Raw genomic sequence first — 288,358 nt, 5'->3', positions numbered from 1 at the left:
AGTACTGTAATCGCTCTTATTATGAATCTGCCCAATCCCACTAATTGCCTCCAGTTTGTAACTCACTGTAATCAATTTGTAACCCATTTCTCCTTGGTTTAGGAGTTGCTTGTAGCGCATTCAGATCCTTTGTTAATAAAAGCAAATGCCCACAAGGAAGCCTGCACCTAAAACTTAAACTTCAATAACCAGGAAAGGACAGACTATAAAAACAATCATTTAAAGTTCCAGTTCCTGAACCTTAGCACTCCCAGGTCATGTTCAGAGATCATAAACTCCCCTGGTTGTTGCATGTACAATTCCAGTCTCAGGGAAAGAATTAGCTCTTAATTCCCTGAAACCAAATCAGGACACAATATTACCCATATTGTTCCAATTTACACCTCCTTAAGAGTTTCCCAGTTCCCTTTATAGTCTCAGTCTGCCTGTGTCCTGAATCATCCAAATTTCCAGTTGCTAGTTCTTGAACCTTGCAATCCTAGAGTCCCCCAGTTGCTGAGTCTTGCAACTTTTTTTTGGACACAACCTCTGGATACTCTATATGCAAATAAAGAAATTCTGATTGGTTGTTGTGAGCAGCTCTTTTTCACATCCTCTTCTCAATCCATGCTCAAATTGCACAGAAAGCTTTCTCTGCTTCCCTTGTGCTATAGTTACCCAATCATTTTAAGAAGCAAAGATGTAAAATCCACAACACTATAGGCCAACTTACCTTCGGAAAAGGGTTATGTCACAAAGACAATAACCATAAACCCAGGGGTCAAATTGGGGGAAAAAAGAGTGCTATTGCTCCAGGCTCCACCCATGCGAGCTGCCAAAACGACATTGGTCACAGTAAATTGTACAGATCTGTGATCCTCTCTTTCCTTTCTTACATGGGGAATGAAAGAGTTAATGATCCTGACATTTAAATCATCATTCTGGGTCATCTCAGTTCATTCTTCGCAGAGATGAATGGGGCAGTTACACCTGTCAGAGATGTTGTTCCGGGCTCTTTGCAGACTCATATAGACATCTCGGCATTGGTTACACTTGGTTCACACTTTGAGATTTTCTTCCCAGCCATACCAACTACAGGCTTGCTTTTTAAAACAATGAAAGCTTAGATTTGGCAGAACACAGCCGTGGTTTCACAAAGCTGCTAGTATAGAATGTGGATGCATTTTGGCTGTTTCTGATATGTATCAACCCACCCCAAGAGTTCCCTGTTCCTTAACCCAAAGCACAAGTGCTCTGCAGCACCATCTAGGGTTGTGGAAATGTACAGATTAGAACCAAATTACTAGAGCCCTGACAGTGGCCCTACAACAATAGCAGCAAGAAAAGGGCTGGCTGCCTGGCCCCGACACAGTTAAATACACAAGATGGATCAGTCCCATGCTGGCAGGGTAATGGACTGAATAACCTTTTCGGCCTTTCCCAACTCTAATGTCTATGACTCCCTGACTCTCTCTAAGGGTCGGAGGTTTCTGCCCCATTGCACCCAGAAGATAGAGACCGCTCTACTACTCTCTGAAGAAAGAGACAGAAACCCAAGGGAGTAGAGGTGAGGATGGTTTTTAAATTTGCACTTCCCCAAAGCCTCCCCTTTAGTTCTGCACCTGCTTCCTCTCACCCATTGGCTGGCTCCTCTTCACTGCCATGCCCTGGCTTGTGGAGCTGTTGTCGGTTTGCATTTGGCACTCCTGTCTTGCTGAGGGGAGAGTTAATTGGAAATATGCTAATCGGGCCAGGTGCAGACAGCCTACCCAGCTGTTCATTTGGAAGGGGAGATCTGAGCGACATTTGGGTTGGAGCTGCACCATAAACCAGTCACCTTTCCAGATGCCAAAGATCTCATTGCCACCACAGACAAGGCAGAAGAGGTCAGATAACTTTGTATTCAGAGGGAGAGCACTTGGCTGGATTTTATCATCTATCAGTCCCCATCCCCCACATACCACATGCTCACATGACTGCTTAAAGGGAGCCCTTCCCCTTCAGTGATTCAGCTCCTTTATTAGATGAATTGGGGTGATTTGATGGGGGGAACCATCAAATCAGCAAAAAGGGAGGCCATGTACGTGTTCCAGGAAAATCTCCTTGGATGCAATTCATTTTCAGATTCAATCGGCTACATTAAGGGATCTGAGCTGGTGTTTTCTGCTATCGGGCTACCCTCCTGCAATGCAAAGATTCAGAAAAATGGTTCAGTGTCCTACATGAAGCCATCAACTTAGTGTGTCGATGGGAGAAAAGAGGTGCTGGGCCATGTTCGTAGAAAGAGCACAGAACATACAGGATGCTTAGCAGACTCCATTTGGGATGCTGGCCAGCAATGGTCACCATCTCACAGGGGAAGGGAACATTGTTGCATCAGTACCACAGCTATACACACCTGACCCAAGTGGTCCACCCAGCATTGACCCTTTGATACAGCTGCCGGACCTTGCTCCCCACTAGGCTATTTCCTGTGTCCCTTACTCTTCATGTCGAGGTTACACTCAGCTCTGGGCCTTGACAGTGAGGCTAGAAAGATGATATACAAATATCCATCTAATCTCCTGCAGAGAAGAAAGAGGCCTTGATACCCAAACTGAAATATCTCACATTTCCTAGCTACTGTTATCTTCAGGCACTTGGGCAGAAGGAAAGGGGGGAAGTTTGGGAAACCAGTGACCCTGCCAGAGCCTGTGGTATCCCATGAAAGTCCATTTAAACTTCTCAAGGAACCATCTGTGAAATCAACACCGTATAGCGGCTCTGCCTTTTAACAATGCTCCACTATGTAGCCTTGTGATAACCTGCCCCATTCCAGAGACACATGGCCCTGGGAGCATAGCCCAGCCCCATGGCATTCATCTCTAAGACATTGCTCACTCACACCTTACCTAGAGTGCCATCAGCAGCTGGAGCAATTGCAAACAGCTAGATAAAATCCCAGATGCCTTCCATGCACTAATGACCAGGGAAACATCACACCCCACACCTCTCTCTTGTTTTCTTATAGCAGGGACACTAGCCTCATCCTTTTATCAATTGGTGTCACATGGGCACCATGAAACATTCTTTCTATAGAGTTCCGAAAAGCCAGTCTGACCAAACACAACCATCTTGCGATGGCTCTCAGTAAGGGACACTGACCTCTCATTCTGGCCGCTGTTGGGACTCCTTCCTCCTGGCAGCACAGGTAACAAAAGAGGGGGTAACTTGATGAAACATCCTGCATTGTTCTCAGAGGCGCTCCCAGCGAATTGGACCAAATGCTGTGAAGGTGACACTTTAACTCCCTTTCTCCCTGCCCTGAATTAATCACCAGTGAGCAGCCATCACAAGTGGGGAGGGAAGCCATGTAAACAAACCCTTGGGGGAGGGGGGAGGGATTAAATCATTCTTCCAAGGGGACTAGAGAGCTGATTGCAGAGGCAGCCAAGAGTAGCCCATGGACTTCTACAGTATGTTCTGCAGTTGGTCTCCTCTTGAACACCAGAATGTGGCCTGTGGAGATGACATCTCCGATTATACAGTGCTCCATCTTAGAGCTCTGCATGCTGGATCCTGTAGTCTTTGTGGGCCACACTGCTGTGTTAGAGATGATGGTGGTTGTGCTCAGGTTGATATGATGCTTCTGACAAGTTGCCAACACAACCCACAACTAACCACTGCTTATGGCCCCCCGTCTGGGTGAACAGGAATATGACATAGCCATTCAGTAACCTGTGGGGCTCACTAGCCATCAAGAGCTGCCCACTTTTCCTCAGTCAGGAAGGAGGACTTGGCTGGGAGAAATAATAGTGAGGTAGATTAGATTATCTTCCTAAGCAGAGGAAAGGGTTTGGGGAAAAGGTCATTGTCCAAAGGAACATTTCCAGAGAGGGTTGCTGGCAACCAGCATGTTGGAAAGCTCCTGTCCAAGGATTCATCTGCCCAAGTCATGCTCCTGCCCAGAGTATCCTGAGAGTCAAACGGAGACAGTTTATTTTTTGCAGAGCTAACAGAAACCTACCAGGCTAATTGGGGTGAGTAGGAGAATGACGTCACTCTCTCCTGGAGAAAGGAGACCTACTAATGGAAACCAGGTGGCAACGCCCCCTCCAGGCCTGACCCCAGCTCTCTCTGGAGTATGACCTTGTCTGTGGGATGAAAGGAGCTATCCACCCCCTCTGCGTCACCCCAAACAGCTCTGTCTAATGCAAACAGGTGTGGGTTAGGTCCATCCAACATTAGTGCAACACCCCTACAGGCCAGGCCCTGGCGTAACAAGCATCTGTGTCCTGAGGCCAGGACACACTTCCCTAATGGATTCCAGGACAAGCAAAATTGCCAAAGGGTCATGGCCGGAGACAGGCTGAATGGTTGTGCTGGAATTTCAAGGACAGGGTGGACAGATGGTCTGTGTCAGTCAAAGAACAACCCTGGACCTTGGCCCTCTCCCCACAACACTGGGTACAGGGATTTTCTTTCCACCCAGACAGCTGCTGTATGAACTGCAAGCAGCTTCAGAGCTGAGAAATAGCTACTCACCACAGCATGGATGGGCTCACCCCTGCTCCTAATGGACAGGTGGTCAAATCTCAAATCCCACAATGATCATTAGATCCCTCTTTGTCAGTCTCAGCAGAAAAATCAAGGACTGAATAGATCATACAATACAGACAGAATTCCTCTCCCGCCCTGAGGGGGTGTCAGGGGACACCTTCCAGGGCAAACGTAACAAAACACTTCTCCCAAAGCAAGCCCTTCAAAACATCCTGCCTTACTGACAGATTCTATCCCTCTATCTGTCTGAAAAACTCAGGTGGAAGCTTCAGGCAGGACAGACTTGAATGAGGTTTGCCAGATTTCTTGTGCCAAGTCAGGCCAGGCTGGAAACACAGATGCTTTTCAACCAGTAGAGGCTTTAAGATAAGGTGGCAGGGATCCCAGTGTGTCAGTGACTAGAGGGGCAGGCATTTCCACTGAGCCCAGTGCTCCTCTTCCCACAGTCCTGAGGCCTGATGTTACTGAGAAGGAGAAAGTCACCATTCTTCTGGTTTTATTCCAGTCCTTTCCCTTTGGTACATGTTATTCAGTAGGGAAGAAAGGTTACTATTTCCCCATGCCCTGATGATAGGCACCAGTGTACTGTTTCTGCACTTGTCCAGAGTATTCTGGCATTCAGTGCAATATAGGCCCAATCTGAAGTCCATTGAAGTCAATGAGAATCTTTCCATTGACTGCAAGGCTATGGATGTAGCTTTTGTATCTTCCTGTGTCTGGAGACCTGAGGTCCATGCACCCTACCAAAGGGATTTATTTCTCTTTATTTCTGGAGACTCACGGTTTGGTTTAGAGCTCTTACCCTCACTCTCCCTCTTCCTCTAGAACGACTGCTCTGGCTGCTGAGCGAAGGGAACTCCCTCCAGGTGTCAGAGACTGTGAGATGGCACTGAACCAGACTCCATTCCACTCCTGGTCCCTGAAGCTGTGAGTAACTGAAAAGTGCTTTTCTTACCACTATTCCTGCAGGTATAATGCTCCAAGAATAGCATTTATGCATAAAATTGAAATCCTTAATATGGGCTATATAATACCAGACCAGCAACTAGCACCATAAATCAGGCCTCGTAAATCTCTGATAATGCATGACCTGCACTCCGGCTGCAGAGCAGCTACAGGTAACTCCGCTCTGAGAGGAACCAAACTTGGTGACAGCAGAGAAATTAGCGATGGAAAAAACCTCATCGGGCCAGCCCCAGGAGCCAATGTAGGCTTGTTCCCGCCCATTACTCCCAGCCAGGGCTTTGTACAGACTAGTCTTTTACCTCCTCATGAGCAATGGGTCTTCCACCCCTTCCATGGGGAGACTGCTCCACAGTCTAACAGTTCTCACTCAGGAAATATTTCCTACCATGCAGCCTAAATTTTCCTTGGCTCAATGCCACCCCATTTCTCATAATCCACCCTAACTAACTCCCCTCCCTCCTTGGTGTGAATCCTAGGGAAGAACTCTGTATCTGTTGTGTGTCTATTTCCCTTGCTCACACAACAGTCACATCTTTCACATATCTGCAGATGGTTAACACATCCCTCTTAGTCATTTTTCAGCTGGGTGGGCATAGGTAGCTCGTTCACTCTTTATTACTCCTAAATCCAATCTCTTGGCCCCTTAACCATATTTGTTGCTCTTCTCTAAATTATTCTAAATCTGTTGGTCTCTTTCTGGTGCAGAGGTGCACAGAAGTGAGCTCTGTATTCTGGGTAGCCTCACCAGAGCTCTACCAAGATTCACTAACCTTGATGCATCTGCAGCCCCAAATTCTCTCTCACTGCGCTCAGATCTAATTTCATATTGTACCAAACTTCCAGTTTTGTACTGTCTAAAAGACTAATAAAACAAAATAAAAAGACGCTAACAAGATGCAGCTATAACAACAGCTTAGCTCACGATCTTTCACCAGAGGATCATTCACCCATATCTCTCCCCATCCCCTTTGTTCAGTGTCATCCCTTCCTCAGTTATTGCTCAGGCACAAGCTCCATAAAGCAGGGGCCTCTCATTTGGGGGGCTGTAAAGTACCATGCACATGTAAGGCACAATATAGTTCGCTGTTAAGTAGCAGATTAGGTCAGAGAATAGCTGCAGATGGAACCTCTGAATTTTCTCTGAGTTTTAGTTTTGATACTGGTGTCCTGGCCCACTCCAGGTTGGAATTCTACCTCCCTAGATTGCCCCTGCAGTCTCAGCTGGAGATGAGTCTTCTTCACTCCTCTCCCTAAACTGCTGCGTACTGATGTGGAGCACTGTTAAACAGCCATTGTTCTGCTCCCTAGAGGCACAGTGAAATCAGGAGTAGGGAGGAAGACTGTATACAGCCCTATTCCCTGGCTCTGCTCTCTCCGGGCTTGAAGAAGAGATTGTAATGGTTCTGTTGAGCTTTTGTTTTTTTGGATTATCAGTGCACCCCTGTGTAGTTCCTCTTTACTTGCTTGGCAACTATAGTCCCCATCCTTCAGTAGTAAGGAACATTTAACCTCACTATTATTATGGCTCTGATTTTATTTCTGGAAATCCCTCCTGCCGCTCTTGACAGGCCCTGCAGCATCCTGGCTCTGGAACTTGGCTCCCCGTATTTCCACAGGGGGCTCGCAGGGCTGCTGTCGCTTGCCCTCTTCACACGTGTTTGCCTGTTACTTTAATGAAGGCTGGAGGGACATTGGAGGGGAGGGCTGGTTTCATTGGTGCCGTTGGAGTCTGGAATCAAGAGGCTGCTGTTGCTATTGGGCTGGCCAGATGTGCTACTGCTATTCCTGTGAGGTAGGGTGACCATATTTTCCCAAAGGGAAAACGGGACACCCCACGGGCCAGCCTGAAGCCCCCCTGCCCTCTCTCCCACATGCGGGCCTGGCCCCAGGCCTCCCTGCCTCCCACCCACATGGGGTTGGCCTTAGCCCTCCCCCGCAGCTACCCTCCCCGCCATGTGCAAGGCTGGTCCAAGCCTCTGAGGTTCCCCTCCTTCTCTCAGTGTGCGGGGCCACCCAAGCTGCCCCGCCACCTGCCCATGCATGGGGCCAGCCCAAGCCCCCCTGCTGCCTGCCCGCAAGTGGGGTCAGCCTGCCTGATCTGCTCTCCCTAACCCTCCCTCCAGCACGGGGCTGGCGTTGCCATTTGCCCCTCCCTCCACATTCCTCCATGCCCCACTGGGGTCACACCCCACTTTTTTGGCTAAACTGAGCATTTGCCCAGTTTGCTCTTGCCCAATTGATGGTCAGCTGGCAAGAGCAAACTGGCCAAATGCCCAGTTTTCCCAAAAATGTCGGGACGGCCGGGACAGGGCCTAAAAAAGAGAATGTCCTGGCCAAAATGGGGCATATGGTTACCCTACCATGAGGCAACCAGTCATGAGCAGGCTGCAGAAACAAACAGTGATGAGAAGGGAGGAGGGACAGATACGAGAGAGGAGGGGTGAGATATGGAGGGAGAACAAAAGATGATATTGAAAAGAATAGCTGTTGCAGTGGCTCCATGGGATGCTAGAACTGTTAGGCTCCAAGGGGAAGGAGGGTGCTGCCCTCAGCATGACTCTGTGCAAACCACTGCCAGCTGAGCAATGGGTCTAATTCTTGGCCCTTCGCCTCTTCCCCAGCTGGATAGGGTCTAGGGTTTCTCTGTGGTTCTACCAATCAGGGTGTTTCTCATAAAAGAGAATTGGGAGCCCTTGGAATGGGGCCTTGGCAGGGACGAGAGAGAGGACTCATTTTTATTTCCATTCACTTTTGATTCCTGCTCCTGCCCCGGCACCATATATGTCTCTGGCTATGAGCAGGATGCTGCAGACCTTCATTTCATTTGCCTGCATAGTGGTCTTGCCCTTTGTTAATAAAATGCCATGGGAACAAGGACATGCTGGTGAGTGCCAAGAGCAGGAGGTCTGGGTGAAGATGCTAAGCTTACAGGCCCTGAATCAATGAGAGGTTCACCATTCCTGCTTGTAAAGTAATTCCAGAGCACTGGCACTTCCACATGGCTGTCTCAGAGGAAAAGATGAGGGGAGCTTTCAAAGATTCAGTACAGAGAAGCACCCAAAATCTCAGGGGCCCATTCAGAGCTGCCTCTGAACTGATTGTGTTTGGAACCCTGTGATACTTCCAGCCACATCAGAAATACCATGAGCAAAGCCTCCCCCAGGATATTTCAGCTTCTAATCAGAGCCAGGAAACATAGGAGGGGGATAAACAAAATGCTCTTCTCCAGACCTCAGGGAAAGGCTCAGGTTGAGTTCTGAGCAAGTTCTGAATGGTTTTAATCTTCCCTGGCCTCATCATAGCATGCAAATGACTCCTCCTTGTTCACTGTCCCTGTTTTACTCTCCTTATGGACCCTGCTCCTGCAGCTCTTCTTGAGAAAACTCACTCACTGATGGCTGGGGAGTTTGGCTTGGGTAAGGACTACAAGGCCAAAATGAAGATGAATCACACATTATTCCCTCCTGGTTTCTCTTCTCCTGTCTGGCTATCACAGATTATTTTCTCCCGTGTTGTCCTTACAGGTACAAAATGGCCATGGACAGATTCTCTTCCTTTTGTTATATCTTTGTTGGTGCCCCAGCAAAGTCAGTGATCAGTTTTTCCAGTAGCACATGTTGCAGAACTGCTCCTACAGGCCAGCAGGAAATCAGAGCACAATGATTTGCTTTTGTCTAGGTCCTACATATAAACACTGGGTATTATTTTTATTAGTTTCTCAATACAGTAGAATCTCAGAGTTATGAACAGCAGAGTTACAAACTGACCAGTCAACCACACACCTCATTTGGAACTGGAAGTATGCAATCAGGCAGCAGCAGAAACAAAAAAACAAAAGGAAACAGAAAAAGCAAACACAATACAGTACTGTATTAAACATAAGCTACGAAAAAATAAAGGAAAAGCAGCATTTTTCTTCTGCATAGTAAAGTTTCAAAGCTATAGTAAGTCACTGTTCAGTTGTAAACTTTTGAAAGAACAACCATAATGTTCAGAGTTACGAACATTTCAGAGTTACAAACACCTAGAGAATAGACGTTCTGCTCTGAGGTTCTACTGTAACTCAATGGTGGGATTTTGTATTAGCCATGATGATTCCAGAGGCCATTCCCTAGCACAGGGGTTCTCAACCTTCTTCTTTCCCGAGCCCCAACATGCTAAAAAAAATCACAGTCTACCTGTGCCACAACAACTGGTTTTCTGTATATAAAAGTCAGGGCCAGTGTTAGGGTGTTGCAAGCAGGGCAGTTGCCTGGGGCCCCATGCCATAGGGCCCCCCGTGAAGCTAAGTTGCTCAGGCTTCGGCTTATGCCCTGGGACCCAGTAAATCTAATGCTGACCCTGCTTGGCAGACCCCCTGAAACCTGCTCACAGCCTCCCATGGGGCTCTTGATTCCTGGTTGAGAACCACAGTCATAGCAGACCAGAATAATTTGAAGGTAGGTCAATTTTTCGATCTTACCTTCCTAACAATACACTCTTTCAAGAAGAAAAATGTATCTCCCAGTGATGTATGTAATCACATTAACAATTCATTTTGATTACACATTTTGGCCCCGAAATCTGCCTCACATCTCTCATACAGAATAACGAAGAAGAGGGCTTTGCAAGCAATCCCTGAGGTTGGCCAATGTCCCCTTCCCTCACCAGCCACATTCAGACAAGAGCAAGCCACAGGCATTTAGTATGGTAATGTGGTAATAAGACTAATCAATAAACAGCCATGTAATACAAAGCGACAGTTGCAACTGGACCAAGTGTCTCTGGTGACATCATAAAGCAGGAGAGCGGAGCTCAAGGCACCAAAAGCCCTGGCTGGAATTTCCTTGCATTGCACTGTTGCACATATTTGTTATTTTTTATAATATGAGGTTAGAATGTTTCCATTCTGGCTTCCAAAAAAATCACATTAGCATCGGCAGAATGTCGCGGTGGGGCTAAGGGGGCCACTCAAGCCACTCATTGGGAACTTCCCGAAACTGGAGAGCCTGTAAATATATTCTGTACAAACGCGTATAATCGAGTTGCACTCACAATGCTCCAGGTAAAGTCCTGTCAGCACTCCAAGAATAAAGACCCAGTGGCAGCATGCTTCCTCTCAGACTGGAGGTTGGGATAAGGGTTATTGGGAGCTCAGGCTTTGGATTCTGCGGATACAGTCTCCCCTCAACAACATCCTCCCTGTGCTCCATCCGGTACCTTCCTACTGGGGAGCAGGTGTTACAGCTTTCCCCCGTGCCCCCCCCACCCCATAATGAATTTCACTGTGTTTGCTTCACAAGTGTATTTTGATTAGCTGGATGGAATACAAGCACTCAGGGTATGACAGCTGTTTGGTGACCAGTATGAACCAAAATGGAGTTTTTTCAGTCCACTGTCCCATGCACGTAAGTGTCAGCCAAAAACCAGTATCCAAATGGCCCTCTTTGTTGGCAGCCTCCTCAGCGAGACCAAAGGCTGATGGGGCTGCTGCCCTCTCCCTCCTTTTGAGAAGCCCTCCTGGTCAGAGAGACATCCTCAGGTGTTAGGGTGGGGGTAGGCGTGAGCTGTCACTGCCCATGCTGTAGCTGGTAGCTAGCCTCTGGATAACAAGAGGATCCAGTCTCCAGCACAGTTAATTTGGTGCCTTCCATCAACACCAAATACATTTTCCTGCACAGCTGAGCTCTCTAGATTCAGGACATTCTGCTCTCTCTAATGTGTACATAAAGCTCAGAGATGGAACGGCACAGTAACCCCCTTAAGACAGACCTGCAAGCTCCCTAAGAGAGGAAGCACGCAACTGTGGGGTGTTTGGGGAGTCTGGGATGGGGGGGTACGTTTATTATTCTTCCTCCAGGCAAATAAATGGACACTCAGCGTGGAAAATTCTTGGCGTCTTTGCCAGATGTGCCCCATTCCTGTTATCATGTAATATTAATCAGCAAGGCCTGTGTGTAATTTTGGAGTTTTGATTAGAGAAATCTCCCTTACAATAATAATCACTCTGGGGCCTGTATAAATACCAACGGCTCCAGGTTTGTTGGCTGGATAAAGTGGCATGTTGATTGCTGCACTCGCCTGTTCATCAATCATTCAACGTTGCCCCTATGGTAGTCATCCTCCCGGAAAACTCCCTTCTTCCACACTCCCTCAGTGCTTGTCCTTTCATTAATAGCCTTCTTCCTCCTTCCCCTCCACCTCCATCCCTGCCTTCCTTTCCCTGCACTTTCTTCCCCGTTCCCCCCGCCTCCCCCGATCCCTGCATTCATCTCGGATTATATAGTTTGGCTGCCTGGAGTAAAATAAATTGCAGGTTTTTGAAGGGCTGGGGCCATGTATATTTTTATGGTTAATGAATCTTCCTGTTTGAGTTGGGAAGATGGGAACATTTCTTTCTAGCTGCTATGTTCAGCTCAGGCCAATTAAATCCATGGGGGCTGAAACATACCCCCCTCCCAGCTCAGAAAAGCATTGGCTGACTACAGCCACCCTGTATCTACCAGGGGCCATTAGCAACATACTTGTTACATAAACTGCCCAGCCACAGAAGAACAGGTCTGATACTCCACAGCAAACCCTCCATTGCAATAAAATGAGATCAATGAATAAACAGATTTCTTCTACTGCAACTTATTTTCCCTATCCTGCCACATAGGACATGGATCAAAAAAGTGCTTGCAGATATTCAGCCAATTGCTTTCAGAATATACATCATTCACCTGTATATCAGATGTATCCAATGGGTGGCCGTTGGGGATCTAAGTTACCGTTACTGAGTCAGCCCGTTCGCATCACAAACATGATGGTGTCTGTGCACACACACACACACCCCAGTATATGGAATCACATCTGCTCTAGCATTTGTAATAATGTCACCCACTAACGGGTAGAATTTCACTGAGGGTAAAAGTCCAGTATGGACAAATAATTCACAGTGACTCATTTATTTGATGAATTTTACCTCTTTTTCCATTTTTGACTGGTCTGTGGGCAGATTGCAATTTTCTCTAATTTATTTAACATTCAAATTGATTCACCACCTACTTTTTATGACTGATTTCTTGGCCTATAGATTGTTCGCCTGCAGTTTATTGAGTATATTTGACATTTAAAAGTCAAGCTATGCTGGTTAGTTTTGATTGAACACATGCCATAAGTCACATGGTATTGTTTCTGTTCCCTGACAGGCTGAGTGTAATTCAAGTTTCTGGTGTGAATGCTCACACTTCAGAATTCAAAATTCACTGTCTGGAAATATTTCCCACTGTTCTCTTAGAATTCACTCTGTTTCTATGAGCATTCTGAGAGTAATCTGCTCACTGCAATATTCATGGAGAGTGACACAGTCAAAGTGAATTTATTTAAAAATGCTAATAACTAACCATATAAAACTAGGCCAGGGGGTTGGGAACGAAGATGGGAAGAACTTTCCAGTCCTGCAGAATGGAACTGCTTCCTTCCCCCAAATGTCTGAACTGTAGTGAACAGCGGGGAGTCTCCTAATGCAAACTTCACCGTTACTGCATATACAGTCTCTGTCCTATTGCTGGGCTCCCAGAGACGGACTCCAAGAAGACCCTTGGAGTATACTGACCTGGCAGTGAATCCATAGCCAGACCAGTAGCTACTTGGACTCAATGCAAACTGGCCTCTGCCATGTGACATATTGGGTTGTGTAACCCTGATGCAGACCAGGGAACAGAATTCATTCCCCTATCAGCACTTCAGTGTCTTACACCCTTGTTACATTAACCCCATTAACACATACCAGGGACAGACAAACACAAACACAGAAAAAGAGCGAGAGGGTGATAGGTTCAGAAAATATGTATTTGTTTTTCAGATTCTAAACCAGAATTGCATCCGGATGGGATTGGGGTCAAACACCCTGTGACATTGGCTTCCCATTACACTGGTATTCAATGCAGATAGTATTGCAAATTATCTGTATAAAATATAACACATAGTTGTTTGGGTTTTTTTTTAAATCCATTTCCCTAATCGCTCTCCATTGTGATGTACTTCCTATGTCTCAGGTTCCCTGCTCCTTTTCTCCCTCTTATTCTGTTGTTCACGCATCTGGCTCCCTGCATTTTCCCCAGATGGACAGTTTAATTTGAGAATGATTTCCTTCCCCACAAATGCCTGGTCGGGTTATTAGATGCTGCTGACTCTTCTAATTGCTGTGTCAGTGACAGTATGTTTTGCAGCCTTGTTGTGTTGTTTTCGGACATCGGAAATGTTCATAATGATAATTATCAGGGAAAGAACGTTATTTAAAAAGCAAACCAGATTTCTTAGCCTCCGGCATTATTTGCCAGTCTTGAGGGATAAACAACAAAACAAGAATAATTTAATAATATGGCCAGATTTGTAGGGTTTAAGTACGAAATGAAAGTGTGGCAATAAAAATGTACAGCTATTAATGGTGTCATTCCTCCTCCATTACCCTCTGATCCCACTGAGAGTTACCAAAAGAAACTACAACATTTGCTCAAGAAACTCCCTGAAAAAGCACAAGAACAAATCCGCACAGACACACCCCTGGAGCCCCGACCTGGGGTATTCTATCTGCTACCCAAGATCCATAAACCTGGAAATCCTGGACGCCCCATCATCTCAGGCATTGGCACCCTGACAGCAGGATTCTCTGGCTATGTAGACTCCCTCCTCAGGCCCTTCGTTACCAGCTATCTTCGAGACACCACTGACTTCCTGAGGAAACTACAGTCCATTGGTGATCTTCCTAAAAACACCATCCTAGCCACTATGGATGTAGAAGCCCTCTACACCAACATTCCACACAAAGATGGACTACAAGCCGTCAGGAACAGTATCCCCGATACTGTCACGGCTAACCTGGTGGCTGAACTTTGTGACTTTGTCCTGACCCATAACTATTTCACATTTGGTGACAATGTATACCTTCAAATCAGCGGCACTGCGATGGGTACCCGCATGGCCCCACAGTATGCCAACATTTTTATGGCTGACTTAGAACAACGCTTCCTCAGCTCTCGTCCCCTAATGCCCCTACTCTACTTGCGCTACATTGATGACATCTTCATCATCTGGACCCATGGAAAAGAAGCTCTTGAGGAATTCCACCATGATTTCAACAATTTCCATCCCACCATCAACCTCAGCCTGGACCAGTCCACACAAGAGATCCACTTCCTGGACACTACGGTGCTAATAAGCGATGGTCACATAACCACCACCCTATATCGGAAACCTACTGACCGCTATTCCTACCTACATGCCTCTAGCTTTCATCCAGATCATACCACTCGATCCATTGTCTACAGCCAAGCGCTACGATATAACCGCATTTGCTCCAACCCCTCAGACAGAGACAAACACCTACAAGATCTCTATCATGCATTCCTACAACTACAATACCCACCTGATGAAGTGAAGAAACAGATTGACAGAGCCAGAAGAGTACCCAGAAGTCACCTACTACAGGACAGGCCCAACAAAGAAAACAACAGAACGCCACTAGCCATCACCTTCAGCCCCCAACTAAAACCTCTCCAACGCATCATCAAGGATCTACAACCTATCCTGAAGGACGACCCATCACTCTCACAGATCTTGGGAGACAGACCAGTCCTTGCTTACAGACAGCCCCCCAATCTGAAGCAAATACTCACCAGCCACCACACACCATACAACAGAACCACTAACCCAGGAACCTATCCTTGCAACAAAGCCCGTTGCCAACTCTGTCCACATATCTATTCAGGGGATACCATCATAGGGCCTAATCACATCAGCCACACAATCAGAGGCTCGTTCACCTGCGCATCTACCAATGTGATATATGCCATCATGTGCCAGCAATGCCCCTCTGCCATGTACATTGGCCAAACTGGACAGTCTCTACGCAAAAGAATGAATGGACACAAATCAGACGTCAAGAATTATAACATTCAAAAACCAGTTGGAGAACACTTCAATCTCTCTGGTCACTCGATCACAGCCCTAAGAGTGGCTATACTTCAACAAAAAAGCTTCAAAAACAGACTCCAACGAGAGACTGCTGAATTGGAATTAATTTGCAAACTGGATACAATTAACTTAGGCTTGAATAGAGACTGGGAATGGATGAGTCATTACACAAAGTAAAACTATTTCCCCATGGTATTTCTCCCTCCCACCCCACCCCCCACTGTTCCTCTGATATTCTTGTTAACTGCTGTTATTAGCCTACCTTGCTTGTCACCATGAAAGGTTTTCCTCCTTCCCCCCCCCCCCCCCCCGCTGCTGGTGATGGCTTATCTTAAGTGATCACTCTCCTTACAGTGTGTATGATAAACCCATTGTTTCATGTTCTCTGTGTGTGTGTGTATATAAATCTCTCCTCTGTTTTTTCCACCAAATGCATCCGATGAAGTGAGCTGTAGCTCACGAAAGCTTATGCTCTAATAAATTTGTTAGTCTCTAAGGTGCCACAAGTACTCCTTTTCTTATTCCTCCTCCTGGGGCTTCTGGTGAGTCAAACCTTGCTCTTGTGTTTTATGGCTTCACCACGACACCTCAATGGAATTACTAGCACATTATAATAAAAATAATAATAATAATTAATTTTATTTCTATCGTATTTCTTCTGACAGTCCCAGAGTTCCTTACAATTAGATACATGAAAAAGCAACGTGAAACAAATGGGTCTGCAGTTTGATATACTCTTGAAAAGATGAGCCATCCATTAGGTACTGCACCGGGAAAGGAGTCATCATCCCTATCTTATGTAGTTCCCTGACATCTCTTTCTTGTGACTGGGTGCAATGTGATAAGGCTATAAATCCCCTTTTGCATAAACTGTTTACAGTCAGCTGTGGATTATAGAATGTGCTCCCCAGTGCACCTCCATATAGGGCACCAGCACGTTTCTTTATCATCCCATAATTCTGGGCACAGGAATTCTATGTAGTAAACATTGTTATTTTAGCGTTTGGAAACAGACCAATGCTATGGACAGGACATCTGGATGATCCGAGTTCATCTCCCCGGCCTGTCTACAGAACACCTGTCAAAGTTTCTTAGAGAAGGGGGTCTCAGACTGTAACCCATGGATCACTAATGTCTTGCAGAACCTTTCCTGGTGCCCTAGAGAATGAAGCGCCAAGAAACCAGGAGCATTGGGAAGCTGGAAGAGGATGCGGGTATGTGGATGAATCTCTTTGCTTGAAGAAAGAAAACAGTGACAATCATTGCTTGCTGTTGGACTTCTGGAAATGCCTGAAAATGTCACACCTTAATGATTTTAAAGTGGAAGCAATGCTGAAACTATATCCTACCTTGCTGCTTTCTATCTCATCCTAATCCAGCTGCTTCAGGATTTGTGGAGCTCCCAGCCTCTCTTAATTGAAAGTGTCTTTCAATGGTCTCATGCTTCAAACCAGCATTTCCCCAAACCACCATGTCATAGGAAACCAGCTGCAGAAGGAATCAACTGCCTGCCCCATCACTGCAAGACACCAAATTCCGGGGAGAAGGGAAGAGCTCTGCTTTCTAAATTTACTGATGTGTTTTCAAGTTCAGATACAACGGAGATGAGCACAGCTAAGCAAGTTACTTGTAGCACATAACTTATTCCACTGAATTTGCCTCCTTTTCTGTTTGTGAATTGGCTGTGACCAGAACAGTGTTCTCAAATGTATTCATTATCCAAAATGATTGGGGGGCCTAATGCAGAGTTACCTTTCTATTGACTTAAATGGACCCTTAATAATTTCTGCAAATAATTCTTGGCCTGTGTCTTATCCACGAGCAGATCACTGCAAGTATTCAAAATTCAAGCTGTTTTACTAGCTATATAGGTCACAGGATGTTGCTTCTGATACCTGGCTGATGAGCCTCTCTCTTAGCATTGGGTTTCTGATGCAAACACTTCTGACTATAAATTCAAAATTTGCTTTCCATTAACATTCTGTGAGATTTACTTAAAATTCACTGTTTCCTCAACCCTTCCTGCCAGTAGCTCATTGCACTTGTTAGAACAGTAGTCAAAGGCAAACACGAAAGGGGCACAAGCACAATCCAAGTGAGTTTGTTTAAAAATCGGAATGATATGTGTGGGAAAGGTTTTGCAGCAATTGCCCAGCTCCATTGATCAGTGCTTTAGAAATGTTTTGGAAAATGCTCCCCCTTTCTACCCCATTTCCCTACCCCAACTACAAACCATCTGTCAACATTTTATTCCAGGAAAAAGAAACAGTAAATTATTTTCAACTGTTAACATGCTCCATCCTTCTTAACCAGAACAGACAAAGTTGTGGTTTACAATACTAGCAAACTATGTAAATCTGAGTCACTAGGGAGTTGTGGTCCTCTTGTTTACCTTGCAAATAATCTGCTATTAACACTATACCCATTGAACATACTAATATGCACTACCTACACTCATATTACACATGCATTGCAGAGTATGGATGTACATGTATTGTCAATGATCTTCCATGTGTCATTGTACAATGCAAGACAGTTATTTCCTTATGTATGCACCCCTCATCTCCATCCCTCTGACTTTTCCACTGATGGATTCATGAAGAATAGAGAGCTAACAGTGGGCTCTTGTCTATTGGACTCACCTCTGTTGAGAAGGTCTGTAGTTGAATTCAAAGCCATCTAAAGCCACCCCAGATTTCTACCACTTTCCATATTCTAGAAAGGACACTGATTGAAGGGAATGGGACCGGAGGGGCAGGGACACTATCCCAATCCCAACACCAAGTGTAGGAGATAGAGTCCTTAGGAATGTTACCCCATAGCCACCTATGGCTTTGTCTTGATGATCTTAGCATGGACCTTATTGGCTTTTGATCTGGAAGAGCTGCCCCAGAGCAATATTCCCAAGGATTCTGTCCCTTATGCGGGGAGTTTAGATTGGGAGTGCAGTGGGAGGGGAATCTAGTGGAACAAATGTCAGAGTTGCTCCTAGATCCTGGGACTGGAATAAAAGTCCTCTAGGCCTTCCCCACCATGCCCATGTTTGTAATCTTACCTCGGGGAATAGGAATTGAACTGAAAAGAGACTTTTGACTGAATTCCCCTCCTGATCAAGGGGAAGGCTAATTGGCAGGGGCAGCATCGTGTACAGGTAGGAAGCTTGTATTGTTGCTTCCTGTCCGGTAATTGTTCTGGGGTTCCGCTCTTAGTTATAGCAGTGCAAATCCAGAATAACCCCATTAATGTCAGTGGATTTACTCCAGATTTACACCAGTACATGAGAGGTGTAACTGCTGCTGAGCCTCCAGGGCTGTCAAATATATCACTTTCCCAAGAACTACAATTCACTTTATAAAGCAAACAAAACAAGAAAACACATGTTTCTTCTATGTCATTTAGTAAGGAGCTGAGAAACGGCGCAGCTCTCTGATTGATGAAATGTGTACTATATTTGAACTAAAGATTCTAATAGATTCTGATGTGATTCTTTGATTCATACCAGGCCATCTGGATTTATTTCTATGAAATGCTGTTTTAATACACTTAAAATTTCCCGTTGCGTCTCATGCACCAAAAAGAGAAGGAAGCAAAAAAGCAAATTTAATATCGGAAAGACCTGAAATCTATTAAATATACATTAAAATACATTTGGCTTTCCAATGGGTGCAAAATGCCATAACGTTTTCCTGGGTTTATGATACTGGCAGAAGCTCTGAATGAAAATGGAGCAGAAAGCCCAGATCCCTGCTCAGTAGTTCATGGTAGGGAGAGAGAGTCATCTCCAGTTTGCTAACGCAGCAAAAATGGGAAAGGATTCTCAGATAGGGCCACAGAGGACACATTTCACATGTGTTTCTCTTAAAGATGTGCACAAGACCTGAACAGCAAGAGACATCCAGGTTCTCAAATTATTCAGGTTTCTCTCACCTACACTCCCTCTCTACAACCTCAACCTAGGCCTCCAACCTTGTCTCTAGGGGTATGTCTACACTGCAATTAAAAACCCATAGCTGGCCCATGGCAGCAGATGGGCTCGCGAGGTTCGGGCTAACAGGCCATTTAATTGCGATGTAGATATTCAGGCTCAGGTTGGATCCTGAAAAGTGGGAAGGTCCCAGCGCTTGTGCTGCAGCCCAAGCTGGAATGTCTGCATGACAGTTAAACAATCCCTTAGCCCAAACCTTGCGAGGCCGAGTCAGCTGGCACGGGCCAGCCATGGGATTTCTCCATCATACCCCTCTTTCATGCGCCTCTCTCTTTAAGAAGGCTGTATTGCAGCACCATTTCCTTAACCAGGCCGTGTAATCTACTGGTTAGAGCAAGGGGACTGGAGGGAAGGACTCCTGGGTTCTGGTCTCAGCTCCAGGAATGAATGGGTTTGTGGTAGAGAAAGGGACTAGAAATCAGCACTACTAGATTTTATCCCTGACTCTGCCACTGACTTGTGGTATCATCTTGGGCAAGTCAGTTACTTTCTCCAGGCCTCAATTTCCCCATCTGTAAAACAGATCCTGAACATTCAGAGAACTGCTGCAGTTATCATTGGACTGACTCTGTTATGTGCTGATTGGCTGTTTGCTTCCTTAGTCTCTTCACCTCAGCTTCATTCCACACTTGTGCCTCGAACCGTCTTCTCTCCTGTCCCGTCCCCCTCACCCCACTTCCCTTCCCATTTCTTTCCATGTTGGTGGTCCCCTCTAAAGTAAACCCACCAAAACAAGAATATGGAACTAGCATGATATTTGCTGCAATCACATTGTTCATTCTGCTTGTGTCTTAATCCCTCCGCCATCCTGTGTCTGTCCAGTCTGTTTAGACTGTACGCTCTTTGGAGCAGGGATCATCTACTCTTCTGTGTTTGTACAGTGCCCAGCAAAACGGGGCCCCACTCTCGGCTGGCCCTGAGACACTACCATAATAAACATCTTTACTAATAGTATTATTAAGCAATTATATATTTCCTGCTTTAATAATAAGACAATCTAAGATCTTTGTATGACAAAGCATTCTCAGTGCTAGGTTTGGTTACTAGTCATTTGTTTCAGAGTAGCAGCCATGTTAGTCTGTATCTGCAAAAAGAACAGGAGTACTTGTGGCACCTTCGAGACTAACAAATTTATTTGAGCATAAGCTTTCGTGGCCTACAGCCCACTTCGTCAGATACATAGAATGGAATATATAGTAAGAAGATATATATGCATACAGAGAACATGAAAAGGTGGAAGTTGCATACCAACTCTACGAGGCTAATTAATTAAGATGAGCTATTATCAACAGGAGAAAAAAAACTTTTGCAGTGATAATCAAGATGGCCCATTTCACACAGTTGACCAGAAGGTGTGAAGATACTTAACATAGGGAAATAGATTCAATTCGTGGAATGACCCAGTCACTCCCAGTCTTTATTCAAGCCCAGGTTAATGGTATCTAATTTGCAAATTAATTCCAGTTCAGCAGTTTCTCGTTGGAGTCTGTTTTTGAAGCTTTTCTGTTGCAAAATGGCCACCTTTAAGTCTGTTACTGAGTGACCAGGGAGGTTGAAGTGTTCTCCTACTGCTTTTTGAATGTTATGATTCCTAATGTCAGATTTGTGTCCATTTATTCTTTTGTGTAGAGACTGTCCGATTTGGCCAATGTACATGGCAGAGGGGTATTGCTGGCACATGATGGCATATATCACATTGGTAGATGTGCAGGTGAATGAGCCTCTTATGGTGTGGCTGATGTGGTTAGGTCCTATGATGGTATCACTTGAATAGACATGTGGACAGAGTTGGCATCGGGCTTTGTGCACGGATAGGTTCCTGGCTTAGTGTTTTTGTTGTGAGTATTTGCTTCAGGTTGGGGGGATGTCTGTAAGTGAGGACTGGTCTGTCTCCCAAGATCTGTGAGAGTGAGGGATTGTCTTTCAGGATAGGTTGTAGATCTTTAATGATGCGCTGGAGAGGTTTAGTTGGGGACTGAAGGTGACAGCTAGTGACATTGTTATTTTCTTTGTTGGGCCTGTCCTGTAGTAGGTGACTTCTGGGTACTCTTCTGGCTCTGTCAATCTGTTTTTTCATTTCAGCATTTGTGATTCACACTGCATTGCACATCTGTCATGACAAGGAAGGAGACAAGGTGGCCACCCAGCTGTGCCAATGCCCTTCTGTCCTCCCTGCAGCCATTCCCCCGGCCCTCCCCACATTACTCCAGCCTTGGGCTCCCTCTGCCAATGTGTCTCAGTCCTGAACTGCAGCCTCCAAAGCTGCAACTCTTCACAATTTGGACAGGTCTACACTACAGGGTTAAGTTGACCTAAGTTATGCAACTCCACCTATGTGAATAACGTAGCTGGAGTCGACGTAGCTTAGGCCTACTTATTGCGGTGTCTACACTGTGCTGGGTCAACAGGAGAAACGCTCCTGTCAACTTACCTTACAGAGTACCGGAGTCGATGGAAGAGCGACCTGAGATCAATTTAGTAGATCTTCACTAGACCCGCTAAACTGAACCCTGGTGGATCAATCACTGCAGCATTGATCCATGGAAAGTGTAGCCATCTGATTATCTGAAACCATTGGTCTAATGCTCTGTTCCCAATCTTGCACCCTAACACACCAGGCAGGTATACAGCAGGGTGGAAAGATGTCAGGCAAGACATCAAACTTCATCACTGCACAATAGCTGCTCCAATAGCTGCCTTTGGCCCAAGACTTACCTTGGTACATTGCCAATGTTTGTGTTTAATTTATATTTGCACATCAGATGCCAGTGATCCCTCACCTCCTCTCCATGTAGGGATTTAATTTCTGAAGTGGTTGTCAAAGGTTAACAAGTGCAGCAGCTTCATTTTTCCTGCACACTTTGCTATTAATCTGTGAGCTCCTTGTGGGCAGGGACAAATTCTTACTCCATGTCTGTGCAGTGCCATGCATACTGTTGGTGATTATTAAACAGCAAATACTTATAATAATAATCAGCTCACTGAGCCCAATTCAGACTTGGTGAAAGTCCATTAACTTCAGTGGTGTGCCAAAGATTAGTATGGCCCGTTGATTTTGGCCTTGGAGCTTGGATTCTCAGTGTGCCAGGAGCGAACAATTGCTTGCTCTAGAACAATTCTTAGAATCACTGGAAATTTTAGAGAGTGGATCTTGTGTCCCATATTTGCATCGAGGCCGGGGCAAGGTACTGGCAGTAGGGATGGTGAACCGCAGCATGGAGTTGCCACGTGCATAAGCTACTCCCAATATTGAATTTTAATTGAACTATCCTGAGCTTTGTAAGCACCAACACTGGGTTGGGATGTCAAAAGAGCAGACGTATGGTATTTCAGCCCTTTTGCTTCTTGTCCAAGTCACAACTGTAACATGCAAATGTGCACAGTGAAAATTAAAGTAGTGAGAGAAAAATTTTGCCTAAGCTATTTAGGACCTCAAAAAAAAAAAAAGATTGGTTTGGGTTAATTTCAAGCTTGAGTCACTAGTTATTTTATGACAGGTTTCAGAGTAGCAACCATGTTAGTCTGTATCTGCAAAAAGAAAAGGAGTACTTGTGGCACCTTAGAGACTAACAAATGCTCAAATAAATTTGCTAGTCTGTAAGGTGCTACAAGTATTCCTTTTCTTTCAGTTATTTTATCTGAACCATACCAGTTCATCCATCCAGAAGCTAAAGGAGACCAGCTCCACATTGTGCTCCAGAAAAACAGTACATGTGTGTGTGTTCACCTGCAAGTCTGTGTGTGACTCAGTTAATGTGCATGCTCATATATTTGTGAGTTTTAGTTCAGTGAGTGTATGTGGATTTTTGAGCGTGCTAACTGTGTGTGTTCTCCTTTTTGAACATCTCCAAATGTCATAGCTGGTATGCAGCCCAGTTTACACTCCCACTGAACGGCAGATGTTCAGGGTAGACTGAGCCAGCATCAGGCCAGCTTTCCATGCTGTCAGAGTCTCTTCATCCGCTACAGTTAGGGGAAAGTTTTCCCAAAGATAGAGTCAGCCAGCAGGCTGGAGATAATGGGAAGATGTTAAGGCAACACAGCCGGTAGCCATCAGTGCACTGCTAATAGCTGCTGAAGTCCATCGCGTCATTGTTCGAAGAGGAAGAGAAATGTCGACCTCTGGCCACCTTTGGATCCAACTTTCACTCAATGGGTAAAGAGTCAGGAAGCCAGCACTGCACAGGAACAGGATGGGCTTCAGAAACAATGCAGCCCTGATTGGTCACAGATGGCCAAGCACATTGGGAGCAGTTCTCCCACTTTCAACACCTACAAGAATCCCAATACTAATGCCCTGGTGGGTGAATCCCATCACATTTGAACCCTAGTGAAGGTCTGGATAAGAACCAGACAAATGTTTTGAGTTTCCAGAGCCACATTCTTTATAAACACCACCTAATTTCACCACTGTCTTATGGATATTTTTTTGCAAGATCACAACTTTCTGGGGCATTGTGGGGAGGGGGTGGAAATGAATTTCCAGGATTCACCTTCTTTATCGTCCTTCTTGCACAAGTCTTAATTCAAGCTGACCCACAGCTCTAACAAGGTACCTCACCTCACCTGCAACACTCCATTTTTCCAGTGCTCTACGAGTGAACCCAGACCTAAACAGAAACTTACAGTCATGCTAAAGTTTTACCCATGATCTGAAGAAAATATAAAATCATTGCTAGTAAAAATTGAAGATGATATAAAAATTGGTGGAGTGGTAAATAATGAGGGAGGAAAATTAGCTACAGAGGCCGATCTGGATCATTGGGTAAGATGGGCTCATTTGAATAACATGCATTTTAAAACAGCCAAATGCAAGGCCATACATGTAGGAACAAAGAATGTAGGTCATATTTACAATATCCAGTATCCTGGAATACAATGACTTTGAAAAGGACTTAGGGGTCATAGTTGACAACCAATTGAACATGAGCCCCCAAAATGATGCTGTAGCTAATAGGGCAAACATGAGCATTGCATGCATAAGCAGGGAAATAGCAAGTAGGAGTCGGGAAGTGGTATTACCCCTGCATATGGCATTATTGAGATAAAACTGGAATAAGTATGTCTAGTTCTGGTTCCCACACTTCAAGAAGGATTTTGAAAAGTTACAAAGGATTCAGAGAAAAGCAAGAAGAATCGTTCAAGTAATGGAAATATGCATTGGAGTGACAGATTAAAGAAGCTCAATCTATTCTGTTTATCAAGAAGTTTAAGAGATGTCTTGATCAGAGCCGACAAGTACCTACATGGGGAAGAGATTTCTGATAGTAGGTGGTTCTTTAATCTAGCAGAAAAAGGGATAATGAACTCCAGTAGGTTGAAGCTGAAAGTAGACAAATTCAGATAAGAAACAACAGACCTATTTCTAACAGTGAGGGTAATTAACCACTGGAACATCATCTCTAGGGATGTGGTGATTCTCCATCACTATAAGCCTTTAAATTGAGACTGGACATTTTTCTAAATGAGATGCTCTAGCTCAAACAGAAGTTATGGGCTGATGTTGAATTTACTGGGTGAGAGTATAGGGCCTGTATAATTCAGGAGGTCAGACCACATGGTCAAAATTTTCCCTCCTGGCTTTAAAATCTATTAATTGTGCCATGATTTTATGATGTGGACAAAAATTAACTAAGGACTAGGCTGAGACACACTTAATCCATTTGCATTTGTCACATTCAGCAACAAGATTAGCATTCAGGTTTCCAGAAGGCCAAGATTACTTCTGGAGCCTACTGCACTGCTGAGCCCCGGCCAGACTGCACTGACCTGTGTCCCATGGAAAACTAGGACAGTTAACTAACAAGGCAGGTTAGAGGTCCAACAGGACCAGGAACCAGTTGGATGTTCCATGGACACCACAGAAGACTCGAAGGGCTCCATTGTGGCCTCACAGTTGCCTGCCAAGAGAAAGAGACCCAGGTGTTTAAGCCCGTCATGGGCTGGGGAAAGCAGCCACTATCTCAGTCAGGCTTTTTATACAAGCTGGACTACCTGAGGAGGAGGAAGAGGGAGTCTGAAGGAGGCCGGTAGTCCAGGCCTGAGAGAAAGGACCTTGTGATACAGTCGCCTGCCCAAAGAGAAGTAAACCCAGATGGAAAACCTGCCAGGGCTGGAAAAAAACAACTTTGAATGGCTCCCTTTTAAATTAATTTAATTCCATTTTTAATAGTAGTTTAAAGGCAGTCTTTAGCCCGTAACAAAAGGAGCTTTAAAGCGTCTAGGAACACTGAATGTTATGAAAGAGGCTGGGGAGCCCAAGGAACTTCATTAGGAACACCAAAGACAGTCATAAACCAGCTGCCAAACACAGCTTGCTGGTCTGTAGGGAACAGAGCTTTACAATGAATGTTGACCCACCAGAATCCCTCCTTATTCCTGTACCTGCCTCCATCACACCAGAGTAATAGACACGGGTGTGAGAATCCACAACATGAGAACGGATAGTCCTCAGTGAAGGCTTCACTGTGTTTTGCTTCTACTGTTAAAACTGAATCCAGCGTTTGTGACAGTGAGACCATTGTTGTTTGGAGCAGAGGTTCCACAGACTGTATCTAAGATTTCCAAAGGGGTCTTCACCTCCATTTGAAATTTTGTAGGGGTCTGCAAATGAAAAAAAAAGGTTGAAAACCACTGGTCTAGAGCCAGGCACAGCACAGGACGATGCTAATGCTGCCCTTCTCCCCACACACCTCACTCCAGAGCTCCAGCTAATTAATATCCCAAACCCACCTCCACTAGTCCAGTCCTGGTTGCCTACAGAACTCTGCCAAGCCCCTCACTCTTTCCCTGCAGCGCCCCTTCCTTCTGCTCCAGCCCTGAGCTCCCCACTCAGCTCTTCCAATACACCTCATTCCTGCCCTGCAGCACTTCACCTGCTGCTCAAGTTTCTCCCAAGCTGCCTATAGATCAAGGCAGTTGGTGAAGCAGTTTTGTGCCCAGACCAGAGATAATGTATAACTGAACTGCTCTGCCATTGAGAAGCTTGTCTTCAGACAAATCTCTCTAAATACATTCCAGTGCCCTGGGGTCACATGTCTGACAGGTTTGCATTGTACGATGAGATCACATGACCATTTCTACAGCATTAAGTTCCAGACACATCAGCAAAATATGAAAACAGCTGAATCTAATAAACAATCTCAAGGCTGGGGATAACGTGCAGCTACAGATAAGGAGACTCTCAGATAAACACACAGCATATGTATACATAATGCTGCTGCACAGAAAAAGAGCATTCCTGCTCTTGGCAGCTCCCCCAGACTCAGTAATATCCAAAGAGCTCTGAGCATTAGCTGCCAAGCCCACAGCCATCTTGATAAGAACAAGTCATTTACATACAAGAGCCCACTAGAGCTCCAACCAGCCCCTGGTGGGGTAGGCTCTTAGAACCCTACTCGGAGATGCCTGGCCACTGATGTCACTAGGCCTGATGGATGGATGACTCCGCTGGAGCTCAATGAAGGTTGAGTTATTAAAACACCAGCCAGAGTACTAGTGAAAACCACCCTACAGGAGGGCACTATCTATGGCTTGTTCCTAGAAGCCGTGCTATGGGCTGTTGCTGGATAGCTACTAGGATCACTGCAATTGGCTTATCCTAGATAGAAAGTATGATCTAAAGGGCAGACTCTTAATATTCTTCCTCTCTAGGTTGGAAGTTTGAGTGGATTTCTCTGTGTAAAGTGTCTACATCTGGGCTTAGATACATGCTGCAATTTCTACGGTATTATCCAATGACAGTTTTTGAAAAGGAAAGGGATCAATGTAAGAATCACCAAGTCCACACTACCATGCCTAATTAGACAGAAAGATACATTTGCAACCATAATATATGGAGCCAAATTCAGACCTGTTTTATGGAAAGACAAGAGATGGATCTGGTCCCATCAGCTAAGGGTCTCTAGACATTGGATACATTATTACATTTTTTGGCTGATCTCCATAGTCTTTAACTGCATTCATTATAATTAAAATGTCTACAAAGGAATCTGGCTGTAGACCAGGTTCACTAGTAATATCCATGACTTTCCAATACATTTGATAGCTTTAGCCAACACCAGCTCTAAGGTCTCCCCAGGTCTGTTTTCAGAGGGCAGAACTGAACAGCAGTGAGGTCAGAGACAAAAAATAAGATATTGTCAAAGTGGACAGGACCAGGAGAAATAAAATAATTTTAACAATTCTTTAACCAATAGGCTGGTAGCGTGCAAATTACTGAATGCAAACTGTGTGCCAATTGGCTGATGCACCTCGATGTCATAAGTCCAACTATAATGTGGATGGCAATACCCAGCGCTTATCTAGCCACTTTTTCCTTCAAAGCATTTTATAAATATTAATTAAGCATCACAATCCCACTGGGAGATAGTTTCACCATCTGTAAAATGGGAATAATACCTAAGTGACAAAGAGGGAAAGGCATTTGCTTAAAATCACAATCAGTGTCAGAGCTTGGAAGAGAACTGGGGAGTAAAGCTACATAACATTTTTTGGACAAAAAACATTTTTTCAGTGAAAAATTCAGATTTGCATTGAATGAAACATGTCACAAATTAATATTGAATTTATCAAATTGTTTCAGCGGAAAACACACAAAGTCCAAAAAAGACTAAATGACTTATTTTGAATTTTACTTCCATTTTATTTTGGTAAAAGGTAAAAACACTGAAAACTGAACAAACTGTTTTGTCTTATGTTGAAATGAATTTTTTTCTGATTTTTTTTTCATTTGGCCACTGAACCAAAGAAATTGGTTATTGGCATACCTCTGCTCAGGAGTCCTTAAAACCACTTTCCCTTTCAAGGCCGAAACAATGGCTGCTCCAAAATCTTAGGTCAGAAAACAAATCTTAAAATGGTTTTCTTCTGTAGCAGGAAATTTCTGGTGAGTAGAAGCCAAGAAAACATGCCTAATGATGAGGTGAAGTATATGATGAGGCCCCAGGACTGTGGGAAGAAGTGGGCCCAGGCAGGGGTGAAAGTAAATCCAGTGACTTACCGGTACTCTGGGGCCAGCTCTGGCCCCTGAAAGGGGTGGGGTTGAGGGGGTCAGAGCCAGCCCCAGCCCACCCTGTAAGGAAGTGCCCCCCCACCGGGGTAGCAGCAGCAGCCCGGGGCTCCGGGGGCTATTTAAAGGGCCCGGGGCTCCCCTCTTCCACCACCCTGGCCCTTTAAATAGCTGCCAGAGCCCTGGGAAAGCAGCAGGGCTCCGGCAGCTATTTAAAGGACGGGGGCGGCAGAGGCAGCTGGAGCCCCACCCTCTAAATAGCCCCTGGAGCCCCGCTGCTACCCCAGGGCTCCGGGGGCTATTTAAAGGGCCCACAGCTCCCCTACTTCTACCGTCCTGGTCCTTTAAATAGTCGCCGGAGCCCTGGGGTAGCAGTGGCTGGGCTCTAGCGGCTATTTAAAGGGCCCGGGTGGTAGAAGAAGGGGAGCCCCAGGCCCTTTAAATAGCTGCCGGAACCCTGCAGCCACTACCCCAGGGCTCCAGTAGCGGGGCTCTGGAGGCAATTTAAAGGGCCTGGGGCTCCAGCCACTGCTGGGAGCCCCAGGCCTTTTAAATTGCCCCCTGGGGAAGCCAGGTTCCCCCAGTACGATGCACCGGCTCTTACCGGTACACCGTACTGGGGCGTACCAGCTTACTTTCACCTCTGGGCCCAGGGCATTTTGTGTCCAACATTTGTTCATTCACATAATAACAAGGACATTATAACAACATATATCTGCAGCACTTCTCACCATCTCACAAACTGCGATGGTGCTGCCCCCTCTGGAAGAAGGCAGTCAGATAACCAGTCTTTAATGGGTCTTAAATGTTTCAGCAGAGCTAACAATGTTATGGTCTCTACTTGCATAGCACTCAGTTAATCTAAATCAGAAGGACAAAAAGCTGAGCTGCCAGTCCTTGTCAATGAGCCAACAAATTCATAAAATTTAGGGAAACTGACTAGGGCTCTGAGCATATCAGAGAGTTCTAGGCTTGCAGTTTTACTGATCACTATATTGTTCAGAGGTGTGAATACCTGAATGCAGGTGGTGTGTGTGTGTGTGTGTGTGTATAATCCAAAACAACTAATACTTAGAACTTCTTTGGCACTTTTCATCCACAGATCTCAAAGCAGTTTACAATGGACTGTTACTAGCAGTGTCCCCATTTTACAGATTGGATGCACCTGTGCATGGGGATGTCTATATGCATGCATGTCATTTTCTTTTGTGCACCCAAATACATGCTAGGTACCTTCACAAGATAAGTGAGAAAGCAATCCCAGTCCCACAGAGCTTACAAAATAAATGCCCCCTGACACACAAGCAAAGATCACAAGGAGACAAAAAAGAAAGGAAAGGAAGGTAAGTAAACAGGAATAATTAATATCAGATGGTTAATCAGAGAGGCATGGATACATCTGGAAGTTTCCATTAATTAACTTTTAAGTGTATGTGTGTAGTTATTATCTGTATCTGACCCTAAAGTGTTCCAGGTGCCTCCACATAAAAAAAATGTGGTTCCCCCACCCCCTACAAAATTTAAGTGGGAGGGGGGAGGAATAAGTGATGTCAACAAACAATGGAGCGGCAAAAGGGAGAACAAGGATAAAGAAGATAATAATGTTACTCAGTCTGTTACAAGCACATGCCACAGATTCACCTCTCTCCCCCCCAACCCTAGCCACTGTATTCTCTTTAACTCATTGCATCAGTTCTGAGTCCCCATTCTCCTTTTTTGCCCCCCAAGTTGCACCGAGGTTTGATACTTGTATCATTTGCTAAAGAGCAGTAGAAAGACACAGCAAAAGCAGATCTGCAAACACTGGCGTCTGCTTAGAAACCCATGGTACCTCTGGGCACTGTGCAAGACTGGTCATTGCAGTGATGAACAGCTAGGGATGCAACTTGTGGATTTATAATGACAAAATACAAAGTGATTTAGGATGTTTGGGAAGGTTAATGCAAACCAGTCATAATTCCCATCCCTGGGAGGGCATCGATCAGCTCCACCTGAAACTGAAAATGAACGCAGAGGCTCTTTTGTTACACTGAGGCACCAGTTCTCAAAGGATATGAAATGAACAACCAACTAGCCAGTGTGTGAGTCATTGCAGCCTGGTTGGTTATGGATGTGGAAAGTTCCTATGCCTCATTTGGGAAAGTCTGTGGAGGCCTTTGACACTCAAGGGTTCCTCAGTAAGGATGTCAGCACTGTGATCAGTCTCCCCTTCCCTTCAGACAATTCTTTTATTTCCTTCATATTATTACTCGGTAGTTAATTTCACTCTGCCCTTCAACGACAAAGAGGTTTCACATCACAAGTATACAAGCCCCGGCCCAGTGTGGTACTGTTAACCTGAAAGCAGGAGGCATAAAACTACTTTCAGCTCCAAATACAGAAGCAAAACCAGACAAATTTACATGAGAACATTTTTGTAGTCTCCGGAGAGGCAGAAAATGTCTCTCAATTGAGCTTTGTGGTTTCATTTGGGCTTTGTGATTAAATGTGTGGCATGGTGGGTTTTCTCTAACAAAACCCAAGGAAGTCACAGGACCTCTGGTACACCTTCTCCATGCAGAGAGCTTCACAAAACTCACTGCTTTCACTTCAGTTTCACCTTGACCATGGTGGTTTCAAACGAACCTTATATTTAAAGTGAAACATCTGGACTGAACCTGATGCAATGTTTGCAGAAATGCAGATGAACTGAAAGCAGAAATTTTCCCATGGCCTTAAACACTGTATTTGAGGGGTAGTATGCCCAGAGGGAATATCTGACCCATAATGAAGTATCTGCATTTCAGGGAGGGTTTGGGGAAAGACATATTTAAAGTTCCCATTGCTTGTCCCCAAAAGGAGGCACTGCTAACCCCAATTTCTTAGTGAGATTCCAGCTCACTGTCCCCTTCTTTACTGCCACACTTTCCTTTTCAGTTTCCTTTCAGTAAAATCTCTTTTAGCCAGGCATTTCTCTGCAGTATTGCTGGTGACTGCCTGGTGTTTCAGGGTGAGGGAGGCATTTCACTGCAGGCGGTGAAGTGATCCCTTCATGAGGCATATTCTGCAATCATTTTACAAATCAGACTCCCACTGAACTAGGGGTAGGATGTGGGCATGACCCCATAATTCAGAGCCTTCTCCAGTTTATTAAATAGCCCTAGATTATGGTGTTTGTCTCCACTGGGTCTTCAAATCCCTTTATTCCTGTTTCTAAATGAAGGTCTTTCTGGTTTCTGCACTGGTGCTATTTTTCTAGTCAAATCCCCTCCAGAGAGCTCTGTTCGGGGAAGTCAGAGTCTCTCTCATCCTGGCTAACCTTTCCAGTCCTCGTGTGTGCTCAGCCATGCCTTTTATTACTCATGTGTGTGGAAACAACACAGCCCACAACAGAGCAAAGGCAAGTCTCCTGTGAGAGTGCTCACAGGGGAATAGGAGGAGATGGGGCTTCTTACCCCACCCACAGAAAGGAGAATGGAGACTTGTCACATGCTTCATCCCATTTATTGCACACAAATGGGACAGAGATCTGGCCATGTTGAAATGATCTTATTTAAAATACACAGCAGGGCACTAGAGGAAATAGCATCTCTGTTCCAAGCTACAGCTGCATTTCATCCAAAGGGGATTGAGTTGATGTTTCTGAGCCATCAACCCAGAAGCACTGGATAGAAAAGCAATAATATTAGGGTTTGGGGGAAGCAGTTGTTGTTGGGCGTTTATCATAGTTTTGCCAAATGAGCCTCAAACATTGTGGGTTTTAATTCAGCTGACTCAGCTGCACAGCATCATCACATCACCTTGAGACCCAGGGCGATAGCATTTGGAGCATGGTGTCATCACACTGTGATGCTACCCTGCAGGTGTCATTCACTCCCTCCCGCTCTCTCCCAGAGTCTACCGTGAGTGTGGGTGACAGCTGAGGATTATCCACAGCTTCCATGTGGATAGCAAGCCGAGCAAGAAGTGCCTTGTGGTGCTGACTCCTACACTGCCTTGTGCATCTTTTTTACCTGTTCAAAGTAAGTGCAAAGCAGCTGTAAAATGCTACCAAAAGACAAGGTGCAAGGCAGTGGAGAATGAGACTCAGAGTCTATTCCAGCAGCATGGGGAGGAGAGGTCCAGGCACTTCTTCATGGGCACAGCCCCACCAGCACTTCATTCCTGGTATTGTCCTCACCCCTTCCTTACAGACCCCCAGTACCCAGTATATTGTTGGGACTGGGGATACAGACAAGTCCATTACTTCAGGGGAAGGAAGAGGAGATGAAAGGCTAAGGATCAGCTGCTCCAGATCTAAATGAAGAAGCAAACTTTTCAATAATTCAGACCTCCTTGCATCTAGGAAAAACCTAATGTAGCACTCACCTGCTGTGCCCTTTGCAGCGTGGCACAACGGAGCAGGAAGAGCAGCACAAAAATTAGTGGAGCAGGAAATTCCAAATGATGTGGAAATGATTGTGGGGAGGGAGAAATCCTGGACTTCAGTGACACAAGGTCTCTTTGCTTCTGATATCAACTTAATTAGGCCAAGAAGAAATAGAACACCTTAGAAATCCCCATGCAAAATGGGCGAGTGGCCATTAAGAGGCAGAGAGAGTGAATGCAGGATGAAACTCAAGGTTCGGAGGTGCAATCTTAAACTGTTCAAGCAGATGCTGTGCAAGTTTCCATCACGCAGCTCTGTCAATGCACCTGGCTCTGGCCCAAAGCACCCTCTGCTTTTTCAGTCCACACAACTCGGTGAATACACCTCCATCCTGCTTTCCAGCGGGGATCCCTGCACACCTCTGCGTCCTGCTTTTCCCAGTGTGGGCCTCTTCTGTGCAGAGACTGTTACCCATGCTCACTTGTGCTATAGGTTGGTTTGTTTGCCATCCAGGGACCGTGAGTGTCCTTTTAACATGAGTGCTATTCAGCCATCTGACAAATGCCCATTTTTATCTTCTGCCCACTAGTCTGCACTCCCCACTGGCTCCAGCTGCAAACAGAAGGCTGGGTGCTGCCCCAGCACTAACTATGTTTATTTAATAAGGCTTAAAAACCTAATTCAGCTCAACCGAAACCTAACAGCCCACAGCTGGGGTGATAGCAGCTGGTGGGGCTCACCCAGCGCCCCCTCTTATCTCACTTCTCCCCAACCCCACACTAGTCATCAGGGGAGGAGGAAAGTTAACAGCCTGCCCAACTTGGAGAATCGTATTGGCCTGTGTTAACCCTGCTGGTGAGGCTGGTCTGCCTGTCTGCTTCTATAGCACCCAGGCAGCCTGCCCCACTCGTGCTGGGGTGTTCCCTGGCAAGCAGAGGAAGGGAGGCAATGAGTGGATTGCTATGGTTAATGTATGGCCCATAGCCAGGAAAATGAGGTAGGTACACCCCAGGCTCTGCCTGCTGCTGGGGCAGCACTTTTAGCTGGGAGCTCCTGGCTGGAGAGAATGGAATGGAAAAGAAGGAGGAGAGAAAAGGGACTCTGTAAAGAGGGAAAATGAAGAATGGCTGGAGCAGAGGGGAAAGGAGAGAAGAAACAAATGAAAGGGAGTGACAAGGAGTGTGGGGAAGGAGAAGTCAGGTGGATACACAGCTGGAGAGATGAGTGACAGATTGCAAAGAAGAGACGGAAGGAGAGAAAGCCACGACAACAGGAGAACAGAAAATAGTAGCCCAGAGAAAGTCAGGAAATGGGTGAAGAAGCCTGGGGTGGCCTACAGCTCCTACAGCATGGCCAGAGGCTCTGCTCTCGCTGTTTTCTGGGCAATACTCTGGTCCCTGCTTGCTCTGGGTATGTCTACACAGCAAGCCATGATGTGACTGCTGCCAGGCTAGGTAGCACTTTGTGCCCTTGACATGTCTGAGAGAGATGCTGCTCCCCCAGAGCAAGGCAGCTAGAGAGAGCAGCTGATTATTTCCCAGCATGAGCAAGTGAAGGCAGGATTGGATAGGCCAGCCTGTTACTGGAGATGCCAGCCTGTGTCACTTGTGCGTGCTCTTCCATGAGCACAGCTGCTAGAAAGTGACTAGCTAGTGGGAGTGATAGGAGAAAGAGAGAGAGAGAGCAGCTTCCCATTATGGAGCTGCTGTACTGGTGAGGTGACAATGGAGATGGGAAAGGGAACCTGTAAAACAATTAGAGTCATCAGATTCATTTATAAGAGCAAAGCTCCTCTGGGCACTTACCTGCTAATTTTATTTGCCTATAAAATGCCCTGAGCATTTATGGTGTAGTATGAATAATAAATCCAGACATCTAGTCTTTAATAGCTACTCATATGTCCGGTCTCCCCTGAGGAATATCTGAGTGCATCGTGCCTTTCTTTGAATCCCTCCACTGACTTTCCCTTCTTCACCACATCAAGTTCAAGCAGAACTCCATAATTAGGTGTCCTTGCCTCTTTTAACATTGATCCTCATCCCCTCCATTCTGCCAGGCATACCAGACCTGTTGCCCTATTTGTTCAATTCTTCCATGCCAATTCCCGGGCATGGAATGCTGTTCCCAAGCTGCTACTCCAGGTCACCATGCTCTCACCCTTCAAAACTCTCCTCTAGACATTAATCTCCCTAGAAACCTTCAAGAAGCAGCCAGCTAATAGAAGAGGCTGCAGCTGAGAACAGGTCATGCAAATAAACAATCACTCTTACTCCCACGCCAGCATCTCCCTGACCACTCTGTACAATGCAGCCTCTTCCTCTGTCACTCCATTTTGTCTTTAAGATGCTTGTGACAGGGACTGTCTTCATGTATGTCTGTACAGTGCCCAGCATAACAGGGCCTCAGTGCTGGGTATTCTTGCAAAAGAAATAACGCTCAAAGTAAAGATAAAGAATTGCATGGATCTGGTTAGTGAAAACTCCCTGTCGTGTGTTTCAGGGCTGGGGGGCATGCCCAGTGCTGCAGAGCTCCAGGCCACTAATGAAATACCTGATGGTCATTGGAAGCAGACAACTAGTAGACTGGGATACTGGGGTAAGAAAGGGGGACCCTGCTTCTGAATGGCATGGTATTTACCCAGTCCTGGACACAGACCTTCAGCTAAGACTGAATAACAGAGAAAGTGTGAGATATATGGATACCTTATACCACACACTATAACAGATATACAGCCAGTCAGGTTAGGGAGTCCCCCAGAGGAGGTCCACTATTCCACGGTGGGGCCAGCCCAGAAAAGCATATGCTTCCTCCTAGAGAGATCACAGCCCCATACCCAGATTGATCCTTCAGTACATCCTACGTCAGACAAGGAAAGGAGAGGGTAGGGACATCACCTGGAAATTGCTACCTTAGGTTTAAGTTCCTTCCAAAGCCCTGCATTTGGCTGGGGATTGCGTGCAATACAAGGTAAGAGGGAATCTTTGGGGAAAAAAAAATCTTTTAACTGATTTATTCCTGTTTCAGGTATTTCAATGCATTGGCTGCAATTAAAGTTAAACATCTGGGGGGAAATAGGAGGAAAATCTTCCAACCACTTTAAAGAGAGGCTTTCAGTGAGGAAAAGCAATAAAGCTTGCCATGTTTAAACAAATCCTTTTTACCTTTCATCATTTCCCTCCACAGCCCTGGCTAATTATCAAAGCTATCCGTGTTCCTGGGATGGGCTGACGTCCCTCCTGGGCCCCTTCTCCCATCCTTCTGTGGGACTGTAATCCTGAATCTATGGTATCCCAATCAGTTACAAGGAAATAGAAATCATGTCAAGCAGGGTTTATCTGATGGCTATTTGGCGGCCTGTGCAAAAGGAGTTTGCAGTGTCTCAGGCCAGTTCCTTGTGGACGTATGTTCACATCACAAAAACTACCAGCCCGCTTGGCACCAGCTGGCCTTTTTGTGGGCGTGTTTGACAGCCTGAACAACAACTAAATGGGTTCTGGAGAAGCAACTCCCCGCTCAGTTGCTGGAGAGGTCCCTCTTGGGAGGAGGTTTGTCATTTTGGAGAGGCAGTGTGTATGGGAAACTTGCACTGCCGTTCTTTGTCATCTCTCTCCTGTGGGTGACAGAGGCCTTTAGTCTCTGGCATTGTCAAACTGGCACTTTCCAGCAGCACAGAATTCACCCTAAAAAATGTTTTTCAAAGAAAATAAAAATGAACAAAGAAAGGAATCTGACCTAGCTGCAGGGCATAGCAGAAAGGGAAACTAGATGGAAAGGCTGAACAGCGCCTATTCATATTCCAGTCTCTGGGACAATTCTGTGTTGAGGAAACTTCAGTTAAATTAAGCTGCCCTTTTGTTGGTGTGATCTTTTTCATGTTTATCCCATGTTGTAATGGGCTTGCTCACACACTCTTGAGTGGCTGGAGGGCTGAATGAAACTATGGCCCTGTCTATATTCGATTTACTTTCCTAACATTTCCCACTGGTGCAGTTTTACCCACGGTAACAACAATGGGTGCCCAACTGTAGATGGCTACCTGTATTTTAACCACAGGTTTAGAAATCACCATACTTGAAAGACTGATAGCCACCAGCACCTTGTCAACACTAACTCTTTCAGCATTGCTATCAATTGCAGGAAATATATCTAGTGCAGACAAGACTCACTACTGGCCAAAGGAGATTCCCATTCCCACAACTGCTAGAGCAGATGCTCCTGGATTCAGTGGTTCCCGCTTAATGGCATGAAAAAGTTTATCTTCACCACCTGTTCTGATCACAAACTCTACCTGCTTATATGTTTCACGTAAAACATGGCTGGAAAACAGAGGAGGGAAAAATTAGTAGCATTACTAAAATAGTGATAGAGTTAATGCAGTAGCAGGCAAAATGATTTTCAAATAGTAAAAAGTGATCAAGTAAACGAGTTTAAAGGTCTTGTTGGGAGCCTAGGTTTTCCCTTGGAGATCCCAGATGACACACGCACTGTACGGGCACCTCCTAGAGGCATACAAGAGCTGGAAACAGTGCTGTTTTTTAAAAAAAGAATAGTAATTTAGCAAAAAGGAGATGATGATGGATTGAAGCTAAGGCAGGGAATAGGTTGGACTATGGAATGAAGCAGCGAAGGAAGGCAGTGGTGTACTGTAAATCAATGTAAGGGGGAGCTGGAGACATTATTGGAGAGGAGGAATCTGAGGGTATGTCCATAAATGAGATTTGAGGGGGGCGAAAATGACAGTATCTAGGCAGATTTGTATTTCCTGGGCCCCATGTTGAGCCAGAGGATCTTTCCAAGCCTTAACTATGTTGCTGTGTTCTCATGTAATCAGCACTTTGTTCCTAATCTCCAGGGAAAGACAAAAAGTGGTGGGGAGAGGGAAATGTTCTATGAAATTTCCCTTTGTTCTTAAAAACAGAAACAGCTGCTGTGATTTATGGGAGGCTGATTGGCCAAGGCAGTAGCTAGGGCGGAGACTCCACCCTCAGGAGGAGGAGTTACTGCAGCCAATGGGAATAACTGTTGAGAGTTTGGCAAGAGAGAGACACATAACTCAAGTTGTCAAAATAAAGAGTTGAAAGGGACAGGGAAGTGGAGAGAGAATGGAATTGCTATTGTAAGTGAAGGAAAATAGCTTTACCCTTTGTGCAAAACAATTCTTGAATCCATCTCTGGCTTTTGGAGCAAGAAGAGCTACCCGCAGGATGAAGACAAAATATGAAATTTTTTAAAAATAAAAATTGTAAAAATCCAAGTGTAACATTTTCAGAATCCAGCAGCAGCAGCCACCTGCCAGGACTCTAGGGATTTCCAGAGTCAAATGCAGGAATTACTGATCCCAGATGAAGCTTCTGTTCCCTAGGGAAAACTGGTTATTTTCCACTTGGGTATGTGTTGGCCACAATGACCCACAGAATGGCACTGGTAGCACATGTGAAGAAGTGAGAGAATACATGACTTTAGCTATTGAGACCAGAGTTAATATTAGGGATGGGAACATCCTTATCTCACTGTGCATGGGAGCCAGGATTGGCGTATCAGTGGGTGCTGAGACTCAGAAGTGAAGTCATTGTCAGAACTGCAGCTAAGGAAGCTTGCACACTATCTGCCTTCCCCTGTGCATCTTGTAGCTATCAGTGCTCTCAGCCCCATTCATTTGCCATAGTACCAAATTCACCTTACCATACTAATCAAACGTGCCAGGATCAAAGAGACTAAAACCCTTTGGAAAATCAGAGAGGGCTGACAAATGCTCCTTGATGGAAGAAACAAAGGAGCAAGGGAAGTATGGCTGTAGTTGGGAGGGAAGCCCATATTCAGGGACCAAGTCCCGCTCCTAAAGACATTTACAAATGAAATAAAGCAAATGTAACTTGAAAGAAGCTCCTGCTCACTTCCATGGGGTTAGAGCACAAAGTAAACTAGCCCTCCTCATGATGCTAACTGGAGGCCTGAATTGAGACTGAGGAAAGGGAGTGCCCCTCCCTGCATGTGACTCCATTAGGGCTGATGGGAGAGGAGGACAATGTGCTGCTGCAGGCAGCCTGGACACTAATCCTGCTTGCAGTCGGATGCCTTTACCCATGCCTGGAATTGTGTCTCAGCAGCAAGTGCCCACTTTCAGATGGCACCCATCTCTGCTCATTACCACAGACCTGAACTGCCAGAGGGGAGAGGTTGAACATGACTTGTCTTCTCCAGTCCCACTGTCAGGAGGAAGCTGAAACAGGTCCTTCTATCAGAGGGCAAAATGGGGCTCCCCATGAGCTGAAGAGCTACTATTGGGTAATTAAGCACCCTGTGCTACCCACTTCTGCAGCTTTGCCTGCCCAGCACTCATCTCCTGATCCCAGTGCTGGTCATGTCCCTCCAGCTCATCTGCCCTGACCTTGCCTATTCATCCATACGTGTCATTGCTGACACACTCTGCTGCTGTATTCCCACCGCTGTGCCATTCACCTCCCACACCCAAACCATGCCTTGCCACACACCTTTAGCTGTTCAGCCCTAAGCTAAAATTGCTCTTTCCAATGAAGCAGATCAGGGCTCCCAGGCCTGCAGCCCAAATATGCAGAGCAGAAACGAAGGAGAAACGCTGCTCTCCAAGTCAGCACGTGTGGGTGGTTTCTTGTTTGCAGCACTAAGAGACTTTTGGCAGGTCAGCTCTGAGGACATGCCAGCACGACAAGCGGCTTGCCAGCTGTGCACTTGCCACTGGCTGTCTCCTGTGCATTCTGGTTTTAGTTACCCATGCTGGTCACATTCCAGTGTAAAGTGCATTTTTCATCCCTGCCACTCCCTTGGATTTAGTGCTTTTGAACAGTTGCAGGACGCAACCTCAGAGCCTGGGGGCTGTGGCTCAGATACAGAGCCACTAAGTGGGGAGCACAGCTCATGCTGGGCTACCCTCTCCCTGGTGACATACCTTCAGCATGGCCAGGAAGCAAAGAGCTGTTTTAGGAGCAACATGAAACAGATCATTTTCCACATACACTGACACCCTCAGCTTGTTTGCAGCGAGCCAACTGCATCTCCTCACACTGATGCAGGTGTGCAAAGCCATGCAAAACTGCAGTGCATCTGCTTCATTTGACACACTTGTCCTGTTTGTGCCCAGATGGCACAATTTGGGTGGCCCAGCGTGCTTTGTAAAGCAACAAATCACACTGTGCAATGCAGTGACTCTGGGGGTGAACCCAGCCACTGTTCTGGGCCCAGCAGCAGCAGCAGCATGCAGCGGCCTCAGGTGTTGGGTACCATTTTATTGAGAGAGGGGGTATTAGGCAAGAAGTAGAATTATTTCCTCTAAACTGTCCAGGAAATGGCCTGGCATATTTAACCACCACTGGAGTAAAGATGGTGCAAGCCAGCAATGAACTAAATTGATGGAGACAAGCCCATGTTCTGGTCCAGGGCTTGAATTCTCAGGCTTCAGACCATACCGCGAGAGGAATCATTAATGACATTGTTTTGGGGGAGATCAAGCCTTGTGACAACAGCTTCAATGGGAGAGGACATTGTGGGCTTCCAAAAATTCTGCAGTACCTGAAAATGTCTTTTCTGGTAGAGCCCCACCAAGGGGTTGTGGCATTTTCTTCTTCATTCCAGGAGAAAAGGCCATATGAGAGCCTGGCTGGGACAGCCAGTGAAGATGGGATGAGAAAACAAGGATGGGATGGGATGAGGAAACTAATAAAATAAACTGACTCAACTCAAACCAAAGCCATTCTCTAGAACCTGGGTCATTTGAGACTATGGACAATTATTCATGACATTTTCTGCCATTTAATTTCTCCTCTTCTTGTCTGTCCAACATTTTGTGATTTTTGCAAAATCCCACCAAAACTATGAGCACTTATCTGTGGAAATGTAGGAAATCAATAAAAATTACCTGTGCCTGCAGTGAAAAAAACTGAACCATGACCTAACTATAAAATGAAGTTTGCAAAAATGGGACCAGTTTTGAATCGCCTCAATTTTGAATTTGCAACAAAATACATAAAAGCTTACATTTGGAACGTTGCAGCAAATATTTCACCTCCTCTGTCAGCAGTCCTTTGTGTGCTTCCAAAAATGCCATCCTCCTCCACCAGGTCACTCTAGTTTCAGGGCCACAAACAGCTGGACAGAGAAGACTCTCTTTGGGCCTGGATGGAAGCAGAAAGTTCTGGCATTTTTGCTTTTCTCCCAAGTGGGCCCATTCTCATGAGATTTCCAGCTCAACTTTAAAGCCACAAGAGGTTGGCAAATTCCAGAGAAACAAACGTACGTTGGGGTGTTGCTTCGTGCTGTTTGAAATTCAATCGCCCCTAAGGAAAATATGGGGAAACTGAAAAAGAAGGGCTAATGCGAAAATAATAAATTGCAAACATTCCTGTGGTGGAAGCGGATTCCCTGCCTCCTTTTATCCCTGTGTATTGTCTTCTCAGCAGTCATCTGTGAAATTATGCTGTTATTGAAGTAATTCTGGGTGTAATTAGAGTTAATAATTTGGTATTTTATTTCTGTCCTCCAATTACTGCAGGCGGGGGGGAGGGGGGGAATCAAAATCCAGGCAGCAAAAGCATTTTTCTCCTTTTCCTGGTAAGAAAACTCCCTGTCTGTGTCAGATCCCTCGGTATGCCTAGCACTGCATCTCCCCTGCCTCCCTCTGATCCTTTGCTGCGCCCATCCCTGTGCTCACCACTGCGTGTCCCCCCCCAGGATCCCTCACTGTGCTGACTCCTGTGCCCCCAGGATCCATGTCTGTGCTCACTGCTGCAACTTTGCTGCATCCAGGCTTGGGCCCATTCCAATCCCTCGCTGTGCCGGCCCTTAACATGCCTGGAACTCTTTCAGTGCCCAGCCCTGTGCCTGCCCAGACCCCTCGCTGTGCTCACCACTTACCCCGCTGGTTCAAGTTGGAAGTGACGGAAAGTCACTCTCATCTGACAGCTGGCCTGAAAGAGCTGGTGGGTTTCGATCCAATTCTTAGTAGACAAGTGTCCCCATCTCCTAAGGAGCGTTATGTGGCACACTAGTGTGCCAATGTTGGCAGTCTCAGCAGAGATGCCAGGCACCGACTGGGCCTGGAGCCTGACAGATGTCTTCTCTATGCTGGCAGGATGGCATGTAGGGACCTTGCCCTGCTGCTGCTTGTGCAGTCTCTCTTCTGGTGATACACAGAGGAGGTCAATCTCCAAGGCTTTGCAAAGGCCAGAGGTGGGCGGAAGGTTTCAGTGATACCAGTGGGTGAGGAGCAAGGTGTGATTCTTTCTAAATTCCCCTGTCATTTGCCTGGCAAAAGCACATCCACCATTAGTATAATCTACCAGAGTTAACCCTTTAGCAGGGTTAGCTGCTGGTGGTCTCCATTTAGCGAGTACGTGTGCGGCATGCATATTGCTGAGTTCAGCCTCCATTCTTCAGTGGCATTTCTAAAGTGCCCTTGGCTATTCTTGATTTTATTGCATTTACCTGTTTGAAACATTAAAGAAATTTTCTGTTAAATTATTTTGAATTAAATTTGGCAGCTGAGACCCTTAGGAAATCAGTCCAATCCCTCCTGTGTGAAATGAGTTTGTAGGAGACTCTGTCTGGTTCCACAACTAATTATCCTGCACAATAATTAAGAAGTCATCAGCTTGGGGGATGAAGACGGGAGGAAGAAGGCAGGTGAGCCCATGTTGGGGGGGATCTACTCAGCCCTAAAGCTGGGCTTGGCCTTTCAAAACACGGTTAGGGCAAGAGACACACATACAGCACAGGAATTATTAGAGCAGGAAATTTCAAATGATATGGAAATAATCTTCTGAGTGTGAGTTTATTTTGGAACTTTAGACTTAACAATTCAGCACTTCTGGGATTTGGAAAGTGAAGTGACAAAGATTAAAGGCATATTGTGAAGTTCACAATCCTATGTTTTCAAACACCACGTTTCCTTACCTGGCTTGCATACATAGTGGGGTCTCATTCATACTTCACTAATTCCCACACTCCAAGATTCGCATGGACAAAACCTCCCTCTCTCTCTGCTGTGCAGCAAAGATGGAATAGCTGGGACAGTGTTGCAGTGAGATCTCATATTACTAAAACTAAAATATCCTTCAGAACATGTGCTAGCACATTATGAAGTATAATCATAAATAATTAAAACTTAGCCACACTTGTCAAATAAATGAACAAAGTAAATCTTGTGATGCATTATCCTTGTTTTCTCTTGACTGTGTTTGTTGCTTGTTATTAGAACTGGGCAAACTATTTTTACCAAACAATTTATTCAAGGCATTTTGCCCTTCCCCCTCCCCCCCCGTTTGTGAATTGTTCACAAACACACTTTGATTCCTCACTAATTTATTCACTCTTCATAATTGCTCAAAAACTGTTTCAAGCTGAAATTCACATGCATGTGGGTAGCTCACAAACTGTGTCCACCACATCTATTCACTCTTGTTATTCCTGCTCTGTGATTGGGCACTCTAGTCACACGGGGTCTGGTTCTTTGTCACACTGTGGCCTCTTGAGCAACGCCTGTTGCACAAAAGGGCCATAAATCCAACTTAACTTGCTACCTGGGATTTCCCTTAACAGGGGGGCTTCTCAAGGGGCATGGTGCCAGAGTCGATCTGTGGGAGAAAGGGCCTCCAGCAGAAGTTGAGACCCATTCCTCTAAAAGCTGTATGGACAAGGAACTGACCTCTGAGGCAGCCTCCCTCAGCAGATGGGACTTGGGCTTCAATCTCACCATGACATGAATCTGTCCAACCCCCCCATTCCATTAGGCTCCATTCTAGAGAGGAGTACCCATCTGTTTATCTTCAATTTGAAAGGGAAGTCACCAAATCCCTGCCCATTCCCTGTTATTGGGGTCTGGCTCAATTCACCATCTCTCCATGCCCACCCAGCACAGGCTAGAGAGACAAAATCTCTGAATTCTGCCAAAACTAAAGAGGCGCGTCCAGCCTGGAACATACCCAAGAAGAAAAAGCTTCCCCAGGAAGTCAAGACGTCCGGGGCAAGGCTGCTCAGGGGCAGCTCTGACTTGGACTTTGGCCATCGTTGGTGCAGGATTTTACATGACCAAACAGTTGTTCTTTGTGATTGGTTTTATGAGGAAATAAGTGGAACAAGCTACACAAAAGGGGATTTCAGAGCAAGCATTTAATATTCACGTTGTTACTGTTTCAGTGCGTGGTTTCTTTGTTCATACACAATGTATTGCTTTTTTTTGGAAGATTCACTTTAACAGCAGCATTTCTGTTAGCCCACTGCCTGCCAGTGTCCTGCATGTTGTAAGCCCGCTTTGCAACAGGGCAGGAGGGAGCCCTGGCTCCTAGCAGATAAAGGTGAGGAAAAAAGACACCCACAAGTCTGTTGGCCTCACTGCACCATTCCCCAAAACACCCACTCTGCCAGAAACATGACAGCACCAGAAAACTAGAGGTTTTCTGGCACTGGCACTGAACCCCATACCATAGCTGGCAAAGCACAGATTGCTGGGTTGGGATTAGCCTCCCAGAAGCCAAGATGCCCATCTGAAATATATGGGAAGCATGTTAGCCTGGACACCTCATGAGAACTGGCTTCTACTTCCACCAGTTTTCTGTATTTCTTCAAGGGCCGAAGCACTACAAGAAGAGCCTTTCTATATGGTAGCACCTAGGTGCAAGGGTGATGAGCATGGTTGAAACACTAGATGGGCCTGCAGACAAGAACAGACTGCAGCTGGGCTTTATTTTTAGTTTTAAACTTAGTAGGTTAAAAAAAAACAACCCAGAATGAATGTTTGAACTGTAATAATTTCCAGCCAGGGATCAAAGCCCAGAAGAGAAATACTAGAGATTGGTGGTTAGGACAAATTGCAGCAATGTTCCCATGTGCACTAAGTGCATGACAGCAACTCCAGTTCCCATCTGTCTGAGGTGTGCCCAGGTAGAACTTGCCATTACTCTGTGCACCCATCACGCCAGCAAAACTCCCTCCAATTCACTGAGAGTGTGCCAGCTTCCACATGGGGGATAAATAACCATATTTGTTCTGCTAGCAGAATGCTTTCCATATATTGCCCAAGAATAGGCACAAGGGAAAGAAGGTGATACGTGATTCTAGTGTGGAACAAGTAGAGGTTTTGCTTAGACTATTCAGACACTTGGAAAAAGACACAGAAGAGCCTAAAATGGGTTTCTGTGTCCCTTGGACTCTGGGTGAAGGTCCTAGGAGAACAGAGAAATCTGAACCTGGCATGAATACCAAATGGCCTCTGGGAACTTGACAAATGACTAACCAGCTTTTGGTTCAAACCCACCATTTGGAAGGAGAGTATTTGGGGAATGACTACTCCCCAAAATATGATTACAAAAGTTGGCATCACTTACAGCAACAGCCAATCAAAACCCTGACATCACTTCCTGAAAATACCCCTTTCAGGTATGGAACTTCCTGGTGTGACCCCATTCAACATCGTCATGGGCCAGTCTAGAGATAGGCGAGACAATCAGAAACCAACACTGCCCACCATGATCTTTTTCTCCAAAATCAAGTGGGCCTCTCTCCAGTCTTGATGACTGAGTAGGTCAGAAGCAGCTCACATCCAAAGATGGAAGGTGACTTGGTAAGTACTAAGGTGTTCTTGCCTCACCTTGCACCTTGGGGTGCAATGACTGGAATCTTTCCGTCTTGGAGGCTGTGATGCAGGGGTTATCCCATGCAGATAATCCATGAGATAACGCACTCACCAACCTCAATTCATGAGAATGTAGCTGGAGGCAGGAGGTGACTAGACAGTAGCAGTCTGACTGAATCGACCCCAGACATCTTGTTGCTGACAAAACCAGACCTTGGTTTCCAGCCAACGCCATGCCCAAACAAAGACAAAGAGCTGGGGAAGGAATTTGGCTGGAGGCCGGTGTCTCATCATGGCCTAAGCAGTCTGGTCCAGTCTGGTGCCGGCAAGAGAAGCACCCAACTGTCAGGAGAAATTTCCAAACAGAATAGCAGCCAGATTACCAGAGGGCATCCAGTTCCTGGTTAGTGCTGCCTCTCACACAAGTACAGGACAGGAAGCTTTAGCTTGGGTAAGCAAGGAAACAGTCTGAGTTGCTCTACCAGCACCTCCAAATTCTTGTCCCAGGAGCATTCCATACTAAGATCCTGTATTCTTCTGCATCCCTCCTTATAACTCTGATAGCACTCTTCCCGTCTCCTGCTCCCACCCCTGTATGCAGTTTCAGGATTACAGCTGTAATGCTATTGGTATCTGATTGTTTTTTGCCCTGAAGGTTCTGGGGACCTCCCAGTTCTGTTCCAGGTGTGGTTAGTCAAGGAATTCAGTCCAGTCATCTCAGCCAGTTAATACATATACTAACTACACTTTAGCTGGGAATTTCCTGCTCTGGGGATGGGAGGGGGCTAGAGACATGTGGGGATGCCAGGAAGGAGGGCTAGAAGTTCCTTTCAATCCAAAACTGATGGCAGAAAAGGAGAAATTTTTCACTATCTGGCTGAGGTTTGATTGTTTTAGCCTTGCCTGACACAAAGAGCAAGTGAAAACTAAATAAAAAGCTACTGTTAAAACATTTCAGCATTGCCAGCTCCAAGTACTCAAAAATTATTAGTCAGACCTCCCCCTCTGCCCCCCCCATTACAAGATTGGCTTAAAAATCACCAGATTTTTAAAAATGAATTAAAGTACAATGTAGGTCTTCTTTATTGACGAGTTTGAGACTTTAGGGTGTCTCACTTCACATTTTCAAGTTTGTCTCTGCACCACAAAGGTGGCGAAGGCTGAGATTCCCATGCAATCCTTTGGCTCCAGAAGCTGAGGCTTTAAGAGAAACATCAAATATCTCTAGTGTTGCAAGATTTGGCAACACTGCAGTTATAGAAAGATGCTAAAACACCACAAATGGCAGGCAGAGCAGACACAAGTAGGCTTCACTGGATAGCATCTGTTTGAGAACACGAGTGACTCCATCATGCTTACAATGAGCTATTGCCTGAGCAGCCATCCCTTTGCATCCCCGCAGACTGAGGACTGAGATACAGCCTGGACAGCAATAGTCCAAGCTGTCCCCACGACGTTCTCAGCCAGTGTCCCTCCATCCTATCCAGAACAATCCCCCTTGGCTCCATGGCCGGTTCAGTCATTGGCTTCTCTCCCAGATGATCCAATAAGAGCCAATATGGTAGTAAGTTTTATGATGTGGACCAATAAGAGTCAACAGGGTAGTAAGTTTTGTGATGTGGACACTGCTTTCTAGGAGATGGGCTGAGACCAACCTAATTTCACTTCCTTTCAGGCAACAGCCTCAATTTTAACTACTAGCCTAGAGATGAAACGCTCCATCTTTCATTCTCCATCTCTCTGAGCCATCCTTCCCTCCATCCCCCAGTGACCTCTGATTCCTCTGAGTGAGCATCAGATGGCTCTGAACCCCCTCAATAATACACCTCACACAGCCTTTCTCTGGCAGTTATCCTGCACTGGAATTTTAGAGGCATTTTTCAACATCTCTGGTCTAACTGAGAATTACTGAGGGACTGTCACAGACAATGCCTTGCCCTGCTAGAAATTGGGATTCAAACTAGAGAGAGAGACTCAAGCCACAAAGGAACCATCCAGATCTCAGATTCCCCAAGGTTCAGACCTGGGGAATTGCATTAGCCTATTATAAAGATATGGGGCTAGTTGCAAAATTAGGCTCCAGGTTTGGGTTTGGATTCCAAACACCCCTTATGCTCAGCGATATTTGAGCCAGAGTGCTGGCTGAGGCCCATCTCCAGCTAAAAACCTGGATATGAGGTGGGAGGTTCCTGGCATCCTAGTCCACAGGGGCTGTTTATCCACAGTACAAAACCACCACAGGCTGTAGAACACTTAGCCCATCTCTGCTCAGAGCTGGAATAATACTGAGGGCTTTTGAAGGATTTTAGACCTTTCTATGTCTTTTCCAAATGTGGAAAATGAAGAGGTACTTAAGAGTCTGCTGTTTATATTGAAAGCTAAAATCCCTTTAGAATTTAATCTCCCTGTGATGGATTTAAAACTGTTACAGACAGTCGAGTTCTTATTTCATGACTGGAGTTGTGGTAACGCTATGAAGCAGGATTTTATTGAAAGCAGCATTTTAGTTTCCAAGCCCTTGTCAGTGCGATGTCCATGCTTGCATCTGTCTGATAGATATTAACTGGTAACTTCAGTGAGGGAAATCCTGTTCTAGAGAATTCATGTTCAGTGACACCATAATGAGGCTGAGGTCCATAATGATCCTACTTTAGGGTAAATTCTAGCCTAGGATCCTACCAGTAATAAGATTGCTATAGATAGGTGGCCTGTTTCATTGCAGCTCACTTTATACAATATACCTACCCAGGAATCAATTCACCCAGCTCTGTGGCCCATTCCAGTCTAACAGCACATAGGAAACAGCGTAGAGCAGAAAGTAAAGAAAGGGAGACTGAAGGAGAGAGAAAGGCGTTTCCCAAACTGGAACTTGACCTGCTCTGGGGTAAAGTTGCATGGGTTCTTTAAATGGCCACAACTAGGCAAAACCCTAGTTTTCCACTATATCCAAAAGCCAGCACTTCCAGCAGCATAACACACCTGGCACTGCACTGGGGCATTCGTTTAATTTGGACTTAGAGAAGAAAGCACCACCTATTGAATCACCAGCACCAGTGCCCTCAGCTCCCTGGATGCTGCTTGCTGGCCTTCCATCTGGATGCTGGGCTGACCCAACTCCTGCTTAGCTTGTTAGATCTGGCAAGATCACAACCCATCATCCTCTTGTTGCAGCCATAAAACAAGCCCGTGAGGAGGGAAATTCCAGGATCAAATTGCTCCAAGACAAAATAAGGGGAAGGAAGTGGTGAAAACTTGAAATGTTGGCTTATATTATCTTCAGGACAGCATTTACTTGGCTTTCCCCTGTGGCTGAAGTCTTTCTTAGGGCTATCTCACCTAGAACGCCCTGTGGTGGAAATGTCCAAGCAACATGCTTTTTCACCCAACATTGCTCTGTCGTTTGCTCCAGCAGCTTTTGCAACTGAAGAAAGAGATGAGCTCTCCCAAAAACATCCTTAGTGACAGCTAACAGGCAATTTGTCCCAGAGAAGTACCAGTGCCTCCAGCATCCCTTTGTTAAGCGAGCTACCCACCTGGAGAGATCAAACCCCACAATCTCTCAGTTCCCCATGATCCTACAAGGCAGCACACAGACTACTTCACAAATGCACACGTCTTCCCTAGTGTCTGTGCAGCAAAAGCAATGCAGTGCTGACAAATGCAGATGGCAACTAGGTGCCACTGGGAGTGTTGGGCTGCTAGGGCTCACACCCACAAGTTGCTGGTACGCCAGGAACTAGATGATGTGGGTGGCAGGCCAGTGCCAATAATCTTTCCTGAAGAGAAGCCGGAAGAGTGAGTATGGAACACTTATGTGGGAGGATCCATTCTGGAAAGGGACTCCTGGCCTCTACTTCCATCTCTGCCATTGACATGCTCCAAACCCCTGGACAAGTCATGTAATCAAGCTTGAGTCCTTGATCCCTTCCCTGGCTAGGCCATGGATTCTGGCTTCCTACCAAGTGGAAGGGTGGGAGAGGCCAGCTATAAAGTTCCCTAGATCCCCACGTGAGGACTGGGGACAACCCATAAGAAAATAGTGGTTGTGTGAGGTGGATTATTAGTAATATTTGCCCAAGCTGATTTAAAAGAGGAAACCAGATGCCATTTCCCCTTATCACTCACCTTCAATCTACAATGTAAAGTACCTGCAGAATGTAGCAACCTAAGGGAGAAGAGCCAGCTGGTGTTACTGACCACTGTACATAGATCATGCTGGGGTGACATGGGTTAGGTCAGAGGCAGGCAGCAGCATCCAGTTTCCACCTGCTGTCCTGGCCAGTCAGAGGGGTTGGAGGGAGCAAGGCTGAATCACAGAATCATAGGATTGGAAGGGACCTTGAGAGGTCATCTAGTCCAGTCCCCTGCCTCAAGGCAGCACTAAATGTTATCTAGACCATTCCTGACAGGTATTTGTCTAACCTGCTCTTAAAAATCTCCAATGATGAAGATTCCACAACCTCCCTAGGAAATTTATTCCAGTGCTTAACCACCCTGACAGTTAGGAATTTTTTCCTAATTTTTTTAAAAATTTCCTAATTTTTTCCTTAAACCTCCCTTGCTGCAATTTAAGTCCATTGCTTCTTGTCCTATCCTCAGAGGTTCAGAAAAACAATTTTTCTCCCTCCTCCTTGTAACAACCTTTCACATACTTGAAAACTGTTGTCATGTCCCCCCTCAGTCTTCTCTTTTCCAGACTAAACAAACCCAATTTTTTCTATCTTCCCTCACAGGTGCTGTTTTCTAGACCTTTAATCATTTTTGTTGCTCTTCTCTGGACTCTCTCCAATTTGTCCACATCCTTCCTGAAATGTGGTGCCCAGAACTGGACACAATACTCCAGTTGAGGCCTAATCAGTGCAGAGTATAGCAAAAGAATTATTTCTCGTGTCTTGCTTACAACACTCCTGCTAATATATCCCAGAATGATGTTCGCTTTTTTTGCAACAGCATTACACTGTTGACTCATATTTAGCTTGTGGTCCACTATGACCCCCAGATCCCTTTCCGCAGTCCTCCTTCCTAGGCAGTCATTTCCCATTTTCTATGTATGCAACTGATTGTTCCTTCCTAAGTGGAGTACTTTGCATTTGTCCTTATTGAATTTCATCCTGTTTACTTCAGACCATTTCTCCAGTTTGTCCAGATCATTTTGAATTTTAATCTTATCCTCCAAAGCACTTGCATCCCCTCCTAGCTTGGTATCGTCTGCAAACTTTATAAGTGTACTCTCTATGCCATTACCTAAATCATCGATGAAGATATTGAACAGAACCGGACCGAGAACTGATACCTGTGGGACCCCACTTGTCACATCCTTCCAGCATGACTGTGAACCACTGATAACTACTCTCTAGGAAAGGATTTCCAAACAGTTTTGCACTCACCTTATAGTAGCTCCATCTAGGTTGGATTTCCCTAGTTTGTTTATGAGAAGGTCATGTGAGACAGTATCAAAAGCTTTACTAAAGTCAAGATTTACCATGTCTACTGCTTCCCCCCATCCACAAGGCTAGTTACCCTGTCAAAAAAGCTATCAGATTGGTCTGACATGATTTGTTCTTGACATATCCATGCTGACTGTTACTTATCACCTTATCGTCTTCTAGATGTTTGCAAATTGATTGCTTAATTATTTGCTCCATTATCTTTCCAGGTACAGAAGTTAAGCTCACTGGTCTGTAATTCCCCGGGTTGTCCTTATTTCTGTTTTGATAGATTGGCACTATATTTGCCCTTTTCCAGTCCTCTGGAATCTCTCCCACCTTCCATGACTTTTCAAAGATAGGTTTCAGAGTAGCAGCCGTGTTAATCTGTATCCATAAAAAGAAAAGGAGTACTTGTGGCACCTTAGAGACTAACAAATTTATTACAGCATAAGCTCACTTCATCGGATGCATCTTTTTCAAAGATAATCACTAATGGCTCAGATATCTCCTCAATCCACTCCTTGAGTATTCTAGATGCATTTCATCAGACCCTGGTGACTTGAAGATATCTAACTTGTCTAATTAAACACCTATCTTCCCAGCTTTGGAGGGAGACATGAGGGATAATGGGCAGGAAGGAGCGAGGTATTCAGAGAGCATGAGGAACAATGGGCAGTGGAGCAGGATGAGATATAGTCAGAGCCATGGAAGGGAGGAAGGTTCAATGGAGGTGAGACTGCGTGTTGGAATCTAAGGGTAGGTCTACACTGCAGGGTTAAGTCCACCTAAGTTATGCAACTCCAGTTACGTGAATAACGTGGCTGGAGTCAACATACCTTAGGTCAACTAACTGCGGGGTCTACACCACTCTGGGTCACCGGGAGAAACTCTCCCATCAACTTACCTTACGCTTCTCGTTCCAGTGGAATACCAGAGTCGACAGGAAAGTGATCTGCAGTCGATTTAGCGGATCTTCACTAGACCCTCTAGTCGACTCCCGGTGGATTCATTGCTGCAGCGTTGATGCACCAGTACATGGAGACAAGCCCTAAAAGGGGCAAGGAGCTGGGTGCTGCAGACAGGAGTGGGGACTACGAGTGACATAATGATTACTAAAACTAGAAGAAGGGAGACTGGCAGTGTGACTCTAAGGCCAGAAGGGATCGTCATGATCAGGTGAGGGGACTTAACCTCAGATAAGCCTGTCAAGCACAGTGGAAATAGGGGGTGACGGATTTTTACAGCCCTTACCTCTGCATCCTTTATTCATCAAAGAGGAGCCCGCCCCAGAGCTTGGCCTCTGAACATTCAGATCCAGATGCTAATTCTCTAGCTGGCCCCACTTTCTAGCCCCAGCCCCCTAGAACCTGGGGACATTTTGGATCCCGAGTGGAACTTTGCAGCTGAGGTGCATCTCTAACTCTCAGCATGGTCAGTTAGTTTGCACTTTCTCTGCGTTCCTTCCTCAGCCAGGTAGAGGCTTAGGGAACATCCTGCACTACTGCTGAAATGTAAACCTGGAGACTAGCCCTTGCTCCTCCCCGTCGATAAAGCTGCCGGCAGGAGTCACTGACCTTGTCCCCATCTTTCAACTGCAGTTTCAGGAGACTCAAAGGGGAGACACAAGGTCACTGTCTTTTGCCTGAAGCTGGCTGAGTAGCTGTTTCATCACCATGGAATAGCCTGGTGCTGAAGAATGTCTTGGCACTGGGAGAGGAGCTGAAAGATTGGTGGTATGCAACATGCATGCAGCGTGCTGGGCAGGGACGCAAGCAGGGGGCTGGGAAAGGATAGAGGGCAAGTCAGCTTCAGAGAGAAGGATGAAAACTGAGACCCTTCTTCTTTATCAATAGGCCCCTTTACTTCCTGCCCTGTTGTTGCCCCTTTAATAACTTGGAGGGACCACCCTGTCCTAGGGTGCAAGGGGCTTCAATCTTCACAGCAGCTCAGTCCCAGCCAGGCCTCCCATGAGCACAGCCAATGCCTATTCTACCAAGTCATCCTGTGTACTGAGTTTATATGTGAAAGACTGAGATGAGGCCATCAAACTCATTCACTTCAGCTTTTCCAACACAGCTCATAGGACGAGAATTTGCAGAGAAGTTTTAATAGCCCACTGCTTGCTGCAATACTTTCCTGATAGTTTTATCACTTTTAATGTTCATTACTATCCAATGATTTAAACCTTACTCTGTCCCAGCACCTTTTACATCATGCTGAGAAGTCACTGAGTCATAGGGCACAGCACTTTCTGCTTGGAGATAGTTGCTGTTGGTACCCTGGAAAGATTTCTTCCTGAGTGACATTTGCTGGAGTCACTAAAGAAAGCATATACACCCTTAGGAAGGAGCCCTGAGCTGGAACTCTTTACTACTCTGACATCACAGATAGTCATGATGAGTTTTGGCCAGTGAGGTTTTCCTTGTATGCAGGGAGCCGATTTTTGAGGTCAGACAATATTGTGTGTATTGTTGGGTTTTGACTCTCGTGCTCCTGCAAGTGAATAGAGAACACCACCTTTGTCTTCCCCTCACACTGCTCTGCCAGGGCACTTCCATCCTGAGCTGGTGCACCCCCGGCTATTTCAGTGCTGGCTTCTTCCACGCATTGTTGTTGCTATGTTAGGGAACATGGGCAAACAGCCACTACTGACTGAAATAATACAATCAACCCCCCTCTTCCCCGTCTCGCTGGGACCCAGTTAGGATTTGAACACTGACCTTTTGCAATGAGAAGCTAATGTGCTGCTCCATGACAACACCAATGCCCTAGGGCAGCATGGCTACAAAGGGGACCTGTCTGAGAAAAGCATCAAAAAGGGGCACAATTTACCAGAGATTGTGAGTTCCTTGGGGCAGGGACCATGTCTTCACATACATTAGCGCAGCACCATGGTGCCCCATTTCTTATGGGAGGCCCTGGGAGCTACTGCAAAACCAATAATTTGCAATTAAAAATAATAATTGTAAATCTCAGTTTAGGAAAAACCCAGGACTGGAATAGCAGGAGGAGGGAGCTGTGAGCCAGGCTGGGGGTGCCCGGCAGAGCTGGTTCCCTGCACAAAGCCTGCTGCTCCGTGACCTACGCTATGATCCCCCTCCATTTCAGGAGCATCAAGTTCATCCCTTACTAATTTAAAAATCATAAACGCAGCCACCATTCCCATGGAAGAAGGTCCTGAAACATTTACTAAAAGAGCAGGAGCCAGAAGAGCGCATGGCACCACCTGAGCTTAGAAGTCTTTTAGCAGCTGTCATCAAGGACAGAAAGAAATGCTCAGCATAAAAGCCTGTTATTTGATAACAACCACATTAGAAGTTAACCTTCTCCCCTTCCCCCATTCATGGCAGCAGGATTTGTGGAATGCTAAAAGCCTACGACCATGCAAAGGGGAGAAGCCTCCGCTTCCTATTGTCTGGGAGCTGCACAGCGAGGCCTCAGTGTTTCTGCCCTGCCAGCATTCTTTGTGCTTATGTTCTCGCCCGCGCTCTCTTTCCTACCCCTGACTTTCGTTCTGCTCCGGTGGTGCTGCTGACAGAGTGGAGCTGTGTTACAGCGGCGCCTCCGAGGCTGGGAGCATCAGATAATGCTGGCTGCACGCTGGCTGCTGAATGTGTGGGGTGCACCCTCCCTTGGAGGATTGAACCTGCCAATGCTCTGCCTCTTTAGGCATGGGTTCACAGGGCACAGGACACCTAACAGGCATCTAGACACACAGGATGCGATACAAAGGGTTTGCCTTCACGGCAGATGGGGTATAACGGGCATAATCACAGAACTTGGAAATCTAGGGAAATCTTGCAAGTGAATTAGTTAAACTGAGCCTGATGTGCAAGAACTGCTATGACCGCTGGGCCCTTTAAAACTAGGCTGGTGCTTAGGTTAAGTGCTGGAAGACAGTCTGTCAGAGCCAAACCTGCACTAGACCCTAGGGTGGGGAATGGGCCCTAATTTTTACAATCTGGTATTTTGCAGATGTGTCCCCAGGGTCCTACTTAAATTAAAGATTCAGGCAGAATGTGACTTATCGGGAGTCTGTGTCTTGGCCTTTCTGAACAAGGAATGTGGGTGTAACTTGCATTTTACAATGCACCCAAAAGGCACAGGAAGCAGAGCTGGGGAGTAGCAGGCATGGATTAAGGCAGTCTGGGGCCCTAGACACACTATAAAATGGAGTTCCCTGAGACTTAGCCCTGCAGATCCACCCCCACCCCATAACACAAGCACACCCCAGAGGCATGGGTGGCACTAGAGGTCTCCCTTCTAACTCCTGGAACTTCCAGCTCCTGACTCCCCTCAGGAGCAGATAGAGTCCCCTCTCTCCCCACAGAGAGGTAGGGGTCACAGCAGTGGGGCCCAGTGGGGATTTGAAGCATCCAGATTTCTGAAAGGTGAGCCAAATACAGCTAAAGAGGTCAAAGATGTACCTATGTCACATTCAGGCTAATTTCATTACAATTAATACTACTAATACATCCTTACAATGTTCTAGCACCTCTCATGTATAAAACACAACACAAGCCCTGCCCCAATGGGCTTACAATCTAAAAGGCAATAAAATAGACAGCAGGCGTGAGGCAGGCCACAACGTAGAGGTAAAGAGGCCAAGGTGAAGACTGGCCACTTTGGTGACTCAGTGAACTGATAAGACAGATCCAGAATGCACGGAAATCACGTCGGCTTCACTATATGTAACAACAAGAAGGGACTATTTGAAGTCCTGAGACTAAGAAAGACTCCCAGGGCACAGTAATGCAGGGGTGCCAGACTTCAAGAAAGCCAGTTTAGGGGACATAGGGAACCTACTGAACATGCAGCAATTGGAGGAAATATTAAAATCTATGAGTGTGGAAACAGTCTGGAGGATCCTAAAAGACACCCCAATAAAGGGATATGAAGTCCCTTTGCAAAAGAAGCAGAAATGGTCAATATGTCTTCAAAAGGAGCTGCTCCAAGGTCAGCGGGGAAGAAGATTTTGTGCACAATGGGAAAAGGGTGAAGAGGAACAAAGAGCTTTGACAAGTATCTTAGAGGGAAAGGACACAGAGAGAAAGCAGACCACAAGAACTGAGGAGAGAGAATCATTTACTAATCATTCTAATATAACTGAGTTATTAAAACAGCAGAGGCACGAACAATGACTGTAGCTATTTAAGAAGTAGGTGTCAGCTTGCATGCCTCCTGTTGTGTGAACACATTCCATGTGCAGGCGCAGTTAGGGATCTGTGCATCCACATGGCCAGAGAAGTGTCTGCCTAGTTGTATGCAAACACCAAAAAGTCTAATTGCACAAGCACAGGCAGTACACTGCACACTCAGAAGTAGGGGCAGTCCTCAGGCCTGGGTTTATGAAAGTCAGGAGCAGGAAGTAATGAAGACCTGGTTGTCAGCACAGCTGTAGGTTGCACGGGATGGCTCGTAGGCTTATTAATGGAATTTGGAGCCTTTCATCTCAAACTCATCAATTCAAATCTAGTCCAGATCAGTAGTGAGTAGAAGTTGCTACCATCTGGCAATGCTTTGTAGAGAAATGAACTGGAATTTTACCCCAGTGGCTGGAGCAAAGGAGAGTTGTTTGTCATACAAACAACTATCAGCATGAGCACTCACTCACCATCCTTCTTGACAGTCTCTGAGAGGTGAGTAAACGTCACTCTCACTCCTACAGCTGGTCCTTCCAAGAAAGCGTTGGGGCACATTGGCAAGGGGTGATTTGTAGTATTCCTGCTGTTTGTGCTGCCACCATACTATGGTCAGAGAACTTCAGTCGCCAAGGAGAGTCATTCTGGCATCTCTCACTTGCAGTGAAAAATCACTTAAAATATGCCGATAAACTGCATCCTAGGATGGGATATCTGAAAAAACTTCCAGGGGAGAGGGTAGCCTTGCAAGCACTGAGCTATGGAACATGCAGCCTAGAAAGAAACATGCACCATGTGAACTTTCACAGGAGCACAGCTCGCCATCTGCCTCCCTTCTTTAGCAGAGAGTTGAGTACAGAGATGAGAAGCCATCAGTGACTCCACAGCAACCTCACAGAAGCGAGAAGGGGTAATAGCAAAAGGCATGGAAGGAGCGCTCCAGCAAGGGACCTTTGCTGGGCATGCAGTTCAGCTTCTTTGTTAGCAGCACTCTGCAGAAGGTCTCCCTGTCACTACCCTGGCCCTGTTTCAACAGAAACAGTCACAGCTTTTTGATCTCAGCGACAGCTAGGATAGCGACAGCTACGAGCCTCTTATCTGGTTCCTGAAAGTGATTTTGAGCCAAAAGGTCAGCCAGGTACTTTTAGCCCTGTCTTCATAGCAAAGGAATGACAGGGCCTGTTAAGTCTCTGCCTGCTCACCTGGGCACTTGCTCATTGGAGGTCTCTGCATCAGGGCAGCCACACTTCTCTGAGGTGAGGTTGTCAGTCATTTGCAGGAAGGGAGATGGACTAACATCTCCCACTACTGCAGTAGCATTTTCCAGGGATACCTTCCCCTGCCTCCCCCTTGATCAAGGCAAGTGAAAAACTATGCCAGCCCCGGAAAGGATATAGAGGTGTGGGTGGGTGTTAATCCATGTTAAGCGGTCATCTGAGATGCAGCTAGTTCTAATGCCACCATGCATCCTGCCACCAGGAGAGGAAGTCAGGAATCACATAGGGTATCAGGTTTCAGAGTGGTAGCCGTGTTAGTCTGTATCAGCAAAAAAACGAGGAGTACTTGTGGCACCTTAGAGACTAACATATTTATTTGGGGATAAGCTTTCGTGGGCTAAAACCCACTTCATCGGATGCATGCAGTGGAAAATACAGTAGGAAGATATATATACACAGAGAACATGAAAAAATGGATGTTGCCATACCAACTGTAACGATTAATTAAGGTGGGCTATTATCAGCAGGAGAAAAAAAGCCTTTTGTAGTGATAATCAGAATGGCCCATTTCAAACAGTTGACAAGAAGGTGTGAGTAACAGTGAGGGGGGAATTAGCATGGGGAAATAGTTTTTACTTTGTGTAATGACCCATCCACTTCCCATCTTTATTCAAACCTAATTTAATGGTGTCCAGTTTGCAAATTAATTCCAGTTCTGCAGTTTCGCATTGGAGTCTGTTTTTGAAGTTTTTTTGTTTGAGAATTGCGACTTTTAGCTCTGAAACTGAGTGACCAGGGAGGTTGAAGTGTTCTCCGGCTGGTTTTTGAATGTTATAATTCTTGATGTCTGATTGTGTCCATTTATTCTTTTGCATAGAGATTGACCAGTTTGGCCAATGTACATGGGGCATTGTTGGCACATGATGGCATATATCATATTGGTAGATGTGCAGGTGAATGAGCCTCTTATGGTGTGGCTGATGTGGTTAGGTCCTATGATGGTGTCCCTTGAATAGATATGTGGACAGAGTTGGCAATGGGCTTTGTTGCAAGGATAGGTTCCTGGGTTAGTGTTTTTGTTGTGTGGTTGCTGGTGAGTATTTGCTATAGGTTGTGGGGTTGTCTATAAGTGAGGACTGGCCTGTCTCCCAAGATCTGTGAGAGTGAGGGATCGTCCTTCAGGATAGGTTGTAGATCCTTGATAATGTGCGGGAGAGGTTTAAGTTGGGGGCTGAAGGTGATGGCTAGTGGCGTTCTGTTACTTTCTTTGTTGGGTCTGTCCTGGAGTAGGTGACTTCTTGGTATTCTTCTGGCTCTGTTAATCTAGTTCTTCACTTCAGCAGGTGTGTATTGTAGTTTTAAGAATGCTTGATAGAGATCTTGTAGGTGTTTGTCTCTGTCTAAGGGATTGGAGCAAACGTGGTGGTATCTTAGAGCTTGGCTGTAGACAATGGATCGTGTGGTGTGATCTGGATGAAAGGTGGAGGCATGTAGGTAAGTATAGCGGTCAGTAGGTTTCCGGTATAGGGTGGCGTTTATGTGGCCATCGCTTATTAGCACTGTAGTGTCCAGGAAGTGGATCTCTTGTGTGGACTGGTCCAGGCTGAGGTTGATGGTGGGATGGAAATTGTAGAAATTATGGTGAAATTCCTCAAGGGCTTCTTTTCCATGGGTCCAGATGATGAAGATGTCATCAATGTAGCATAAGTAGAGTAGGGGCATTAGGGGACGAGAGCTAAGGAAGTGTCATTCTAAGTCAGCCATAAAAATGTTGGCATACTGTGGGGCCATGCGGGTACCCATAGGGTATTGTTATTTCAGGCACATACAAACTGACCAAGCATCACTTCAGAGATCAATGGGACCTGACCACTAAATGACCTGATCTCTTCAAGGTGCAAGATGCGATCACTTCAGGGTCATAGTGTTATAGGATCCAATGCAGCCATGGGGCTAATGACAGAGCCGTTTGACTCCTCAGGAGCCAGGGCCCTGGCAATATAAAACAAATGCCGGAAGCTCTTAGGGTACTGTCACTCAGACTGCTTTTCCATGGTGGCTTTTCCCAACCTGAATGTACTGAAAGGCTAGGCAAGATGAATCTCGCTCCAGAGAGGAGCCGGTGGAGCCAGACTGAATGAGGGGACCTTTGGCATGCACTTCAGCAGAGGAGGAGGGGGAACTGTTCCCCATTTGCTTCATGGAATAGGGGCTAGTCTTGAGTTGTCCCCGCCCCCAGAGCAATGTACATGCATTGACCATCCCCACGGCCCAATGGATGAATACATCCAGCCTGAGGTCTGGTGACACTGCCTTGTCCTGTACAGATCACAGCCATTTCTCAGAGAAGTCTTTTTGCATAGAATTTACTGAACTAGATCATCTCCCCCTTCCCCCAGGCTCTCTGCCCTCAAGTGAGGGAAATGACTGGCTCAACGCTGCACAGCGAGTCAGTAGCAGAGCTGGGAACAGAACTCCCAACCCCCTGCTCTAAACACTAGACAGTGTTGGTGATACCAGGGTAAGGGTCAGATTTGCACTGGGCTTTTGATGTGTGGGAGGGACGATCCCCAGAAGCCGAATTTATGACCTATTCACACTTCCTTTTAGGTAGTTCCTTTATGCTTATGACTCAAGCATCAGAGTTGCCCCATTCCCCGATGCATTTGTGGATGGCGAGAGGCAACATACACACATTCCAGTTTCTAGAAATATATCAAAGAAAGATCCCTGACACTCACTTGGAAACATAGACACCGCAGCTAAGAAGAGACCTCAGCTAAGTCCACAGTGCTCTCTGCTCCAGCATAGAATCATAGAATCATAGAATATCAGGGTTGGAAGGGACCTCAGGAGATCATCTAGTCCAACCCCCTGCTCAAAGCAGGACCAATCCCCAATTTTTGCCCCAAATGGCCCCCTCAGGGATTGAACTCACAACCCTGGGTTTAGCAAGCTAATGCTCAAACCACTGAGCTATCCCTCCCCCCATAGAGATGTCAGCGTGGGATCTGAATCTCCCCCAGCCCCCATTGACTTCAAGGGTAGTTATAGGTTCTCTGCAGGGGTTGACTTAGGCCTGTGTTGTTTACATCAAGCTGACAAAGCTGTGAATAAAGAAAATTGAATCCCATGACCCCAGCTGACTGTGCCTGCTGCTTTCAGCTAGGGTCAGAGTTTAAATCACATGCAACAGGGCAGTCTCCCAGCTGTGTGAGACAGCAACATATTCTTGCTCCATTAGGTCTGATCTGTGTAGCAGAGATGAAGATTATTCATCGCCACCTCAGCAAAGATGGACACAGTTGTTACCAGATAGTTACTGTCATTGCCAAAGGAAACCAACAATAGTGCCCAAGTATTATGTGATGGTGGCTGGCGACTCAAGAACTAACCTGCCTCCCCATTTATCACCCCTACTGCACCAGGACTACCCTGCTTACACAGAACTTGGAGGGTGAGGGGACAGCTGTCCTGCCAGCTCATATCTCTGAGCAACTCCCAGAGAGCTCCCATGTGATCCAAACCACAGTGAACATATGGCTGGATCAAGGCATCACGTGGTCTGTACTGCATGAAGAAGACATTGGTTTCAAGTGCAATTGCTCTAAATTTTTTCAGTGCTGGTTATAAGGTTTCTGCAAGTTGGGATACAGTCTGGGTTTCTTGTAGCTCCCCTAATCCAGTTTTTTACAAGCCAGAGCAGTTGGGATTAAATTGCACAATGCTTTCGGTTATGTTTACAGACTGTGATTAAAAAGCCTGCCCAATAACTGCATGGCTCCGCACAATGGTGTCTTTGTCTCATCCAATCTGTAGATCACAGAATGAGGACTCGGAAGAGGCTGGCCATTGTACCACCCATACACTGAGTGAGAAGTAGCTCTCCCAGCTCCATGACAGGAGAGGAGCAAGGAATCTTGACTAATGCTGCCTGTGCAACCCACTCACCATGCCAAAGGTTTCCCTTTGGCCCAAACACAAGTGATCCACTGGGGCCTTGCGTACTTTGCTTCCTGATGGATATTTTTATGAACCGTCATGTCTTTCTGCTTCTTCTGTAAGTTACCTTAGCACACCACTGGGAGTGGTAACAATAATGAATAATCAATATGGCCCAATACTTTGTGTTGATATATTTCAGCCTATGGATTCCTCACAAATTATTCCCTTTCAAACATATCTTCGACTATTCGTTATTCAGGATGTGATGAGTAACTTAGTGCAAGTCACATGAGACTGTTTCTGTTCCCTGATTGGATGATCTAAACTTGTACAACTAGGGGAAGGGAAATCAATGAGACTTCAAGGTGGCTGTGCAAACCCTTCACCTTGCAACCATTGTGCAAATCTATGTTCACACAAGACTTCCACTCATGAATAATCCTTCCAAAACGTAAGAGATCCTTGTCAAGAATGCTCATAGAACATGAATAAAATGGGACAGAGCTGGCATGAATTCATGTTCTGTATTCAACTGAATCCTCACTAGTGCTTTTTGTACTATTCATCCTGCTTTAGCTGGAAGGATGGGATCAGCCTATGAGATGGGTCAGGATTTCAGATTTCCCCCCACAAAAAAAGAAATGCAGCACATTGTGCATTTGCTCCTGTGATTTGTTTCTTTGCCAGTCCCTCATGGTTTTATTGTGTACTTGCCTGTCAATAAGACGACATCCATCCTTTGTTAGCCCTGCTCATGGTGACCCCAAGAGGACATGGCATGCTTCAGGTGCACACTTAATTCTGACTGGCTCTTACAATCACACAAGCCCAAAGTCGCTGGTGTCACTTTCCTTCTTCTGTCAGGTCCTATGCCCAGTTCCTTTGCAAGCTGATAATTACATTGTACTAGACGTGATAGTCGTAATGAGACCAGGTGCTGGTTTCCCATCTAAGCAATTTACACTGTGGATCCTCTAGCAATAGATGAATCCCACTGAAGGATCTGGGGTAACGGCTGTGTGTGAGATAAATGCAGAGGGTCAGAGCAAGGATAACCCCTCAAACAAGGAAGAGACAAGAGAGAGGGAAGGAAAGTGGGAAAGAGGACTGCAAAGAAGAAGGAAAGGGAGAGAAAGAAAGAGACAAAGGGTGGGATGAAAAGGTAAGAGAGGCAGAGGAGAGAAGGTAATAGAGGCCTATGAGCAAGCTAGAGAAAGAGAGACATTGATAGATGTTATTTTGTGGGCTCCTCATGCCTAAAGCCCTCTGGCGCCTTAGCAAAAGGAGCTGAAAATAGAATTCTAATAAACAGAGGCCATATGCCTATAAAAATACCAAAGCCAGAGAGTTACAATAAACATAAAAGCCCAAAACAAAGGAACTCAAAAGAAAACAAAAGCATCTCAAGCTGCACCCAAAAGATACCTCAGAGATGCCCTGATAGATGTGGAGGGGGAAACATTCTGTAGGGAGAAGGGGAGGAGAGAGAGGCTATTGAGAAAAGGCACGGAGAGAGACAAAAAGAAAAGGCAGCAGATAGGAAGGGCACAAGACTTTGTGACCTAAAACAACTTTCAAAGTTCTGTTATTAGGGGAGGAAACGGATGAAAATAGTTTCTTTAAAAAAATCAGAATTTATACCAATGCTGGAAGCCACCACCATCCCTGTCAGTTCACATACTGACTGGCTGGGGCTCTCTCCAGTCCCATCTTTCCCCCATGCCCTCAGGCCAACCAGTTCAACTCAGCACTCAAGGGCCTGATCCTCCTGCACCACTGAAGACAATGGGAGTTTTGCCATCAGCATGAATGGGTGCTGAGTTGAACTGCTTGTTTCTCAAGCTGTCATCAGACTGGACTTTCTGCTGGGAAAAATTAGTAAAATGGCAGCTCCCACTGTGAGAGATGTGCACCAGACACAGTTACAAAATGCATGAAACTGCAATGGATAGTCCTAAAAACTGCTTGGGGGAAAACATGCTGCCCAATACCTTGCCTGACTCTGGTGCCCACCATCTGAGGAGGTCAAAACACTTTACACACACAAGCTAATCAAATCTCCCCTCGTTACCCCATACTACACTGAGCAGAGAAGGAGGAAATTACTTGTCCAAGCTTACGTAGTGAGTCTGTTGCAGAGGTAAGACTAAGTCTCGGAAGTCCAAAATCCCAGGTCTGTTCTTTAGTTGCAGTTAATATTGATCTAGCTCTCCAAGGGGCCGGGGCGGCGGGGGGCTGGCTTCTGGCTGAGGTTTCTTACAAAGGCCGCTTTCTTAGGAGCTGGGTTTCAAGATCATGCCTTTATCTCCAGGAGAGTGAGAGTTTACTCAAGTTGAGTCTCACTCAAGAGGTTTCACTTCCTGAACCGTCCTCTTTGAACATCACTCCTTTTATGCATCAGCTATAGTTATAACCGAGTCAGGAGACCTGTTTACAGTACGGTGGTCCTGGGTTTTAACCTAGTTACAGAGCCATTGTAAGTTCTCATCTCCACTGCACCTTTGAACCCTGTCTTACCTTGTCCCCTGGCTCGGTTATAGCTGTAATGGCAACAGTGTCATGGAGGGAGCTGGCTGGGCCCCTCTCCAATCCCATCTAGGTATCCATGACACCTACAGGCTTGCAGCTGCTGTAAATTACTAGGGAAGGATGCTAGTGGGAGAGGAAAGGAAAATAGCCCTCCCCAGCAGCGAGGGAGAGGCGGGAGGGAGGCTGATGGTGGTTACTTTGCCCCACTTGGCTTGCAAAGCAATGGAGAGACCTGAGGCCACTTGCAGGCGAAGGCCTGCCTCCCTTGCTATCACCATGGCAACCATTCACACCTGCACTCAGCTCTAGCTCTGCCAGTGGAAGTGGCAGCTCCCATGGTGGAGACCGTGGGGCAGGACAGAAAGCAGCAAGCAACAACCTGCTCACTCCAGAGAGACTCCAATTTGGGTTCACTGATTATGTAGCACTAACCCCTGAACACACAGCCACGGCCCTTTATAAATGCAGTCCTTGTCACCAAAGGATGACGGGAAGCACATCTAACTGCAGCCTGCTGTGAATGTGCAGTGACTGGTGCTGTCTGTGATCAGTGGCAATACTCCCCTTGTGTGGGTCTCTGGGATTTAGCCACCTGCCTCATTACGTTCCTGATCTTTATCAGGTGCCAGATAAGCTGAGTGCTTGGTGGCTGCCCCCTTTCCCAGCCTTTCTCCTCGTGCTCAGTGAGTTGTGTTGGGTGTGGGAGAGAGAGGTTCTTACATCAGAGTTTCACAAAATCATGGCCATACAGTGAGGCACAACTGCAGTTTTCTGCTCCAGAGAAGCCCAGGACTGGAAGAGCAGGAGGACTGCAGGGCAAGACTGGGGCCCTGGGCAGAACTCAGGGGGCTGGGGCGGATGGGATTCACAACGAGTGCTTCAGATCGATATTGAGGTGCAAGGCAGAGTTGTGTGAGGAACTCTGGACAGGTGAGGGGCTGCAGGTCAGGGATGAAGGGCATCAGCAGAGTTATGTCATGTGTGCACACACACATGGGTATGGATGGGTGGATCTAGGACCATTTGCTGCTTGTTAAGTTCATGCAGCAACAAGTGACAAACAAGGTTAGCATTTGTAACAGAAAATGCAGTGTGGGGTGGTGAATGTGCCCTGAGCAGAATGGGGCTTGGGCAGCTCTGAGCATCATTCTGCTCAGATTCTTCTCTTGCAAGTTACCTGATTCCAGCTCTTGATTAGTGACCTGGCATTTTACACAAAAGCTACCGTAAGCCAAATGTTCTGTTCAGCTCCCACCCTCCCAGTAGCTACTATGCTTGTAGTTCTCAGAATGGGATTGCGATCTGTATGAAGTCAGGGAGACCCAGACAGAAATAAAATACTCAAGTGATCTAAATGTTAGTGGGGAGGGGGAACATAATAAATATGAATCTATTTTTGTTACATCTGCTGAAAAGGAGCTTTAGGACAGATGCTTTCTGTATCCTATTTAATCTTGATGTTAGTATAATGAGCTACGGTCTGGGGTCTGAGCTGATTGTCTCCAGAGGCAAATTCTTAAATAATAGTGAAAATTCTGCTTCCAGCCAGACAGGCAGCTATTCCTGGTTCTCTTTCTCCCATCTTCTGGAGAGTACGGGACTTCAGCGGGCTTCAAAGAGCACCCCCTGCTGCAGCAAGTAGGACAGAGATGGAGGAAATTCATCTGTTCCTTGCACGCTGGCAAATCCAGGAGTGTGAACGGTGCCCCTGCAGGTGGACTTTTCAAAATTTGGTTGGGTATTTAATTGCTCAGAAAACACCTCAGACAATGATACAGAAGGGAAAAGACAGTGGCTGGGGTGAAGTTCAAGGGAGAGTTCAACGCTAAGCTCTAGGGCAGGTAAATAAACCACCCTGACTCCAATGTCATTGCCACACTGATGAGCCTCCTAGGCTTGTTATGAAAGTGTAGAGACCAATTGAACTCCTGCAGCTTGGTGCAATGGTGTCAGTCTAAGAACAAGGCCCAATCATATAGCTCATTATTCCAGAGGCCCTACTACACAAGAGACACCAGCATCAGCCAGTTAGGAAGACTAGCATAAAGGTCCCACACCTGGCTTCTTTCCCAGCGTTGTGCTGATACATGCATGCATGGGCCTCACTGTGGAAGCCAGCAAATGGTAAAGAGAAGAGAGAGGCCCAAATCATAACCCCAATCAAGCCAAACTGCTCCATCCCCTCTTCGAACCGAACTTTCTCTCTCCCATCTGATTCTCTACCCCAGTTGCCAGTCTTCCTCTCCCCTTTATGTCTCTACTGTTTATTGGGCATAGTTATTACTCTGACCTTAGAGGCTTTGTTTTTAATTTTGTAAATTACAGCATAATTTAGACTAATTATTGCTTTGTCCCTCTGATCTTATTAAACCTTTAATCCCCCAGAGATTCCCCACCCAGAGCTCAGTCTGGTTTTTTCACATTCATTCCTGAGCTGGAGCTCGTTTTCTCATGAAGGGTGCCTCCTCCATAAGGCAGCCTGACCTTACACACATTGCAGCCCCCCAGGATGGGCACACTCCAGCTGCTCTGCACTGGAGTACAGCTGGGTGGGAAGGATGAGGGTAATATGTCCAGAAGTCTCTTCCTTTTGGCCCATATCAGGGTGAAGTCTCCAGAGGTAGAAATGACCTCTGCTGCCATTAGAGACCCTGCTCACTGTCCTTGAAAGCCCAGGGATGTAGGACACAGACAACAGAATAAATGACTCCTGAGAGACATTAAAGACAAAGGCTTGATTCCCATTCCCAGACACAGAACCCCCCCCCCCCCCATCAACCCGATCCCCTGCATGTTCTGCTGACTCACCACCCTGCTGGCTTGATTACCAAATATTTCCTGCCATTGCAACTCCACCGGGGGGAAGGCTCATTTAGGTACCAGTGGTTGCAGGCATTTCTATGTAGCTGAAGTATCTAGCCCAGCCATACAGTGGCTCTGACTATTCCTCTCCAACAGGACCTGGAGAGTGATGAGCAACTGCTGCTGTTCTCCAAAAGCCTGCACCTGCAGAGTGGCACAGGGACACACCCCGTTGCCTTACCTTGTCGACCCTCTCCTGTTCTTTTACCAGGCCGTCTCTGTTATTGATCTCCAGTGATGGTCTAACTCAATGAATAAAAAGTGTCACCCCTTCTGGAGTGACACAGCATCCGGGACAAGAACCAGCCTTGGCAAGCAAAGTCCCCAAGCAGCTTTGGGAATCCCTGCCTCTCCCCATCAAACATCAGTTCCTGTTTCCCTGCCTGCTGATGCCCCTGGTATCCTCCCTGTGTGAATCAAGTCAAATCAAACCCAGACTCTAATTCACATTTACCCTGTCCCAAAGGCCTATGTGTGTGGAAACCCCCCGCAGTGTTGCTCTGCTGGCAAGGGAAATGAATGCACTTTCCCTGCGCTCCTCAGGTTCCTGCAAAGTCCCAAGTGACCACGTTATCCAGCTACAGCAAAACCACTTTGCATAATAAACTGTACCCCATGGCATGTTATTAGAGCCCAAGTATTCATTAAACAGCAGAAATGAGCAGGAAGCAAATCACTGGGGAATTCAGGGATCATTAGCCCTCCCCAGATGGGGTGAGCAAGCAAGAAATAAGGTTCAAAGATATTGGATCAATACTGGCACGTATCCTAAAGCTATCCCAGTCCTCGGCCCCACACAGCTCTGCCTGTGCCCCTCAATCCCGCCCTACAGTCCCCTCCACTATTCCATTCAAAAGCCACCACCCAGCTCCACTGAAGCACTTTGGTCCTGACCTGCAGACCCCCTGTAATTCCAGTCTTGAGCCTTCCATCTGACAGCTCTCCGTCCGGATCACAGTACCTCCTATTGGTTCCATGCTAGGCACCCTCCTGAGCCGAGGCTGGTGATGACCTAGCCAGGCTGAAAAGTGGGTTTTCTGATGCAGACAAATGCCTGAGAATAGAGCTGGATAAACCCATTTTCATTGTGAGATGTGAAGCTGGGGTCCTGCAGGGTGGGAGGAAAGTGCATTATCCAGCCCAGCTGTATCCTGTAAGAGAGAGACCCCCTTACTCAGGTGCTCACTTTAGTGCATTTCAGTAGATCCAAAAATCAATACAGCTCAGAATCCAACTGTGAAACTCTCATGTTAATTTGCTTGGGCAAAACAGATTATAGAAATGTACTTTTTATAGCTACCAAGTTTCTGACCATCGGCTGCAAAAATCCCCTTAATGAAGCCCTGCAGCTCTCAGAGGCTTTGGGAAGAGCTCTGGCCCAGGCCCTCCCACCCCCCACATTTGAAGTATTGTTTCTGTTGTCCATCTCCTGCCAAGAATCTCTTCAGCTCTTCAGCTGGATTTGATACCACGGGGAGGGGAACTCAATCACAACAATAAAGAGAACGGGAGAGGAGCTGTTTGGGAGAGTCTTTCAAGGAGGCGGATTTAAGAGTCCCCAAGTGCGAAGGGGGATCCCAGATGTGCTACTCAAAGCCACAAAAACAGAGAGGCTGAACAAAACCTCTCCGAGCCCTTTTCTGTCTCTAATTTATCCCAGCCCCAGGATTCAAAGTAGGTCACTAAAGCTGCTGCAGGGAAAGGGTCCGGGGGGGGGGGGAACGCCAGTAGCAGTGTTAGTGTCTATTAACCAATGGGAAATCAATGCCCACAGTCTATATGGAAGCTCACATGTTCTGGAATTGAGCCTAAATTTACAGTGGAGTGTGAGATGCGCCACAGCAGGATGGAATCCCAGAGCAGCAAGGGGCGAGCTAGGAGAGAGATGGGAAGAACAAGAGCAATACAGGAGCTAGGGAGGAGGGGTGGCTATTACCTCCCTCCCTGAATCAACGGGCTCCTGCTGAAATGGAACACGAAGGGCGGAATGAGCTAGAGAAAGTAGGAGACCTGAGACCAGGCTGCTTTAGGAGAGAGGGAGCAGAAGGAGACCCCAGGAGTCATTTTTCTTAGTGGAATTTATAACAGGATCCTGCTCCTGCCCGGGCAGGTGCCTCTGAGCAAACAGCTTGTGCCCCACCATTGACTGTGTCTCTTCCAGCCATGGAGTGCAGCATCTGCTATGGCCTGCATACAGCTCTGACCTCCGGGCATCACAAAAAACAACATTTCATGGGCATCTGATTCCAGAGAGACTGTGGCTCTGGAGCAGGACTTCCTTCATCTGCTGCAAGGTGTCAAGACGCAGAGGCAATGAAGTACAAATGAGACCAAACTGTTTGTATAAAATAAGAGCCAACCCAAACCTCCAGTCCCGAACCATATTCATTATGATTAATGGTCACAATTAGTATTTGGATGTCGGTAGCACTGAGCAGAATCAGGTCTCTATTGTGCTGAGCTTTGTAGAAACTTTGGGAAGTTCTTTGGGATTCCAAATACTCAGAATGTCATTATTGTTAATTTTTGTGCTGCTTCTGCATTTTCTGATCCCACAACAGGCCAAGAAAAGCTGCTTTCCTGGTATCTCCCGACCAGCTGAGATAGGAAGTTGTGGAGACCTTATAAGAAAGCCCATTCTCCTGAGATTCCCAACCTAGCTCTTCAGCTGTAACTCTCCAGACCTTCTCAGAATCTCCCAGAACAGCTTTTGAGCTATCTAAGGAGGCGTGACTAAGAGCACTGCACATACCCAGTTCCCTCCTCACATTAGATGATAGGCCTCCAATAAAATGATTATAGATGAAACATAGCAGAACACCTGGATCCAAACGTTCTCCAAATGTAAAGGCGCTGGGATATGGAAATATCTCCTGACCAGAGATGTCCTTCATGTTGTGGTTTAATAAGATGTCCTCTAGAGACTTATGAATTGAGGTCTCTGAACATTTTTCACTTTTGAGCCAAGGCAAGATATTAACTCGTCTGCTGAAGGGAAAGATTAGGCTGTGAACCCACCTCTCCACGAAGCCTCCAGCTTTCTATCCAGGTATACAGTATACAGCATAAGTACACAGATTAGCAGTGCATGCAGGTCATGGACTGGTGGTGCAAAGGGACTGACTGGTCCCCATTAGCACAAGCACTAACTGGTCTGGGGGCTTTGCTTGCCAAGGAAGATGCTTGTCCCATGTACTGAGCGATGAACCTCAAGGCAGCTTCCTGGGCCCTGCAAGCAAATAACCCAGTCAGAATGGTAAGGGAGGTAAGTAACAGGTGACGGCCCTGCAGGTTCGTCTCACAGTACAGAGAAAGCTTGAGTCATCATGTAAAATTTTGCCCTGCAAAACCCATAAAGGTCCATGGAAAAACCATACCTGGAGAATGGTAAGGAGTCAAAGAACTTCATTCATATTGGAAGTCGCATTGTTTGAGGCATTTAAGTCTGAAGGAGAGAATGCTCCGTATGAACCAATCTTGCACTGGCCCTTGGGTGACAGGAAAGGTTGGATGCAGAGAGGACTATGTGGACATTCATGCTGGAGGACTCTCCCAACTCTAATTTACAGGATTCTAAACGTTCCTAAAAACTCATTGTTACACTTTAATTAACAGAACCGCTTCCCAAACCAGCCCAGACATCCTTTCTCCCACACACGTACCCCTTTCCCCTTCATGACAGGCTGAACCTGTAGCCCTCAGCACATTGGGTCTAAAAACAAAATATTGGCAGGAGGCTGAGCTGGGCTGTTGCCTGTCCCATTTCAGCTTTGGTGCCACAGAAAGCACTACAGTCCAAACCACTGACAAACAGGCAAAAGCAAGACAGCAGCTTGCTGGGATACCCTAATAGGGGCAGGACAGCACTAAAACACACTTCTGAACATATTGCCTTCATCTTTCCCACCCAGCTGTACCCCAATGCTCTCTGCCTCTGCTGGCCTCCCTTCAGACTGCAGGGCTAAGCCAACCTAAACCATCTCATGGTGCAAGGATCCTCCCACACAACGAGATTTCTCCCACCCACAAAAATCTGGTTTTCATTTGTGCAAAAAGGATCGAGTTGGTCATGAAATACCCTTCCCCTAGGCCCACATGCAAATAAGCACAAGGAATCATGTGTGCATGCAAGAAGCCTACAAGAGACTCCCCTGCTTCCTGCATAGTGTGAATCAAAGCGTTCACAGCAGCAAATGAAGTGAATGTTGGGACATTGCAAACGATCCCATGCTCCTGAAGATCAGAGCAGCACAGCTTCCCCCCACCCCACCCTCCTGCAGCCACGCTGTATATGGAAGGAATCCTTGCAAGTGTTTCCAATTACCATCTCTGGAGAGTCAGAAAGCAAGATACACCTGCAATTACCAGGCAAAGCGCCTCCGAGCACTGAGGACAGCAGAGCTCACATTGCTCCCGACTCAGCACAAAGAAGCCCTTACATCAACTCTGCAGCAGACATGCTTTGGAGAGGGGAACAATTATATTTTTATTCTCTCATTTCGGCTTATTAACATTCCATAACACAGCAGCGGAGGCTGAGCTGGAGCAGATGGGCGTTGTTGAAAAGATAGATAGGTAGAAAGGCAGACAGCAAAAAGCCAAGCTTCTTTGACAGTCTTCCAGAAGGGTTATGATCTTCACCTACTAATCCTCTGCAAAATCACAGGTTCCAGTCAGGGGAAGCCCATGCACCGGCCCTTCCTTCCCCAGCTCCCTGAGTGCAAGCTCTCCTCCATCACTTGCTATCCAGCCAAGAGAATGCCTCCATCTGCCTTCCCAGGTGCAGAGACTCATTGGCGGTGTGGGGTCACATTCACCCAAGATGTCACGGGTTTTATGTATTGTCCTCACATTCTGTCACCTTCCCACAATCTCCGGTGAGAGCCTTTTCCTCTGCATCTCCTGCCTTAAGGAACAGGACAACCTTATCCCCATCTCTCTCTCTGACTTATCCACTCCATCTATGTAAAGTCTCATCAGATCTTTCCACTCTCACACATCCTGCCTGCCTTCATCTCATTCCCTCTGATTGGCCTTAGGTCAGGATGCTGTAATTTGTTCACCGCACATACACTCTCCTAGTTTGCACTGCAGCCTGCTGTGTCTCACACTATAAAGTGTCTTCCCTGAATTGTCAGACTCGAAGTTTGGATGAAAACTTCTGTTCAGAATGAAGCTCTATTGGATTGGGTAATTCAGCGTCCACTCGGGTTTAAGCATCTCCCAGCCCCAGCTGTACAATACACTGTGATAAACATGCAGCTCTCCTCTGGAAGGTGACTAGAAAAACCCCTTAAAGATTTCCAGGTCAAATTTGTTTCATTTACAAGACGCTCATATTGTGAGCCCTCAGCCCTGCAGTTCACCCTCGTATGTAATGCCTCAGGATGGGGCACAGAGATTAAATTTCTAGACACGTTAATGACCACTTCTTGGAGCAGCTAGTCCTGGAACCAGCAGGGGAGAGGCAATTCTTGATTTAGTCCTAAATGGAGCACAGGATCTGGTCCAAGAGGTGCATACAGCTGAACAACTTGGTAATAGCGAACATAATGTAAGTTATTCCACTTTAAATACATAATTGAATAATTTAGTGTGAATTGGGTCAAAGATAGCTACAATAACTCTACACCCTAGTGGTTAGGGCACTGTCGTGAGAAGTGGTGGCCAATCCCTTAGCACCATCAGGCAGCGGGGAAGGGGGACTTGAACTAGGGTCTCTCACCCTGGCCGAGTGTACTAACCACTAGGTTAGAAGTTATAAGGGAGCTCCTTCTCCTGCCAACCCAGCTGTTTTGTGGAGTTAGGCAGCCTCTGAGCACATCTACCAAACCAGGCCCTGTCCAGGACAGGCATCTGGCTCCTTATCTTCCCCGGTTTGTGAATCACACACAGAGCTAGGAAACCCAGACTTATGGGCCTATCTCTGGGGGAGGTGCAGGGCTTAGCACACACCTCTGATATCAGCATCTCCTATTGGCTAGCTTCGACTTGCGTGCTGGGCTTCATGGGCAGCAGTAAAAGGTGCATCAGCGCTCAGGAAATCTAAACTGTCCTAACGTCAATCCATGTTGTAAACAAGCAACTCGCCGCAGATCCCTGAATCAGCCGTTCCTGAGCCCGGGGTCTGTGTGCTGTCTCCAAAACCCAACTGTGTAGGAGCGGCTGTGTCCAGCCCATTGGGTTAGTCCACAATCACAAGCATTTGGGCTGGTGGCCAGCAGGCTGAACTGCTTTCCTCAAGAAAAGAGGCCAGCAGGCTCTGCAGGCAGCCACACGTGGCACTGGGTACAGAGTTGGTTCCACTGAATTCTGCAAAATGGACTAAAAACAAACAAACAAACAGAGCACAACAGTCCCCTAAGGGCCTCTTCCCAACTGCCTCCCAGAGCATGCCGAGCTCCAGGGATCACCAAGTGCCTCCATCTGCTCAGGGGCTCCTCTGGCAAGGGAGACTTGGCAGTACAATACTGTAGAAGAGACCAAGGATGGGACACTAAGCAGAGCAGCTGCACAGGGCCCTTGAGCCTGCATAGTACCAAGCTGTACATTAAGGAATGAAGCAGGCTGCAGAGGCTGTCAGAACAGGCAGCTCAGAGAAATGAACAATGAGAGGGGCAAAATGAAAAGCAGAGGTTTTGGATGGGAAAGGGCAGGTGTATGACCCACACGGTCACTGTGGGCAGCACACTAGCAAGGACACAGATATGCCTGGTCACATACACATGCCTAAACTCATAATTATGGCATTGACATACAAAGCATAGCCTCATTTAGAGAGAGAGAGACTCATGCACGCACACCCAGACACTCTGACAGACATATACAGCTATACACAGATACCATTTGTTTATGCACACATGCTCACACACATCCCTGGACATGCTACATTATGGAGTCTCTCTGTTTGTGTCTCACTTGGGGCTCTTGTGCAAGGTGACTGCACACTGTGGCCTTCAGCCTTAACCCAAGATGGAACATCATCTACCTTGTTTGAAGGCCCAGCAAGAGCCAACTAGGAGTGTGAGCACGGCCCCACCCCTAGGGAAATAGAGGCATGCTCTTGCCTGGGGTCTCCCTGGAGCTCCTTATTGTCCAGCACATGAGAGCTAACTATAGTCGTGAGTCAGAACCCTGGATCTGAATCTCCGTCCTCCCATAACTCCTGGGGAGTTCATAGCCTGCCTCCGAACAAGGTGACCTGGGCCCACTTCTGCTCAGTACTAGAACCCTCATGGGCTCTTTCCTACAGACTGGCAACAGAGCAGATCACAGGTGAGTCTCATTCCAGACATTGCCAACAGAGCTTTTGTTTTATGGGAGCAGTTTGAAATAGTGACATTTTTCAGCTTGAAATACAGAAAACAGGGTACTTGCCTTTGACCAATGATGGAAAATGGCTTGTTCTCTCCATGTGCACGTGGAGGACCTCAGGGCCCGTAGAAGATCAACGTTTATCAAAAGCAAGCCTTGTGGAGACACAACACTGAGCAGTGGGCACAGGGTGTGTTGGATGCACATGGATTGCACTGTGTGTTATCTCTGTGCTCCTAAAGACTAAAGGGTGCCACACAAAACCCTGAAAGGAGGAAAAAGAAGTGGGGGTTATAATGCTAGTCTCCTGCCTATAAATCATTGTAAAAGGTGGTCTTTTGCATCAGCTTTAAAAGCAAGCACAGGTTGGAAACCTTCTTCTGCACACCATGTACAGCACTGCATGGGGCTTGAGAGCTACCCTGACCTTCTACAGGTTCTTCCCTTCCCTCCAGTCCTCTCAGCCTTTTTATCACCTTCTGTGGCTCATGGATGATTTCTCATCTACAGCTCTCTTTGTGCTTGGAGATTTATGCTGAAGACACGTGGCTGTAACTCTCATAGTCTTACCTGTGGCATTGGCAAGGGCCTGTACAGGAACCAGTCACTGAGCTGCAATATGGTGCCATCTGGTAGTTCCCATGATTTCCCTTAGGCCATCTTGCTGAAAGGTGAGGTCACATCTGACCCCAGCAGTGGAGGGACAGAGAGCAGGCATGGCAGGGCTTGGGAGCCAGTCACTAGGTCAGCGCAGGAGCATCTTTCCTGTCATCTCACACAAGAGATTTCCACACTCAGGGGGATTTTATGCATCTACACACTCCTGTTCAATGACATGGGAGGTTGCTTTGTGACACACACACTAACATGGGGCAGAATTCACATAACTACATTTTTCATACATGCTCACAGACACATCCATCATCTTGATGATCACTCATGTGCGTAAAGCTGTGACTTGTACATGATTCCCATTGCATATCACTTCTCCCGGCCACGCTGCAGTGGTGGGACTGATTTAAGAAGAAAGTCTCCCATGAAAACAAAAGGTTTCATTTGTAAATGCTAAGTGTTAAATAACATCATCTGACTCTTAACCCAGAATTAAAGGCAGAGTGGGGAAAAGGCTTCCAGTCTCTGACCCTGAGGGAGCCCCCCCGAAACACTGTTGAGGTCACCACTCAGGAAGGCGGAAGCCTCCAGCAGGGGACTGTGAAAAAAGACCCTTTTCCCCCAGCCCCTCTCACAGTTTACTCCTGGTAGGAAGCGCTGTCCCCTTCCCCTCCTGCCACTTTCAAGCTGCTGTGCTAAGCAGAAGGGGTGGGTTCCCTCTCAAGTGCAACTCTCAGACTTGAGCAAACTTGGAGGGACGGGGCCAGGGTTACACAAAGAGCCATTTACTGGGCTGCGTAGTCCCTCCTGACTCTATTTACTGTTATTTCTAATCTTCATATTGAGTCACTGCTGGCCTCCTTCCCTGCTTGGCTTCTCTGGGCATGGAACAGCACGGACATGGACAGAATCAGAGAGGCATAAGACAGTATGGACAATGCTATCAGCACAAGAGCAACATGGACCTGGAGATAGACACACCTTAGCACAGAACAAGCAAGAGTCCTGGAGCAGAGGCTGTTGGTGTTCTGGAGGTTGCCTGCCTCTTTCAGGCTTGGGGCCTGGACCCTACATAGGGCTATGTTCCCTATCCAGCACCCACCCCTGCAGTCTCTTAGTTCCTAGGCCATGGTCTGCACCTAGAGCCAATCCTCCCTGATGAACCATCTCAATGCTGCCCAAGATCTCACTGGGCTGGCAAGGAGAATCCAGTGACTCCTCCCCAGGGGCTTCTTCAGGGGTGTTACTGAATGTGAGAGGCTGCAAGAGTATTTACATTTCACCCCTAGCTAGGGCCATCTTCGAGAGTCACAAGGGAAAATAAGTGAGGGCTCTGAATGGGAGAGGTGCCAAGCTGGGTGACTCACTGCATGTGCCAGGATCCCCAAACTTAGGGACATTCAGCTGCCTGACAGGAGGCTGGGTGGGTAGGGTGCAGTGTGACTTCCTGTTCTGGGTATGACTCATAATAGTTTCCATGACCACCAGTTGTGATGTCACAAGCAGGCAATGGGCCACAGGAAGAGATGACTTGGAGACAGGCCTGACTTAACAGCATCCAGGGTCCTGCTTTGGGGTTCACTTCAGAGATAGTGTGGATCAAGTGCACAGATACAATGACAAGCAATGAGGCAGCTATAAAGACTCCCCCATGTCCAGGAGTGTTTGCAGCTGGGGTTCACTTTAGGTCCATGTCTCCTGTCTATGGTGCGATGGAGGGAGAAAGGCAGAAACAGTGGGAAACAGAAGCCTAATTGTTCCAAAACAGGCCAGTTTCCCTAGTTTTCCAGGTGGTGCCTGCTGCTTTTTCCAACAACCCCATTTCATTTGCCAGCCAAGCGAGAGAGGCACTCCTGCTGGCCTGACATGTCTCTATCACAGAGCCCCTTCCCTTCCTCTTTTCTCCCCCTGCCAGGGAAGCTCAGCACTTGTAACATTTCTTAGGCAAGACTCCTGCTCAGACTCAATATCCCTTCCATTAAGGGGGTGAGGAAAGGAGGCAGGTCATGGGGAGGGGAAAGAGACGGAGAGATGCTCTTCCACACCTGGAATCAGCCTGCAAAACTGGTGCTCATTTGTCGTCTTGGTGGCAAGGAGCCCTGGTCCTCTTCCCCTCATCTGGCCCCAATGCTCTGAGACGGATGCTGGGTTTGGCCTGTTGGTGGAAGGACCTGAACTGTTCTAGGCTTGTAGACTGTGATCTTTTAGGGCAAGGGCTGTCTCCTTGTTAAGGTTCTAGCACCTTATCAGTATTAAACAATAGAGACAAATCGCTGGCTTTTTGTGCCCTCGGCAGTGGTGTGCGGAGTCCCAGCCAGCGGGGCTCCCCATGCATGGCACAAGAGCAATTAAAAGTTGTACACGCACTCACACACACACACAAATGCTACGAAAACTCAGTTTGTAGCCATGCCATTGCTGCAATAGTCATGCCTGCCTTGTGAAAGGAGCAACCCTGAGGGAGGGCGACTTACTAGAGAGATGCTGAGGCAACACATCCAGTGCCCCAGTAAGAAGTGTGCACAGAAGGCCCAAGTACTGAGCCCAGGAGGAACTGAGGGGCTACATTCAAGGCTCCTTGGGAAGGGGGATTCTTTAGCAGGGGTTGCACACCAGCATGGAGGAGCTGAGAGCAGACAAGTGGTAGAAGGAGCCGTCGGATTGGGTGGGTGACAGTTCTTTGTAAAGAAGCCATTACTGCATCGCACTTGTTAGACATGCACAGAGAGTAAATATGCCTGTTCTTTGTGTCACCTCAGGGCCTGGCTTGTCCCATGCTGGCTCCATTTCACTGCACAGGCTTTTGGCTGGGAGAGCCAGCCGTGACAGCGGGAGCCATGTGCCCAACCGCAGGTCCATTCCAGAAGCAAGCCAGAGCCCTCTCAGTCCACAGCGGGGCTCACATTCCAGGCACCGGGTGCTAAACTCCAGCCACAAGATGCCATGAGGTTGCTTCATGGGAGTTTTGGGGTGGGATAAGAAAAAACTTCAGAATAAAGAGAGAGGAGACAAAGGGAGACCCTGCCCCCTTCCCCCCAGTTGTCCCACAGATTCCCCCTCCACTCTCAGAATCACAGCAGATAAAGATAGTCACTATTGGTGGAGCAGGAAGAAGCGTTTCCTAGCCCCTGCCCTATCGCTCTGCCCACAATCACCATCTCCCTTAATCTGACCTGACAGAGTCATCTCCACCCAGTGGCAACCCAGCCACCATGATGACCAGGTGCTGTCACACATCATCCTACCGAAAGATAACTCAGGGCTCCCTGAACAGCCTGCAGGCCTGATGGGATGGAGAGAAAGCAAAGGAGCCAGCTGGGAGGATTGGTACCATTCTGCAAATGCCAGGTCAGGTGAGAATCAGCAGCAGGTGAATTTCACAAGACTGGGTTCAGATAACCCCACCCGCCCCACCCCGGGGGGCCATGCGGGCTGGGGACCCAGCTGCCCCGCTCTGGGGGGAGGCCTGCAGGCCACAGGGCCAGCTGCTCATATCCGTTAGCCAGGACCCATTGAACAAGCTCCTCCCATTCACAGTGCCAGGTCATGCAGCATAAGGACCTCCCCTTCCCCACAAGGGATGAGCACCGGCCCACCCATCCCTGACCCTTTTCATTATTTAGAGCCATCAGCAGATGAATCTTTCCTGCAGCTAGCACAGAAGAGTGAGGGGAGTGGGGATGGGGATCTCCGGCCCCCTGCACTTACCCTAAGCAACCCCATTATATAACATGGCTGGGATGTCAGGCTGAATCACATCAGCGAGCACCACGGCTTCCCTCCAGGGAGGAGGCATCAGCAGCTGCCAAGGCACATTAGGCAGCACTGCATGCACTTGGGGAAGCTTCAGAAGATGAAGGCAGAGAGCAGGGGGTGGGGACTTAAGGAAAGGGGGACCCATGCCCAGGGCAGGGGAGGGCTGCTCCATCTCGGTCTGAATCCTTCTCCTTTGGGGTCTTACAGCCAAGCATGGTGCCACTGACATTTCCACTCCCTCGTTTCCAGCCAGCGAGTCGCCCCACCCGCCACTCTTCTCCCTATTCCTGGAGGGAGCAGTACCCCTGCTCAGCCCCCCCGCACACCACTGCATTGCTGCTCAAAAGCTGCATGGGTTTTTCTTGGCCAGGAGATGGTGCACCACTCCCAAAGCTCCTCCCTGCAGAGCCCAAGGACAAAGGTTTCCAGATCAGATGCGCTGCAGGTACAGGTTAGAATCAGGGGGAAAGAAGGCAACACTCTCTCTGCAGTCGCATCAAGCCTTTCCCTGCTGTCTGATGCCATGCCCATGGGGAATGATGTGTCTTCATGTGACAGCCCCACAGTAATGCTGATTGGCTACATCCAGAAGTCCTGCCTTTTGGGGGCAGAGCATTGGGAAATGGTATCACTCTACCTGTCTCTAGTGCCTTCCATTGGAGGATCACAAAGTGCTTTACAACATTAATGAACAAAACTCACAGCCCTCTTGCAGGCTCTGTCAGTACCATTATCCCCATATTATAGATGTGGAAACTGAGGATCAGAGAGATTAAGTGAAGTGCCCAAGGCTTCCTAACAAGTCTGTGGAGGAGTCAGGCATGGAACCAGGAGGCCTGACTCCAAGTCCTTTGCTTCAATCACTGCATTGTTAAACTTGGATACAAAAACATTTTCAAAGTTTATAAAAATGTTTTGCACCAGAGCAGACAAAATCCCCTCTCCTGCCATAACCCTAATGCCAATCCAGGGTAAAAACAAACTCCATCCTGACTCACAACAAGACTAGTGCCCAGCACAGGAGATCCAATAAGGTCAAATCTGTGCAAACTAAGTAAGAACAAAACTAACTATCGCTAACAAATGTATGTCCAGCCTTTTTCTTAAAAAACCACAACCTCCAGTGGAAACAACAGTTTGAACAAATAACCTTCCCGTTGCAGTGGTTGCAACCCTATTCCTGGAGGGAGCAGTACCCCTGCTCAGCCCCCCCGCACACCACTGCATTGCTGCTCAAAAGCTGCAATAAGGTAGCACTGGGTTAGTGCAAGAGAACCTGGAAGGAAAACTGACTAGAAACTTTCATTATCCCACCTGAGAGAAATGAAAAAAGTATGTAGACAGCATCAAGACTGGGAAGTAAATCAGCTCTTTATGCTTTACTGAGGTGGCTAGTGACACAGAGAAAGGAAACTGGTTGGATTTTTTAATATATAGGATTTATAACGTGACAGTGTCTCTTTAAAAAGCCCATAGCAATTGAAAAGGGGGTCAAACAGGATAAATTCTCAGCTGTCTGCTTTCCTGTTTTTGAGAAACAGACTACACAGGACTCCTTTGGGTCCTCTCCACAGCTCACATACACCCCAGCTAGACTCCTGCTCTGTAGTTCCCTCTCAACACCTGACTTTTTCCTTGAGAGGGGCACAGGAGCAATTCCATTTCTTGGAAGACATGACTGCCCAGGAGCAGAGGGTTTGTGGGTGTCAGTGTGTGACAACTGTGTGCATGGGAAAGGTGCATCTGCTAGGGGTGTGAGCAAGCTGTTTATGTGAGAGAGAGTGAACAGTTTGATTGTGTATACACGTGCTATGGTGTTTGTGTGGGGCTGGGACATCATGCTGTCTAGTCCAACTCTCCCAGGCCCATCAGAGTAGTCTGTGCTGTGTACCTCAAAGCTAGTACCCCAGGGGAATACTGTGGCAGGGAGGTAAAGCTGGCAGGATTCGCCCTGCAGCATTTTGAAACTTACTTTACAAATTAAAAGTGATTCAGAATTCACTTGGTTCAGAGCTCTGACGAGACAGTGCAAACAACAATGAAACAACCTGCTGTCTGGCCAGCGTCTTCAGTGTGTGAGACAGGCTGCGGGGAGAGGGGGGAGTCAAGGTCTTGGAGAGCCTGTGAGAACCTGCCAAAACTCCATGCCTGAGTAGCCTTTACAATGGAAACCGACGCTGAGCGTTGGCAGTTCACACTGGAGCCCTCTCTCTCATTTGTTCGGTTTCCAGGACCGCCCCAGAAGCTGGAGGGGAGGAGAGTCACTCAACACCCAAGCTCTGGCTTTGCAGATTCAAAGAATGACGATAAGCAGAGCAGAGATGGGCCCGATCCAGAGTGCTGGAACTTTGGGAGAATACAGGTCTGGATCTGGATCCAAACTTTGTGCCTCAGGCCCATCTCTGCTAGGTGAATCTGAACCACAACAGCAGATCCACATTCCTCAGCCTCTAGGGCTGGGCCTGTCTCCCTTTCTGCCCAAACCTCTGGTGAGGTCCCCTGGCATTTGGGGAACTTCATTTTGCCCTGGTATGTTTTTATTGTTGCGGCAGCCTGTGTGTCTGAGTCACAGACTGGCATGGAAGGCGAAGAGCTGAAATACATGGAAATTCCTAGAGAAGCTGCTCCCTCCAGCCCCAGTGCCAGACCCTTGAAGACACTTCAGATCGTCCTCCAAATTGCAAAGCCTCAAAGAACAAGGAGAGAATATCCCAGAGAAATAATCCTAGACACAGAGCAGGCTCTTCCTGGAGTGGGGAAGGGAAAAAAGTTTGTCTCACAGTGAGCTACAAATGGTCAGGGCATATGAGTTTGAGTGCTTGTGTGCTATCTGGGGGCGGGGTAGGGGGGATCCTTAAGTGAGAACTTCATGGCTCTCAGAGGAACAGGGGAGCTGCCTGATGCCCTTAAAGAGACAGGCTCAGAGAAGAACAGACCCTACATTGCCCAGGTTTCTTTGGGGCACAGGTTCCCCCCTGGATTCGGAGATGGGATAGTAGATGATAGGGTATGAAATTCCTACAGTGAGAGGAACACAGCCCACACTGCATAGTAACAAAAAAGCCACCAGTTACAATCAACTCAAATTAATTAGCTTTGATCTTACCTTATTCTGGAATTTTTATTCACTTTGGAGCGAAAAAGGTTGTTTCTCTCTCTCTGCCCAGATATGATACTGCAAGGGGGAAGGATTAAAAATAAAAGACATGGGGATAGCTGCACAGCCCAAAGGATGGTTTGTGTTCATCATGACAGCCTCAAACTCTATTTTAGGCCCCCAGGCGGCTTGGGTGTTAGAGAATCTCCTTACACCAGGCCCCCTGAGGTGGGGGAACATGCAAGTCTCCATGATGCTAAAGGGCTCTTCTTTCCAGCTCAGGATTGCCACACCAGGGCTCATGTTGTTGCTCTACCCAACACAGGTACCAGCCTCCATTCCCCAAAATCAGCCCAGCAGGCCTCTTCCAAAAAACAGTGAGAAAACCAAATTTGTGCACTGTCTATCTGGGCCTGAAGTAACAGGAGTAATGGAGATGTCAGGCCACATCAGACACTTGGGGCATCTCTCTGCATTTTCCCCAAGCTTTAAATGGGGATAATACCACCTACCTCACAGGAAAGGCATGTGAGCATTAGTTCAAATGCCTCAGTGTCTGTAAAGCACTTTGAGATCCCTAGATTAGATGGCAGGTATTAGAGAAGAGCAATGTGTCATTAATCCAGTCTCAGCTTCGGGCCACGTTGGATGGACATTGGCCCAGTGCTTCTGAAATCTGTCTCCAGCAGAGGCCAATAGCTGATGCTGCCAAGGAAGGTGAAAAATCCCCATTAATACTTGGACACTGCAGTACATGAGGCAAAAATTCCATCCTGACCCCACAGACAATCAGCCCTGAAGCATGATATTTCATTGCCCTTATCATCTTAGTTTGCACTGTGGGCATGAAATAAATCATCCAGCAACCTTATCACCCAGCCTTGAAGAAGAACTAACCTTTCTATCCCACCAAGTCTGCAATACGTTATAGGCTTGGACAGGGCCGGCTCTACAGTTTTTGTGGCCCCAAGCAGTGAAAAAAAACTGCCGCTGCAGAAAGCAAAAGGGACAAGCCGCCACCGATTTGCCACTGCTGCCAGCGGGACAGAGGGGCTGTCGCCGATTTGCTGCTGCCGCGGACACACTGCCACCCCAAGCACCTGCTTGGAACGCTGGTGCCTGGAGCTGGCCCTGGGCCTGGAGCTTGACACAGGCAGCTCAGGGGGTTGGTTTGAGGCCCCGCAGAACTTTAGGAAAGCCATCTCTTTGCTCCACTCAGCAACTCTGCCAAAGACTAGAGGATTCATTTTCCCTTTTTATTAAGGGCTAATTATCCCTCTATTAGTTTGGGGAAGGATACTGCCAATGTTTGTAAAATCAGCATTCATTAACCCTTTCACCCCAGCCTGGGATTAATTTCCCCTTGACCCCATGCTAGGCGATGCACTTCCAATGGGAGAGCCGGCCATTGATGGAGACAGTGCAGGCTTTGTTCAGCTGCACAGGCTGGGTTTGTTGACAGAGTATTGCCTTACTTGTCAAAAGTTCCAGCTCCACTCCTGGCTTCCAAGAGCAGCAAAGCCCAGCAGGCAGGAGGATTATTATTGAAAGCAATGGAGGAGAGGGCAGAGGCGTCAGGCTTTCGCAGGGTCGCTCTGATGGGTCTTCTCTAGGGGGAATGTGGGGTGGGGGCTTGAGTAGGTGTGAGGTGGAGAGAAGAGAGAAGCAAGGAGAGAGAGAGGAGTAGTGAGAGGATGAGGAAAAGACAGAGACCATGAGAGGGATGAGAATGTGTGAAAGAGAGAGCAAAAGGGAGAAGGGAGAAGAGACAGATGGGCTCAGAGAGCGGTGACTTGAGGAGGGAGAGAATAGGGGCTGGGGGGGATAGAGATAGAGAGGAAAAGAATAGCGTGAGGGGAGACAGAGAGCTCAACAGCCAACCCACCGGACCTGTATTTTGTTGCCAGCAGGCTGTCCTGAGCCTGGTGAGGGGACTTTCTCTCTCACACCCAGCCAGGATCATGTTTCTCATTTCCATTTCACCCAATGGCCGGCACAGAGCATTTGTTGCACAGGCCCACATTCATGTGCTGGAAATGCAGCCCATGGCCCTAGATAGAACACACTACATGAGCCTGACTCCAGTCTCCTTTCAATATACTGCAATTTCGCTCTAGGCACAAATTCAAAGTGGAGCTGGGCTCATTGCAATGAAAGGCCTAGGCCCATTCCGTACTCTCTGGCTCCTTTCTTCTGGGAGGGGCAGAGCTCAGAACCGTTCCCTTGTGAAGGCTTCTCACCACCCTGCACAGTTTCCTCAGCTTGCTGTTCACACGTCTCCATTCTCCTCCCGCTGGGGAGCAGGGGAAGCCCATCCTTGCTTAGCCAGCAGGTGCCTCGTACTGGAGCAAAAGACCTGGCGGGGTAGGTATTTGTATTCTCTCTTTTTTTCTCTGGGGTATCCTGCCCTCGTTCAGCAGTTGCTCTGTTACTTGGCACCACTCATGATGCATTCATTCATTACTCAAGGTCCCTTAGCAAGTTTGCCTTTTAAGTAAATAATTACTGGAGTCTAAATTCTTTATTGAATTAAGCAGCTCTTTGCTAGGCTGATCAGAGGCTCCAAGTCATGTCTTTTTTAGACTCCTACAACATAATATGATAACGTAATTGTGGAATTAATTCTGTAAGTCAGTATTTTATTTAGAACAAGTCCAAAGGTACGGAAGGGAGTGGTGCTGACGATTCAGCAGGCGTCCCTGTTCCCTGTGGGTTACTGCTGACCCCAGTGCCCCAGCCCTGTGCTGTGGAATTTGGGGAGAAGGGGAGGTGACACTTGGCTAGTGGAGATGCTGTCTTAGATATAAAACTCTGATTCTGACCGGTCGTCATGGGAGTTGGCACTTTTCGGAAGACATTAGTGTCTTGGGTAGATCTCATTCATTCTGCTTCCTTAAGTGCCCTCTGCAGCTTCACTTCCCACCCTAAACTCTTAATCAGTGTTACTTTGGGTCTGTTCAGAAAGACTAAGATGCTGATGTGCATGTTTTGGTGTGTGCCCCAATTGTGCTCACTGTCCATTTTGTTGCCATGGGACTTTGCTGAGGGCAATGGGATTGTCCCCAGAACAATAGGATGTTGCACCCAGGGACCCAAGAACACAGTACACATTCCGTATGTCCCTATATTTCAGAACTACCAGCAATGCTGATGGACCAGTGGTAATGTTTGCCCTCCACATGTATGGAGCCAGCCCTGGGTGTGAATGATTAGTAAGTTCATGAACAAGGAATGTGGCATCACCACTGAGTAGTTGGCTGGATTCTGTGGAGGCAGGATGCATTTCACTTGACACCTTTGCCCTCAGATCCTTGGACACTGAAGTAATACATTTGTTGGCTGAGCCCTAGGAACAGGGCCGCTTCCTGACTGTTATTGCCAGGTCCAGGTCCCAGGTCAGTTCCCAGAGTCTCCATTCACTTGCATGCTAAGGGAAGGCCAAGCAGATTGACAGGTGACTAGACACATTTTCTACATACACACAGACTCACCTTTATCCCAGATGGGGACTTCATCATTGCCCAGATATTACGGTGATGGGCATAGAAATAGTAGGTAGAAAATCCTGCCACAAACTCACCTGTCTTGCAGAAGAGACACTTGAGCAAAGACCATCCAAAAGGAGATGGAGTTCCTGTGGCTTTGTCTGATTTCGGAGGACTCTGAGCCTTTGGAATTAAGCGCGCACACACACGCACACATGCACAAAATGCAGATTGTTGTTTCATGCAGGGCACTAAAAGCCACTTCCCTAGAGTGATGGGTAGCAGGGCACTGGCATCCACACAGTGACCAGGAACTGCAGGAAGGCTTCCAGGCCCTTTCCTCTCATTACTGCAAAATGAAATAAACCGCACAGCCGGCCGCCATCGTGTTTCTGGCTATCGCTGAGCTCTCCCATCTTATCCACCACTATCTCCCCCCGATTTCTTCCCCTCTCTCTATTCTGTCCCCTTTTTTCTCCCTCCCCCTCACACCCTCTTTACCTCCCATACACACACTCATTTATTTGGAGTTTTTTTCCTCTATTTCACTGCCATTTCTACTTTCATCTCTTCAGGCTGGATTCAATTTCTGATTTTTCCTCATCATCTATTTTCTCGTCTCCTTAACCACCCCCAAACACACACACACACACACACACACACACACACACACACACACAGAGCTCTCCTTTACTTCTTGATTTCCCCCCCGCCCCCCGCTCTCTGCTCTGAATTTCCCTTTGTCTGTCCCCTCTTTCCTTGTACAGTGGATGGGGGATTGGTTTTTGTTTTGCAAAATATCGTCTCAATAGAATTTTGCTTTTTCTGGTCCAGGGATGGTTCTGATCCAGATTCCATTTCATCTGAACCACGACAGGGCGCCTGGGTGAGGGGAGAATAAGATCAAAGGTTCCAGCCCATTGCTTTATTCCAGGGACGTGCACAGACCAAGTTTCCGAGGCGAGAAACATCTCCTTTCCCCTTAGCACTGTTCTGGCAGCTTCTGAGGAGTGGCAGCTGTCCCCTGCAGCAGTTCTTTCCCTGACACACGTTCTTGGGATGGGTTAGCTTACTGTCAGGATTCGGGGCTATTTGCACCCGCATTAGATGCTGTCTGGACTGTTTTAGAGCCCAGGGGGCTAACCCACCTACCTCCCCCCAACCCTGATGAAAGAGACTGGAGCCTCCCCAATGCCATTTCCTTTTGAATAGCCGTCTCTCTTTTCTTTCTGGCTCAGCAATGTTGCAAAGACCCCAGAGCCGCAACAAGAGCCAATTTCCAGCAAGAACCTGGCGCTCGGCTCACTCAGGAGGATTACACCAGCCTGCAAGAATTAGAAATGAAAAAAACCCAGCTGAAATCTAAGACTCCTTCAGTGCTTCCCACCAGGACTGGGGAGGGTCTGAGTCCAAAGAAAGGCAGGGTAATTACAGCTATTTGACCCCAGTACCCGTCTCCACTCTGCACATCAACAAAGGAGACCAGCCCCAGATGGATTTGTTTCCCCCCAGGGAGTGGACTCTGGGTGCCACCCCTGGGAGCAAAAAACCTGAGCTGGAATCTGGGTGCTGCCCAGGTAAATAAGTGCCCTTCACAACTGTGCCCCAACTTCTGGGCATCAGAGTGGCTGTGCCCTGGGCCAGAGGATGTGGAGAAGGCCATCAGAGAAGCAGCTCAGGAGAGGCTTTGCATGATGACCACCCATAGGCAAGCACATCTGGTATCCTGGCTGGAAACTGCTGTGTGCTGGGACAACAGGCCACCCTAGCCTGTTCAGGAGAGTAGCCCCTTATCTCTCAGGGCAAAGCATGGCCACAAAGCCAAGCAGGAGATTGGCACCAGAGGGACATTCTAGCTGCAGCCCAGAATGAGTGACATCTATTTATGGAACTTATCTGGCCCCCATTGCTGTCATAACTGAGCACCCCACAGTCTCTACTGTATTTATCCTCATGACACACCTGTGAAGTCGAGCAGTGCCATTAGTCCCAAGTTACAGATGCAGGACTGATTTTCAGAGTCCCTGAAGGCATGTCTTCAGTACAGACTTAAGTTGACAGGACTTACCAGGAACACTTCCACCCACTGAAAAGGGGCAGTGTGTGGGGCTGACGGCCAGGACTCTCAGCTCCACGCAGCTCCCCACCGGGAGCCCAGCTCACCCCCAAACTTTTGGGAGCAGGAGCGGGGGGTGAGCAGCAGCCCGGGCTTCTCGCCTCCCGGAGTGGAGAGCTGAGAGGGCGCAGCCCGGCTGGGAGCAGGGATCTAGCTGCCCAGCTTTCTCGATGAGACAGTCAGCAGCCAATGTAAGTAATGCAGTGTCTGTGTAGACACAGTCTGTGTCGATACTGTGTCACCCTAATTACAATGACATAAACCCTACACCTCTCAGGGAGATGGAGTTATGATGTCAGTGTAGTATGGCACTTACATCAGCAGGACAAGGCTGTAGCATGTATACTGACATAATTAGGTCGATGTAAGCTGCCTTACATCAACCTAACTGTTTAGGGTAGACCAGGCCTAAGTGACTTGCCCAAGATCACACATGAAGTCTCTGGCACAGCAAGGAATTGAATCAGGGTCTCCTAAGCCCTAGGTGTGACGTTCTGTACCTTGGGAGAACATCCAGCACCCCCATGTTCATCCTTCTAATATGATTGTGTGGTATTTAATGCAAAGTTTATCATGACGGGTGTCTTCGGAAGGCTCATGATGTACTGAGCATTGTTGTTATGGTAATGTTATAGTAATCATTGTTACAGTAATGTTATAGGTTGTAATTTCATTTATATAGTTATGAAGCTGAAAATGTGTCCTCCTGGCTTAAAGATAGCCCAGACAAAAACTCTCCAGAAGCAAAGGGGAAGTTCACACCTCATCAGGGCATGTATGGGACAAACCCAGCTGAGCCTCACAGGAACAAAGGACACTAGCATAGGCAACAACAAAGGATCAGCTGGACTCTTGAGTGAGTGTCCCACCCTCCCCTCTTCCTTTGGTCAGTTTGGGACTGCAATGAGGTAATGCTCATCTGACTTTGAAGGCGGGGGGGGGGGAGAGGGGGCAAAGCCAAGAGGGAAGAAAGAACATGATAAAAGCAAGAAACGTTTGCCATGCTCTTCCTCTCTCTTCCACCTATATCTACAGACAACACACCAAGCAACTAAAGCGCTGATCAAAGGGGAGAGCCTCGCTGAAGGGCAACCAGCCAGCCTGTGGTGAGAAACATCTAAGTTTGTAAGGGCAATGAAAGTGTTAAAATCAGCTTAGAATGCATTTTGCTTTTATTTCATTTGACCAAATCCAACTTCTTGTGCTTTGATTTATAATCACTTAAAAATCTATCTTTGTAGTGAATAAATCTGTTTGTTTATTCTACCTGAAGCAGTGTGTTTGGTTTGAAGTGTGGCAGAGACTCCCCTTGGGATAACAAGCTTGGTACATATCAATTTCTTTGTTAAATTGACAAACTCATATAAGCTTGCAGCGTTCAGCGGCCATAATTGGACACTGCAAGATGGAGGTTCCTAGGGTTGTGTCTGGGACCGGAGATATTGGCTTGTGTCATTCAGTTGCACAATCCAAGGAGCAGCTGACATGCCAGAGGCTGTGTGTGAACAGCCCAGGAGTGGGGGTTCTCACAGCAGAGCAGGGTAAGGCTGGCTCCCAGAGTCAAGGATTGGAGTGACCTAGCAGATCACCGGTCCAGATAACAACAGAGGGGAATGTCACACTAGGTTAGTGTCCAACTACTGGATCATCCTTCCTCTCTAGGAAATGAGACTCATATACACCATGGCTCCCTCCACACACATACACCCCATGCCAACCTCCTAGGCCTCCTCCCAATCTTGGCCCCAGCCCTTTTGCTTCTAGTGACACACATCTAGCATTCATCTGAAAGCATGAACTGCAGAGGGGATCAAACTGGATGCGAGGAGAGCTGGTAGGGAAGTGGAATGTCCATCCTGCAGGGAATTCTAACATCTCAACATTTCCTTCTATCCTGAATCAGGATGAAAAAAAAAAATCAAATTTAAAAATTTACCATGGAATGTAAATCTGAAATATTTCATTTCAGAAACATTGAAACAACTATCAAAATATTTCATTTCAATAAGAAGATTGAAATATTTAGATGTAAATAGGAATTGTGTGTATCTAGCGATAAATTAAAAGTTTAAAAAATTAAGATAAAGCAAAATGAGAAGTCAGATACTAAATACTCCATTTCAGTCCTGAACATTTTGAAGTTTTTTCCATTGAAATCAATACATTCCTGCAAAACATTGCAGATCAGCATTTTCTGCTAGAAAACTGTTCTGTTGAAAAACTTTTGACCAGCTCTAGGCAATAACAAAGACAGAACACGGCAGCCTGCTGGCACCACTGACATCAGCCATCCCTTCCCTCCGTGCTCATTGCAGGTATAGGGGCTGCTGGGAGGGGGGCCCCAGTCAGTCCATTGTCTCACGGGCTGGCTGCACACACCATTTCCTGACCTCTCCACAGATTCCTTGCCCAGCCCATATCCAAGTAGAGGTGGGGGGATTCTCACTCCAAGGAGCTGCCTCCACAACAAACTGATTGTTTTTTTTGTATTAAAAGGAGTGCCATGTTGGGGAAAGATGCCAGATTGACAGCCCTGCAGACTGGATAGACCCACAGAGCAGGTGCAGCACAGACAGTGGCATGGTCAGCCTCCCACAAACATCATTCCTCTGCAACGTACCTCACCGCTGAGCTGGGTCAGTGTTGATGTCAGTATTGCATGTCAATTTTGCATGTCAGTATTGATTCTGAGGGTGGTCTCTTGCCTCCTGCCAGCCATGCTTATCGGCCCTTGGTTACCATGGTCATGAAGATACCAACGTCCACAGACCGCGTTCAACATTGCATCATGACACCACCATATAACATCTCAATAGACCATTGCATGATGACACAGCTTGGTGCACGAGATGGCCCCAGAGTGCAAGCTGTTAAGGTGGCTTCCTGTCCCCTGTGGACTAGGATAGGGGAGCTCCATTCCCACAGCCCCATCAGTCCTTGGCCTGTTTGCTCAGACTGGCAGGGAGGAGGCAAGGACTATGGCTGAAGAGGTAATACTAATGTCACAGTGGATCATTACAGCACACTACATGGACACGTCTGATCTGCTAGTCTGTGTACCCAGGAACGCAGGGTACAATCACATCATCACATCCCACGGGGCTCCATGGTACTCTGTGCCATACAGCGCAGGATAAAGCACTACATTTTCCTGTAGACTGGAGATAAAGAAGGGCTTTCTTCTATGTGCTGTATGTTTCACTGGGACCAGCACACCTGCTGAAGGACGCTTCATAGGGAAACTGAGCTCAGTAACCCAGCCCCAGGCCAGCAGAGACTGCAAGAGGCATGGAGTGATATGCTCATCCCCAAGGAAAGGGAAGCACCCCATGTTGCTCAAGTGACCTTCTCTGTTCCCAATCCAAGTTGCTCTAAGCCACATCCAGCCCTTTTTGATTAGATGGATAGGTTTATCTGATGCAAGACCACGGAGGAGAGGGGGACTAAAGGGATGATATTGTGGGGAATAAGGATATTCTCTGGGATCCCGTAAGGAGCCTGATTGAGGATCCCAGAATCTGTGAGGTGCACTCACCCCCTGAGGTCCCATCCGTATGTTCACCACTCCTGCATACTGCCTACACACAAAGACCTGACTGGAAAGGCCCCAGGCTCTCCATCCCCAGCACTGCAGAAGCTGGAGTATCCATTCATTTTCCCCTCAGCTGGGGCTCAGCTGTTTCCTGACTACTTCACACCCTTCTGGACATAAAGCCCATCAGAAAGAGAACCTCCACCCCAGCCTTCTCCTTACCTCAGCTAAGGCAGGCCAAAGACACACAGTGGCCTAACCACCATAGGATGCCTGATTCTGTCAGTCTCCAGCCTCACACAATGGCTGTTCCCAGACAGCTCTCCACAGAGCAAGGAGATTCCACAAGTAGCTGCCATCCAGCAGAAGCAGCATCGGGGTTGGCTCTGGGGTTGGGTTACCCGGCCTTCCCCTCACAGCTGAAAGGTTAGGCGGACTTGGCTTCTTATCAAGTGAACAAGGAATATAGGAAGGGAAACAAGAGACCATCACCTGATGGTGACTCAGGAGAACCCCTGGGGCTGACGTCCCCCACTGCCTGAGGTGAATCAAAGACAGTTCTGAAATAGTGGCAGCAATATTTCTTGGTCTCCACTCATTCCGTAAGCCATTGGTTTTCACTCATCCTGAGGTGTAGGTGGATGGGCCTCAGTCCTGGTTGTTTCCTTCACCTCCTGAGATTAGTCTTCAGCTTCCTGAGGGCATTTTGGCTGTAAAACTCAATCTAGAGGGAGAGAAAGCTGAGCAGAATCATTATTACAGAGGCTGGAAGAGATTTGGTTAAGCTGGGCCATGCTTTAAGATGTCTGTGCCTGCCTCACAGCCTTCACCAGCACTGGAGAGCTCCATCCAGCCTGCATTTTATGGGATGGGCCCCTTTGCCATGGCATTGTCTGTCCTGTTGGCAGGGTGCTGAAATCACCAATCACAGGGGAATGCCTCTTGGGGGCATCACGACTTTGCACAGGAGGTCAGGTTTTGTCCTCTGACAGAAATCTCTGGAAATGGCAGCTCTTCTGGGGCTTATAAATATGTGTGGAATTTATCAGTGCTGAGTCCCAAGAGAAACAAGGACTAGGAAAGGCTGAAAGGTTAAATCAAGGGTGGCTAAATACAGCTCAGGCGAGGGGTACCTGGCAAATTTTCCAAGTGGCCAAGGACCACGTCTAATTGTACTAAATGGAGCACATTGCAGCCGGGATGCCAGTAGCCTTCACTCAACACATGATGGTGCATTTCATGCTGGAACTTATGGTGCATGGGTCACACAAGTAAGTCATTGGGCCACATTGTAGAACACTGCTGATTTTAGCATATCCTGATCTCCTCTCCTTCTCTTCCCTACTTTCAAATGCTGTTCTGTGAATTTGGGTAGAGACCACCAACAAATCCAGTTACCAGCAGCAAGGGTCTGAAAGAGCCTGCAGGACAGCAAGGGAATCAGGCATGTAAAAGACATAGTGCCCTGCAGCTTTCCTGACAGCAAAGCCTGAGACATCTCATCCCATTTGAATTCAAAGGGGAAGGTTCTGTCCCTTCTCTAGACCTAGATTAACCTGGCCGTTCCTCCATCATGAATAGAGGTAGGGGAAGATGGGTGGTGCCCAGTCCAAATTTGAGTGAAGGTGGAGGGGCCCCCAATTTCCACAGTGTAGGGGCCCAAAATTCTTTAATGTGGTGGCCTTTTCTGTCCTGCCCTTTCCTTCTTCCCCTTTCTTTACTGCCTTGCCTCCATCCTCTCCTGGCCATGTCCTTCTCCCACCATGCATTAGTGGAGAGGTATCCCTGATGGCACTGTCGGTGTTGTTGGGGATGGCAGGAGGCATCACAGACAGTAGCATTCATGCTGATGGATTGTTGCCTGGTGGGGATGTTGGTAGACGAAGTGCTGGTACCAGCTGACTGTGGAGGGTGGTGTTATGGGCTGAAACGTGGATGTCTTTGCCGATAGTAGTGGAGATAGTTGGCCAACGTGATGTTAGAGAAAGTGTTATCCTTAGCAGTGTTCACTGTGGCTCCAGAATTATGGGCTGCTGGGATGTGGAGGGTTTCAAAGGCAGAGTGGGTGGAAATTGAGTTAGTGCTGGCTTTGGTGAGGGCCTTATTGGCGGAGAAGGTCTTCTTATTGCCAAGTAGGTCCCAGAATATGAAAGAGACAAGGAGGGTAAGGTAATATCTTTTATTGGACCAACTTCTGTTGGTGAGAGAGATAAGCTTTTGAGCTCCATAAGCTCTTCTTCAGGTCTTGTCTCTTTCATTAACTGAAGCTGGTTCAATAAAAGTATTCTGAGTAATTTCCCAGGAGCTTCTTCAGCATAGATTCCTTACCACATTCCCCATCTATGTGAGGCTCCTTTCTAATACTCTCTCCCCTGTCAGACTGTTGCTATCATAGTGCTCTTACTCTAGGTTAGAGAACAGGGAGACAGCCTCTGTGTAGTCCAATGCCAGCAGCACTCTGGGAATTGCCACCTGTTTGACAGCCATTTGCACATGGTATTCAATTGGCACCTTCCCTCCAGAACCCTTCAGAAATCCAGCAGCAGGAAGGAGGCAGCTCCTGAGCTTTGGGTCTCCTGCAGCCACCACTGCCTAAACAAATGAATATTCAGATGGGCCTATGAAAAATAGCCCACCAGTGCATTGCAGTTATTACTCTAATTACTTGGCCTTTGGGACTAGTTGCATACCACGGCAGATCTAATGGATCTTCCAGGTTCTTCCTTGTGCGAGCTTGGAAACCAGGTGCAGCTTGGCTGGTGCAGGTTATAAGAGGCTTTGCATGTGGGAAAGGCACATGGCCTCAACCAGTGGAACCTGTTATTTATTCTGGAGATACCTCAGGGAAAACAAGGATAAACTTCTTAATCCTCACTGCAGCAGCTGGCCCAGGCAAGATTTATTAGATGGCATTTTTATTATATAATCTAATGCAGTTTGGGTTTTTCTAATGTTCCTTTTTGAGCTAAAGTGGAAACATTCAAAGAGGTGGCTGGACAGGTTACGAAAGGCAGCCGCCTTCATGGAAAAGCAGACAGTGTGTGTTTGGGGGGGGTGGAAATGGGTGGAGACAGGAGGGGTAGGCTAGCTATGATGTGACTGAGGGGAGGGAAACCCTCAATACCCCAGAGGCTGGAATGAAGCAGACAGGGGAAGAGAGAAAAGAGAGACAGGGAACATTGAACCTCCCTGTTAACTAAAGATTAGAAAAGCATTTTAGGTCAGGTTTCAGAGTAGCAGCCGTGTTAGTCTGTATTCGCAAAAAGAAAAGGAGTACTTGTGGCACCTTAGAGACTAACAAATTTATTTGAGCATAAGCTTTCGAAGTGAGCTGTAGCTCACGAAAGCTTATGCTCAAATAAATTTGTTAGTCTCTAAGGTGCCACAAGTACTCCTTTTCATTTTAGGTCAGTGGCTGCACACAGGTTGCTATGGTGACCCACTCAACCTTTATATATCCAACGCAACACAGGCTGTCCCAGTGAACCGAGAGACCTTCCCCCCGGCTCCCCAGCACCCAGAGGGAGGTGATTGTGGGACAAGGGCTGGGGGCAGTAAGGGCCTCAACCTGCTGCAGCAGAAGCCAGCTTCAGTGGGGCCCACAGCCAGAATTCTGTGGCACTCCAGCCACTGGTTTGTGTTATTCAACAAAGAATCTTCACCTGCCTTTGGGGCCCTTGGCAAAGCCCAAGAAGCTGAAGAATAAAACAAAGAAAGGAGAAGCCCTCAGGAGGGCTTTGTCCCTGGGACACAGCTGTCAGGAGTCATTGCTCAGAGCAGCCTCACATACCAAACACTTTCACTAAATAACCTCAGGAGATTTGCCTTTCTTCTGCCCTCTTGCTGCTGCTTCTTGAGGGTCTGGTTTATCCTTGCTGACATAGACCAGCCTCCACTGCTCACTCTGTCAGGGGAGCCAATGATCTGAGGTGTGTGAGAATTTAGATACCCTGTGTACCCAATGCCTGGCCATCGTGTAGCGACAGCACGCTGGGGAAGATCAAGGTGCAGGGCAGTGGAAGAACGTGCCAATATTTCCAACTCTTGGAGGCATAAGTTCAGAGTCAAGTCAGGTGCCTGATAGATATTGGTCAGTTGAGCTTTTCAGAATGATCAGCATCTGTGCATGACAGGGCCTGTTACAGGTCTGGATTGAGGGGCACTGGCAGAGCTGGTCAGGAACTTAGAGCACCTGCCCACACTATGCCTGGTTCCAAGCAGCACTGTGAGTCCTGGGCTAAAGCATTATGGAAACTGACAAGCTAATGGGATCTCCAAGGGAGACCGCGTTGTTACTCAAAGCATATAGGGAAAATAGACCCTGGATGAAGCCACACTAGAGGCTAGTGAAAAAACTCCTGGTTTCATGATGCAGGGGACTGGACCAGGTGAGCCTGTCAGTTCCACTCTCATTGCATCACACCACGTGTGAGGAGTCTGTTTCATCTACAACACGTAGAGCTTATCCCTGCAAGTTATGGAAGGAGCAGGGCTGTGAGCCCTGACTGAAATGGGTGCATATATACATTTGCCAGGACATCCCTGCACCCACAAAATCAACAGTGGTGGTGACGCCCAGCTACATCCCTGACTACTTGAAGCCACCCTCTCTGAGTGTAGCTTCCCTGTCTAGGACCGGTAAATTACACACACCTCTCTGAGTAAACTGAGTATTCCTCAGGAGGCACTTACATAAACAGAGAGATCAAAATACACCAATAACATCTGAAAAACATCAAGTCTCTCCTTGCGGTCTGCTTTCGATTCGGGGAGGTTACGGCTGGGTTACATGGATCTGCTGGTATGTGAGTGTATGGAGGCAGGGCCAAAGGTGGCCTGAGAAAGCTTTTGCTTGGATCTATCGTATTCATAATAACCTGACCCTTATGGAAGTGCAGGTATGCACCCCATGTGCAACAAGAGCGAGGGCATGCATGCTACAGCAATGAAATAAATGAGCCATGCATGCAACATGACTAGGTAGGCAGTGGAAAGAGTGCACTCTGCATTGTCACTCAGCTTCCTCTGTGTACTCTGCATGCAGCAGATATGGCCTGTATGCTCAGCTTTCAAGATACTGCACATATCCCTGCTGCTTGACACATGTATTAATACATTATTTGTTATTCACACACCATAGGTGAGCAGGGTTCAGTCAGTACATTTGCTAGTACTTCCTGAGGGAGTGAAAGGTGATTTCTAATGAGTCTGAGTCAGCATGATCTCTGCTGTGACAAGGAGGAGTCTCAAGGAACACTTTAGGCATAATCCGGGTGTGGCCTCAAGCCACTAGAAATCTTAGCCCAGTGTCTTCTCAAATGGAAACTAGAAATGCAGATCTCCAATTCTCCCTTAACTCTTCTGATAGTCTGTGGGCCATTAGGGACTGGTTTGATGCTTGGTTGGTTGTGCGCTCATGCAGTCTGCCCGCTCTTATTCTCTCCCACCCCAAGTTCAACCATGAGTTAGTCTGGTTACTTAGTACCGTCTAATTAACCTATACAATTATTTCTCATTCTGGGCCATACCATTAACTCTGCACTGAACACTAAGTAAACCACTAAGCCCCACACTGGGACAACACATTTCAATTTAGGGGCTGCAAATGCAGAGGCATGATATCACCTCAGCTAGACAGTGGGTTCAGTTCTGGACACTTCATTACCAGAAACCTAAAGATAGAAAGATGTTGACAAATTAGAGTGTGTTCAGAGAAGAGCCACAAAAATTATCCAGGGGCTAGAGGAATTGATTTATGGAGAAAGGATTGAAAGAGCTGTAACTGTCCATCTTGGGTGTTATGTTTATAGCTTACACAGAAAAGTTAGATAAAAACATAAAATACCCTTGCTGGAAAGTTGCAATGTAACACTGCATAGTATCTGAGAATTCAGAATACCACCACACAAAAACCCTAAAACACAGAGAGACAAAGCAGACTGCTCCCAAAAGCAGAGATGCACAACTCATCATGCTCTAGGATGGCTCTGCAGATGGGAAGCTCAAGGCCCAGATGGCACACAGCCTCCAGGCCTGCAAGCAAGACCGGGAAACCCCTTGCAAACTTAAAGTGATAGTTTGTGATTTTAACACACTTTTCAATACACCAAAAACAAATAGTCTGCAACTATCTGATGGGTGCAAACACAAAGGAGGGAGATGAGTCATTTGTTGTGGTACAAGTGGTTGTAGCACAAGTGGTTGTAGCTGGAAGTAAAGGAATGGAATTTAGAACAGGAAAATTTAGGCTGAATATCAGGAATAACTCCTTGCGAGTGAGTTGTTTCAGGCTGAGGATAAAGTTGTCTCCTAAGAAAAAGGATGGAAAGCCACATTACCTGGGATGTTGAAAACTAGTGTAGAAATCATTATTAACTATACAACCAGTAACAATGCTGCACAGGCCAGGAGATGGTTTAGATGGAGCCATGTAGGACGTTTCTATCCCTGACATCTATGATCAATAATTTGTGTGTTGGCTTCGGGGGTTTGGCCTGCTGTGAAGTTTTGTGGTCAAGAACAGCACTTTGGCTGCCATTGCAATACCAAAACACACACAGTGGCATGGGAGAACAGGAAAATGAGTTAATTCTGCCAAGCTACATGTGAAGGAATTGGGGATGAGGGAGAGGGGGCAGTGCAGGGTGACTCCTCCAGTAGATCCCAGGTTTAGTCATGCTGGGCATGAAAAGCAACTCTCATCTCAAACTCAGAGGTAAAAATGTATCTGAGAGTCCAGTGATTTTCAAATGACATGAACAGCCTGTGGGAGCCCCAGTCCCTTCTGACTCCCCAGTTTGAGGGAGGCCTTTTGACAACAGTTGTATAGCTTGTCATGCCAATAGCATAAAGGAGACAGATTGCTCAAGTGTTGGCTAGAGATAGGTACAATTTACCCCAGTCAGGGCTATCACGGGGCCCTTTGTGGTCTCCCTGAGTGCACCTCCGCATGTGTCAGGCCTTGTGCCATTACTTACCAGGGGTAGAATTCTGTCTCTCTCTCAGACCAAGCCCTGGGCATACAGTACTCTGGACCCTATATATTACCATGCATACCCAACAGGTCCAACTGGATTCAGCATCTGCAGTTCTTCCCTTCAGGAGCCTGCAACCAGCAGCAAACAGAATGACCAGACAGCCTTCTTAAAACTAACAGTACTTTGGTTTTAACAGCTGGAGCAAAGAATTTGGAAAGAGAATTTTAAACAGTCTACACACATCTATCTTACCTAACAGTGTATCATTCCCAGATGGTAACCTAGGCAGGCCTAACTTCTTCAGATATCCAAGCAGGGTCCTGTGTCTGTCTGGTTCCCCATCCTCTTCCCCCTCTTGAAAGTGTCCCTGTAAAAATCTGCCACAGTCCCCTTGATCTTCAGGTATTTACCTGGTATTGTCTCTTAACAACTCTCAAGTGTTTGCTGAGAAGTGGCTTATCTTGACCGACTGTTTCTCCTTCCTGTTTGTTTTTTCTTATAGCCTCCTATTAAACACATATGCGTATAGTAAAACACACCAACAACAAGACCAACATACAGTATTAATAAATTATTACAGAGCTGCTTGGTTAGAAGTTGATACAACTTACCCTATACCCTCTGTGGTTGGGGACTTGACTCCTGTGTCCATTTATCAGCAGCATCCATCCCTGATCCGGGTGCAGATTGCTAGCATTACACAGAACAAAACTTTTGTTTTCTTGCTCCTTTTTCCCTGGGATCAGACAGTTTTCCCCCATTGTTTTTTTGCTGAAAATCCATTTATAATTCCTAATAATTTGGGAATGTCTCTCTCTTGCACTCCTTGTATTTTGAACATTGAGACACAAACACTTTGCACTTCAGTCTCTCCATTGTCAGAGTGATCGCACAGTCTCCAGTAGGGAATGCTGCTCATGCAGGACAGTCCAGGGAAATCTCAGCCCAAGAAACATCCCCTAAATCTAACCCCAATATAGATCCAACTAGCACTCACTGCTCCTAAGGGATGCTTCCAAAGGAATCTCTGCCTGGGGTCACCCCTTCCTGGACTCCCACACAGAATAAGTAAGCTCTGTTCTTAGCCCACATCCTATGACCTTAAGCCCCTGCGGGCTGCTTGGCTTGTCCTGTTGCTTCACAACCATGCACAGTGAATGCACAGCAGGTTCCTCTTTTGGCTAACATCCAGCCACCATGAACCCCAAGCTGCTCCCACTCCCAAGCTCTTGTCGCAGCTCACACCAAGTGCTTTGCATTCCCAGCACATACCCTGACCCTGACTCTCACTCTTCCTGCTTCTCCACATTCCTCTTTGACACTCCACAGAGCCATGCTCCTTTCAGTCAGACCCATGTTTACCCTGGACATAGTGGGAGGCGGTTAAATTAGCAAACGAACTGGGAAATGGCTGTTTCTTTACGGGATACAATCTCCCCCCTCGCCACACTGCCTGCCATCCCACCCTCTGCAGTTAGCTCTCCAATACATTCTGAGGCTACATTCCACAAACATTCTATGAGTGGAGGAATCCCTCCCCAAGAGAGAACTATCCCAGGAAAAAAGAAAAGGAGGACTTGTAGCACCTTAGAGACTATCAAATTTATTAGAGCCTAAGCTTTTCTGGGCTACAGCCCACTTCATCGGATGCATAGAATGAAACATATAGTAAGAAGGTGCCACAAGTACTCCTATTCTTTTTGCTGATACAGACTAATACGGCTGCTACTCTGAAACCCATTCCAGGAAAATACAGCTCAGATTCTAAAAGGGACCCAGAGCAGACAGTGACTGCAGGCACAGCAATTCCAAGGCCAGGCCTCCCACAGGCTCCATTAGGGAAGACATCATGAGGTTTCACTCTCATTTCTTTCTATAAGAGAACTCTCTGTCGGTTAATTAATCCAGTCATGAATGTGTTCACGAGGACACTTTTCTGCTGAGTCAGACCTGGCCAGAGCAGAACCACAGTGGAGTTCCTGGCCCACAGGAAAACATGTGGTCACGATAAATGGAGAATAGTGCTGATCTACTGGACAGAGTTAGCTGCCTTATTGGAATTCCGATGCTTTGTAGCAACAGCTGGTCAGAGATGGACTTCAGGAGGTCCCCCTAAGCTCTGTTTCTGTGCTGAAAGAACCTTCTGAGGTCAGTCCAACTCCTTGGCAGGGGTTCAAAGACAATTTTAGGAAATGAATCATGGCCCTCAGTGATCCAGCTGCTCAAGGAGTTTTCTTGACATACATGGATCTACAGGATGAGAGGTATAGATGACAAGCACGACTGGAATATATGGTTAATAACTTAATTCCTCCTGACCCTCAAAAATCAGAAAAACTATCCCCCTCTGTTGAAACCCAAAATAGGCTCCATCTAGTTCTGAACTCCACCTAGAAGCTAAAGAAAATAAGAAAACGATTCATTTTGCATTAGATACTTTGTCTAAGGAAACACAGATAAGATCAAGAGAAAGTTTCCATCCCTAGAACAGAAATTGTTCACGCTTATAAGGGGGCAACTGAACAAACTTTAAACCAATATATATTGATTACCTTCTCACCACCTACCCTAGAGGTGATCACAGCAGGGAGAAGTCAAGCACATCGGTGGAGTTGGATGTAAAGCAGTGATTCCCAAACTTTAACAACCTTTGAACCCCCTTCACTAAAATGTCAAGTCTCACAAACCCCCTCCTAAAAATGAATATTTCCAGGGATTTTCTCCTTTACCCAAGAATAAATTATAAAAGCAGTGATCTTGGAAATATAAAATTTGTTTTTATGACATGCTTATTATTAATTATTAATCATTACAGTATTTTTATTACATTATGAAAACAGCAACACTCTTCCAAGATCTCATTTTTGTAGCTTGTATCACTTTGAATAAGCCTGTTATATGCAAGGCTCCTATTTCATCAAGGAGCATCAGATGTGAAACAGCATGAAGGTTTTTAAAAAGCCAACTCAAAGAGTTCCTCCTACACAAGTATTCAGGTCTTGAGCAGTCCAGGCAAACAACGCACATTACAACAAAGCTTAAACTTGTTCTTTATAATAATTTTTAAAACAATACTAGCTGCCTATTTCATTTTAAAAACAGCAAAAAAATATCCACCTCCTTTTCCATTTCTTATAAGAAGTCTTGAAGTTTAAATCTCCTCAGTGTGATAGATATGCTTGCTTTGATCTGCTTAGCTCTTGGAAGTCCAGGGGCTCCGGGCTGCTGGCCCCATGCTGCCCAGGGTCCCTGGGGACAGCTCTGTCCACCATTAGGGAATTTTTTCCCCGAGAACTCCCTGTAACGTTTCATGAACCCCAGTTTAGGAACCACTGATGTAAGGGATGCTTGCACTCCACAGTCCATCTTGTACTTACGCAGCGTAAAGGGGACTTGGCAGTTCACAGTGGCATCTTTCTACAGCATGAAATTCACTTCAATCTTGTTTTAGTGAACTTTGATTGTCCTCCCCCAGACCCTCTTTCCCATTCATTGCTAATTAGCAAGGTCAATGTATAAAGAGCAGCCCTTTCCTTTCTAACCAGCCTCCTCCTGCCTGGTTCATGCAGTATCTCTGATCAGGGCATATTTCTGTGGCATCTTTCATCCCAGATGATCTCAAATGCTTGAGACTTCAAGTCCCATATGAACTACATGGAGGGATCTCTTCAGTTACCCTGACATCTTCTCTGCATCTTGGGAGGTTGCTGAGCCAGCAGATTTTGCTTATGGCATCTTTCCCAGTAAGAAGGGCCAACCCCAGATGTCCTGATTCCCAGTCCAAACCCCAGGAATATACAAGAGACCCTCTTCTAAGGTTTGGATTTATCCATAAAGAATCAGAAGTGAGCCCTTTCCCTTATGAGGGCTTCTGCTTTATGGAATCCCACAGGCATCTGTCTGGAGAGCATTAAACACGCCCCACCAGGAACTTCCTTCAGAGGAAATGAATTTGACATTTCACATTCTCTTGAATCATTTCTGCAAAGATTCTATCTAACATAAATCACAGTCTTTGTATTTCACATGTCGAGTGGCTTTTAATTTAGCATATGGAAGCAAGCAGAGCAATGGCAGAGGGGCTCTCTTCAGAGTTGCTAGGGAGGAAGGCTGTCAAAGGTTTCCATGTTTTCCTGAGTGTACAGTCATCTCTGCAGGTTAGTGGGTGGAGGGAGATAGCAACATCCTTACACTTTCCATTCCACTTGGAGAGAGGGATCTTCCATTTCTATAGTGCCTTGCAGATCAAAGGGTCCCAACTAATGAAGTACAGTTGCCTCCAAGGTGGAACTTGGCTGAACAGAAAATCTTAAATACATGTTCACAACATCACACAGCACAATAGGACAGGAACTAAAGACTACCAAAGCCAATCACCTGGGAAGTCCTGGACAGTTTCCCACTCAGGAGCAGACAGCTCATTGTGCAGCTGGTTTCCCTATTCTCCACCCAGGGGGAAGGGAACAGCATGTCTTAGATGTGCCAAGATGATGCATAGGCAGAGTACACAGACTGGCACTTGGCAATAAGACTAGCACAGGAGGGGCAGCTACTGACCTCAGAACCCACCCAACTTGCAGTGAGAAATGACCAAGCAAAGCAGAAGGGCTCCACGCTCAATGGCATGGGGATCCATTTTGCTAATGCTTCTCGTCTATTATTTATTGCATTTTGTGGTACTTTATAGTCATGTAAAATCCTATATTAAAGCAGGTTATAAATAGGCAGAGCAACAGCTATGGTGGAGCCTGCTTCAGAGCTGGTTATAGCACCATCTGTTAAGGATTTATTACTGCCATTTCCCAGAATGACTTTTTAATAACTTATTAAATTAAGTTATATGGAGGAATGATTAAATAAATATCAATAGCGAAAGGGGGCCTATGCTTCCAGCCCTTGGGCAATACCCCCAGAGATTAGGTACAATCTCAGGGCATTGTCTTCAGCACAGGAGCAGGGTGCTTGTGGTTCCTGCTCCTGCTGCCAACCCCCCAACTTCAGGCAGATTCTGCTGGCTGGGGTTTCACAAAGCTTCCTCACAGCAGCCAAGTACAATGGCCCCGGCAGAGGGTGCTGATCTCTGGTAAAGTATTTGTGCTAAGGAACAAAGATCCTGATTTTACAAAAGCATCCCTAGGGTAGTGAATGAGACACAGAGAGCCTGATTTGTTTCCAAACGGAAAAATCACTCCCAGTTCTCTCTCACACATCTTCGACTTGATTTAATATTTAAGGGCACTATTCAGTGCTGGTGGAAGATGCTGGGCTGATAGTCCCAGGCCTGGACTACACTTGTGGGGGTGGGGGGGGGGGAATTCGAACTAAGATGTGCAACTTCCGCTATGCTATTCGCACAGCTGAAGTCGAAGTATCTTAGTTCGAGTTACCTGGCCGTCCTCACGGCGGGGAGTTGACCGCGGCGGCTCCCCCGTCGAGTCCGCTTACTCCTTCTGCTGAGGTGGAGTACAGACGTTGATTTGGGGATCGATTTATCACGATAGATTGATCACTACCCACCGTAGTGAAGACATACCCCCAGTGACTAAAATTCTGTGTCTACAGAACATGAGCTCCCCCCCTCCGGCTGCCCTCTGCCAAGGTCCTGTAGCCCTACCTCAGGAAGAGAGAAGAGTTCAGTCATAGCACATTTGCTTTTTGGCTTACACAAAAATCCACTGAAACCATTTACACTGGCCATTTGTATGATCTGGATCCCTGCCCCACTAGCACAGGATCAAAACCTCTTAACAAAGCTATTTACCAGAGGGCCAATTACTGATAGGCAGATAGAAAAGCTTTGGTGGGTTCTAACTTGAGCCTGATTCAAAGCAGTAGCAGTTTCATGTTGCAGTTAAGGTTGCAATCAGGCTCAGCACTCCACTGTGCTTGGAGCTGTACAAACACAGAACATGAGATCTCTGCCCTGAGGAGCTAAGAGTCAAACAAGACAAGTGAGAGGGGGTTACAAATGTGTGACCATTTTTTTAACAGTCAAAATAAACTCTCTCCAAATGCTTTTCAGTCTACCACTCAGCACCTCAAGGTACTGCTTCGTAGCTCATTATCAATTCCCTGAGTTAACCTTTTCTTGGTTCTTTTAAAACAACATTATTTCCAAAAAGAGTCAGGGGCAGGAACAAAAACACACAGAAGACTGCAAGGTTTCCATAGGAAAAAAATCTTTTATTTAACAATATATCAGGTTCCATCATGGCTCCATGGAATTCAGATTCCATATTACTGATTATTGATGATATGATACTGGGTGAAAGCAGCTGTGTAAAAGGCAAAGGAATAAAAAAAAAAAAGAACATGACAAGAACAAAAGAATACATGGTTTGGGTGAGCATGACCAATAGGATTCCAGGACTCTGGGCTGTGGCCCAGAAGCCAAACCAAAACTTAACAAATGGATGGAACATGATTAGAAACCAAGAGACGATCAACCAGCCAGTGAGATGCTTGCCCACTGACTATCTTGCTCTAGGGCAGGAAGAAATACTCTGCACCTTACACTTCATCATGAGGGTGGGAAGGGAACAATCGGTCATGAGAAGAGGCACTCTTATTTTGGAGTGTTTCTCAGACCAAGTCATCTATTGCCTGCCAAGGAGAGGCCTGAGCGGATGGACTCTCTCTGGAGAGGCTAGAGAGAAGGTGAGTACTCTAATTCTGTTAATGAAGGCAAAATGTGTAAACACTCATTAGCCCTGTGGCTGGAGAGCATCTGTACTCTCTGCATACAGATGAGAACATCAGTTACAGCAGCAGGACAGCACAGCACTGGCAGCCTGACCACTAATCTAGTCCCAGAATGTGTTCGTGAATCACTCTCCTTCATCTGGTTCACTGACACTCCAGAAATGTATGAGGATGACTTGCTACCTCAGATCTTTTACAGTTGGGAGTACCCTGCTGGCAGCATCAGCTGTAGGGGCAAGAAAGAGCTTGAGGTGCAGGAAGGAAAAGCGAAAGCATGATCCAGCCAGAATGCCTGTGAGACCATAACTGACTGTTACTGCTCCAGCATAGATGGGCAAGGGTGGCTGAGGCAGCAGCGCCACTGATTGATCACATGACTTAAGGAGGTCCCCAACTTAGGAAAATGGAAGGAAGTTTAACTTGCTGCAGAATACTGGATTGTGGTATTTAATGAGATGACCCAAATGTGCACATGGCTGTGATGCATGGGCTCATCTGTCATGCCAGGGTGTATTTGCATACACACGGTATGTACACCGCCCATGAACATGTACCTGTTTACATCTCTGAAATGTGGGTGCACGTCACGTTACAGGGTGTGTTTGCGTGTGCACTGCCATGGAGACAGTGGGTTCTCTTGACCCTTTTCACCTCATCAACTTATCTTAACATTCCAGAGAACCTGGGACTGCAGCAATCACCTCACATGAACTCATTGTGTTGCTATAATGCAGAAGGTTTTTGGCATAACTAACTGACCAGCAGCTGTAATACACAGGGCAATCACCACAGACTCAGACCTCGGAGACAGATCTACTAGGCCTCTTCCATCTCTGAACCACCTGCCATTCGTGATGTGACAGTAGAGCTGGAAATGGTTTTCATGAGGCACGTGCACATCTCCCCCCATGGGACTAACCTCTGGTGCTTCCCCACTCATTCACTTTAGTTAGGCAAAGTGCACTTCTCTAACATGAAGGCATCAGGCACAGTAAGGGGTGGGGTGGGGAGAGTTTAGCTTTCTCTTATCAATTAGAAAGAAGAGGGGATGGGTTAACATCCCACCCCAGCACTGACAACTCACACATCACGAGGTAGGCCCCCCAAATTCATGAGTTTGGCTTAAACTTTTTTTTTTTAAATGTGAGTGTGTGTGTGTGTGGGGGGGGGAGATTTACCAACTGCTTTTAGAGCAATGGTTCTCAAACTCTGGATCGCAAACCCATTTTAATGGGGTCACCAGGACTGGCTTAGACTTTCTGGGGCCTGGGGTTGAAGCCGAAGCCCGAGCCCCACTGTCCGGGGCTGAAGCCAAAGCCTGAGGACTTCAGCCCTGGGAGGTGGGGCTCAGGCTACAGGCCCCCTGCCTGGGACTGAAGCCTTTGGGCTTTGGCCCCCCACGTGGGGTGCTGGGGCTTGGGGATGGGCTCAAGCTTCAGTCCCTCCTCCTGGGGTCATGTAGTAATTTTTGTTGTCAGAAGGGCGTCGCGATGCAATAAAGACCCCATTCCCTGATTCTCCATAGCTCCACCAAAGTGCCCGCGCACACACACCCTTTCGCCAATGAGCCTCCTGAATTTGATCGCAGTATGACAATGTTTTACACCCGTTCTTGCAGTTTTTTTTAGTTCTCATTTGTTTTTCTAAGAAAAAGCAACCAGAAAATAATTCAGAGTTTATACAAAACATCTTTACATTATTTCTTCCAAAAAAGACTAGTATTTACACACAAAAACAAAACAAAAACAAAAACCACCTTCAATTCTTTCAGTGAAAAGAACAAAAGGGACACTCAGTTATAGGACCCAGCAGACTGAGGTGCGCAGCAAGATTACAGTTCAGATTTCACCCCTTGACAGGGTTACAAGTTTTTTCAGCTGCCCACAGCTAGAGGAGTTAGTTACATTTATGGGGGTTACTAACAAGCAACCCACATTCTGTTGATGATGGGTGGTTTTGCCCTTTCATTAGCAGTATACTACTAAGATTTAAAAATCCCAGAAAAGCAGGGGAGGGGCGAGCGGACAGTCACTGCATTCAGGGGGCGGTAATCCCATTGGAGAGCTAACAATAAAAGTTGGAATAATTGTATTTATCTACTTTTGGTTTAAACATCTGGCCAGCCCAGGCCCCTTGTGTCTCCTAGCCCTTCCCATCAAGCATGCCTCCAGCTTGACCATCGAAGTCTCAAACCACTGCCAATCACTCCTTTCCAGGCTGGGAGGTGAAACTCCTTGTAAACAAACGGTTCTTTAACAATGCACACAGGCTGGGCTGCTTCTCCAGTTTTAGAAATCTCGATTGTTTTAGTTGCACTTGGAAACAGGATGCTGATTTTTTGGGGAAGGGGGATTTCTTTAAGATTAGAATCTTTTCGCAGTTTTACACAACAGACTCAGTCAATCCTCTGTGGAGTCCTGAAAAACCTGGACCTTGGCTGACAACCTCAGCCGAGCAAGCCTCAAAGTGCACTCTTGTCTAAGCGCTTTAGAAACACCTTGGCAAAACACTGCCCAGCCTGGTAGCTATGTGGCACAGCACGGCATCCTGCACAGACCCCCCACAGCGGGGAAGTAAAGGTGCATTTGGGGAGGGAGCAAAACTTAAAGGTGCAAAATGAAACCTCTTGCAATCCTGTCATCTCCCTTCTGCTGTGCCTCAGCCCAGAGCCCACAAGAAGGGACAATGGGATCAGCTTAAGTTCCCTGTGATTCTAAGGCTCTTCTACTCCCACTGTAAAGGCAGCCTTGACTCTAGCTGGTTTATTGCCCTGCACGGTGCTGAAAAGTGGAGGGTGGGGGGCATCCTGCTTCTTGCCCTGTCTGGGATTGGAGGGAGAGGGAGAGGAGAATGCTGCTCTGCTCAACCCTGAGATCTCATTTTTTCATTTCTAAAAAACTGAACAATTGCTCTTTGATGCAGCCCCCAGGAGGCCATTTCCACAGAGCACAGTGCCCGCTTTACCCTCTAGGTCTCAGTGGGCCCCACATCCCTCCTGGTTTTACAGATGCCTTATGGAAATAAGTGCCCTGGGTTAGAGGGAGAAGGCACAAGGACAGGATTCAGGAGAGACTCCCTGTAATGAGATCAGGACAGTGGAGTCCCCCACTGTATGCTGTGCTTTGTGTTCCTTCTCCCTACTTACTGGGCTGTACCTGGAATTGGGCCACATTTCCCCTTGCTGCCTGCAGCCACGTGCTCATTGCACCCAGCTGCATTGCATGGTGGTGCTCTCCGGCTGTGCACTTCCAAACACCCAATTCTGGGGCCACCAGTAAATGTAAACAGTTGAATTCACACCAAAGAAACATGCAGTGAAAACAGAGGGAGGGTTAGGGCACTAGCCCAGCACCTTAAGCAGAACCCAGCTTGGAGGTTGATGTGGGTGCTGTGGGCCCCTGTCATGTCCTGATGGCCTCTGGTTCCCAAGATAGTTTAAGACACTGTGCTGTAGCCAATTCCTTTCAAGGATTTACAAATGGGATCCAGTAAACTAAAGAGACGACTAATCCCCGCCCAGAAATAAGGCTGGGAAAGGCAGATGGCAGCCCCAGAGCGAGTCCAGTGGACTGAATGACTTCTAAGTACCGTGCCCAGCAAAGCAGGACCTGCATGGGGGAAGTGATGACTCTTCCCCTGCTCCATACCTGAATCTTACAGAGAGAACAGGGAGGGAGAAGGGACTTTCTGTCTCTTGGAAATACCTTCACTCTTTGGTTCAAGGATGAGTTAAGGAAATGTCTATCACACAAATTCTGTCCCTCACACTGCACTTCCTCCAAAGCAGCCACTTCCGAAAGGAACAGGCAAGGAACAAACAAGCAACTCTCTCACTCCCCATCCATTCTCACGCATGAGGTGGAGGCAGCATCAGAAGGGTCAGAAAACCCCTCTCCCCGGGACAGACGTGAAGGCAGCCACACAAGGCCACAGAAGCACTGGCTCTCACCTTGTTATCACATCGCACTTACTTAAGACAATGATTCTTTTAGACCTCAGCTGGAGAACTGTGTCCAATTCTGGGCACCACACTTTAAGAAAGATGTGAGAGTCCAAAGCACAGCAACAAAAAGGATAAAAGTTGTTAGGGAACCTGACCTATTAGGAAAGGTTAAAAAAATTGGGCATGTTTAGTCTTGACAAAAGACGGCTGAGATGAGGGGAACCTGACAACAGTCTTCAAATATGTGAAAGCTGTTATAAATGGGACAGGGAACAATTGTTCTCCATGTCCACTGAAGTAGGACAAGCAGTAATAGGCTTAAACTGCATCTAGGGAGATTCAGGTTAAATATTAGGAAAAGCTTTCTAACATCAGGGTAATTAAACTCTGGCATAGGCTCCCACGGGTGTTTGTGGAATTGCCATCATTGTCTAATGCAGGGGTGACCAACCTGTAGCTCCGGAGCCGCATGTGGCTCTTCAGAGGTCAATACGTGGCTCCTTGCATAGACGCTGACTCCAGGGCTGGAGCTACAGGCGCCAATTTTCCAATGGGCCGGAGGGTGCTCACTGTTCAACCCCCTGCTTCGCCCCCACTCCACCCCTTCCCCCAAGGCTGCCATGCCCTTGTTCCTCCCCCATCTCCTTCAGAGCACCACAAAACAGCTGATCATGGCCAGCAGGAGGCACGGGGAGGGAAGGGGAGGTGTTGATCAGCAGGACTACCAGCGGGTAGGAGGGGCTAGGGGCGGGGAGCTGATGTGGGGCTGCTGACATATTACTGTGGCTCTTTGGCAATGTACATTGGTAAATTCTGGCTCCTTCTCAGGCTTAGGTTGGCCACCCCGGTCTAATGTGTTCCTAATAGTCTCTGAACACCTGTGAGGGATGGTCTAGGTTTACTTGGTCCTGCTTCAGCACTGGGCAGCACAGCAGGGGGAGGAGGTGACCAGCACTCTGTGGAGAAAGAAGTGGTTCGGGACTATTTAGAAAAGCCAGACGAGCACAAGTCCATGGGGCCAGATGCACTGCATCCGAGAGTGCTAAAGGAGTTGGCAGATGTGATTGCAGAGCCATTGGCCATTATCTTTGAAAACTCATGGCGATCGGGGGGGGAGTCCCGGACAACTGGAAAAAGGCTAATGTAGTGCCCATCTTTAAAAAAGGGAAGAAGGAGGATCCTGGGAACTACAGGCCAGTCAGCCTCACCTCAGTCCCTGGAAAAATCATGGAGCAGGTCCTCAAGGAATCAATTCTGAAGCACTTAGAGGAGAGGAAAGTGATCAGGAATAGCCAGCATGGATTCACCAAGGGCAAGTCATGCCTGACTAATCTCATTGCCTTCTATGATGAGATAACTGGCTCTGTGAATGAGGGGAAAGCAGTGGACGTGTTGTTCCTTGACTTTAGCAAAGTTTTTGACACGGTCTCCCACAGTATTCTTGCCAGCAAGTTAAAGAAGTATGGGCTGGATGAACAGACTATAAGGTGGATAGAAAGTTGGCTAGATTGTCTGGCTCAACGGGTAGTGATCAATGGCTCCATGTCTAGTGGAGTGCCCCAAGGGTCAGTCCTCAGGCCAGTTTTGTTCAATATCTTCATAAATGATCTGGAGGATGGTGTGGATTGCACCCTCATCAAGTTTGCAGATGACACTAAACTGGGAGGAGAGGGAGATACACTGGAGGGTAGGGATAGGATACAGAGGGACCTAGAAAAATTAGAGGATTTGGCCAAAAGAAATCTGATGAGGTTCAACAAGGACAAGTGCAGGGTCCTGCACTTAGGACGGAAGAATCCCATGCACCGCTACAGACTAGGGACCGAATGGCTAAGCAGCAGTTCTGCAGAAAAGGACCTAGGGGTTACAGTGGACGAGAAGTTGGATACGAGTCAACAGTGTGCCCTTGTTGCCAAGAAGGCCAATGGCATTTTGGGATGTATAAGTAGGGGCATTGCCAGCAGATCGAGGGATGTGATCGTTTCCCTCTATTCGACATTGGTGAGGCTTCATCTAGAGTACTGTGTCCAGTTTTGGGCCCCACACTACAAGATGTGGAAAAATTGGAAAACGTCCAGCGGAGGGCAACAAAAATGATTAGGGGACTGGAACACATGACTTATGAGGAGAGGCTGAGGGAACTGGGATTGTTTAGTCTGCAGAAGAGAAGAATGAGGGGGGATTTGATAGCTGCTTTCAACTACCTGAACGGGGATTCCAAACAGGATGGATCTAGACTGTTCTCAGTGGTAGCAGATGACAGAACAAGGAGTAATGGTCTCAAGTTGCAGTGGGGGAGGTTTAGGTTGGATATTAGGAAAAAAATTTTCACTTGGAAGGTGGTGAAACACTGGAATGCGTTACCTAGGGAGGTGGTGGAATCTCCTTCCTTAGAAGTTTTTAAGGTCAGGCTTGACAAAGCCCTGGCTGGGATGATTTAGTTGGGAATTGGTCCTGCTTTGAGCACGGGTTGGACTAGATGACTTCCTGAGGTCCCTTCCAACCCTGATATTCTATGATTCTATGAAAGGGGGCTACACTTGCCCTCTCGAGGTCCCTTTCAGCCCTACATTTTTATGAGATGTTGGGAAATCCCACCCCAAGGACAGACTGGGAATGTAGCCACCCACCCCTTTGGACTCAACAAGGTCAGCATGGCAGGACCTTCTCAAAGATGTTCCAAGATCCCAGTCATGGCCTCAAACACTGCCGCTCAGTCATGTTACTACTAGATCTGGGACCATAACTGCAAGGAACTGCAGTATTCCTGTGATGGGTTCCTCTGTACTGCAGGACACAGCCATTCCCGCCCTGCAAGGTGGGATGCATGCATTCACGGAAGGGAGCCAGACAGGGTGATCTATTACCTGGTAAATCAGAAGGATGGAGCAGGGTCTTTGACTGGTGTTCATGCCATGACAACAGCAATCAATAGGGGTTGCTGAAGCCATCAAGGAGCTAAGCCCTGCTTCTAGTGCTGAATGACTGGCTCATGCCTGGCAGTCACTAGGGAAAACAGATCAAACACACATAAGAGTTCTAGAAACAAGAGGGTCAGTGGGAGAAAAGGCCCAGCTGCTCTTTGTGGAAGGGGTGAGGATGCTGGGTACATGGGGGCCTAGACGGCCTTTGAGTTTACTCAGAATTCCAACCTCCCCAGCTCAGCCAGGGTCAGAACAGCCTAACTGCTGTGGCCACTGAATATCTGCCCCACCCCCAACATCAGTGCAGTTTGCTTTCTCTTCCTCTTAACCACCTTCTCCTGCTCTCTTAACATTTGCTCTAGACTTCTGAGAACATGTCAAGTACGGGCTTCAGAGCAGGCATGATTCATTTCGTTTCCTGTCCAAATGGAAGCCCTGTGGCCTGAACCAAAGAGCAAGCCAACTTCAGTATCTGCAGAAATGACAGAGCCAAGAATAAACCCTGTGACTAAGTTACTGAATGCTCCCACCCTTTTCTCTCAGCCCAGTCCAAGATCCAGCCTGACTGAGGCAATCAGTGAATGCTGTCCTCCTGCCCTCTCCCTGATGTTGGAGAAACTAGCTCAGCCTCTGTCCTAGGAAAAGAGATCAGGCAAGGGGCATGCCTTGAGGAAGACATGCCTTTCTGAGGAGTTCCCACAAAGGCTACTGTCTTGTTGAAAGGGAGGAGGCTCCTGGCTCTGGCGGCATGGGGTAGAACTCTGGATTTTCTCATGCACCGACCATTTGAGTTATATTTTTCCTCTCCCCCCTCGTTTAAGCAGGTAAACGAGAGTTGACTGCTACAAACCTAACACAAAAGTTTAAAATGGCAAGGACAGCAGAAGGTGAGAGTTTGTGACCTGGCAGAGCATAACCAGGAGATTGGCATAGCAGAGGGAGAAGAGCATGCCAGAAGGCTGCAGGTGGTGGCTCAGAGTCCCACCAATATTTCACAAAAATAAAAATGTTACAAAAGTTAAAAAATAATTATAATAATAATAATAGTATGTTGGGTTTGTCAGCCTCCTCCCTGCACAGGGTCTATGTCCTTGGCACGCCTACGCAAAGTGCTGCCGCAAGCTGCTCATTCCTCCGTTGAGTGGAGGTTCTTCTTGGGGCCCACAAGTTAATTCGACTCCTAGGACAATCCTGGACCAAAGCAACAACCAGCACAGCCCCAAACACAAGAATACTTAACATAATATAGATGGAAAAGCTGAAAGGGACATCCCCAAAACAAGAGAAGGTAGAGTTTTCTGGTATCGCCAGGGGCATCAGAGTGAGGAAAGGCACAGCGCCCACGCACAATGGCGGCTGTGCGCAGCTAGGGCCACATCACGGCTAGATGTGTCTAGAGCCAGGATGCAGTCTGAAGCAGGAGGAGGATGCTGAAGGCCCACCCTCGAGTTTTAGGATTACAAAAGCTGAGAACTACAAAACTAAATACAAAGGGGAAAACAGAGCGAGAGTGTGCGAGTGATCCACTATCAGGTGCGAGACCCTTGCGCTCCCCTGGTCTTGCCATGTGGTTCTTTTCACTTCCTCCCTCACAGAGCGAGCACACTCGTGGGGAGAGCCAGCGGCTGCCCCCAGGGCCCTCAGCTCTCTAGTGCTCTTGCATTGGTAGGATGCCGAGGCTCAGACCTTGTAGTAGGCCTCAGACCTTGTAGTAGATGTTGGCTGGGCTCTGAGGGGGCATCTCCTGGACAATGTAGACGGGGTGCCCATAGTCCCCGCTCACCTTTTCATAGTGAGGGCAGTAATTATTTTCTGTAGTCCGTAAGGGGATGATGATATCGCTGGGTTCTGAACCTGCATTACCACTGCACTTGGGACTGGCCAAGGTGCTAAGTGACAAGGCTGCTGCCCGCTGCTGGGTGTGCTTCCGGTGCCGCTTGCGGATCTTGATCAGGAGGACAACAAGGAAGATGATGATGAGGATGAAGATGACACAGCCTGCACCAATTGCAGCAAATACTGCCACCTTAGAGCTGAAGAATCCATCACTGCTACCTTGCGTGTTCTGCCCGTCTTGGTTAACAGAGCCTGGGGCATGGGGGAGAAAACAAGATGGATTAAAGTGAGGAAATGACCTTCCTGCCCAAGCATTTAGTCATTCTCCCTTCCACCTCAGGGAACCTGGGCTCTTCTCTTGCTTAAGCCACAAAAAGAATGTACATGGTCTCAGCCTAATCCTCTTGCTCCACTGCAAAGCCACCACACCCAATTTAGCAAGAGTGTGGACAGGAATAGCAGGGGGAACTGCAAGTCAGGGATGAGGTACACTGGTAGAGCTCTCGGGAAGAAGCTTGTACGCCTACCAGCATTAGCCCAGCTCCAAATTCACCCATCTGCATAAGGAAAAGGAAACTCAGTTCACTAATGTACTCCAATGGCAACTGAAAAGTAGCTATTATAGGATGGGACAGAAGAAAAGGTTAAGGTACAAGATTGGGCATAACCCAAAGAGGCAGAGGAAGAGAGTTTACCGAGTGATTTCAGGGGGTAAGGGTTGAAGTTCAGTCTAAGGCTTGGTCTCTACTTAAAAGTTATGTCAACATAGCTACAATGGTCTAGGGTGTGAAAAAAATCCCTAACCAACATAATTATTCTGATATAGCCCCCAGTGTAGACGCAGCTATGTCGATAGCAGAGTACTTCTGTCAATATAGCTAACATCATTCTGAGAGGTAGTTTTCCTACAACAGAAAACCCATCTGCGGGTGTAGGTTATGTCTAGTCGGGTATAGTCCCCATAGTGGAGACATACCTTATGTTGACACAGGCTACGTCTAAACTATGGAGCCTAAGTACCTGGTTCCAGTACCACACCCAGATTTGAGGACACACCAAGGGGCTGGCAATACCCCAAGGGCCTGGCAATACCCCAAGGGCCCCCACTCTGCTGTATTTGCATCTTCAACCCTTACAGATGGTAGTCAGCAGCACAGCCCTTCCTCCGAGTTAACTGAGATAGCAGAGGCAACAGTCCAGTTAGTGGGAACATCAGACCCATTGATTCCAGGAGGAGGAATTGGTATATTCTGGAGAGACCCCAGCACAGCCGTGTCCACAGCGTACCTTCTTTCACTTTGCATGTACTGGGTTCCCCATGTACATAACCCCACTTACTCAGTCTTAAGAAGCAATGCAATCTCAGGATATGTTTACACTGCAAGTGACCATGTGTTTGTAGCATGGGTAAGAATATCTATGTGTTACCCAAACTAGCTAGATTAAAGCTAACAATAGCAGTGTAGACTTAGTGGCACAGGCTAGCAACTAGAATAGAGTATTTACCCAGGCTCCCTAGAGGTCCTGTACTCTGGTTGCTAGTTTGTGTTGAAGCCCATGCCACCATGTCTACACAACTATTGTTGCCTTTAATCTAGATAGCACAGGTAACGCAGGTATGCCTGCCCATGCTATAATCACACCTTCACTGGCAGTGTAGACATACCGTAAGAAAGAAACTTTGGCCACTCACAGACACTGTCATCCCATTGTTGCCCCCTTTCCTCACCCTAATCTGATATCCTCTCTTTTCACATTAACCTGACTGGACTGGAGACAGATGGCTATTCACATCCAGTCTGTAATCAGATGAACCCCAGGAGTCCCTGCTCCCCGCAGAAGACTAGAAAGCTCTACTGAAAGTGGGTTCTGATGCCTGTAGACCTGCCATATCCTGTTACTGCCCCCACCTCCCTCTAACCCCCAAGTCCAAGGCAGGTCTAGACCCCTGAGGAGAGCAGTTTGGCTTCCTGTCTGTATATCAGATGGAGAAACGAGCAACTTTCCCCCCCTTCATCAGATTCCACTTTTCCTGACAGGAACTCAGGAAACCACCTTCAAAGGCCTTTCACCCAGGCTTGGCTCAAAAATCCAGGCAACCTCTATTTTTCCAACCCCCCCCCCAACTCTGCTTCAGTAAACTGACAGATAACAACCAATACAGAGGACAGAAGCAAGAGAGTGCTAAAGGAAAACTCCCCCTGCTTCAGACACCGGGGAGCTCCAGGAACTATCCTTCAGAGTCCAAGTCCATTCTGCACTGCTCTGGACTCTGGCAGCATCTCACTGTCTATGAGCAGTGACATCAGGAGATGCATGGTGAGGGAACCCCAGATGATGAGTTTGCAGGAACCTGTGCAGAGACCTTGCAGATGTCTAACTCCCTGCTCTAAGGTATCTCGATTTCCCTGGACTCTTAGAACTGAACTGGGCCTGGCTCCTCTGGCAATCGATAGCTGGTCCGGGACCCACTAAGAGCACTACTGTTTTTCCTCTCTTTCCTAAAATGCACAGGCAAACCTACCTGGCTTCCCAGGATTCTCCACCACAGAGACCTTGTGGCGTGGACTGTGTGTGGCGATTTTCACTGTATTGTCAGATTCCTTGCTGGGCCGACTGGTTGTCGGCTGCTCTGGGATCACAGCATTTGGATCTGGGAAAAAGAAAGACAGGATGAGAAATCTGCTTCCAGGTGCTAGATTACAAGATCAAGAGTTGTAGCTCTTCCTCCACCATCAATCGCTTAAACCTCACTCCTTACCCTGGTATCTGAGTGCCCATGTCAAATGTTGTTCATAAAGGTGGTGCAGCACAGCACGCTGCGTGTGCACAAGTGCATTATGGCAGGAATCTGGGCTGGCCCTGTGCAAGGGCTACATGCTTGTATGGGCAGGAGGAAGGAATCAGAGGCATGGGGCAAGGGATTGATTGGTAAGAGTGGGAGGCTTGGTAAAGAGGCTTAGGAACACTGGTTACATTTCCCTACTATGTATGGAGGAGCAAGCATTCCCCTTGGTTTTAAACATGCACTCTGGTTCTCATGTCCCCCAGCTCCAACGGTGAGTGCTAGGCTACCCACACAGAGAAAGGGCCGGGGTGAACCAGAGTGATACAAGGCTTCCCTCCCTCGTTCAAATAACCAGTGTTCAGGACTCTGGGCCAAAACAGCCCCTGGTGTTTATCGCACCAGCAAGCATGATTCCAGGAGGCAGGCACAGGTCCTGCCTTGGTTTTGCATTCGAGGCATTTCCTTTTAACTAGAGGATGTGTGATGGTTTGAGGTTAAGTCCCACATTTGAAAGTCATTCTCTAATCAGTCTCCGAGGTTTCCTCCACACTACCCCTTTATGCAGGGAATGCCCTCCCTGAATTAATCTGTAAGGCTACTACTGTTTCCTCCTTCTAATCCCTCCAGTAGACTCACCTCTGCTGTGACACCCACAAGAAATTAACCAGCCAACAATGATTTAGTTGTAAGTCAAGGAGAGTGATTTGATTGAAATTTAAGACAATTGAGAACCATCAGGACCACCAAGTTGTGCAAGTCACTAACTTAATGTGAGGCATGATCTTATCTTCATTATGCTCCTCCCTCACCTTCAGTAATTGTTTACAGGGAGGGCTCTTTGAGGCAACACTTTATCTTCCAGTGTGCACAAGGCACCCAGCACAATGGGGCCCCAATCCCTATTGGGGATTCTCAGTGTGACCACAATACAACGTAGTATCAGCTACCTCAGGAATAGACAGAGGGTGGTGGAAGGTGGTTTCACACAGGCACCCCTTCCCAAGAGCAGTACACATTAAAAGGCAGGACTGTGAGCTAGGTTGCGTTTCCTGAGAACACTCAAAAACAAACATTTCTCCTGAACTCCATCTGGAACCCAGCTCCGCCAGGAGGGTTCTGCACCTCATAGGGCTGGCCCAGGAAATTAAGGGGTTACATGCTGCAGAAGCAAGACTGGATTGGGCCATATCTACCCCTGGGGTAACATCACTGACTTCAGAGGGCTACACCTGACATGAAACTGGCTACCAAATGGAGATGAAGAAAGGAGCAGCTCAGAGTTTTGTGGGGAGTATGTGTGCCTGGGAGGGTGCGAGCATGGGAGGGCGCGGGGAATTAAGGAGTAAGATCCTTCCTATCTGTTGCCAGAATGCAGGCGTTTCCATTAGATTTAAGTGCAGCTCATGGATAGCTTCATTTCACAAATAATACAATTGTTCAGTTTGGCCCCAGACATGTACAGTGTGCTGCAGAACACTGCAGTACTAGCAGCACAGGCCCTGCCCTGAGAAACATACAATCTAAGTGGAGAATGGCAGACACAATGCTGGGGAAACAGCAGCAAGCAAAGAAGGAAGGCGCACAAAGCTGAAATGTGGTCATGGCTGCTGACGTGACACAGGGAGCATCGCATCAGCTGCCATATTTAAAGTAATTTTGTTGGCTTGAGTAGTATCTGTTATGTGGGTCACTGTCTGAGGCCCTGTGAGCAAAGATGGGTTTGAAGGAGGGATCTGCAGGAGGGGAATGAGGCTGTGTATTGCAAGGCTCAGAGAAAACATTCCCTGGACAGCCTTGGAAACGGCACAAAGAAATTTTTAGACCGAATCAGAATTAGCAGAGGGTCCAAATAGGAGGGCAAGCCAGTTAGCAGTGACAAGACATAGGTGGGGCTAAGGAACTCAAGTATAACAGTGAGACTTTGAATCTGATATGGAGCCTGGAGAGAGAGACAGAGACAGACTATGGACACTGCAGATCATGGCTGTTAACGCTCCGTCTTGAGCCAAAGGTCTGTGCTGCTTTTGCATGATACTCTCAGACCTCTAATCTCAGTGGTGTGCAAGAGAGACAAGCTGAAGACAAGCACCAGCAATCTGTTTCTTTTTAAGACCATTAGGACTGACATTGCCTGAATTGCTTTCAGTTTGGGGGAGTTTAGGCAATACCCTTGGCTTGGTGGGTGGGAAGTCCTGCCATCCCCTTCAAGGCCAAAGCACTGGAGCAGAAACAGCAGTGAGAGTCAGATAAACATGAAGCAGAGGTAGATTCCTGGCTGAATCCTATATGCACCAGGATCTCCCCTTTGGACAACATTACAAACTGCATTTTACTGTAATCAGTTGGGTGAAGCTTGTGTGGGCTCGTTACCCGTGGTCCTTTTGGACCACAGTAAGGCCTTAAACTTAAACAAATGTGACAAGCCCCATTAGGTATTTTGTTCCCCCAAAATGTTTCCACCTAGGGTTTAGGAACAATCACCTGAAGCTGGGGTATTTTGGCTGCCCTCTTGCCCGCCTCAGAAAGGGAGCTAATAGATGTGTCCCTCCACCCCCAGTTAAATATAGTCATGGAATTTTAAACCCTTGTGAGTATCACACAGAAATGAGCCTGTCATGGTTGTTGCTCGGAGGACGCAGAGCTCCAGACCCACTTCCTGCCGCCTCCAAGGCATTTGTTGCTCATTGATGAATAATGCAAGTAGCTCCCCTGGTGGTAGCAAAATGTCACAGAGCAGGGAGGGCATTTGACAGAGCAGAACAAGATGGCTTCCTTGGTGCCTCATTGGCAAGACCATGGTCTGTTCAGCATCACTGGAGGACGGGCAACACAGACAAGCCAGTTTCACCCTAGCTGCAGTCATATCCCCCATCCTTCCCTTTCATGTTCATCTGATTATGTGCCCAATTTTACATTCTAAAGTGACCACATCAAACAACACGGGGAGCAAAGATGCTTCACCTACTCTGGCTGGAACTCTGCTAACAAGCAGACCAAAAGGGATGCATGAGACTTGACTGAGTGTGAGAAACCAGCAACAGTGTGAGAGCCAAGCAATTCCTATTACTGCTCCCCTGGTCTGGGAAGCGTGACATGATGCAGAAAGGAAAGAGGCCAACCCACAGGAGTTACTGAAATAGCAACATCAAAGCTAGTCCTCTCCTCAAAGGAGCATTAACAAAACAGGCAACAGAACCAGACTAACTGCCAAATGAAAACCACGGAACTAACAAGCCATATGCTAACTTCAGCTTCAGTCAGTGGCCTGCGGCTGCCTCCCATCCCCTAGTTTGCTGTCTTCTATTTAGAGTGTAAGCTCTTCAGGACAGGGACCTTGTCTGCTTTTCTGAAGCTTTTCTGTTACTTTTCCTGAAAGGCATCACTCTAGAAAGCACACATGAAAGGGCAGTGATGAGGTAGCACTGTCTTTAAGGGAGGACAGAGGCATCGGGAGGCTGAGAGAGAGGAGTTCGGGGACATCACAGGCTTGGAACATTTCAGAACTTTGGAGGGAAACAGTTTTTTGTTGGTGGTTTTTTTAACATTCCTTCTGAGCTCTAGTGCATGGGTCTGCGCATATTTCCAACAAAGGTAGCTGAGCGAACACAAAGGAATCTAACTTTCCAGGGCAGCAGCACTATTTCTTTTGTTTTGTTATAAATACTGGCTCCAACAACATGAAACAAAATAACGAAAAGCAGCCACTCTGAGCTCTGCATCCAGGGAGAGAGCTGGAGTCAGGCCTGTGGCATCACTGGGGCCCAGAAGAACTCCATAGATTGGGAAGAGGATGTTTTCAGAGAGCTTCAGCCATCACAAAAAATTACACAGCAGAGCACATTTAAAGGACTCAGATAGGTCATGGCTGCACTACAATCTTTTATTCTGGGGGCATTTCCCAAGAAAGTATCAGATGTCAGAAAGAATTCGGTGCCTCAGCCCTGTTCCCACAGCTGTCCCTTCTCCATGCCAGGAGCCATGACCTCCTTGTAGAATCCCAGCATGCACTGGGAAAGCTCATGGAAGTCCAAAGAGACTGGGCCATGTGGTACCTCTTAGAATTAAATTGCAGCTCCAGAAACGCCATTTGGATGAAGCTGTGATATCACTCCCAGAATATCTCACAGCACAGAAGGTGAAATCATTAGTATTAGGGGCAAAATCACTCTCCCCTGCACATACTGAAGGATCCAGGGCCACAAAATGACAGACTGATATTGCCTACAAATATGCAGGGGACTGCTCAAAGAAGGGTCAGTGGAGGAACAGCCATTTATGCCTTGGGTGCCCAGGGCCATATGCAATGCAGTGGGTTTTGCAACAAGATCTACAGCCATCTTCATTGTTAATATTGATGAGCATCTAGTGCATTGTGTTGGTAGATGCATTATCCCCTTTAGGATCTATCCCACAGAGAAGATAAGGCTTCTGCCAGATCTCTGTTAGCTCAAGCAGTAGTGACCTGAACTGCTGACGCTGAATGCCCAAGGTTTAGTTGTAGCTCCCTGGATCGGCTATCTGCAGAACATGGATTCCTTGAGGATGGCCTGCAGAAACTGCAACTGCTAGAATGCAATTCTTAGTCTGGGCAACATGGCTTCTAGGACCTCTATTCCTGACTGGTTGCAATAAATTCCATTTTATGCAAACTAGGAGTAACTATTGGGCTTCTGGCAACTTGCCAACGTGCCTTTTGACTGCTAAGGTTTGAGGGACCCCTGGGTTGGAGCTATTTCAGAGGGGAAGCCCCTAATCTCTAGCTCTCTTCTGATGGTCATCTCTCGCTCACTTCAATAATAGGACAGGTGGGGAGAGACAGAAAGCTCCCATTTCAGTTTAAAAACTGGATTTTCTGGCAGAAAGCGGTTTTTGCCATCTTACTTTGGCGCAGAATAGTTCAGACTTGAAAGTTGTGTCTAGTTTATATATTAGGCAGGAACTGAGAACAGGCCAATTCAGCACAGGCTAAACAATTTCAGCTATTTCTAGAGAGATCTGCAGTATCCAACATTCAGATTTGTTCTCCCAGCAATGGGGAACATGGCAACCCCCTTTATCTACTGCACTGAGGAAGCTGGAGGACTCTGCCTGATCACAGACCAAACCAGTTTCAGTTGACCATCCATCTCAGAGTCTGAGCTCATTTCCAGCAAAGTGATAAAACCAAGGTGGGGTGGAACTGACATTTACTGTAACTTGGGCTCATAATGCTGTGTGTGCACAAATGTTGGCCAAAACCGGGCCCTAAAACTCAAACTCTGCTGAACAATTGGGAAATGTCACTGCTCAAACAGCAGTTGCCCTGTTCTCCCTAATCAACATGCCAGACTATAGCCAGTAACCCCACTTTGGGCCTAGAGAGGAAGAGATTGCTATAAAAAGTTGCTAGAACTTTCTAAAGTGTTAGCACAAAAGGGAAAAAAAAATAATTCCAATTAGATCTCTGTTTCGGAGAGACCACCCCCTTGTGGGAAAGTAATGATGAAACATTTAATTAGATGGAAACAGCTCATTCCATAGCAGCCAATCAGAATATCTGTTGCATGGGCCCTCCCAGATAAGGCCATGAATGCTTCAGAATCTTGAACTATGATTGGCTGCTAAACTCAAATGACTTAATCCTCTTCATTAAACTCAAATGATTTAATCCTCTTCATTATCTAAATGACATTCTAATCATTTGGGGCAGGGGCGGGCGGTATTCACAATCAGAAGTGGCAAGTCTGGGGCACTGGAAAATGAAGTGTAGGAAATAACCCTGCACTGCCCCCTAGATTACAGGGGATTTCATAGGTCTTCTCTCTCTCAGTTTCTCCAGTATACCTGGAGCAAAAATGGGGCAACCCAAAGGCATCATCATCACCTGTATTTTACAGCATCAAATGAGCCAAAGATTTCTGGGCACCATAATATTTATTATAAAATTGATCAACATAAGTTAGTGATCAAATACAAGAGATCAAACTAGCTCCTCCCTCACCACTCCCCACACGATGTCACAATTTAGATAAACAACTCAACCAAAAGACACCAGTTCTTCAGTCCTGCCCAGCTCAGTCCCTTCATGAGAAGCCTCCTGTAGTGTTGGGAGTTGTAAACCTGCTGTCCCAATGGTACTTTGTCAAGCTCCCAAGAAGCTAGCACATCTCAGCAAGTCTGGACTGCACAGTGGCTATGTAAAACGTAGCACATTTCATTTCAATACTGATTTCATGTCCAGTGGGAAAACTCCAGAGGACTGGAGTGACTCACCCTGCCCCACTTTCATGACAATCTTCATAGAGCGTGTCTGGCAGACTCCACCTTCTCTGTTCTCCAGGCCTTCCAGAGTCCCATTGGAAGTGGCTACAGGGAAAAAGACAACTCAGTTAAAGAGCATTTATTAAATGGAAGGGTCTTCAAGAAGGCAAGGAAAGAGGCATAGATTAACATGGGGGGTGGTGCCCCAAAAAGAGAGTTACAACAGTTACTCTGATCTCATGTCTGTGCTGAGCTAACCTAAAGGAACGGAGAGCAGTTTTAAGAGGATTGTTTGTGTCGCTGCAGAAACAGGGGGCTCCCTGTCTCTTCAGCTGTGTTCTCTTTGCTAAGCAGTGGGATGCAGTGCTTTAGACCTTTATTCAGTGGCTGGTCACCTCAGGCTAGCTGTTCAGAAAGGTCCCAAAAAAAACCTTGAGGGCTTCTCCTAACATCATCATCGCAAAATTCTGTATACAATCAGAGTAAGAGAATGAAACTGAACAAAGGAATTCAGAAAACATATCAGGAAAACCTCCTGAGAGCAGGAGCCAGTTAGGCTACAAAATAGTATTATATGAGTCCTAGTAACAGTTTTTCCATCTCTCTCCTGATGTGCGCATTCATTCCACAATGTTCTCACCTCCCTCCCCACTTCTAGCCTTGGGTCAGGATATTTATGGGCTTCCTCATTCTACAGTCCTGAGCACACAGTAAATGTTTAATACACCGAACTCTAGTCTTCTGTAGTCTTCTCCAAATCCCAGCTGCTCCACCCCCCAGTTCCACTCACTCAAACCTCCAGCCCATTAAAATAGTTATCCTGCTGCTTGAACTGGTTGCTGAGCTGCTAATTAGATTGTACTCCAAGGAAAAATGAGAAACCGAATCTGACAAAGGCCAAGGCTCCCACTCCACAGCCATAGCACAATGAAGATAAAAGCTGCAGAGAGGCAGCAGGGTACTGGAAGAGAGGAATGCTCCGGAGGCTGAACTTTTCAAGCCATAAACCAGAGAGATTCTCTCCATCACTTTGTCTCCCCTTAATAGGGAGCTTGTTAAACCCATGAGGACAAAACGTGAAATCTTCTTTTCACCAACCTGTCGCCCTCCCCCTCTTAAGGCTGGTTAATGGCTTTCTGAGCAGCCTGGGGCACTAGTCTAACACTTAAAGGGGCTGCCATTGCTCAGAAAAGTGGCAGTTGATGGACAGACCCCAGCTGTCTCATGGAATGGGGTCTACAGTCCTCTCTCCCCTCCTTGTTATGCTGTCTCCTTCTGACCCAGTCCCCAGCCCCAGCCCCAGCCCCATAGCAGCTTCTCCTCCAAGAAGCACAGCACAGCACTTGATGAGCGCAGATGATGTCTGGAATATGGGCTGCTACAGCAGCACAGACCAGTGGTCTGTCTAGAACTGGATTATCCCTCCTCCTCCTCATCTCACTTGATAAGACTGGTCCATCTGTGCAGCATGGCTTCAAGGAGATGCTGCAGAGGAAGGAGACAGTTCTTGCTCACACTCACTCACCTCTTCCCATCCATATAGAAGGTTTGGGGGGATTTCTTCCTGCCCCGCAGCTGCTGCTGAGTTTATGCTCTGAAGCCTGAGGACTTACAGCCCTGAAAATGTTTACCTGAGAGCATGTCACAGTAGATGCTATTACGCCAAGTTTTTCCTTAATTTTTTTTTTTTTTTTTTTAGAAGGATTGGGGGAGGCACTCCACACATGAAGTATAAACAATTCAGTATACAGTCAGGAAGGATGGTCTTTCAGTTAAAGCACAGGACTGAAATGGAGAAGATCTGGGTTCAGGACCCAGGCTCTGCCACAGAGACTGAGAGACCACGGCAAGTTCCTTCATCTCTCTGTACCTCAGTTCCCCATCTGTAAAACAAGGACAATACCACCTTCTTTCTCCACCTTTTACCTGTTTTGCCTACCTTCAATGCAAGTTCTTTGGTACAGGGACTGTATCTTACTATATATCTGTTCAGTGTCTAGCACAATGAGGCCCCAATTAAAGTTGATTTCTACCATAATGCAAATCATAAATAAAAGTATCTGGGAGACATTTTTTGTTGCCAGGAATAAAGCTTTGCTGGTTAGTTTTTGTTTCACAACCATTTCATACAAATAAAGTACAGTACACACAGGAATTACTTTACAAACCACTTGAATGCACTCATCTCTGAGCGCAGAAGAGAAAGTGGCTGTTTAACAGCAACACCAGGGCCACTTAAAAAGACAGTGTTTCCCATGATAAGGAAGCAGTTCTGAATCAGGTCCTTCATCACCCACACCTCATCCTCAAGGCTTATGGGCCCTTCATCGCCCCCTCTACCTCCAGTGGATAATTCCCCTTACTGCTTGAGGTGCGTGATAGGAACACGTATGTACGCACAGTATAAATTATACATATATAATTACATACTGTGCATCAAAGAATGTAAACTCAGAATCCCAATGGATTCGAATGGCTATAATTTCAGGGCAGAAGTCGGCTAAACTCACATTAAACTTTTTTTTTTTTTTTTTGGTCTGTGCAGATTTTAAGTCTCTTTTGTTCCTGTGGGATTGAAGTAAGCCACACACCTCTTGCTGTTATGGAGAAGAAAATGACACATCAACAGGCTCAAGAGCCTCCTCTCGTGACTGGAGCAGCTCTGATATGTCTGCCTGTGTTGCGGCTAGGACTGGGAGTCATGTGTAGTCAGGCGCTTGGTTAGACTGTATACAACCCTAACAAGCACCATATAATTATCGAAAGAGAAACTGCTGTGTCTCTGAATTTAGAATGGTGCCCCAGGATAATCCTGGTCCTCCAAGAGTGGATGTTGTGGGTGGGAAATGAAGTCCCTTGATATGGATCTTTTCGCCCTTGCCTTCTGATCCCCAACCCGTCCGTTATATGGATGGCGCCATACTAGTGCAAAACAGAATTTGGCCAGGATATCTGGGCTAATCCCCATCCCTAACTCCTGCACAGAGCACCATGGCATATTTAATAGCCAAAAGAGGATAGGAGGTTTGTGAAAGGCCTGAGCCCTTCCCTCCCTCTGTAGTATAAAGAGCCTTATTTTAAGGGGAAACACAGGAAACTGATGACATGTGGCTGACTGGAATAAACACATCAGGAACGCAAGGGAATATTTAGGGTTACAAATCTGATTCTGTCTCAGCTCGGATGTTATGGGTAGTAGCAAGGGCCTGAAACAAGGTCTCTTTCCTAGTGACCCAACCCAAATAAATAGGGTTCCAGGATTGTTCAGTCTGGTGCCTTGGTCAGAATCAATAAACAGTGATTCACAGGAAGGTACAGACCTTCCTTAGTATACCTAGTTAACAATGCAATGCTTTGCACAGAGAAGGGGAACTGCCTGATGAGCCCACAGGAATCTGCTGATACTCTGAAGCAGGTGATCAGATACTTCTTTAATATGAAATAACCACAAATGTTATAAGTGATCAGAAAGTTATCCATCCACAGGGTGCCTTGATAACCCTCCTGGGACACTAATTGCCCAGATGACCAACTCCTTACTGCCTGAAGTCTTATTTTACTGTGTGTTTGGGATTCACAGGCTGTTAGTTTCATTAGGTGCTCTGTCACCATCAGCCCTAAGTCAACTGGATGGAGGGGCCGGGGAAGTTTCCCTTTGAGAACCATGCTAACTATTTCCATCTCTTGGTCAGGCCCTGCACTCAGACCCCTCACAGCAGCATTTTAGGGAGATAATTCCTCTGTCAGGACAAATGGGCAGCTCCAGAACAAGCAGGGGGCTGGAACAATTTTTATGGTAGGAGTGCTGAGAGCCACTGAACCGAACTGTAAAACCCTGTATATAATGGAATCCACTTCAAGCCAAGGGGTGCAACAGCACCCCCAGTCCCAGCACCTATGGGATCAAGGAGAGATATGGTTCCCTCTATGCCTTCTCACCCTGCCATGTAAATTCAGGTCAGGTCTTTATCTACTTCAGATTTTCTAGAAGACTATCAGTGTTACTGGCCTCTAGCCCATTCTTACCAATTTACTATCCATGTTGAGAACTGTCAACTCAGTCCACTACTCAACTTTTGCGTATCAGAAATTACAATCAACATACACAATAACATCCTGTGTTCCATACAGAGGAGTGACAGGGTTCCCAATAAAACAAAGGGTCACTAGTGAGACAAGCAGGCCCATAATGAGGACTCTTCGTTGAACTGACGAGCAGGCAAATGAGAGAATGGTGTAGGCGAGTTAGGGAGAGCTGTTCATTTCCCCTCAGAAACAGCAAAAAGAAGTTGGTTTCTTTGAAATCATCCTACCTACAAATCCTGAACTGCCTCTCTGTTGTGGGAAGACAGGACAATTACCCTATTTAGATGGCTGGAGGGTACAGGACAAGCCAGTGGGCATCCTAACAGACTCTATGATGCCATGGAGATGGAAAGATGCCAGCACACCCATTCACCCTGCTGTGTTTAGGGTCCAGAATAAAAACAGACTATTGACTATTGATCAAAAGCACAATTCTAAAACAGTTTTACGTACAGGAAACTGCACATACCCTAGCCTACCATTACAAGCAATGGGGCTATGGAAACGCGGCAAGTGTAAACTGTATTCCATCCACCCATGGCAGTCAGTTCATCTCGGGTGGGCACAAGGCAAGATATTTTGTAAGATAAAAATCAAGGAACACTCCTTCCCCCTGCCCCACTTGTGACTGGTTTATGGGAAGAAAGGGGGATTAGAAACAAAAGAAAATGTAAAACTGTTGGATACCTTTCTCGATCTATCAATTTTTACCTTATTATAGAGAAAATCATCCAGGTCCATGGGGTGCTCTACTCTGGTCCTTAGATTTAGCCTTTCAGATACAGAAGCACAATGGCCAGAGAAAGCTGCACAAGATTGCACCTACCAGAGACAAGGCAGTGGCTCCTGACAGAGAAAGAGACTCATGGAAAAGATGGGTGCAAACTATCTCTCTGGAACCAAAGAGAACATTGGCAGGCATGGTGAAAGCAGGAGCAAGAGCTCGAACTGCCCAACTCCCTTCCTAAGAAGCACCATCAGCAGCCAGTAGGGGAAGGAGATCAACTTGACGTGCCAGTGTAAACCACAAGGAGCTAGTGCTATGGCAGGGAAGTGCATACTACAGAGTATTTCTAAGTCGTGTAGACATTCAACTACATGGTGTGTTTGTATGGCCTTGCTGTGATGAGCATCACCACCATGCCCTCTCCACAAGAGTATCGGTGCCACATCCTCAAGCCAAAGCAGCAGCAGCTGTGAGGAGGAGACTGGATTAGTATCATGCCCCACCATGCTTTTTGCTGCAATAGGCAAAGGTCCCTTAATTAGTATAAACAGGAGCTCAGCAAAGCCAGCCTTAGTGGCACTGACCATACCAGCATTTTCTTGTAGCCACATCAATTTCTGCAGGATTTTTCCTTCATTTGCCAGAGCAGGGAGTGGGAGCCTCCTCTGTGCAAACTCTCTTTTCATGAGTTCAGCATTTGGTTTGGAGAGTTGTTAGAGGTCTCCATTCATCTCAAGGGAGAGTTAACCCTCAGACCCAGTGATAAGAATGTAATGTCAATGCTGTTAACTACATCACTGCTAATCAATTTAGGAGAAACACTCCACTAATACAGAACTGTGAGCAGAGCTTGGGCTGTTGGTAGAGCATGCTTATGGCTTCTAAGCACATGACAAATGGAATGTTGAGAGATGGCTGAAGCTCACCAATTGGCTAGTACATGGGGTATTAACATACCAGGTGGAGGTTTAGGAGAATCCAGATACACAGGATTCTTCCTGTGTCTAGCTACTAGCAGCAGGAATATCCTATGTGTGGGGCCTTTCCCTCATATCAGCTGGTCATGTCTTGCTCTCCAGTGTAAATGCTTAACAACAATTGTACAACAAAATGTACAACAATTTGATTTTGGAGGATCTGAAGCCATGGAAGGCGTATCTGTTGGCAGACAGATGCCGGGGTCTTTTAACTGGTCAACTTTGGATGGAATAAGATGTTTGATTTCTCTCATGATTCCCTTTAGCAGATCTCTATTATGATTTGGGCCCCAATGCACAATCAACATACTGAGACTGTAGCAAATCCAAACAGTTCTTCTTTTATTATTCTTAAATACTCTGCCATCTGTGTACAACAGCCTGACGCTAGGTGCAGCCAAACACAGCACAGATACAGTATGCAATCTGGCTCTGCAATCCCTCTTCCTCTTCTTCAGAAGTGTGGGTCCAACATCCAGGAGCCCTTATATAGCCTTCAGTTAGGGCCTTTGCTTTCAGTCACAATTTTTTTATTTTCTTTTTAAGAAGGTGATTCCCCCCTCCCCTGGACAGAGTAAGATCTGATGAGCTCCCACACCAGAGAGCTTAAGAGAAGCTCCAAGTGTAGGAACATTAGGCTCTTCAGCCACAAGTGGCCCTGCAGCTTGGGAAGGGGAGGCTGGGGCAATTACACTCCAAGGAAAGAGCCCATTATCTAGCCAGATGCTAAGAAGGAACACGTAGATTCCCCAACTCTTAACTCCTATTGATCTCATGGTTAAAGGAAAAAACAGCTGCATCACAGCAACCCCACTGCCTGCCTCCTCCATGCACCCTCCCCCCTCCATTGGCTGTTCTGAACAGTGCAAGAGCACATAATGGGGAATTTAAAAAAAGAAAAAGACGTGACTCCTGACTACACCCAGACAAGGACAAAACCCTCTAGAAGAACTTGGGTTGTGGTTTTGTTGTAATTGCAGGATCAGGGAGAGTCAGGATTGAAATTCTGCCCTCTTTGGGAGAAAATCCATACACATGCTTCATCAGTTCCACAGGAAAGCCTGGGTCTCTCTATACGAGGCAGCTAATGAGCTAAGGACAAGGCAACAAGATGGAGACCAGCCCTTCACCAACATCCAGAGTGAAGTGAAACCAACGCACTTTGTCTAGTGAATTTATCTTTATACTTTTACTAAATTATCACAGATGGCTATTCTTTCAGCAATAGGTTCTTCTGTCCCATCCAACCCATTAAGATTCCCCCCACCTTCCCCATCACCTCATCTATGCCAGTCCTGCCCATCATACCAGTTTCCCTCTCCTTCCCCGGTCCTCCCCAGACTTCCTAAAACTCCATCAGGCAGGGGAATTTTTACTGTGTCTTTACTACACAGTTTACCTAGCACCCAGGTATTAGCACCTGGGTTAATCCAATCTGGGTGAGAGTGGCCAAACGCAAAGCGCTGCCTGAGTTATTGTGCCCTCATTCGTGCTGCATTCACCTGTGTGTGTCACTAGGACTTCTGGGGACATATCCCACTGCTCTTCGTGTTGCACTAAGATGAGCTCCTCTGATTCTTTCCCCGTGAATTGTGGGGGAACTTATCAGTCCTTCTGGGCACATGGGGGGAAACTGTGGGAGGCACTGGAGAATTACAAGCAAGTTTAGCCTGTGCTCTCACTACAAAGTGAGCAGGTTACTAACACAACTGAAAACAGCACCCGAGCTCCAGCCAGGCCAGCCACCCCAAGTTCAAAGCACCAAACTTCGGTGAAAGGGTTACATCGGTATGGACAGGGAAGAAGGTTAGAGGCAACCCCCGGGTAAGAGCCCAAGTTAACCCTGCAGTGAAGACATACCCTAAAATGTCTCAGATGCACATGCTGATAGGATTCTATGCAAACTGTGGGAGGGTTTTTAGATACAAATCAACTCCTGCATTTTTTTAGCCACTCCTTTTGCCTGCTCCTCCCACTCCTGGCTTTGCACTTTCTTTCATGACACTTCCTCCATCTCCTGGAGACCAGGGCATAGCTACCAAACTACCGCTGAGCCCAGGGTAAGAGATTAGATGGATTCTCCACCTCCAGTTCCTATGACCCAAGTTATTTGTCGCTTTCTCCACAAGCCCTGGTGCGATCTTTAAGGATGTTTTCAGGTCACAAAGCAGAGCCAATCGTGTACAGGAAACCACAACCACAAAGCCTTGTTTGAAAAGCATAGCTGAACAAGAAGGCATTGCATCCTCTATCCCTGTAGATGGAGTCCCATTTCCCCAATGTTACCTGGGTGGTACTACCCGTCCTTTACTGCACATAGCAATAACTGTAGAGGCTATTTCATTTCTGGACTATGCTGTAGGGCAGGGGTCAGCAACCGACGGCACGCGAGCCGATTTTTAAAGTATGCTGCTGCCGATCAAGTCCCAGCCGAACTCAGGCCGGCAGCGGGCTGAGTGGGGCCGTCGGCCAGGACCCTGGCTGGCAGGAGCTGGCAGACAGAACCCAAGACCGGCAGCGGAAGAGTTATTCAATTGCCTGCCAGAGAAGTACAGGGAGGTTTGTGCAGGGTCTGGCAGGCAGGGGACTAGGATGCCGAGCTATCACTCTGCCAAGGATTTTGTGAATAACCTTTCAAACTGGAGAGGCAGCTGCACTGGGAAGGAGACTCTAAAGCCACAGAAATTTGTACTGAAGCCAGTCTAGCCCTGTCCCAACCCCATATTAGTGCAGCATGGGAAAGGCTAGGGTTCCACACACCCTAATGGTATCTCAGGAGCAGAGGATCCAAGTTCACTTTCTGGACTGGGAATCTAAGAAAAAGAGCAGCCAGCCTCTCTCTCTTTCTCTGCTTCCTTTTACATGCCTTTTACATGCCCCATATCAGTACTGTAACCAAGAGCCTCTGTCACCTTCAAGAAGGCTAATCCTGAACTGCTTCAGGCAGCATTTGTATTACATTTAATATATCAAATTCTTCATTTCTCTCAAGACACAATTACTTCATTACTCACTTGGAAACCCTAAGCTTTCCGTAGTCAAGGCTAGCATCAGCAGCTCAGCAAGTGACCAACGCTTGTATCTAATGTATGTTAAACAGAGCAGACTATAGCCTTTTATTGTTATTTTAACTATGGAGAGGCAGGCTGGGGGTCCTCAGATCCCAGCCTGCAACATCTCATTGAGTAGGAAGCAGCGTGACAAAGGCAGTGCTTGTAGACCTACCCCTTCAGAGCAAAGACAAAGGTAGTTGTCTGATGTAATCCAGGGGAGACTACAAACATTCCAGAGCATGCTAGTTCTGGACAGGATGGCAAAGTGAAAAGGAATAGCCTGAAATTAAATTGATGCCTGCACCTAGAGGGACTCTGGTGGGAGAGGACAAGATGCTACAGACCAAACCTAGCCTATAAATTTCACCCCAAAGCATAGCTGCCAAGGTCCCAAGGGCGCTCTTTCTTCCAGTGGTATGGTGCATCTCAAACAAACAGAGAGGGGTCTTCACTGAGTGGCAATTAGAGATGGGCAAAACAATTTTGGATGAATAGTTTATTCAACCAAAAAAAATATGCAATTTTGACTGACTCAAAACTGTTTGTGAATTTGACACAAATAAATTGGCCATTCACAAAATGGCCAGCAGTGATGGTACTGGTCATGCTACCACCCTCTTATATCCTTTAGCACAGTGGTTAGAGCACTTGCCTGGGATGGGAGAGACCCAGGTTTAAATCTCTGCTCTAGACAGACCCAAAAAGAAATGTGTGTGATTGACATGCCAGTTACCAAAAATGCGATGGCTCCTCAAAAGACAAAAGCTGTAAACTAGTCTGCACTTGTCTTGGTGGAAACAGATTAGAAATCCCTAGGTTCAAATAGTATTGCTCGGGGTTGGAGGGCTCTGGACAGGCCCATGCACAGAGACTCAGAACAGGGATGCCACAGGCCTGAGTGGTTTCTATACACTATAACCCTTGACATTTAAGGGCTCCCTTTGGGAAGATGTAATTCCTGGATTAAAATGCCTGAACTTTCAGATCTTTAATCACAGGCCAAGCTTCCATGGAGTGAAAGCTGGTGCTGAGCTGGCAGTGGCTCCAGGTTGAAGCAGGTGGCTGCAAGCCAGACTTGAGTTTACGTTCTGCACTCCCCCATTGTCCTGAGCAGATACTAAAGATGCATGATGCACACACACACAGGTTCCAAGACAGTTTGTCCTTCTAGTCTCCATTGCAACAACAGCACCTGGCAGCTGCCTTTTTGACCTGATTCCCATCACCGATAACCCTTTTTGCAGATGCTAAAAGGAAACTTACTATAGGAATGGGTCAGCAGAAACAGTCACTGCACCATCAAGTTTCAATACAGATGCTGCAGAGTGAAGCAAGTAGGGTCTTCTCAACAACCAGAGACAGAAAAGACCTGGTACACTAAACTAGTTCATTCTCCTACTCAAGAAACATGGCAAGATTGTTACCTGCAGTGTCTTCACCAATCTAGTTTTAAATATCCCCAAGTCACACTCCTTCTAACACCTCCTTTGAGAGACCCACAGTCTAAGCACTCTATTACAAACTGTTTCCACGTTGCCAACCCCAAGCATTCAGAAACCATGAATCAGCCTCCTCCTCCTCCCCAACAGCCAAAAAAAAATTAGCTTAATCATGAGTTTTTAAAATGAATAAGTTTTGGGTTCTTTTTGTTTGCTTTCAGGGTTCACATTTTCAGGCTTTCCTACACAGCCACGAGGGATAATGAAAGCTGAGACTCTCAAAATCACAGGACTCCAGAAGCGAGGTCTTTAAAAACACTGACTATAAGAGTTGGCCACACTGCTATTTCCCAATATTCAATCTAACATTACCTTTGCTTGATGATATCACCACACCTCCTTATTTGTCCATGAAAGCCCCATGTACCCTGCTTCCATATGGGCCCCACTTGGAAGATGCACTCTTAACAAGGAAGACATGAGTATGCTGTGCAGGAACAGGTATAGGTAGTCAGTGATGCCATGTGAACATGCATGTGCTGGACGGTCCATCAAGTCATTATATTGTTCAGTTTCTCTCGCAAAGGGCTAAGCAACAGCCAGTATCTTACTACAGGGACAGTAAATTTTCACTGCGCACAGACATAGTGGCATGGCTGGGGGATATAAAGTTAGTGCATTAACCATTTACCTCCAGAGACCAAGATTCAAGTACTCCAGCACCTGAACCAATACACAGCAATTTAAACTAATCAAAATAAAGATCTCTGAATATTTCAAGAGGCTGGATGGAGTTGAGAGGAAAGTCCTTTATATTAATTAATACTCTATGTTGTATGGCACTGGATAATAGGCTCATTAGAAATAACCTACATACAATACAAATCCTGGTTAGGGCACATTTGAACTAAATTTGGTGGCATCTGCCTAGCTTGTTCATGGAAAACACTACAAATCACCACCATCTACTGAAAATCAATTACAGTACAAGAAAAATAGTTAGAAGTGCCTCAGGAGAGGTCTAAGGACAACACATCAAAAAATCCAGAGAGTAAATACAGAGTGTGGTGGGGAAGGGCAGAACACAACAACAGTGCTGGTTCATGAGGAGCTGGGGGATAGGCAACAGAGGTACTAGGACACCCATGAAACTTGCACTTCATTGAGGGCCTCAGCAGCAGCCTCCTAGCAGTGTTCTGGAAAGCAGGTTGGGTTCTGCTGAACTCCTGGTATGCTCACCCCTTTGCTCCAAGTGGATATAGTTCCCTCCTTCACAAGAGGGCTAATATTTGGAGGGTCTCCTGAAGTATGTGCATTGGCTGGGAGCTGCTGCTGGTTCTCCTTTCAGGCACCTCTGAAACAGGAGGTTAAACTTGTCTGCCTTTTATGACATATGGAGATGGACTGCCTCCTGGCCTGCAGTGCAGGGACAGAGTACAGCCCCTATCCCTGTGCTAGTAATGAAGATGCAAGTGGCCTTCTGCTGCCTCCACTATTTCTAAATAGTTTAATTCTCTCCAGTCCCCAACTACATAGCACCACAGACAATTCTACAAATGTGTATCTGCAGTGAAAGGTGTGCCACCTCATCTTGGGCTCTCTGATCATGGTGACAAGGAGATGACCCAATATTATGCAGCACAGATTCCAGTTTGGGTTGAAAGTGGTTCCCTTTTTGTTTTCACAGAAAGCAACAAATTCTAGATGGAGATGGAAAAGACTATTAGGTTGTACCGAGTCCATTCCTCAGTAACGGGGAGACCAAGAGATGCTCATTTCTGTGGCATAACCTTCAGTGATTTGCCCACAGAGCCCAACAACTGAGTTCCCACTCCTTCCGTTGGGAGACTACTTCCTAACAAAATGGCATCTCTCTTGCCTAGAAACAGCTTTGGTATGAAGGAAATGGGAATAGTCAGGGTGAGACAATCAAGAAACACATCATTTGCTTTACACCATTAAGAATCCAGGCTTTCTTTCTAGCTTGCGTTTATAGCTTCAGCAAGCTGCAAAACATCCCACAAAGTCACAGTGGCCTAACTTACAGAAAAGTTAGTTTAGATAAGTTTTTAAGACATTCCTAAAAATACCGAAGTATACTGTGTAAAGTATTATTTCATCTCCCCTTATAAAACAAAGGAATGAAATGCAAAAGTTACCATTAATGCAATGTTATTGTATACACATATACAAGGAAGTCAGGAAATTCAAAATGTTGGAGTTCTCATACATTAACTCTGTCACATTTCTGATATGTTCTATTGCTGTTCTTTGTTACACATATACCGTGTATTAGAATTTTATATCAGCCACAAACTGCACAGTATGTACATTGTGGAAGAGTTAATTTTATACCAAATTTTCTTGTTTGATTTCCTAGCCTTAACATTAGATATTCCTCATGTTCCCAGTCTCCAGTGTATGCTAAACTCCCTGGTTGGACCACATCTCCCATAAATGCAACCTGGGAGCTATAGTCGAGCCAGGCCCATAGAAGAAAAGAGGGACGTGAGGTAATTGAATTACAGCTCCCAGGAGGCGCCACAACAGCATTTCAAATAAAAATATTTCTGTATTGGCTGTTTGGTTTTTTGGTGAAAAATTAACATTTGGTCTGAAAAATCAGACACCTCACAGAAATTCTTGTTTAATCAAAAACCCTATTTCCCATCAAAAACAGTTTAGACGGAGAATTTTTGACCAACCCTAATCAAGAGAAACAACTACACTGCCTGTACTCTCACTAAAACCAGAAAGGCTTTTTTAATTGGCTCTGGGAACTTTGTTTTGTTCAAACTCGAGTCCTCAGCAACATTCAATGTAGGAGAAAAGTCCACGAGGCTGGGGCAAAAAAGGCCTTGAGGAGTCCCTGTAATCTTCGCCTGGTTATCCCTAGCAGCACTGCACGTACCCGTTCATTTTAAAGCACTGCTGGGAGCAGGACACAAAAATAAAACCTTTATTGTCTTTTTAAAAGAAAAAAACCCAACAACAACAGAAGAGACGTCAACTAAAGGGAAAGGTTATTCACAAAAGCTCTATGGTGGCCCTGCGCAGTTATATGTCAGAATAAAGTGCCATATAATTCTCCACCTGATGCTCTGCCGGAGTCATTTGTTGGCCCCACAGGGACCAGAATAGGAGGAAAGCACTTACTGAGTTTTCACAGGGCGTAAATCTCTCCAGTTAGGTAGCAAAACATCCAAGACAGTGAATAAAAAATTTGCTATTAAGGGAACAGAAAGATTCATGTGGGGACACTGTCAATCCCCCAGTTAGGCTAACGACTGCCCTTTGTGCACTTTAAAGTTAATAGCCTGCATAGAAGGAGATGCAGACATACCAACCATGAGCGACCCTCCCCTTTGAGACTGCAGCTGCAATACTGGGCTTGGTCTGGCCACTTCATTACCGAAAAGATACCAACAAACTGGAGGGTGTTCAGAAAACAACCACAGTTATCAGGGGGCTGGAAAGACTGATTTATGTCCAGAGATGCAAAGAGCTAAGTCTGTCTAGGTTGGCTAAGTGACAAATAAGGGGGAGAAAGCATGCAATTCTCTGAAGGGTGTAAACCATGAGAGGGGAAAGGAATTTAGGGGGGAGGGGGGACACAATAAGGAAGATTCAAATTACAATTAAAGGGAAAATTTTGTATGAATATCAAGAACCACTTAGTGACAATGATTTATTTAAAGAATCATTGCCCAAGGGAAGAGTTGGCAATCCCCTAATTTGGGACATTTGAAACTAGACTGGATGATACATACAAAAGCGTGCTGTTGGAGCCAGTCCTGCACGAGTGGAGCAGGACGAGTGTATGATTCAGAAAGAAGTCAACACCCATCCTATCCTCCCCACAATGCAGTGTTCTGTTTATATCTTGATAATATGTTATACAGTAACATCCACAACGCTTGGACCTGAAAACTGGTGGAAGGGAGACAGGTGGAGTAAGCATGAGGAGTGTGTTTACTCCAAGGGTGAATAGGTCATATATTTGATACCTAAAGCATCAAGACATTATTTTCTTGACTGTGAGGGGCTGTGCAAGGTGGTCCTTGGGGAACTAAATAAAAAGGCAGCTCAGAACTCTCCCCAGAGAGCACTCTGGGCACTCTACACTTGTATGGACTCAACGACACACTTGCAACCTTCATCTCGTTTTCTGTGTTATGGAATTGTTTGGTACTGTTAAATCAGCCCTAATCAAGCTCCTGGGGTGTACTTAACCTGAACAGAACTAGCTAGCTTGTCATTTGTGTCTGAAAAGCAAGAGAAAATGGGGGACAGAGGAGACAGGCTGCTTCTTTCCCAAAATTAAATACCTGAAACCACAAACCACTTTCCTTTTCTCTTTTGGTCAGTCAGAAGATCTCCAGGGCATATGGGATATTTTATGGGAAGGAGAACATAACCACCCAATTCATCCTGTCTTGTGCTCATTTTCAGAAGAATGTGGGGAGCCCTTCATCCGATCCTTCCATTAACCTTGCTGTTCTGCAGACAGCCATTGCTGCCATAACTGGGGCTCAATTAGTTGTGTTAATATCAGCTCTGAGCTTCGAGCCTGGATCAAAGAGCACAGTCATACACAGCAGCAGCAGGAGAAAAAATCATCACTCCTAGGGCAAAGGAGCTTCAAAAAGCAACTAGGACTAATTCTTGCAGGAAAGACAAGCTTTTAAAGGCAGGTTTCAGAGTAGCAGCTGTGTTAGTCTGTATTTGCAAAAAGAAAAGGAGTACTTGTGGAACCTTAGAGACTAACAAATTTATTTGAGCAAAAGCTTTCATGAGCTACAGCTTACTTCATCAGATACATTTTCCACTGAATGCATCCGATGAAGCGAGCTGTAGCTCACGAAAGCTTATGCTCAAATAAATTTGTTAGTCTCTAACCACAAGTACTCCTTTTCTTTTAAAGGCAGAGCACACAAACTGGAGAGTCCTTAGCAGGACACTCACACAGTTTGAGAGGATTTCAAAATATAGATTATAGCCTCTACTCATTTTGGTCACACACAACATCATCCACATCAGCCAGCCTCCAAATGTGTTAAGACTCCTTGGTCTCACACCACCCCTTCAGTTCCAACATGCAACCGCCCACAATGCACACATCCAATTTCCCTAAATTACTCACACACACACACCCTTAACACAAACCTCAGAAGGATATAGATCTCAGCAGACCAACTTATTGTAAAGCATGCCATTTCTATATAAGGAATTTTGAGGTCAGGGTTAAGGTTGGGCCTTTGAGTGAGACTCTGAGGAACTAGATGTGTGCACTGTGGGTGGTGAAACCGAACCAAGTTTGTCGAGAGAGGATAAGAATCAGAGTGCTTGTCTGGATGTTGTGTTGCTTTGAGAGTCAGGGATGGGGAAGATCGTAGAAGATTAGGGTTGGAAGAGACCTCAGGAGGTCATCTAGTTCAACTCCCTACTCAAAACAGGACCAACCCCAACTAAAGATGTTGGTCATCTTAACTGACTAGCTTTAACTGTGTTATGCTTATAAGAAGCACACGGGATCTTTTTCAGGGGAAAAGGCAATACACTGCATTTATTGAAGATACAACAATTAATATATGCATTCAAATCACACACACACACACACCAGTCGATGTTATAGTTACCAATCCAGAGTCTGGATCAATCTAGTGGCTAGCTAAGTTGATCACAGGTAGGGAAGAGCTGGGTTCTGTCAGTTGTGACACAATGCTCCGGAAAAGTATTGGCAGGACAAACCCAAAGTTTCATGGTAAGACACCCTGTTTATATAGTGATTTTTCTTCACTGGGACCAATGAGTTTTGCACGGTCATGCTGTGATTAATTGTTGTTTGACGAGTGCTTGTTTTTTTAAATTGTCCTTCTCATTCTTTATCCCAGCTATTTTGTCCCCATTGATAGGTGCCTGTTTTATTTTTAGAGTCATTAATCTGCCCTCCTCTGACATTTCAATAGGGTTGTATTGCAGCCTCCTGGCGCCCTTGTGTCTTCACACTTTTTTTTTTTTTAAACACACGTACATTCCTTATTCACACACAAAACATAATTAATTTACACAGAACATTTTGAACAGGAACATTAAATTGCAATGCACAAGAAAACACTCATGGCATTCTTTTACTTATTTTAAAATGCTAAACCTACAACAAAATAGTGACCTTAAAACGTCTGTTACTGCCTTGAAATCAGCCCAGACTCAGATTCCGGCATCTTTACCAAATGGTCCCTTAGGCCATTCCTTTCTGCTATTCAAAAAGGGTGGCTGGCAGGATATGATTAAATCATACACCAATACATGTAATACATACTACATTATTATTTTTTATTTTAAATTATACAAAATACAAATATAAAATTCTACTTCTACAACTGGACATTAGCACGTTTGTGTGGGAATACCCCTGACATCTTAAATTAAGAAGAGTCTAAATGTATTTGGTATAGAGAGCAGCCGTGTTCTGGTAAAGGCACCTGACAAGCAGAGACTCCTCTGCTAAGAGGGCAGCTTTTCTGACAAACTTCCTACAGAGAACAGCCCTACTCTGATGGACCATACTAGGTACACCAAGCCAGGGCTGTCTGTGCTGACCTGTCACAGGCCCCCACAAGATGAAGGGGCGATAGTCACATAGGGCAGGAAAGGGATAGAGCCAGGAAGACTAAAGAAACTTGAATATCTAGGTGCTGGGAAGCCACGGAGGCAGCGCTGAAGAATGGAAGTTCTCTGTGAAATCCACTGTTGTCAGCCTCTGTGGCTAGAAGCAGAAATTATGACAAACCAAGTAGCTGTCTACACTTATATTTCCCCATAAATTCCCCTGGAAGGCCTCTTCAAAACTGCAAGCTTTTATCTTGAGGCTGTAAAATGTTACAGGAGCCTAAAAAACTTTAGAAGCTCAGTCCAAAAGGACAAAAACAATGAGGAGTCCAGTGGCACCTTAAAGACTAACATATTTATTTGGGCATAAGCTTTCATGGGTAAAAAACCCACTTCTTCAGATGTGTTGTTTTTGTTGATACAGACTAACATGGCTACCCCTCTGATATTAGTGCAAAAGGAGTAATTTTTCAACCTTTCGAGTTCTACTCAGAAGACTCTGAAGAGCACGAAAAGCACCTGGAGAATCAAATCAAGCCCTCCTGAAGTAGTGAGAGTTTAAAAAGGGGTTTTGTGAATTTTCATGTTTAATTAAAGGACCACAATCCATTATTCTGGTGACTTCAGTTTTGTCCTCATCATGAAACATCCATACAATTGGTAATTTCTGGTTCAGAGAGGCCCAGAACTGGAATGGCAGGAGGAGCAGTGGGAGCAGATTGAGGCACAGAGCTGAGTCTCCGCTCAAGACTGAAACATCAGGGGAGAGCAGATAAGAGGTAAGTGGCTGAAGTTTGCATAATGCCTATCTGCTGCATTATGCCGAACTACAGCAAAGTGCTATGAATCATCTCAGCTGTCATAAGCACTAAAAATTTTTATTTTTCTACCTAATGAGATAAGTCATCAGCTCGGTCTACAGAGAGCCCCAGCTGCAAGTTGGAAGCATTTTTTCTGGAAAGTATTGAGGCTCCAGAGTGAGCCGAGAAGAGTCTGCACCCATAACGGAATCTAATTAGATTTTCCTTTCACTTGGAACTGCACCAAACATTGTGGAATCAGGAAGAGAGGTTTCTCCAACAGGAATTTCATGGAGTCTACACAAATCTCATACTGAAAAAGCTTCCCCTGAGAGCAAAGGTAAGTGTAGGAAAGGGCGATTGAAAACTCAGTCAAATTTGCCCTGCTCCTAAAAAGTTAAAAATTATGGTGCCATTACCATTCACTCTGTTCTGTGCAGAAGCCTCCATCTCCCCAAGTAGTAGATCAAAGTTCTGGGTATTTACCTCCTGGTTGGGTACAGGGACACAGTCCCTTTCTGATGGGGCTTTTCATCCCTATTAGTGCTATGAAAGGCTCAGCTATGAGATCAGCTGCCAGGGGCTGTATAGGGACAACTCTGAGCTGGAAAGGTCAGGAGGGAGGCAGAGAAGAGAAAAGAGGCAGAGGCTTAAGGGACAGGGCTCAATAAAATCACATTTACTCTGGTCACGGTCTTCAGACAAGCTTCCAAGACAAGTAACCATGTGTCATTTAACAGCCATTATTTGGGTTTGACACATCAGCGCATACACAGGCTTTGAAATTCTGAGACAGACACTATTACAGGCCATTTGCCTTCATAACAGTAAATTGGGCACTCCCACATATTCGATCACAGCACCTTCTGAGGGAGAGGAGAAGTTGCAAGCATCCTATAGCCAACATTCCATCATTCACTCCCTATTGCAGCTCCTGATAGGACTGGAAAGGCGCAGGTCCATCCATTCAACACCGCACAGATACTCCTCCTACCCTACTCTCTAGAGTCCTCCTGCTGGGGAAAAAGGGGAGTAGCAACCCTCATTAATGACTCCATAGCAAGGTCCATGGTGAGAAAGAAAACAGTGTCATCTCCCAGGTACTCAACACTATAAGGGTAGTGGATATCTTGAAGTATCTGGAGAAACTCAGTGGTCATAAGCCTTGTGGAAATGACCACTAGTACATTAAGATTCAATTAAATCAAGAACGGGTTTCAGGAACCTAGAGAAAAAACTAAAATGACCTGGAGAAATCCCTCTGGACCCAAGCACTAGTGAATACAAACCAATACTGGAAACCAACTGATTGTGCCACTGGTGCATAAAAGAGATTTTGATTCACAACACTGCAATGCCTTCAGAGAGAAGTAGTAACTTTAGATTAGTCTGCACTTCAGTAGGGTGCCAACCTCCTAGGGTCAAGCTGCTTAGGGGGGCTTTATTTACAGAAATCTCCATTTACAATAGACTAAGCACTTCCACTTTTAACTTGTAAAAGGAGGAGCTTTTAACTTAATTAATCTGGCATGTACCTCCACCATATCAAACAACTTGTTGTGGAATAGAAAATGAAGAGTACTAATATATTAAGGTATGTAAACACATGTAATCAGAATGGGAAAACAAGCAAGGAGAACTGTCACTGAATGACAAACTGCCATCTGCTGGGTTGATGCTATGTAACTTGAATATTGATATAAACAGGTGCAATCTATTTAGGAGAGACAAAGGGAACATAAGAACCGCCATACTGGGTCAGACCAATGATCCATCTAGCCCAGTATCCTGTCCTCCAGCTGTGACCAGTGCCAGATGCTTCAGATGAAATGAACAAAACAGGCCAATGTATCCATCCTCAGTCCCAGCTTCTGGCAGTCAGAGGTTTAGGGACATCCAGAGCATGGGGTTGTGTCCCTGACCATCTTGGCTAAATAACCACTGATAGGTTCATGGAGGATAGGCCCATCTAATTCTTGTTTGAACCCAGTTATACTTTCGGGCGTCAATGCATCCTCTGGCAACAAATTGCACAGGCTGCGTGTTGTGTGAAGTACGTTCTTATGTTTGTTTTAAACCTGCTGCCTATTACATTTATTGGGTGACCCTGGTGCTTGTTACGTGAAGGGGTAAACAACACTCCTAGTTCACTTTCTCCGCACCAGGCATGGTTTTAAAGATCTCTGTCATATCCCCCCCTTAGTCATCTCTTCTCTAAGCAGAACAGTCCCAGTATTTTTTTTTTAAACTTCTCCTCACACGGAAGCTGTTCCATAGCCTTAATCATTTTTCATTGCATGTGTCTGTACCTCTTTCAATTCTAATGCATCTTTTTTTGAATGGGATGACCAGAACTGCAGACGGTATTCAAGGTGTGGGAGGTGACATGGATTTATACAGTAGCATTATGATATTTTCTCATTATCTATCCCTTTCCTAATGGTTCCATAACATTTTGTATGTATAGTTGGGGATTATGTTTTCCAATGTGTATTACTTTGCATTTATCAACATTGAATTTTATCTGTGATTTTGTTGCCTAGTCACCCTGTTTTGTGAGATCCCTTTGGAACTCTTTGCAGTCTGCTTTGGACTTAAATATCTTGAGTAATTTTGTATCATCTACAAACTTTCCAAGTTTACTGTTAACCCCTTTTTTCAGACCATTTATGAATGTGTTGAATAGCACTGATCCAAGCATAGATCCTTGGGGCACCCCATTATTTACCTCTCTCCACTGTGAAAACTGACCATTTATTCCGGCTCTTTGTTTCTTATCTCTTAACCAGCTACTGATCCATGAGAAGACCCCCTCTTATCCCATGACTGCCTACTTCGCTTAAAAGCCTTTAGTGAGGGACCTTGTCAAAGGCTTTCTGAAAATCCAAGTACACTATATCCACTGGATCCCCCTCGTCCACATGTTTGTTGACAGCTTCAAGGAATTCTAATAGATTGGTAAGGCATGATTTTCCCTTTACAAAACATGTGGTGAGACTTCTCCAACACATCATGTTCATCGATCTGTCTGATCATTCTATTTTTTACGGTAGCTTCAACCAATTTGCCTGGTACTGAAGTTAGATTAACTGATCTGTAATTTCCAGGATTGCCTCCGGAGGCCCCCCCACCTTTTTATTTATTTATTTATTTTTAAATCAGCGTTACATTAGCTATCCTCTTGTCATCTGGTACAAAGGTTGATTTAAGCAATAAGTTATATACCACAGTTAGTAGTTCTGCAATTTCATATTTAAGTTCCTTCAGAACTGACCTAGTGACTTATTACTGTTTAATTTATCAATTTGTTCCAAAACTACCTCTATCAACACCTCAATCCAGGACAGTTCCCCAGATCTGTCACCTAAAAAAACAATGGCTTGATGTGGCAATCTCGCTCATATCCTCTGCAGTGCAGTGTGATGCAGAAAAATTCATTTAACTTCTCCATAGTGGCCTTGTCTTCCTTGAGGGCTCCTTTAGCAGTCTAATCATCCAGTGGCCTCACTGATTGTTTGGCAGGGCTCCTGCTTCTGATATATTTAAACATTTTAAAAGATATCTTTTGTCGCTAATTACCACTTTTACCCTGTTTAGCCATAGATTTTTTTTCGCCCTCTTCACATTTAAAAAAACCCCCAAAAACATGAGTACACATAAGAGGCTCAAGCTATATGGGGTTTTAAAAAAAGTTTCCATGCATCTCGCAGGCATTTCACTTGTGTGACTATTCCTTCTGATTTCCATTTAACTAGCTTCCTCATTTTTGTACAGTTCCCCTTTTTGAAGTTAAATGCTACTGTGGTGGCCTTCATTGGTATTCCCCCCCACCAAAAAAAGAATGTTACATTTAATTACATTATGGCCACTGTTCCTGAGCAGTTCAGCTATATTCACCTCTTGGACCAGATTCTGTGCATCACTTAGGACTAAATCAAGAATTTCCTCTCCCCTTGAGGGTTCCAGGACTACCTGCTTCACAAAGCAGTCATTAATGGTATCTAGAAATTTCATCTCTGTACCCTGTCCTGAGGGGACATGTTCCCAATCAATATGATGATAGTTGAAATCTCCCATAATTATTGAATTTTCTGTTTTTGTGGCCTCTCTAATCTCTCTGAGCATTTCACAATCACTGTCACCTTCCTTGTCAGATGGTCAGTAGCATATTCCCACAGCTATACTCTTATTATTCAAGCATTTAATTTCTATTCATAGAAATTCTATGCTACTGCTGGATTCATTTAAGTTTTTTTACTATATTTCATTCTATGCTTTCCTTCACACACAGCCATTTCCCCACCAGCACAACCTATTGTGTCATTCTTATATATTTTGTACCCTGGTATTACCGTGTCCCATTGATTATCATAATTACACCAAGTTTCTGTGATGCCTATTATGACAATATTCTCATTTAATACTAGGCACTGATGTTCACCCATCTTTGTATTTAGACTTCTTACATTTGTATACAAGCACTTATAAAATTTGTCAATATTTATTTGCCTGTCTTCAGATTCTTGTTTGACTGCTTTTCAGTTCCTACCTGTACATCATCAACTTCTATCCTCGCCTCTTCTTAGGATATAGAAATGTCTCCTGTAATAAATCTTGCCTGTGTCTGTCTGAAGCCTGTGCTTCTCCATACCTGCAGCTTTCCCCAAGCCCTTAGTAAAAAACAACAAAAACAAAAACAAAAAAAAACCTATGACCATTTTAATTTTACATGCCAGCAATCTGGTTCCATTCTGGTTTAGATGGAGCCCATCCATCCTGTATAGGCTTCTCCTTTCCCAAAAGGTTCCCCAGTTTCTAATAAACCTAAATCCCTCCTCCCAACACCATCATCTCACCCCACTCATTGAGACCCTGCAATTCTGCCTGTTTAACTGGCTGTGTGTGGAACTGGAAGCATTTCAGAGAATGCTACCATTGGGGTCCTGGACTTTAATCTCTTACCTAGCAGCATACGTTTGGCCTCCAGGACCTCTCTACCTTTCTCTATGCCACTGGTGCCTACCACTATCACCGCTCCTCCCCAGCATCACACAATTCTGTCTAGATGTCTTGAACAAGAGGAAGAGGAAGCGGAGAAGACATACTTGTGTAAAAATACTGATGATTCAGAAACAGAATGGAATAATTGTGATGTTTTGATTATTATGCAATAAATTAAACAAGAGGCATCGGAACATCAGGGCTATAAAAAACAAGAACAAAACATTCTTGGCCCAACTCTAGAAGTACTCAAAGCTGCAATGCTACTCTCATGGGGAATTTTAACGACCCAGATAGCTGTTTGTGTTCTCCAACAGCCAAACATACTCAAAATGTACTTAAGGTACAAAAGACTACTTCGGACTCCAGAGACTCCAGCTATAGAAAAACCTACCTAGATAAATGCTGATAAGGAAGAACTAATTGAGAATAATACACAAGATAGTATCAGTGACGGTGATCACCACAGGAAAGAATGGATACCCCTGCATTGCTTCATTTTGTGCATTAATTTTTCAGGATAGCAAATCTGGGGTAAGTTAAACAATTTAGTGAGAGATGTGATGGGAAGTATTATTGAAATGTGCAAGTGCAGAATACTGGGCTATCTTAGGACATCATTAAGGTAGAGACTACAGTTTGTCTGGAAAAAAAAAAAAAGAAGAAGAAGAATGACCCAAGTGGCTTCACGAGGGGTTGGTTTAAAATTTGAGAGGAAAAAAAACCCAACACATATGGGAAATAGAAACAAGTGCAAGCAACTGAACTAGAATACAAAATTAGTTAAGACTTACAGGGGAAATGATTAGGGAAGCATAAAAAAGTGTTCATGGTAGCTAAAAGAGTTAAGAGAAGTAAGATGTTTACAGATTAGATATTGATTAAAAACAGGTAGATAAATACCTGGGAAAATGAAAAGGAGTACTTGTGGCACCTTAGAGACTAACATATTTATTTGAGCATAAGCTTTCGTGAGCTACAGCTCACTTCATCGGATGCATTCAGTGGAAAATACAGTGCGGAGATTTATATACATAGAGAACATGAAACAATGGGTGTTACCATACACACTGTAACGAGGGTGATCACTTAAGGTGAGCTATTACCAGCAGCAGAGCAGGGAGGACGGGGGACCTTTTCTAGTGATAATCTAGGTGGGCCATTTCCAGCAGTTGACAGGAACATCTGAGGAACAGTGGTGGGTGAATAAACATGGGGAAATAGTTTTACTTTGTGTAATGACCCATCCACTCCCAGTCTTTATTCAAGCCTAAGTTAAGCGTATCCAGTTTGCAAATTAATTCCAATTCAAGGAATATTTTCAACACAGCTCTGAACAACATACTAACCCACAGAGACCTTCCTACCAAGACTACAAAAAGAAGGATTCTGGGTGGACTCCTCCTGAAGGTCGAAACAACAAACTGGACTTCTACAGCCACACTATCAGAGGCTCGTTCACCTGCACATCTACCAATATGATATATGCCACCATGTGCCAGCAATGCCCCTCTGCAATGTACATTGGTCAAACTAGACAGTCTCTACGTAAAAGAATAAATGGACACAAATCAGACGTCAAGAATTCTAACATTCAAAAACCAGTCGGAGAACACTTCTCTCTCTTTGGTCACTCGATTACAGACCTAAAAGTGGCAATTCTTCAACAAAAAACCTTCAGAAACAGACTCCAACAAGAGACTGCTGAATTGGAATTAATTTGCAAACTGGATACAATTAACTTAGGCTTGAATAAAGACTGGGAGTGGATGGGTCATTACACAAAGTAAAACTATTTCCCCATGTTTATCCCCCCCCCCCCCCTGCACCCCACACTGTTCCTCAGACGTTCCTGTCAACTGCTGGAAATGGCCCACCTTGATTATCACTAGAAAAGGTTTCCCCCTCCCCGCCCCCCACTTTCCTGCTGGTAATAGCTCACCTTAAGTAATCACTCTCGTTACAGTGTGTATGGTAACACCCATTGTTTCATGTTCTCTGTGTATATAAGTCTCCCCACTGTATTTTCCACTGCATGTATCCGATGAAGTGAGCTGTAGCTCACGAAAGCTTATGCTCTAATAAATTTGTTAGTCTCTAAGGTGCCACAAATACTCCTTTTCTTTTTGCGAATACAGACTAACACAGCTGCTACTCTGAAACCAGGGAAAATGTTAACATAATGAGTTTTTCTGGAGGAACCACATCCTAACATGCTAAAGGAGCTGATTAAAACCTTTGTGAACCAATGCAAGAGAAGGCAAGTCACATTAATTACATTTACGATTGATACTAAATTGAGAAAAGCTGTAAACACCAGTGAGGACAAATATATAATACAGAAGTACTTAAGACACTCAAATACAAGGGAGAAAGCAAGAGATTCAACCTGGGGAAAAGCAGCCAATACTTCTAGAATATAATTCCAAACTCGAATACTTGAGGGATAAGGAAAAACTTGGAAAGTAGCAAAGGCTGAAAGAGGCCTGCATCAGCCCAAGAACTTTCTGACTCTGTACAGCACCACACACAATTCCTACACTACACTAAAAATCGATAGGATGAAAGCGGAAAGCAATTAAACAAATACTTCTAAAGCTAAAAAAGAGACATTACAGACTGAAAAGATGCAGTACATTGAAAATTATCCAAATTGTAATCTATCATTTTAACGGCTATGCGGTTTTTCCTAGCCTCACTTGCAGACTCCGGGATCTGTAGAAATGTGTGTGATTCCAGATTTAGCAGTCAGTTTTGCAGACAATCTGGCCTCGAGCAAGGTGGGTTAAGTGGTCTCTCTTTGCCTAATAGAGCAGCCTACTTTGCCTTGTCTGCTTTTGGTTACTGGGTGTTATCGTTCTCGATTCTAAGGATGAAAACAGCATTATGTTGGAACCTTCCAACAAGAGTATTTGATGTTTGTCTCACTTCTCTGAAAGTATAGTGGAGTCGCATCTTACGCGGGGATTAGATTTTAAAGCCAGCACGCAAGGCTAAAATCGCGTATAGTCAAAATTACCCTTGAAAATCCCTTAAATCACCCATAAAGTACAGTATACTGTACATGGTTTTGTGTATACAACCCTGTATAGTAACATGTATAAATGTATAATGTATACAGTAATGTACAGTATATAAAGAATACATATGCAAAATATAATTTTACAGTACTGTATTTTTAATTACAAGGGGTAATTACAGGGCTTGATGTTGATCCAGGAGACGGAGAGCTTGGATGACGGAAAGCGAGTTGTAGACGAAGTGGTTGGCTCTGGTTCAGCTCGAGAAGTAGATTGCATAGGCTCATCTGCTGCTGGCTCTTTTTCCTTGAAAAACATGGTGATCGGCAACTGTCGCTGTTGTCTCTTGAGCTGCTTAAACATTTCTTGATACAGTCTCAAATAGTCTGTAATACTACGAGTGATTTTGAGGCTTCATTCCATAGAGGGATTGTGTTCAGAAATTAAATCATTCTTCATTAGCAGATGCAGTTCACCAGTAGCCTGTACGCTTTTGAGATTGAAGTGGTTCCTAGAACTGTTAAGCCAACCTTGGCTGGCTTTGAATTCCTTCTCATCAGAAGGCTGTCCCTATTTGGCAGGAGGTTTGAACAGCGCGTAGAGGCTAAGAGCCTTTTCTCGCAACGTGTTGCCATCGATAGGCACACGTTTACAGTTCATGTCTTCCAGCCATAAGTTTAATGCCTTTTCAGTCTTCACTAAAGTCTTATCACGCACCTGGCTCATCACCTTAGCAGTTATTGGAGCACTTGATGCCACAGCTTGAAGAATTTCTTTCTTGAATCTTAATGGCTAGATTCGTTGCAGCCATATTTACGAACCATGTTGGAGACCGACATACCGTCTCTCAATAAGTCCAACACAGCCAATTTTTCCTCCAGGGTTGGAACAGATCATCTGGTGTTCAACCGAAGAAACAGTGCTCACTCCAAGGCATACGCTCATTGAGTGGAATGGTGGGTAGAATCGCCTGCACTATTTACAGATATTTTGTTATTTTTCTTTTTTTTTTTTTTTGCTGAGCATGTATAGTTGAATTCATGTAAGTTAAATGCACGTATGATGCGACTCACCTGTATGCCATGAACATAACAAAAGGACATCTCTAGTCTATCTCCCTACAAATGCATATGACAACAAACAAAGCCAATGCATTTTGGGGCTGTGTCCACAAAGACATTGCATCATGGGACAGAGCGAGTATTTCCTCTCTCTATACAGCTTTAGTGCCAATACATGTGAATTAGTACACTTATTTATGGGCACTTGGATTTCCAAATTGGAGCAAGTTCAGAGGAGCAGAAAAAATAATTAAGACCTGGAGTAAGTTAGTAAGATATAAATAAAAACTGAAAAGCTACCCAAGGGTTTACTAGAGGAGGAAACCATAAGAGTCTACAAATACTTGAAGGATGTAAACACCAGAGGAGATTATTTAGGTTGATACAGGGGTGTCAGTAGGTGAGGTGGGCTGGAGTTAACAAGACACAATTTAGGCTGAATATAAAAGTTCCTGAGAGTGAGATCTCTTATGCTGTGGAATATAGTCTCCCATACTAGGTGGTGTAATCCAGGTGTAATAGTAAACCACAGGACTAGTACTTGCCTTAGGCTCCTGCAGCAGAATCTAACCCCTCTACTGGCTCCCAAAATGGCTTACCAAACATTTGCATGGCAGGGCTGTTTGCCAATACATTATTTGGGAGCTCAGCAGTAAAAATGTTATTCAGAGCCAGCCAGTTATTCAGTGCAGCTAGAACCAAGATGGCCATATGCTTCTACAGCTTCCTTTGGATCCCGCACTTTCCTCCACATTTTACAGATTCCATCTGGATTCTCTTACAAGTAGAAGACAGGAGTTAATCACAACTGGATTACAGGTCCTACCTTCTAGTTACAATGGAGAAAGGGGCTGGGACAGGGGAAATTAGCAAATGCCACAAGCAAAGCTGCACCCATATCTTTCATTCTGCTGTTAGGCGGTGTGAGTGGTGTATGCTATACTGTAGGACATGGCCTTTTGAGGAATTTTCTCCTCCTTCAGAGCCAAACCACCTACCATAATCCCCACATAGGACTCCAAGGGGGTCCTCTTCTTTCATTCCTATTTGCTGGTGCATCTCAACACTGGGGCCTCTATCCCCACTGGCCACATGGATATCCTACAGGAGGTGGTATTAGAAGAGATTTGTTTCTTGTCTGTGCATCCTCCACCAGAACGGATGGGAGGGGGAAAATCACAGCTACCGAGGCCATGCCCTTCAACTCTTCCCAAAAAGCCACCTGCTAGACGTGTTGATCCATGGCTAGAGGAGTCAGAACAGTTTCGACTCACATTACTGCCCTGTGGAAACTATAGTGATTTGGCATGGAGAGGACAGGACACAAGACAACAAAGAACTTCCTGACAAGGCAGCTTCCCACACCCACACCAGTTGTTGGGAATTTGCCACTTGTTTGTAGGTGTTGAAGAGCTGCATGCCCCCTTCCACCCTCCAACAGAAATCCAACATTCCATAAACTCGAGCCCTGCACAGGCAGAAGTGTTGTGCCATTTGCTTATTGAAGCACTTACAGAACAAAAGTGGGAATACGAAAAACCCTTGGACATGTTTATTCTCAAGGTTCCAGTGCTATAGGGTGGGCCCAAGATGCTCAGCTCAAGGTGCTACTCTCCTGTTGCAGCCCAAGGAGACTCTGGCCAAAGTTTGGACATGCAGACAAGGGTTCTCATGCTTTATTCTTTCAGAAAAGGATTAGGGGAAGAATCTTCTTCTCTGCCTAACCCTTGGAGAAAAGATGCTTTTAATGAAAGCCTTAAAATGACATTCAAGTGCTTGGCGCTGGGAGTCCGAGGGGATGGGGAGAGGTTATGTTAGCTTTCAAAGGCCTTTTTGATTGTTAAGCAGTCTAAGCCCAGTGCTGGGGGAGAGCCCCCAGATGATGAAAGTGGCCCTAAACGAAGTTTGGCATATCCAATGCAGCTGTGAGGGGGGGAAGGAAGGGGGAGCAGCCACTGAATGAGGATGAACCCCAGGAAGCTCTCTCGCTCCAATGGCGAGGATTTTCCAGCTGGCCTTGGGAAGCCAGTGCCTGGGCAGCCCACGTCATGCTGCTGTCCATGCTCCTTTCCGTTTGAACACAGCTTCCCTAAGGCTTAAAGCCATCAGTAAATGAAAAGGAAGAAAAAACCTTTTGTGTCTCAAGGCAAGTTTGAAAGGGGAAAAAAAAAAAAGAAAAAAAAGAAAAAAAAAGAGAACATGTGGGTGGTCTGCATGGGAGACTTTTGACTTTGTTTTTTTGGCTATTTTATTCCTTGACAGAGAGAGTTCCTGGGGCTTCTTGGAAGAAGGTACAGCCAGATCGCAGGAGCATCTTCAGCCCACCCAAGGGCCAAAGGTCAGTTCACAGCAGACACAATCCTGGAGCCGAGGAGGCTGCTTCAAAGAGTGGAGAAGTCAAGAGAAATTAAAGTGAGAAATGGTCTTAGGGCCAGAGGGGGGTCAGGCTTAGGGCTCTCCTGGATTCCTTAACTCCCCTGTTAGGGGCTCTTGGAGAGGGGGAAAATAGCATATTAAGAGAAGGTCCTTTAAACAGGATTGAGGCACTGGCAAAATCTCACTTCTGCTGAGAGGCAAAGCCCCAATTCCCATGCTCCCCAACATTCCTCTATTGCAAGAAAGCTCTTGTATCGGATGTGAGTTACTGGGATATGCAACAATAGATCAAGAAGCCAGGAAGCTATATTTACCACTTGCACCTACAGGTAAAGTCTGATTTTATAAAGGTTTTTGGGGCCATCCCAGACATTGGTAAAAAGCAGGATATGACACCGTTTTTTCTTTGATACACGATTCAAATTTTGGGTAACGGACACCAGTTAGGTCAAAATTAAATCAGTTTAGCACCTTGAGCCTAATTCCTGACTGATGTACGTGCTCAGATTATGAAAACAGCAGACTGTACAATAGCAACAGGTGATGCAACAGGTCAGGATTGAGGGATACTGGCAAAGCTGCAGAGGGCCCCAGGTCTGGAAGAGCTGGAGTGATACAGGTGTGTTGGCAGAGTCAAGGAGGATCCTGCCTGCATGATGGCAGATAAACTCAAAGTCACTCCTCCCTCATGAACCGCGTTTATATTTTGCAGCACACATTTCCATCACTGTTTGTGGGGGGGAAAAAAGCCTTTTAGAGCTAAAGACAAATGATTTAAGCAACATGCTTCTGTGATATGAAACACCAAGTAAATTTCTTGAATTTGTGAGATCTAGAACCTCAAAAATCTGTATTCCCCCCCCCCCCCGAAAAGGAAAAGGATGACCCACCCCCAGTTTCTGGTTTCCTCTCATTAATCTGAGGGTGTCAAGAGCAAGAGCATTTTCCCTTGAGAGTTTGGAAAGGATCAGTAGCAGAGAATAGAAAATCAAAGCATTTATCAGTTCCGACTTTGGGAGTACAAGATGTTAAGCTAGCGCAGTGCTTCCCAAACTAAGACATGGCTCCCTGGGGCAGCCACGAGCATCTCAGAAAAAATATCAATATGCTGTTGTGTGTTTTTTTTTTCCTAATTAAGAGTATTAAACCAGACTTAAAAATCACCTGCATCTTACCTATGGGTCTGCGTCTTATGCGGTCGCTGGCACTGGGAACCTCTCTGTGGTCTCTGCCCCTGCAGGGGGCTTCAGCAGGGAGACTTCCTGCTGGGGGAAGCAGTTGGTGGGAAATCTCTGTACTGAAAGCTCCCTGCTCAAGCAGAGGACATAGGGAGGCTCTTGGTGCAAGCAGCAGCAACACCTGCTCTAGCAGATAGGGGAAGGAGGCTTAGGGAGAGACAGTGCATCTTATCTTTATAATGGAACAATTTTTACCAAGTGCTAAGCCTACAGGTAACAAACGATTGACTGAAGATGATTTTAATGAAGTTAAACAGAAAAGGAAGAAAAATAGACAGCACAATGATAGTTGTTTGATGTTTGGATTTTCGCTTCTCAATATTATGGCAAAAAGTCTACAACCACAAGGTGTCATTTCTTTTCAAGGGTTCGTGAAAAAGTATGAGGGCAGAGAAATTAAGAGACATTTAGAAACCAAACATCCAGAATTCGTAAATAAGAACTGCAGCGTTTTCCTTCAGAAAGGAAAAGAATTAAAGCAGCAAAAGAGAGTCAGATCAGAAGAAGCAACTGTTCCTTAAAAGCATCTTACACTGTGGCCTTGCGAATTGCAAAATACAAATAAGTACATACTATCTGCAAGACCCATCTACTTCCAGCACCAACAGACATGTAAAATTATGACTGGGTAACAAGCAACAATGGCATTAAAAACCATTCCTGTGTCAAATAATAATTCTGTTTATGTACTGATGGCCTTGCAGAAAATGCCCAGGATCAGCTGATAGAGTATGTTAAGAAGAGTAAATATTTTGCACTGAACCTTAATGAATCCACAGACTCAGCCAACATGGCTCAGCTTCTGCGTTATGAGAGATTTGTCATCTGTTGTCAGCAGGTACAACAGCTTAAAAATGTTTATTTTGCAAAGAAAAGCCAACTGAAACACTGGTGAGGAAATATTACAGATCTTCAAATTTGTAGTTGACGAAGGTCTTAACTATGCCATGTCTGTGCGGCAGCTGGGACCAGAAAGAACAGTGAGGCTGCAGCACGAGAAGAAAAGTGGCATCAGCAGCCATTTGGACAGACTGCACGACTCATCGCCAAGCTGCGGCATCAAAGAAGTTGCAGTTTGAAGTACACAAGGCCCTCAACATTGTTATAAAAACTGTCAATTTTGTAAAACCCTGGGCACCGAGTATGTTTTAATATGCTGTGCAAAGAGATGGACTCTGACCACACTCAGTTTTTGTTTCACAGTGAAGTCAGATGGTTTGTCACATGGAAAAGTGTTACAAGGCGTCTTTGAATTGCATGACAAAAATCAGGATTTTTCTGCTTGGGAAAACAAACTTTGAAGGTTACATGGGAAGTGTGGACTTCAGGATGATGTTCAGTGGTGGACATGATTGGCAAACCTAACGTGTCAAGGCAGGAATACAAACATATTAGATATCAAAGAGAAAAATCGGGGGATTAATGAAGAAATTTTGTTTCTGGAGATGCCGCATTGAAAAATGAGTTACCAAGATGTTTTCACTGTTATCAGACTTTTACAAAAGAAAAAGGTGAAAGTGATCAAAATGCTATTAAAGGCCAAGTATTAAACTAATTTGCTTGGATTGTATTCCCATTTTGCGGAATATTTTCCTGGAGTTTAATATGAACCTTCAGATGCCAATTGTATTTGAAAACCATTCCTGGTAACAGCTGATTCCATTTCAAGATCAAGTATTTTGGCTCAAGAAAATCTTAGAATTACCCAATGATCACACACTGAAGATCAAGTTTTCAAATTTAACAAACCAGGAATTCTGGATTTACATTAAAGGAGAGTAAGACGAACTCAGTGATAAAGCTATGAAGTGCTGCTTCCATTCACTTCCAGTTATCTCCGAGTCTCTCTATTTTCAGCAACAATTTCTGTGAAAGTGAAACTCGGAAATCATTTAAACTTGGAGAACAACTTATATCTGGCACCATTAAGAGATTCAACCAGACACTGCTCTACTGTGCAGTTCGAGACAGGCCTGTTCTGCTCACTAAAATCTTAAGATGTGTCTGAACATGCCAAACAATTCATATTTTCAAATTATAATGTTAGAAACCTGGATTAGACTGGATTATATAATTAAACTGTATATAGTTGAATAAAGTTGAAAAATCACCACAACTCTAAAGTCCCTCATGAATTTACTGTCCTGAACACTTGAATCTAATGTCCTGAGTCAGTTAAATAAACAGCATTGGTTCTGGGGAGCTACCAACTTTTAAAATATCTGTATAGGAACTGCAGTACTAAAAAGTTTGGGAACTATTGACCAGTGACTCTCAAACTTTTGTACTGGTGACCCCTTTCACATAGCTAGCCTCTGAGTGCGACCCTCCCCTTAAATATAAAAAAAAAGTGTTTTAAATTTATAACACTATTATAAATGCTGGAGGCAAAGTGGGGTTTGGGTTGGAGGCTGACAGCTCGTGACCAACCATGTAAGAACCTCACGACCCCCTGAGGGGTTCCGACCACTAGTTTGAGAATTCCTTAGCTAAGGGGCTTGTTCTGGTGCACGAATTGTCATTCAGTCTTTTTTCCCCCCACAGTTACAGAGGTCGGTAGGTTTCTTGCTCAGAACTGCTCGAGTCAGCTCTGGTACAAGAATCCCTGATGTCCCATGGGGTGTAACACAGAGGCCCCGGTTGGGACCCCTGCTTTCAATCCTCATTAGTTTGAAGAGTCGACTTCTGCTTGAACTTGACCTGCAGTGACCCTTAACATGGAAAAACCAGTGACCGAGTGCTTCAAGATGTTTGCCTGGGATATGAAAGGCTGACTCGTTCCTTTGCATTTAGCCCCCTCAACTCCCCCCTCTTTTGCCCACTGCAGGGAAACTTGCAGCTCAATCAAATCTTCCTTTGGCTGAGAAGCTGTGGAAAGAACTGAGGTGTGACCTAGCCAAGACTGACAGCTGCCATGCTGGAGAAGGCAATCTGTGTTGGGGCCCTTGACAGCATGCAGCAGCAATGGCTGGCTGCACATGATGGGGGCCCCAGGAATGAGTTTTGGATTCTCCATTCAAAGTGTTAACATCCTGCAGAAGCAAGTGGTGGTTGGGAATTAAGAAGCATGTGAATAAAAGCATGCACAGGTGTGAGTGGGTGGGTAGGGGAGTTAACTCAGGGTGAGACAATGGAACCACAATCCCAGCCAAGAATGTGAGGCTGGAAGTGAAGATGAAGATTAGTCTGGGAGTCAAGTGGCAGGCTACTTTGCTGTTGGAAATATTAGGAAGGACAACTCTCAATGCTGCCACCCCCATACCAAGAACACCCTGTTTTAAAGTGTTTCTATCATTGTTGCCAAAACCCCTCGACTCCTCTTGGCACCCTTATAACAATGGTAAAGGAGTTGGAGCAACTGAGTCATCACTGACTCCCAAATCTTAAGCCTCACCAAACAAGTGTGGTGCTGAGCTGGGAGACATCTGCTGGTCTACCCAAGAATGGGGTGCAGCAGGGTAGATCCTCTAATGACCCCCCATTCTCAGGGGAGATTGAGGACGGCAGGTAAAAAAAACTGGTGAAGCTGAATTGCCAACATCTGGTTTCTTCCACCCCTAACTTTGAACTGTTCTTGAAAATTAAAAACCATAATGAGCTGGTTGTAGATGAATTGTTTCAGGCCTTCCCAGCACAAACCACGGCTGCAAAGACATCACACTCAGCACATTCAGATGACCAGTTCAGTTTCTGCTTGCTAGTCACATCAACAGTGCCAACTTTCTGCACGTTCCAACACCAGCCTGTGCTCCCACCAAGAATTAGAGATGGGCCCAAGCCAAAGTCTAGATTCATACAGTCCCAAAAGTGGGTTTGTCTGAAAATCTGTATCTGGCTCTGAATCTTGTAACCTGAGCCCATCTCTACTGCTCTCCGGGCACCAGGTTCTGTTTAGTTTAACCCAAAGCAAAATGCAGACACTCCATGAAGATTTGGATCTGGCTAGCCAAGATGAGCAGCGTAGCCCCACAAAGGGCTTATAAGCACCTACCACAAAGGCAGTCACTGTAACCAGGCAATTGCGGTACTTGTAGCATACAGTTAATGTTGCTCTGGTAGACTCCGTCCCCACCCGACTGCCAAGATGAGATATGTGGGCTAGAATAGATTGCTGAATAAGATGTGCCCAATTACATGTCTCTGAGCTCAACCCTGATACCGCAGGCTGACCTTTGGTCCAGGCTGCTGAGTGGCAAGTTAGCAGCATGTGACAGCAAGCAAGCAAACAAGGAACCAACGATGCATAAGGTGACAGATAAGTTGTGGCGGGGCCACTGTGCCTTTTTCCTGCTTTCTTGCTATTGGGTTAGTGCAATGCGCCAAGTCAAGTGGAAATAGCAAGGTTCAGGAGAATCCACAGGGGAAAAGAAAAAAAAGAATCCTAGCTAACAGAATCCAGACACGGCACACTGAACCCCCAACATGACCAAACTGACTGCAGGAGATGAGGTGACTGCAGTGCCCTTGCATTAAAAAAAAAAAGTCAAAATATGGAAAGAACCCCTCCCCTTCTTCAGGGCAGATCAAAAGGAGTCCTATCTATACAGAGGTAGGGGGTGTCTCCTTCTACAGCAATAAAGAGGCAGGATATGGTCACTTTCCTGTGTCTGTGAGGACCTCCAGGCTCTGGAGAACCTCAGTCCTTCCCCCTCGTCATCCATTATGAAGCAATGAAACAATGGCAAAACTAAGGCAGTGCCAGTAACATTGCAAGTACGTTTTGTTTAAATACCAAGATCCTTTGTCAAGTGCTGCTTCTCCAGGCAACTTTGTGGTAGGTTTCAACAAGGGCAGCTCCAAGCAGCCAACATGCTTAATTTTAACTTCTGTCCAGAAGGGAAACTGAACAGCTGATTCCTACACTGGGCCAATTTCTCACGGTTAGTCCGAGATCCGTTACCTACAAAGTTCTTCCTACTTCCAGAACAAGCCCTTAATAAAAGGTCTCACATACTGACCTCTTTCCTGTCCCACAGAGCTCACTGAACACACATGCTCCAAGGATGCTGCAAAGAAGTCACTGAACATGGCTCTTTCCCCTCCCTGGTCCATTCGGAATTTGAGAAAATGCTCCCTGCCCCTTTTACTAAACAAGAGTGTGTTGTGGGTTTTTTGAGGGGGTGGAGGGAAGATGAGGGGTGCTTAATCACACAGCACACTGGCAGGATAAGAACCATACACCAACCCAAGAGGCAGCTTACATTCCACTCCTCACCACTGTTCTCCTCCCCATGATCCCCCACAGGACAGGATCAAGGAGAGTTTCTACAAGTGTCAGCCATGAGCAGGGCCCAAACCAGAAACATCCCTACATGCTAAACGTGTCTGTAAGCCTCCTCTTGATCCTCTAAACAAGACAATGAAGTATGCCCTCTTGTGGTGAAGTGAAAACATGCCCTAGCATTGGCCCAGAAAGCTACTAAAAGGGAGTTTAATGGGGGGAACAAACATCAGGCCAATGAAAGGCTTTGAAAATACATGGAAAGACAGCTGTAAGCTGGGGTAATTAGGAAGAGAGACTCACATGTGATGAAGTAGTCTTGCTGCCTCTGGAACTCCAGGCCCATGTAGTTGGGGCTGAACTCCTGGAACTTGATGGTAAAGCGGATTTCCTTCTCTGGCCGGTTGCAAGTCACCAGCACATTGGGATCCATGACAGTGCTGCAGGACTCTGCCTGCTCCCGCTTCACCAGGTACAACTTGTAGTATTCATACGGTCTGGAAAGCTCCGCCTTGGGACAGATAATGTCCAGTTTGTCCCCGATCTCCGGGTAGATGACCAGCCCTTTACCAGCCATGAATCTAGAGAGGAAAGAGTAAGAGATTAGATTCATGTGCCCTATTTGGATGCAGATGAGCGGGGAAGCTCCACATTGTGCACCAGGGCAGCTACAAGTTTCTGCTTGGCTGGGGCAATTTTCACAAATTTCATCCTGACCATAACTGTGTCCCCCTCCCTCCTGGAGGGAAACCTAGTACTTTCCCCAGGTGGAACTCCCACCATTTCCATGCCACAAAACATTTTTTATGATGAAAAGTTTTCCTTCTCAGGACAAATGCCTGCAGTGAGGATGGAAAGTGCCATTGTCTTAAGATTCCCTTTCCGTCCCACATTCAGACACTTATCCCCTATGCCAGGGTCACAGCCGATTTGCTGCCTACAGTTCATTACCCAGGGCTCGGTCCAGTCCATTTTTAAATGGAGACTCAGGTGACAGTCCCTCATTCTCCTCACTCTAACCTTCCTGAACAGTCAGTCTCACACAGCTGCCAGGGAGAAGTCTCAATCTCTTGCAACACCCCAATCTGGAAGTGCCACAATATGGTTAGCACAGTGGTTAGCCTATGAGAGAACTACATTGTTGCTGCTGGGACCACTTGCTCTCTTCATGGACTGGAGTACCATGAAGACAGTGCTCCTTGCGCCCAGTAGCGAAACACAGAGGGAAGTGAAGGGAAGAGTACCTTGTCCAGATTTCCATGACTGGGAAGGTGCGGTTCTGCCACTGGGTTTCATTTAGAGAAGGAAGATTAACGGGGGGGCATGAGAACTGAGAGATCCCTCCCACAACCTCACCACCAACGGAATTTTTATTGCTGAATAGGAAAGAGAAGAAGAGCTCTATTTCAGCAGGGTGCCTCCTGCCAACACAGCTGTTGCCTCAAAGTCCTAAACTCGGCAGTATGCCCAAGGGAGGACTGGACTGAAAATGGCAAGGAGGGGTAAAAATCTATTCAGGGTTGGAAGGCAGGCCATTTCTAAGCAAAAGGAAGGAAGGCAATGTGGCTAGCACTTAGGCTCCATTATTACAGGGCAATTACTCAGCTGAATTTTAAACAACACCAATTAGAGAACTGGGGCAGCAGAGAGGGGAAGGGCAAAACATTTACCTAGCATAAGCAGCATAATCTCTTCTGGATGGAAGATGACCAAAAATTCCCTCTGCTGTGCAGCCATGACTCCCTTGATGCAATTTGGGTGCTTTGAGAATTGGATGGAGCTCCCAGATGGGCTACACCTCCATTCATTTCTCCCGCCCCTCCCAGACGTAATCAATCCCTTCCCCCAACAAATTGCTAACCAGAAGACATCACTCTGAGGATATGCCCAGCAGATTCTATTCTCCCCTCCTCCATCCCAAAGAGATTTGCACAAGTCAAAACTATAGGCATCAAAGAAACAAGATCAGACATACAAGATCAACCTGCTCTTTGGCTCTCATACCAGTCTTAGCAAGAAGCCAAAGGGCTGAAGCCAGAGCCAGCAGCCTGGGCTTCAAAATTCCCATCACATGAGTTCCACAGAGAGGATTTACAGGCCAAGCTCAGAGGAGGCCGGCAGGAAAGGTGGAGTCTGAGCCACATACTCTTGGCAAAGATTCCAAGTTACATTCCAGCTGCAGTTAAGGCAAAGACAGCCAAAACCAATCTCACCTGCATCTATTGCTTCAGAGACTGGAGTAGCCCTGATTCTAATTGCCATTGCCCTCCCCCCACACCTCAACTAGCCCAACAAGACAAGACAAGGTGAGGCTATGGGGCAACAGGAACATTTACTTTTGATAAGAGCCACTCCCTGTTCTAGAATTTGATTCAAATATAGTATTTGCATGCTGTATCTGGTGTAGCATATCTGCCCAAACTCTTCCCAGCAGCCAGAGCTCAGCAGCAGCTGGAACTTAACCGCAGTAGCTAACAAGCTCCCAATAGCTTAACTATAGGGCCCCCGTCAGGCACATGGGAAGTCAGTCACCCTCTGGAACTCTGACTGGGCAGGTTCTCACCTGTCCGATTCCAATACCAATAGCACATATCAGTTTAGCCGTGTAATCTGTAGGGAAGTAATGAAATTTAATAAAAGCCATGACTCCTAGACCAAAAGATACACAGTAACCTTAAAAGGTCAAGAAACTTAACACCTAAGTGACTGAGCTCTGTCACTGTAAACTGCAAATACAGAGAAGAAAAGAAGGTGGGAAAATGACTATTGCACTAGAGTTTCCAGTGCCTCACAAGGCATGAAGTGAATGATGCAGCTGTGTTCCAACTCAACAGAGCTGCTGGCATGTAAACTAGATCTGGCCCTCAGAGGGGTCACCTCACAGCTATGCCACTTTTCTGCTAGCCAAAATGCTTTTTCAAGGTACTGCAAGGGATAAAGGCTTCCCCACCCTCCATCTGAGTTTTGATGCAATCCCCTGAACATGCTTACATCTTGTACAGAACTACCCCTTCTTTACCCATCCTGTGACAAGCCACAGATGTGCACATTTGGTCCAACAAGTAAACACTTGTACACACACAGGTTTCCACCCTAACAGGAAGCAGGATCTAACCTCCTCCTCTCCAAAGCTTGCCTGACTCACACATTTTCTGGCGAGAACTCCAAGTGACTCAAATTCCCGGCTTCAGCCTCTGCTGGCTCCTTCCTAACCAAAAGATTCCAAATAGGAAGCTACAGACAAAGCAAAGCAGATGTCTTAAGGTTTTGGGGCAAAGAAGGAAGAATGCTACACATTTCCCACCTCAGTGGGACCACAGCATAACTCTTTATCCAGAGGGGTCTTTGCAGTGATACAAAACCCCTCAACAATACCCTATCTATCCAAATGACACCATGCAATAACCATATAATTATGATTAAGGTGTAACAGGGTGTGGTCTCAAAGAAGATTAAACTGAGTTATCAAGACATTACACAGTATATACCTGAACACTTAAGATTTTCAGCTTTCAGAGCTAGATCCAGGTCCACCACTTTGCTCTAGCTCAGGGGTGCTAGAGGGCCACATCTGGGAATAGAAATTGTATGGCAGGCCATGAATGCTCACAAAATTGGGGTTGCGGTGCAGGAGGGGGTGAGGGCTCCGGCTGGGGGTGCAGGCTTCAGGGTGGGACCAGAAATGAAGAGTTCAGGATGTGGGAGGGAGCTCTGGGCTGGGGGAGGCGGGGTACGGTGAGATCTCCAGCTGGGAATGAGGGGTTTGGGGTGCAGGAGGGTGCTCCAGGCTGGGATCGAGGGGTTTGGAGGGCAGGAGGGGGATCAAGGGGTTGGGGCATGGGGGGAGGCTCCGGGGTGCAGGCTCCAGGCAGCGCTTACCTCAAGTGGCTCCCGGAAACAGCATGTCCCTTCTCTGGCACCTACGCAGAGGCGCGGCCAGGAGGCTTTGCACACTGCCCCGTCTGCAGGCACCACCCCTGCAGCTCCCATTGGCCACAGTTCCCGGCCAATGGGAGCTTCAGGGGCAGCGTGCAGAGCAGAGTCCCCTAGCTGCACCTATGCATAGGAGCAGGAGGGGGGCCACGTCGCTGCTTCCGGGAGACACATGGAGCGCCCCTTGACCCTGCTCCTCAGCTGGAGTGCCGGAGCAGGGCAAGCTCTAGACCCCGCTCCCCAGCAGGAGCTCGAGGGCCCCATTAAAACAGCTGGCAGGCCAGATCTGGCCCATGGGCCACAGTTTGCCCACTTCTGCTCTAGCTGCTTTATTTCACTCAAGTAAGTAAATCAGCCAAATTGTAGTGGCCACAGAAACTGAGTTTACTTTGCAGCATCAGACCACCACCAAGCTGCTCACGTGTATACCTATTTTGCCTCATGTCCTGTCCCCCCCCATTCCTGTATACACATTATTCACTTTTCCTCTCCTTCCCACCCCCCTCATATTTTCCCAAACCTTCATCCCTCTCCATTTGGCTCTTCCACATAGCTTTGATGAGTAGATCTGGCACAAAAGGTATTTTTTTCAAAATTAAATAAGTAGGAATAATGGCAATTTGTTGACTTTTTCATAACAGAGTTCTCTCTCAAGCAAAGACTGACAAAATCTTCAGAGAAATTCACGAATAAATGAATACTTTCAAAATGGCTGCCAACTTCCATTGTTCTCAGAAAAACTGAAACCACAGGTTGCCATCAGTCAAGATGCCCTTTTCCAAAATGGCCACCAACTCTTATTGTTCCAATAGCAGTTCCCCAAGCTGCTTTCAGGGAAGATAGCAGCTCCTAATCTATAACAAGGCAGAGAAAAACAGGCAACCTGTGGGAACAACATTTGTTAAGGGTAGCTTGTAGTCTCCATTCTGTTGAGAATAGCAAATGGTAGACAGCAAATGGTAGACATTTTGGAAGAGGTCAGTTCTTTAACTTTATTTCAGAGAATTCATATTCTTCATGTTCTGCTGAAGTTTTTCAGTTGTGAACAGCAGAAAAAAAAATGTACTATTAGTCCTAAAGAAATTCTTCATATGTGGCCTATACATAACGTGGTAGTGACATTTAACCATGATGCATATGAAGAGTGCATTATTCTAGTAAACTCACTTGGGGCGGGGGGAAGGGGGGGAAATCTGACACCAGGTGCCCAGTCTCTTGAAGGACTCATTTATAAATTAATCTGATCTAAAACTAATGACCACATCTACTTGTAAGTTAACAGAAAATTAATTCTGTGCCCTAAGAGCATGTGCTGTAACCTCAGGAGGATCTGCAGTATTTTTCATACATAAAAAAAAGATTGAATTCATTTCGTTAAAATGCACAACTCAATTCAACCTTAACTATGGAGCCATGACATGCACCTCCATAATAAAGCACTTTGGGATGCAGGTAGTATGTACTAGGGTAAAGTAGATTAAGACATGGAAGACAGGCACCTCAGAAAACAGTAAAAGTGGCAAAGCATTGGGTAGAAGAGTAGCAAGGAGAGTACAGATCAGTTGCTTGAAGTGCTAATCTACCTACCCATCCAGGATATGGCTCAAATGACACCAACCAGTACAGACTAGCTCTGGAAATATGACTGGGCCACCTTATGGCCCCATGGAAAAATCAAAGACCTGGATTGTGATCTACAAATGTCTCCTCTCCACATGGTTACACTCTTTTGTAACATTTGAATCGGAAGGACCTGGGAGAAGACAACAAGCATGGAAAGCCTAAGAGCACCCTCTGGCTGCCTATCCATGCTGATGCACATTAGTTGTATCAGCCAATTGGAGAATAGTCTTGTATGTCAGCAAAGCCAGAGCAGAAAACAGGGTTCTCAGTGAGAGTGGGCACAGCAGAGACCCAATATTATTTTAATCCAGTTTCCCAAAAACTGCAGCTTTTAACTCTATCTTCCCGTATTTAGAATTTGCAAGCACTCTCCATTAGACCTATCAGAGAAATCTTAAATTAGCTGTCAGCTTTCCCTGCTTTGGATTACTACCTTTGGATCCCCCAAACTAACCGAAGGGCAAAAGCCAGGCACTGCCACATGCAACTGCAGCACCAAGGAGACCCAGGAGCTTGGTAGGCCCCTCACAAACAAAACTGGCAGTGAATCGGTGAGAGATGGCCTGGAATCCACTAACCCCAGCCAATGATACCGAAGAGCACTTGTAGTCTTAACCCTTTCACTGCTAATCCTTCAGTGCACCTGCTGAGCTGCTAAATTCCTTAAACAGCCCATGGAAACCAGTGAACAGGCCAGCCCAGCAGGCAATTTCAGTTATTCTTGTTTTGAGGTAGAGCCCGCCCGCGCGCACGCGCGCGCACACACACCCCCCCCCCCCCGTTGCCAGCGGCCATCCAAGGGACTGGGACTAGCAAAACAAAAGTAAGTTGCCTAAAAGAGGCTGGCCTAACAAAGTTATATTGGAAACTATAGAATTCTTTAAAAGAGAGGCCTTCTAAGGAGATTGCCTATTGAAAGTGAGGCCTTTACTGTCGTTCTTACTAACATACAGCATCTTTCATCTCAAGACACTTAAAGGTACATATCCCCATTTTGCAGATGGGGAAACAGGCTCAGAAATTAAGTGCGATTACCCTAGCTTTAGCAGTAGATCTATATTCATTCATCCCTGCAACAAAAAGGAGTCACAGAAAAATGGGGAAGGACAGACGCAGAGTGGTATTAGGCAGGATCTGTTAGCCACCCATCAAATTTCAAGGTAGTGAAGAGGAGGGCAGACGCTGATTGCCTGCTACATGCAATCCCTTTACAAGAAGGGGTGGCTTCTTGATGCAGGATCCCCCTGATCAGAGAGCCTCTTTGTACCATGACCAGACAGATATTCTGTCCAATCAAGCAAATTAAAGCAGAATCCAGAGAAGACTGAAGCATATCCTCAGCTACTGTCCCCGCTCCTCCTCTCTTGGCACTCCTTCACACAGCAAAGCACCAGCGTAAATTCTCTCATTCCATTCACAATTTACTTCCACCCTTAATTTCCCCACAACCTCCCAAATCACACTACCCCCCTTTGAGGCCGTCTGTGGTACTACAACTTGGGATGCAATGCAGAAATGCAGCAGGAACCAGGCTGGGGTGGGCAAAAACTGGTGTAGAGCAGTCTCCTGTTCACTATGTTCCTCCCTCCACTCCCACAAGTGTGTTCTGGGAGTGACTGTCAACTCTAAAGGCATGCAGTTACCAACAGCCTCCCTACAGGTCCCACCAGATTTGGTTCCATAAACCAGACTTAAAGCAAATGCTGGCCTCTAGGCCAGCTCTACTGCGAAGAGAGGGTGCAGAAATAACTTAGTTGTTTTGCTTGGCTTTCAGGGGGCCAGTATACTTCAGAGGAAGCAAACATTTATAGAGACAAGTACAGGGTGCTGCACAAAAATCTCTGCCCTGAGGGACTAACAGTTTGAGGGCACCAGCTAGAACAATTCCCGTTAGTACAAAAAGAGGCAAACACTCAACTGATGCAAATCATGAAACTTACCATGCTTTGCATGGCTACATCTCCTTTCATTTGAAAAATGAAATCCTTTATGAACTTGGAGCCTCACAACCACAAGAGATGGTTAAATAACTCCCTCATCTGCCCCCAATTACCAGCTTTTTTGTGATTGGAGTATTGAGCAATGGGCCAGTTTGTTCACTGTCAGACAGCTGCTCAGTGTGGGACCCCATTTCATTGCAGTTTATGCCACAAAGGCTGGTACATCATTGATAATAAAACCTTCCCAGTTGCCCTTAGCTCCACATGGGAGATCCACCCCTCAGCTTTCACATCCGGGATTCCCTTGAAGCTCCTCTCCCAGCCCAGCCTTCTCACCACACCACAAGGGATGGTGGGGAGGACATCTAGTTTTAATTCTGCAGTCAGGTAATGGAGTTAGTCATTAACTGAGGATAACACAGACAGACAGCTGCTGAAGATCTTTTCTTGGTTGTGGGAAAGATGGGGCAAGTCATTTCAGTTCAAAAAAAATCTTTACTGGCACAGCAAGCTGCACAAGTTTTCAAAAATACATCAGGATGGGAGTATTCATTGTATTTATTTGCATTGTTAGCAGGAGGACTGGTTACTCTAAGGCCCTGGAGTTGATTTTTGGATGTTACTGCCCTCCACCCTGAGCCCTACAAAGCCTCTCCCATGCTGGGCCACTGAATGCCTCAGTATGCCAGCCAGCTGGCCCTCAATGGCCAGAGTACAAAGACAGGTTTTGCCGTGGTTCTTCTTGCAGGGCACATACAGAAGTCTGTTTGCTGAGTGAATTCCTTGCTCCGCAGGTTCCCTGGGAGCTATCAGGTGGCAGCATCCAATTTCCTCATTGTTTCGGGAGGTGTTTTCTGATGGGAAAGGTGAAAAGGGTGTTTGTGAGGCTTGTAAACTGATTCCTCAGAGTTGGGTAAACAAGGAGAGCTCTGTTGGCAGCAGGCCTCAGGGAGTCAGAAAGATGCCCGAGCTGAGAAACTAAATTAAAGAGCAGTCCCCTCTCTGGGAGAGAGGGGCCTCAGTGGCTCCCCAGAAATAGAGCCCAAAAATCAAAGGATTCCATTGCAAGCAGACAGGGCTGCATAGGCCAGTCAACATGGCAGATGAGCTGGAGGAGACCAGTCAATACTTTCTGCCTGGCTCAGGAGACACCAATACCTTTGACAAGTGCACTCACCAATGCAGGGTTAATCCAGGCTCTCTATACAGAGTTTTAAAGATTCAAAAGGCTTAAGTGGAACCTGACCTTATGGCATGAGTACCATAAATGGCCTGTTAATCCTTTGGCTCCACTAGTGTACAGTATAGACGGTGCTGTTGAGTATTCCAACGCCACTAATATAATTCGACAGAAGCAGGTTGGGTGGTGAAGGGATATTCCCCCAAAACATGCTGCTGGAAGTTGTAGCCAGATTTAAATAGTAGCTTGCCCCTTGGTCCTAGCATGGTGCATCTGAGCATGGATTTAAAAGAGCAGTCACCCACCACAGTGAATTCATGAAGTGGAAGGCTAAGATGGACCGCAGACTGTCCATTGCCCCCACCTGAAAATCCTAGGGAATGGTTTGGGACATATGCCAATCCAAGTGTGATAGATAATCCCTGCTTAGTTCTCCAAAGGAGGAGACAGGGAATCCTGGTGCACAGAGAGAGGCTGATGGAAATTGTCTAACACAGCCACGTGGGAGAGAGTCAAGGGTAAGTATGCTCTTGCGCAAGGGGCCAGAGCAAATTATGGAGGTGGCACTCTTTAGCATGTGAGAAACATGCCCAAGAGTGATCACCACCTCTCCAACTCAAGCACACCATAGCAGCAAGCATGACTGAGCAGATGTGGCTCCATCCAATTCACTGGTGGGATCAGCTATCAAACTACATCAGAGCAAATCTCAGACAGCATAGCTCCTAACATGAACTCAGAACCTGGACCCTGCCCAGCAGGTGCCTCCAAGCACAGCCATGCTTCCTCTGTCCCAGGACAGGGAAAGCTAGTTGGTGGATACAGTCAACTATTTTCCAGCCTTGCTGCAAACAGATCAGTTGTCTCCCTCTGGAAGAAATAATCTGTTCCTTCAGCCACAAGGCTTACTGCAGCCATAGCTCAAGCACATAGGAGTCTGCAGGAAGCTGAAACAGGAACAGCAAGCTAGAACAGAATGTGTGAACACAGGGGCCCCGTCTCCAAACCCCTGTTTGGGCCAGCCTTGAGTCCGTACATTTGAAATGCTAGAGGCTGCCATGGCACTTGGGCATATATCCAGACCAGGAGCCAGCCACACAATAACTTGAGTTCTTAAGCACTAAAAGAATCAAGCCTAGCTAACATGAATGGGTTCTCAGAAAGGACTTGGAAGTGATCGGTGCAAGCAGCACCATTCTGTCTGGTGCCTGGAACTTGACTTAACAAGGGTTAAACAAAGCAGCAAGGAGCTAAGAATCAAACTAAGATAATGGATTTGCTTAACCCCAGAGCTAACTAAAGAAATCTGCAGAGTGAGTGAGTCCTTCCCCCCACCCAGACCCCTTTTTATTTGGTATGGCCATGTCTAGACTAGGAACACACTACACTTTTTTAACATGATCTAGTTAGTATGTTTTAAATAGTGTTTTTAAACACTTGTGTAGCACAAAAAGGATACATCATCTTTAGAAAAATGCCAGCTGATCAGGGAATCAGCCCTCAGAGGGACCCCAGAGTGACCATGACAGCTAACCTGTGTTTAATTTTAACACACATATCGTTATTGAGCTCTTTGGGGCTGGAACCTGTTTTTTTACAGGTCTGAAATGCAGGGCACATTCACGGATAGTATATGTATTCCCATATTTGCACTTCTCTGAAGAAAACAGATCAGCATTTAAATATACGTCTAAACTGTATAAACTTCCACACAGTTCAAACTTTGGCATGCACAGAAGATGATATATGGTCTTCTAATTTCTTCAGAGAAATCCCAAACCAGTAGTATTTCACCAAAGGATTTCTACTTTTAGTTCTTGTATGTATGTGCAGTTAAGGCTGCATGGTAGTTTAGGAAGTCTTGGGTGTTAATGTGTTGTGGAAGGAGGATAGCTGTAAGAGTGAATATGTTTTATGTCGCTGTAGGTAGAGAGAAATGTGAGACTGTTAACTGTACCTGCTAGCTTTTTAGTGTAGAGACTATAAACTGAAGTGAACAAGCAAACAGGTCTTACAAAGACCAACAACAATGTAGTGGAAAAAAAACAGCAGCTGAAGCAGGTGTTCAATTCTGAAGAAATGCTGATATTAGACTGAACGCAGTCATTGCAGCTTGGTGAATCTGCTGTCATGTGTAAGACACAGGATATTACCAAGGAAAGAATGTTGTCATTAGTTAACCAAAGCTTAAATTGGAAATGCAAATGCATCCGATGAAGTGAGCTGTAGCTCACGAAAGCTTATGCTCTAATAAATTTGTTAGTCTCTAAGGTGCCACGGGTACTCCTTTTCTTTTTGCGAATACAGACTAACACGGCTGCTACTCTGAAACCTGTCATTAGAGAGAATGAAGCCACTGGAATTTGACAAATCTGCTGCAATGTACAGACACAGGTCATTGCCTAGCAATCAGTGTCATCATATCATTAATGTGGTGCTTTCAAATTGGCACAGCTCAAATCAGTTATGAAATAGTCTTCCCCCACTCAAATTCCAAAAAAGAAACGTAACTATTATGTAGATATTTAGTAATCTAAACTGGAAGTTCAGTGCAGGATCACTACGTGTATTTATTTTTGCAAAAGAAATCTGAAAAAAGTGAAATGCTAGAGACCCAATTTAAAAAACCTCTGTTCTTGTATCCAAAATATTTGTAAAATACATTACTCCCCTACAACCTCCAACTTCACAGAAAATTGAAAGACTTCCTGCACTATTTTGCAGGTTTCTTTTTTTCCTAGAATAAATCATTTAGCAATTATTTTTATTATTTTCTCCTGTTAAAAACAATTAACGGATACAACCATAACAACTGTGGCTTTGCTATTACTCCACCATAAATTCCCCACCTCTAGAATCACTCCCTGCTTCCCCAAACTCACAACCACTGGCTACAGGAAACTTCAGTGTTCTTCACTTCCTCCCTACTGAGGGAAGAATCCTCCAGAATCTTCATACATTGTGAGATTGTTCCTTTTTCCAGAGAACATGGGTTCCCTCTGGAGTCCACAACTGCTGTCCAGCTCTATACAATGCAGTCATCGCAACTTTGACAAGCATATTTATTCAGGTCTACTAAAATCAAGGGGTTAATATCAGCCGATTGTGGTACATAAGATTAGGCAGTAGCACAGTCAAGTAGAGACTGGGAATGACAGCCCTGGCAAAAAACAAAAACAAAAACAAAAACAAAAACAAAAAAAACACTCCACCAGCATAAACAGATTTAGACCAAACCAGAGGGGAATGATGGAGCCAGAGAGTCCTTTTGTCACCTATAGTAACTTGCAGTTTGGTTTGTGACACCCGAGTTCCTTCTTTATGGACTTTATGGAGAAAGTCACAAATTAACCAGAATCTGAAGTACCAAGCTAAATGGAAAGCCCTGCCTACCCACCTCACCTATCTTGAGGAATTACAAGGTGCATCAGTTCTGCTCACAAGGATAAATTTACAAAGTGGTTTCCCAGTAAGGCCTACAAGACACCTTTACTTTGAAGGCCCCACAATGGAGCTAACAGCTTTTGTCATATCATAAATCTTCCACCTTTCCTTATGCCTCAAAAGGGCCAGTAAACTAGGACACAGGAATTCATACAAAATCAGACTAATAGTCCATCTTAGTCCAGTGTCCTGGATGTCAATGTCCTGTATCAGATGTTTTAGAGAAACATGCAAGAAACACCAGAGTGGAATCTTAAGCTCTTCAACTCATATCCTGTGGAAGTGAGATCCACAAGATAATTATGCATCATGTAAAAAAGAAAATCTTAATCAGTTTTACCTCTGCTGCCTTTTTGTTAGGCTGAGCTGTTCATTATGAGAAAGGGTAAATAGCAGCACCTGGTTCACCATCTCTATACCATTTATTAGTTCATATATTTCTGTCACGTTCCCTTTTCTCATTTATCTGCTTTCTAAACAGCACTTTTCCCTCTAACCTGAGAACGTCTAATTATTTTCATTGTCTTTCTATAGACCTTTCCTATTTCTGCTATGTTATCCTTTTTGAGATACAATATGAAGTAATCAGAACTGAACACAGTATTTAAGAGGAGCCGCTCTTAAAAAATACTATCTTGTTTGCTCTTTGGCCTCAGTGGTCCAGAGGAGATTTTTTTCTTAGCTATTCACAATGGCATCTAGGCATTTTTTCCCCCAGAGTGGCTGCAACTGTTCTTTCCAACGTGCATTACTTTGCACTTGTCTACAATGTATTTCATCTGCTGCAGTATTGTGCAATCACCTCATTTTGCTAGGGCCTTGCAAACTTGTGTTCACAAACCTGTCTTGACAACCTTAAACTGTTTAGGGATAACTCTGAATTTTACCACCTCAGTGGTCACCCTCTCTCACAGATCACAAACATTAACTTAACACCACACAACAGTGGAGCACCCTAAGTGTTTGCCTCCTTCCATTTTGAACACTGACTATAAATTCTTGTTTTCATCTCTTACCCAGTTCCAAATCCATTACAAAACATCACTTCTCACCCAATGACTACTTAATTCTGCCAGTAAGTTTTTGGGAGGAAGTCTATCATAGGCTTTATTAAAATCCAAACAGATTCTGTCCAACAGTTCTGCTTTATCCATTAGCTTGCTGACTCCCTGAAAGAATTCTAATAGACTGAAGGGGCACAATTTTCCTTAACAGAAGCTGTGATGCCTTGTCCCTATTGTAACTGATTTTATCAAGTAGTTTACCCAGTTCTGAAGTAAGGCTAACTGGTCTGTAATTCTCAGAATCATTCCAAATGCCTTTAACAATAAGCACAGTGTTGGCTATCCTCCAGTCCTCTGATTTTAATGATAGATTACATCTTGTTAGCTGCTCAGCCACTTTACTTTAAATGCCTTCAAAATTCTTGGACGAATACCATCTGGTCCTTCTGACTTATTGCCATTTAACCCATGAGTTTGTTCCAGTACATTTTTATACACATATACACAAACACCTCTGTCTCTCATCTTTATTATCTGCAAAGCGTAGGTCCAGAATAGGCAGCCTCCTCAGCATCCTTTTTTATGAAGACTGATATAGCGTCTCAATACCATCACTCTTCCGACTGCTCCCTTTACTCCCTGATCAGCCAACAGATCTCACAGGCTTTCCATGTCTGATGTACTCAAGGAATGTGTGTCTATGACTACTTAGTCTTCAAATTTCCTCTTACTACTTTTACTCCAGCCTATGTTTTGCCTGCCCTTACCTCTCCTGTCTTTTGCTGTCACTTAGGATGGATTTCTACTTTCTGAAGGATGACTTTTTGGCTGAAATTAATTCTATTATATTGCCATTTAGCCATGCTGTTTTTCTTTGCTTTGCCCTCCTGTTTCCTTTTTTGTCTAGGGGAAAGTTTTGCCTCCAAGATGCTTACATTACTGTATGCTTTTGAGGCCTCTATGCTAATTCTAAAATTTTGATTACTTAACTTTTACTGTTAAATTCTTTTTAGCCAGCTTCCTCGTTTCCTTGGTTATTTTGTCACTACCATACCAAAATTGGGAACTTCCATCCATCCCCTCCCACAAAAGAAGTTATCCTCACAAACCCCAAATTACAGCGACCCAGCAGGTGACCATGTGCATGCAGCAAGCTCATGAATATTAATCAGCTCTATTAGCATAACCATATGGCCTTGGGAATGTATCCCTAAAGGGAAAATGTGTGATGGCTGGAGGGGGAGGGATACCAACTCAAACAGATGCCTTCAGCTTGTCTAATCTTTTCATGTCCAAGGGAGGAGAATCCCCACACACCGTATTTCATGCCATACTGTATAGAGCACTCTAAATAAGTCATCTCTTTACATGCTTCGCTCCAAGCCCACCATCACAATACCACCTTATTTGCATACAAAAGGTGGCTCAAAGGAAAGCTTCCACTCCTCCCCCCTCCCCTAGATCCCACCCTGGAGCCCATTTTAGAAGCTATGCCTTGTGGATTTTATGTTCATCTTGATAAACAGCTAATCTGAGCAGCAGATGTCAATAAACACAGAATGTAAACATCACGTGCCAGGCACTTCTCAATGCAGGGCGATTTAGAGAGACATGAGATCCAGGGAGCTCAGCCAGGCCTAGGCTTCATTGACAGGGCCTGCTTTCCACAGCGACAAGAGAAGAGGTAGACATGCTGAAATGAGGGAGGGAAGATTCCATAAAAGCACCATGCAGCGGACGAAGAATGCAGTACAAAGATGCGAGATAAAGAGAGTCTTTGAATAGCTGCTGACAGTGAGGCAATAAGCTCTCGAGGGAGATTCGTACTGCTAGAGAGCACCACATCCCTAATTCGTTATATGGGGCAGTATGGTCTAGTTGAGAGCACGTTAACAGGTAGAAAAATATAGCTTCTACTCACACATCTCTCGCTGGCTCACTATGTGACCTTCAGCAAATCATTTTAGCACACCCTGTGTCAATTTCTCTCTCTGAGAGATGAGGATAATTCTTATCCTCATTTCTAAGACACTGAGATGCTCAGGTGAAGAGTGCTGTAAATGTCCAATGTTTCATCATGTAGAAAAGGCGCGGCTGTTCACAAGGAGTAGCTGTGCCTTTTATGCTCTCTGTGAAAGTACCGAGCTGGCACACAAGCCTGAAGAGAAGAACTTGGACAGAGAAGCCATTGATTTGTGATAAGATGTGAAGAGTTATTTGGGCAAGAATCCAGTCTCTCACTCTTCATCAGGGAAGATCAATTTCATTATACATAAACCACTCTGAGAGCTAGCCTCCATTTCTCCACCTAGAACGTTTCCAGGAGAGGAGATTCCACAGCCTCCCTGATGTGCTTATTCTGCTGTCCCATGTTCTTCATGGAGTTTGAAAGTATTTCTTAATATCAAACCTGAACTCTTCCAGAGGAAGAATGAAAATGCCCCACCCACCCCAGTTACTTATAACATCCCTCCCCCATGTTTGCAGGTAGAGAAGAGCCTGGGAGGATAAACTGGGCATCTAGAGCTAGAGTAACAGCCATTGGCAGCATAAGTCTTAAAACAATGAAGTAACCCCTGTTAGTGGAGGCATAGAGCACTTATGCTGTGTTATTCCAAAAACTGAAAGGATGACAGTCCAGCTCATGGTCCGTCAGCATCAACATTCCTGAGAGAGACAAGCCTGCTCTCTTGTACCCTGGACAACTTCCCCAACCAGAAAGCCTAATGGGAGAGGCTGCCAGTGTTTGGAGTGGTGGAATAATCTAATACGGCCCAAGTGACCAGGCCTTTCCTCACTGCAGGGAGAACTCCCTTTAATTAAATTATGCAAAATCCTGCCAGGTGCTGCACCATGGTGAGATGCTCTGAGAAGGCCCCTCCTCTCCTAGGGCCCCCAATGAAGCAGCCCACATCAATTGCCAGGGGTTAAAGGCCCCTATTAATAAAGTCTGAGAGATAAGCAGCAACTTGAGGGCTTTTGTTGGCTGCCCTCTTCACTCCTTCCACTCGACCCGTCCCCCTCCCAGACACACTTTAAGGGAATTTTTTTCACATTTCAGGTTTAATGAGGCCCATTCAAGCCTCCCAAAGACAAAAGGCCCTTCTCGTTTCTAAATGGATTTACACAACGCATCAGTGAGGCATAAACAGGTTGTCATGGTAACCTCAGCTCCCCCAAAGCAGTCCCCTTCCTCTCTCCTGTGCTTAACACAGAACAGTTGAGAATTGAGAAGCCACCTCCACAGATAAAGTCCATGGTCATCGTATGCCCCAATCCCCTGAACTCTCAGCGCCATCCTCCTTCAACAGCTGCCATTTTGTATCTTCATTGCTCTAACAACACTCTCCCATTGTGTTAGGTATGGCTTTTACATTCCAAACAGTTTGGGGAAAAAACAAAAAAGTTAAACCCCATTAACACCCCTCCCCCCCGGTGCCAAGAGAGACAGGAAAGAGGACATGAAACCCACAGCTCAAACAGAAATAAGCTATTGATACACCATGCAATGGAGCTATGGGAGAGCTCCCCTCAGCCTGTGTAAGAAATGCTAAGAGCAACACACACAGACAAATGGAAGTTCAAACCCAGTCTGTGTGTGTAAACTATAGTTGGAGTTACCACCACCTCAGAAAGGGTTCCCTTTGCAGACAATCCCTCTATATTCCAAAGGGTCTATTGCTCCCTTTTGTCCTATAGCAGCAACATGTATATTGTGATGAACATGGGCTCTGTTTCTCAAGAGTTCAGTTACTATGGTTGTTTATCCTTCTCTAAGATCACAATCCCATCTGTGGCACAGTCATCTTCACAATAACCAACTGTGCTGCCACATACAGGGTATTCTGCTCTGATGCAGACATCTTTACTGATTAAGAATTAAAGAGAGAGAGACCAGCCAGTAAACGGGAAGATTCCTAAGACACAGCAAGAGGCCTTCCATGCTCCCAAATAGGAAATGTTCTCACTATGGAAACATTCCCTCCAGCACAATCAAACATTTGCCATTCAGATATTAAAGATGCCAGTGCCTCAAATTTTAGGACTCTTCCTTGGTCGGACATACCCCTAAACCTCTCTGAAGAAAACCTGGATGAGGGTTTTGAAGGGACAAAGCAGGAAAATAGTCCCTATTTTGTTTGCCTTGTGAGATTTTTAATTTACTTATTGTTCCAGCATCAGAGTTCTGGTGTCACATGGCAAGGCTGGCTGCTAATATTTGAGGACATCCCCTTTTTGGTTGACATACTGTGGATTAAGACTCACTTTCTCCCCTTAAAAGTCCTATTGCATAGAAAGCACTGGGTTTATGAAACAGAAGTCTAACTGAGTCTCTTTTTTGGCAAAGCATGCAAAAAAGTCTTTGCTTTTCTTGAGGACTTCATAAATAACGGTAGGTCCCACCACAAACTCTGACATTGAGAATGGCCCCTTTTTGGAGCCTGAAGGATACATCTAATTTCTGCTAAGATATTTCCATTGTGCCCATCATATAGTTTGTAAATCATATTATCAAATATGATATTATCAAACAACCAGCAAAACTCTATTTGCATATTCCACTGTAGGGGAACAGAAGTTACTAGTTTGTTGAGTTCACCAGCAGCGACAAATCCTAAGGCTACTAGAGGAGAGCAGCATGCTAAAGCTTTGCCTGTTTAAAAAAAAAAAAAAAATCATTAGCATCCACACACCAGAGTTCTGAATCTGAGATACAGCAGACCTGAGGACTGCAGTTTAGGACTTCAGGAACCACAATCTGAGTACCCTCAAATCAGGGCTGAAATTTTCTAACTGAAGAGAGTTGGAATAAAGGTAATGTTTATTCTATTGTATATGTATACACACACACACACACTCCCGTCATTACTTGTGTACCAGTGACTGATTCTCAAGTTTATAATCAAATTTAAGTTAAAACTTACGCAAAACCCCATGTAAACCCCAAATGCTGAAAACCATCATTGCCTGGAAAGAGGTTTTAACCTTAAACCTGGGAAAGTGCTAAGCTGAGTAAAAGCAAGGTAGTTATGATAGATAATGCAGGGAGTTTGCTAGCTGTGCTCCTGGGCATTGGACATCAACTCATACATTTAGCTTTCTAACCAGTAGCAGCCACCCACTACCTTTCTGGTCTAGAAAATGCGTTCAATAGCCTCCACTACAGCCAGATTATTCCTACCTAAATACGGTACTTGAACTTCCTTCCCCACCCCCTATCAGGTTAGAGCAGGAGTTTAAGTTCCCTACTCAGACAGAGCTCTGCTTCTCGGCATGCAGCAAGGGCTTCCTGTCACCAAGCACTCACACGAACATGGGCAGTACAATTCCATCACTGCTCTGTAGTCTACTGCACATACAGATGGTCATGCTAGATGCGGCCTTGTTCAGCGTTTGCCCCCAGTACAGATAAATGGAGCAATGAGACCCATGAGACCCCTACCTGCAGGAAGGAGGAACAGGATTTCCCCTCTCCAGTGTTCGGAGACTACACTCATTCTCTCACTATAAGACATAGTAACAATGGGCACCTCAAGACAGGACAACCTCCTTTATCTAGCATCATCATTCAAAAGCCAAGCAGCCACTCCAATTTATCCAACAGAAGGCTGCCTCACTTAGCCAACACAAGGCTGGACTAGCTGTAGAGACCATTTACAAGTTGCACACCTTTCATTCCTAAATCCCTTCTGGCTTCAAGGTCTGGGCCTAATATTTGGAGTCAAGAAGAAGAAGCACAAGTTTCTGTGCTTGCCACCTCAATTATTGCCTTCCTAGACCACTTAATTTTTCATGTACCTGATAAACAAAGAACTAGGAATGAGACAAAGTCCATTCTGGTGCTAGGCCCTAAATTCAAACACTTTACCAAGGGAGATCAGCCTCATGCGTTCTAGACTGACCAGCTTCAGTGCCCAATGAAGAACTCATTTCTTTGCCAAAAGCTACCCACAATAACAAAACCTAAGAGCAGGACTAAAAAATTCAAAGTACAAGCAAGCAAGTCCTTGGAAAGGGAAACCAACACCCACTTTAGTTTTAAGGTTCTGCCTCATTTTACTGTATTTCAACACCTACATGATGCACTGACTTCTTATCTATAAATACCTAAGGCAATTTTGGGAAGTGACAAGGGAAGATATTGTTGTAGGTCTGACACCAAGGCATTCACACTAAAGAAGGGGGAAAACAAGTGGGATTTCTCCATTACCCTAGCTGCACCTAATCAACAAAAGAAATGAGATCAGAAACTTATCTTTAAAAGATTATACTCGCTCCCAGATTTCCACAATGGAATACCAAATTACGGCTCCAAAACAATACTTGAGTGCGAGAAGGAAAAACCAGGAGCTGCTAGCTGTCCCACCCCCCCAAAATCCCACAGGCAGATCTGGGTGGCACAATAGCCTACTGTATCCAGATTCACTCGGGATAATGCATTAGGATCATACCTGGTACGGTCTTTCAAGAGGAAGTTCTTTCCTACATCTTTCACTTTTGTCTCAGCCAACAAGACGCCCCAACCAGGACCACCCCCCTCCTACCACAATGAAGTGTTGGTGTAATGCAGACTCATCATACATTAAAATTAGGACTGTTGATTAATCGCAGTTAGCTCATGCGACTAACAAAAAAAATTAACAGCGATTTAAAAAGTTAATCATAATTAAATCATACTGTTAAAAAATAAAATACCAATCAGGATGGATAAAAATCAATGATTTAAAAAAAAAATCAGATTTTTTTTATTTAAATCTGATTTGATTAAATGCTTTGAGGAAAAAATCCTACCTAAAGATAGGTTTAATTAAGATACATTATAGCTCAAAGATGTCTCATCATGGAATAGGGATTATAAATTCTAATTCTATAGTATGAGACAATATATTCATGTAATGTTTAAAAAAAGTTTTGTAAATGAGTTCCAATACACCTCTACCCTGATATAACATGACCCGATATAACAAGAATTTGGATACAATGCAGTAAAGCAGCGCTCTTGGGACGGGAGGGTGGGCCTGCGCTCTCTGGTGAATCAGCGCGCCAGCACGTCTGGCTCCGACACGCTGCTCTGAGCGGCATGTTAAGGGTGCTGGGCTGGGGCCAAGGGGTTGGATAAGGGGCAGAGGGTCTCAGGGCGGGGGGGGTCAGGGGACAGGGAGCAGGGGGGGTTCGATGGTTCAGAGGTTCTGGGGAAGGGATGGTAGGGGGACGGGGTCGTTGGATAGGGCGTGGGGGCGTGGATAGGGGTCGGTCAGGGGACAGGGAGCAGGGGGGTGGGGTCCTGGTGGTGATTAGGGACGGGGGGGTCTCTGGAGGGGGCAGTCAGGGGACAGGGAGCGGGGGGGTGGGGTCCTGGGAGTGATTAGGGATGGGGGGGTCTCTGGAGGGGACAGTCGGGACAAGGAGGAAGGGGGGTTAGATAGGGGGTGCGGTCCTGGGAGGGGTGGTTCTGAGTGGGGACAGTCAGGGGACAAGGAGCGGGGGGGTTGGATAGGTTGGGGATTCTGAGGGGTCAGTCAGGGGGTGGGAAGTGACTAATAATAACAGAAATGCTCAAGGCCAAAGCAAGTTCAATATAACGCGGTTTCACCTATAACACAGTAAGATTTTTGGCTCCCGAGGACCACGTTATATTGAGGTAGAGGTGTAGTTCGGGGATCAGGGACCAAATCTTATGAGGTTCGAGGGGCTTCTGTATAGACTATTTAGGTTAATCTACTCAATGGGACTCGGTGGTCAGTCTAGAAAATACCATCAGAGATGCTTAGTTTTGCAGTTCTCAAACTGTGGATTTGTGTCTCCAGAGAGAACATGCTCGTTAACAGCAAAAATGTTTTAAAATAAATAAATAAATAGGTAAATAAAAATAAATAAATTAATATACAGAGGTGAGAAATAACAGACCTCGACCCTGTTCTCCCTCTGCAAATTTGTGTACACAGAGTCAATCCCTTACCTCTCCCTAAAAGTGCAAAGTTTCAAAAATAGAACAGAAGATTGTTGGGGGTGGAATAAGTCTGGACAAGGAGAAGTCTGGAGATAAATGTGAGAAGGGAGGGACAGGCAGTAGAAACAAGTGAAGCTGTTTGAGCAGCATATTCCAGAACGCTTGAGGTCTTTCTGAGTGTAGCCTTCATTGATTTGAGATCTACCATACCATTCTCTCCTTAGAAGGGAAAACCTATAATGGCAGCAGGCTGTAAAAGAGACCCAGTTTGGGAATATTTTAATGAAGTTCCTCTACCTGTGGATAAGATGGGCATGAGTGCAAAATGAAGTGCAACAAAGAAATGCAAGGCCTGGTTGCCCGAATAAAACATCATGAGAAATGTTCCTTCTCAGGAGGAAGCTGCATTGAGGACGATGAAAGGAACATGTTTGAACGTGCAGGATCTTCAGGTTGGTAAACATTTTTTATTTCATACTTCTTTCTTAAGGACTGCCTGTCTTCCTTCTGGGTTATTCTTGAATTCTCATGTTTGAGCAAAAAATATGGTTATTAATCTATGGTACTATCATTTTAGATGCAGCTGTGATAAAAAATAAATAGCTGAAATAGGCAGATCTTCCTTTTACAATTTCACCTTTTAAGTAGTACTGAGTGTCAGTGAATGCAATGAGTAATACTAAATAAGCAGAATAGTAATAATAATTAAATAACTGCATTGACTTATTTTGTTTAGGAGAATCCATCCTCAACATACAGGATTCTGAAGACTATCCACCTTCAAGATTACTATCATTTTCTATAGTTTCAGAGTTATCTGCCAATGACAGTGTTTCAGTCACATCACGTATGTCATGTAGCCACAGTATATCACCTGATGCAAAAAGAAAAAAAAAATCTCCATCATCCAGAAACAACCACAGATAAATTTGTGATAAGAATCAGCAGATTACAAAAGAGGTAATGGATTAAAAAATTGCCTGGTTTGTTTATGCAACAAACTTTCCTTTCCATTTGATTGAGAACCCACACTTCATTAACATGGTTCAGTCATTAAGACCAGGATACAGTCCACCCAACAGAGCAGATGTCGCAGGCAAACTGCTGGATAAAGTGTATGAAATAGAAATTGAGCAGTGTGCAAAAGGTCTAGAGGTTAAAACTGTTCACCCATCAAGACTCAGGTTGAGCAATGTCCACAATGATCCTGTTGTATGTGCTTGTGGGACAACAGAAGAAGGGACTGTCTTCCTTACATCAGGAAGATACATCCTTGATACATCAGGAAATGCACAGACAGCAGAATGCTTACAAGAAGTAGCAGTAAAAGCTGTAACAAACTGAAAAAAATTCAAACATCTAGTACTCAGCTTGGTCACAGACAATGCTGCAAATATATTCAAGATGAGAAGAAATTATTTAGAAGAGAGTCCCAAGCTAACAACATACAGTTGCAGTGCTCATTTGATGCACTTCCTAGCCAAAGACTTCAGTGTTCCAGAAATAAAGGCTAATGTTGCTGAAATTGCAAAATACTTCCGTAACAACCACTTTGCAGCAGCTGCTCTGAAAAAAGTGGGAGGAACTAAGCTAACTCTCCCACAAGATGTGTGATGGAACTCAGTAGTGGACTGTTTTGAGCACTAGATCAAGAACTGGCCTAATCTGATGACAGTTTGTGAACAAAATTGTGAAAAAAATAGATGGTGCTGTCACAGCCAAAGTTCTCAACATTGGGCTTAAGAGAAATGTTGAACACATGCTCAGTACCTGAAGCCAATTTCTGTAGCCTTAAACAAAATGCAGGGGAATAGCTGTTTTATTGCTGACGCTGTTGAAATTTGGAAGGAACTGAGTGAGATCTTAAAATGAGAAATGTGCAATGACAGAGTTAAATTACAAGCATTAAAAAAAAAAATGAATGAGACAAGCACTTTCTCCAGCTCATTTTCTTGCAAATATTCTCAATACTCGGTACCATGGTCAAACCTTAACTGCTGAAGAAGAGGAGTTGGCTATGGCATGGACATGCAGCAATCATCCCTCCATAATGCCAACTATAATATACTTCAGAGCTAAGGGTGAACCACTCAAGAAATATATGTTTGCTGATGATGTTTTAAAGAAAGTCACACCAATGAACTGGTGGAAGTCACTTAAGCACTTGGATTCAGAGACTGTTGAAGTGATCATCTCACTTTTAAACAGCAGTAGCTTCTTTGCCGGTGTAGAAAGAATATTTTCTTCCTTTGGACTAATTCATTCCAAATTGAGAAATCGTTTGAAACCTGAAAAAGCAGGAAAGCTTGTTTGTCTTTTCCAGATTATGAACAAACAGGAAAATGAAGGTGAAGATGACCGAGTTAGTTGCACAAGCCAATATTTTAAGTTTCTCATGTTGACCTGCCTGACAGTCTATTTAATTTTTGTTTTTAATATTTCATTTAACTATTTTAGTTAAAAAAAACAAACAAACCTGATTTTAAAAAAATACTTGAATGTTTAACTAAATTCCTTTAAAAAAAAGTATATGTTCGCTGTTTAAGAAAAAAAATGCAGAATACATAACATTGTTGTTTTAGTTAAATAAAACAATTTAAATGTCTGTCTGGTGATGTTCTCCTCCTAATATAGCATGGCAAGAAAATCCTCCAAATATTAATGATTAACCTGTTGAACCAGAAATAGTTCACCTCCCAATGACTTCATAAATAACTGCTTCAATTACCTTTGGTAAATGAAATAACCAATCATTCGTTTTCTGATAAGAGCTGTAAAACTATAGCTGTTTAGGTTGGATAGTAGGAAAAACTTTTTCACTAGGAGGGTGGTGAAGCACTGGAATGGGTTACCTAGGGAGATGGTGGAATCTCCTTCCTTAGAGCTTTTTTAAGGTCAGGCTTGACAAAGCCCTAGCTGGGATGATTTATTGGTGCTGCTTTGAACAGGGCGTTGGACTAGAGGTCCTCCTGAGGTCCCTTCCAACTCTGATATGCTGATTCTATGAACTAATCTGAAAAGTTTTCAAAATAAATCAATTAAAAATGTATAGTGTAGGTTCCATTTTCAGAAGGTACACATCTATCTCTGAGTTGTGAAGAATGTTAAGGTTAAAACAATCAACAAGAATGCACTTTTATGTAGAAATCCATGATCCAAGTCTTCCTGACTAGTGATTTACATCAATTTTATTTAAATCAAATCCACAATGATACCAATTGAAATTTATTGAATATTTTTGGACGTTTTTCTACAATTTTCAAATATATTGATTTCTGTTACAAACACAAAGTGTACAGTGCTCAATTTACATTATTTTTATTACAAATATTTGCACTGTAAAAATAATAAATAATATTTTTCAATTAACCTCATACAAGTACCATATTGCAATTTCTTTATTATGAAAGTGTAACTTATAAATGTAGATTTTTTTTGTGTTACATAACTGAACTCAAAAACAAAAAAACTTAAATCTTTAGAGCCTACAAGTCCACTCAGTCCTACTTCTTGTTCAGCCAAATCGGTAATACAAACAAGTTTGGTTACATTTATGGGAGGTACTGCTGACTCTCTTTCTTATTTACACTGTCACCTGAAAGTGAACAGATTTTTGCATGGCACTTTTGTAGCTGTTGTTGCAAGGTATTTATGTGCCAGATATGTTAAACATTCATATGCCCTTTCATACTTCAGCCAACATTCCAGAGGACATGCTTCCATGCTGATAGTACTAGTTAAAAAAAAATTAATGCATTACTTAAATTTGTGATTGAACTCTTTGGGGGAGAATTTTATGTCGCCTGTTCTGTTTTACCCACATTCTGCCATATATTTAATGTTATAGCAGTCTCGTTTGATGACCCAGCACATGTTCATTTTAAGAACACTTTCACAGCAGATTTGACAAAATACAAAAAGTACCAATGTGAGATTTCTAAAGAGAGAGACCACATTTAATCCAAGGTTTAAGTGTTTTCCAAAATCTGAGAAGGAGAAGGTGTGGAGCATGCTTTCAGATGTTTTAAAAAAGAGCAACACTCAGATGCGGAAACTACGGAACCCAAACCACCAAAAGAGAAAATTAACCTTCTGCTGGTGGCATCTGACTTAGATGATGAAAATGAACATACGTTGCTCTGCTCTGCTTCGGTTTGTTATCGAGCAGAACCTGTCATCAGCATTGACGCATGTCCTCTGAAATGGTGGTTTAAGCGTGAAGCGACATATGACTCTTTAGCGCATCTGGCACATAAATGTCTTGTGTCGCCAGCTACAACAGTACCATGTGAATGTCTGTTCTCACTTTCGAGTGACATTTTAAACAAGAGGCGGGCAGCATTTTCTCCTGCAAATTGTAACCAAACTTGTTTGTCTGAGCGATTGGCTGAAGTAGGACTGAGTGGACTTGCAGGCTCTAAAGATTTACAATGTTTTATTTTTGAATGCAGTTATTTTTTGTACACAATTCTAAATTTGTAAGTTCAAATTTCATGATAAAGGGATTGTACTACAGTACTCGTATTAGATTAATAGTATATTTCAATCTTTTGTTTTTTACAGTGCAAATATTTGTAATCAAAAATATAAAGTGAGCACCGTACACTTTGTATTCTGTGTTGTAATTGAAATCAATATATTTGAAAATGTAGAAAACATCCAAAAATATTTAAATAAATGATATTCTATTATTATTTAACAGTGCAATTAATCGCAATTAATTTTTTTAATCGCTCGACAGCCCTAATTAAAATGGATCAGAGGAAATGGCAGAGGAAGCACAGATACAAGAGGCTGATACTGAGCATCAGCCAAAAAGGCCAACTCCCTTCAACCTTGTGTTTCTCTGCCAGTTCACATTTCTGCCTGAATTCTAACCATGCATCCAGATTGCAGGGCTATAACAGTTATATCATGGCCATTAGCAGGGAAAGAGGAAAACAAGAGAAAGATCTGGGAGTCTCAGTACAGGAGATGCTGGCAGTTTTACAATCCAGGCTTCAGAGTTGGCAAGATCTTGGAAAAAATGCTGAGGCTAAAAAGTTACAATAACCACCTATACTGCACTCACACCACCCCGGGCTCCTGCCACACCCCTCAAAAACACCCACATCTTTCCCTATGATGCCACTGAAGCTGCCAAACTGGATCATGCTATTAATCCCCCTTGTCTGATATTCTGCCTCTGGCAAGCACAAGTACCACATTATTCACAACTATTCTCTTGACCAACTGTGCAGTGACAATGTCGTGGAAAAGAAGATTCTTCCCTGAGTTACATGAGCAATAAAAGTGTTGGGGGCAGGATCAAGTTGGAACTGTGCTGTGCACTTTGAGCCTAGGAGACCTGTGTGTGTGTGTGCATACATTACTAAAAGGAATGTCCCTGTAATGGAGATAGTAAACTACTGGTTGTCCAGAGTTAGTTGCTAAAATAATAGTCATGCTAGCAAAGGAACCCAAGGAGAAACGTTTGATATAGGGAGTATGGCTCTCACCAAAGAGGCACACAGACTAGTATTTGCTCTCAGGTTTGAGACTGCTACTTCTAGCTGCCCCTCCTTCAGCCTCACAGTTCCCAACAGCCACACACCCTCCTATTCAATTGCACCCACAGCATACAATGGAGCACGAGCTGCTTCAATTTCAGTTTTATGCAAGTTAGAGGGAGCAGGAGCATCTGACTAGGAGGTGAGGGCCACTGGTGAGACACTACCAAAACCACCAGTTCCCAGGGCCATGAGGTACAAATACTGCTGTCCTAACAGGTCTAATGTTTTCTCCCTGTCACAGTGCTGTTCTGCCCATTCATACTACCAGTTTTGATCATTTGTAACCGAGTTGGGGCCATCCAGGATGCAACTAGTCCCGACTCAGTTGTTTTTACAGTGTAAATGGGCAGTCAGTCTGGTGAAGTGGTACAGTATCCAAAAAAGAGTTGGGAAGCAGACTGTGTAGTTGAAACTGGATTAACCACATGTGTATTTCACCCAACAAGCACTAGGCTTCTGTTACAGTCTGCATTGTACTTCTGAGCTATACAGAGACTGCATAGGGGTAACTCTGACATTTACAGAGATCTTTTTTTTCTAAACCCTGTGATGTGACAGTGGTTTGTTTACAAACATATACAAATTAGGTTGCAGACACAGAAATAGCTATCTCCAGCCATGGGAAGAACAGAAATGCTTGTCTGTCTACTTAGTACCTAGTGCTTAAGTCTGTTTCCCTTGATCACAGAAGGGCTGCTGACTATGGAGCACTATACTGTGAGCATACTATATACCACTCTGGGGGTCAGCAAAGTGAATGGGAGTGACTTTTCATTCAGGCTGTACAATTTGGTATCTGGCCTTGGCAGACCCCTTTCCGAGGACTGCCTAAATGCAGGATTAGATGTGAATGGAACTGAAGAGTAAAAGATGGATCGTGCTCAGTCTGCACTGGGAGGTCCCATGCAGACCTTCTCTTTAAGGCTGGATTTATTCTGAAGCTCCTGATTCTTGTCAGGCAACATGGGCTTGAGGTGATGGGGAGTAGAGGAAGATACCAGACAGATCCTCAAACCAGTGCCTCTAAATTATACTTACATTTTGAAGTGGCACAGCAGAAAGACTAGTCAGAGCAAACCCTGTGCGATGCCAAGGCCATACAAAAGAATTCTCTTGGGCTTTGAAGTGTGATCTACTGCCAGTATGAGACTTGCTTGACTCTACAGATTGCTACAAGTAGTAAGCTGTTAACCTAAAGCCAACAATGAAACACTGTCAGCCTTTCCTCCTCTATTCATGGTAAAGGGAGAGCCAAAAGGTTTTCTGGGAACTTACACCACTTACACTTCTCCAATGCTGGATGAGAAGACTGGTTATTGTTCTCACCATTCACCAGACACCATGGATGGATGCAGATAGCATATAGTAAAGTTACAAGAGCCAGTCTCTGATGCTAAATGCTTAATGCAGCCAATTCTAAATGTTAGGAGAGATCCCAATTCAGCACAAAATAAGTTAAGATGCCCATAACAGCCTGTACCCAAATCAGATAAGAAACCAACATTAGCCCATAGCCAGTGAAAACTGGTAAATCAGGCCGTTGGGAGGAGATTTAACTGGGGCCTTGATTACCTCAGCGTGCTGCCACCTGCTGTGTTTTCCGTAGCTCTGAAAGAAAGGGCAGTTCCAGTGGGGCTATGACTAACACAATAACCTTTTGCCACTACAGACCTATGGCACAAGATATATTTAGGTCACAGCTGAAGCAAGTTTGATTGTCTCAGCCTCTAATAGAGATGTTCTACATCCACTCAAAAGAGACTTGAGGTCCAGTAAATAGGGCACTGGACTATTCCTGGGTCTGTCTTCTCAAGGCTACGCAGGTCAGTGGCAAATCACTTCACTCTCTGTGTCTATTTCCGCTTCCATCCTTTGTCTGCCTTGTCTTTTTAGACCTTTAACTCTGAGACAAGGACTGTCCCACTACATTCATGAAGTACCTAGCACAATGAGGCCTCAATCTCAGTTGGGGCCTGTAGAGGGATTTGGCTGGGGCTCGTCCCTCTCCGGGGCAGCAGGGAACAATGCTGCCTCGCTACTTCCTTCCAGTTGCTGACAGGGAATTAGCCTGGCTGCTGGAGCCTCTCGCCACAGCAGCAATAGAGGCAGACAGTTATTCGCGCCCAGCCCATGGTCAGCAGGCAACAGCGAGCCCAGGGCTCAGGTCCTCAGGCAGGAGCTGAGCAACAGTTTATATAATTAGCAGGCCCAGGCCCTGGGTCAGGGCAGGGCAACAGAGAGTCAATGGCTCAGGCCCTCAGGCAGGAGCTGAGCAAAGGCAGGTAAACAACAAGCACAGGCTCTTGGCTCAGAAGGGTTTGGGAGGGGGGGAAGACTACCACCCACAGGCTGGGGTGGCAGTGGGGACACAGGCCCACCCACTCCACTGTGTCCCAGCCCGCGTTCCTAGCAGCAGCAGGCCTGCTGCTGAGTCAGTTGGGATCCTGGCTGCAACACGCTGACATAGGCTGTGGCAGTGCTGCAGCCAGACTAGGGTCAGCTGTTCCCTGGGCTACTTCCAAACTCTCCCTCTGAAGGCTCTGGCAATGCTGCCGCCAGACTAGGGTCGGCTGTCCCCCGGGCTACTTCCAAACTCCCCCTCTGAAGGGATCTGAGTCCGGACGGTGTCTTCCGGGGGGAGGGGGGACCCCAAGCACCATGGGGTCCTCTGGGTAACTGGCAAGGGGCAGGCTGGGCAGCTCCTCCAGGTTCTGGTTGGTATTGGGTGTCGGCAGGTCAGGCCAGTCCTCGGGTCCGCTGTAGGTCACTGGGGTCTCCCAACCGGGAGCTAGGCTGGAGGCATCTGGCCTCTCTGGTGGCTGCTCCTCGAGTGAGCTCTGGGGTCGGGCTTTTATACTTCTGGTCCTGCGCCTTGACCTCTGGGGGGCGGGCGCAGGACTCGCTAGCTCCGCCCACTCTGGTGTCAGGAGGGGCTCGTCCCTCTCCAGGGCACACCGCCTTGCTACAGGGCCTTTAGGTGCTACTATAATAAGAGTTCAGGTGCAGTATAAGGACCTCTCAACGTAACTACTGCTACTAGTTTCATGAGTGTTATTGTTCACCCTGTTCTTGAACAAAGAGCTGCCTTCATGAGCAGAGAGCAGTGGTGAAACAAGTCAGTATTCCAGACCCTGTTCAAAGTAGGCTAAGCACACTGATTCCCCTACCCCACCCGATTGAGATTCTATACAATGGTTCCCCAACTTAATGTGAGAAGTGCCTCTTTTCAACCCTGCAATGCAAATTCCTGGTCATATTGCAATGAATAAGGGCTAATGAACCAAGACTGTCCAGTCCAAGCTCCCAACCCCCATTCTCTAGCCACACAAAACCACCCCACAGACCCTCCTGGAAACTAATTCTCTTTCAGGCACAATGAGTAACTCTGCCATTAGAGAGGGGCAACATGCATGGAGAGTTTTGAAAAATGATATATTTTCCCTCAGAAATGATATTGCCTCCACCTCCCTTCAAAGAGACAAAGGCAAACCAAAAGTTATCTAATTAATGCTGTCAAGAAGGGCTGCTGTGTCGCTGCCACCAAGCATATGACCTGGCATTCCGCTGGGGCTTGCCAGGCAGACCACCACAATGGAGTCCCGGGGAGCAGTCTCCCTGCCTCCTCCCACTCCGGCATGTCAGTGCTCATATCTCCATCAATGAGCCCCCATGCTGGGAATGAGGTAAGATGTAATTCAAAGGGGGGTTTGTAAGAGGTTTTGTTTTTTAAATGGGGGAGGGGAAGGGAACAGTTCTTGACAAGAACTGACAGACAACTGAACAAAACCATAAGGGCTATGAATGGCAACACGGTGCTTTAATTGGCGTAGGAATGGAGAGAAAAGTGAGACAATGAGGCGCAGGCTCTGATTGCAGGGCCCCAGTTGGCAAGGCTGTACTAGATGGGGGCTGCCTTAGGTTGACAAGGGCAGAAGAGGGTGGGAGAAAGCACTTCCCCCACCCCTTCTGTTTATAATTAGGAGAGGAGGAATTTTTTTTAATGGGGTTTCTCAAGTGGTTTGATAGGGGTCGACAGCTGTATGCTCAGCATTATGCAAGAGCTCTCCCAGCAGCAAGGGGAGTGGGCTGGATTTGAGCCAGGAAGAGAGAGGAGACACCCCCCAAAATGCAGAAAAGTTGAAGAAGAGAAAAAGCCATGAAAACAGGAAAGCAGTAAAAGCAGAGCACCAAGGGGCTCTCTTTCTATAGAGCTTCAAAGCTCAGCAAGACCACCTGGCTGATCAACTGATCTCTGCTCCTTCTGCAAACCCCACTTATCAAGCCCAATACAACTTGATACACACACACAGCTCACTCTGAACCAGGGGGCTTCCTGCCTTCCAAATATCCAAGGTTCTTCTTGCAGGAGCCCAGCCAGAAAAAACCTCCAGTGGCCAAGCCCTGTTCACCACCAGAAATTTCAAAAGCTAGAATTCATCAGAAACGGCATGAACCAAAAATCCAACCCCTGGATGCTACAGATATTAAATGATCTGACAGAAGCAGATCCGATTCCCTGCTTGACTCAGTTTGTTTTTCTATTTTCCTTTGGTTTGGGGGAGGACCATGAATGCCTGTGTCTGCGTTCATGCTGCAGCCCTATTCTTTCTCTATTCTTTTGGAGGATGGGGGAAATAGGGAGAAGGTTAAAAGGGAATGAGATTTGATCAGCAGGTGTCCCACTCCGTCCCTGACCCCTTGGAAATAAGACTGAGGAGATTTTGTCTCTTCGTTCCAAAGCAAAGAATTACTTTGGCTTGGAACACAGCAGCGGCTGTGTGCCCACTTGGAAGGAAAAAATGGCAGCAGCAGTAATACACCCAGGGAACCTCAGAGCAAGACCTCCCAGCCAAACCCCACTAATTGTAATGCAGATTAATCCCAAGTGAGAACACAGAGGAGGCAAATTACAGCCATCTACAACGTCATAGTGGACCATTACACAGGAAATCCAGAGCCTGGTGGAGGGACTGGTATGAATAGACTTCGTGTTCACTGCTACAGCATCCCTTGCCCCCCACCAAGAGCAGGAGACATGGAAGGGGGAAAGAGGAGGAAGCACCCTTTGTGTGGTCAAAGATCTGACATCAAATGTAGTATTTTGTCCTTTAATCTCCCAAAGACTCCCTCCCTCTCCTGCTCTCCCCAAAAATTCACTTTGAAGAATTAATTAAAAACACAAAAACAAAGAGAAAATTACAGGCCATGGTTAGTCACTTTGGGATCAGAAGAATGTGTTTCCTCCATGGGCCTTAATCTCTATAGCACAATTTAGGGACTTCACAGCACACAGAACCCAAAGTGAGACTAAGCCACACCTCTGGATCTGAAGTCAGTTACATCTGCCCCTCTACCCACCCTGCCCTTCAGTCAGCTGGGATCCTAAAATACAAAGATAATTAATGCATAGTTGTTCAGCCAAACTCCTTTTAACACACTCCAGCCCCTTGCAGGGAAGGTAAGGGCTCTACAGGTCCCAGCATCTCAAACACGTGGGTGGGTGGGTGGGAGGGAGGAATGGTTAGCACCTTGATGAAAACCATTCCTTTACATGGCAACTGGTATAAGGAAACATTCATAAATGATATTGATCAAGAAGTCACACTAGCAAGCTATGCCATCATCACACAACTATAGGAATAGAAATAGGCCCTCTTCCCTTCCTACCACTGCCACCTCCACTACATTGCTACCTCAGATGAGAAAGGGATTCAGAACCAAAGTCTAACCCATCTTTACAAGAACTCCAGTGAACACAACACAAACCTACGTATAACCTATAGCTTCACTCAAGCATTCTGATCTCAGCCAGACTTTCTGGAAGCGCCAAGCTGAAAACCTTTCCACCTTTAATTCAAACCAAGTTTCACCAGTCAGCCCTGTGCCTTCCAAACTGTCATCCTATCAGTGATTCTCATATGGCTGAACAGGTCTGGGAGTTTCTAAGGCAACTCTCACACCTTGAAAGGAACAGGATTCATGTTCATGGATTCAAATGCCAAGGCGTGATCACCAATCCACTGCGCCCCAAATTCATCCTCTATGGCAGAGCAAGTTCATGATGCACACTGGATTAGAGCTTTGCTGACTCTTCATTGAACCTTTTCAGGAAACCAGATGCCACAGTTACAGGGCTAGCTGCACCTCTGATGGTCTCAGAGTACACCTTCTCAGGTGATAGGCCTAGTGCCTTCACCTCTCCAGCAGTGGAATCCCACAATTCTCCCACTCCTAAGCCAGGCCTTGGCTACAGTACCCTACATGCATACTAACTGCTCACCCAGCAGGTCCAACTGAGTTCAGCACCTGCAAGCCTTCCCTTCAGGTGCCTGTGACCAGTACACTAATGACCTCACAGCTCTCTCAAACCGAAGTACTGTTTAACCTTAAAAGTAGGAAGAAGATAAAGCATAAGAGAAAAGGATTTTAAAACAAGAGGGTTACACCCATCCTATCTTACCCTAGCCCTAGCACCCTGTAGTAGGTGGTCAGACAGATTTTCGTTCTTCAAATGGATCTCCGGTCACTGTCTCCCATATCCTTTCTCAGAGTGATTAACTATTTGGTGTCCTTTTGATTTTTTGGCTCCTAGCCTTCGCAAAACAATTCTTGTTAACTTGGCTGGGAAGATGCTACTTCTATACTCCAACCAACAGCTCAGCATTGTCTCTTAATGGCCTCTGCCATGTTTACTAGGAGTTGCTCATCTAGAGCCACTTGACTTCCTGCTAGTTTCACAGCCCTGCTATTACACTAAATAAATGTATATGCACAGTAAACATTCCAGTAGCCCAATACAGCTATACAGTAACCATCTCAATAACCAAACCAACATTCATTAATTACAGATCAGCCACATGTCCTTCACACCATACATATGGGACCTATTTGCCCTTCACAACAGGCTGTTTTAGATGGGCTGCGAAGAAAAGCCACATCAGACTCCTAACAACTCAGAAGGCTGCCCCCACCTCTTCATGCACAAAAAGAAACTAGGAGTTCAAGAGTTCTGTATCTTGGTAATTAAAGTCTGGTGAATGTGCACCCTGAGAAAGAGGATAAAGCCACCTTCTCGCTCACTGACTTGTTTCTAAAAGTCAAGAAGATCACAGAGTGGGAAACAAAAGGTTTCCCAAAGCCTCCTCCTGTTGGGGGGAGCAGCAAGTATTTATTATTTATTTGTATCATCATACACGCAGTGGACCGGGACCCAATTTGTATTACAGCAATACGCCTGGGGCCCCACTCAAGAGATTACAGCCACACTGGGCTAGACACTGTACAAACACAGCAAAGAGACATCCCCTGCCCCAAGAAGCTTGCAATCTAAGCAGCAGTGAACCCCATTGCCCCCCTGTATGTATTCCTGCACTAATAAATGTGAGAGTCAGAATAATGATCATAACATGAAGAACTCGGCAGAGGAGCAAGAGATACAAGTTCACTGTTTTGTGTCATGTTCCAACCCACCTCCTACTGAACAAGATCTTATTCACTCTTGCTTTTTTGTTTTTAAACCATATATATACACACACACACATATACATATATACACATATACATACACACACACACACACACACCCACCCCTGAAGTCTATGAAAACCTACTGTCATCATTTGAAAGCATGAGAAGCACAGGTGAGTGAGGAAGACTGCCTATTAACTGCAGCATATAGAAAGACTGGGGATGCAGCACATACACCCCCTCCTCTGAGAAAAGTCCCTTTGAGACAAATCCTAGAGGACTGGGTTCCAAAGAGACAGCACAAATATACTTGCTATCCCTCTGTACCCAGCAAAAGTTGAAGCTTGGGTAGTGCCCAACACCACATGCAAGACAACAGGGAAGCAGAGCAACTGATATTAACGACAACTTGGAGCATTTGCTCTGATTCTATCATGTTTAAATATAAAAACTACACAGTATACCCCACTGGCTAACTCCCGCTGCAATCATTTTATCAGATCAAAACCAATGACAGCACTTACACTCAACAGCTTTTAGCTTCCAGGGCTTCCTCCACTGGTTGCTTACACTCTTTGTGAACATCAAATCACACCATCTGCTCACCAGCAAACTGGAAGCAAGTTACATTGGGGCCATTCCCGCTCATGGCAACAGTGGTTAAAAATCACAGAGAGCAAAACAGCTCAACAGCCTGGCACACTAAGGTGTTATGCAAACTAATAAAAATAACTTTTGCATTGGAAACTTTTATTAAGCTGGATCTTGCCTTCCTGACACTCAAAATGAAGCAACTGATAAATGAAGAGTTAAAACTGCTTCCTTCTCGAAGGTACAGTTACTTAGGATCAAACCCTTCCCAGTATCAAAGATTCACTCCTTCTGCCAGCAAAAGGGCATGAGATTCTAAAAGGTGATCTTGGGAGCCCATAACCCTCTCCTCCTATCTCCACACTGGCAACACCTGCTCTCGGGACAGCCTTTGAGGGGCAGTACATAGGGTTATATGTTAGCTTTACCCTCTGGAGACAGAATGTAAGCCAGGACTAATGTATACAGAAGTGTAATGAGTTTAGTATTCTTAGCCTACTAGTCCCTGTGGACATTCTCACAGTTCCACAAGATTGGTGGCCATTGTAAAGGTCACATTTTGCATGTCAACTCAAGTCTTTATATCTCTAGGCCACACTAAACAGGACTATAAATTTCTCACTGATCTAGGAGGGGCTGCATCACTTCAGAAAAAACACTTTCTTTTCCCCAAGCCACACAATAAATCTCACCTCTTGGCTGGCTTTTTCTTAGGGCTAGTCAACACTAGAATTGCTACAGTGACACAGCTGTACCGATGTAGCTGTGTTGCTCTAGTGCTGCTAGTACAGATGCTTTATGCTGATAGGAGAGAGCACAATCACTCCACCTCCCAGAGTGGCTGATATAGTGCTGTGCACATCAGCGCTTAGGTCGGGGTGGGCAAACTTTTTGGCCTGAGGGTCACATCTGGGTATGGAAATTGTATGGCGGGCCATGAATGCTCACGAAATTAGGGGTTGGGGTGCCGGGGGGGGCGCTCTGGCTGGTGGTGTGGGCTTTGGGTGGGGCTGGGGATGAGGGGTTGGAGGTGCAGAAGGGTGCTCCTGGCTGGGACTGAGGGGTTTGGAGGGTAGGAGGGGGATAAGGGCTGGGGCAGGGGCGCGGAAGCGGGACAAGGGTGCAGGCTCCGGTTACCTCAAGGAGCTCCTGGAAGCAGCAGTACTTCCCCGCTCCAGCTCCTACGCGGTGGCGCAGCCAGGTGACTCTGTGCCCTACCCTGTCCACAGGCGCTGCTCCCGCTGCTCCCATTGGCCATGTTCCCGGCCAATAGAAGCTGCGGGGGTGGCACTTGTGGCAGGCCCCTTGGCTGCCTCTGCACATAGGAGCCACAGGGAGGACATGCCGCTGTTTCCAGGAGCCACACAAAGCCATGGCATGAGCGGATTGGGGAAAGCTCTCAACCTCGCTCCCTGACTGGAGCACTGGAATGGCACAAGCCCAGGACCCCACTCCCAGAAAGGAGCTCGGGGGCCAGATTAAAACGTCTGAAGGGCCAGACGCGACTACTGAGCTGTTTGCCCACCCCTGGCTTATGTCAATGTAACTTATATTGCTCAGGGGCTATGTAAATAGCAAAGTCATCAGAAGCTACCAGCTTTCTTATTTCTAAAACCCTTCCTTATTTGCCTGAGGAGAGGTGAAGGGCAGAAAGACACTGTCTTCCTGTTACAGGTGGTCAGTTTCCCACAGTGGTTACAGGCTAACACTTCTACTGCACTTCTCCAAGTATCTTGGGTCAGTACCATAGATTTTATGCTATCCCTTCACTACTCCAAGGGTCCATGAAAGGCCAAGATAACTAAACTAAGAGGGAGATCTCTCACGGGACTCCTGCCAACAACGAGCCTGGAATAACAAGGGTAGAGGATCAAAGTGGTTAGTGCTCAAAGAAATGCATTAAATAAAGTTAATTCCCAATTTTTCCTCTGCTGCCTTTAGAGGGCTCTGACTCTGCCCATGGGAATGGCAGCTTAGGGACCCACACCCCAAGGTACCCTGAGATAAAAATGCCATTGATCTCAAAGGGTATCGATAATGTTACTAAGAGCCAAGCCAGGACATTCACTGTACAAGGAAGCAGTCTGATAACTGCACAGAGCTCAACATTGGGAGACAAATACAAGATCTGCCATGCACACACACACACACACACACACACACAGACACCACGGTCCAGTGCACCACAAAGAAAATATATGGAGAAGAATACAAAAAGGTTAAGCATTTCACAGGGCCTATGAGTGAAGTCAGGGAACTCCCCTAACCAAAATGCCCCTCAGAAGACTCCACTGTAGAGCCACATACATTAGCCACCAGTTATGATCTGAAACTGCTAACCCACCTCCTTCCCCCGCTATACAGACACAGGGCCAGCAATGTAGGCAATGCCTTGTAACAGGACTTCGGCTCATACAAAGAGGGCTAACCAAGCTGTTGCCATGGTGCATGTTTAATGAATACCAGAGACCCCCTCCAACTGTCTTACTACAACACCCCCCAAACCACTCCCACCCTGGTGAAGTGCCAACAGCTGTGCTATGACACTGAAACAGTACTGCAGGAACTCTACCCTGGGATACTGGCTCCCACAGTTTGCTGTTTCTCCTCATTCTAGAGCCCACATCACACCTGACCTCCTCCCCCACATTGGTTTTGTACAAAGCAACTTAGGCTTCCCCAGTTTCCATGCAACAGCCTCCATTTGCTAAGATCACAGTAACTAGCACACATTGCCCATAATGTGGAAACTGACAGCACTATGCACATTAATGATGCCAAACAGACATTTGTTCTGGACAGACCCCTCACTTATGATGGCAGTGAGTGGAGAAAAAACCTGAACCCAGGGTTGCAACTTAAGAGGAGGAGGGCAGACTGACTATTCTGAAATGCTTAACAGCAGGGTGGATAAAAATCAATGATTTAAAATAAAATCAAATAAATCAGATTTTTTTAATGAAATGTTTTTTGAGGAAAAAATCCTACCTAAGGATAGTTTTAATTAAGATAATTATAGCTCAAAGATATCTCATCATGGAATAGGGATTATAAATTCTAATTCTATAGTACGAGACAATACATTCATGTAATGTTTAAGAAATATTTTGTAAATGAGTTCCAATAGTTCATGGATTAGGGACCCAATCTTATGGGGCTCCAGGGGCTTCTGTATAGATTATTTAGGCTAATCTTTCTAGCTACCCAATGGGACTAAGTACTCAGTCTAGAAAATACCATCAGAGGTGCTTAGTTTTGCAGTTCTCAAACTGTGGATTTGTGTCTCCACAGAGAACATGCTTGTTAACAGCAAAAAATGTTTTTAAATAAATAAAACATATAGAGGTGAGAAATAACAGACCTCAATCCTATTGTCCTCTGCAAATTTGTGTACAGAGAGTCAATCCCTTACCTCTCTCTAAAAGTGCAAAGTTTCAAAAAAAAAAAAAAAAAAATAGAAGATTGTTGGGGGCGGAATAGCTCTGGACAAGGAGGAGAAGTCTGGAGATAAGTGTGAGAAGGGAGGGACAGGCAGTAGAAACAAAAATGAAACTGTTTGAGCAGCATATTCCAGAACTCTTGAGGTCTTTCTGAGTGTAGCCTTCATTGAGTTGAGATCTACCATACCATTCTCTCACTAGAAGGGAAAACCTATAATGGCAGCAGGCCGTAAAAGAGCTCCAGTTTGGGAATATTTTAATGAAGTTCCTCTACCTGTGGGTAAAATGGGCATGCGGGCAAAATGCAAACAGTGCAACAAAGAAATGCAAGGCATGGTTGCCAGAATGAAACAACTAAACACTCTAACAGGCTTCCTCATTGACTTCAATTCAGTATTAAATCATGATTTAATCAATTTGATTTACATCAAATCCACCCTGTTAACAGTGCCCTCAGCACTATTACTATGAGGACTTCAGAAGTAAACGGAAATCAGCTGCTCACCTTATTGCTACAGTTCACACTCACATACAGGTGGATACAAATGTAGGAGACATTCATTTTGAACAAGTGGAAGGAAAGGGAGTTTAATGCCCTTTAAGAAAAAGACTAAGCAAACAGCTGTCTTGGGAACAAGAACAACCCCGGATAGACAACCCAGCTCAGGGGCGTGTGGGAAGGGGAGCAGAAAAGGACTCTCCAACTTCAGACAAAGCCTAGAAATGGCACAAAAACTTTCCTCACTACAGAAGAGCTCTGAACACCCCCTCTCCTCCTCCTCCCCAGGATCCTTAGCCTTCCGTTCTTTCTGTCTCCTTCTCACAGCTCATGAAAGGCTCTTTTGAGGGACTCCCAGCCTCCAACAGTTCCAATTTGCATCCAATTACTCCAGGTCTCTATAGAACTCATCAGCAAATGGGAAAACTTTCCCCAGCATCTTTGAAGGAGGGAGGGACATACCAAGTGAAGAGCTGTCCCCAAATCTCAAGAGTTGCTACTCCTTAGTGTGACTATATTTTCCAAAAGGGAAAACGGGATACCACACGGGGCTGGTCCGAGCCCCACCCTGCATCCTGCCGGCACAGAGCCAGTCCAAGTTCTCCCTCCCCCAGGCACACAGGGCCCCAACTGAGGCCCCCTTTTCCTCCCTGCGTACGGGACTGGCCTGAGCTATTTGACAAAAGAAAACTGGACAAATGCAGTGTTTTGCCAAAAAAGTCGGGACAGCTGGGATAGGGCTTAAAAAAGCGACTATCCCAGCCAAAATGTCACTCTACTACTCCCCCAACCAGGGCAGTTCTATGAGCAAGCCCTCCTAAGGAAGGGGATTTTGAAGACAAGAACTACAACAAAGGAAGGTATCTGGAGCTCAGGGAGAAGAGAAAGCAGGGCTCACCAACTGTTAGAGGACTGCTACTTGCTTCCTAGATTCCTTTACTCCTTACGTAAAGTGCTGTGCACCATTCTGGTGCTACACAGTGTAAACTGAGAAGTCATCTTCACTCCAGTACTGAATTGAAGTCAGTGAGGAAGCCTGTTAGGGTGACCCCCTGCAAGAGGGGAGTGCAAGTTAAGTCTGCTAAGGGGCCAGGATGGTCAGCCAAACATTCTCTTTGGGTTGCAACCTGGAGGCTAGGCCAACAGAGAACCCCAGCACCAGGAAATCCTCAACTGGAATTAAGCTTTTCTATTAGTGCATTCTCTTCCAGGGTCAACCATTGCCCTTTGAAGTACTTTCCAGTTCACTGGTAACTAAGGAGGATGTTAAATAACATCTACTATGGATAAACATTTTTAAGTCAGGAGGCCCACTTAACTTGCACCTAAGAGTCCTAAAAGAGTTGGTTGAGGAGATCTCTGGCATGCTGATAGCTTTTAATAAATTCTGGCATATTGAGGAAATTCCAGAAGACTGAAAAACTGCTAATGCAGTGCCAAAAAATTTACCGAGGTCATCCCGCTTACAATTAGCCAGCTAGCCTGATATAAATCCCCAGGCAAAACAATGGAAAAAAAAGCTGATATGTGATTCAATTGATAAAAAGAAATAAAAGACAGGAGTATAACGAGCCCCACTCAACATGATTTTATGGAAAACAGGTTTCAAACAACAAACCTGGTTTAATTCTTTGAGATTATAAATTTAGTTGAGAGAGGTAACTGACATGTGATATACTTAGACTCCCATAAGGTGTTTGACTTAGTACCACACATGATATTTGGATTAAAAATTAGTACCATACAATATCAATAAAGCACACATTAAATGGATTAAGAACAGACAGATCTGAAAAAAGTAACAATCAGGAACCATCAAGTGAGGGTATTTCTAATGGAATTCTCCAGGGATCAATAGTAGGCCTGACACTATTCAACATTTTCATTAATGATCTAGAAGTAAATTGCTGATAAAAATTTGCAGACAACAAAGATTGGTGGAATGGAGGCGGACAGGGCAGTCAGAGCATGATCTGGATCACTTGGAAAGATGGGCCCATTGAAACAAAATGCATTAATACAGCTAAATGCAAAGGTATACATCTAGGAACAAGGAATACAGGCCATACCTACAGAATGGAAGGCTGTATCCTTTAGTGGCACTGCCAAGGCTTTAGGGGTCATTGTGGACAAGCAGCAACTCAACACGAGGTCCCAGTGCAATGCTGTGGTGGTGGTGGAGAAAAGGTCTAATGCGATCCTGGACTATAAAAACGGGGAGAAGCGAGTTGATCTTGCCTCTCTGCAGCATTGATGAAACCAGTGCTGGAATACTGAGTACAGTTCTGGTGTCCACATTTTAAAGAGGATGATGAAAAATTGGAGAGAGTGGAGAGAAGAGCCACAAAAATGATTCCACAGCTGGAGAATGTCTCTCACTGCTATACACTAAGAGCTCAATCTGTTTAGTTTATCAAAAAGACGACAGAGATGATTTAATTACAATGTATCAGTACTTTCACAGGGAGAAAATACTGGGTACTAAAAAACTCTTTAATCTGTAGGAAAAGGGCATAACAAGAACCAATCGCTGGAAGCTGAATCCAGACAAATTCAAATCAGATATAGATGATGAACCATTGGAACAAATTACCAAGGGAACTGATGAATTCTCCATTGCTTGGGGAGTCTTCAAATTGAGACTAGATGCCTTTCTGGAAGATATGCTTTAGCCAAACAGTTCTGAGGGGTAATGAGGTGAAATTTAATGGCCTTATATTCAGGAAGTCAGATCAGATAATCTAATGACCTAATACTCCCAACTGTATATATTGTCTCGTCTTGTATTTACACTGTAAGGTCCTTGGGGCAGGGATTGTCTTTGATCTGCATTTGTACAGTGCCTAACAGTGAAGTCCTGATCTATGACTAGATGCTATGAAAATACAAATAAATAATAAATAATGGTCCCTTCTGACCTTCAACTCTATGAATCTATGAGGAAGAGTCTCTCTACCTTTTATATTGGTCATGGATGCCGTCGTAACCTAGGCATCCCACAGAAATGCTAAAAGGACTCCCAGGCCTGCCCTTTACTACATTAACAGCCTATTTGTTCGGGAAGGCAGGGTGCAGAGACCACCAGCCACCAGGACCACACTCTCCCCTGCAGCTAGAAAAGCTACAGTTCCAGTATTTAATAGGTTTACACACATGCTATTTGGGATGCACTGGACAGGATTTTTGGGGTCAGACTATGTATATTCATGAATATATTCATTGTGTGTAGTCCCCCTCCATACCATACACAGATGCAGAGTGCAGTGACATAGAAAGCATGGGCTCAGCAAGGCCAGGAACATGCATGGGACGTTTTCCACTCTTCTCTCAACAATGTCATAAGAGTTATGACAGCAATGGCAGGAGATTTATGACTCTTCTATCACTTTCTTACTAGCTTAAGAGGGATGTATTTAAAGCATCCTTCCTGAAACACACTGTCTCTATTCTCTAACCCATTTCAGTTACAGGACAATGTTATTCTGGGGCAGGGGGAGGCTCTTACGTGTTGTCCCAGGTCCTCAGGTTTTTAAAATTCTACAGGGTTCTTTTGTCACTATGGACAGTGCCTATCCTGCTTCACCTGCACATTTCATGTGTGGTGGGACCAAAAGTTGCAAGTGTGAAACAAACTTGTTATCACTCAGTTTCGTTCTGCGACTCTTGCAGAGTCTCAACAGCAGGAGGCAGAGGAAAGCTTGCTGAGGAGGAGCAGCATTGGTCATTACTACTGAAGATGCACAGTGAGAGCCAGCAACAGGCTAAAGAAAAGGTTTTAAATGGACTACTTGGGGAAATGGGGCTTTTCCCAACCTCATACTTCAAGCGAAGGAAGTGGAAGTAAAAAAAGATATTGGAATTAGTGTGTGAACAGACACAAGTTCAAAGCGATAAGAAAGACAAAGGAGACAGTGAAGTGAGGAGTCAGATGTCAAATTGAAAAAACACGGACTGATTATTTTATTTTCTACTGACAGTTTCAGACAGAGGCCAATAAATCCAGATTACAGATTTTAAAAGTGCTTCCTCCAGACACAGACTATCAAGGCAATTTTGGACTCCTATAACTTCTGTTTATGATGTTCATACATGTCAACATTTTACAGAACCCAGCATTTCAATAAAGATGATCGTAAATCTAGATTAGAGATTAAAAGACTGAGTCAAAGAAAGTTATGTCAGAGGCAGAAGCTAGTTTGCCTGAGCTCGCTCACAATTTTTACTGAGTTTTTACTTCTACCAACAGTCAGTTTTTTGATGGTTTTATACTGGCAGTAAATTGTCTAACTGTTGGCAACTGAATAGCGACAGCAACTTAAGAGGGGTGAAAGCAGACCCCGCATCTGGTAGCAGTAGGAGAAAGCTGTCTTGGCAGGAGTTGGAAGGAGTAGTAGCCAAGTCAAAGAGCCAGAGTCAAGTCATCAGCACCTGGAGAAAAAGTCTGAAGTGTTTCAAAATACTGTGGAGAGAAAGAGTACCACTGACAAGGAAAACCAGGCAAGCCATACAACAGAAATTCATCAGGCAGCTGCAACAAGCCACAGACCAAAAGCTCCTCCATCTTCTACAGCTAAGCATCAGAGTAATTTCTGGCAGGAAAGCTATTTAAAATTACATGTCTGCCAAGCATTATGTGGACATGAAGGACAACTGCTACACAGCAAGTGACCCAATAGAGAATCTGTAGCAGCATCGCATGCAACATCACTGCTACAGAATAAGGAACTTGAAGATTAAATCCTATGGCAATGGAGGAACTTTTCATAACAGCTTCATAAAACATTTGTAACAACAAAACAAAGCACTGGTTCTACGAGGTGTTTGGAACAGAAAAGAGGTTGACGCCATCCAAGTGTCAATGGCACAACATTAAAACAGATAGGAGGGCCATAGAAGGCCAGCTCTCCAGCTACAACCCCAGTTTCCTCTTAGCAGAGGTGAAGAAATAATTTCACTATACAGTAACTTTGTACGCCAGAAATGAGTCCCATGTACTTCCAGTTAAGTGTGGGACACTAGAGTTTGAACCACAACTACCGGACCTTTTTCTGGTTTCTCTTCCTCCCCTATCCTTCCCTCTAGCCTCTCCACCCCAAGCTCTCTCAAGTCTCTCCCTTGGAATATCTCTGTCCTATTACACCTCCTGTCCCTCCTCCCTTCCCCTCCCCCCCCCCCCCCCCCCCGATTTACTGGCCTTTCTGAGGTTAGCAGCTGCCATACAGAAGCATGTAAACACATAGAAAGGTAATGGAAGGAAATTGACTGGCATCCTCAGTTTCTCAGCACTGGAGGGGCAGAGAAGCAAACCTGAAACAGTACTCCTGGGGGGATTCTGCGTGACCCCTACCCCCAAAATTCCTGTGCTTCCCTGCAGAAAACTGCAGGGAAGCTGCACAGGACCAGGGGACAATCATGGACTCAGTTTTGCGGGGGAGGGACTTCCCCCCAAACACAGGTGAGACATGAGGGTGGCACACGGGGTTACGTGCCACTGCCCCCCCACCCCCATTTGTGCAAGCACAGAGCTGCCCAGCTGAAGGAGGCTGCCTCTCAGCTCCCCTGCCTCGGCAGCTGAACATCGCCTCCTAGGTCCTAGTGCCAGTCGTGCTCTTTCTGTAAGCTGGGAGCCTTCCTGTTTTCTGTGCAATAGTGAGTGCCCATGTTGGGGCTGGGTAAACCCGGAGGGGGGTGGAATAGGGCAGGGCAGGGGAATGTGGGAGTGAGGGGAGATGGATGGAGAAGAAAGGGGAATTGCAGGGGGAAGCAGGAGCCCTGCATACAGCATCCCCTCGACAGTAGCTGGGGCTCCCTCGAACCCTCACCCTGACAAGCCCTACCTGCCTACACCTGGACCCCTCTGACGAGATAACCACACCCAGACACCAACCCCACTGATGCCCAACCAGTTGCACCTGGACCCCCACCCCATCAAGCCCCGCTCCACCAGGACCCAACCCCCCCCCCACACTGAGCCCCAACCACCTTCACCTGGATCGTCTGCAGAGTCCCATTGCCCCTGCACCTGGAACCCCCCCATGAGCCCCTGTGCATCCAGATCTCCACAGCCACCTGCACTCAGATTGCCCCCCACAGAAACCTCTCACTCCACACCTAGATCCCCCCAAACTAAGCCCCTCCACACTTGGATCCTGCTGGGCTGAGCCTGCTCATCCACACCTGATGCGCCTGGCACAGAGGGGCAGGGCCATAAGATGTTTCTGGGGCAGGCCAGCCCTTGCACTGTCAGGGTCAGGTGCAGCCTCCCTGCAGAGTCCCTGTACCAGGAGAGGTGGGGGCTTCAGGGTGATCTCCCACATAAATGCAGTCAGTAGCATGTGTTCCCCACTGCCAGGCTGGAACATTTATTTATTGACAAATAAATTTTGCAGAATTTTAAAATATTGTGGGCAGAATTTTTTGGTGCAGAATTTTTAGGCACAGAATTCCTTCAGGAGTAAAACAGTCATTTTCCATCTGCAATCAGCAGCAGAAAACAAAACTAACTACAAGCAATACTAGTTACTCGCACTTTGCAGCCAGATCAGTGTGTAAAGACAGTTCCCTGGCTGCAGCTCCTGGCCAGCTTTCCACTGCTCATGCATGGCATGTCCAAACTGGCAGCAGATGACCAATAACGAAGCATAGCAGCAATGTATGGCTGGCCTCCCAACACCACTCACTCCGGACATGTAGCTCTCCCCACTCCATTAGCTATTCCAGTCTCGGGTCCCCATGCAGCTCTGCAGATGCACCTCACTCCTGCGATGCAACTCCCTATATTTTCAAGTTCTTCATCTCTCCTAAGCTGTAACACCAGTTGTGACTGAATCAGAGCTGCTCTGTAATAATTTAATAGTATGTTGACCTAGTTATTGTGATGTTTACTGCATGAATATATTGATTTAATTAATAGAGGAGCATAAGGAAAACAACCAGGAAAGAAAAAGTATGACTCAAGACAAGCCATTCCCTGGCAGTCTCTTGAGGGTTAAGAGAATGCCAGGGACAGGAAAAGGGCCAGGTATATGAAATCAAAAGGACTATCGCAGTTTAAAAACAGACCCTCAGGGGTGGACATTCAGAGGAACTCTATCTGCTGGTTTGCCTGAAAAAGTCAGACTTGCCTAGGTTACCATCAAGGGATGAGAAGTCTTAGAGTTAGACAGACATGAGCAGACTTATTTCAAAATCCTCTCTCTAAATGTTTGGTTCCTACTGTTAAAAACAAAACAAAACAATATTTTAGTATTAAGGCGGCTGTTTAGTCAGACTCCCAACAAGAAAGAACCTCACATGCTGAGCCCAGCCACACCTCTTGGGTTAGCACGCTGGATACACAAGATACTGTAGCCTACAGCCCAGTCCTAAGAGTGGAAGAATTCCACCCCAGGAGAAGTGAAGGCACGAGGCCCATCACCTGAGGATATGCACTCAGAGACCACAGAGGGGACAGGGTGCAGCTAGACCTGTAATGGTGACACCAACAATGCAGAGTCTTTGTTAAGAGAAAATTGATTTTGCAAAGTCTCGTTTGAACACGAGTCTCTGAGAAGAAAATCAAATATGTTAAGCCAACCAGGCCTCTGTTTTTCCTCAGTTAAACTATTCTGCACAAAGTTTTAATTTTAAAAGCCTAGTCTGTTCCCAGAAAGGCAGGGAGGTGGAGAGTGGACTGTCAAAGGTTTGTCCTTTACCTTTTCAAATGGGAGAGGCCCCTAACTCAAAGGCTCCTCCATTGTGAGGGAGCAAGAGCGGCTCCAATCCAATTACTGTTCCTCCATTGTCTGCAGGGAAGAGCGCCCTTTAAGGCGGACATGGAAGATTATAAAGATGGGGAAGAACATTAGATAATCTTAGGTGCACCCAACAGAAGAACCCATTTCATTGACAAAAAAAGTGCCCTTTTCCTGACAGAATGAAAGGGCCAAGAGCTCAGCACAGAGTCCCGGGGAGCGCTCCACACTGAAAGGAGACTGATGCCCTTTCTTGCTGGTGTCTCTCAAAGTCCTATTTACATTAAAATGCTCTTCCAGAGATGCTCAATTTTACTTTTCCTCTTTTATCTCCCTCCCTACCCCCACCTTCAAGAACCATTATGCACACAGCATTTGTGGCATCCTACACAACAGATGAGGCCAAGAAAGCTGCCAGAGTAAAAGAAATGGAACAAAGAATCCATCTTAAAACCAGTCAGGAAACCAGAATCACGCTTGGTTTTCCTATAGCAAGAGTACTGATCTTTTTCTCCTCTCTTCCTCCCTTCCAAGTCTCCGGGGGGTTCCATTGTTCAGGATTTGCCTGTGGAAGGGTGAGGCTGTGTATTGCTGACAAAGTCCTAGATTTGTGCTGTCACACAGTCTTCCTTGACAGTGTCACTCCAGCTCTCTAGTCAGGCTTTGGTAACCACAGATGGTTTTAATGAGCTTTAACAAAAGTCTCAAGCAATGATTTTAGAATTAACACTTCTGCATTTTGTACAGAGCCATTTTTTGCACCTCTGGTACAAGAATTCCTTGGCTTGGCCTCTTGCTACAAAGTCACGTGGCTCTTTGCTTTGCCAGTGGAACTACCCCAATAATCTGATGCTGCTTTTCCCGTAGAAAGCCCTAGATGCTTTGCTGAAAAGCAATGAGCCTAAACTGCCTCTGAGACATCCCAGGACCTACATCCCATACAGTAGCCAACCTCAAGGAAGCAGGAACATTCATTTTGCAGCTGCTTCATGTAATTCTGTAATCACACAGCAATTCACAGTGTGGCTAAGCAGGGTCACTCCTAACAAGGTAAGAACTCTGCCACTGGCACAACTTGACAAAGAGACATTTTACAACAGAGGTTTTAGGGCCATCTCACAGGTACAAGTTTAGCTGCAAACACCATTGTGAGACCCAGATGCCTAGTTGGGCCCCAATCTGATCTGAACTCCTCCCTCCCCATTGGTAGTAAAAGCGTTGGAGAAGCTGGAACATTTCTTTCTCTGCCAACTTCTCCTTTTCTATTTGGCAAACCAAGTATTTTCCACCTGCCCTCCTTACACAATTAGGATTTAATGAGGTTCTCATTTTCTCCCCATCTAGAGTCTTATAACCTCTCTGTGCCCCAGAAAGTTGCACAGCACTCAGTGGTAAGTGCCAACGTGGAGCCAACAGAGGAAGCAAGCATTGTTTTGCTCTTGATACAAAAACAGTAGTTCTCTGTGTGCTTCTTGACTTCTAAACCTCTCTCTCAGTACCTTCCATTTCAGATAACTATTACAAATTATGTTTAATTTAGGGGCTTAAGCATTAAAGCCAAGCCTCAGAGATGCAGTATAAGTCAGATGCGTTTTGCCAGGCTTCTGTCCACTTCCCTTAAAAATGCTTTTTCAGTCATTCCTTCGTATTGTTGAGTGTCTATTTTTAACCCCATGCATTATATCTCCCTTCATGGCTTCAGTAACTCTCTGAGGAGGATACAGAATTGCTGAGCTTGTACAAGTCAAAGTGACTCAAGTCTCACCTTCAGAAGCACTGCAGAAATCAGGGGACTAATAAGTTACTCTCCATTCACTGTCCTCTCATAGGTACTAGAGCTAGGGGTGCTACACCTTGAAGTGCTTTCCATTATATACAGGGTTTACAGTTTGGTTCAATGACTCAGCACCGCCATTATAAAAACTGTTCAAACACTCCTGCCTCCTCACCTCTCCACTGAGCTTTTCCTGGTGCCAGTGTTTAGAGAAACTGCAGAGAGGTAAAACATACATTCATTGGCATGCCAAAGGGCACAAGCCATCCAGCATCCTTCTCTTTCTCTGTACCCTTCTTACCAGCAAGCCTGATGTTTCTGCATAGACATTTCCTTGGGGAAAAAAGTCACAACAATATCTACTGCCAGGGTGTTACTACCAAGATTGTAAGCGTTGCAATTTATAAGTAAGCAACCTTTTGTTTTCAGTTTAAACTGATTTAATAGAATATCAGGGTTGGAAGGGACTTCAGGAGGTCATCTAGTCCAACCCCCTGCTCAAAGCAGGACCAATCCCCAACTAAATCATCCCAGCCAGGGCACCGTTAAGCCTGGCCCCAAAAACCTCCAAGGAAGGAGATTCCACCACCTCCCTAGGTAACCCATTCTAGTGCTTCACCATCCTCCAAGTGAAAAAGTTTTTCCTAATAGCCAACCTAAACCTCCCCACTGCATTACTCCTTGATCTGCCATCTGGTACCACTGAGAACAATCTAGATCCATCCTCTTTGGAACCCCCTTTCAGGTAATTGAAAGCAGCTATCGAATCCCACCTCATTCTTCTCTTCTGCAGACTAATCAATCCCAGTTCCTGCAGCCTCTCCTCATAAGTCATGAATCCCAGGTTTTACAAAAATTATTCATTTTTTCCTGATTTTCACCCTACTTTTGTATCATTCAAGTAACATGTTTTATTAGGAAAATATAATACAATGCAGGAGATGTATGTATTATGATAATACATTAGTCTGTGTGTATATGCAAAGCTGCCAGTTGAAGTAAGGCTATGTATTGATCTGGAAGATACACACAACAAACAGGCATGCACACAAGCTCTGAAATGTGTGCGCACCTGAAAGTACTGATGAATCTCACATCCACCACATACACATTTTAAGCTGTTAGCAGGTAACAGTTTAAAGATCTGACACTCAAATGGGAAGAAAACAAAAATATGTATCAGAATATGTTTCACAACACAAGGAAGTATTCAAAAGTTTAAAAAAAATGAGAAAAGGATGAAGTAGAGTGTATGCACTGCAAATGGTGTGGCCCAATTATTAAATGTAAATATTTATAGCTTGATAGTAAGTCTACAACAGTAAACTGTTTATTCTAATGAAAAAAGTTTTATTTGGGGATTAGAGATATATTGTTTTCTTAAACTTAAAGGTAGCATTGTGTTGTGAGTTCTGTTTTAGTTCTGCAGCAAACCACACTGAATTCCTTTCAGCAAAGCATTAATCTACTGAATACTTTTGTCCCATCCTTCTGTCCACCAAAATAAAACCTGATATTTACCCAAAAAAATTAATAGTTTTTTCCACTGATTTTTACCTCTTTTTGTTGCTGTAGTAATAAACACCAAAAAATTCTGGAGAAAATTAAAAAAAATTAAAACTGAAAATGAAGGGTCCTATTTATAAGTTATGATGGTTGTAAATTTAAGGTTTCACTTGAGAAGTGTGTTTTGAGCAGTTTACATTGGGAACAAAAAATAGATGTTATATGTAAATACAAGAACATAATTTTTGCAGAGGCTTTTAAGTAACTTGCTCTTTTCCCAGCACAGCCCTGGCTAAGGTAGGGCAACTTAGAATGTCAATGAATAAAAGGATCCCATTGGCTGAAGGTGAGGTAATGCCTTTAGTGATGCAAAACTACAATTAGCAAAAAGGTAAGCAAGAAATATTTTAAATATTGATATCCCAGCACAAGTTTATTAAAACGAAACCCATCTTCAACAGCAACAGCTATCCCTTAGATGGATTCATAAAATGCTCAAAAAAGTATGTTGCCAGTTTAAGCCAGTGTCCTAAATCCTCAGAGGTGACTGTATTGTGTTACACTATGCTGGTAACATTTGTGTTCCATTAGCCAGATGTTTAAATCATTTGGCATTTTTAACCTCCTAATACTAGTGTTAAATTGATGCTTTCTGCAAAAGATTGTGCCAAGATGCCAAAGAAATGTGGTCTGTCTCACAATTCAAACATCCCACAGATAGGAAGTTGGATTGGGGAAAAATCAGAAGATTAAAATACAAGAGACTCTCACCTAGAATCAGTGTTGCCTACTCATGATCACACGGCCCATGATATTTGATATTTTTTATAAAGCCCCAGCACTTGGACTATGTAATTGTGAGAATCTCAGCTCTTTTTTAAAAAAAGTTTCTACCACCAATGGTGGTGGAGAAAAGTTTGAAAATGTGACCAGAAAACACCCTAAAGGTTCAAATACCATGACATAGTGAACTCAAAATTATTTTATTTTCAAGCATGGTTTTTCTAAACCCATCTCATTATTCTTTTAGGCCTAACTCAAGATTTTTGAGCTTTGGAGCCGATAACCCTTTGGAACACACACCATGCATCCGATGAAGTGAGCTGTAGCTCACGAAAGCTTATGCTCTAATAAATTTGTTAGTCTCTAAGGTGCCACAAGTACTCCTTTTCTTTTTACAAGCATAGATGTCCACGCTATTTCGTGGGGCAAGAGTTTGTCTGGAAGTAATTAACCCCTTACTTTTTGTATTTGTCACCCTCTTTGTATCTGGGTAAGGAAATAATTTGTAGTAGTTTATTAAAGATAAACCAATCTGTTTATCTTTAATAAACTAAGAAAGTGATTCCTTCTCTCCCTGGAGAAAGTATGCTGCAAAGGCTTAAAAAGGCTTATGTCTTTCCTGCCAGTCACAAAACATGTGGGGCATGTGAACAGGATGCATCTTGGGAACAGAGTGGATACAATCATGTGAAGAGAGGACATACTTGCATAAATGGAGAGGGGAGGTTGGAGATTACTAATAGCAATTAAGGGGAGCTGCTCTGTTCAGTGTTAGCGATCTAAAATTGCAGCTTGTTCATATTTTACTTGGCTACCCTTTTCTCCAAAACACTCAAATTACTTTAAAAACATGAATTAACCCTCACAACTCCCACGGGAAGCAAGCTGGTGCTATCCCATATTATAAATGTGGCAAAGAGGGGCAAAGAGAAAGGAAAAGATTTGCCCAAGGGCAAACAGCAAGTCTATAGCAGTCCCAGAATGGAATCCAGGCTTCCTATGTTTCAGACTTGCACTTAGCCTTGAAGGCTGTACAAACACAAACCAAAGATGAGGTCCCTGCCCTGAAGAGTTTACAATCTAAACTGAAACTGAGGCAACAAGTGTTAAATAGAAGGGAGGGGAGAGGGAAGACTAGGGTAGAGCAAAATCATTTCCACAGATTAGTTAGAAGCATATTTTATGGTTCTGAATCACATGAAATGGATCCATCTCCTCCCCACACCCTTTAAGCCAGTTACTGATGACTGAAATTCAATCTAGCTATCACTGACTGATTGACTTCTTGTCAGGGCAGCGGAGCCTAGGGTGCACACAGGCCCTGATGAACATAAGGCTGCTCACCTTCAGAATAGCTTCTCCTCCAAAACAGGGCAAAGGCAGTTGGTTTGGGAAGATTTCTGTGCCTCTCCCAGATGTTATGAAACTGGCAGAGCAACAAGAAGCTGCCTCAAGAGGCTAGGGACAGAAAAGGCTATATGAACAGAGCTCTGAAGTTCCAGTTGAAATATAGGAAAGTTTATTTCTCATTCTCCTCTCCTTCCAGAAAGAATTTTTCTCCAAAAAGCAAGTTAATCATAAACACCCAGAACAGCCCTACACCAAGGAGCTGTTAGTGAAGCAGCTCCAGTCACAAAGGAGAATTAGTTTTCCTGTTCCCAACCAATGCATAGACAAAGCTTAGAAGTGCAATGTAAGTGATAATTTAACAGCATTCTCTCCAAGAGGAGCTGAGCCACAATACTGGCTGTTAGAGTCACCCCACTGAAACAAGGGTCTGCCTCCCATCACAAGCTGCTGAAAACTAACATCTAAGGGCCTCTTTTTGGGAGTTCTGTCCCCAGCACAGTCCCTACTCAAGCTGACAGAGGAAGAAATGCAGCTCAGTCCAGTTCCTGATCAGCCAATAAGCCCGTCTCAGGGAGGGAAGAGCCTGCACCAACACAAGGAGGGAGCGGCAAGTCTATACATTCTTCACTGGCAGGAAAGTTCTGAGCACATTGCTCCCCACCTGTAAGCTACTGGGGTGAAATACTGGCCCCAATGCCACAGTAGTAATAAAAGTTACACTTGCCAGACCCCAGCCACCCTTAATGTTGTGAGGCATCAGGCACCAGGGAACTTACACAGATTTTACTTCTCATGGGAACTTTGAAATAACTGCCCTAAAGCCGAGGCACAGAGTTCTCCCTTCTCAAGCCCATCAAGAAGAAAGGGGAAAGACCCATATATGGCCAATCAGCTCACATACATAGGAGTGTCTCCCCCTGGACTAAGACCATTAGCAGAGGGGAAACAGCTCCTCTCTGAAAGCCTTGCAAGGATTTTTATCCTTTCCCTACTAGCCTTTGCCTGACAGCAACCCACCACTCTAGAAAAGGCTATTCTCACACATTTCATACACAAATGAGAGGAGATTAGAGAACATCTAATGAGCTAGTGTAACCAACATACCTCCTGGGTGTGGTGTTTTGTCCCGTCTAGTGGCACCGAGACCACTTAGAGAGAGAGATAAAATGAGTCTGCTCTACAGCCTTAGGTAACAGGCAGTTGGCTTTTAACTAATGTGGTGGAAGCTCAGGCACCAAGCTCCAGAGATCCCAGGTTCGATCCTGCTCGCTGTCAGAGGTCTGTCAGCATTACACTAGCATTCCCACTTAGAGACCAGTTTGAGCTAGAGGTCTGGGCTGGCTTTCTTCCTTCCTTCAGGGGCCCCATAACCATTTCCAATGTCCCTTACCCTCATATAATATATTGCACTGAGACATCTTCCTTCAATGAACCCAGGCCCATTGACTGTAAGATGAAGCTACAGGAGAAGAAAGGGCACACAACCAGCCTTGGAGTGAGAGCCAGTACCCTGAGCTTTCACACTAACGGTGGGATAGGGCATATGCACAGGGAGAGAGACTCATTTAATGATTAGATCACTCTGAGCTGCTGCACAAGAACGCAGAGCTTGAAAGGCACAGCTGTACGATGGGCTCTCCATTGACCTCTGGCCCAGCAAAATTATCCTGACAGGTTGTAGCTGCCCCAATTATTTCAGCAATTAGTTATAGACGACAAACTGCTAAAGGTGGAGAACAGAAGAGGGGAAGAGTCCTATCTAAGAGCATTTTGTTCTGGATGCACATGCACTGGTGCACACACGATCAGGACATGTCTCCTGAGTTTATACAAAATAAGAATAATAGAAGTTTAAAAACAAAACACAGCTGAAGGGGAAATTCCAGCCACCTTCAGCTCTTAGCACCTCCAAACTACTTCCTGAAACTTTAACCCAACCAGGCCTTGCTTTCCACAACAGCCTTTCCCTCATCAGCTGCTTCGGCCTCCGATCACACTGAGAAAGCAGCTCTTTGTGTGTCTACCTGGGAAGGTGGTGCGGATCACAGGACATATACAATAACCTCAGCCAGGCCCTGCTGCCACAGCAGTCTTCAACATCCAAGACACTCGTGCTCTGCAGCACATGCACACACACCACCCCCCTCTGCCATTTCCTCCATCAGCCTCACTCCTCCAGGTACAGCTTGTTCCCAGCTCTGCAGGGATTAGGAAGAAGAGCAGCTCCTTTGAGGCTAGGATCAGAGAAAGGAGATGAGTACAGCACCTAAACTGCCTATTCCCCAGCATCACTTGAACAGCAGCCTTTAAAGTGGCAGGGCTGCAAGAAGAGGTAGAGAGACACAGAAAGGAGCAGCAACTGCCTACGTTGTAGGCTTTAGATGTTAGAACCCCCACCAACGTTCAGCTTCTGCCTTTTTCTGCAGCAGTCAACAAGAAACAAGCTAGAATCCAGACTTCTACTGAGAGGTGAGTTGTTCAAGCTGGAGTTTAAAAAATAAATAAATAAATAAAATAAGTTGAGCAACTCTGCCCCGGACTTTCCTGCAACGCAGCAGAGCCTCTCAGTCCTGACGCACAACACTTCTTACCATTGGAGTCTCACACTTCTGAACAGATCACAAGTGCGCGGCAGTTGCATGCTCTAGACCAACCTTTATTACCATGAATTTCATTTCACTCTGACCCCAGTGGTTCCCAGAGGAAAGAGGCTGTTCACTGATGCATTAGCCAGATCAGCCCCTCCCCACTTCAAGTAAGATTTTAATTCTTTTTTTATTACTTATTCTAAAATAATTGACTAATTGGCCGAGCCCCAGTTGTGCACTCCGAGTGAATTCCAGGTTCACTCTTGCATGAAACATTTATTAAATACATCAGAGCTAGAGATTAGAATAAATCAACACCAGGCAAGCCAGAGAAACTGGGTGGTGTCCTCCAGGAGTAAACTCCAAGGGATGGAAACTTCCATTGCACCCAGAGAGAGGAAAGCCTGAGATTAGTCCCAGTTATAGCCCACAATGCACTTCTGCCCTGAGTAGGAGTGTATTCGAGTCAGATCAAGTACAAAATACCTATTGTGCAGGCTAAGCAATGCATCTCAACCTTGCTCTACATCTTCTACCAATCCAGTTCCTGTTTTTTTTGAGTCCAAAGAGTCTGTTACAGAGAAACCCACCCTGGAGTACTATGAAGTGAGATGAGAAGACGATTGAAGCAATCTCATGTAAGAAAAAGAAAGAAGAACAGAGGGCAGGAGCTCATAAGCTCTGCACTGGCAGCCCATCAGATGAAGGGGAGCCTGAACTGTCCTTTTATCCAGAGGTGGAAGTAAGCCTGTATACCCCGTCATGGGCAAGCAGCAGAGGCGAGTTATATGGGCTCGTAGCTCCAGCAATATTGAGGGCCCAGGGGCCCGGCTCCATCAATGTTCGGGACTGGGTCTCTCCCCTGGTCCCCCCCTTGCTGCCCCCACGTGCCTCCCTGGGTCCCAACAGAGCATCCCTCTCTCTCTCCCCTGCAGCTCTATGCTGCCGCCTCCCTGCATCAACTGCCACCGCAGGGTCCTAGTGCCCCCCATATACTACTGCCAGGGCAGGCTGCCCTTACCCTGCCCTTCCCCCACAGACCCTTTCATTTTCCAGCAGGACCCTCCAGCAGTACAGCAGCCCCCCTGCCTGCCGTCACGGCTCCTGCCTCATGCTGGGCAAAAGGCAGACCCATCCCCCACCTCCAGTGAGGCTACAGTGAGAGGCAGCCCCCACCACCGCTACGGCACCCACCACAGGGGAGGCAAGGGAGATTCCTGGACCTGAGAGGGGCCCTAGGAGCACGTGCAGTGACAGTGGTGGGGGTCAGTGTGCTGCCAGGGGAGAGAGGGGGGCCCTACCCCACAGCTCGCTGCTGCCCACAGGGAGAGGGATGGGGGGGAGTCCTCCTCTCTGGCTCCAGTCCCGGGGCCTGCACCCGAGACCTGCCCCACCCCAGACCCCATATCCCCAGCCAAAGCCCTCATCCCCCCACAACCCAACCCTCTGTCCTAGCCCGGAGCCTCTCCAACACCCCAAACCCCTCATCTCCAACTCCAGCCAGAGCCCTCATCCCCCCCACACACCCTAACCCTCTGCCTCAGCCCTGAGCCCCCTCCCACACTCCAAACCTCTCATCCCCAGCCTCACCCCACAGCTCTCACCCCTCCCATCCTCAAACTCCCTCCCAGGACCTGCATCCCCTCCCAGAGCCTACATCCTGCACCCCAATCCCCTGCCCCAGACCAGGGCCTGCACCCCAGACCTCCTCCCCCACCCAAACTCCCTTCCAGAATCTCGGGCAGGTGGGGGCTGGGGGAGTTGGGGGGGCAGAGTTTGGGCAAGGGTAGGTTCTGGGCACCAACAAAATTTCTACAAACCTGCCACCCCTGCCGGCAAGAGCCAGTGCGCCGTACCAGGGCAGACCGGCTTCCCCAGGCGGCAATTTAAAGGGTCTGGGGGGGGTCGCAGCAGTTGCTGGAACCTGGGGCCCTTTAAATTGCCACCAGAGCCTTGGGGTAGCAGCGGCAGGGCTCAGGTGGCGATTTAAAGGGCCTGGGGCGGTAGAGGCAGCAGGAGCCCCAGACCCTTTAAATAGCCCCCAGAGCCTGCCGGAGTCCTGGGGGAGCGGCAGCGGGACTCTGGTGGCTATTTAAAGGATCCGGTGCTCCCACTGCCTCTACCACTCCAGGCCCTTTAAATAGCCGCCAGAGCCCCACTGCCACTATCCCAGGGCTCCGGCAGCAGGGCTCCAGGGACGATTTAAAGGGCCCTAGAGGGTAGTGGCAGCTGGAGCCCCAGGGCTCTGTCGGCAATTTAAAGAGCCTGGGGTTCTGCTGCGGTAGTGGCTGCTAGAGCCCTGGGCCCTTTAAATTGCCCCCGAGCCCCAGGGCTTCCAGCTACCTCTGCAGCTGGGAGCTCAGGGTCTGATTTAAAAGGCCCCAGGCTCCCAGCTGCTGCTACCACAGCCCTAGCCCTGGGCCTTTAAATCCTGATTTAAAGGGCCTGGGGATTTAAAGGCCCAGCCTCTTCTGACAGAGGCCACGCCTCTTCTGGTTGAGCTCCCAGCCCGTTTCCTCAGGACTCCAGAGTACCGGCAAGTTACTTTCACCCTTGCTTTTATCTCCGGAGGAACCCTCTTTTCACATTTGTATTGCACATAAAAATAAGAGTTGAGCAAGCCCAGCACAAGTACAGCCCACACAGACTCGGTGCCTTTCAAAGGACAGGAGTTCATTACTCCTCACAGCCCATTTCTAAAGGGCGGAATCTAGCAGGACCCCCTTTTCAATTTCAATCCATCATCACAAAACTTTATACAGAAAGGAGCTCTCACAAGCATGCACACTTTCTGGGGCTTTCCTGCCCAACCCCTGCCAGGGGCATGCTTCTCAATGAACAGCTCCAGATAGGGAAACAACTTTGTACAAAGCTCAGGTGGGGAGAGAGAAGCTTGGTTAGTGCATGCAGTAGCTTCTCACTGCACAGCATGCAGATTTTTTTCAGCAGTCATTCTGGGTCTAGCCAGCCCGAAGGGAGACAAGCACAATACCATATAATCTCTATTTTAGAGATGGGAAACTGAGGCACAGATCAGCAGCAACTTGTCCAGAGTCACAGGGAGCCCACGTTACAGCTGGGAATGAAATTCAGCGGCTCTCAGCTTCCAGCCAATAGACCATGCTTAAGGCCCTACTTGAAACACGGGATGATTGTCAAAAAATTGCAGGTGACTTACAGATGAGCCATGGAAAAAAATCACGGAAAAGTAATAACGGACCTTATTATTTGCAGTAATTTGGAGAAGGGCTGAGAGCAGGAATTCCTGCCGTCAAAACTGTGGTGGAAGCCTAATATTGCGGAATCCACAATTTCCACATTATTGTGAATTAATTAGGGCCTTAACCATGCTGCCTCATTTAGTGTGTTAGGAATGTTCCCTGTAAAGGCAGACTGCTCTCACAGTCAGTTCACCTATTTATTATTAGAGAGTTTTTCAAAGGGGCTATGGTTTTCCTAACCCCTAGAGGCAGTGAGCAGAGTTTTCATCCAGGAGGAGAGAAGGAAGGCAGTCCCATGTCCTGGCCTTGCAGGAGGCTGCCACCCCCTGGCTGCACTGCAGGCTAGCCTTCCCTCTCCTTTGCTTTCCTTTAATCCCAAACACTGCAGCAGACCCCTTTTGGGGGAAATGTAACGAAATACCTGGAAAGTTTCACCCACCCGCTCTTTGCTCCCTGCTGTCAAATTTAAAACATATTTGATGCTCATCAAAGGAGAAACATAACCTGCTCCCTAATTCCAACATGTTTACTTTTGGGGCAAAGAAAAAATTCACACACTGTCACTCACCACATTTTCCCTCTGCTTACAGTCTACAGCCCTGCAAGTGAGAGCTGTCAAAAACCTGCATAGGATGAACTGTATATGCCCCATGGAGTGAGGCTTGAGGTAGAAGGGCCATATTTCAGTCCTATTACTCCCCTGTGCACATTGGGGAGTGAAGCCCCAGCACACCAAAAACAAGGCAAACCTGTGGCCCAAAAGGAATGGAACTGCTTTAAAGTTAATTCTCAATGGCAGAATGGGAGTATGACCAGTGAGAGGATACGACTTATGCCAGACACCCAAATGGAACACATGTGGCAGACCAACAACAGGGTACAAAGCAAGTCTAGAAAGTGCTGACCTATCTCTCAAAATAAAAGCCATGATGCAGCTCAGATTGGTAACATACCGCACAACTAGCCAGGACAATGAACACGATTAGGTGCTCAACACCATATCAAACTACGTAGATTCAGGGGAGAAATGGACATTTGAACTGGAAGCTGGTTTTACCAGGAAGGGAAAATTGGATGGAAGAGGAGATCTAGATGCCTGTACCTGAGACAAATGCCCATTCTGAGGAAAAAGATGGAAACCAGGGCACTGCTCCTCTCTCTGGGGCACATTAGATACTGCTGGATGCTGAGGAGGGGAGAAAACGGACCTTAAGACCCCAGGCCATCCAGACTAACCAGGCCATTCACTTAAGAGTGCAACTAGCTAAAGCTTTAACAAGACACCCATATAATGTCATTAGTTGCTGCAGGATGCAGTCCCAAAAGGCCTCTCTGCACCTGCAGCAGTCAAAAATGACTCAGCCCCACCAATGATGCTTTGCAGAAGAAATGCCAGTCCTAAGAAAGCCCTTGCCCTCCCTTTGCCTGAAAAATGGTTTCTGCCCAGGGCACTCCTGCCCAAGGAGCTGCTTCTCTCTTCATTGGATGTGCTTCTACTAAAGCATCCCTTGCATCTTGGCCTACCCCAGGGCAGGACCTGCCCCAATTGCCCCACCACCATTCATGTCCCAACCAATAGCAGTATGCACTCACCTCCGCTACACTCAGGCATTCAGTTCCTGCTGGGCCCCTTCACAGCTTAGGCCAGGCTAATGAGCCCATGAAAGCCTCTGTCTTTCCCTGAGTAAACTGTCTCCTCATTAGGATTCCAAAAGGCTCCAAAGTAAAGGAATTTTCCAAAGGGGCTTGGTTCTTAAGCAGAAACATGAAGCAGTGGAAAAAGCTCGCTGGAAGTCCAGCAAGGCAGGAGTTTAGGGTGGAGGAGAGCACAATGCATATAGCAGATTGAGCGATCCTACAGTGCCCATTAAGAAAAAAAATGTAATACATTAGGTCTTTTCTGTGGACTCTTTCCTAAACCTCTATTTAAACAGCTAGAGTCTTGACATGCACGTATAAAACAGATATGGTCTGTAGTGCCCACATGTGTATAGATAATATAGGCTATTTCTCCTGTTCATTACACATACCCAGGCTAGCTCTCACTGAGCTAGCATGAGTATAAATAGCAGTATAGCAGCAGCAGCAGCTTGGGTAGCGGAGGCACGGCTGAGCTAGAGTACAAACCTGCCTGAAACCAGCAGCTATGTACTCTGCATGGCTCAGCTGCACCTCCACTGCCACTACCCTGGTTACCACCATTATACTGCTTTTACTCATGCTAGCTCAATGAGAGCTAAGCTGGGTACGTGTACACGAACACGGGAAATCACATCTCTAGCTTACAGCATGGACACAGCCATAGACACAACATGACAGGCTGAGCACGTCACATCCTTCCACTACCTGCCTCAGACGAGACAATGGGTAAACCCAGGAGCTGCAATGTAGCCACAGGGAGAGGCAGCGTTAAACCCTCCCTCTGTGTCCAGTGAGCCATCCCACCCTTTCCTGGGTGTACAGCCCCCACATAGGAAGGAGTAGAATAGCAGAGGACATTCAAAGAATTGCACTAACATTTTATTACATCTAAACTGTATCTATTACTTGACCAAAGACATGAGACTAAGATTTTTTTTAAACTTATCCATGATTTTCTTTGCAGCCCAGACCCAAATATAAATCCAGCCCTGCACAGAAGATATCAGACGGATGCTGCAAACATGGCTTCATGTGGGCCAGAAAATGGAGACAGACTCATGTGGAAAGAGCTTTCTCTTCATATTGCTAGGCATTGAGGTGACAGACTACAGACCTCACTGATATATGCTGCAAGAGGGCAAAACAAGTACCCCAATAATGTGCATCTTGGACCACGGGGAATGGCAAAAAGACATGCCGGACTGTCTCCAGGCCCTGTTGCATGGAGACAGGACCACTATGAGCTTTTGAATTCTTCAGCTGGCGCTAAGCAAGAACGTGTGCGTATATATATATATATATACACACACACACACACACACACACACACACACATATGGGGGGAGGACAGAGAGGGGCATGACAAGACACCAAATAAATCTGGCAGCATGTGTTGAGCAGCTGAACACTCCCTCGGTCTGAATGCGGGAGGGTACAGTCCTGGCCATTCAGAACCAGACAAATGAGCACTCAGCAAACAGATGAAATTTAAAGACCATAGCCAAGGCAAGTAGAAAAGCGGCTGGTAATAAGATTTGCAGACACCTGGAGGGGTACAGCTTGTCTTACAGCCCAGGAATTCAAAACAGAGGTAAGCTCTAATAACCCTGGGATCCAAGAGGAGTGAGTAATCCAGCACCCCTGACACTAAGACACTGCATGAAAAGCAAAGTCACAGGCCACTAATCACAGACCTGAGATGGGCTCTGAAAACCCTGCAGAAAAACAAACACGCTAGTAGGAACAGAACTACCAGGAGGTTGGACCTTTGTTCCCAAAGCAGCTTCGCGCTGCTTGCTGGAAGCTGGATTTGTACAATTTATATAACACTTCAAGTAGGCATGGTGCTTTAAAGACCTCTGTAGTGACAAGTCTGTACTCTGAACAGTTTGCCATCTTCAGTCAATGTAACACAGAAAGGATGAGGCAGCACAAGGCTAAAACAGCACAAGGTCAGAAAAGAAGCTCTTTGTAGGAGTGGACACATTTTATCAGGATATTTTTATATTCAGCTTTGGGGACAATATGGTCTGTAGATTGGGCTAGATCTCATTGTACATCAGAAAGCATCATCCATGGCTCCTTGCATGGTCAGCACCCAAGAAGCCAGCTCCAACTCTTCCCCAAACCCACAGATACAAGGAGGCATCTGATGGGCAATGAGACACAGAAGCACATTGGTCTCTTCAGTTTGCTGTAAGTCATGAGGCTGTGTGAAAAGTATAAAAATCTTTCTATATTTATGTTGCATTTTACATTTGCAAGATGGATTCTTCCCCAAAGATGATAAAGCCTCACTAGCCCCTTCCCATCCTCTCCCCCAAACACAAAATACACCGGCCTTGAGCCAATTCTAAGCTGTGCCCCTCTCTGTTCAGGCCTTTTTTAATTTACATAATCATGTAAAAATCAGGAGGCACTTACTGTCTGCACCCTGGGTCTTTGCTCAGAGATGGCCTTGGAGCAGATGCCTTTGTTAGATTGCCTGGCACTGTAGCTTCAGCCTGACTCTGCAGTGGACTGCTGACCTGTAGGGAGGGTGTTCAGTTATGGGGTGGGGGCCACGGTCTGGCAGCAATAGTTCTATCTGCAGGTCTCCTGGCGCCTGCTGACTCTGCTTTTGTACTCTGAAGTTCTCAGCTGTACGTGTGAAGAAGAAACTAGCAGTTGTGAATAACAGAGCAAGAGAAAGAAAGTAACAAATCCCCAGGATAATGAGCCTAGAGGAGGGAGATGGTGGGCTCTATCTGAGAAGGGAGCCTTGCTTTTATTGGAGAGGCCTAAAAGGGTTATAAATCCTCAGATTCAAAGGCAAACTCAAGCTCTTTCAAGTCTGAGGAAGGCCTGGGATGTGTCAGCCGGTGAGGACTAACCACACTGCGTCCCCTGCTGAAGTGGCCTCTTCAGTAAAGCTGTTCTGCAGCTTGGGATATTACACTCAGATCCTTTCCATATGCTGCCCTTGCGGCTGTAGACAGGGTACCGCCTTAATCCCGCCCCTGGCTTCCAGGGGAATTTCCCCCTGCACAACACAAACCATCTCACACTCTCCCCTAAAAGAGAGGCCCACTATCCCATAATCCTGAAAATGCCAAAAGATGCCTAACAATAGCCAAGGGTCCCCCTTTGCAAAACTCCAGCCATCATACTGCTTTTTAAAGGGGAAGAGTCACCATTCCACAGATCTCACTTCAAACACTGCATCTAAAATTGCTTCTTAACTCCAGGTGGGGGAATGGACTTATACTAAGGCTTTGTGGGAAAACAGCAGGTCTCCCCTTTGTGTTCAGTTGGGTTACTACAAGAAAGCTAAACAAAGGAATTGCATCCAACCATTACAGCAACTGTATTTACAGGCAGACATCCTTCAGTGCAGTTCTCTCAAGCCAAATTGGGCACTCATTTGTCTTAGTGCTGCTGTAATGGGGAGCTGAATGTCTTCATTTAATAGTCTCTCACACACACAATACCATACATGCAAACACACTTTAGAAACCCATTAAAATAATGAAATCGGTAGCAAAAGGAATGAAACGTGAAGTCTTGCACTCATATTTAACGTGTCCAACCACAAACAGACTTCTCAGCTTTAATGAGAAATAAAATATGCAAATATTCAGTGATCAATACTAATGGCATAAGTGTATTTATAGCTGATAAGCGGCAAAGATATTTTGCTTTTTCTGAAGTACTGAACCAGAAACTGTTGCATAATTTAAAAAAAAAAAAAATCAAGCAGTGCAGATCATATTCTCCAAGGTTCAGATGAAGCTGCAAAGAAGAGACCTTCAGTCACTACAAAAAAGGAAGTAAAGTCCTTTACAGCAGGAAAAATACATTCACATGCTCTAGATAGCGAAGGAATGTGTCAGGCTCATTTCTGTCTCTTCCATTCCTTTCCCCAGCCACCTGAGTTAGGAGCTCAGCCACCAGGGGGTGACACTTGATCTGCTCTTGAAGAATGCATTCCCCAAATCACTACCAATGATATTCTCCAGAGATAGAGAGGATTAGCTTGTATAGCACCTTTCACGTAAATCCTGTCCCCAATCTCTTACAGTGGTTAAGCATTAAGGACAGAATCCCACTCCACTCTGGGGTGAGAGTGAGAGGCTTAATATACGGGGTGGGGGAGAGAGAGAGAGAGAAATTTTACCCTGTCCAGACCTGATATCAGTTGTTAGAAAATACATGCATGCTGAATATTTAGTATACCAACTAAAGGTCTGAGCCTCTTCCCCTTCACCCCGCAACCCACCACCACACAAAAGCCACCATTACAAGCAACACCCAGGCTTAAGAATCTACCCAGTCTGATTTACACAGTACACAAAAGCCCCAATATCTTGCCTCAGTAAGTATTCAACTCCCTCAGCCAAGGGAGGAGAGCTCATACTCAAGCGCCCAAAACACAACTCTCCAAGTAACTATATCCTTGAATAAGCTGAAAAGGGAGTTTGTTCCCCAATACTAGAACAGCAACCACCAAGCCAGTCAGTGGGAATCCCAACTGCAGATCACGTGACAGAATGACACATTTTAAATCCTCGTGTTACTAGTTTTCACAACTTGGTGCAAATCCGCTTTTTCCATAATATGGAAGAGAAAATACAACTGAAAAGTTTGTGATGAGAGCAGCTTAGGCTCCTGAAATCCCTCAGGATGTTTGTTTACACGGATGTTTTGCAAGCCACCAGCTAGCCCATAAAGCTGCATCTCAGCTCTGGGATTTCAAGGGGTGGAGGGAAGGGGCTAATAAATAAAAAGGAAAAATAAAAAGGGCTTGGAAAAAAACAGTTTTGGAGCAATTGCTCCAACACCCTTCCAAATTGCTACACCACATGCTAACATTTCATAAGGGTTTTTGTGAGTAGCAGTCGCTCTGACATGACAGTATCACAAATCTAGTTCATGCTTTATCATGTCAATATCTTGCAGTATAATAAGTTGCTTGTTAATTAGTCAGCCATGCCACACAGCTACATTGCTGGAAGAAGCCTCCTGGAATTGTGGTTGATTAGTTTCCAGTTGTTCCTTTGTCCTTTTTCATTTAAACCAGTAAGACAAATATGCAAGCTTTGCCCATCCCTATCTTTTACTGCAGAAGGGGAACAAGACATCAATTCAGTAGCCAGGGACACAGTACACAGAGCCAGATGCAGATTTGCTATTCTGAAGGTACTAAAGACAAGCTAGCAAGCAAAGTAAAAAAGAAATCCAGTTTGTTACAATTTCATTTGAAAACAGGTTTATCTTATCAGTATCAGGGTGTACGTATTTGCCTTTATGTAGCTCCCTACCCTGATAGTCTACGCAATGATTTGTTCACCCATCGACTGGTATTTCCTCAACATGGCACAACCTGGCTACTATCCAAAGCAAGCACCACAGACAAAAGCTGACAAGACTGCTGTGGGAAGAGGAGAGAGAAGACAGAGCACCTGTGAAGGGCAAGCCGCAGTCAGGAAAGGTTATTCCAAGCAGAACAGACAAGCCAGGGTTAAAAATAGCCTTTTTTTTTTTTTTTTTTTTTTTTTTTTTTTTTTTTAAAGTGCAGCTGCTCAGCTCCAGGGCCCTGGCGGCCTTGCCATGCTGACACCTGAATAATTCTATATCCAGCTCTGGGGAGTAAATGGAGAGAGCTCCGAGAACAAGTACACTAACCAAAGCAAAGCCCTACCTGCCACCACCATAACTCTTGAGCCTTGCTTACAGCAGCATTTTTGTTTAATGCAGAATAGCTATGTGACTAACACTGCCCAGGCACTCAAAAAATCAGTCCTAGTCTCAGTTCTGTCACAAACGTCCAGGGGGCCACGGACAAGTCATTTAATCTCTGTGTCTCAGTTCCCCATCTCTAAAAAGAGGATAACTCTTCCTTTTTCTCATCTTTTGTCTTGTTTTAGACCACACTCTCTTCAGGACAGAGAAAGGGTACGTCTTCACTATCAATGTTGAAGCAGTGTCGTGGCAGCGCTTTAACGTGGCTGTGTAGTCGTGGCTCCAGCGCTGGGAGAGAACTCTCCCAAGGCTGTAATAAAACCACCTCCCCAAGGGGAGTAGCTCCCAGTGCTGGTGCACTGTCTACACTGCCACGTTACAGCGCTGAAACCTGCATCCCTCAGGGGGGGTGTTTTTTCATACCCCTAAGCGAGAAAGTTTCAGCACTGTAAAGTGGCAGTGTAGACAAGGCCAAAGTCACCGCCTATGTGTTTGAACAGCATCTACCATGAAGGACCCCGATCTTGGCTGGGACTCCCAGATGCTGCTATAATGCAAAAAAATTGTAAATCTTGCTCCAAGGGTGGCAAAAGTGGCAACACAGGGGCTGGGCCAGTCAGCATAGACAGGACAGATGTTCAGCACCACCTTGTCTCACCCCACTGGGATCAGGGCAAGATAAAAACATTTATGCCCTGTCTGCCACTCTGACCAGCACTTCTACTGCTGGAACTGCATTGGTGCTAGTGCAATAGCAGGCAATGTTAAAAACTGCTCATGTACACACAGCTTTTAAGGCTGTCCAGTAAATAGCAGACTGTGCCCTTCGTGCGAGGCTGTGGACTTCTGAGTCTCAACTGTAATGACCAACACAGACAGCTAGTGATGAAGCTTCACTAAGAGAATGAGTGCCCATTAACGTGGACAGTCCCCTGAAGGATTGGTGTGGGAAACAATCACCCTTGCGGAGCTGCCTTGTGACCGAAGAGGCTCAGCTTCTAAAACTCAGTCCCTGATACTCTAGCACCTCTGCCAAGCATAAGGTCACAGAAGGCGGCTTTTTTGTTTTTGTTTCTAAAAGAGTTTAGATTCTTAGCCATACAAACTTTAGTAAGGTCTTGTCTACACATGAAAAATAATCCAGAATAAGGTAGTGTGAGAATTTAAAGTGGATTGACTTTCCTGATTGACTCCAGGTGTAAATGCTTTTCTCCCCACCACAATACAAGTGCCTTATTCCAAATTAACCTGAGAAGTGGGTTGATTAATTCAGAATAAAACATTCTTACTCCATGGAGTTAATTCAGAATAGCTAATCTAGAATACCTCCCTTTGTAGACAAGGCCTAAAAGAAATTAAAGAAAGGGGAAACAGACCAAAAAAAGCCAAAAGGAGCTAACCTTCTAGAGGAAATAAGACAAGTATAATAAAAGCACCACCACATCACTGCATCCTTGCCCAGATGTGACATGATGGCTACTCCTTCCAATTTCCTCCTATACAAGGAATCATTAATTAGACACAGAGTGGATTTTAGCTTTGTTTCTCCACACCCTGCTTCAGATGCCATATTCCAAATAGCATGTGCTACTGATCTGTACAAGACGTTTCTCCACTAGGACTCCTGCACTTCTTAAGCAGATTTGCTTCAAAGCACCAAGGCTTCTTTGACTCAACACTTTGTAGAAGGGCTATTCCGCTAGATATTAGCAGCTCTGAAACCTTTGAAGGAGACACTGAGACAACACTACCCATCTGAGACACAAAAATCCTATAGAATAATAGTGCTGTCTCCAATACATAATCAAAGACTTTTAGAGAACTTTCTAAACTCCACTCAATATTAATCCCATAAAGGGGCAAAAAGCTTTAATTAGACATAGTTTGAAATGTTAGCTTTGGTCTTCATAACTAACACAATGAGGATAGGTCTCTTGCAGATGAGGTCTCCTTATGGGAAAAGGCCTACATGATGTATGCTAGTATCCACACGCCATTCCATGGATACACTACCTGCATCTGCTGTGCTATGCCTGTTTTGGACAAGACTCATCTTCTGTTTACTAAACCGCTATGTAAAGTGTCATGTATATCTGAAATGCTGTATTTAAAAAAATATAAAGGGTAGAGGATATATTGAAGTCACTAATTCCTTCAGATCAAATATGAAATGGGACCCTCTCATCTGAAATGTGGAAAGAGAAAAAAAAAAAAACACTCTCCCAAAGAAACAAAAGCTTTGATTCTGTCATAATTCCAGACAGTGTTTTAAGGTACTTTAGCAGCTGTTTAGCTACATGAAACTACAGCTTCTTTCACAGTCACCCCATCACAGCTTTTTTTTTTTAAGGAAGCAATTAAATCTGTTTTATAGAATCCAGTGGTATTTACACAGCTACTGCAACAGTCGCTGCTTCAAATTCAGTTACTTTTTTTTTTTTTTTTTAATTTTCTTAAGTCAACAGAAGAGTCATTCCCTAAAGACATTCAGTGAGCTCTGGGTGCTTCTTCCCTCCTGGCAAAGGCACTGAGAAGGGAAACAGGACTTAGAAAGAAAGCAGTTTCCCTCTTTCTCCGAAGTTGAAGGTTACATTTATTCATCTCTCCCCTGAATAACGCCAAGACATGCCAAACTTGTCATATCCTCACTAGGATGAAGAGACAGGCAAAGTGTAATGAAAATCCCCTCCATCGTGCACGAACACAAATTTATGTAGATTTGCTACAAAGTAGTTAGTAGACTGTTGCACCCCTATAATCGCAACACGCAAACAATGTTCTGCTTGCACTTTAAATTGAAGCTAGCCAACCTGGAAAAATGCACTTTGAACAACCCTGCACAAAACTGAACTAGCATTATGCTCAGAATCATGAGGCCAAGCTTATATCTGAACTATTCGAACCGAAGCATGCAATGCTCTGAAGCCCCTTTTCCACCCTCGTCTTCCTGGCACATTTGAGAACAGTTCTTTCATTCCAGCAGGAAACATGAACCAGGATTCAGGCTGCCCAGCCCCAGTTAATCCAAACCAGTCTTTGGAGATTAAGAAAAACCCTTCAGATGTACCAGTTAAAGGTGCATGCATGCTATAAGATCAGTTACGCTGCCATCTGGATATCCCCCACTCAGATTAGCAAGGAACCACAGCAGATAACAGCCAACTACTACCAGCAGAATCACTTTTATTCAAAAAGAAGGCTCAAAAGGTTCTACAACCAAAATACATTTTTAATTAAAAATAAGCAGCATGTATTCAATATTGCTCAACTCCTTATACTGTGAAGCGCCTCATGCACCCCCAGTATGGTAATTAAATTACATCTGCTCCTACAAGTGTTAGCCCACTGATACAGAGCTCCAGGCCAACTACTCCCATCAGAAACAGCTTTCCCACAAGCACTTTGTCCCTCATAAAATACATTTAAAAAAAAGCAGAGAGACACCAGTCTTCAAACCCAATGCTTACAAAATTAAATAGGACACTGTGATGTCATTAAAGACAGAATAAAAATACCACAAAGGATAAGACATTTTTGTTATTGGCAGATTTTTTTTTTTAATTTGTTTTTTTAAGACAGTAATTTTCTTGCTACAAAAAGCTAATAAGTGAGCAAGTCTAGGAGTAAAATTTTCAGGGGGGAGGGGAAGAAAAGCATAGTAGGTTATAATCAATTCTTAAAAGCTACATGGATGATGTGTCCCATTTCCCTCTCCTCCCTATTAAAATGCTTTCTGGAAAGCCAAATTCCAGCCTGAAATGAATTTTCCAAACCATATTTTATTAGGAATGTTTCCTTTCAGCATTCAGCACAGAAGCCCACCAGGGTCAATATTTCTCCAAGATTACACTCATGAGATTTAAGATTTAGTCAGAATTTCTGCATAACTCCAAGTTGTCTAACAATAGTACACCCCAACCAACGATCAAAAACACTATCTATTAAATAACACACAGTCTGATTAAATCATTGAAACCACACTTCAATTTTTGTCCCCCTGTAAACTCAGAAAACAGTTTTCAAAGAACGCCCTTCAGAGATGATGGGATAAAATTAGAACCACATTGGTTCGTTGAGCCCCCTGTAGAACAACTCTGCTCACTTCCAATGCAAAGCTCACTTAAAGGGGCACTAATCCAGTCAAAGTTTGTCCGAAACGTTTGTTGAATACACATTAAAAGCTCAAACCCACCAAAATCATCATCATATTTTTCAGATACACATCCTTATCCTGCATTTTTCACAATACAAAATACAGCAATATGTGCTAGTGCAAAGGCCAAAAATGAAACTGACTAGAAACAAAAGAGAATTTTTTTCTGCATTTCTCACTCAACATGAATGAAGTAAAATATTTGGCACAGTGGAAAGTAAATTATATGTCTACATGAAAGATTTAAAAGGCTAGGGCATTTTGTGTCATCTAGAAGGAAGTTCCCGTTCTACATCCAATATTTAACTCAAGAGTGTTCACTTAATTCCAAAGGGTAACCACAGCTACTTCTCTCACCCCACGGAAGAGTCGGAAACCTGCTTGTGTAACAAAAATAAAATTATAAATTCATCCTTTATATGAATAGTAGTGGGTTGCCAGGAGAAAAGGGCATACAAATACTGACATACTTTAAAGTGACACTATCAAGTTCAGCCAATCTAAAGTGTGATACTTTTTTCCTTGTATTTTAGAAAATTCCAGATGATATTTTTAAAGGCTTTCACTCTTTCTTCTAAAAAGAAGTATTAATTCTAAGCACTGTTAAGTGCAATTGGATAGAGAACTGATAAGGAATCACTGCAGTTCTAAGTTTCCAAGAAGCACAAGAGAAAACATTTTTTGTGTTTCAAAAATCCTAGTGAGTGGTCTTTAAATGCATCTACACAGAGGAAATAATTCTAATGTAACAAAAAGCAAATTGTTCATTTTTATTAGGTTTGCGGGGGATAAAGTGTGATGGGGACTATGTATCACCCCACTTTTTAAATATGCTTATTCAATTGCATTTGCTAGCTAGAGTAATACATAGCGAAAAGGGGGACATGTCTAATTGAACAGAACTTACAAAAATCAAAAGCACAAGATTAAAAAGTGTAGCGTGTTCTGTTTGGTAACCAGTCGTCTCCAACCCCAGAAGAAAGCAACAGAGAGGGGTTCCACAGATTTAGTTGTGGCAACCCTTGAAAAACCATAGTCCGGAAATTAGGAATTTGATTTTCACATGTGTATTAAAACACAAGAGCAAGAGAGGATATTCCACAAGGGTCTAAGCCCTAGACAGAATTTGATAAACTTCACTGGTATCCACAGCCGCCTTCTATACAGAAAACTTACAGTGATACTAGAGATATGGTGATCTGCTCTATCTAGTAACTTTGCAAAACAGAGAAGAAATGCTGTGAGACCAAGTACCCTAAAAAACTCAACCTATCCATAACTAGAAGACAGAAAACCAAAAACTGAACATTTTCTGTGTGGGAACTCTATCATCATGCAGAAGTTCCATATTCATTTCAGCCTTTCACCACCACTGAATAACCAGCCAATCTTTAATTCCTATCTAGTTGGCGCTACTTCAGCAGGTTAATTTGTAGAGGGGAAGAGAGAACGAATGATTTTCAACATTGCTCCCTATTCACTCTGGTAAACCCTAGTACACGCCTGGCAATGGAGCTGTGCTTCTGTCCTCACCCAAGTCCTGCACTCTACTCTGGCTATTTAAAAGGGAAATTCTGCTGACACCAGAGACCTGCTAGCAGAAAAGTGAAGAGAAACAGAAATATGAATATATCAGAGATATAGGTTCTACATAAGCAAGTGTTCCTACAAACTTTAGCTTCTGAAATCCATACTACAGGAAGTTTGAAGCAGGACCAACAATTCCACCATACTCCAAACAAATTCCACAAGCATCAATGAGTGACCATTACCCTCCAATGGATAACTATTCCACATATTCATCAAACCTTCTGTATGGGAAGGAAAACAAGGATCTTTAGTAAAGAGGATGTCTCCAAATCCACCCACACATTGATCTTCATAAGCAACGAAACATTCTTTTAATTTGACCTCTTTCAGTGTTACATTCTAAGGCAAGTACTGTAACAACTTAGACTACAAGGGCAACCAGTTTTCCTGTGACAGCTAGGCACTCTGAAAATTCATTGCCATATGCTTGCTTTTGGGTGGGGCATTAAATTAAAGAATATCATACTCCAAACACGCAGAGTAATTATTTGTAAAACTCCTCCCAACCTTGCAGGCATTAACAATTTAACACTAAAAACAATTTAATAAGTCAGGTTTGTCTACTCAAAGTGTACATTTTACATTACCCAGATATGGAAAAGTACCAGAAATGCAGCTCAAAGGTATCAGCTAACTCAGAAAAAGACGACTCATCACATAATGAAGGAGGGAGTCTTTTCTTTGCTTCCTAGCACAAATGAGAATGGCAAGCTCTCTGCACTAAGGAAATGGCATCTTACATCAGTCCCATGCCAGGTACATCCACCTATGACTTCCCAAGCTAATGCAATCAGTTACAAATGATTTCTAGAGCCACCCTTCCCTCCCCACCTTTTTTTTTTAAAAAAAAAAATAAGCTGAGGTGGTCTCTGGAACCAATTTACTTTTTTTTTTATTCCCCTCAAAGCCCGCATGATAGATTTACAAATGCAGATGGTCACTTCTTGGGGAATGGGGCTCCTCTTGAGCTCCAGGCCCATGACGGTATCTTCAAAGGGGGGGGGGGGGAAGAGAGAGGGAAGAATCTAATAGAGGCAATCATTTACTGGGATTTTATTGGCCAGAAAAAGTCTCTTTCCTAGTCTTTCTAACTTCTCTGGATCAGAATGGGAGCGTTTACATCCACATTTGCATGCTGATAGCGAGATAAATTGGTGTTTAAGTGTTAGTGTCCAGCTGTACAGGATGACCAAACTGTTTCAAATTATTTCGTTTTCCCCTCCCTCTCCCAGAAAAGTCAAACATTTGATTGTTAAGAGATTTGGAAAGAAAGTTATCAAGATAAAGCCTTTTTTTTTTTTAAATTGAGACCGAGATGGGGATAAGATAAACTCTCAGATTTACAAGATAAAGTTCAGCAAGACTGCTACCAAAAACATCCTGATGTAATCGGTCCCAAAATGCCTACATGTCATTAGTACCCAAGTTGGGTTCTTAAACATCTTTTAAAAGCGTTCAGTTACTTTCTAATCCAAACATACATGCTGGAAAAGTAACTTTCATCATTAATATTTTTAAGTTAAGAACACAATTGTTCTGGGATTCTACGGAATGTATTCTACATGAAGTTGTAAATGCTACGATACAATAAGGACTTGAGGGAAAAAGGAGTGAATGCTGGAATCCCAGCAGATATATAAAGTAGGATTTGAAGGAAGTGCTTAAATCTGTCACCCTACCCTCAAGATAAGGGTTGTTTAAATTCTGGTTGTTTCAAAAGCTTTTCTGGTAACAGAATCAGTACTATTAGATTTCAGAAACCAGGGATGTAGAAGCAAAGATTTACTTCTCTGTTCATGTTTTAATGCAAGAAAGATTCCTTCCTCTCAGAAATCTTCAAAAAATATCTACTTTTTTAACAAGCCGTACCAGCCTTTCCACATCAAAGTACACCAGTACTGAACTGGTAAGACAAAACTATTAATCTTTAATTTACAGGCAACTCATGTCTAACAGCCTCTGGGTGCCTTAAATATAAATGAAAAACAATTTACCAAGAGGCAACATGTTCCACTAGGTTCTGAACAACAAACGTTTCCAAACAAAGACATTTACAGAAACAGATAGGAAAGTGCCTACCACTTTACACCAAGTAAAACAAACAGGCAACAATAAATTTTCCAGGAGCAAAGGAAGACCAGCTTTTGACTCAGAAAATAGTACTTCCAAGCCATTTTAGAATCAAGGACAATTTGAGGATCTGCTCCAAAGAAGCAGGCAGATGAGCATATCTGGTATTTTATTAAAGTATATATAAAGAGTAAAATTTCTACAACTAGGTGTAATGTGTTTACCATGTCTGTGTATCCTAGATCACCTAAAGATGGTATGTGCTACTAGGTGCCAGCCAGAGGCATTATTAAATAAAGGTTGGCACCAAAGTTTACAATATTCTCTTGTGAAGCCAACTGATATCCCTGGATGCTGGCTCCTGTTGTCAATGGGAATGCGAACTGCAGGCAGAGGTCTCCCTGGAACCAGCTTGCAGAGTTCAAGTAAATGATAGAAACCAGAGGCTAGTTTTTAATATTTGCCCATTGGTCAAAATGTGTTAAAAAATCCTTTACAGACTAGCACAGTAGGGGAGGAAGGAAAAAAAAATGGAGAGTGGGCCTAGAGTCAATCAGAACCTAGCACAATGGAGAGGCAATCTGTGCCGTTCTAAAGACAGGGGTAAAAAGCATAGATTACTTTTAGATGATCTAATAAAGATATCAACAGAAATCCTATTCGCAATAAAACTTAAGTCTTGTTAAGACTGCAAATAACTTGATGCATTCCAAGATCTCATCTGTATCTGCAAAAGCAGCCAGAAAGTTGTAAGTTCACACATTAAAAAGAGAAAGAAAGAAAGAAAGAAAGAAAGTTCTCATCCAATTTTTTGTGAAAAGGGAACATTGTTTTGGCATAAAACTGACAGAGATGTGATGAGGTTTTGATATATTAACCTCCAGTTCTTTTGCCTCTAGCCCAAGTTTTCACAAAACATATGAATTGAAAGCCATCTGCTGGCAATTCCAGACCAATACCTACAGCTTAAGTAGTAAGATTATCAGTAACCTATTTTTAACAAGCAAAAAAAAAAACCAAACCCAATCTCCAAATATAGCTATTACATTTTACAAGTAACTGGCAAAAGAGGGACACTAAAATTTGGAATCCAAATTCAACTTGAAATCCCTTGAGCGCCATTAAAATTTGATTTTGTCCATTCTATTTAGAAATATTCTAATACACTTAAAGGTTCAAAGATCTGGAGAAAGTCTGCATGACAAATAAAAAGAAATGTACCCCACTGCCATGCCACTTTTGCCAACACCGATTTCCCCTGAGAAAAGGGGGGGGAAGGGGGGAAATCTTGTGGAAGTGTGGTCATAAAACTGCAAAAAGAAGGAACAATTTGGCTAATGTTTTAAATGCAGCCAGGGAATCCTCGTGAAATAAAAGAGACACTCCCACAAAAATATTTGAACAACAGCAATTAAGTGAGATGCAAGATTTAAAAATACAATATTTCTACACCACTTTAATTGGGCACATCCAAAAACTGGAATATTCTCCTGTAGAAAAGTAATGCCTAGAGCTTGGGACTGAACACAGACTGGCATAAAAGAAACAGATGGGACTCCAATATTGTACTTCTTGAACCATTTGAGCGGAGGGAGAGAGATGTTCTTCTCCCACTGTATTAACTGTCCCACCAGCATGAATTGAAAAATCAAATTAGATAAGTAAAATCTTCTTTTACTGATATATTGTACATGCTTGTTTCATATTAACATTGTTCCTAAATAAGGGACCTATGGTATTTCTCTAAGAGGCAAGGGCATATCAGCAGTCTTTCCACCCTTCTTCAAGAAGATAGTCAGGGGGCATCTCCCCCAGGTTATGATTGATTAGAATAGTAAATGCATTATTAGGACCGTAAGATTAAGTAAATAGATGTAGCTTTATAAAGTCAGATAGCCTAATAGAGGGGGTAAGGGAGAATAAAAGTAAAAATTTGTGTGTTTAAATTCATCTAAGAGAGAGAGAAAATGCTTCATCAGTGATCACTTCGGGCTCTTGCCTCGCCCTATAAATCATTTATGTCCATTTGCGTATGTGTGTGTTACCTACGGAGTCCCCAGCGGGATGCCTTGCCAGTTTCCTAAATGGGTTTCCGTGGACGAGATGAAACCCTAGATTATCCAGAGCTAGAAAAGCTAATAAAATATTCATTTTAGTCTATTTAAAAACCTGGTGCATGTCATCTTCCCCCCTCTCTAAACGCTAGATCAAGGCAGAGCTGTGTATTTGGGGGAAAAGAAGAAATCAGACACAATGGGGCCGGCCCTTTAGGCAGGATCGGCCAAGGGGAGGCAAAGTCCGCGGGAGCAACGCTGAACTCCGAACCACGTTACAGCCCAACGGGCCCGATTTAAGCACCGGGGCCCGCTTTAAACTTCTGGAATTTCTCTCTCCTCCCACGAGCTTCCCCAGCAGATGCAGCGGAGACTCCAGACGCGTTCGCCGGACACTTCAAAGGGCCGGGGAAGGAGGGAAGGCTGCGCGGCGACCCGCAGAAACATGACAGCTTCGTCTGCCATCCCGAGCAGCCGAGCCCAGCTCGATCCGCGCCCCTCGCCCGGGGGAGAGCACCGGGGCAGGAGCGGGCAACCAGACTCGGGGCGAGCTCAACCGGCTCAGAACGGCCCTCGCCTGTCGTGAGCTGCCAAGGGATTGCCTCGCCCTGGACGCCAGCTCCTGCGCCCAGACCAAGCTGCCATGCCCCCTCCCCGGAGAGCCGGCCCCTGGTAAAAGGAAAGGGAGACGCCCGCGGCGGCGATGGGGGACCCGAAGATGCGGCACGTACTTGGGGTTGGCCGAGCTCCAGGACACCGGCTCCAGGTTCTTGGCCGGCGCCGCGAGCCGGCACATGGCGAGCAGGACGCCCAGGAGCCACTTGCAGAGACTGGGGAGCCCCTCCGGCAGGGCCATCTTCCCCCTTGCCCGGGGGCGCCGGGGCCGGGGCGCCGCTAATCCTCCCGGTGCTGTAAATCCTGCCGGCCGCTGCCCTGGTTCCCAGCGGTTTCACGCTCCCATCCCCTGGGCTTGGCGTCCCCCGGCAGCAGGGCTCACTCCGCCCGCATCCAGAGCGCCCCGCGCCGCTGCGACGGCTCCCCCAGACAGGCTCTGCGGCACGGGCTGTTCGCGGGGAGAAATCCGTCCCTCTCCCGCACGCGCTAGTCTCTCCGAGCTGGGGCCCCCCGCGCCTCGCCCCGGATTAGCTCCTCAGGGTCCCCTCGGCGGGAGTCCAGCTCTCCGCGGGTCTCCCGGCTCCGCTGTCGGGTCCCGCCAGGCTCGACGCGCCCGTGCACTCCCGGCTCCACACTGTAATTCCACGGACCCAGCCCGTCCCGTCCCGGCGGCTTAGCGCTTCCCCTCCCGCTGCCCAACTTGCACAGCGCCTCCGCCCGCCCCGCCACTCTCTGTACTCCCCAGCGCAGGCACCAGCAAAGCCAGACCCCCCCTTGCCGACCAATAGCGACGCGGGATAGTGGGGCCTTCGCCTCTCACCCCGCCTCTCAGGCTGAGAGGGGCGGGGCAGCCCGGCCTCTTAAAGGGAGGTGCAGCCGCGGCGGCGCGTGGGGGCTGCTAGCTTGAGGCCCTAGAGGGGCTGGCCCAGGGAGCGGGAGCGGGAGCGGGCGCGTGAAGTGACCGCTGGGGCGGATGTGTGCGGCTGCCGGCGCGCAGAGCTGGGGTTGGTGCATGTGAGGGAAGGGGGCAGCGCGGTGGTGCGCGGCTCTAGGTGTGAGGAATGCAGAGGGGGGATGAAGCTGGGGGGGGGGGGGGAGTGAATCAGCTGCTCTGGGGCGCTGTAGCCTTTGCAGCCTGGGGATCCTTGTGCAGGACTTTGCTAGGGCCCTTCTCATAGGCCGAGCCTCTCCCTGCTCTGGAGACTGGTTGAGCCAAGAACCTTGGCAATAATTGGGGGTAGGCGGCTGCTGCGCTTCACGAGGGATTCTGGTTCCAGCTCCTGGCTCGGGCGCTCCCCCTTGCAAAGCGAAGTGTGTGGGGACAACACTGGGGTCTGGAAAGGAGAAGCCGCCCTGGGTACAGAGGCTTGGTGCACCCAGATAACTTAAAGCCCCGGCCCGAAATGCTCGCACTCCGTGCAGTTCTTAGCAGGCGGGGAAAGAGGGCTCGCTTCGCTTTCAAGAATTGCAAGAGACTCTCCCTGTTCGGTTAAAGGAGAAGCGCGGAGTGAGAGTAGGGCTGCGGGGCGAGCCCTGTTTGCAGACGGAAATGTCCCCCTTCTCCTTATCTGATGTACAGGCTGCTCTGTCTCTGAGCCACTCGACAGGGATCTGCAGAGCGCTTCGGAGGTGTTGCAAGCAGTGCTGCTCTTTGAAGAGCCGGCTGGAAGAAACTGCGGAGGGGTCCGCTCTGCGGTGGCCCCTTCTTTACTCAGCAGCTCTCCCGCTTCTATGACGTTCAGCCGTTTCTTTCCCGGGGCAGGCAGCGTGGGGTTATTCTTTCCGTGCTCCCTCATTCCCTCGCCACACCCTGGGAATAATTCCGTTACGTTTCTGCGTCTTCTCTACTGGTGTAAAACTAAATACAACATTTTATCCACAGGGTCTCAAACGTTACTCCCTCCCTGCTGAATCACGGATAGTAGACGTCTTCCCATAAAACACGATCGTCCTGTTCAACACAAACAAAATAAAAGTCCGAAAGAAGTTCTAGAACCCCGCGAATTGTTCAGCTGTTTCCTTACGCGACATCTTTCTTTCTTTACATACCATTGACGTGTCCAAGACAACCTGCTTTTAAAACGGGGAGGGGAGGGGGGAGGCGTACCGTGTGTTCGCATTATTTCATTGGGATTATGATTATAAAATCCCGATTAAAATTAATCTGTCATAGTGCTAAGTGGGGTGGATTACCTGCTATGTATCTAATGATTTCTGGGTTTGCCTGAGCCTCCGTCACTCTTGGTTTCTGCCATACAGTTTATTGTTTTTACAAAGGGTTTGTGAGTTTTGAGCATTAAAATTGTTTGGTTTTCCGTTTGATTGGATTTTCTCTGACTTTGGAGTGGTATTTGAATGATTTCAAGGACATTATGGTACTCGGAGCCCTAGGATTTGGGTTTGGATTTTATAAATTTGTTTTTTCTTCTCTCACAAAAAAGGGATTATTTTTGTAATATGTTGTTTTCATCAGTTACTCTTGTACAACTTTGATCTTTATCTGTGTTTCAATACCAATAATACTGCCCTAGGGTTCCTGTATTAGGTTTTCCCCCGCTAAATTACTGAGACATGGCCGCTACGGCATTCAAATATGGACCAATATCTCCCCCTGCTGGCTAATAACTTCACTGTTTGGCTTCAGAGGTTCATATTCATAGCTTGCTTCTTGCTTGAAATGGCTCACCTTGATTTTTAAGTATGATGTCCCTATTAATTGTTAGAGATAAACAGACTCTGAAAGACAGTTCTCTCATCCTGTTTTCTGTCCATAGCCTGATATGCCTCAGTGAGAGTCTATAAAGATTGCTGCAGGCCCAGCTTTTCCTCCTGTTGCTGCTGCTGCAGTCCTATGGTTGAAGAGATGAGCAGCTGTCAGCACTAAATCAAACTCTTGGGCTGCAGACAGTCCTCCAGGCATTTTCTCCTTTAGATATTCTTCTAATCTAGAGAACTCCATTTCTCCACTTAAGAGAATGGGAGGGTCCCTTCAGAGCAAGAAGTAAGCGGGAGCTTTCTTTCCCTCACTTCTTCCTTCGTTTTGAAAATGCTTCAAGCAAAGTTCGCAAGTTATCTTTCATTGATTCACATCTGCCTAAGACATGGTTAATGTGAGAAAGATGACACTTCAGGCCTGAATTTGGAGAAGCAGCAGCAGACCTGTGGAGCCACTTCTTTTTGCTGTTGAGCTGAATGCTAAAAACAGATAGCATTCAAGCCAAAACTCTAGCCTCTTATAAGTATGGCATTTAACAAACCTGGAAGTAGCCTAGTTTGAGATTCTTTGGTATTTGCAAACTGGAAGATAAAATACTCATAAACTGAAGCTCTGCAGAGATTTCCCTGAAAACACAGGGATATAGCAGTGTCTTGTATTACCCATTCCCATGCTAGCTAAATCAGTTAATGTTAGGCACTTAAGGAAAAGCTAGAATCCTGAACACAAGTTAAAATTGTAGATTTAGTTTAAGCTAATGAGTGAGACCACTTACCATTTTTATTTGGTATCAATTCAGAAAAGAAGAAAAATGTTGGGGGAAAAGAAGAAAGAGTTATTTTCTCTTTAGGTGGGAGGATTTATAACTTCCAACAATGAGTTATATTGCAACAAAAGTAATTATTCTAAGTAAGTTGGCTTGAGAATAGAAAATTGCATTACAGCATCAGTGACTTCCTCTTGTGTCTTCCATCATTTCTTCCAGTCAGAAAATTAAGAATAACATCAAGAACAGAGACACATTTACAAGAGATTTTATCAGACACGTCACAACAAGCTTAATAACCCCTTTGTCCTTTGTGCCAGGAAGTAGTTTACCTTTAACAGGTACAAGTTATCTGTTTTTTGCGTTCTTTCCATTTGCATATCCCAGTTCTAAGCAATGGGGGAAGTAAACTAGCACTTTGTACTTTTCCTGACCTGCATGAAGTGCCCATGGAAACTAGCAGACTTTTATCAAGTATTCCTGACCAATAATCTCTGCACATGACAACACAATTGTTTTCCATGGAGATGACCGGTGTCACAAGATGATACTTCAGGTAGGAAATAAGCAGCTGGTGAATTCTTAAGAAACATCCCTGTGAAAAAGAATAAACAATGGAAAGAGAAAATAGATCCAACAGAACCAGAATAATTTCTAAAGAAAGTAATTTAACATTACATGAAGGGTGCACTGAAAAAGCCAATCTATAGAAATGCAAAAGTTAGGATTCCAGCAGCAGTGGTAGGAACATCTGGAGTGTTGCACATCCTGTATCTTGTGGATGGCTCTTAATATTTATTATACACAGTACCGTATGAAACTACGCAATTACAAAGAAAAACAGAGCTAGCTCACACTATATCTCTGCAATTTAGCTGAATTAGCACTATCATTGGTATATTAACTTTGGCATTTCCTGACTTTGATTTTAACACTGCAGATTTCAATCTTAATGTTGTAGTAATAATTTTTATATATATTTATTAGGTTTTGTTTTTTTAAAGGGAAAGAGAAGAAAAAGTGGGCCAGCTTGTGCTTCCCAGCAGTCTTTGAACAGTGCATTCTTCTACCCATGTGCACTTGGTATATCCATCTCAAACCATGCAGCCATAGAACTTACCAGTATCTGCCAGCCTTGGCATATCAAAATAACCCAGGAAAATTACAGGTGTGATTTTCAGAGGTGTTGAATTTTGGCTGATCTTACTAATTTCAGCTGGAGTTGTGCATACTCAGCACTTCCGAAAATGAGGACCTAAGGTACAATCGGTCATTAACAAGCAATCAAAGGCCAGCTGGTACATCTTTATTGTTATCGAAGACCATAAATACATGACCTACACAAAAACATAGCTGTGTATCATGTGCTATATTAATATGCAGCTTAACAGCATATTTTTACTATTTTTCCTGCTACTGGAATTTTTCTGACAGTCAGATGGACAAATGCAAAGTCATATATCTCTAACCAAGCAGAAGCACTGGAGCTCAAGGAGGATTATTTCAATGTAAATTTGAACTGTGAAAGATCAGAATTCTCTGCATCGAGCAGCATTTCTCAAACGGGTCTGCGAAGCCCTGGGCGTCCGCGAGGGTACTCCAGGGGTCCGCGGGCCCCAATGATCAACTCCTCCCCCGCCCTCTCTCCCTCCCTCCTATATGCCAGGGAGTGGAAAGAGGTGGGAAAGAGGAGGGGCAGGAAGAGGTGGGGCAAGGATGGGGCCTTGGAGGAAGGGGTGGAGTGGGGACAGGGCCTGGGGCTAAGCGAGAGGCTTGGGAGTCCATGGCAAAATTTTAAATCAAAATGTGGGTCCTCAGGTTACTAAAGTTTGAGAACCACTGGCATAGAGGGGAGAAAAGGAGTTCACAGAAACAAGAAAGTGTATCTTCACTGTTGCTTCAAAATGAATGACTTCTGCTAAATTTTCCCCTTGGGAAAAAATAAAATCTCACTTTTGGGCTGAGAACAGTACAACTGAACCATCTCCAAGGAAAGGATGTTAGCTATTATTTAGCAGAAATAGAAAAGATTTGCTATTTTTGATTTGGCTGGGGGGCAGGAGTGAGGATTTATAAGTAATTGCCAGGAAGCGAATTAATTGGGCAGGTACAGCTAATGAAATGGAATCCCCACCCTTCCTCAGAAAAAGACATTTAAAATCCAAAGTTTTGTAAGCCCTTCTCAGGATTTAAAAAGCAGTTGAAAGTGTGAATGAAGTTAATATTCATGAACACCATCAAGTCCTGCCCAGTGTCTCTTGGTAACACTGGTGGGAATTAAATCATCCTTTCCTTGCTTTCTCACTCTCTTTGCCTTTCTGCTTCTTAACTTCACTTGCAGTTTTACCACTGGACACACACTGCAGCATGGGACCACTCACACACCTTTGGGGCCTTGTCTAGGGTGACCATATTTCTGAAAGAGAAAACAGGACATTGCGCGGGCCTGGCCCAAGCTGCTCGCTCCAGCCCTGCCTGCCCCCCTTGCATGAGACCAGAGCTGGTGTCGCCGCTCATCGTTCGCTCTGCCTGCCTCAGGCTGGAGCCGGTATCACTGCTCACCCAACCCCTGCCTGCACCCCCTCCCCGAGTCCTGCCTCCCCCCTTGCTCAGGGCTGGCATCGCTGCTCCTCCCCCTCGTCACTTTCCTCTGCACCCCATTTTTTGACAAAACTTGGCATTTGTCCCGTTTGCCAAAAAAGTCAGGACAGCCAGGACAGGGCTTAAAAATGGGACATATGGTCACTCTAGCCTTGTCCTTTACACCAATACATTTCAGTGGGAAAAAAGAGGGTTCTAAATTGGAATCGGGGGTAAGGGGGAGTTTAAGGGTCTGTCTGTGAAGTTCCAATTTGGTGGCTTCTTCAGCCAATAAGTTTAAGTACAGTAAAGGGATAAATGAGAAGCCTGGTGACTTACTTAGCATCCACATTTTCAATTCTCCTCATTAACCAAAAGTGGATACCAACTTGTTGTGTTCCATTATCTACAGCATTATGATAGCTCATGGCTCAGGACTACCTGTTAGGAGCAACAGCTAGAGTTCATACATTTTACCATGATAGTAAGAGATCAGAGGCTCAAGCTGTGATGAAACAAGCCCTCCCACCTGTCCAAAGGATTCACATGCCACACATCAGGAGAGACCATTCTTAAAAGATTCCATGCCAAGAGGATGGATGCAACACGTGTGCATGGGGTGCAAATATAAACACACACAACACAAATACAGAATTTTATGTAAGAGGTATACTTATGTTTCACAGATGCAAAAATATGCATGGAATACAGATAAAAACACAAGTACACAGCATGTGTACAGCATAGGGGAGGTTAGATATAAAAGAAACAATGCAGGACGTAGACGGTTCTCAGCTGTTGTGGCAGAAAAAGGCTGTTCTTCTTGCCTATGAAGTTTTGAGGCGGGACAGCTGGTTTATATATTAAACTAGTAGTCAAAAGCCTGTGTTGTCGCATGGGTGTGGCAACTGGACCAAGAAGTAATCCGCCATCTGTGTATTCTCCTTCATACAGCAACAAAATCATTGTATGCAAATTAGCTGTTGAGTACGGGTGGTGATTGGTTAAGTTTCCTCTGATATCACAGTGATCTAGTACTCTTGACATGACATAGAGACATACCTTGCTGATACACAGATTTAATTTGTAAAGTCAAAATGGCTGAGAACTTAAAAAGTGAATGGTAACACCTCAAATCCCAGTGATAATTGAACCTACTGATATTCTGAACAAAAAGAACTCTCAACAGCTGTTTCTGTTGCTTCACACTGACTCAATAGATATACTAGGCTTCAAAGTGACACACAGTGACAATCCTGGAATCTTTCATATATATATATGAATCAGTAATGAGTTTTTTGGGGGTCTCAGCTCCTCTTCACAAAGTCTGTAAAACAGAGCAGTCTCTTTAATCCAGCCCCGGGGATTTTCTCTTGCACATATCCAGAAACTTTTTCTACAGCCAGAGGGTATTTATAAGGACAGATAGAGCTGTAACTTTATTGCCATGTTTCTCAAAATGTTTGTGTTTAGGACCTGTCCTGTGTCACACTATTCTATACACACAATGGCCCTGTACCATTCCTCTCCTTTTAATCTAATAAAAAACTCCACTGCTATTCCTGGGTACAGAGTGGGGGAGTTCACCCCCAAATGCCTTTCTATTATTCCTGAAATGTTTTACTTCATTCCAAAGGGGAAGGGAAGGAGTTCCCTTACACACTTCAATGGACTCCAGTATGCTTGTGACATACCTCTGCTTTCCTGTAACTTGCCTCTCCATCTCCTCCAGCATTGTGTACCCCTCTGTTTCCCATAATGAACAAACATTTTCCCATCAAGTAATGATCTGCATCAGGAAATATATTCCAAAATCACTTCATATTTAAATTACCTGAGGAATTTTATAGTAAGGGAGTAATGTGATAAAACTGAACAAAAGAAAATTTAGGCTGCATACCTGCTTAATTGTTAAATCTGTAAATTATTCCAGTCAATCTCTCAAGGGAAATGGAGAAAGCCCATTGCTTGAGTTATTTAAAGCTCACTTAGACACAGCACTTTAGGGAATCATCCTGAACTGGTCCCAACAGTATGAACTAGATGGGACTTTTCCCAGTTGCTGTTTTCTGTGATGAAATGGGTAGGACCTAACACACCTGAACCCTTCTAGTGATAATTCACACAGTACATTTGATCCAATGTCACTTTTCAGTCAATGGTATATAGCGAGAGGAATCACAGCACACATCTCTAATATATAGCTTCTCCAAAAGGGGCTTGACATGGCATATGATGTACAAAGAGGACAGAAGGTGAATTTGGACCAGTACACTTTATAAACCCCACCATCTTTCATGGGATTTTTAACATTCCTGGACAAAAGACTTGTGGAGATTCAGACTACCTAGGTACTTGCTAGATAACAAGTGTAGCCAGCCAAAAAGGCAGCAGAAAACCTATGACCCAAAACCAGAGGACCAAATTCAGAGATGTAAGGTGATATAAATAAGTTTCCCTTACAGTAACTTAAACTTTCTGGCATTAAGACTCCTTGAGACTTACTGATACCCTCCCCGTGGATATGCTGGATATCGAAGATGATGTAATTTACATGCTGATTAACTGGAAGAAGATGTAAATTAAAATGGCCCACATCCTAAGTTAATGTCCACTTTTTCCTGGCTCCTTGCCATGTAAGTTATACCAATTACACATTGATAGAGTGGGTGTAGATAGATTTAAGGGAGCTTAACCCACACCACCTTATTCATCATCTCTGAATTTGGCCCAGAGACTCCAACCACAAGAGAAAACTTTCTGGATCATCTACTGAGTGTTAGGGAGGAACTAAGCGAAGAGGTGAAAATAACATTGAACGTTGGAACGAGTAGTCATGTGCTACTTGAATCACAAAAGTAAAGAATGGAGGAGGTACCAAATGCAGCAGCAATATGAGGGTATTAGATTCAAGGCATATTTTATGGACATGAGAAATCTAGAGAATAACGTTCAATGGGAGGAAGTATCAAAATCTATAAGCAGTTTTCAGAGACAGGATGATTAAGGCACAGCTAGTTACAATTCTATTGAAAAAGAAGAATGCAAGAAACAAGAATCGACAGCTTCACAAGGGGTCACTCATGGCTTTGAGATTAAAAATGTCCATATCAGAGAAAGCAAATGAGAAAGGACAACCAAACAAGAGTATAGTCTATTAGAGTTTCCAGAGAAAAAATTAGGGCAGCATAAAATAAGATTAGTGACTAATGTCACAGGGATTAAGGAGTCTAGGGCAGTGGTTCTCAATCTTTCCAGACTACTCTACCCATTTCACCTTACTTAAAAACTACTTGCTTACAAAATCAGACATAAAAATACAAAAATCACAGCACACTATTATTGAAAAATTGCTTACTTTCTCATGTTTACCATATAATTATAAAATAAAATTATTGGAATATAAATATTGCACTTACATGTCAGTGTATAGTTCATATAGCGGTATAAAACAAGTCATTGTCTGTATAAAGAAAAGGAGTACTTGTGGCACCTTAGAGACTAACAAATTTATTTGAGCATTGTCTGTATGAAATTTTAGTTTGCACTGACTTCGCTAGTGCTTTTTATGTACCCTGTTGTAAAACTAGGCAAATATCTAGATGAGCTGATGTGCCCCCCTGGAAGACCTCTGCGTACGCCCAAGGGTACGTGTACCCCGGTTGAGAACCACTGGTCTAGGGCCATGATTCAGGAAAGCACTTAGCACATGCTGAAGTTCATCCATATACAGCTCTAAGCACATGATGGCTTGCATGAGAATTGAACATGTGCTTAAATTCTGTCCAGAATAAGGATGCTTTCTTGCATCAAGACCTAAGAGACACTTTTGCCAATATACTGGGGGAAGAGTACTAGAGAGAAAGTAGGTCTTTAATGAGGTTTGAACTAATGATCACAAATGGATGAGAGATACTGAATGCATTATTTTAATCTGTTTTCAGCAAGACAAAATAAGTTTGGACAAGGAAGTAGGGAAGAATTTGTAAAAATAACTATCAATAAAGAGCAGATAAAACAATACTCAGAAAATCTGGTTATATACAAATCATGTAGTCTAGGCCATATGATTACCTGTTCTGTTCATTCTCTCTGGGGCACCTGGCATTGGCCACTGTCCGAAGACAGGATACTGGACTAGATGGAACTTTGGTCTGACCCGGTATGGCTGTTCTTATGTTCTTAGAAATGTGCAGAAAATAAAATGATCCTAGTAGAAAAAAATATAAGTTAACCTACCCAGGAGAAAAGTAATCTAAAACGCACATCACAAAGGAGGGAGAAACCAAGTATGCAGTAAAAGCAAGACAGTTTTAGGAGTGGTAGTGGTCAGCAAATTAGAAAAGAGTTTCAATATGACAGATAAGGCAACAAAAAAGGACAATATAATTTAGGCTTAATATACAGTCATCACAGACCAGAGCAGTACCAGTGATCCTTTATGTCTTGATGTGAATCCATCTGGAATATTGTGTTCACTTCTGGGCACCTCATTATTAACAAGATACTGACAAACTGAAAGAAAAAAGAGCCAAACAAATGAACCAGGGCTTCAAAATTTATATGGAAACATTTAAAAAATGAGATCAATCTTGCTTGGGTTAGCAATGACCAAGATAAATGATAATGGTGTACAAATATCTGAAAGGTTTTGGCACAAAGGGTAGGAGGGTGTTACAAGGGGGTGTAAGTAGGAGGAATGGGATGACATTTTTCTCAAGGGAAAATGAAGTCTGAATATCAGCATCAATTTCCTAACAGTGTGTTGTATCAGGCTGGAAAATAGTCTCCCTTGGGGAAGAGGTGGAGTCTATATCACTTATGATTTTAAACTAGATTGGGCAAAGCACTAGTTTGCATGTACCCAAGTGATGGACTGGGTGGTCTAGCAGGGCTTTTTCCATCTTTAAATTCAAGGATAATCTCCACCCCGAGAAGACCAGACCTTAAGGTGTAAGGACTCATTTGAAAGACACACACACACATACACAGACTTGTATAGAACATGGATACTCTAAAAGCAGATGAGAGCTGAATATAGATTCCTAGAGCCTATGCATGGCCTTAGGAGAGAACAAAGAATGATGCAGTCCTTCCCACTGTGAGGTTTGAGCATGTATGTATCCTCCCACCACTGTTGGCCCAATGGGCAAGGCAAGATCTCAGATCCCCCATGTGGGATTGAGGATATGAGATACTTTAATGTATTTTAAAATAGATTGTAACGTTATATTTGAATCATTACGTAACATTCTCATTGCAGTTTCTACTTGTCACAGTTTTCACCTATATACAGAGAAGAGTCTACAGAGACTATAGTACTTTTCCATATGGTCCTCAGCCCACAGAGCTGAGCATGACAGAGTGAAAGGCAGAACATAAGCTGGGAAAAAATGTATATATTCTCACAACAACCACAAAAGGATCAACTGACACCATGAATGCCTGCACAATAGCTTCCCTTTTGTGGGGCTGGTAATTTCTGACACTGAACATCACTGAAAAATCTTAATTAGTGTTTATTTTGATGGCTGGATAGGTTTGAGATGACGTGTTTGGAACAGGGGGGCGGAGGGGACAGAGGGGCCAATGGAACAAAAGAAGATTTTTTGATATGCTGCCCAGAACCACAAAAATGCCTTTTAAAAAATCACTCCCCTGCCTGGACAAACACACAGGAGAGAAAAGAAGAGATACAGGAAGGAAGAGAGAGAGAAGGATAATCAGAGGAAAGGAGAGAGAGGCAAGACTGGGGATGGAGAGACAGAGACACAGCTATTTGCATGTGTTATTGGCTCTTTGATTTCAATGTATTTACAATGCTTAATGCTAACACCCCAGTGGGAAGTTCTAGAGATTACTGTATTTACTCTCTATTTAGTTTTATATCTTTATCAAATGATCTGTCTCTCTAGCCTCCAGCCAGTCATTTAGCTAGCTGTATATACCAATCTGAACTAGAGGAGACACTAAACCCAGATCTTTCCTGCCTATTCCTGGGAGTGGTTCAGGTGAAAGTTAAACAGCCCATGCCATGGCTCTTTCCAGAAAGAGTAAGGATCACCCCAGTGTCCTGACCTACAATCCTGTATCAATGAAAATCAGATTCTAAGATCCAAAGCTGCCTTTAACAATGTGTTACTCCCTCCAAACCACTGTTACTTCCCCTCTGGTCTCTCCAGATGCCTGACTTTTCACTCTATGTATGGCTGAATCTCTGGGAAGAAGCTTGTAATATAAAGGGAAGTATATATAAGAAATATGCAGAGTTGTAACATATGTGCTATCAAGAGCACAGAGGGGCTGCTGCATTTGCTCCTATAGACACAGCCACGGCTTCTAGGACTGGCACCAATCTTGTTAGGGCAGCTTGAATATAGAAGGAACTAGAGAGATCCAAATTAGATTCTAAGATGCATTTTCCTTGGGCTGTCCCATTCTTTGTTTGTTTGTTTGCTTGTCCAACTCTAACGATCTTGCTGAAGCATTTATGTAGTCAGACTGGATGGATTTTGGGAGTGCTCAAGAGTCTCTATGACTCACCCTAGTTACCAGAGGGAAGGGGAGAATTTGGGAAAGATATATTCATTTCTTAAATGGGTATTATGAAAGAAAGATTCTGACTGGCTGTTGAGGGTTCCATTGTGCATGTATCCGATAGGATTCCAATTTTCCTAGGATTAGAGCTTAGCCAATTGTTACAAAAACTCTTGAATTTCAGCTACATTTTCTATTGCCAGTGACACTGTGTGGTACCACATCACTGGGTGCCCACCAACATCTTCATCAGGTTCCACCTAACTTAATGTTCACATGAGAACTAGAGAGATGCTAGTCTTTACCCAGGAGACTGGCACAGTTACTGAGTTGTCCCATGAGTGCTCCATGTCTCTTAGCTTCCCTAGCCTATGTCTCCCCCTGTTCATGTGATTCTCCTCTTCTCTGGTTCTCTTTTTCTCACTGACACCTTCCCTTTCCCACCCAGTGCTGGTCTATGAGCTGTACTTTGTGAAGTGGTGAGACTGTGACATCACAGTTTCCTCCCTCTGTCAGTGCCTTCCTATGAAAAACTCAGCTCACTGCCAAGTGGTAAGCTGGTGACATTATTGGAGGTAACATCAATTCTTCTCCTGTCCATCTCCCGCATTTCCTCCTTCTTAAATGATTTGCACAGTGCTCTCCTCTTAAGTGACATTAGGCCCCCCACTCTAGTTGAATGGGTATGACAAATGGACAGACAGACACACATATAGTGGCTGTGGTTATGACATAGGGAGATAATTAAGGCCAATTGCTTCTTTTGTTTTAGGTTTCAGGGTATGAGAGATCCAGCTAACCATCAAGTTCCATAAATTCCAGTGTTGAAAATGTGATTTACAGCAATCACATTTCTGTGGGAACAGACAATTCTTCAAAGGGATTTCAAGACCTACTGTGGATCTATCATCTTACAAAAGAGACCCTGTCACCTGGACACTGCTGTTCACTATTCTATAGTTAGTTCTAGTCTCCAATCATTGACCCACATTGGGTTTAAAGGGCACCATCCCAAAATGCACTCACTAACCCCAGTTATCATTCTGGAGAAAGGAAATAATGAGCACTCCTCCTAAGGCCCTTTGCAGCATGATTGGTCTGTAGGAATCTCCTGACCTCCCTCCACCAATCAGTGCCCATAATTCACCCAGTATTTGCATGTCCTCAGATTGTGCTGATTTGTGACTAGGGTAGAACAAGTCATTTGAAGAATTTGGTCTCTTGTGAATTGTGAATTGTCCTCAAGCATCTAAGGATTTTCTCGGTTCTAGTCACCACTCAAAATTATTTGCCAGAACATTTTTTTAGAGGAATTCTCAGCTGGTTTGTGATGTTAGCAAATCGTTGTGAGTACTTGGTATCAGCATGTGTTGTTCTAACAAACACAACTTGCTTTGACTAGATATAGCTTACATGGAATTGTTTCGTCTTCAGGACTAGATGAGCATAACTCTTAGTAACAAGTTTTCAGGATGGGCACTAACTTTTACAAGTTCAAATGCTCTTTCCCTGAATATTCTTTCATATTCATTTAAAATTTGAGGTTTTCTCATCCATCTCTGCCAGAAAACTCCTCCTCTCAGATATTTGTGGGAAGCTGAAGTAAATGCAGTTTTCATTTATGTGAATATTTATGGACATTCTTCTGAGAACTTGCCTAACTCTAGATGTGAAACAGCCTTGAGAGGAACATTAAGAAATCCAGACCTGTCAGGAAGCCAGAGCTTGTTATGTGAGAAGTCTTTTACTTAGGATTCCTTTCTACAGTTTTCCTCTATTACTAGCCTGAGAATGTCTCTTTTATCTCACCCTGGTAATTGGTATTGTTTTTCCTGACATTTAAATGTTGTTCTTTAATATATCTACAACTAAAAGCAATTAAGGAGATCAGTGAGCAGCACCTATTTTGATGGTACCTCCTGAAGAACATCCAGCTGAGAAGAGATGTTCCCTAAAAGAAGGGTAGAAAGAGGGAGCAGATAACACAAGCTGAAGGCAGACCAGGGCTGGTGGTATATGTATGAAGAGACATCACGCTGCTTGTCCAGTTGCCTCAGGGGCAATATTGCCCAGCCCAGGACTAAGCAGCCACCCACCGATGGGAGCAGCATCTCTGTACAATATAGTAACCATGCAGTTGTTATTTTTATAGAGCTACAACCCAGCATGTGGCCCTGTACTGAGAGAATCAGCAGAGGCTGCTCACTCAATTTCTCAGGGGGTTCTCACTCAGCATCTCTCTCTTCTCTCACTCTCTGTCTGGTTTGGTTGGCTGCCCCTTTCGCCTTTCCCTTTCCCTCCCTCACAGCTCACCAGACACAATTCTTCTCACACACTTTACGCTCCTGTTAACCCTCCCTCCCTTCCTCAGGAGGTCCTGCTGCTGTCGCAGCACTTTCCTCAGACCCCTCCAGCTCTCTAGAACTGCCACAGAACCTTCCAGGCTTCCACCAACTGCCACAGAACCTTCCGGGCCCTCCATCAACTGCCACAGAACCTTCTGGTCCCCCACATCAACTGCCACAGGACCTTCTGGTCCCCCACATCAACTGCCACAGAACCTTTTCTTGTTAAAGGAACATTACCTTACACACTCCTGCTTGCTGTACTGAGGAAAATACTGTAATGAGCTGGCATATGTGCACCCATGCCCCCCTGCTCTCTAATGGACATCATCAGAACTGCTCAGCTATGAGTCATAGGCCCTATATCTCTAACAGTTAGAGGAGACTCTTCACAAGCTGAAATGGCAGGAGACGGTACCTTAGGGGCAGGAGGATCTCAATTTTTTCCTATCTATAGCTATGAAGTTGCAAGGGGTTAGTGTGCCGCATAGTGACAACCATGAAGTTTCTATTTGGCTACAGACTAAGATACTATAGAGAACTGATCATTACCAAAAGCAAGCGAAGCGACCTTGAGAAAATGAAAAACCACCTGAGCGTATAACTAGAACTCCAACCTTTCCTGGAGTTTTGAAAACGTCTTTTGCTTTTACTGCCAATCCTGCACTTGCTAGTCTCAGCCTCATCCAGACTTCTCAGCAGTCGAAACTGTTTGAGCTATTGGCAAACTGAACAGACCCAGGAAATATTAAACTCACTGGGATTTATAGCGCAGTTTTTAAACTGAGTCTGTCCGGACATGTCTGGAGAAGCAACTGAACTTCGGGATGTTTTTCTGAACAAAACTTGAAATCCTTTGATATTTGTCTATCACCAATTACTGCCCTTCTCAGGTGCTTAAAGTCATTCAGACCTAAGGCCAGTTCTAGTGGCCCAGAAAGATGCTACCTGATGGGTGTGTGTCTTTCTAAAAGACTTTAGGGAGGAGAAGGGATCATAAACTCTGAATATGAATTTGTCTATCAGTTATTCCTTCTGAGACTGCTTGTGGGTACAGGAGAGAAACTGGTGGTTTGATGATGACAAAGACAGTGCTTTCCTGCTGACCAAAAACCCCTTCACCATACGGCACTATTTCCATGATAAATGATGTTTAAAAAGAGACCTGTTCTTTCCAGTGAGGCAGCAGATCAAAGGGGGCTCTATCTGCAAGGCAGATGGTAATTACTAGCAAATAATCTATCCACAGCCATTGCCTGGGAAGTAATGCTGAGTGCGATAAGGTGAATCTGAGGAATGGCTGAGCGAGATTGATTTAGGAACATAAGTAACAAATACAAACAGGGATTCCTTGATAAAAACAGACAATTAACTTCATATACAGAGGAGCTCACTTAAAAGCCAGACCCTGTCAGAGGGCTGGACCTGTGAAAAGAATGAAGCACCCGGCCTATTTATGCACACCCTGAAATGCAAAAGAGCCCTTTCAAAAAGGAAGGCCTAAAATTTAATGTGCTAATCTTCTTTGAGGTGCAGCATCCCAGAGACAGCTGGGTCTCTGACAAGCACAGGATGAAAAGGAGTACTTGTGGCACCTTAGAGACTAACAAATTTATTAGAGCATAAGCTTTCGTGAGCTACAGCTCACTTCATCGGATGCACTACAGAATCACCTGAAAAATAGAGCCATGAAAGAGGGAGTTTAGTACCATGGAAAAACCTTCAGATGTGTCCAACTTGGAACACCGAACACCCATCATTTTTCATTGCTGTTGAGTTCAATGAATTGTCACTTTCAAGAAACTCTGCTCCTCCCAGTCCACCAAGACTGCAGCAGAGTCCAGCAGGTAACAGATATAAGTGGGCAAGAATAGGGTGTACTCTAGGTATGCATTGTACCCACCTTAATTCATCAGGGAAGCCCTGCTCTCTAACTGCCAGCATTTTTGTGGGATATTCTGCCTAAGGTAGAAGCCTCGGTAACCTATCAGAGGGAAACCTCCTCTTTCACCAATCACAGATAACCGGATTTAGAAGATGTTGTTCAGAATCATTGCGTAATATAGTCCCATTCCTATGGTCTCTGCCCTTCTTCCAAAACCACCTTTTAGTCTTAATACAAAAAATAGCGCATCCCACACCCTTATCCCTCCCCCTTCCTGGCCCTGCACATGTACAAGGGCTAAAAAAAACCGATAATCCCATTACCAAGCTCTATCCGTCACTGTCAGATTCTCTATAACATTACGGGAAGCAGATAAGGACTTGATCAGATGTCTAATTAAACTTTAAGATATCTGGGCACTTCAGCTGGATCAGTAACAGCAGCTACATTCTCCCTCCTGCCTAATGGTCAGGAGATGCCCTTTTAAACCCTGCCTGCTGAGTACAGCACCTATTGGTCTCTGTGTAAAGCATCAAGCGCTAATAACCTTTTGTGACAGTGGTGTGCTTCCTCCATCACAGACTGAAAAGAGAGCTTTCTTCCACTGTTGCTGTAGGAGGTAGCTTTTGCCCAAATAAATCTGTTAGTCTTTAAGGTGCCACCAGACTCCTTATTGTTTTTGTAGGAGGTAGATGTGGTCACATGAGGACTGTCACTTTAAGGGCTTATAGAGCAGCATGTTAGCAGAAAGTACATGAAGAAGTGAGGGAATCTTTCATTGACTTTAGAAAAGCACCTGCACAGCCATTTCAATAATAATAAATATTGAGCGAGGACTGAGAATCTGTATACACAACATTTTAATAAAGAAAACACTAAGGAGAGACAAAGGCAGCTGCTGCTATTTTCTTAATTTAGACAGTATTCCTTCCACAGGCCTGCTGACGGGAGTGGGTAAAGGGGGCAATTTTCCAGGGGCCCAGGCAATTTAAAAGGGCCCGGCAACCAGGAGTTCCCAGGCCCTTTTAAATTGCCCACGTGGGCCACAGGGCTCCTAGGCACATGTGGGGTGGTACCGGCGGCAGTGAAGGCAGTCGGGTGGGCATGTGGAAGCCCTGGCCATGGTGGAAGAGTGCGCCCAGCAGCTCAGCCAGCAGCTCGCTGGGCACCAGCAGCGCAGCCGCCAGCAGCTCCCTGGGCACCAGCCAGCACAGGCACAGCATCACCCAAAAGCCTCAGCCATCCCTTTCTAAGAGGCCCATTCACTGTTCTGCCTTGCAGCCCAGAATTGATGATGGCAGGCCTGTCCTTCCATATTACTTGATAGAAGAGACACAATCTCCCTCACAAGCACTATCTCTTCCCACCCAACCTCAAAGCACAATATACCAGGCTTGGTTACCCATATGCCAAATTCAACTGAAGCCTAGAATGCACATTTTCATTGAAGAGTTCATCCCTGGGATACAAAATATAACTCCCCAAGTGCATGGAAAAGATCACTGTGAAATTAATTTAATTGTTATTAATTCTGTACAGTCCACACACTTCCCCTCCAAAATCAAATCAGAGAATGATAATTTCCCATAAACATTCCTAAATGATGTACAAGGAAGGAACATTCTAATCCCATGTGATTGTCACAGGCTAGAACTGAGGTGCACTGGGCTGCTAGTTAACGAAGGAGGAGGACTGGAAGAGTAGAAGATGCACATCAGAACTGAGGTGCACTGTTCGAGCTGTTAGGGTGTTTGGGGCCCCTTGGGCTGACAGAGCAGGGAGTGCTACAGGTGAGGATTGAAATGTATTTGCAGGGCTATATACTGGGGAACTGGAATGAGGGGTCTGGTCACTGTTCATACCATGTCAAATAAGGGAAAGAAAGTTGCATAAGACAGGCACAATGTACACTTGTGTCCTAACTACCCCTTACACAGAGCACTGACCTCTATGTAGGGTTAATAACAAAGCAGATCATTGTATTCAATAAACATCCTTAAACAAGCTTCGGATATTAGACTTGTAATATGAACACTTTCATATTACTGGGTCTAGAAGCAGTTGGTACTTGAGTCAGTATCATGTTGTCAGATTGCTAGTAACTGGTTCAAGTATAGGCCTCCTACTGGCACATTGGTCCCAAAAACATCCTGACATGTTGCCCTGGGGCTGCTCCTCCCATTCTCCCAAGTAACCCACAGACACCTTGATCTGGCTTCTTAAAATAACTCCAGTCTGGTCTAGCTTCTCTGCCCTGGGCAACCTTAGTGTTGTCCTAATTCTCTCAGGGCAGTTTAAAGTTGCCTGCCTTGAGCCAATTGAAGACAGGGAGGAGGACTCTGCCAGCAGCTTTCTGGAGCTCTTTTGTAAAGTGTGGTGAATAATTAAGTAAAAACTAGAGCTAGTCAAATGATATGTGATAAATTTTGGTTTCATCATTGCATCTAAATCATTCAAGAACCTCTCGTGTCAGTTGAAAATTGAATCAGTATTTGTAAGAATTTAAGTAATTTGCAGGAAGCAGTTATTTGGGAATTGTTGCATGTGACTATATGCTGCATAGAATGTACGATTAAGCACATGGTATTGTCTCTGCTCTCTGACTGGATGACAAACATGAGAATAGCAAATTGTGGGCTTTCAGGGTGAATCTGCAAAGTCGCAGGAGTCATGAACATTTTCCCAGCAGCCATCCAAATGTTCACAAACATCAAAGCATTTGATCCCACCAATAGCAGGAAATCAGGTTAAGCTGTTTATTCATGAGTATGCCCAAATCTGTTTTTTCACTATTCAGCCAGTGCTAGTAATAACTAGAGCTGGTTGAAAAATGTTTACATTTTTTCCACAAAAGATTTCAACCAAAAATAAACAAAGTTTGTATTTAAATTTTCTATTGTAAGTTTGTTTTGTTGGGAAAAAACAAAAAAAATTGGTTTTTGGCCAAAAAGTTGTTTTTCAGCTGAAAAAACTTTTAGGTTAAAATTTCCATGAAAAACAGACTCTCTCTCGCAGCGTACACACACACACACAGAGTTTAGCTGAAAATCCAATTCTCCATCAAAAAGAGTTTTGTTGGAAATATTTCAATCAACCCTAGTAACAAGTGCTTGCCAGAGACACACTCCATGGCACCTGTTCACAAACATTTTAATTAGCAATAACAATCCTGTCATCTACAAAATAGTTGCTTCCATGCCTTGCAGATGCAAATTAGTAAAAACTCTGTTCAGTTCCTCTTTTTCTCCTGGAGGCAGCACCAAAAATTTCTTCTTAGGAGTCTCTGCAGCAGGGGATCTACACCTCTAATATGTAACTCTTGCCTCCATGACACCTGGTTCTTGTCAGTGCCATCTTGACGGTCATTCAGCTTCAGTAATTGTAGGTAACTGGAGTCACGCAAACAGCCTTAGGGAAGTGGAAACATAAATAGAAATAAACCTGGATATTCTGCTCCAGTTTGACCTGCTCTGCTGAGTGCTCAACTCTAGTCCCCAACTCCTTCCATACAAATGAGAGAAGGAAAAGCTAAATATTACAAATTAATTTTCACTTGTCCCCTCTTTTGCTATTACACAACAATCACCTCACTACATCAGTCTATCTAGGCATCATCAGGCTGGGGCTATGTCAAGAGATGGACTATATGGATCATTATTCTGTTCCATTAGGACAATTTCTATGCCAGTGCCATCTCTCCTGATTATTTTCTTTAATAGCTCTGGAGATCCCAGCTCAGTTATCGTTCAAATTAGGCCCAGACCCTTTAAGTCTTTCTGCTCATTCCCAGAAGGGGACAAGGCCTAGGCATTTCAGTGCCCCTAACACTCCCCACAATGGGTGAAAGAGGCTCCAGCCGAGAAGCCAGAATGAGGGCTGATCATGTCAAAACATTTCAGAATAATACTCATAAAGCACAGCCAGGCTTCAAAACAAGTTCAAACAGAGCTGCCAAGCTCTGGTCACCTCATAAACTACAGATAACATGAGAAAGGCTTCATTAAAGCAGGTTTGATCTTCCTCCCTTCCTGTATCTCTTTCATAAACATCTTTGGGCGTCACAGAAGGAGAATCTTGATGAACTCTGAAAACTAACATCCTATGGATCCTGCAAAATGCCAACCAAGATCCCACAGTTACATTTTTTGCCTCCGTGGCCAAATTTAGCATTTTCTGTCAGCTCTGCAAAATATTTTGCCAGCTTGGTACCCACGTTTGTTTTTACTGACTCCTGTCCTACTATTCCTGCAAAAATACCTTTAAACATACTCAATCGCCCCTTCCCACACGCCGTATATGAATAGGACTGAATAACTCCTACTTTTTAATTTTACAGGCTAATTGCAAAGCAAGAATGCCCCCATTTTCAGTGCTGGCTGCAGTTGGGTTTTTATAGAAAATGGTCTGTTCTGGTTTTTGCAAATCCCAGCAGACCGGCCACCTAAAAGGGCTGTTGGCTAGCTTTGCTGGTGACACTGATCGCTGGCTGAGTGTGCTCTTATGCATGTTGGGGATCACCCCAGGTCAGTCATATAATGTTACCACCGCTGTCTCCATGAAGCTTCCTAGTGAGCTCCTCTCAAGCTCAGCCTGCCTATACATACAGTCAGAGATTCTAGGCACTGTTGTGAGTGGTGAGCTTATTGGCAGCATGGTGCGCAGACCCATTGTCCCAGACTGGGAACTGGCATACACAGTTCTGCTCTCATGCATCACAGGTGAGCACTGGATTGTGGCAGGGCAGTGGGGGTAGATGGAATCCGAGGAGGAAGAGGAGAGAAAGAAAAGACAGAGTGGATAAGTGTAGCAGAGAAAGGGAGAACAAGCAAAGGTGATGTGAAAAGTAAGGCACAGAAAGGTAAAGGCCAAACCTGAATGTATAAAGTTAGGTTCCTAAATTCATATTTAGTCTCCAAAATGAATGCAGTGTGATTTTCAGAGGTTCTGAGCAATTCTCTCTGAAGTCATTGTGAGCCAGAGGTGCTCAGCATCTGCCTATTTTGTTTCTTCCAACATTACTCTGCTCCTCATCTGTAGTGGGTTTGTCCCCTTTTTGTGCCCTGCTGTCAGTCTGTTGAGTGGCAGCTGGGCCTATGCCTGGAAGTTTCTTCTTACACATGCCTGTGTTGTAATACAAATGCAATTAGAGTAATTGACCCCAACTCTCAGTAGATATTTAGATCTCTGCAGGACCCTCCCCACAGCACCCTCTGCCCTCACAGACAGCAGCCAGAACAGCTTTCTTCTCTCCCTTATTTATTATTTCTCACTGGGCTTAGAATGGTTGTTGGCTGCTTTTCGCCAGGTCTCACCCTGCTGCAATTCCTCTCACATACATACACAGGCACATGGCTGCTCCTTGTTTTCCTGTCCCAGGGCAGGTCCCAGCACTGATAATGATAAGGTTAAGAAACAATGGAAGGCAGAAATACCAGAAGCTGCAGATCAAGACAGAAGGCCAGGACAAAGGTGGCCTGGTGAGGCTTCTTAATGCTGCTATAGACAACATCTGAAAGCCAGCAAGGGCAGTTCCATTCACACAAGGGGTGCCTTCCATGGATATTGATCAGGCTGCATCACAGTCTTCTCAAAAATTCAGCAATCCATGGAAGGTGCATGCCACGAGAGCTCCAGTGTCAAACCTTACCCATATCACCATTTAAAAATTGAAAGGGGATCAACACACCTTTAAAGTAGATATTCCCAGTGCACTAGAGGACAGTTCATCCCTGTGCCTATATTCTACTCAACCCAGGAACCAAAGAGAGACCAAGGTGACCGTATACCATTCCTATCTTCAGGCTACCCTGGGCCAGTCCAGCCCTGGTACAGGTTAGAGCAGCCACAATGCTTCCCTAACTTGATCCTACCTGCCAACAACCCCTATGGGCCATTCCAGCTGCTAGGAATCCCAGCCATGCCTCCTTTCTCCCACAAATGTACTCCACTACCTCCACTACATGGGGGGAAATTCCCCCGTGGACTCTCAAGGCTATCAGAACTAACATAAAACGTCCATGGGGCAACTATGAATCTGGCCTCTTGAGGCCACACTGAACATCTCAATACCATGTTCAACCCCTACTCTAGAGGAGGAGGACTTAGACTTGAACTCAGTTCCAACGGCTTAGCCCATCTGACCTACACATATTGTGCTTCTCAGTGACAGACCCTTTCTGGAGCAACCTTGGGAATCTGTTGATCTTTGAGGACACCTGGAAAGACAAGGGAGAAGAAACACACCCTGCTTTCTGCTATCTGTGGAATGTGGTGGCTGCAACTTTTCAGGGGGAATAATGAGGGGATGAGTGTGGGTGAAGGAAACAGAGACATTTGAAAACAGCAGGGATCTGCAACAACTGACTTTGTTTAGTCTCATCATCATTCAGACACATAGAGCAACATTCACTAATTTAACAGAAAATATTCACAAATTAAAAACAAAAACCTACATTAATAAACATCTCAGGCATTGCAGTCAGGCAGGCACATGTCAGAGGAAGCAGCATGGTTTACATGGCCATTGAGAGCTTAGCATCTGCTAAACTCAGAATAGTCTTTAACCTGTTAGGAACCCTACTAGGCTGGGAGCCAAAATGAAGCTAGACGGCTTTCCAGGCCCTTTTATATGTGATAGGAATTCCCATAATCCCTTCTGGTTTTAAAGAGGCAGCGCAAATAAAGCACAAATTACCATGCAATCAGCTTTATATTCTTGTTACTATCCCTCCTGTGCTCAGTTAACACATATCCTCAGCAACCACAGAAAGAATTACTTAGGAGAAGCAAATATGTTTTTAAATTCAAAAATAAACAAAATGGTCTCCTTCATTTCCACTCTGTCAGTACTGGGTGCTGTTATGTCTTGGGTCATTTCTGCTTTCCCAGCCTATTCTGTTCTAGCCTTGCTGCAACAGCTCGATCTCACAACAATGCTTACTCACCCACTCAGTGTTCCTGGTCACTAATCCTAGCCACGCCAGTGCTCTTGCACGAGGTAAAGGAAGCCTTTGCCCTGTTGAGTGGAAGACCTGGGTGCAGTAGTAAAACATGAATACTAATACTGGATATTAATAAATAATAGAATTGTTATTCATGCTTTGTATTTCTATAGCACCTTTTTCCAGTAATGGTCTCAAAGCACTTTAGAAAACTGATTGAATATTTCCTACAACCACACTGTGAGGCAGGTAAGAATCATTATTCCCATTTTACAGATGGAGAAACCAAGGCAAAGCAATTTGAACCTAGAGCGCCCTTGACTCATAATACCACGATGTAACCACTGGACCATGCTCCCTCTTCTATTTCAAATAGAAGCCTTAAGACAGGAAATCAGACTAACCTCTGAGAGCACAGATACCCCTCAAAACAACTGGTGGCTGAATTCCTACATGGCCAGTGGAAATCAAATCACATATCACACAAACTAGAGCTGGGAAAAGACTCTGTGGTCACCCACAGGCAATAGAGCATTTAAAGCTATCAGCAGGGCGGGGAAACCCCAAGGCAAGCAGAAAGAATGTGTGGAGTGCTGCTGTGCTGTGGGAAAGTATGTAAGCAAGTGTAGAAAGAACAACAAAAGGGATGAATCAATGTGTGCAATGCGAACAAAGAGAGGTAGGGCCCCTCCCACTCATCTCTGTGTGACTACAGCAAAGCAAGGGCAAGAAGATCAAAAGCCAAACCAGTAGGCAGCCTACACCTTCAGGAGTTCTGCCAGGTGCGAAGTCTGCTGCTCTGGCACATTACAAGCTAAAAGAAGCTAACCTGCTCCCTCCCTCACAACACCTAGGATCTAGGGCCTTCAATGTATCAAATGCCAATACAAGCTTAACTAATCAGGTAAAAGGCTCATCAGTTCCCTGCTGCTGAAATCTTGGGCTGGGGTGATTATGCAACAGTCATAGCTCCTTCTTTTGAAATTGGGATATTTATAAGAGCAAGGGGAGTGTTGGGGTTTTTTTTAATTTTAAAATAAAGGTCACACCAGAACTAGTGATGGCTTGACAGCCCTAAAGAGTGAATGACGACAACCCTGATTGGAGAAACCAATTCTCTGGCTCAGGTGCTTGGCTGGCTGGTTGCTGCTCACATGTTCAGGGTCTAACTGACCAACATGAGTGAGGTTGGGAGGGAATTTTCCCCCGGATCAAATTGGCAGTGACTTTGTGGGGGGTTGTTAGTGCTTTGCCTTCGTCTACAGTGTGTGGGTGCTAGGATTATTAATCATTTCCCGGCCATTAAGCCTCAAGCACTCACACACCCCAGTCCATCCTATTATCTGCCCGTGGCATCACATAATTGTCTAGCCTCCTTTGGGCTGTAATACTTTGGTCTAATTTCGATTAATGGGTTTCGTATGTGGTTGCTGGATGGTGTTGGTGGCCTGGCTTGTGGTACATAGGGGGTCAGACTAGATGATCTGGTGGTCCCATCTGACCTTAAACTATGAGAAGAACTCCGTGTCCAGGTCCATTCAGCCTTTGGCCTCCCTACTGAGGTTAGCCACAAGTGGTCTAGTTAGTGCCAGTTGTGCTGATGATGCCTGTCCACTAGGAATTACACTGAGACTCTTGTTTAATTTAACCCAGCTCACCAAGCAGCCATTGGGATAGTAACGTCTTCTGGATACTAAGCAACCTGAGCTAGAATGGAATAATGTGAAAAGATCCATCTCCCCTGACCCACCCCAGTCACCTGAGCCATCCTGTGACCATGGGTTTATGGAAAATAGATCCTGTTAAACTAACCTGATATCTTCTTTTGATGAGATTACAAGTTTGGTAAAGGTAATAGTGTTTCGATAATATACTTTGGCTTCTGTAAAGTGTTTGACTTGGCATTACATGACATTTTGATTAAAAAACTATAACAATATAAAATTAACATGGCACACATTAAATGATTAAAAGCTGGCTAACTGATAGGTCTCAAAATGTAAGTTTGAAAGGAAGAATCATTGTTGAGCAGGTGTGTTTCCAGTCAGGTCCTACAGGAATTGGCTCTTGGCTCTACGCTATTTAACATTTTTATTAATGACCTAGAAGAAAACTAAAATAATCACTGATAAAGTTTGCAGATGACACAAAAATTGGGGAAGTGATAAATAATGAAGACAGGTCAGTGATTCAGAGTAATCAGGATCACTTGGTAAACTGGACACAATCAAATGATGTGCATTTTATTATGGCTAAATGTAAGTGTGTACATCTGGGAACAAAGAATGTAGGCCAAGGGTTGGCAACCTTCGGCACACAGCCCATCAGGGTAATCTGCTGGTGGGCCATGAGACATTTTGTTTACATTGACTATCCACAGGCACGGCCCCCCGCAGCTCCCAGTGGCCACGGTTCGCCGTTCGCAGCCAATGGGACCTGTGGGAAGCAGAGGCCAGTATGTCCCTGTGGCTTGCACCGCTTCCTGCAGCTCCCATTGGCTGAAAATGGTGAACTGCGGCCATGCCTGTGGACGGTCAATGTAAACAAACTATCTCGCGACCCACCAGCGGATTACCCTGATGGGCCGCATGCTGAAGGTTGCTGACCCCGATGTAAGCCATACTTACAGGATGAGGGAACTCTATCCTAGGAAGCAGTGACTCTGAAAAAGATTTGGGGATTGTGGTGAATAATCAGTTGAACCTGGGCTTCCAGTATGATACTGTGGCCAAAAGGGCTAATGGAGTCCTAAGATACATAAACAGGAAACTCTCAGTTAGGAGTAAAGAGGTTATGTTACCTCTGTATTTGGTGCTGGTGCAACCACTGCTGGACTACTCTGTCCAGTTCTGGTGCCCACAATTCAAAAAGGATGTTGATAAATTGGATAGGGTTCAGAGAAGAGCAACAAGAATGATGAGAGGATTAGAAATGTCCCTTATAGTAATAGACTCAAGAAGCTCAATCTATTTAGCTTAACAGAGAGAAGATTAAGGGATGACTTGATTACAGTCTATAAGTATCTACATGGGGAACAAATATTAAATAATGAGCTTTTCAATCTAGCAGAGAATAGTGTAACACAATACAATGGATGGAAGTTGAAGCCAGACAAATTTAGCCTGGAAATAGGAAGTAAATTGTTAATGGTCAGAGTAATTAACCATTGGAACAATTTACCTAGGATCATGGTGGATTTTCCGCTACTGACAATATTTAAATCAAGATGGATGTTTTGTTAATAGATCTGCTCTAGGAATTATTTTGGGGAAGTTCTCTGGCCTGTGTTATACAGGAGGTCAGACTACATGATCACAGTGGTCTCTTCTGGCCTTGGAATCATGAAAACTCTGATGTGGGTCCAACAGGAAATTAAAGAAATGGAGGGTCAGATCCTTAGTTAGTGCAAATCAGCACTGCTGCATTGACTTCATTGAAACTATATTAATTTATATCAGCTGAGGATCTGGCACACTGAATTACACAAAATCTTCTATTTCCAAGAGACACAGCAACTCAGTGGTTCCATGAACTCTCAGAACATGACAGTGAGGCAAATGGAGTGAGCAGCTATACATTCCAGATGCTGTAAAAGGGGATTCCTTGCAATGCAGATCATTACTGGGGATGATGTGCATGATATTGGCTGGGCACCAAGGGATTAATTAACAAACCTGGTTGCTCCACATATTAGAGAGAGCTAGAAGTGAGTTGGGAAATCATCTTTTCAGCATTAACAACCTGCCATTGCAAATTGGATTCTGTTCTTGTCTGTCCCAAAGAGGGTCATCGGGGGTAAAGGGGTTGACGCTTTTGTGGAATCTCTTCTCCATGTCCCCGAAGGCTGTATCTGTACAAGGAGCCCAGACTACCCTCCCCACTTGGTCCAGAGAAACCCATCTGTCACTGTCACACCGAGACCCAATTCTGGGACATGAGCCACACTTCCACTCCTTCTCTCATTCATCATGGCCAATTACCAGGGCACACATGGTCTCTGGGCTCAGAGACTCTGCTGGCAGCAGGAGCTGTGACAGAACACATGTGGTCAGATGCTAAGAGAAAAAGAAAAAGCAAAGTTAAGAAAAAGGAAAGATAAGTCATTATGTTAGTCACTATTTTCCCTGAAAAATGTCCCTCAGCCAGTCAGATTGCTGAAAGTTAATAGCAGGGGCATCATTTTAGAAAAATTCTGAAGGGGCAAAGTTGTGTCAGCATACAGAACATTATATTATATTATATTATCTTATATTATCTTATATTATATTATATTATATTATCCTCCAAAGTTTTGGGGGGAGGGGGACAAAAAGTGAAAGACGTAATCAAGTATATATACCTCTGAAAAATCTGGGCAGGGGGCAGCTGCCCCCCTTGTCCCATAGCAAATGATCCCCCTAATTAACAGTCATTATTCCCTGAGATTAACTGCAAAAATACAAAGGACAGCATTGTCAAACCTGGGTCCTAAGCACTCAATAAGTCACTTGATTTTCAGAGGTGTGGAGCACCCCTTGATATAAATTGTGAGTGCTCAGACCTTTGGGAAACCAGACCATTTAGCTAAGTGCTTAATGTGGATTTAGATTCATAACTTTGCCCAGAATTGTTAAAATTGGGTGCTTAAAGTAACCAATGACAAAATAGATGTAATACAACTCAGCTGCCCTACCCAGCCAGCTGGCTGAATTGATTTCCCATTCCATCCATAACGGGCAAGGCTAGGGATTGGCTAACTAAAGACTGCTAACCTCTGCTGAGAGGCAGCATCCCAGAGAGAGCTGACCTCAAAGATATAGGATGGGAAATTAACCATTCTCCTGGGTATTATCCCTCCCTGTATGTACTTATATGGCCTCCATCATAATAGTATCTGAGCATCTGACAATCATTAATGTATTTATCCTCACAACACCCAGTGAGATAGGGAAGTTCTATTGTCTTCATTTTACAGATAGGAAACTGAGGCACAGAGAGGCTAGGTGACACATCCAAGGTCACACAGGAAGTCTGTGGCAGAGCAGGGAAACTCCTGAGTCCCAAGCCAGTGCATTAAGCACTAGACCTGCCTTCCTGTGTGTTCCTAAAACAATGGAGTCTATTGAAACATAAAGCCCTGAGAAAGGGACTTTAGCACCATGGAAAAACCTTCAAACACATCTAACAGAAATATCCATCCCTTCGCCCTGCGTTATGTGAAATGTCACTGTTTCAAGAAACTGCCTTTTCTACCAAGGTTGAAGTAGAATCCAGTATTTAAAGGGTAAACAGGCAAGAAATGGGATGCGCTGTCATATCCCCCTTAGCTGTACAGGATAGTCCTATGCGCTGATGGCTCTTGGCTGGAGTTAGGGGCTCCTGCTTGGGCAGTCAGGTCAGTTGTAGGGTTTTGTGCTGATTTTTTTTTTAAACAGTAATGCAACAGAAATTTGAAAGGAAAAAAAGCACACAAGTTGTTTTTCGGAGTCTATTACAATCAAATCTCTCCCATGCGCCCTGGAACTGTAGAGAGAGAGCAAAGTAGCCAACTCAGAGGGCTTTTCACTCATTCCAGATCCCTTAGATGTGGAATTACATCTGATTTAAGAGCACAACACACAACCCTCACTATGCTGAAACATGCACTTGACCTTTAAACAATTTCCTGTTATGGAAAATTGGGTACCAGCCTCACTCGCTGTCTCCTCAAACGTATTGTTAACCATTCCACACACTCTCCTTCACTGTCACCCCCATTTCTCCCTCCAACAGTCATTGCTTTGGGTATTGCTTTGCTTTCAGACACTTGCCCCAAAGATTCCAGCTAATTAATGAATTGCATTTTTTTTCAGAGGAAAGAGGAATTTGGAAGTGGATAACTGCTCCTTTATTTCAGACTTCGTTCTCTGCTCAGAAAGAAGCCTGATACCATATTCTGGGCACTCAGCACACTGTAGGTAGGAAACTGAGGCTAGAGAGCCCTTATTGATAGCTTTCATAAGCCACATTATTCTCCCAGACCTGCTTCACAGTAGAGCTTCCAAACCTGCCAGAGATGGACAGAGTGTTGAATATTCTATTCCAGAGACTACTAGGAGTGGTGTGGCCAAAGAAGGAAAAAAAAGACAGATGTTGCATTTACAGTACCCTGAAATATTGTTCCCTTTAGGGGAACATACATAACTGCCAGTTAAGCACAGTGTCAGTGTTATTTATGTGAAGCATTGGCACTATCTGGTAATGATACTGAAAAGCCAGAATTTGCTCAGGATTTCCCAGAATTTGCTCAGGATTTCCCATTCTCCACACCCTATGTTCAACATTGAACCCGCGCAGACAGCAAACTAAAATAGAAGGCACCTCCAAACCAACTGCAATCTAATTGCCCTATTGGGTTTTGAACCTGTCGAGAACTTGTGCCACCCTCCTGCTCAGACAGCTACCTGCATCTGGCCTGCACGTCTCCAGGCTGAGCCTCCTGTGTATTCCTCTCTCCCAGACACTCCACTGCTACACGGCAGGTGTTCACTTTTCATGCTGCCCCATCTCTCTGAAAGCTCTCTTGCTCAACCCTCTCTACCCCTCTTTAGCTTTAAGCCTCCCACTTAGCTGATCTCTGCAGAGCCCAAATGCTTTGGATGATCGTGTGTATAACAGGCACAATCTCATACAAATCAAAGCTGTTGTATTATTGTAGCAACTACTATCCATCCTCCCATCTCCTTTGCTTGTCTGACATGAAAACGTGTTGTTTGTAATTGTTTTCCAACATCACAATAGCTTTTTCTATAGAACTTCACTAATGAAAACAGTTCACGGGCAAATGTTAACAAGCTCCAGTTTATAAGGAGAATAAAGCAATTATTTGATTCAAACATCATGTCCAAGTGGAAGCTGCTATTTACTATACACTTTGTTAGCGTGAAAACACTCATGTGATCATCAGCACCCTGGCATCAGGCCAAACCAAAGCTGCGCACTGGTCCAGGGACACAAACACACACAGCATTTCCTTGGCACTGCATGGCAGGGTTGGGAGTGTTTGCACAGAGAAGGGGGAAAGGCTGAGCCTATGATTCACAAAGCGAGGCCCTTAGGGCACAGAGTTCTTGTGAGGAGAGAATGCCTATGCTGGCACAGAAGGGGTCTCGTTCTGGAGGCATCCCAGGGAGTGAACCTCTCCCATGCCCACACTTTGCTCCTGCTGGACATGAGGCTCTCTGTGGGCAGAGTAGCCACACCCTCCCACCCACGGGAAATTCAATAGTGATTTCAATAGATTTCTCACTCTTCACCTCCCAGGCTGGATTGTGACATTTGTAAAGAGACCAATATACTTGATACCATCTTTTCTTTCTGAAGACTAGAGATCTCCAGGATTTCAATGGAGAGTGAGAGGGCTCCCCCCAGTTCCAATCCTGTACCACAGAGGAGCTCCCTCCTTGTGGCACATGCACCAAAGAATGTAATTATGCAGATTAGAGTTTTATTAGATCGTATATCCTGCAGGGCAGGGTGTATCCCTACTATTATGAGTGTACAGTGCCTACTGCAATGGGACCACACCACAGTACACATAGCAATTGGCCATGATGCTGGACTCACCCCGATTCTTGCAAGAGCCAAAAAATCCTTCAAGAACAGGACCCTGGTTTTCTTTGCACATGAAAGATGGTATCTCTGGCAGCACAGTACCCTATAGCATTTTGCTGGAACACTGGGGTTACTACCATCAGAGAGGGAAGAGTACCTCCTCCGCCCTTCATGCATTACAAACAGCACTGGTGGCAACACTTGTGCTTTCCTTGGAGGTTTCCCACCCAAGTATTAGGCAGCCTGAATGTTGCTTAGCTTGAGAGAGCTGGCACAATCACAGCCTGAGGTTAAAATGCCTTTTGCCATGCAAGAAAGCACCAAAAGTTTGAGGAAGCAAATGCACTGACTGATTCACTGTGTAGCTGCAGATATATTCATCCAGGCTGCAGTTTGGAAATGAGTGGCATTGCTTGTCTGGCTGTAACAGTGGAACCCAGAAGGTGGAGAAGCTGCACACACTGAGTTCCAGGTTCATCTGATATCTCAACAGGAGTTATTATTCTATAGACACTTTCTAATACAAACAGAAAGACCCCTGGGCAGTGCCCTTTTCCCATGATGAGTGACCTGTAGCAGTGTCCCTCTGAGGCCAGGGCAGGCAGGGCCACTGCATGTCCTCAGAAGGCTCAGGCCTTCAGATCTATTCTGGGGCAGTGATTCATGGTCATCTCTGTCCAGAGCATGCTGTGAACATCTGTTCCACAGCCAATGGATGCTAGTCCCACCTCACGCCTTGCTGGGTCAGGGCCAGGGGTCAAGGGTCGCTGTAATACAAACTGGAAGGCACGAATCAAAGCTGATGGGCACTCCAGACACAGCCTGGAGATGGAACAAGGGCAGCTAGAGTAGCAAGTCACCATGATAATGTTAGTGTCCCTTAGAGAACCTAAAGGCAGAAATGTGAGCCCCGTGCTCTCCCCCCAGCAGTGCTGTCTGCCTAGGTAGGGGGCAGCTTAGTCACCCAGACAGAGTCACTCAGAGGGACTGGAGGTCAAGCCACGATGAGACACTTTAAAGGCTCAGTCTCCACCACAGATCTCAATGCAGCCCAGGCTTGGACAGCAGGATAGGATGTGCCAGTGCTATTGCCATTGTCAAGCACATGCAATCAGGAGTGACACACAGAGATTCTCTGCATGTAGAGAAATTACACCACAGTTCCTACCCCATACCCAAGCACATACATGCCTCTCCCTTTGACCAAGCAACATTAATGGCTGCCCTCAGAGGTGAGAACTCATCCCCAGCAGCTGCAGCCCGTCCAGCTGAAGTTGCTACACTCCACGCTTCCTGATTGGAGGAGTCAAGAGACAGACCAGTTACCCACAGGCTGAATTGGGAGCCTATGTGCATATGCATGTGTTCGCAATGTGGCTCGTGGTATCTTCCTTCAGCCATGACTGCCCATTGCCAGCCCACAGGGCACAATAGCATGATGCATTTCTGAGGCAGGTAGTTGGGACGCTCTGGACAGAAGCTGTATTAAAGGGGCTGTTCCATTGTCTATTCTGTTCTATACAGATTCTGGTCCTGCCCTCTGCACCATTGTGTCTTAGCCTCTTCCAGAAGTGCATTAAGCAACGTGACTAAACATCTGTCACCTGTGTCATTCTCTCTTGCAATCTCTCCCCAGATGAAGAATTGTGTGTGCAGTGGAGTGTTCTGTTATGCAGGCTTTTTTAAATGTACACACTGCTCTGTTTTTATGTTTAAGAAGGCAGGCTGAAGAAATGTGCCTGGCATTTGGAACACAAGGTGGTGAGGTTTGGGATGGTCTTTAATCTCAGGCCAGCCCCTGAGAAAGCTCTGTCTCCTGCACAGATGAACTTGCCCTTGTGGTCCATTGTGCCAGAGGAGCAGAACTGTCAACCAGGGTTCTCATCCTAGAGTTCTAGATTTGTTGGGCCCAGACCATCCAGTGCTGGATGAAGCCATATTTCTGGATGAGCCACCCCACACCCAGTACGCATCTTTCTGTACCACAGCCACTCAGAGTCATCCAGGCCTCCCTCACCTTGTGGGCCATGGTCATTCCCCTCCTGCAGTGACTGTGTATTCTCTGGAATGACATGAGCCATTGCACTAAAGGAAGCCCTAGGCCAGACGACCTGTAAATAACTATCACAGGGCCCTGTGGCTACAAAGGCCACAAGGGTCACTGAAATCAAAACCAGGCAACCCCTTTCCACAAAAGGGTCACTGCCCCTCCCCTGCCCTGTGCTGCCCATGGAGCTTTCCCTCCCTCGTCTCTAATGCATCCTTCCCTCCCTCTCACCTCCTTCCTATTGCCAGATCCCCAGCATTCTCTCTCTTCACACTATTCCTCCCTCCCCTTCTGCCCAGGCAGGGAAGTTTAATTGCTTCAGGTTTCGTTGTATGAAGTGTATCTCTTCACATGAGACACTTGCATTCAGGGCTTGTTAGAAAAATTCTCCAAAACATCTTCTCTCAAAATGTGTGAGATGATGAATATTGAACCGTTTTGTGCAGATGGTTTGATTTCAACAAAGTTCAGACAAAACCCAGGCAGATGCAGCTGGATCCTGCATGCCAGGCAGGTTTAGAATCAAGCAACTATCCTGCCAGTTTGCCCACCTGGCTCCACAGCAGTTACCATGGGAACAGCCTCTGAGATGGGGGATCCCAGAACGTTCAGGATCCACAGCTCTGGGGCAGTGTGCCAGGCAGACTTCCCTTTCAGGGAGAATTTTGAAATGTTTGCTTTTCATTCCAAATCAGAATGAAACTACATTTGAAATGTCGAAATCCTCCATGAAACGAACAACCTTTTCCCACCCAGCTCTACTTGCAGTGTCCAATCCCAGCTACGTAGGCAAGCTGAGCTCCTGCCTATGTAGGCCCTGCTGTTATGGCTGAGCTTGTGCAAGGGGAGGGCAGGATGTGAGTGAGCAGCAGCCGCTAGGATTAAACTGCATTCTTTACTTAAGCAATTTCCCATTTGTATCAGGCCAGCAGCGGCTTCTCCTTCTGTCCCTGACTCTGTCCCCCAGCTCCGTCTACTGTTCTATAGTAGAAGCTGCATTTTCTTACTTCTGCTCTGTACAATTCCCCTTATGGCAGCAGATAGCCCCAGTGTTTGGACACACTGGGTTAAGTTCTCAGCTGGTGCTGATGGCTGTAGTCCACTGGAGTTAATGAAGCTAAGCTTATTTACCACCACCCTCATTATTATTAATATTCCCCCCGAGTGCTCCCTTGCATTCCTCTACTCAGAGACTTATGATCTTTTTTGTCCTACTGTATTAGTATCATGAATATGCCAGCCCCCCAGAGCAGCCATTCATTCCCTCCTGGAGCAGACAGCAAAGGATTTCATTCCCCCCACAATCCTCACCCCAGATTTTATAGTTCTGTGGAGTGGCTGCCGTCATGCTGCCAGAAGGAGGGCCAGCCTTGTAGTCAGGTCTCGGGAGATCTGAGTTCGGTCCTTGGCTCTGCTACAGACTAGCTGGGTGAGCTTAATTAAGTGACATCCCTGCTCTGTGCCTCAGTTTCCCCATCTTTATAATACTTGTTTTTGTACATGCTGCCAACAGCCTAGGAGTTTTCAGTACTTCTGGAGTTCTTTATACTGTATGATGGGATGCACTGTGTCTTAGGTAAAATGGCTTTATCCATGTGAGATCCAATACTTCGCATTCTCTGTTTAAGAAACACTTCATCTCTTGAAGAGACAGAAACACAGAATTCACTATCATAGGAGAACCCCATTCAGTCTATAGGGCTTTAATCTACACACACACACAACCCAGTCTGACCTCTCTGGAGCCACCCTCACAGTGATCCCACCCCACCATAGCCTAGCTGACCTCTCGTTGCTCATTAACTGCAAGGTATAATGAATCATAAATCAAGCCCAGCAATCTGATCAGACTTTAAACACTGGCTCAGGCCCTGAACAATGCTCCTCGGGCAGCCAAACCCATACCATGCCGTCCTTTTAGGAATACATACAATTCCTTGATAACCTCACATCCCCAAACCTAATGGCATTAAAACTCATTAACATTAATGTAATGCACAAGCCTCCTGAGTTGCATTACCCCCAAAGCTACTGAGGAGCTGCTAGCTATGCTGGCTCCCTGCTCAGCTTTTTGTAACTTGCAGACTCCAGTTCAATCTTGGAGTAAACAGACTCCTGAGATAACAGAGCTGGGCAACCTGCTGAATCCCTGTTCCCTTCAGCCTGCACGTCCCATTTGTTTTCTCTCCACCAAACACCATCGTTTTAGTTTTACTGGTGTTTATTCTGAGATCAGCCCTATCACACAGAGATGCCAGACTATCTAATTGTCTCTGAAAGCTTACTGGTATTTGCACCCTAGAAGTTGCATCGTCTGCATAAAGTTAGGCAGAGCAAGTTTTTTATAGCTCTAGGAAGGAGGGTGATGATCTTTATCCAAGGTAATTAGTAAATCATATGTACATATCAGTACATACATTATATATAAGCAGGGATGATGTAGGAAGACATCCCTGACCTTGTATTGCAGCAGGGTGGCTGGTCTTTCTTAATACCCACCTGTACCCTCTCCCAGCTTCTATCACATTCCTGGGTAAATCCTAATTAACCCCTCACCATTCCAAAGTACTCTCACACCTCCATAGTTTACAGATTTTGTCTCTACAGTGAGCCTAATCCTGAGCTTCTTCCTCAGTTTTTGGTCAGATCTCTCAGTGTACTGGCAAAACTCCCAGTCTTTCTGAGAGCGGCCTGGGAAAAGAGGGATGATAGCCCTGGTTGGAAAACCTAGCTATCTTCCACTGAAAAATTAGGAAGAAAGGGGGGAACAAATTTCAAAATTTTTCAACGTACTGTTGGGGAAGTTTTGATTTTAAAAAAAGTTTCAGTTTTCAAAAATGAAATATAGAAAGAAACAATACATTTCCATTAAATTTTTCATTTAATAAAAAAGACTAATTTTAATTGGAAATTCTCCCTCCCCATTAGCTCTGGTAAGAAAGGACTTCAGAATATTACCCCATTTAAAATGCAAAGGACAGAACAGTCAAAGGACAATCAGACAAACAACTTACTTATTTAACTTAAACCCATTTCCCCACCAGCTTAATTCAGAACCAAACATTGGGCATCTCACTTCCCATTAACTTCCCATCCCTTCTGCCCTGCCAGTATTGTTAGCCTCAACCCAGATTTGTCCACTTCTTACATGACCACCTCTGTGCTTTTTCTTCCAGGCCACTCCTTACACATGCAGCATCTTCCATCTGATCTGATCTCTCCTCCTCTTCTCAGGAGCCCCCCACACACACACATTTACCGGCAATTGATATTGTTTATGAAGAGAAGTGAAAATGACACATCTTTGATTGTACGTTTAGTCCTTCTCTACCACTGTTCAGTTGTTTGTCTTAGCTTGTGAGCTTTCTGGGGCAGGGACTGTATCTTTTTGTATGTGTGGACAGTGCTTAATATACTGTGGGCACTGTCAGAATCAAGATAAATTGTAACGGATCTGAGACTTGCTTGTTCTTCCCTCTCTACATGTTCAGTCTATCAACCACTTTCCTAGGGGCTTCCAAAGGAAGGTGTTTCCCCTCCATCTTAGCTGTTATATGTCTTGTATAAAATAAAATCTCATTTGCACCCTTACTTGTTCAATGGGACAAAAATGTTGCAGTCTAGTTTTTAGGCACCTTGTTAAAGATGATGGAACAAATTCTGCTCTCATTTGCATCAGTAAATTTCCTTGTATTTCTACTGATGGCCCTGAAGTTACTCCACATTGGTGTAAGCGGGAGCATAATTTGGCCCTGGTACTATTAATTGCTTATGCGAACAAAGGGGTTTGGGCTGTGGATGAACATTTTCGGCAGGAACCATATCCTCATAGAATCATAGGACTGGAAGGGGCCTCAAGAGGTCATCTAGTCCAGTCTCCTGCACTCATGGCAGGACTAAATATTATCTTATCTAGACCATCACTGACAGGTGTTTGTCTAACCTGCTCTTATCTGATGCTTTAGATACAACCAGCGCTTGGATAACTTTTAGCTATTCTGGGACCCAGTACTGTTTGCTATGTGCTGCTCTTGCTGCACAAAGCAGGCAGAAAGCCACCTTAACCCTTCTGTTGGGGACTCCCAAAGAATAGGAGAATACTCCAGGCTGTAGCATCAGGAGCATGACCAGAGCACTGCTGCACACTGGTCATTCTTGGCTGCCATTGCTGGTACTATTTAGGTTGAGGCTGCTCTAATTAGTTCCTCAGAAATGGATTGGCTTACAGCTGTGCTGGGGGCAGCAGAGCCATTCCCCAGAATCTGAGCCTGCATATCTGCCCCTTCCACACAGTATCAGTTTTTCTCACCTCTTCATTCTCTCTGTTCCATAGCACTGAGAAACAATTGCTGTGCACTCTCTGGCCATATACTGAGTACTGGTACCCTCCTATGCAGTGAGCTCTCTGATGTTTTCCTACACATTGGTGCCTACTATTACCTGCCCTTTGTGGCTCTCCCCTCTGCCTTCTCTGAACCCCTTCTCTCATTGTCCCTTTAGACTTCCCAGTCCCACTCCTCTCTTGCTCTCTCTCACTGCTTTCACAATGAGCTTTAACCCTTGTTCTCAGCCTCACCTATTGCTGCGGAACATGATCACATTACCTGAAGAATGTGCCACTGAAGGCAGGAATTGGTAGGGAATCTGCCACATGGGGCTAATCCTGTAACAAGTCATTATAGAGAGAAAGCATCACTGCATTATGCGCTTAGGTTTCTGAGCCCATTGGATTCCCATGTGCCCCAGCTGCTACACTGGCTCACCAAAATGGGACTGTTCTTCTCAGGAGCAAGTACTCCTGCTAGAGTGGCTAGAGAGCCTATCCTTCCACCCCACACACTGAGCCCTCACAGGAAGTTAGGGTGAGTGGAGATGGAAGGGGCTGTGATGCTATAGCCTAGATGGAGGAGGGGATCAATTTGGTTAATTTGTGGGTAGCAGCACCCATCATAAATGTCTTCTGCCATAATCTATCTGGTGACCCACACTCCTAGAGCACAAGGTAGCCTATTCCCATGGCAACATTCTGGATGGGGCACCATGTAGGCTTACTTGTATGCACAATTCCTGTTAACTGAAACATCAGCTATTGTCCTCTGAGTAGGCAGGATACTGGAATGACCATTGGTCTGATCCAATATTGCAAATCCCATGGTCCCATGTTATCATGGGACTTCCATCGGATTTGCCATATTGGATTAGGTAATCAAACCTTCTGACTTCTACTGTCTGAGAATGAATTCCCACCCCAAATCCATGCTCCCCAGTGCAAGCCACCATGCTGCTAGAGTCACAATGGTCTCATTTCAGAGGAGATAAAGATGTGCTCACCCTTTTCCAGTACAAGCCTGGGCAGGAATTGCCCTGCACATGGATGGAATAAGGGACACTCTAGAGATAGTGGATTTTATTCTCTGTAGTTTGAAGATGATTGTTAGAAGCTGGAAATTCCCACTTACCATCCACTGGAATGCAGCCACTTCTGGGGTGGAACACAGCAGCTGTTTAACAGCAGATAATACCATGACAACAATTTAGAACTGAAAATGAGGTTGAGGATACAGCAATGGAGAAAGGAACAATAGAGGATATGAGAATGGAGAACAAGAGGAAAGATAGTGCGAATACAATGACAGTAAGTCAGGTAGGCGATACTGGCAGTAAAATGTGTGAAGAATCTGGGCAAAGCCAAACAGAAGCAACTAAGATGTCTGTACACCAATGCAAGGAGCCTGGATAACAAAATGGAGGAACTAGAATTACTGGTGCAGGAAGTAAAACCAGATGGAGGAATAAAGGAAACATATTGGAATTGTAATCATGCCTGGAGTACAGGTATTAAAGAGTATGTGCTAAGAAAGAAAGAAGTAAAGGTTGTAGAATAGCATTTTATATTAATAATGAGGTAGGCTATAAAGAAATTAGAAGTGACGGAATTCATAAAGCAATCTGTCTGGATCAAAATCACTTTGGGGAAGAAAGGTAACAGAGGCTCCACTGGAATAGTGCTACTAGGGATCCACAGGTTTCAGAGTAGCAGCCGTGTTAGTCTGTATTCGCAAAAAGAAAAGGAGTACTTTCTTTTTCATGCATCCAATGAAGTGAGCTGTAGCTCACAAAAGCTTATGCTCAAATAAGTTTGTTAGTCTCTAAGGTGCCACAAGTACTCCTCTTCTTTTTAGGGGTCCACAATAGACGCTCATGATCTGATTTGGATATGGATAGAGACCTCTCTAATATTTTTAATGAAATGAAGACTATTGCAAATTGTGTGATTATGGGAGACTTTTCCAAGATATAGACTGGAGCAGAGCATTATTAATAAAAGTAGGGCCCAGATATTCCTGAATATGATAGCTGACAGATTTCTTCACCAAATAGTCACCGAACCAATAAGAGGTGATGCCACTTTTGATTTAGTATTGGTAAGTAGTGAGGACCTCATGGAAGAACATGTTGCAGAGGACAGCCTTGGTATGAGTGATCATGAATTAATTCAGTTTATACTAAATGGAAGGATAAACAAAGTAGGTCTGCAACTAGGATCCTTGATTTCAAAAGAGCAAACAAAAAGAAGGGAATTAGTTAGGGAAGTGCACTGGACTAAAGGACTCAAGGATCTGAATGTGGAGGAGGCTTAGTTTCTGCAACTTCAACTTAAAATAATTCTATCTGAAGCCTGCATCCCAAGCAAGGGGAAAAATTGTAGGAAAGGGTTGCAGATCACATTGGATGAATAAGCATCTCAAACAGGTTATTAAGAGAAAGCAGAAAGCCTACAAGAAATGGAAGAAGGGATGGATCAGCAAGGGTCTCTTGGAGGCCAGAAAGTGTAGAAGAAAAATGAGAACTGCCAAAAGCCAACCAGCACTGGACCTTGCAAAGGAAATTAAAACCAATAGTTAAAGGTTCATTAGCCCTATAAATAACAAGAAAATAAGGAAAAAAGTAGGACCACTAAATACAGACGATGGGGTAGAGATGAAAGCTAATCTAGGCAGGGTCCAAAACCTAAATGAATACTTTGCCTCAGTTTTTAGTAAAAATAATGAGGAGTTTGGGGGACAGTGGCAAGGTGACTAATTGGAATGAGGATATGGAAATAGAAATTACCACATCCAAGGGGGACATCAAATGGCTTAATGGGACCAAAATGGAGGCCTGGATAATCCCCATCCAAGAATATTAAAGGAACTGTCACATGAAATCAAAAGATCAATAACAAGTATTTTCAATGAATTTATAAACTCAAGGGTCATATCCTATGATTGAAGAATTGCAAATATATTACCAATATTTAAGAAGGGGGAGGGGGAGTCATCCCAGAAACTTCAGGCCCATTAGTCTGACTTTAATTGTATGCATGGTCTTGGAACAAATTTTGAAAGAGAAAGAAGTTAAGAACATAGAGGTAAATAGTAATTGGAATAAAATAAAACACGGTTTTACAAGAGGTAGATCATACCAGACCAACTTGATCTCCTTCTTTGAGAAGATAATTGGTTTTCTAGACAAAGGAAATGCAGTTGACCTGTATTTCAGTAAGACATTTGATACAGTTCCACATGGGAAATTATTAGTTAAATTGGAGAAGATGGAGATTAATAAAAATATCTAAAGGTGGGTAAGGAACTGGTTAAAGAGAAGACTATAACATGTTATCCTGAAAGGTGAACTGTCAGGATGGAGGGAGGTTATTAGTGGAGTTCCTCAGGAATTGGTCTTGGGACCAATCTTATTTAACTTTTTCATTCATGATCTTGGCAGAAAAAGTCAGTGTGCTAATAAAACTTGCAAATAACACAAAATTGAGAGGCATTCCCAATACAGAGGAGGACCAGACTGTCATATAAGAAGATTTGGATGACCTTGAAAATTTGGAATAATAGAAATGAGATAAAATTTAATTTTGCTAAGTCATGCACTTAGAGCAGTGGTTCCCAAACTAGGGGCACTGTTTGTTCAGTGAAAGCCCCTGGTGGGCTGGGCCGGTTTGTTTACCTGCCGCGTCCACAGGTTCGGCCTATCGCGGCTCCCACTGGCTGCAGTTCCCCGCTCCGGGCCAATGAGGGCTGCAGGAAGCAGTGCGGGCTGAGGGATGTGCTGGTCACCCATCCCGCAGCCCCATTGGCCTGGAGCGGTGAACCGCGGCCAGTAGGAGCCACAATCAGCCAAACCTGCAGACACAGCAGATAAACAAACTGGCCCAGCCCGCCAGGGGCTTTCCCTGAACAAGCGGTGCCCCTAGTTTGGGAACCACTGACTTAGAGACTAACAACAAGAAATTTTGTTATAAGCAGGGGACATACAAGTTGGAAGCAAAAGAGGAGGAGAAAAATCTGGGTGTATTCATTGATCAATGGATGACCAAGCCACCAATGTAATGTGGCTGAGAAAAAGGCTAATATAATCCTGGGATTCATGAGGCAAGATATTTCCAATGAAAATAGGGGAATGTTATTACCATTATACAAGACACTGGTGAGACCTCATCTGGAATATTGTGTGCAGTCCTGGTCTCCCATGTTTAAGAAAGATGAATTCAAATTGAAACAGGGGCAGAGGAGGGCTAGTAGAGTGGTCAGAGGAATGTAGAACCTGCCTTACGAGGAGACTTACGGAGCTTGGCTTTTTTAGCTTAACCAGATACAGACGCCCCCCCCCCCAAACTTACACAATCGTTCCATTCCAGAAAGCCTCGCATAACTTGAATTTTGCATAAGTCGGAAACATATACCCGTAGATTATGCAAAAATTTCCGCAACTCGAAAATCCTATTTCTGGCTTATGGAACTTTTTCCGCAAGTGCGAATTTGCGTAAGTCGGGTCTTGCATAACCTGGGGAGCGTCTGTATGATTGCTCTCTATAGATACATTAGAGGGATAAACACCAGGGAGGGAAAGGAGTTATTTAAGTTAAGGGCCAACATTGACACAAGAACAAATGGATATACACTGGTCAACAGTAAGTTTAGGCTAGAAATGAGATGAAGGTTTCTAACCATCAGAGGAGTGAAGTTCTGGAACAGCCCTTTCAAGGGGAGCAGAGTTAGCAAAAAATCTAACTTGTTTCAAGACTGGGCTGATATGATGAGAGTACCTACAGTGGCATAAGGCCTATCCGTGACTGCTTTTAGCAAATATCTCCAGTGGCCAGAGATGGGACACGAGATGGAGAGGGCTCTGAGTTACTGCAGATAATTTTTTCCCAGGTGTCTGACTGGTGGGTCTCACTCACATGCTTAGTATCTAACTGATCAGAATAGTTAGCGTCAGGAAGGAATTTTCCCCCAAATCAAATTGGCAGAGACCCTGGGGGGTTTTCATCTTCCTCTGCAGCATGGGACATGGGTCACTTGCTGGTTTGAACTAGAGTAAATGGTGGATTCTCTGTAACTTGAAGTCCTTAAAAATTCTGAGGACTTCAGTAACTCAGTCAGAGGTTATAGGCCTATTACAGGAGTGGTGGGGTGAGGTTCTGTGGCCTGCAATGTGCAAGAAGTCAGACTAAATGATCATGATGATCCCTTCTGGCCTTAAAGTTCATGAATCTATAACTATAACCAATTGAAGCTGCATGTGGGATTTATGAAGGAAGGATGTAATTACATGAAATTTGCATGGCACTGGGGCCAAACCTCCTCTTTCCCTGTGTCCCAGCATGCTGTGTCTATTGTGTTTTCTTTAAAAAAAAAACATTTTCCCCCAAACCCACAAACATTGGTAATCCATGTCAGTAAAAATGCTGCTGTCCATCAATTATTTAACAGTAAAAAAATATGCTCTAAGATAGGCCCCATCTAGCAGGTGTCCGAATGGGTTTTTTTTTTCCTGCCTTTAGTTTGTCAGTTCTGCAGGACAGGGGTCATGTCACCTTCTGTATCTTGTACAGTGACTGGCATGTGCTTAACTAATAATCATAATCTCATGAAAAGTACCATGGGTTCTTTGATGAACACATGTCACTAGGACTCTGGTTGAGCACATTAACTAAAAGAGGGCACATCCCACAGCACAGCACTCCCTAGCCCCTTGTTGCGGCATTGCTTCAAGACTGACTCAGAGGGAAGAGCACCGCCTACTGAATAACCTCACTGCTTACAGGGACCTTGGCTTTCCTTGGACATCTCCCATCCAAATACTGACTAGGCCTTCTTCTGTTTAGCTGAAGAGATACAGCTGAAGACAAAAAGAAAAGGAGTATTTGTGGCACCTTAGAGACTAACAAATTTATTAGAGCATAAGCTTTCGTGAGCTACAGCTCACTAGCTCACGAAAGCTTATGCTCAAATAAATTTGTTAGTCTCTAAGGTGCCACAAGTACTCCTTTTCTTTTTGCGAATACAGACTAACACGGCTGCTACTCTGAAAGCTGAAGACAGTATCAGTTTAGCTATAACCCCATAAGACCTCGGTTCTTCAGTCTAGGTGAAGGAGTAACTGACTCAATACTGAAGGTATGGCCTATACAGCAATTAAACACCTGCGGCTGGCCCATGTCAGCTGACTGGGGCTCATGGGGCTTGGGCTGTGGGACTGTAAAACTGCTGTGTAGAGGTTTGAGCTTGGGCTGGAGTGGGCTCTGGGACACACACACAAACACCCCATCCTCTTGTGGGTGTTTAATTGCTGTGTAGACATTCCCTGAGTGCCTGACTGTCCAGATTAATACACTGAAACAAGCTTGTTTCCAAAATATACGTTTAATAGGAAATAAATAAAACTCTGTTGGAACCAAGAGTAAATAGAAAATAACTGTCTTATGCTAGATCCCTGCAGTTTGGATGTTGCAAGATATACCCCATTTATAGAGCAATTGTGGGGTTTTGGCCTCGTCTCCATCTATTGCATTGTAACAAGGCTCTCCATTACTGCTGCATTTTGTAGCCTGCAGAGCACCAGGGAATCTTATCAGTTTAATGTCAGACAAATATAAACTTGCAAAGCTTATCAATTGCCCTGGAGGAAACAGCTCCTGACTTCACACTCAGAATTTCAGGCTGTTCACAGCAAACGAATCAGCAGCATCTCTGAGTAACTGAAACTAGGTTAGCACGAGGTCGTGCAAAATGGGTATTTTTCAAGAAGCAATCAGAAAGCTAAGATTTTAGATGCCACGTTGACAAAAAAGTGTCCATGGTACATCTAGAAATTATATCTATTTGCAATATGGAGTCAGACACCGAGTGTAATGTCAGCCTGTGTGAGTGTCTTACACTTCTGCTCTGAAATAAAACCAGTGATGCACGGTCACAGCACGCATGCATCCATCAGCATACACAAACTGCCCAGTGCACACACCTAGTACAGAGGCAGACAGACACACACGTGACCAGCAAACTACATATGCCCATGCACTCCCCCACCCATGCATCTATACACACATCTGCTCACCAGTGTGTGTATAGCGTTTAACGTTAGCTCCAGTCCCATGAATCTTTGTGAAGGCCTGTCTCTCTGCCATGGGTATTTCCCTTACAGGTCACTGGTGTACAGAAGGCTACGCTAGGCCTCTCATCAGCATAGCAGGAAGAATGACTCCAGCTAAATTGTGCATTCCCCGCACACATGCTGCTCATCTCATCACTTCATTTCCCCCCCACCTCACAAGCATCTTTTCAAACACCCATCTGCCTGCTCCCAGCTGAGGCATTACAAATGGTTCCAGACGTGGTTCAGAGGTCCCAAGATCTTCTCTAATCTCCCACTGTCAGAGCTGCAAAGATGTGACCCCTGTCCTGTTTCTGCTTCATTCCACACATGGTGCTGGTGTCAGGTTAGCACTTCAGAGCAATCAGTGTCTAAAACAACAAGCCTCTAGCAAAGCAGGACCCTTCTCACTACTCCCAGGGCATTTATTATACAACAAGACTGCTGCTTTTCATCAGGTCTGAGTCTCCCCTGTACATCTGCCATCCTTAGCCTATAGGATCTGGTGACAGTTCCTATGCAAACACTAACACATCTTAGTGAGCAATAAACAGGCTAACAGGTCTCAGAGGGAGGGATCCATGGTGTTGGGAACCAGGCGGGAGCTTCTTCTCAGGCTGTAGCACAACCCCCTTCCCCCACCTCCAGAGAAAACTGGACCAAGCCCTGGAATGGCTGGGTAGGCCTGGATCTGTTAGCATTATTGCTATAGCAGCGTGAAAAAATTCCCACTGCCAATGAGAAAATTGATTTCATGAGGAAGTGAAACATTTCTGGTTGACTTGCCTCAGATTTCACAGAGAAGAAAGTGCTGTTTCCCCAAAATAGACTCCGAAATGGTGAGACGCTCAGGAGAAATGACCAGTACCTGCACGGGCAGGGAGGTTCAGAGGGGAATGGAATTTTGTCACCTTCATTCTGATCGTGACTGGTAGAAATGAGGGAAATCCCAAATTTGTACACACCTTGGAAATGATCTGCTTTCACCCCCCAGGGCGGCTGTGATCTTACTCTTTCTGGAGAGAGCAGATGCTGTGGCTCAGCACAGTGCATGCTGCATCTCCAGGCCTGCTCAGCTGGTTGGTTTAGACCTGCTGTGCTGCCCCAGGGTGTGTACTCCCACTGCTCTTAGGTCTCAAACGGCTCTCAGCATTTGCTGGGAGTCACTGTTATCAGCTGCAATTCCTGGCCCCTAATAGGGCATCAAAACCAGAAAGTCTGAACGTTAAGATTCTGAAGGGGAAGGAAGGGAAAATCTGTGTTCTAAAACCAGAGATGGGGATCCAGAAAAGGCCCGTTGGGTCACACCATGTGACCTTGCACTTTGCAGGTTGTTAAGTGCTCCTTAACAAACCAGCATTTCAGTTCCTCCTGACCATCCTTGTCAACATCACCACTTCATCTAAGTGCCTCCCTGGCCTGTATGCACAGGGGGAACCAAGCTGGCCCTCCATCTCTACACTCTCCATTCAGAAGCTTTTCTAGTTTTCATTCAGTTTCTTGTTCTCCTTTCCCTGCTGCTCGTCTCTTCCATATTTCTTCTCTTCTTTTCCGCTCAAGAGCTGGCATCTCACATCTCATTACTATGGAAAAGGGCCAGTGTTGTGTCTAGCTGCAAAGTGTGTGAGCATGGCACATTGCCATATTAATAGACAAGGATGCTTACTGAAACTTACTTGCCTTCACTTTCTACTAGGCAGGCAAGGGGGTTACAGAGAAATGGGGCATGAAGGGGGCCTATTCACCCTTCCAGATCTCTCCAGCCTATGCACACACTCAAATACAATACCAGCCTACTGAAATTGACTGGGTATTGCACTTGGGTATGACAGTCTCAATGGGGACAGTTTGATTGGTAGGCACAGAACTGTTTTCCTATTGCTCTATTTTGTTTGCAATGTTTGAATTTTGCTTATTGTGTATGCATTTAGCTTTAGACTGGCACAATTAGACCACCCCAACCCTTCACCTACTTAGCAACATTATAACACTCCCATCCCAATTACAGTGACCATTCCTGTCCCTTATCACACTTGTAACAATCCTAACATTCCCATGTTTTTCAAGTGTATAAGAATGCAAAGATGTGTTTAACGAATGATACATGAGGCAGATTTTGCAGGAAAGAGAAAGCCCAGCACTTCTGCTAACTCCACAAGCACACCGCTCAGTCTGAAGCCACTCGTGCTTCTGGAAACTACATCTCCTTCACCCTGGCATGCTCACATGTTAAAACAGGCATCAGCCTAGTCACTCCCATACTAACATCACATCATTTAATAGGAATTGGCACTCCCGTGCTAGAAACTTGAAACCCATTTTTTGAACCTTCTCCCTTTTAAGCCACTTAGCTCCTCTAAGCTGACAACTTTAACACTGAAATAATAACACAATGTAACTGCTTGATAGGTGCTGAAATACTTTTCAAAGTTCCTCACTTACACACAGGGCTAAAATAAAGTGTAAATAAGTATCTGGCTGGTTTTCTCAAAACACAGCTGCTAACATTTCTCCCAGCAGGCTGATTATGCTGTGGCTTTAGCCAGGTGCTACTTGGGTTGACACCCTGGACAAAGCTAGTGTCTGTAATGATCCAACATTTGGTAACACTGGTCTCTGGAATGATTCTGCAGACCCTGCGACAGACTCCTTGAGGAATCAAGGGTTCACCTTTTTCTGAGAAATGCCTCAAGCATTTAAAGTAAATCTTACTGATTTCTCTGGTACCTCTAACCATCTGTTTTCATAACCTCTGATTGTGACTCTGCTGTGGTGGGAACAGCTGTTACCAGCTCAGGGGCTCAGGTGAATTGATTGTCAGCCTGGGCTGCAGTCTGTACACCTTACATAGTAATATTTGTGTTTTTTTCTGTCTTTCTTCCAGCTGTATTTGCAAGTGTGAAATTTCTGTAAGTTGGAGTAACTGTGGACTTGTGGAAAAGAAAGTTTTTATTCCTTTGCCCATTTGCATCTGTGCTGGGGAAGCTAAATCTTCTGTTGGTGCAGATACTGCAGGGCTAAATGCAGAATTCTTTATTGCCATTGTTAGTTTTCGTTAAGAGCTTTGTTACTGTCTGAGGAATGCTTTTGGCCATCCCATTACTCTGGAGTATCCTGAGGAATAGATGATGTGGCTAAACAGTGAATCTTAGTGAATTCCTGAAATTTGGAAAATGAGAAATAGGTTCCATTGTTAGTTCCAGGAACCGCTGGCATTCCATGCCTTGTGTACTGTGATTTGATAGGGGTAACCACCAGTTGTGTTTCTTAGTTTTAAAATGTCCCTGAATTCAGGGTATAAACCAAATCACAGTAATGGTTTCTTTGTCAAACTCAATTATATGCCTTCTTTGCCTTTACCATGGTCTCTCAGGGATTTTATGACACTGCATTGGCTCTTTTCATGAAGCAATTATGTCACAACAAGGTCTTGTTTCTGTTACCTGAGTATTCAGGCCAGACCAGAACAAAATATACTTGTTCTTTGCTTACATTTTTCAATATCTGGATCACTATTATATATTTTAGTGAGTGTCTATTTTCTCAGAGCTGCTGGGACTATCAATCAGCAAAGTGTTGTCCCTTTCCCTAATTCCTTCACTAAGTGGCCATTGTGGTTCCAGTTTGGGATCTAACTGCTCTTTCTTTATACCAGCCCTACAAAACTCTTAATGTCAGATTAGATCTCACTATCTTTCAGTCTGAAATTCTGGTACTTATAGAGTAGTCATAAATCATATTTCTCTATCACCTTGATTGATTTGATCCATCAGCCCTCACAGAGAGAGCACTGATCGTAACACATCATTCAAGCCATTCCTTTAGCCACTCACTGGCCGGGCTTCTCAGTGGTACTTGTCACCTGATCAGCATAGAGCACTGCAGCCCAGAACCCAAGCGATCCGCCAGCCTCAGCCTCTCAAGTAATTGGGATTACAGGCATGCACCACTGTGCCTGGTATTCCTCATTATAGGGGTTTTATATTCATTAATATCACTTATAGGACGTGTTGATCTGCTTACTGCACTGCTAAATGAATATTTGCAATATGTAGATCCTTACCCAATGTACCTTCCATATGGAAATCATAGCTTTGCAACTGAAGCAAATGTTTTTCAAACAAACTTAAGTATTTTATGATCAATTTCTGTATGTACCTTTTCTCTCCCATGTATATTATACTATATTGAAGGACATTAAGACCAGACAATTTTCAGTATCTCTGTCAATAGTTTCTTTCTGTCTCATTTAAGGGATTCCACACAAGGACAATTGGCTGCCTTTCCTGAATAAGGCATATACCTCCTCCTTCAGCATGCAGGACAATGTAACTGGCTTAGTTAAATCACCCATTTTTTTAATGGGTGGATTCATGATCATGGTTCTGAGCTGCACAAACACCTGTTTCTGTCTCTTTTCCCAATGCCAAGAAAATTCATTTTCCAGCTATGCCCATAAGGGCTTATGTAACATTTAGATACCTATGATAATTTGGAATGAGTTTTGTCAAGTGGTTAATCATCCCCATAATTCTCTGCAGGTCCACTTTACGTTGTGAACTGGACATTTCAGTTATTACTTTTAGTTTATCTGAATTAGCAATTGAGCTGTCTTTGTTCAATTTATGTCTAATAGAGATAATTTCTGCTAAACCAATTAATGATTTTTTATAGGTTCATTGTATGCAGGCAAAAGTGTCTTTCACTTTCTCTCTGTAAAACTGTCCCAAGTCTTTCACTGAGTTATTTAAGGACCCTAAGTCAAATTAAAACATAAGCCATTATAACTTTAATGCCTTATAATACCTCAGAGACCTTGGACTTACTCTCTGAAATGGTGTGGGAGCAGAATTAATGCCAAATGGCATTTTTCTTTTACATTTGAAATGTTCAAGAGGTGCATTAAAACTCGCCACATTATAGTTTAACTCATCTAACTTTACTTGCCAAAGTGCACCTCCTGCATTTAATTCTAAGAATACTTTTGCTTCCGAAAGCTTTACTGCCTTGGCTTCAGAAGTTCATAGGATACTGTTTACATTTTATGGCTTTATTTAAATCATGAGGAGCAATTCATATCTGTTCTTCATTTGGCCTTCTCAATTACAATCACTGAATTAATCCAGTCTGTAGGCAGCTCTGTTTTTCCATTAATGTGCAGATTTTTCCACATCATTATCAAGTTCATTTTTTCCACTCTATTTCAGAGGACAAATGGCACTTGGTAGACAGAGCACTGGAGTTAAGATATGTTTATATCCCAGACATCCTAGGCTTTGGGAAACATCTGAGAATTTCCCTAGTGAACTGTGACCTAAGAGGGGGCTGACAATATTAACTGGCAGAGACAGTAAGAGAATTTGGGGGCTGACCTGAGACAATTTGTTTTTCCATACACCCCTCCCAACACAACTGACTCCTCTCTACCATGACAACAAGGACCTGAGGATTTTGAAGAGGGCCAGCTAAAGGATTTGTTTAACCTTTTATAAAGATAAGTATATGTGCTATCCTCTCATGCTTTGGTATTAGAACTGGTGGGGAGACGGTTTTCCAATCCCACAAAAATTTTCAATATGTAAGAGAAAAATTTTCTGTCCCAAAATGGGCCAAAAATTTGAAATCTTGAAAATGTGTGTGATCTGAAAATAAATAATAATAATTAATAATTATTTTGGGTCAATTGAAACATTGTTTTGATATTTTTGAAACATTTTGGGTTTCTTATTTATTTTTTTACGTTGATTACCTGACATTTTGAAACAAAAAGTTGTTTCAAAGAAAGAAAGAGCTGGAATTTTGCAGTTAAAATGTAGAAATGAAACATTGACAATTTTTAAACTTTAAAAAAAAATGAGTAAAAAAATTCCTCAAAACCAGACCTTTCCCATGAAAAGTTTTGATTTTGACAAACTGGCATTTTCATTTAGCTTCTCTGCAATGCACTTATTCTCCTCAATTGCTCCCTTTACTGCCAGGGAGGTGGGGGGCGGGGGCACCTAATGGATGCACCAATTTTCTGCAGTCTTTTTCCTTCTATATGCATAAACTTCTTGACATCTGCCATTTAACCAGACAGTTTTTTTCTCTTCCCATCCTGTTTCCTTTTCTGTTTAGGGGTCTGCATGCCTTCTACAATTCTGTTATGATAGCTTAAGTAGCTTCCATGCTGGGGCTAAGGATTTTCATTTCATCACTTTTGACTCTCAGGTCTTTTGACTAGCTTCCTCACTGTTTTAGGAATTCTTACCTGCTCCCAGCACCCTTTCTAAAGTTAAGCATCACCACGGATGGACTATCGGTGAGTTTGGCAGGTTTACCTCTCTGAAAGAGGCATAAGTCTTTCCTCGGTGTCAAGTATCAGGGAGTAGCCATGTTAGTCTGTGAGTGGTTTTTCACCATGAAAGCTTATGCCCAAATAAATCTGTTAGTCTTTAAGGTGCCACCAGACTCTTTGTTGTTTTTATCAGTCTTTCCTGTTAGCAGGGGTACAGTTGCTCTCTGTTGGCTTTTAGCGGACAGGACATCATGGATCTGTTTCATGTCATGGTGGCTCAAGTTCTTCTCAGAGCTTCATCATGTATGATTAGGCCAGGAGTGACAGGGTGGTTATTGGTGTCTAATCCAAAGGATCCATCTCCTATTTAGTTGATATCTTCTTTGCAGTGGCATGGTTCTGGCTTGTCTTTTTTAAATAGTTTCTAGCAACACTTGGATGATTCAAATTAGTTAAAAATAGCCTAATATTTCCCACTGAATGTTCTGTCCTTTAAAAAGACAATTTAAAAAGACAGGTCCCAGGCCCAAGTAGTTTACAATCTTAGGACCAAATGTGCTGAGCCTCTTCAATGCCACATGACTTTAATGGGAGTAGAAGGTGCTCAGCATCTTCCAGGGCTTGGCCTTAAGCTAGACTTAGCACAGCTAGGGACGACAAAGGATGTGTGGTGGATAATGGCCTGGAAAGAGTAGGGTTACAACAGAAATCACGAGACAAGCTGATAAGCTACTATTGCAAATGTGTCTCATTAGTACCTTGTATTGAACCATGTCTATCACATATGTCACTAATAATTCTTGAGTAGAGGCTGGGCTTCTCAACTAGTCTCCTCCTTAGAGCTAGAGCTACCAAGGAGGCAAGGGGCAGGGGAGGCTTGTGGCAGGCCCAAGTGCAGGAGTCCTAGCCCATACATCTGTGTCCAGAAGGCAGGTCCCAAACACACAAAAGCAAAATTGCTTCCCTCTTGAGGTGCTCAGCATCTTGCAGGGCACAGCCCAGATTCTTCACATGTAGGCAGCCCTATCCCACCCATTCCATATCACATTAATGAAAGAATAATACAGCAAGGCATTTTGCCAGAGATCATAATGTGCTTTACACAGGTGGGCAAAGGGCCAAGTCACTTCACTTTTACATGGCAAAGGTCACTCAGCAAGATCAGGCCCAGGACACAATCCTCCAGACTGTGTGCATAGGGCTGAGTGAAGGGGTGTCTTTTAGCCCCAGAGTGGTTCCTGTCTCAGTCATGAACCACAGGGACAGCATGTAACTCCCTTGTTATTGCTCCTGCTTTTCCTCACTATTAGCCAGCCAGCTGAGCCCAGTCTCATTCCTTCACGGCTGGTTTCCTTAGCAGTCTCTGGAGCAAGACTGGACACCTGCCAACTACCAGAGGGTAGGTCCTGTATCTCCCATCACAGGGTCATGTGGCCATCTCAAATGGAACCCCGGGGGTACGTCTGTCCCAATCTTCTTGTTTTCACTTACTGATTCAGTGAGCTCCTGAGGCCACTGGCTTGCTGCTTGCCTGGCCCACAGCACCTCTCATCCTACATCTCATTTGGACGCAATAACCCATTTCTCTATTCCTCCTGACCACAACAAACAAGGAATGGTGATGGGAAGCAGTGCCATGTGGGAGCCCACCCGGAAATATTTCACCTAACTATGATGGGGCTACAGTAGAAGGGACATACTTCCCCACCATTCACAAACCACTGTGCTGCAGCAGAGACTCTGGAAATTGTTGTCTTTACTGACACTGAGATTTTACTGGATGACCAAGGATTCAATTCCGCATAGCTGCAAGTCCTACTGCTGAATTCCCTTAGAACTAAAAGCAAGAAAGACCACATAGTGGCCCTGAGCATATCCCATTGTGGTGCAAGATCCTTACACTGTGCCTGTGCAAATTCAGAAAAAAAACCATCTCTACCTATCTCCTTTCTAGGTGGACAGGGTAATTGGACTTCATATTAATGTACATAGAATCATAGAATCATAGAATATCAGGGTTGGAAGGGACCCCAGAAGGTCATCTAGTCCAACCCCCTGCTCAAAGCAGGACCAAGTCCCAGTTAAATCATCCTAGCCAGGGCTTTGTCAAGCCTGACCTTAAAAACCTCTAAGGAAGGAGATTCTACCACCTCCCTAGGTAACGCATTCCAGTGTTTCACCACCCTCTTAGTGAAAAAGTTTTTCCTAATATCCAATCTAAACCTCCCCCATTGCAACTTGAGACCATTACTCCTCGTTCTGTCATCTGCTACCATTGAGAACAGTCTAGAGCCATCCTCTTTGAAACCCCCTTTCAGGTAGTTGAAAGCAGCTATCAAATCCCCCCTCATTCTTCTCTTCTGCAGACTAAACAATCCCAGCTCCCTCAGCCTCTCCTCATAAGTCATGTGCTCTAGACCCCTAATCATTTTTGTTGCCCTTCGCTGTACTCTTTCCAATTTATCCACATCCTTCTTGTAGTGTGGGGCCCAAAACTGGACACAGTACTCCAGATGAGGCCTCACCAGTGTCGAATAGAGGGGAACGATCACGTCCCTCGATCTGCTCGCTATGCCCCTACTTATACATCCCAAAATGCCATTGGCCTTCTTGGCAACAAGGGCACACTGCTGACTCATATCCAGCTTCTCGTCCACTGTCACCCCTAGGTCCTTTTCCGCAGAACTGCTGCCGAGCCATTCGGTCCCTAGTCTGTAGCGGTGCATTGGATTCTTCCATCCTAAGTGCAGGACCCTGCACTTATCCTTATTGAACCTCATTAGATTTCTTTTGGCCCAATCTTCCAATTTGTCTAGGTCCTTCTGTATCCTATCCCTCCCCTCCAGCGTATCTACCACTCCTCCCAGTTTAGTATCATCCGCAAATTTGCTGAGAGTGCAATCCACACCATCCTCCAGATCATTTATGAAGATATTGAACAAACGGGCCCCAGGACCGACCCCTGGGGCACTCCACTTGACACCGGCTGCCAACTAGACATGGAGCCATTGATCACTACCCGTTGAGCCCGACAATCTAGCCAGCTTTCTACCCACCTTATAGTGCATTCATCCAGCCCATACTTCCTTAACTTGCTGACAAGAATGCAATACAACTTCAATATAGCAGGAAAATACAAAAGCCATCCCAAATATACTAGAACTTTCAACAAGCAAATGCAGAATACACAGTCCAACTGCCCAGGTACTTACTCATTTCCAGTTAACTGAAACATAAAAACAGCTTCTTAGCCAGATGAATCCCTTCTTCTCTATGTTTAATGCTGCATTTACCTCCAAAGGGAAGGAGGAAGGACAGGAAATAGTTTCCTAGATGTTTTTCATAAAAGATATTGCATAGATATTTAGCACACAAAGCACATGGCAATGTAAGGAAACAGCATTGTTTAGTAGATAAGACGCTGGACTGAGACACAAGAAATCTGAGTTCTGCTCCTGGCTCTCCAATGACCTGCAGTGTGATCTTGGGCAAGTCATTTCCTCAGTTTCTCCTTTCACCATCTTTTCTATTTAGACTGTAAACTCCCAAGGCTGAGGATGACTCTTACTATGGTTGCACAATGCCCTGATCTTAGGCGAGGCTTCTAGATGCTACTGTAATACAAATAAATAATGAAACAAATGGCAATGGTTGCTACATACTCCTGGTTCAGCAGAGAATTACCCCTCTGTACAGGGAATCACTGCTGATATAAAGGTGACATAGCCTGTGCCAACCACATATCTCGCCAGCGTAGGTGGGAGAAAGGAGTGTGCCAGGACTAGGGGGGCATATTGAGGAGAGGAGGAGGTGTGGTGAAGCTGAGCTTCCCTACATCTGATTCCCTGGTGATATCAGGGCACTTGTGCTGGCAGCATAAGTTAGAGCAAGACCAGTCCTGTGCTGGGTCTGTGTGGCTCTGAATTAAAGAGCTGGAAAGGAATCAGAGAAGAGTGTATCCCACTGAAAGTGCAGGCAGGATTTAAGAAGGCAGAGAATAATAACCAAACCTGGGATTTGTTTGGGACACACTCTGTGGAAAAATCCTGTTGAATGCAACAAAAACACAGAGAGACCAATAGTAATAGAGAATTAAATCCCTGTTGGAAAATTCTGTGGGAGGGTTCAACAACCTACAGGAAGGAGATCATTCTTTATGGATTCTATAGGCTTCTAAGCCCTGGTCTACACTACGAGTTTAGGTCAAATTTAGCAGCATTAGATCGATTTAACCCTGCACCACACTACGAAGCCATTTTTTCCGACTTTCAGGGCTCTTAAAACCGGTTTCTGTACTCCTCCCTGATGAGTGGATTTGCACTGAAATCAACCTTGCTGGGTCCAATTTGGGGTAGTGTGGATGCAGTTCGATGGTATTGGCCTCCGGGAGCTATCCCAGAGCGCTCCATTGTGACCACT

At 45.3% G+C, this 288,358-nt stretch overlaps 1 protein-coding gene and 1 long non-coding RNA gene across 2 annotated transcripts; one reads left to right on the top strand and one right to left on the bottom strand.

Annotated features, from left to right (window-relative positions):
- Positions 1 to 103,535: 103,535 nt before the first annotated feature.
- On the bottom strand, positions 103,536 to 233,595 carry EFNB1 (ephrin B1). The gene is made up of 5 exons (XM_038417098.2): positions 232,960 to 233,595; positions 157,724 to 158,001; positions 121,822 to 121,914; positions 115,306 to 115,434; positions 103,536 to 113,033 (listed from the first exon to the last, which is right to left on the bottom strand). Exons 1-5 carry the CDS (start codon positions 233,082 to 233,084, stop codon positions 112,645 to 112,647), a joined length of 1,014 nt encoding a protein of 337 aa, XP_038273026.1. The 5' UTR covers positions 233,085 to 233,595; the 3' UTR covers positions 103,536 to 112,644.
- Positions 181,922 to 208,366, top strand: LOC122455723. The gene is made up of 3 exons (XR_006274156.1): positions 181,922 to 182,159; positions 189,276 to 189,281; positions 208,353 to 208,366. It is a non-coding gene; the product is annotated as an uncharacterized LOC122455723 (long non-coding RNA).
- Positions 233,596 to 288,358: the final 54,763 nt, after the last annotated feature.

The sequence above is a fragment of the Dermochelys coriacea genome, chromosome 9 (assembly GCF_009764565.3).
Source record: "Dermochelys coriacea isolate rDerCor1 chromosome 9, rDerCor1.pri.v4, whole genome shotgun sequence".
NCBI lineage: Eukaryota > Metazoa > Chordata > Testudines > Dermochelyidae > Dermochelys > Dermochelys coriacea.
Note: the sequence above shows the minus strand (reverse complement) of the source record. Positions and strands in the feature narration are given on the sequence as shown.

What these genes read in the sequence shown, in the direction of transcription:
- EFNB1 (XM_038417098.2), bottom strand. Translation starts at nt 233,084, where the DNA reads ATGGCCCTGCCGGAGGGGCTCCCCAGTCTCTGCAAGTGGCTCCTGGGC. An exon ending in GCAAGACTACTTCATCACAT is followed by an intron (nt 121,915 to 157,723) that starts GTGAGTCTCTCT and finishes TTTTCCCTGTAG; the next exon opens with CCACTTCCAATGGGACTCTG. An exon ending in GGAGAATCCTGGGAAGCCAG is followed by an intron (nt 113,034 to 115,305) that starts GTAGGTTTGCCT and finishes CCCATGCCCCAG; the next exon opens with GCTCTGTTAACCAAGACGGG.